The 204,210-nt window shown below is 43.7% G+C and overlaps 13 protein-coding genes and 1 long non-coding RNA gene across 25 annotated transcripts; 8 read left to right on the top strand and 6 right to left on the bottom strand.

Moving 5' to 3' along the window:
- Nucleotides 1-1,224: 1,224 nt before the first annotated feature.
- Nucleotides 1,225-5,795, bottom strand: LOC125762619 (transcription factor btd). The gene is made up of 3 exons (XM_049424953.1): nucleotides 3,875-5,795; nucleotides 3,411-3,769; nucleotides 1,225-3,253 (listed from the first exon to the last, which is right to left on the bottom strand). The coding sequence occupies exons 1-3, from the start codon at nucleotides 3,944-3,946 to the stop codon at nucleotides 1,225-1,227; spliced, it is 2,460 nt and encodes an 819-aa protein (XP_049280910.1). The 5' UTR covers nucleotides 3,947-5,795.
- A 10,519-nt stretch (nucleotides 5,796-16,314) lies between these two features.
- LOC125763062 (protein FAM107B) lies at nucleotides 16,315-37,170 on the bottom strand. 3 transcript variants are annotated; one of them, XM_049425851.1, is made up of 5 exons: nucleotides 37,031-37,170; nucleotides 23,897-23,992; nucleotides 20,444-20,553; nucleotides 20,008-20,281; nucleotides 16,315-19,944 (listed from the first exon to the last, which is right to left on the bottom strand). In XM_049425851.1, exons 3-5 carry the CDS (start codon nucleotides 20,505-20,507, stop codon nucleotides 19,674-19,676), a joined length of 609 nt encoding a protein of 202 aa, XP_049281808.1. In that variant the 5' UTR covers nucleotides 20,508-20,553; nucleotides 23,897-23,992; nucleotides 37,031-37,170; the 3' UTR covers nucleotides 16,315-19,673. The 3 variants fall into 3 exon arrangements, with proteins under 3 accessions (XP_049281808.1, XP_049281819.1, XP_049281800.1); XM_049425862.1 differs by lacking the exon at nucleotides 20,444-20,553 and having other exon boundaries at nucleotides 37,031-37,043; XM_049425843.1 differs by lacking the exons at nucleotides 20,444-20,553; nucleotides 37,031-37,170 and adding an exon at nucleotides 36,742-37,023.
- Nucleotides 37,171-38,327: 1,157 nt separating this feature from the next.
- LOC125762517 (uncharacterized) lies at nucleotides 38,328-44,003 on the top strand. The gene is made up of 3 exons (XM_049424688.1): nucleotides 38,328-39,062; nucleotides 39,144-41,429; nucleotides 41,580-44,003. Exons 1-3 carry the CDS (start codon nucleotides 38,934-38,936, stop codon nucleotides 43,179-43,181), a joined length of 4,017 nt encoding a protein of 1,338 aa, XP_049280645.1. The 5' UTR covers nucleotides 38,328-38,933; the 3' UTR covers nucleotides 43,182-44,003.
- A 249-nt stretch (nucleotides 44,004-44,252) lies between these two features.
- On the bottom strand, nucleotides 44,253-197,708 carry LOC125762959 (protein gurken-like). Of its 7 annotated transcripts, XM_049425634.1 has the most exons (5): nucleotides 66,756-66,908; nucleotides 65,638-66,695; nucleotides 54,341-58,693; nucleotides 52,075-52,287; nucleotides 44,253-49,934 (listed from the first exon to the last, which is right to left on the bottom strand). In XM_049425634.1, the coding sequence occupies exons 4-5, from the start codon at nucleotides 52,178-52,180 to the stop codon at nucleotides 49,294-49,296; spliced, it is 747 nt and encodes a 248-aa protein (XP_049281591.1). In that variant the 5' UTR covers nucleotides 52,181-52,287; nucleotides 54,341-58,693; nucleotides 65,638-66,695; nucleotides 66,756-66,908; the 3' UTR covers nucleotides 44,253-49,293. The 7 variants fall into 7 exon arrangements, with proteins under 7 accessions (XP_049281591.1, XP_049281617.1, XP_049281625.1 ...); XM_049425660.1 differs by lacking the exons at nucleotides 65,638-66,695; nucleotides 66,756-66,908 and adding an exon at nucleotides 197,699-197,708; XM_049425668.1 differs by having other exon boundaries at nucleotides 54,479-58,693; nucleotides 65,638-66,910.
- LOC125762903 (DDB1- and CUL4-associated factor 7) lies at nucleotides 67,144-73,325 on the top strand. Of its 2 annotated transcripts, none has more exons than XM_049425536.1 (4): nucleotides 67,144-67,196; nucleotides 68,013-68,236; nucleotides 68,546-68,953; nucleotides 69,020-73,325. In XM_049425536.1, the coding sequence occupies exons 3-4, from the start codon at nucleotides 68,763-68,765 to the stop codon at nucleotides 69,861-69,863; spliced, it is 1,035 nt and encodes a 344-aa protein (XP_049281493.1). In that variant the 5' UTR covers nucleotides 67,144-67,196; nucleotides 68,013-68,236; nucleotides 68,546-68,762; the 3' UTR covers nucleotides 69,864-73,325. The 2 variants fall into 2 exon arrangements, with proteins under 2 accessions (XP_049281493.1, XP_049281484.1); XM_049425527.1 differs by having other exon boundaries at nucleotides 67,159-67,863.
- On the top strand, nucleotides 75,272-77,316 carry LOC125762823 (aminoacylase-1A-like). Its single transcript, XM_049425349.1, has 4 exons — nucleotides 75,272-75,721; nucleotides 75,966-76,454; nucleotides 76,525-76,712; nucleotides 76,786-77,316. The coding sequence occupies exons 1-4, from the start codon at nucleotides 75,604-75,606 to the stop codon at nucleotides 77,218-77,220; spliced, it is 1,230 nt and encodes a 409-aa protein (XP_049281306.1). The 5' UTR covers nucleotides 75,272-75,603; the 3' UTR covers nucleotides 77,221-77,316.
- On the bottom strand, nucleotides 77,313-78,065 carry LOC125763119 (uncharacterized). Its single transcript, XM_049425959.1, has 2 exons — nucleotides 77,764-78,065; nucleotides 77,313-77,690 (listed from the first exon to the last, which is right to left on the bottom strand). The coding sequence occupies exons 1-2, from the start codon at nucleotides 77,938-77,940 to the stop codon at nucleotides 77,337-77,339; spliced, it is 531 nt and encodes a 176-aa protein (XP_049281916.1). The 5' UTR covers nucleotides 77,941-78,065; the 3' UTR covers nucleotides 77,313-77,336.
- On the top strand, nucleotides 78,137-79,501 carry LOC125762818 (tRNA:m(4)X modification enzyme TRM13 homolog). The gene has a single exon (XM_049425336.1). It carries the CDS (start codon nucleotides 78,168-78,170, stop codon nucleotides 79,455-79,457), a length of 1,290 nt encoding a protein of 429 aa, XP_049281293.1. The 5' UTR covers nucleotides 78,137-78,167; the 3' UTR covers nucleotides 79,458-79,501.
- On the bottom strand, nucleotides 79,616-81,393 carry LOC125762999 (max-like protein X). 2 transcript variants are annotated; one of them, XM_049425691.1, is made up of 4 exons: nucleotides 81,132-81,393; nucleotides 80,779-81,032; nucleotides 80,576-80,701; nucleotides 79,616-80,493 (listed from the first exon to the last, which is right to left on the bottom strand). In XM_049425691.1, exons 2-4 carry the CDS (start codon nucleotides 80,786-80,788, stop codon nucleotides 79,895-79,897), a joined length of 735 nt encoding a protein of 244 aa, XP_049281648.1. In that variant the 5' UTR covers nucleotides 80,789-81,032; nucleotides 81,132-81,393; the 3' UTR covers nucleotides 79,616-79,894. The 2 variants fall into 2 exon arrangements, with proteins under 2 accessions (XP_049281648.1, XP_049281638.1); XM_049425681.1 differs by having other exon boundaries at nucleotides 80,779-81,393.
- Nucleotides 81,852-94,107, top strand: LOC125762610 (RING finger protein unkempt). Its single transcript, XM_049424925.1, has 12 exons — nucleotides 81,852-82,821; nucleotides 83,417-83,626; nucleotides 86,992-87,411; nucleotides 87,476-87,678; nucleotides 87,752-88,068; nucleotides 88,123-88,410; nucleotides 88,486-88,603; nucleotides 88,677-88,808; nucleotides 88,891-89,143; nucleotides 89,225-89,540; nucleotides 89,616-89,774; nucleotides 90,301-94,107. Exons 1-12 carry the CDS (start codon nucleotides 82,757-82,759, stop codon nucleotides 90,493-90,495), a joined length of 2,676 nt encoding a protein of 891 aa, XP_049280882.1. The 5' UTR covers nucleotides 81,852-82,756; the 3' UTR covers nucleotides 90,496-94,107.
- LOC125762421 (sushi, von Willebrand factor type A, EGF and pentraxin domain-containing protein 1-like) lies at nucleotides 99,979-107,683 on the bottom strand. The gene is made up of 7 exons (XM_049424493.1): nucleotides 105,896-107,683; nucleotides 105,552-105,815; nucleotides 104,177-105,468; nucleotides 103,960-104,104; nucleotides 101,867-103,900; nucleotides 100,261-101,790; nucleotides 99,979-100,189 (listed from the first exon to the last, which is right to left on the bottom strand). Exons 1-7 carry the CDS (start codon nucleotides 107,340-107,342, stop codon nucleotides 100,029-100,031), a joined length of 6,873 nt encoding a protein of 2,290 aa, XP_049280450.1. The 5' UTR covers nucleotides 107,343-107,683; the 3' UTR covers nucleotides 99,979-100,028.
- Nucleotides 108,023-113,258, top strand: LOC125762501 (intraflagellar transport protein 140 homolog). Its single transcript, XM_049424664.1, has 5 exons — nucleotides 108,023-108,461; nucleotides 108,535-108,908; nucleotides 108,979-109,200; nucleotides 109,273-110,249; nucleotides 110,313-113,258. The coding sequence occupies exons 1-5, from the start codon at nucleotides 108,315-108,317 to the stop codon at nucleotides 113,063-113,065; spliced, it is 4,473 nt and encodes a 1,490-aa protein (XP_049280621.1). The 5' UTR covers nucleotides 108,023-108,314; the 3' UTR covers nucleotides 113,066-113,258.
- On the top strand, nucleotides 170,341-174,331 carry LOC125763238 (uncharacterized). Its single transcript, XR_007418331.1, has 2 exons — nucleotides 170,341-171,759; nucleotides 174,160-174,331. It is a non-coding gene; the product is annotated as an uncharacterized LOC125763238 (long non-coding RNA).
- On the top strand, nucleotides 174,334-187,566 carry LOC125762842 (phospholipase A1 3). 2 transcript variants are annotated; one of them, XM_049425394.1, is made up of 7 exons: nucleotides 174,334-174,610; nucleotides 175,021-175,156; nucleotides 180,026-180,089; nucleotides 186,188-186,314; nucleotides 186,389-186,996; nucleotides 187,094-187,250; nucleotides 187,323-187,566. In XM_049425394.1, exons 1-7 carry the CDS (start codon nucleotides 174,588-174,590, stop codon nucleotides 187,402-187,404), a joined length of 1,197 nt encoding a protein of 398 aa, XP_049281351.1. In that variant the 5' UTR covers nucleotides 174,334-174,587; the 3' UTR covers nucleotides 187,405-187,566. The 2 variants fall into 2 exon arrangements, with proteins under 2 accessions (XP_049281351.1, XP_049281342.1); XM_049425385.1 differs by having other exon boundaries at nucleotides 186,185-186,314.
- Nucleotides 197,709-204,210: the final 6,502 nt, after the last annotated feature.

The following is a 204,210-nucleotide window of genomic DNA, read 5'->3' as shown; positions in this document are numbered from 1 at the left end:
TATTAACGCCCGCTGTATTCGCATTTTCGACCACGGGGTACTTCTCTCTTCCCGTCGTCACAGTTTCTTTGGAAAACATCAGAATATCTGAACGTTTCTAACTATATCATCCATACACGGGCCACAAAGCTGTTTCACTATTTATTATCTTTATTATCAATAGTTTACCTTATTACGCTCCAAAACTATACACATTGCAGACTAACCAGGGTGTAATTTGAAAAAATTTGCACTGAGATGTTATCGCTTTATTTTAGACTTTTTATGTGTTGGGTTTCTTTCGTTGCTAAAACGTTTACCAAGTTCACTATCCTGCTAATCACTTGTATTTCTCTTACCCTAAACCCAACGCTGTACAGGTTTTATCTACATTTACACAATTATACACCGGATAAGCAGATTGTCTTCTTGTAACCGACAGAAGACACCGATTGTTCTAAAAGTAAAGCGTGTCTTTTTGTTACATACTTTCTCATACGTAGCATTATCGAGCATTGAAAGGGGGATGCACATGCGGAAACAATTTAATTGAAGCTCGGCCAGCGATTTTTGCACTATTGTTTGTGCATTTTCAAAACATGATGTGTATAAAAAGGGTTTCTTGTAATCAAAAATGGTTTGCGAATCTGGTATGTAACGTTAAGAAGCTGCAGCATGAAGCGTTGTACCATTTCGATTGAATTATTGTGAATTTGAACCTGGCGGTTGCACTGCATGAAGCATGAGTATGAATTATGTTAGCAAACAAAACCCAATTTGATGTCCCTGAGGAGTTCTAACGACAGTCTTACAATATACTATTCGAACATATATATGCTGCTGCATCGACAACTGTCACCGAAGATTATTTCTGAAGGACGCCACGAGTAAATAATAAGTATCCGAAAATTACTATTAAATTATTAGCGTTACTATAGCACATGTGAAGAACTATGGTAGCCATCCGGCCAATAATAGTGTACGCTAAAAATTAGCACAGGTCTCTTCTGTATCTTCTTGAAATATAATGCTTTCACGAAAAAAAAAATCTATATTTAAATATAAAAATCTCTGCAGTTGTTCGAGGCTCCCCAAAAGAGTCTATTATATTTCTAGATTGGTTCAAAAGTTAATAGAGCAACGAATTGCGCGCATCACAACACTATCAACCTGGGAATCACTGGCATGAGTTGTACAGAATACACTGAGGGAAACAACATCCGTCAGGTGGAGACTATATCGGACTTACTTGAACAGGGCGTTTGCGTTGGTCGCCGTCGCCCCGGTGTTCGATTGCTGCGATGTAAGATTGAGCTGAAGCTGATGTTGAAGTTGCTGTTGATGTTGGTGGTGATGTTGTTGATTGAGAAGTTGTTGCTGCTGATGTTGCTGCTGCTGGGACTGATGATGGTGATGATGGTGATGATGGTGATGGGGTTGCTGTTGCTGCTGTTGTTGGTGCTGGTGATGCTGATGATGCAGAGAATAGTTGCTCATCATCATGTTGTAGGTGGAGGCCAGATGGGATGACGCTGAGTTGGTTACACCCGCCGATGGATGTGCATGGTGCTGACCGGTCGCCGACTGTTCCTGCTCGTAAGGAGAGATGCTTCCATAGGAGGCGGATGGCATACCACCACCGGCTTTCACTGTCGCGTACGGATGGTACGGATGATGGGACGGCGGTTCGCTGGCCAACGAATGGTACAGCTGGGCACCGTGAGGTAGTACGTGGTTGTTGAGGGTGTTGCTGTTGCTGGAGCTGACACTACTGCCACTCCCCGGTGCTGCGGTGGTAGAAGGCCCCGTAGTAGAGCCACCTTCGACCCGGCTACCACCGAGTCCATGTTCGTTGGCGTACTCTTCCAGCTTCACCAAGCTGTTGCTGAGTTCGGCGATGGCACTGCTGCTACTGCTACTACTGCTGGTGTTTGTGGTACTACTGCTATTGTTTGTGGCGGTGTTACTGCTATTACTGCTACTGTTGCCCGCATTACTGCCCCCGGAACGATGGGTAGCGGCGGACGATTTCTCACAGCTCAGCGAGGTAGAAGACGACATACTTGATAGGGTGGCATTATTCACGCCCGCTAGCCGCAAGTTGTTCCCTCCATGGCCGGCGTGACTACCGACGAAGTTACCGCTGCCGACGTCACAATAGCTGGAGAAATGACTTTTCCCGGACGAGGTACCCGTACCAACGTCGGCAGCACTCGCCTGGAAGAAGGGACTCTGGAAGTACGACGCATGATGATGATGGGCCGCGACGTGATGATGGTGGTGGTGATAGTTCTGATAGGCGGCAGCAGCTGCTGCAGCAGCGGCTGCTGCAGCGGCGGCCGCTGCCGTCGCCGAGGTCGGCGAGTTGCCCGTTGGCGGTGGCGTTAGGACATTTAAAGAGCCTGCACCATACTCCGACTTGATCTCAGGTACGCGTATGTTGGCGTTTATGTCCTCCAGCATGGTGGACGACTGGCTGTGATGCTGATGTTGCTGCTGTTGCGTTTGCTGCTGCTCGAGGCTGCTATCTGCCGCCGTATCTTCATCCCGTCGTGTATCATCCCGACCCGTACCGGACAGTTTCGGTCGCTTCGACGACGGCAGCTTGCTCAGTGACGAACCGGCCGTTAGCTTTCGCGGCACTACCGGTGTTGATGGTTCGTGTCCCTTCATTTTCGTTTCCTCCCGGCGCATCTTCGCCTCTTCCAGCTTTTCGGACCGTTTCGCTATCTTCTTCGCCTTGTTTTCGTGCGTCTTGACGTGCTTCGCGAGATGGTCACTGCGCATAAACTTCTTGCTACATATCGTACAGGTGAACCGCTTTTCGCCCGTGTGCGTACGGAAATGGCGCTGCAGCTCATCCGAACGCGTGAACCGTTTGCCGCAGAATAGCCACTTGCACTGGAATGGCCGTTCGCCGGTGTGCCAACGTAGGTGAGCCTTGAGGTGACTCGTTTTGCCGTAGATCTTCTCGCAGCCCGGTATATGACAGATGTGCTGCCGTTTACCTTTCTCGTCCGGACCGACCACTGGCGGTAGGCCGGACAGCTCGTTGATGCAGTTTGGGCAGGTGCAGCGGGCACAACGGCGCTGTGCCTGCGTTTGATGGGAATACTCCTCCAGCTTGAGCCCGTACGCGTCCGCACCGTGCCAGCCGGCCGCCGTTCCGTACATGGTTTCCTGTGCAAACCACGGACTGGTTGCCATGCTGACGTTATTGTAGTAGCTAGCAGGACTGTACGACGCATACGAAGGATAATGCATGGCTTGAGGTCTACAGACACGCAAAGAGAGTAGAGTAGAAATAGCACAATCAACAACAATATTTGGAATTCGCGATACATTCGCGATATGAAGAAAAAGGGATGCTAAATATCAACTTAAGGTAAGCCCTTTTGTGGGAGAGAAGATTAATAACAAAGCCAACTTACCTTGCGGTCATCTCAAGCGCACTGGACTGCTGCACCATACCGAACCCGTATGAAGCGGCCGCACTGGAGGCGGCTGCTGCAGCCGCTGCGGCCACTGTTACGTCCGGACTGGCAGTGTTCGATCCGCCTCCACCACCAACCGGACCACATCCAGTGGTTCCGAGGGCGACGGCCGATCCGTGATTTCCGGGACCACCGACGGTACTGAAACTGCTGCTGTTGCTAGCGGCACCACTGGACGAAGCGATGGATTGCGTTGGTGACAGTCCTGCCGAGCCAACGGATGCCACCGATCCGAGACTACTCACCGACGGTGGCTGAGGAGGGTACTGATATGGCAGGATATTCAAAGCCGACAACTGCAAATGGAATTGAGACAATTACCGGGCCGATTAGTACCGAGGATCTACAGACAAATACTATTGGGGTTTCATCTCAGTGACTTCCAGAGATCTTCAACCTACCTGACTTTGCGTTGTACCGTTGTTCCACTGATGATTGTGATACTGTGTCATAAAACTAGGTGAAGCCATCATTTTGTGGCCGTGGGCACAAGATGTTAGCGGGTATATCGTAACCCCGCCCGACACTTATGCTACGTAGGAAGGACTGCTTCCGCTCAGGGAATACTGATTGCTCACAGGATCTTTACTTTTCGGATTCCAATATTGCCTCCTAGGCTCTATACTGTGCACAGAGTTGACACTGATCGATCCACCTCAACAAGACACATTTTTTGCCATCAGTTCTGTGGCAACACACAATGTTGGATTCTTTTGAGCGACAATCACGATCATGTGAGCCGCTGGTGAGATGCAGTGTTTGATTGTGGTTAGAGTGGTACTTAAATCCTTTCGGTTTACATGCGCTCGATGACACTTTTCGTTACTGTCAACACTTAAGCGCCTGGATTGGGAGGTCCTTGAGGACTGCTGTCACATGTCAATCCGATCGCATTGCACACGTACGGTTTCTTTCTTTTTTGCTTTCCTTCAAAGGATACGGAAATGCACACGTACGCATACACACACACACACACATACACCCCACAGGTACAATTGATCTACAGCGCGAGATACACTAACAGACACGCACACATACACACAAACTCCACAAGATCCGGAACCGGAACTGGAGCACCACGGACGGAAGAATCAATACAGGGGCCGTGCCCCCCCGCCCAAAACGGCAAATAACAACAACAACGACGAAAAACGGCAAAACCCGAAGCTTTTTTCCCGTCGTATGCCAAACGGTGGGCGAAATTTTGCACGAAACTTCCGACGACGACACACAACAGGGGCCACAAGGGTTTTTCGATGGCTGCGCTGCCGTTTGGAGCTGGTGCGATATTTTGTGACCTGCCTCGCGGAGCGGTTGAAGCCGAAATTAACCACTTCTAAACACTATTATTAAGGCCTCACTGAACGGCGTTCATTAGTTGCTGCTGCCGGTACCCTCTCTCGCTCGCTCGTTCTCGCTCTGTCACGCCAGCACATCCCGAGATCTTGCCCGCCTGCTCGAAGCTTCCCGTTTTGCCCCTCTCACTTCCTCACACGCACGCACACACACTCGCGCGCACGCACCAAGAGATCGGTGCCTTTTTGCCTATTCTTTCCCTCTACACCCGGGCTGCTCTCTTTCTCGCATACACAACGGATTGCGTTTCTGGCAACGGCAGTTCGGCAACGCTTCGGTATCGCTTCGTGCGTGCCAGTGTCCGTGTCTCTCGCACGTTTTCACCCTGCTAAATCCTACCCCCCGTCCTTCTTCTATCTCTTTCTAACAACCGCCCCCCACACACATACACACATAAAAAGACCGCGAGGCGCACTGGTTGGGGATGCGTGCCCGTATATCGTACACACCTTTTTCTGAGAGGTCTTTTAGTTTCACCCTGCTCGAACAATATCTGCACGTGCACGGAGAAGGAGAAGACGCAGATTTGCAGCGAGATTGGAGCGCGCTTTAAGACAGTGTTTTATTATAGTTTTTTTTTTGCTCTTCTTGTACTGCTGCCGTACAGCCCAAAACAAAAATCAACACCTCCTCTTTCTTAACGGGTACCAACGGCGGGCTGAGATGGATGGCTGAGCGGCGTTGAAAAGGCGTTGCACACGCACAACATGCTCCTTCTTCATTCGCACACGGGCACACACACATACACATACACTGTGGGGTCCTTTCGCACTATTTTGTGGGGAGAAGTAGCTTAGTTAGGGGTGTCAACAGTACCGATCGACAAGGTGACGAGTGTGTCGATCAACACGCACTGATCAGGATGTATACACGTGAGCACGCAATCGCACTAGGATAACGCCGACGTACGAAAAACGGTTCTTTTGATAGTTGATTTGATTGTAAGGTGATCGTTGTTAACGGCTAACACTTTGCTGTTGGCGAACTCTACATTGCGCTTGCATCAATTACAAAGAAAGAGGGTTCGAATAGTTGAACAATTCTCCGGAAAAATCCAAAATCCTTCGTGAAAGTTGGGTCTTTGTAAATCCCTTTTTTTACTTTTGATTACGTAAAAGACTTAGTTTTAGAAATTGTATCAGCATTTATCGACAGTGCACGTTTTGTATCCTTATTTTCAATAGGCTCCACATCGAGTTTTTTCTCCGTATTTTACCGCTCCCTTTGTCACTTTGTACCTTTTACTTCCACACTCCTGGCACATATATTCAGTAGCCGACTCAGTATCTTTCCTTGGCAGCGCTCTCGCTTACTCCACCTTTCGACACGTTCAATCGTTTGGCACGGTGTACTCTTTCCTGCTAGTGGACCCAAGGGTTTTTTTTTGTGGGGAGCACCCCGCTTAAAGGGAAGCCAACCAAAGGTGTAACAGTAAAGCTAAACGTAGAAGAACCACCACCGCCAAGCCCAAGGACGGAGCGTATTTTGTGTGTATGGAAAACTGGGCAAGCGAAACCAACGACGGGCACGTTTCGACTAATTATAGGTTTGCTAGCGTAAAACGCTTTTCTCATCCGGCTGACGAATTTCGACTGAGGAAGGTTCGGGATTTTGGATTTTTTTTTTTCGTTACCCAAAAACCGAACTGCTGAGCGGGGACAGATCGCTTATAGTCCGGTTGCACCCGGTTGGTGGAAGCGAGATAGCGTGACACCGCAGTGAGATATGCCCGGAGATGCAGGGATATGTTTTTATCCGTTTTTTTTGGCGCGAGCGAGAAAGCGGCATTGAGGGCTGAGATAAAGCGCATGAGAGAGGCTGGCGTGAGCAGTAACGTCGTATCATCTCTATTGCGCACACACACACACTCGGTGCGGTCCCCCTGGCAGAAAAGCAAATCGTGAGCCTGCAAGGGAAAAGGGACGGCAATTATCGGCTTGTCTCGGGGGACGCACGGATAAACTCTAGGCTAAGGTGGTGCGCTTCGCCGTAACGGCGCGTTACGGCAGCAAGAGTGAGCAGGCAAGCTCATCTAGCAGTCGCAAGGAAAGAGCTAATTTTCTAAGTCTAAACGGGAAGCACAAGATCGTGCCGAAATCTCTCTCTCTCTCTCTCGCTCTCCGTGTTTTTTGGCTCGCTTTCTCGTATACTATGGGTACGCTAGCTGCACTCTTTCTCACACTGGTCGTGAAATAGTGTACAATATTTTACCGAAGGGATTTGTATTCAAGGATTACCGTCAGCAACCTATTTTTTGTATCTACTAGTACACGTACAGCATCCCGATCCATCGACTAGATCCTTAAAATGTTACAATTGAAGTATTGGATGTGGGAAGAAGGGATAGAAGGGAGGGAGGAGGCATCCCCTGATTAACTCCCCTGCTCCATTACATGCTCTTGCAAGCGCGTGTACAACAACCACGACTCTCGCGGGGTGTGTGTGTGTGTGTGTGTTTGATCCAATGTGCGTGCGCTAATACACGGGCCCAATCGCGCAAATCTCTGTATTTAAGAAGGCGGAGCCGACACCAAAACATCATATTACTACGCACACACCCATTATAAGCCGGTGCCGGTTGTAACCGCCAAAGGGCTCTCACACGCACCCCTCATTCACTGGGAGCCAAGGATAATGTAACGCGCCATACACAGAGTTGCACGGCAGTTGCACCATCACCACCACCCAAAAAAAAACCCACCCAACCATCCATAGGCGAATCCCTTCCGAGGAAGGTGCGTGCGCGTTCGCGACTTTTGCCTTTTTTTTGTGTGTTGCTCACGGGCACCCTTACCATCCTTATTGGTCAACAAGCTTCCTGTGGGCAAGATAGGGCAGGGCAAAAAAAACAACACAGAATTACAACTATGTAGCGAATCACGCGAAACATGCGCTCATAAAAAAAAGTCACCCCAAATAGAAGAAGAATGCAACAAAAAAAAACAAAACAAAGGACCTTTTGTCCTGACAAATTAGATGTCGTTAGGGAACGGGAAACCCGGGTGGGAGCAAAATGGGGCCTCGGGAAGTTGAAGGGAAAACATTGGAATTAAAGCAGGACAGCAGGTATGATGCTTGAAACTGTGTGTGCTTGTGTGCATTGCTACAAATAAAACGATACAGCGATAATTACTTAACGAATCAAAGAACAAAGAACGAATTATAAGGACTAAAAGGACCTGTTTTTTTTAATTTTATCCTGAAAGCACAATCGTTCTGCGTCAGCATCTTTCATCAATCAATATGTAAATATAGAGCGAACGTGACCTGGTTTTGGGAATTCTGGAGATGCGCTACTCAATTCAGTATGTCTAAGAGTTAATCATTATTTTATGCATTAACTTGTCTTCTCTTCTTGTACTTCTTAATCAGGAAAATGACATTTTGGACAATCGAAGCAGAGAAGTTTGTGACAACTGTTGTGATGTATTATATGGAATTCCTTGGAAAATATTGGAAATATTTTGAGATACTTGTTGTAATTATATAAAACCAATTGTTGAATAAAACAAATGCTTCTTGAAGTTCGAATCGTACAATTATTCGATCAAACCAGATTGAAGTATTCGCTAAACGTAACCATTTATCGACCGACAGCTGAAGACCGTCTAAGAATCCAGCCAGCTTCCAAAAGAACTCATAGCAAAGGGTCATCCGTGCAGCAGCAGCAACAACAAATGCAAGAAAGCAAAAAAAAGGGTTAAATGGGGCGTACGGGGTTGGTACATCATCGCCTCCTTTTTTTCCTTTTTTTTTTGGTGTGTATTTTCTTTACCCTCCCCTTACTATACGCTCCGTGGCGCAAGCACATGCGACACGAACATGGTATTATGACAACTTCATCAGCGATCCGTTATGCCCACCGGGTGACACCTCCACAATAAAAGGACGCGCTTCGAGGTTTCAATTTTTGGACGTTCTAGGCCGTTCAAGGTCGCGATCTAACAGCAAGGCGAATGTGTACGACTACTTACATCGTCTGGATGTACTGTGCAGTGCAGTTTTAGTTGTTTTTTGCTACCTCTCGCGTGCAACGACACGGGCTTTTAATAATTTTCAGCAGCAAGTATTAGGGTAGGTTTTGGTGCAGGGCAACAAAAAAAAGGGTGGTACCTTGGTTCTACCCAGAATGACCTCCTGAAATTCTGTTACGCCTGTTATTGTGCTTCGAATACAGAAAAAAACTCGTTTACGTGCAAGATAGGAGCAAGCAGGAGGATGGAGCATAATTAGATCATAACGCCTCAATAATACTTTGTTTGCTATTTCAAGTAACATTTTCCAGGGATTTCGGTAAGGTACGAACGATATGGAAAAGTTTTCTTAATGAAAAAGAACCAACTTCCCTTTTTTTGGTGAAGAATCGTCGAGGCCACTTTGTGGGTATTGTGGGTAAAGCAGATAGCAAAAGGTACCAAAAAAGAAGGCGCAAGGGTAGGAAATAATAGTGTCGAATTGAGAATTTCTTCAAACATAAATAGATATTAATTTTGTGCTTGCTTACCCTCGATAGTAACTATTGTTGTAGTTCTCATGTGTTTAATATCGTTCGAGTTACTCCACCAGGTAAATAAGGGTTTTGTAAGGTAAACTTCCTAAAGCCCACTGCATCTCCACTGATCCTCCAATATCTGAGCATATACCCAAAATAAGGCGATACTAGACACTTCGTATTGTTCTAACCACCTAATCAGACAAACTTTAGGTGTAAAACTAGTCTCTCAACTTTGGATCTTGGAGTTCTTGGACTCTTGTAGGTAGAACTCCAACTATTGTCCATTAGACATTGAGCTTGTTACGAATTCTTGACCTCTGGAACCATATCATTAGAGTTGCAGTTTTACCTTCAATATACGGGAGTCAAGGGCTATTGCAAGGTAACAGCTCCTCAGTCCTCAGTTTTGTCACCACGTCCAATAAACTAATCAACTCTAGGTACGGCAGTAAATCCCGAAACAAACTGGCCATAAAGTGATGAGTAAGGCGTTCGACCACAGATTATTCTTGCTAAATTGGTGCTATTTTACTTGTTGGGTGTTGGGGAGTGTCGTTTAGCTTCAAGTCGCGTGTCGTATCATTCGGTACCTCAAGATATTCGATCGGAGTCCAGGAGTTCTTGTGCTATATTTGCTTTTGAGCATCTTTTTACAATATACTTTTGCAAAACTTCGTTCATCGTTTCATCCTTGCACACCCTCTCTCTCCCCCTGTCATTCCAGCTCAGATGTGTGGAGGTAATTGTCCTCACACCAGAACATTCCCGGGAACTTTGGAGGAAACTGATTCCCTTTCAGCGCTACACACACTATAGCCGGCCTGTCGTCAAGTGCATTCAGCAATCGTACACCCATTGCAAGGGCTCTCTAATGTCTTTCCTTTCTACACTACCCTTCGAACATGATCCTCCGGCTCGGATTCACGGAAAATTTGACCTCTTGGACCCGAGCAAATAGAACGCTAGACGCAGCCAGCCCTTTTTTCTCTGTTGTTGTTGCCGGTTCTGGACCTGTATGTCGGGACCTTTTGCGGGGAAAAACGTTTCGTGGAAGGTTTTGTGCAGTGTTGTACGATCGCTAACTACTCTTACGCAATTGATGGCTTGCGACCGCCCGCTGGGTGCCGACAAACAGGAAAGTTCGATACAAAGACGTTCGATACCCGCCGATATATGTCCCAGTGCGATTTACGGCATCTTCGGTTGTGCGGGGTTTGTCTTACATTGGGTTGTCTTTTGTTGTCTTTTTTGCGCTTCTAATGTACAGCTAGCCAAAGATGCCAAAACTGTATCACGTATCTTGTGCACGTGTAACTACGCACTTGCGCTTACGTTCGTCCACAACGTCTGATGCTGGTGCAGGACCCAAGGATCCCAAGGAAATAGAGTTGTGTTACGAGATAGAGGATAATCCACCAAAATAGATTCTACGCAAGTAGAGTTGGTGTAAAGAACAGTATTATTCAAATTCTTTTACTTCGCTTTCTAGTTACATCAAACGATATTTTTCCCAACAAGACAAGGCATTTTTACTGGAAGATGTAGGTGTCTGTGGATGTCAAATGGTAGATTGTTTTATATTTCCAAACCATTTCGGACCGTCCTGCAACCCATGTCGATGTAGAAATAACGCAGTAGCGGACCTCCACATAAATCGTACGATAAATAAAATTAACCACAAATCCAAGATACACGGTAAATTGTAGCATAGCATAGAAAAGGAAAACTCCCCGGCGCTAAAGGTATTCCAATTGCCGTACCCAAAAACTTCCCAACGCTGCAGCACACGTACACCTGTATTAACCCCTCGCACCGGTACCGGGGTATCATAAATCGCAGCCACAATAAATTAATACCCACCATAACCGCCTCCTAGCCGAACGTTCCTCGACAAAGGAAAAAGACGAACAACGGCAACGTTACGCAATCCCGAGCGATAACGTTTTCCACACTAACCCTCTAGGTGCATCCCTGTGTACGTGCGGAACGGAATCGGACGGTACGGTGTCCCTTTCGCCCGTTTAAAGGACACCGCTATCAGATTGTCGACGCTCCGGAATAACTACTTTGACTCCTTGCGTTCTGATTACAGTTGCGTGAGAACTTGCTCTCGACTTGCCTTTTTTTTGTTGGGCCCGGTGTTGGTGCGCGAAAACAACAGTTGTCACACACGGTACGACAAAGATCACAGGCTACAAAAGAGCCCGCCCGACACAAAGCGGACCAAACGCACCAGATCGGAACCACTGATTTCGCAGGTACACCGCCGGTGCCTGGGCTGTGGCAGTGCAGTTTGCACCTGTACCGAAGAAACCGGACGATACGGGTTTCCCTCGTTATCGATACAAATCTGTTTGGTCGGTTAGACCAACGGGTCCATAAAGTAGGAAACCATGCGCCGAAGGATACTCTCGACCCTTGGCCAAACGGTGCAGGAAGGCGTGACGAATAGAAGGTTAGTTTAACGATAGGTGTAACGGAATAGATGTTTCGCTTGTTGTCAATTGACAGAATGCGTGAGAGAGTTTCGTAAAAGTTGGTTTCAGTTTCAGATTACTGCAGACATTTAAACCCTTTTAATATGGTTGCTTTGGTGTAATGTCAGTATGACTGTATGAGCACGATGGTGTTGCAGGTCGCTCAAAGGAAGATGAGCTGAGGAGTTCTATTCTTCATTATGAAGAAAGTAACAACTGAAACCTGTTGTTTTCTCCAGGAAATTTATGAAGTCTTCACTATTCACACGCAGAAAGTTATTCTTTGCATATGGTGGGATCAAAAGCGCGTCATATATTAGGAGCTGCTTCCCAGCGCTTCCCAAACAAAACTCTTTGTTATAGTTCTTTTTTTGATTGCAGGTCACTCAAACGAAGATGAGCTGAGGAGTTCTATTCTTCATTATGAAGAAAGTAACAAGTGAAACCTTTTGTTTTCTCCAGGAAATTTATGAAGTCTTCATCATTGACTCACAGAGTGTTATTCTTTGCATTTGGTGGGATCAAAAGCACGTCATATATTAAGAGCTGCTTCCCAGCGCTTCCCAAAAAAACGCTTTGTTATAGTTTTTTTTTAATTTCTGCTGAAGATTCTTCCAGTACACAAGCAAACTGCAGGATTCGGCTCAAACTAACTAATAAAAGGGGGTAAAAAGGAACAAAACCTCGTCTTGCGGTGTGTCCTACTCTCTTTACGCTCCATGGGGAGTATCACCAGACCGCACGCTGATTTATTGACAAACAATCACATCGGCATCGATCTGCAGGATGCTCCAGCAGGCTGGAAACCCCTTCTGATAGACGTCAAAAATTACAGCCTTCAAAAAAAAAAACAGCAAACTAAACACACTTCCGCTTAGCAAATGCGGAATTACATATTCTCGTTCCATGGTACGCGTGGCTGTGCGTACGTTACGTATTCTTAACCGGTTGTTGAATTTCCTTACCAACGACCCCGATAAGCTGGTCGATTTTAACGGTCGTATTGTTACGTCAATCCTTTACGCTGCTGGTGGTATCTTCCGTTTTTTTGTTTTGTTTTTGCTTCTTCCACACTCACTATCATTACTGATTTTGGCAGCAGCGCATAGCAGTAGGTGTCCAACCGACCACAAACAGAAGGTTTCGATTGTTTTTTGCCGGAAACCGGTGAGATGATGATTTGTTGTTTTTAATTGCTGCTGTGCCAGTGAAGAAGCGCCACGTCGCACCGATACAAACGTCAATTTGAGGTACGTCCACACGGTGTGGTTTGGTTTAAATGGGTTCTGGACCTCACTGATTTTGTTTATTAATGAAGATAAGGTTGTTTTTTGTTGAATGTCTATAGAAACACTGAGCACAACAATTGCTTCAACTGTACTAACGGATGAAATACACACAATCCAACTTTCAAACAATCGGTTTGGCCAAAACGGGGAAAAGAACCTTTAGAATTATCAAGGGAAGCGGCACAGCGTGTCTGGTTTTTTTTGCTCTCTCTCGAAAAGAATCGCATTGAAATCGGTTTTATATTTGAATGTGCAAGAACTCACCAATATGGAGATGTATATCGGTCCTTTCGTTCTACTCACCAGCAAACGGTGGGCCTATATTCTGACATCAGATATATCACCTACTCTTCTGTTCCCAGCTTAACACCAGCTTCCGGTAGTGTGATCACCTTTACAAAGGACACCCCCTTCCGTTTGGAGTTTGATATCTTTATCTAGACAGCACCAATGCCATCTTTAGGAACCGTTCCCGCAACCCGGGGACAAGTGTGACGGCACAGGCGAGAGTGAGCGAGTTGCCTCCTGATAAACCTGGTGAGAAAAATTAGCGTAATCTGATACGGTTTCGGAAGCCGAACCGAACGCGACCGAAAGGTCCTGTTTTTGGGGTGCTCAGAAGCACAGAAAGGATCACCCCGGTCTGGTACAGTCCGCCGCCCGTTTTGTTCCCGAGGTTTCCATCCAGGTTCCCACAGGTTTGGTGTCTTGTTGAGGAACAAAAAAAAAGGAGAAGATACACGACGCTCGGCCAAGCATCGCCGGATGCCCCGGGAAATATTGGAGTTTCCGATTTCGCGCAGTACAAAAGCGGTGTGGAAGGTGGATTATTCGTAGGTGCTATTCCTACGAACCTGTCAAACTCGGCATTCTCGCTGGAAAAGAAAAGAAACTGGAGAGCCAGTGTTTGCTTTAGATATTGTGCTAGTGCATTACATGCTACGGACGCTACCCGTACGTAAAGCCGAATTGTGGATGTGCTGATAGAGCGCGGAGGGAGAGAGAGAGCAAAAAAAGCGAAATCACATCTCCTATTCCAAAGGTCAGATTTCGTCATCCAGGTTTATAAAAGGATACATTTTACGGTCCACGCAACGACCTCTTTGATGTGCGGAAAACCTTTTACAGGTGGGAATGAAGCGTACGCTTGCAAGAAGTAAATTGAGACGTACGCTATTATTTGAGGACTTGCAATACTTGTTGATGTGTTCTTCATATCTTCAGTAATACTAGTAACGGGTTCATCTTGAGGAAGTTTTAGCCGAATGTTATGAGGTACTAAAATATTTTCTGAAAAGTTATCATAGGATCTTCTCAATTCTTGGGATCTCTTTTGCTGAGATGTCTTTCTTTAACAATAAGATGTGCAAGAACATTTACAACAGAAATTCACACATTAATCGAGCATTGTTTTCTCTCTCGATCTCATCATTTCCCTTTTCCCTTTGTTTCCTTTTGTTGGTCAGCATCTTAAGGTGTGTAATATGCTGCGCTGAGCTATGTGAAGAACATAAGAAAAAAAAAAACATACTGTTGCTCGATAATGAACACATATTCCGGAGTGGTTAGCGTTGACTGACTTTTCTTCCGAAACGGGTTAGAATTGTAAATGCAGTGAAGAAGAAAAAAACTGGGTAGAAATTCCGCCTTTGGGTGAAGTCGATCCGTAAAGGATTCTCGGATAAGCAGCGAGTAAAATCTGCTAATCCAATTATCCTCTCCCGTAAAACCAACAAACCGTATCGAAAGGACCCCGGGAATATCCCAGGTAAGGATTGCCTGACGTTCGGATGTGTAGTCGTCGGGAAGGAATTTGTTTCACTACCCAGGATCTGCTGGCTATTGGTGGTTCTATTGCTCAATTGTTTTCATTTTCGCGTTTAATAAATGTTTTGGTGGTTTCCAACGTTGCTGTACTGATTCCAATCAGTATGAATTTCTCCTTGAAGTTAGTACTCTTCCAAAGTTAAAATACAGTTAGTATACTGGCTAGACAGAAGAAGATGTTGAGATGTGGATATCATTAAAACATACCATTTTAACATCACGCATACAGTCACACAGCATACACCATCAACCAGACAAGCTGCCCAGACGAAGGGTCACACACTGGATTAATGCTTTTGGCAGGTCCGTTAAAAGGCGCAACATAAGCTGTTGTAAATTATGGACTTTCGAACTTCTATCGGTGGCGAGAGTACCAGCACGGTACGGCAAATCAGCAGCTTAGATGTCCCACACACCCAACCCATGGGTTGAAGTAAAAACGGTTGGAAAATCCGCGCGGCCCTGAAAGACAAAACAATGGTGAAAAGTCACAATAAGCTAGTAATCCAATTGCCTTTAGACTTATATCCTTCCCTGTTTTGGAGGAGAAATTATCATCCAGTCGAATGGCACCATCTTTTGGGATGTTCCGCTTTTCCTTTGTGTAGCTGTCGTTGACATGTGAAAGTGTTAAAAAGGACTTAGGGTGATGGTTGAGATAATGTGTTTGCATACGACGGAGTTCAAGTGCGCTCGACCATTTATCGTCGAGTCTTTCCCTGATTTTGGACACGTTTATACACCAACATAAACGAGCCTGCCCCCGTATGTTAGCTGTGCATCATCAATCAACAACAATCTTTTTAAAAAACGAATTGTATTGGTTTTTTGAAAAGATGATGTGATGATGATTAAAAAATTATTTTCTTTTTCTCTCCCTCTTGTTGGCTTTAACGACCTCTAAGGTCACTTCTGGCTTATTAGACTTATTTTTACCACGTAGCCGGATAGTCAGTCCTTGCTACGGGGACACGGTCAGGATGGGATTCGATCCCCAGTCCTCCCGTGTGGGTTTCAGAGTAAACCTTTGCTATGCCTAATAAATACAGCTTTCCTGCTTCCATATAGACAAAAATATACTATATCCTGTGTGTTTTTATAAAACAACGCTATGAAATGTGTTTATACAAAATAAAACCGTTTTTCTTTTGCTGCCTGCAAGCGCCATCTAGCGGGTGCTAGGATAAACACACTACATTCGAGCTGTTTTCTCACATTTTCTACATTCGAGCAAACTTTCTTCTCACTCGAGCAGATCGTTCTCTCACTATACGAACATTTTGTAATATTACCAACTAGAAGAAAAACCAGCTAAAGTTTTCTACAAACTACCATCAGGAGAATGTTTTCTTTTTGATATTATATTTAAAACCTAATAAAAATGTTTACACGTAATAAACAGTTCTACTATTTCTGCTTCTATTTCTCACTTACATCTACGTGCAACAGTATGTAGCCGATCCAAATCACGTTTAGAGCAAAAATTTTACGATTTTAACACGCCGATGGTACACAACTGGGTGCGAGCAAGGGATCGTATGAAATTTCATGCAATCATCTAGTTGCAGGGTTAGAAGATACGCCCAGAAACAGCGAACCATCGGTGCAGTAAAGCCGTAACATTTAGCTTACAATGTTTGTTATATTTTTGTAATGTTTTGTGTTCCACTGCTTTCAGCACTCTTTTACATCCTGCCTTGTTCTATTAAACCCTCAACTGCCGTTACGTATGAGTCTGTACTATATTATCCTGTTTTATTTGTTTGTTTCTCATTGTATATGCGTTGAAAATACTATTGTTCAAAGACAACAAAACTTTAATTAGAAATGTTTCACGCCTGTACATGAGTTGAAAAGCTATTATATGGTATTATTTGTGTGTTTTTTTTCTTCTTTTCGTTTTGTTTTCTTTTTTACGATTTGTTTGCTATTTTTTCGGTAACACACATACACGCTTACTTTGTTGTATTAATGTTTTGTAAGTTCAATCTTTCCTTAAGACACTTATATGTTTCTGCACTACCGGGTATATGCGCATAGTGATTTTGTATATGAAGTTTTGCGTTTATATAGATTGCGCCATTGAAATGCATTATGGGTGTTTTGTAAGTCCATATGGTTTGTTTTGTTTGTTTTGCCGACTGAAAGGTTTTTGTTTTTTTGCGTACGTTAAGGAATTCGCTATGATATTGATTGCTATTCGTGTCATTACCACACGCAGAAACAATTTCCAATTCATTAATCACCGTTTGCCTTACACAGAAAAATTTTGTCTTACCAGAAACGAGTAAAATAGTGAAACAACTAAATTTATAAACAACATAGTGCAAAATTTAAATTTCAAATCACCCATAATCACATTGACACCTTTCGGTCGCTTTACACACCATTTAACCCGCTATTCTGCATAGTCTCGTGTTTTAAAATGCTTCACTACTAACTAAAGACCCTTCTCACTTCCGATTGCCTACCGGTGGTAAGTTGTGGTATTGCTGATTGTGTTCCTATTTATGGTATAGGGATTGTATGCTTTCCGCTGCTCTAAAGTCTCCAAGTTGTTACTGCTAAGGCCCAATTTGTTTTGTTTTTTTTTGTAAAAAGGTAGATGAAGAAGCCCGTTTACTGTCATTACGTCCTTATTATGATGCGTCTCGCTACACTGCTGTACCGTTGCGGGTGCTAAACATGGTCGCACAATAACAAAATGGAACGTTAGTGTTAGGCTTCTATTGCGTTTCATGTTAACTTCACTTTCCATTCTAAACAGAGCTCATCAATTTTCAATTTTGTATGTTTTTTGTTTTTTGTTTTGCTATCACAACTGGAATATCGTAATGTTTGCTGTTTATTCCTAATACCTGCCTTCATACTTTTGCATTTACAAAACTCAGCAGTTTTGTTGGAAAATTTTATCTTGAACAACTGCTTAAACTCTACCCCTGTGCCCAAACGCAACGATGGCGTTTGTTTTGGTGAGCAAATGGTTTGGTTTGCGGGAAGGGTACCGGGAGGTGATTAAGGAAAAATTTAGACTTCTATGTTCCTGTAGATGTTTTTCGGGCCAAAATAGCCTAACCAGTTCTATTGCGGGGGCGTTGATGATAAACACCTTCCCCCACCACACCATGCTTGAGCAATATGACTCCTAGTGCGATGAAACGCTCCGATGGCATATTTGTTATTGTTTGCGTTCATTTGGTACATTTGCACACGCACAACGAGTGATACACAATTTGAGAAGAAATGCTTTCATAACTGCTAGTAATATGATTGGTTCTATACTGTTAAAAAAATGCTTAAGTGGATATCATTAGGTGCACGCCACATTTCGAGACTATCTTTGAGCTCACTTGCTTGATCCGTATCAGCCTTCTTTAGTGTTACATATAAAGGTCTGGATGAATATCATTTTCGTTCTCTTTTTTTTGGTATGTATAGGTTGCTTCCTTATGTTTCTTTGCTTCTCCTTTCTCTAATATTTACCTTTCTTTTGTTTTCTTTTTATCTCCAATTTCGCACTCCCAAGCTACGATATAATTCTAATATTTCATGTGATTTGTTTTGGCGTGTTTGAGTAGTGTGTTCATGGGAGTACTTTGCGTAATCTATTCCATCTGATTTTAATTATCTACGTCTTCAAAAACCAATCCATCTACGGTCGATTGTATAAATAAAACTCTCAATCGTGCCTACACAGTCTCTACTCGAATATCGGGGGTGGGGTAGAAATATCTTATAAGTTTTTTGTTTTTTTTTTTTTGGAAGAACTATCGGTGTCTATTGTTTGTAATCGTTCATTTTTTTGTTTGTTTCACTTCGTTTTTCTCTCATTGCCCTGTTTTATCACTATCAGTACATATTAGAACACACCCACGCCCACACGCACATACACACAAGTATGCCTTCACCATCTAGTTTTGGAGAATGGATTGATCTAAATTTCAGTGTGTAAAATGATTTTTCCGTTTTCCAAACACGGCAAGCATCAGTTGTTTGTTTTTTTTTGTTTTCTTTCTTTTCAAGTGCTCTACTTCCATTCGCACAAACAAGAAAGTGATAGCGGCGAAGGCAAGGAAAATTGGGAAAAAGTACAGACAGTGAGGATGGACAGTTTGACGATTTTAAAAACACAATATTACTTGCAGCCAACAGCGCATTATTTACTAATCCTATTTAAAGCCTATGGTTGCTTGCATTCGCATCCTTTTGCACTCTCAGTTCACGCACACATGCTTCGCTTATCACTGGCGGGTAAAAAAAAAAATCTGACACTGACACAAACACACATTCGATCTACCCATTCACACACACTTCGTTTTCAGTAAAATGGCACGCTTTTACAGAAGGGCACGGGGGCTGTACGCCTGTTTTGCAGCCCTTTTGCACCCTTCCCAAAAGCAAAACGGTTCCATTTCTGCTGAAAGCGTATCGCAAACACAAACTACTCGCAAACACCAACTTCGAACCTAATTTCTATGGCTGCTAACTGCTGTTGCTGCTGTTGCTGCTATACTGCTATACGGTTTATGAAGAAGTGCGTAAGAGTAACGTTGAATAGTTAAAAATAAAATTCTTAAACATAAAGCTTAAAAACGAATCAATTACATCCGATTACGATTATCGGGCCCGATCGACGTCTTCGCGCGATGCAAACGAAAACGCTAAACGGGGTCCGATAATCACAATTCGGGCTTGTAATTTTGTAGGAAGAAACGAGGAAGTTACAGCATCATGGGAGGCGCCCAATGCGCCCCCTTCATTTCGTATCGACCGTCGCCCGCAGCTTGGCGCGTGCATTTAAATACTCCGGATTGATAGAACCACCGGTCGGATCGGTTGCACCCGTCCCGCTGCCACCCTTCTGCTGTTCCAACCGTTGGGCACGCTGCATAATAACGCGTCCAAGCTCGCTCGCAATCGTTTGTTCCGTCTGCTTCGCAAGGTTTTGGGCTGCCAGCACCTGGCGCTCCTTTTGCTTCTCGAGCGCTCGCTGCAGTTCCGACTTCTGGTTCAGTACGCTCTTGCCGCTAAAAAAAATACGAACGTGAAAATAGTGAACGAATTTCGAACGTACCGTCGTGTGTACTTACATTTTCTGATTGAACATCATCTCGCGGTGCAAATTTTGCCGATCGATCGACTCGAGTACCGGGTTGACCAGCTTCTTTGGTACGATCAGTCCCTGTGCGTCCGTCATGACGCTTTGGCTTGAGCTTATCGGGCGCATCATTCCCGCACCAGGTCCACTACTACTGTTGGCTGTGGTGAGCAGATCAATCGACGATGCGCGACGCTGCTGGTGGATGTGACTCGCGTGTATACTGTTTCCGGGTGGGACAATTCTATCGTCTAAGTTTGTTTCATCTGTCGAGGTAAGATCGTAATGAAAATGATTATATTGAAGAAGAAAATAGATATGATATAGATGATTATAGCAAACATTATAGCTACTGAGCACTTATAAAGTAAGAATAGCATTTTACGAGTACGAGCGAGATATTACAACCAGCAACACAATCGCCAAACCTTGCTCGAAGATTCGCATTTTCTCACGGATGGTTTTGGTTGGTATAAAATGTGGACGATACATTGCGGGCCGTATGTGATCCGGTAGTTAGTGCTTGGCGTTGCTATAACTTTCGTGAACAAAGTTAAGATAAGATTTTATCAGCTTACGTTGCAATATTAACGATAGTAAGGAGGTAACATAATGTCTTATTTTGGAGTCCAGTGATGGTCTTCTTGGAGAAAGGATTGATTGAAGATAACTAGCTGCTGAACAGAGGTAAAGGGTACCTTGAATACCTTCAGACACCTTAGGAGCAATAGCTAGAAACGTAACGTAGAACTTTGGGGTATCTTAGACTTTAAGAATTGAAGCGCGTGGCCCGCAATCCAAAAACGATAGATCACACGAGACAATTGCTAAAGCAAGGTGAAGATAAGAGGTAACTTTATCGACTCACAGAGTTGCTCACCTGATCAAACAAACATCTCTGCTTGAGGACATGAGACGAGTGTTGGGGAAGAACTGTGAGTGAGTCTTCCAGAAGGCACTCAAACAAGATTCTGTTACTGAATCTCAATCCGAGAACACTTTTTAAATAATAATCAGACATTTCTGTATTCTTAAGTTACTGTTGTGTAGTAAATAAAAATACAGATACTTCAACAGATACCTCGTTTCATTCCATCGTTAGAACTTCCACGCGATTCTCTTGGGGTGTTGTTGTTTATGTTCGATACGATTTCAATACGGGACTCCTCCATGTAACGTAAACTAAGTCAACCAGTGGGCGCATTTTGCTCTCGTACCAGTTCCACTTCCGAGGTAGCTCGTTAAACCATCCGGCTTTTGGATGTGAAGCTCGAGGCGGTGGTACAGTTACATAATCTGATCAATTTCCATCATTTTTGCCACACCATCTCCACCAGCCTGAATCATTCGCCACAAGCGCTTACCATACCTGTCACGCGTATTAACCACATATCCGACGTGCATATGCATGCATGTTTGTGCTTTTCTATTTGTGCTCTGTCGACTCCCCCCCGATGCTGTAATACTGGGAGGTGTATGTGCGGTGATTTCCAATCCGCACACCTCGCAGCATTCACAAACGCATCTGTCTGGTCACTAAACCATCTCCTGATGGTGGATGAGTCAGTGTTTGGGAGCTGGAAGGGGGCATGGTACAGGTTGCAACTCGTTCTAGATTTACACTCCTCTTCCCGGACCCGCATCGAATATCTCGCAGTAACACCGGGATGTTGTGCCTCAACGCATCTCTTATCAATCCGGTTTGCTTTTGGTCATATTTTGCAGCAGATTACTGCAAATGGCACGTACAGTGGTGTCGTGTACGTGGACAAGTGTTACAAACGCCTCGCACCATCAGAACGAGATTGCACAACCTTTTTTTTTGTTGCCTGTTTTGAGATAGTTTTTTCTTCTTCTTGCAGGCAGGAAAAAAAACCTGGAGAAGGTACTGATAAATAATTAGCATGCAGCACATTCACAACAGCAAACACGAAAACAAAAAAATATTACGGCCGTCCTGCATAGAATTGATAAGTTGCATAAGTTTGAAATTGTTAATCACGCCAACACCAACATCTTCTCCACACCTATTTAAATTATTTTGTACACTCCTCTCGTTCGGTACGGTGTGGCCAAACCCGCGATAGGAGGCAGGGCACACGATAGCGGGCTGCACTCGTTACAAAACGTTACTGATAAAAATCCCATGGGGAAAAAAGTGGTTTACATGCGCATGGCATAGCACAAAACCAAGCGCACAAATCTGGTCTCGCATTTGCATAAGCGTATGTCAGGTTTAATAGCAAGAAAAAAAAAACGAGTTTATATCTCTGTTATGTTTAAATAGTCTTTCACCTGCAAGAGTAGATCAGTGGGTCTACGGTACGAGTGTCAGGAATAAAAGCATCATGAGTTTTCATTATATTTGTAAAAGAAGAGAATTATTCTACACATTCTAAAGCCTACGTTTTCCTTTGACTTGAGATATATATTTTGTCTGGAGGGAAGATTTTCACTCAGAAACTTTAAATGGCAATTTTTGTGATTTTTGGGGAAATTTGGAACTTTTGAGAATAAAAAGATATCTCAAATATTGGACCGGATATGACTGTATATCATCCCTTGTTAGAAAATCTCATGATATACCCAGGAATTCTTGGAATTTGTAGCGAGACTAGAGAGCCTAGGATAGAAAGTACTTTACAGATTTGTCTGGTTCGACGAGTTCATTAACTCTAGTTCATGCTCTAGATAGCTCATCCAGCTGTATGATGTTGTGCATCTTCGTTTCAGTGCGTCCTTGAGATATTTCATGAAAGATTCCTATAACCTTCAATATCCCTCAATATATTACCAAACGTCCAACAGTTTTGTATTTATTTCCAGCAGTGTAGCAGTGTTGTTCGTAATAAGGTCGCAATACCTGTTTGATTAGTGGTTACACCTGCAACAGCTGAGCGTAATGCTCTTGCTACGATGAGGGAGATCTGCCGCGTAGTGCGTTCGTACAAAATTAACGACAAATGATACGCACCAGCAGTTCTATTAGGTCGCACCATTTAGAACCAGTGTCACGTCGTGCCGCTACTATTGTAAGCTAGACGTGACCTTGATGGTTTGAACTGTCAGTATAGCTGCCCACACATCTTGCTATAGTTCATTTTTAAACCCCTCCTTTCCCATGCCATCTAAACGCAGTGCAGCATTACTAAACATAGCGCTTAAGAAGCGCTGTCTACACTTTCACCTTTCTCCACACAAAAGCAGACACACATCCACACACACACACGACCCATGCAGTTGGAAAATGGTTCGTACGCGTCTATCATAATAGACACGGTACTCCGACATTGGGAAGCCATACCCCGGGCACAATGCGTGGGCGACAACACACCTGTGCACGTGATGCAAAGCTGCTTAAGTGACGCAGTTAAGCCGTTAGAGTATTATTGTAGCACTACAACAACAAAAAGAAGTGTGCCAAAAACAGCACTTCCGCAGGGAGAGTAGATTTGTTCCCGCCGGGAGGCAATTGTTCAACTCACCCCAGGTTACCCGAGCGCGGGTAACCTCGAAACCTTCCCCTTCCACCCCTTAATGTGGACACCCGGAAACGGATGGCCCACTTGCATAAATTTTGTGTACAGATAAGTGACAGCAAAAAAACACAAAAACGACCTCCCCCTCCTCGTCGCGAAGGGAACCTTAATATGATTTTTCGGTCTGCTTTGTCGTATGTGGAGCTGTGGTGCAGGTTGTTTGTGGTTTCAATTGGCTCATTAAGCGCCCTAATCGGTTGGTGGGAAAGTGACAGATTTGGATTAGCCGTTCTTTTTTTTGTTGTTTTTAATGAAGTGTCACATTGTCACAGGAGGACACAGATTGGGTAGACATCAATCAACATCAAAAAAGGTCAAACTGAACCAGTTATCGCAACTTACCTTCCCGTTCCCGTAGATGCGCAGAACGTGAATCCGTAGCGGTTTGAGCGTTTGGTAGCGTGATTCCAGCTTTCACTTCTAGGCGAGGCGCCCTCTCTGCGAATGGGAATGATGAATCAAAAATTTTTTATTGGAGATTATTGAAGTTTTGGAAGCACTGAGAACACTGCAAACTAGCTGCTGCAGAGTAGTTTAAAACCCGTTAAATTCAAGCTTTGTTACGGTGGCTAGAAATTGCCTGAAGAATGACATCATGCATCAGTAGTCTACAACGTGTAAGAACATGTGTTTCTAGTTTACGACTCCGAACGCTATTCAATGAACAGTACTGGTCGTTTAATTTTCTTCGCGGTGCATCCTAATTTCCGCCGTCCCCTTCAACCACCACAGTCGACCAACGTAAGTACTGTGTTAGAGTACTTTTTTTTGTCTCCTTTGTAAGACGCATGCAACCAAAATGCAGTAAAGCAGATTCGAATACATTCGGCCAAAGGAACCTGATCGGGGAAAGTTTTCTTCAATCGCCAACAGCTTACAGACAGGCTACATCCATTCTCAAAGCGCGAACCCAGATGTGTAGCGGTTCAGGTCGTTGAGACCCCGCTGTGGTACCGGAGCTGGAAATCAGGCAAAGGGCCGTTCTGTTTAGCCGTTAGTTCATCGCAAGCGTCTCTTCCAGCGGCTTACGGCGTACCCACAGCTGCATCTCCAGATCCCACACGATGCATTTGTAAAAAGAAACAGGTTATTATTATCGTCTCGGAGAAAGGAAATGAGCTAGACGACGCTTCTAAGCTGGTGCTGACGCAAAGAAAGACGCAAGAAACCATTAGATCCGGGATGGGATATGTGATTGCACTGTGGTGAGAGGTTTGTTATTGCATACGTACGTGGGCTGGAAACGTACCACAATTTCAATGTTAAATAGAATCCGAATGACTCGTAGACTAAAGATAGATGGACTGCATACAGACAGCAAATGCAAGAAACAACGGATTGATTGTTCTAGCGCTTGTGAGTGCGAGTGCAGCTAAGACGCGACGTAGGCAATTATTACATCACAAGATTTACAAGTGTTCGAGAGAGTTTGGTATTTCATACAATGGAAGACCACAATGTAAAAGTTTTTGGTGATAAGCTGGTAACTCAGGTCGGTAGAACGCTATCCAGATACCGAAAATAACTACTCAACCTCAACCAGGGATTCATGAGCTCATTCTTCATGATAACTCTAGCTCGGGAATGTTTTAACCTACACCAGTAGACGCATTTAGTCATCAAACAGCGCACTAAAGATACAATATCCACGTCACGTTAATTATCCGTATCTGTAAACCAAAAGACATGTACGGAAAAACTCCGTAGTTTTCAGAAATCTAAAATCTAAAAGATCTAAGAGATGGTTCAATATGATATTGACTCTCTCCAGTGTATGCAATGTCTGATATAACGAACTCGGTTCAAGAAATAATTCGCAGAGCTAAAGAGGTGTCTCTACATCGAAAAGGAGCATATCAACAACTTCGTAATGTATTTAGTTGATTTAGACGAGAATTTCAAGAACTCACGATCAAGGATTGAATGCTAGGCTAGAACTATTGAGAGAAATACCGGACTTTATTCTAAGTTTATCGTTCTTGATCTGCTAGTTCATCACAAATATTCGTCCACAAACATTGCCAAATAAAGCATAGAATCTTATTCTTGGAGTAATGACCTGTTACGACTACCCTGTCATAACTGACTTTCTAGACATCTTTTTACCGTGTCCAAGCTACGGGGGGGGGGGGGGGGGGGGACGCCAATCTGCATGGGATTTAGTATCGGTCCTGTTGTGTGGGAGTACTGCTACCACCTAATAATACCCAATATTATCTGTACCGCAAATCGCTACAGTCACCACCGTCCAATCGTCGGCTAACACCCATAATGCATATGTAACACAACGGGCGCAGTTGAGCGTGGATTACTCAACCATATGATAGAAATATTCCGCATCGAACCAATTAGATACGATATCGATAGGTGCTTCTCTTTCGCTGTTACCTTCGGGGCCAGCATCACACTGGCTGGTTTTGCATACACGGATTCCGATCTTTCGGCGCACCCTTGCACGAAACGGTGCGTTGAATTTGTTTGCCACCGATCTGGCCTGGTGGGACGATCAGCATTTCAAACCCCGGTGCGTTTTCTATTCGCACCTGGATTGTGGAAATCAAGGAAGTGAGTGCACACCTCACCGCAACGTACTGCTTCTCCGCCGTGGCGGTTTCCACTGTTGAAGATTTTTGGAGTAACAGACAACCAGGCAGCCTTCACGCTTTGCTCACCCAAAACAATCGCCCACTTCGCTTCGGCGCTTATGTCCGGCAGCTGGGCAAAAAACGTTCGTCTCACTAACGGGGTGCCCCCAGAGGTGCCAGAGGAAAGTAGTGGAAAGATGTTCCGAAACAACAAAAAAAAGTTTTTGATAAAATCAGGAAAATCTACCACAAAACTCTCCCGCGTACTGGTGGACGAGGGGGAGAAAAAAACAACATACTAAACGTACCGAGCTCGAAGATGAGATGGCACACACATCGCGAAACTATGTTGGAAAAAAAGGTAGATTACATACAGCACCAGGTATCGCCCAAACACTGAAACGGAGCTCACACACCAGTCATCGTAACGATTTTCGTAGTGTTTCTTTCTTGTCTTGTTTTGAAGCATAAGCAAACATCTCCAGAGCATCTCAGGCACAACTGCCCGTACCGGAGCAACTGCTCCGAGGAAAGAGGAAATATTTTAATACAAAACAAATTCAACGGTCAAAAAAACCACGCATATGGAAATTAACAGCAGCGGTCAGCTGGTGGCCGCTAGGTGGCGTACAGAATCAAGAGGCACCCTACAAGAATAGGCACTCGGCGAACTCTGGGTGATGGAAAAAACACACACACAATAGAAAGCTACGGACAATAGACGAGTATGGTTGTGTTATCATTACTTTCGAGTGCTGAATAAAGCTACCAGCAAAGTGCCAAAAACCTGTCAGATGGTTTGCGTCATTCGTTTTTTTTTTTTGGTGGATATTGTTTCTCAGAACTAAAGTTCACCGTTTTTTTTCCGTGGTAGAAATCTTCAAGCACATCTCCACAACTTTGGCGCAAAACATTCCAATCTGTTCGGGGAGTTCCAGGAGAATTGGCAACAGCAAAACAAAAAAAGCCTCCCCGAGCTGGAATGTGCCAACTCCACATCTAGGACGCGACACAGGTCGCGAAAGTCTGAGATGACCTAGACACACCACAGCTGCGTCTTGGTGATGTAGATAGAATGGGATGTTGCCAATCCGTTGCGCACGCGGTGAGAAAGTGCGGCCAAAGACACAATGTACACCCGGGGGGGTGAAGGAATGTTGAATAGGGCCGAACAGTTCTCACGAACGAGGCCATTCGCTGCGGCGAACGTGTTTGCAGCTTGACAGCTGGATCACACTGCTCCACGAAACAACAACAAACCAGTATGATAAGGCAGAGTTACAGATCAGATTAAGCCGGGGTGCCGTAACTAAGACTGCAAAATAAAAACCACCTCTGACCCGCCAAAGGATGACAGCTAAGAGGATGAGGTCGTATTCAAAGGCGAGATAAAGGTGCGAAACTTTCGAGGTTAATAATTTCATGTCTTCACGCTTTTACCGCGCTACCTTGAGGAGCGCCGTGGAACGCTCGGAACGGAAAGAAACCCACCGCTGCCGATGATGTTGCCACCCCTGCTGGAAAACCGATTTGGAAACTCGCGTGCAGGATGTGTGTGTGTCTGTGGTCGCAGGGCAAGGAAGTAGTGGCCAACAAAAAAAAACATTCCAACACCCTCCAAAAATAGCCAATCAATGAAAGACGGTGGTTTTGTTGCTGCCACCACTTGAATGAAATGCTCTGTCGCTCTATCCAATGATCGGAAAAGCGAATCGGCCTCCAAATAATTATGCGCGTGTGTGTGTGTTTGTGTCTTTTTTGTTGCCTTCTTGTGGCGAATTGTTTTATAAGCTTCACTGCTCCTTCTTCCTCCCTTCGACTACCTTCTTCCCCTTTTTTGTGATTTAGTTTCTATTACTTTCGCTATGTGAGTTCTATTTCAATTGGTTTCGTTGGTGGTGCGTCTCTATTATTTTTCTTTCGACACCTCTGCAAACCGCGCGAAGGGTTCCAGCCGTGCTAGGTGCGCGGTTGGGCAAGTCCGCATTGATGCGCGGTGGCCTTCGCGGTGCTGTGGCCAGTTTACCAAAAAGGGAGTAGTTTGTTGGGAGGAGGAGGAGGCATCAGGTTGACCACTCTTACTTGCGGTGGGTAAAGGAATGAAGCGAAGTGCGTGAGTGCAACAACCACAGCGCACAAAAGACATTGGCCAAAACCTGGTGGTACGAAATTGGTCAGTGGTGTTGCGGGAGTTTGGAAAAATGGGACAGAGCACACACACACACACAGGTGGAAACCAAAAACGAAAAGAAAAAGGAAGAAGAAGAAGAAGAAGAAGAAGAAGAAGAAAACAAAAGCACCAAACACCAACAAAAAAAAAGAAGGAAAAACTCATGAAAATAGCAGTAATGAAAGACATAAGAAAACACACACGGGTGAAACAAAACGGATTCGGTTTAATTTGAACCGGGGGGTGCGAGAAGCGGACGGGGGGTTTTAGTCATTTTCAAGGCCCCCTTTTGATTTCGGAATCGGTGTGTATTGGGTGCCTGGCCTGCCAATGTGCCAAAAAGGGAAGGGCGGCAGAGAGCGTGCAGAGATACTTTCTCTTCCGATCGGGCAAAAAAAAAACCCACTCCCGATCAATCCGATCGGAGGAAGTGTGAAAAGTTGGTGCGGCTTTTCTTGTTGCAGTTTGCTGCTACCGTGTGTAACCATGTATTAACCATGAGAACCTGCTAGAGACAGGTCAGCGGGTACGAGACACCATGCGAGAGTACTGTCCCGTCGGCTCCACTGCACAAGCTTTTCGTTTTTTTGTCTGATTTTTTGTTTCGATCCAAACAGTTTGGACATGAAGACGAGCGAAAGAACCACGCTCGAACGAAGGTCTAATCGTAGCAATTGATGCAATTAGCAGCAAAGTAGTCGAAATAGTCTTGCCCCCCCCCCCCCACCCCCCCCCCTTCACCCGGCCAAGAGGAAGGTGACCTCCGGCGCTGCTTCGTGCGCGAGAACCGTGCGTGAAGTGCAGCAAGTGCAGAACGGCGAAGGTTTTTTGCCTTTATTGTATTAAGCGGAGACCATTGTGTAAGCCCGGAACCATAAACAAGATTGGTGGTGGTATATAGGCGAAACCTGAAGAAAAAAAGCATCGAAATCGAATTCTAGCATCTTCCCAAAAGCCGCACACAGTTCACACGAATGAAACTGGACGATGCGAATGAATGTCTGATGCGCTGGAAGCGGTATACTTATCTCTCTCATTAACTTTACACGATTACTACCACTACAGCGCGCAAATGTGACAGTTCTCAAAACGTCAACACGGTCATTTCGATCGGACATGAGTAACATATTGTTAGACGCTCAGCGCCATTTTGGTTTGGCTTAATCATTCCCTTAACTGCTGCTATGGTACAAAACCGTATTTGTCGCAAAACGAGCTTGGAACGCTATGCTTAACACTAAAAGAGATTATCGGGGCTCGCTTTGGACAGCGTTCGCCAACTGGCGATTACACAGCACAACACCGTGCTACACAGTCACGTCCCCCGGGGGGGATGGCCATATTGGATAACGCTGTTTACGCTTAGACGGCAGCACAAAACCAATCGTTATCGCTCATTGCACGGCATTAAGAACCGTGGCGGTAGTAGACGTGAAAGAATTATCCATATACATATATCAGGATATCAATCAGACGATTCTTCAGGGCCTGGACAGTTCATATCTGTATTTAGTATTGAGGTCGAGTAATAGCCAATGTAGACATGGACATCTTGGGTTTAATTTTAACAGTTAGACAACCTTACCGAATATACAGGAGAGCTCTTTTCCCAAGAAAACTATTCTGAGGATAGCAATCTTCACATACGTATTGATGGAGGACTCTGTGCTTACTCGTCAGATATCAAAATTTTGTTACTGATATTCTAAGAGCAGCGAAGTCCTATATAGATCTCGGTATATTCAATAGACATCCATTATCCACATACGAATTTGAGGATATCATTCAAGGATGGTTCTTTGGCGAAGAAGCCTGTAAAGAGATACCCAAAAATCCCCAATATCTCATGTAACGCGATGTTGTAAATACGAATACGGGAAGGAATAACAAAAAACCCATCCCACTCTCAGCATCGATTATAGTGCGGTGTACCGAAAATAAATTAATAAAGCTGTTCGTACCGACAAAGTATGTCAACCGGCACTGGGAAAGGGAACCAATCTCTTCGGTGGCGGAATCTGCTAGCGAGATTAGAAATTGCATTACGGACCAATCTCGCACCAAAACCGCATTACCCGGCGGCGGGCAAAAACGCGAACGAAATCGAGAGTATGCATAAGCCGGCGGGGGGGACAAGGGCGGTGAGGACGGGGTAGTACGAATGGCTGGAAAGGGGAAACGATGTAAGGGATCCGAAATTGGTTACACGTAACGGCTGTGGCCAGGCGCCGCCGTTCGCCGCAAAAATTGCGGTTTCTATGCACGAGGCTACTTCCCTTTTACTGCCCTCTTGGCAGTGGCAACTTACATCGCGCACACACACACACACACACATACCCATGTAAGCGCGGGTTATGCTAGAGGCGGACAGGTCTCGCTGACTTCCATCCGGTTACGGTAACGCTGGAGAAAAACTGGAATTCATCTGACTCTGCTTCTCCAGGCCACATCCACAATTGCTTTTTTTTCTGTGACAAAACATCACAAAGTACACAAATATATATGTGTAACTACTATCTGTCTACTTTTATTACTAGCCATGTGCTATCTCGCTTTTCTTTTTCACTCTCTCTCTCTCTCTCTCTCTCTCTCTCTCTCTCTCTATATTTCTCTGAGATAAACGTTAAACTAAGTGAACCTCGGAAGAGATAAGGAAAGGTAGATCCAGTTTAGAGATCAAAACATCAACTTTAAGGCTTTTAAATGCATTTGGCTAGACACAGGCTGCGAGAGAGAAAGAGAGAGGCTCGACATGATGCTGCCGAGATTTCGACACGAGTCAGGTGCAGTGCAAAGCAGAACATTTACCAGCTGTGCTATGGGTCCCATCTCCAACACGGGAGTTAATTCTCGATAAAATGTTCAACTGTATTGACTGATTGACTGTTAACTGATGTCAAACTTTATTTGACAGAACATTATTAAAAACTGATGATTGAAAAATGTAAATACTAATGTAAAGAACACATTAGTGTGTTATTTGTTTTTTTATTATTATTTTATTTAGAGCCTAACATGCAGTTTTGTCAGTTCTTTAAAAATAATCTATAATTTTTGTTGAATTATGGCAATCGATGTTTACTAGATAATTATGTCATTCTTGATGGTTTCAACATAACTCTTCAATCTAATCATATCAAACACAAGGAAAACGCTCTGAAATTTCTTCATCTTACCTATCTCTTTGTAACGGTCTCTACTTCGTTAGTAACAACTACTCAACAAAAAAAACATGCCATCGTCCACTACCTTTACAGATAAATTATAGCCATCTAGTTTGATAATGCGTACTTAACAATAGCCAACAGCACAAAACGGGCGGGGAATGCAACCAAAGGGGGAAATTTGAAGGGAAAACATGCCGGACAGCCGAACTCTATCCACACAGCTGCCCAGCGTGAACGCAAGAGGGCCGTCAAACGCATCTTTCTGAACCGTTTTGGGTAGCGCGCCGTGTCGTTGAAAACAATTGGGAAGACTGTGATTCCGTAAGCGAATGTAAAGCAGAACCAGCGGCGGTTAAAAGGCGGCTTCGGTAGAAAAAAAACGCGTGCACAGACGGCGAACGAAGCCAAAACCATGCTGGAAAAGCCATAAGGCCATCCCCGAGTACGGCGAGCATACCAAGTCGCTTATGTCATCCGACAGTGCTCCGCTTATGTTACTTTCGCGACGAGTGAAACGCATAGAAAATCGGTCCGGGTAACAAGGGGGGCAAAAACACATCAAGGGAGGATGTGCAACGATTTCTAGCGTCCGAAAAAAAAATAAAAAAATGTGCGTACACATGTTGCCGCATGCATATGGAGACACATAGTGTCCCCACCGCGGGTTGTGTGTTCCAGTTTTTAGCACATTAAAATGTCAATCAAAAAAAAAAAGACGAGATTGTGTACTTCAAATACATAATTTCTCTTTTGTTTGGTTGATAGATTATGGGGGGGGGTTTTTTTTGTTACATTTATTTTCTTCTACTTGCTAGCTGTAACATTTTAATTCGTCTTTCTTCTTACAACAAAATTATATATATTTAGAAGAATAATAGAGAAAATGCTTGTTGCATTTGTAAAGATGACAAATGATTCCCTCACTATTAAACGTAGATGTTTCACAGAGGAAAACAATATCCAAATTATGCATCCCAGGGCAGGTTCATAGTGCTACGGTTTACAGATGCAAGCAATAAAGGGAAAAAATACAGTGAGTTCGGTACAAACAGACAGAAATCATCTTCACCGTCCTCTCCCCCCATTCCACCGGGTGGGGATGTTACCGTGTTACATTGTGTTAACACAGAAATCTGTTGGGTGTCTGTTGTTGTTGTTTTTCTCTCCTTTCCTTCATATTTTGCAGTGATTCGCTTGCACAATCGGCTTACAATTGAAATAATTGTAGCATGCCATAATCGTCACAACCGGGCAGCATTATTTTTTGGGGCCGGCCTGTTTCTAGTGAGTGAATAATTTTGCGTTCCGTGCGTTACTTGAGCGCAACACCGTGGGTTATACGCCAGTACCGCAACAAGGGACTACCTTTTTTGTTGTTGTTGGGTAAATCAGATCAAAACAGTGTAACGAGATCTCGTAGAGGTGATAATACAAAATATTGGGCGTTGGGTGAATCTGTTTCACAAGAAGACATCAATTAAAGGAATTAAGAATAAATATGTATTGTGATCATTCCAGAATGTCTAAATTTTCCAGGAATCCCCAATATATTGAGAATATATTGGGTGTTGGGTGAATCTGTTTCACAAGAATACATCAAGATGAATCATTACATCGATTGAAGGAATTAAGAATAAATGTGTATTGTGATCACTGAAGAATGTCTAAATTTTCCAGGAATCCCCAATATATTGAGAATATATTGGGCGTTGGGTGAATCTGTTTCACAAGAAGACATCAAGATGAATCATTACATTGATTGAAGGAATTAAGAATAAATGTGTATTGTGATCATTCAAGAATGTCTAAATTTTCCAGGAATCCCCAATACATTGAGAATATATTGGGCGTTGGGTGAATCTGTTTCACAAGAATACATGAAGACGAATCATTATATCGATTGAAAGAATTAAGAATAAATGTGTATTGTGATCACTGAAGAATGTCTAAATTTTCCAGGAATCCCCAAGATATTGAGAATATATTGGGCGTTGGGTGAATCTGTTTCACAAGAAGACATCAAGATGAATCATTACATCGTTTGAAGGAATTAAGAATAAATGTGCATTGTGATCACTCAAGAATGTCTAAATTTTCCAGGAATCCCCAATATATTGAGGATATAAAGGTAAATATTTTTTTGTTGGATTTTTTTCATGCATCTAATGCTTTAATAAGGTATTTTAATATCGAAATCTAGCAAACTGTCAGTGTCCACGTTGCACATATTATTGCTATATAGTTCCCATTTCATCCACACCATCATCCAGTATCTTGCCTTGTTGGTGGAAAAGGCTCTGCTTCCCATGCAATCTATTTCGTTCCATAGTAAACCCGTGTCGAATGAAATCAATTGTACAGTTTTCCCTTTGGGAAGATCCCCTCCGTACGGACCGCGTTGATGTTTGATTTTGAAACGGAAGAACCGGATTGTACCAAACCATTCCAAATCTGTAAACTATCCTATGCATAATGAACAAGCGCATAGGGACAATCGCTTTTACTAGCGATACTGGAGCATCAAGCGCCCTTTGAAAACATTTCAATTACGTTAATTCGTTTCTTCTTATTATTATTACTATCGTCATCATCATCATCATCATCAAGATCATCTTTTTCCATCCGACGCAAGTACTATGTCTTGTGCTTCGATCGCGAAATCGAGAAAGAGATGGAGAGATACAACAGTGAAGTCAGGTTTCGTTTGGCGAAGCGCGCATCCGCGTCGGCGAGCGCATCCCGAGGTGAAAATGCAATTTTCAATTATAACCAGAACGGAAATTAGTTTGCTCACCGGCGCCGTCTGCTGCGCGGGTGTACAATGCGAGATGAGGTGAAGATCCAGTCTTCGCACCTCGATCCGAGTATTAAAGCAACAGAAAAAAAAACTTTACCCAATTTTACCGACCGTCTTCTACGTGCCCGTATATACACACTTTTATCTTGCCCATCCACAACTCCCTCTCCCCAAGGTGGAAAGTGCACTCGATTTTGTATACCGCTTCAAAATCGGTTCCACGGATGCCTTTTTTGCTTGCCTTTATTTTTACTTTATTTTTGGTTTTTGTTACTATTTGGCTCCAGTTTGTTTATCGTATCAAGTAGAGCGGTTTGTAAGCCCAAATTCAATCAGCAGGAAGATAATAATTCAGTTTATTATCTCAAAAACGTCTCAAGCAATCGAATACTTGTCGAATTCTTCGTGATCTCTTACAGAAGAATATTGGGAAAGGGGTTTTTTTTGTTATCCCGTCGAATGACCTTGCTGGGCAGCGAAGGTATTGCGTTACGATTCCATGAATAATAGTGGTTCGACATGGAATTGTATCCATCATACGTCATGCCGCTTTAATAATGAAGGTTAATTACTTTATACCTTAATGATGGGAACAGGTACAGTGTGGTGTAATATTTATGCGCCTAAAATTTATTTTTGGCAATAATTTTAATTAAACGAAATTATTAACTTATTCATTCAATCCCTTCTGACAGTAAGAAAAGTGAAAATCTTGCTGCATAATATTGTCCAGCTGTTATGTGATTAGCTTCCATCGGAAAAGGATAATATTGATTTTGCTAAAACGAGTTCCATAGCGAAATGGATCGTACAGGAAGGCACCAACATCACCCACCAGAATAATCGATTATGACCTTTATAGGACCGAAATAAGGCGAAGATTTGAACCCCACATGTGACCTTAAACCTTGAAGGACGAAGAACACTCCGGCGAAGCGAAGGCAATGTCCCCGCGGTCACGTCCACCGATGTCACACGGTCACCAAGGTTGGTATAGCGTTGTACGATACCCACCACTACACTAACCGGCCATTGCCATATTGCATCCGAATCGATTAAAATTGCCTCCACCCCCTCTCCTTCTTCCCCTCTCCCTCCTTCAAGCATCCTTCCTGGTTCAATTGAATTATGTGCCAAGATTTGTGCCTGGGCACGCCATCATCTCGAATGGAAAATGGGAAACTACATCATATCGCATAATTAAACAAAACAGAAAAAAGAAAACAATCAAATAAACAACCAAACAGCAGCCTCGTTAACGTTTTGACCAGCGCACACACACACACATACACACACATACCACAGAAGAAAAAAAAACAAATCACGCAAATCTTATCTGCCTGATGGTTGTGCAGGGATGTGTTGGTTGTGTGCGTGTGTGTGTGTTCAGTTTTTATTTTCTTTTTCTCCAAACACAAATCTCACGAGATGAGTGTACAATTTTAGTGCCATTGCGTGAGTACGTGTGTGTATGTGTGTGTGTATCTTTGTGTAAAAGATAATTTGATGCTACGTGATGCTGCGCTCGGACCGGTTCTATACCACTAGACGCGTATCGGATGTTTCGCCTTATAAAATTACACACACAGACATCCATGCTGTGGAGGCACGAATTTCTGTTGAAAGTACTTGAAAAAAAACGGTACCCCGTAAGGAAAGCCCACGGTAATAAGATATTCCTGAGGGCATGTTAAGACAAGGTTTATAAAGAATTAAGAGAAAAAGGATATTCGCTGCAAAAAAAGAATATCTTTTTCTGTAGCGTTTTGCTGCATCTTCTTAGGATGAAACGTTTCTCCAGCATCCGTGCAGCACGCACACGCACACACACACACGCAGCGGGAGAAAACGCATACATGCAAGCGTATCCGTACGCGTGCGTACACGCGGATCGCTTCCGGGGCCGACGAGCGTCCGAGAAACACAAACAAACATCTCGTCGGGAAGTCGCTGAACCTTGTCCAAAGTGGCCAGATTGGGGGTTTCGCAGCGTTGAAGCTCCACATAGGGGGTTTTTTGTTAATTCTTTTGGCATGCGCAAGGACAACACAGAAACACACACAAAAACCGGAACGTTGAAACGAAAACAAAGAACCAACGAAAGAGAGCAAATGGGCAAACAAGAACGCAAAAAAAATGATGCGTTCAATTTGAAATGTTCTTGAAAGTTTGGTTTTGAATCGGAGTATTGACAAGCGGTGTGGAAAAAAATCATTTAATATAATTAAAGTTTACAAAATAAAATAAAAAGTTTAAAAAAGAGATAAGCGGTAGCGAAGAAGGAAGAGAGAACACAATATCAAAACAAAAAAAAGCATCATTTAGAGAAATTTTTTGCTGCGGTTGTGGTTTGTGTTTTCAAATCCCTTCTGAAGTTGTTTACGTTAGCTTTTTTTTCTTCCTTGCTATTCCGGTTTCGTTGCTGTCCGGTCATTGAATCAGTATAAACTTCTAGCTAGTGTACATACGGCACATTCCAACGATGTTGCTGGCGCCATAGCAAAAAAAACGTGGTGCACGAACTTTGATTTGAGCTGGACGGTCGGTTGATAGTAAGAACGATGAACTTACACAAGGTGAAACTTTTAACCCAAAAAGAAGTTTAGAAAACAACAAATAAAAATAATTCGTCGATAAAAATTCCTGCCACCGAAGCGTCTTCACGCTTCCTGCGGCAAGGGTAAGGGACACTTAGAACAAGGTTAGAACACTAGACACAACATCAAAAACTACTAGAACACGGGCTAGAACACGAACCTGAAGAAAAACACACGTTTTAATTCTGCAACGCACGAATGAATGAAACGTAACTTTACGCCTGTTGTTCGCTGTTGTATCGAAACGTCCGACCGCTTTGAATGCCGCTTTCGAACAAGTGGCGTGTTTGACGTTAGCGCGATCACAACAGATGTGTTTTCCCACTCTGTCCCGGCGACAGACGTCGGCGAGGGAAAGGGGGAGGGGGAGGGAGAAAGAAAGAGAAGGAAGCGCGTTTGCTTTGCGGTTGGGGGGGTAAAAAACTCAACGAATGCACCTTTGGTTTTGCTAGCGTGTGTGTGTGTGTTGGTGCGAACGGGAAATTCAGCGAGAGTGAGAAAACAATAAAGCCCTTTTCTACGTGTTTATACGGCATAGTTCAAAGCTGTTCGTGCCTATTACCCAAATAACAAAACTCCCTAATTCCCTTTATGGAGCTACAAACTTCATCTACAAAAAATTGTTGTATATGAGCTCTAAAAAGTATATTTATTCACTAAACTAGAGAATGCCACAGGCTGTGAAATTATTTTCCGAAATGCTAGTAGAATCCACACAGCGCAAGAATCTCTCGTTGGCTTTAACGACCTCTCTAAGGTCACGTCGGCCATTTCTGGATTACTAGACTTATTATTTTTAACGCGTAGTCGGATAGTTGGTCCTTGCTACGGGGAGGACAATCCGGAAGGAATTTGATCCCCGATCCTGTCGTGGTTTATTACATACACGACCGGGCTTCCCCGGCCAGAGCAAGAATGCAATATAGAAAATAAATTTGGAACATATTCAAGCAGTATCTTTTGAAATTGTCTAACCATCTCCATCGTTCAGCTTTCAATTAGCGCTGTTTAGACTAAAGATTAAGCAAGAACATCCTTCTACGCACGTGCGAACAAGAATGCTTTCTCAGGCAACACAAACATGCCTACAGCCTATTAGCCTACATGTAATCTTCCAACCATAGTGTTTCTCTCATTTTTATAAAATCTATCCAGATGCAAGAGCTTTATCAAATGTTGAAACAAGCATACTGGAATTCAGCTAATCTCCAATATTGTGGAGACGCACAATTCTGTCACTAATGCGATTTTTCACACTGGTCTTTTCATCGTAATTCTTCCTTTTCTGTATGTACTGAGTATCAAGAAACCACGAGTCAGCTGAGCGGTGCAGATATCCTTCCGGTTGCCTTAGCCAGAGGTCTCCAAACTAAGGCCCTCAAGAGAGATCCCAAGATCGGCCCTCAGCTGTGGCTATTCCACTCAAAGCGGCCCGCCTTCTAAAAAGTTTGGAGACCCCTGGTCGAAGCTGGAAGGATACAATGGTTGGGACATGTGATGAGGATGTCGGACTCATACCAGGAAGATGCTCGTCAGAGACCCGTTCGACACGAGACGTTGTCCGAGAACAGCGAGCTCGTTGGTTGGATCAGGTGGAGTCGAACCTATCGGAGATCGGATGCAGCCATGGATGAAGGACTGCAGCCTTAGACCAAGTTTCCTGGAAACGGATTGGAGACCTGGCCTTGTCCTCGCGACATGCTCAACCCTCAACAGAATAAGAAGAAAAAGAAGAGTCAGAAGAAGAAAAAGAAGAAGAAGAGCATCGCGAAACGTGTAGAAACACCTTAATAAGCACAAAATTCTGAGTACTGAACTAGACCGTTAATACAGAGTTTATTGTGGACCGTATCCATCCACTCGTATAACCCGTGCCGTGCCCGGATGAGCCGGGTTCTTCGTCATAACCTGTTATCAACGAGCAAACATGCGGGAAAGAATATTTCAATTAATCTTCGGCATTAAATAAGATTTAGTATAAGTGCGTCCGGAACAATTGTATCGTCAATAGAGGGTAGGAGTAACAACACAAAATTTGCGCGAACGTGATTGCTGGGTTGAAGATGGATAACACCAACGCACAACAATTAACTGACGCCGAACAAGCTGTGCAGTATTATGAGCATTGCCATCGCTGGAAGCTGCAGCTAGATGAAGCGAATGATTTCTCCGACGTAGCAACCGTCTGTCAGGTAAGGACGCCTGTTCATCACTGATTTTGTGTGGGTGTTGGTGTGTTAAGGATTCGTCTAAACAAATGTTTACACCCGCAGGATATCTGCAACTATGCCGGTCGAAATGCTGCCGGGGAGTTGGAACGCAAACTAGCAGGCATGCAATTCATGCTTGATGCGGACACACAATCGCCGGAACCACTTAGCAGCGTGGGACCAAATTTACCGAGCAGTATATTAACCTGGACGTTGTTGGTTAATCTGAACGATGCGAACAAGACGCACAGTCAACGCAAAATCATTTCCAAATCCTATTACAATCTATGCCACAGAAATGTGCTAGACGGTGCGCCACTGGATACGGTGTACGGTGTGCAAGATTTAGCGAAATGCGATGAGAATAGTGTCGCCATATACGGGATGCTGAATTCACGCTTCCTCAACCTGATGCAAAATGTACCCGCTCTATCAACGCTTCCGGCACGTAATTTGGAACTATTTCTATCACCCAAAGCCGGTTACAGCCGATGGTTTAATACGGTGACGGAAAATGTAGTGACCATCGAACGGTTAGGTTTGTTTCGCGATGTTCACACCAGCGAGAGAAGCAAACAGATGTGGCACGTTGTACTGATGAACCTGGAATCGCCGTATCATGGGGCTCGTGAAAACATGCTTGCACTGCTGAAATATCTAATACGCGATGAAAGTTTGATGCGCAGCACCGTACTGCCGACGATGCGTCAATGGTCTTGGTTGAATCGTAATAAATATCATCTGCTCGTAATACTGTTGGGTCAGTACACGTTACCAGCGTTGCTAACACCGCTAGGACTCGATATGGCGCTGCTAGGCAATGCTCTAAGGCTGTCACTAAAATATAAACACCTGTATACCGGTGGGCAAGCACTAATCCGGCTGCTGCACAAGGAGCAGCGATTATCCAGCTTTGTTTACGAACTTGTTGGTACAGTCATAGTAGAGGAAGAAATCGATCTGGTACAGGTAATGGCAAAGTATTGGTTTAGTTGCCTAACACCGAAGGACTATCGTACCATTTACCGTGACCATCTTAGCTTGGATGCACTGATTACAAACTACTTCGCGCCTATTATGGTCGAGTATCCACTACCGGCGTACTGCGTGAGCAACAAGTACGAAAAACTGTTCCTTCTAGCCTATCTGTTTCGACGCGAGTTGCAAAAGCACACCTATTTACGACCGTTTTTGCTGTACCTTTGTGAACTAGCCGAAACACAGAAACCACTGCCACCGGCCACGCTTGGAATGCTGATAGAATCTCTCGGTTATTACATTATTGCTTGTGGTGCGACGGATAAGCTTAATACGCACCGGCTTACGACACACCTAACGCAGTACGTACTGGAAGTGATGGAAACACCCGGTCATCTTGCGGTGTGCAATACGATAGTGACGGTATGCCAGAAGTTGCTGAAACATATCGTACACACGCAGCAGCGTCCGCCCCCCGGGAAGGAGTTTGATCGGGACGCACAAGCGTTGGTGGCAAAGTTCATGTCGTACGACATGTACGACCGTTACCTCTTCCCAGCCGGTACGAAGCGTTACAACTATCAACCAACCGTTACCGCGTTACGGTTGTTTGCTGCATTTGTGGAGCAGGTGTTAGAATTTCCCCCCACGAGTCAGTATGTGCTGCAGATGCGTCCAACCAGCAGCATTGAATGGATCGTAAAACTATTGCCCGAATCGTTACCGCTGGATGAACTCGGTTCGTCCTTTCGCTCTATGGTGTACGGGCTGCAGCATCTACTGCGCAGCGACTACGACGACGTGCGATTGTTTGCGCTCAAGATGCTGTACAACCGTTCCGTCGCGTATCATTTCGATCCGAAGCTGCAGGATCAACTGGCGATCGTGTTTTCCCGCGACGAACCCGATACGTTACGGCAAACGGTTCACCAGCTGCTGGATGATACGCTCAAAAATATCATGGAGGCGCTGCAACACCACCAGCATGATTTCTACGCCGCCGTACTGATGGAGGAGGACCATCCGAACAGTCAGCTCCACCGATTGGTTGATCGCTGTACGGAACTTTGTTTCGGGTTTTCGCCGGGTGAAGCAGTACTGAGCAGTACGGAGCTGTTTCGCGTAAACGAGCACGTGCTGGAGGTGTGGAACTTTACGAAGATTGCACTAACCTGTGCGAAGAATATCGGGAAGAAAGAATATCGGGAACTAGGCGATGGTACAAGTTTCAAGGTGATGGATCACTGTTTGCAGCTGTTGCTCGAACAATCCGATGAGTGGCGCATTAACAATGCCTCCAGCAGTACAGATGCCGTAAAGATTGCCCTTGCGAAGCGAAGGATGCAGGGCGCACTGTGGAAAACAATTCGCGTAAGTAGTTTCCCTTCACTGTCCTGAATGTTGGTGGCGATTTTGTTGGATGTACCGAAAAAAAGAGGAAGAAACAAACAAAAGACATCTAATTAATTACAGCGTTACAGCGTTACAGTTTATGCGTTACATTTTTTACCTTCATTGTAGGCGATGTCCATCTTTATGGAAAACGCTGCCTTGTGGATACTGCAGCACAACAGAGAGGTGGAAAATCTCCCAGCGTTTACTATGTTTCGGAACCTTCTGCATACGTTGAACACATTCATGACGGTCTGCTGCCATCGGGGTGCGATTGAAGCGGCCGGAAACTGCCTTAGCCGTATCGTGCGCCAAGTTATGCAATTGAAGCAAAACATACTAACGTGCGTTACTAACCACCCCGGACAGGATGGGGAACGGTTCCGGGCGCTGGAACGGTACATGACGGTGGTAAAGGAGGTGTGCCAGATGTGGCTTCCACGGCCCCGCATGCATCTGGAAGATTTTCGCCGCCATCGGGGCTACATTTGGATGGTGCACAGTTATATGCGTCACGACACGGCCGATATTGTAGGTGATTCGATGCTGCGCATGTATCTGGAGGACTATACGCAGCTTGCCAAGTGTACGCTGGATCATGAGCGTGAAGGGATGGCTTCAGTGACGGTACCCTTCGGGACGGTTTTGTGGCTGCATCAGCTAAATCTGCTCGCCCGTGAAACGTCACTGAACGAGTCTATGCTGCCACATATAGATGAGCTGATGATCGTTGCACTAGCACACATCCGTTCCCCACAATGGCCGACGCGTAACGCTGCGTTACAGCTGTATGCGTCCTGTACGACGAAGCTAACCGGTCAACGGCAGCAGTACAGAGATTGTGACTCCGATTGGGCACCGGTCTATACCTCGTTCGAGGAGGTTGCATACAAGGCGAACCGTACGATGCGGTTTATGTTGTGGAAGCTAAAAGCGTTACTACCGCCAGCAGAAAGCCCACATATGGAGGAAGACCAGCGTAATCCTGTCACACCGTTCTTGCTATTGGTGCTGGAATTTCTCTCCAAGCTAGAGTACCGTGCGTACGATCGGCATCGGACCGATCTAGCCACACCGGACGAACCACCCTGCACTATGGTGCAAGAGTATCGCGCAATCCTGTGGACACTGTTGCGACACAAGCACGATCAGGTGCGCAAACTAGCCGCCCGTTGTTTCGCCCAGCTGCACGATTTCCACACGGAAATACCGAACCTGCTCGAGCATCTGATATACGTGCTGTTTACCTCGAAGGATACAAACTTCCGGCATGGTTTGTGTCAGACGATAACGGCCTGCGTACAGAAGTACGTTACGCTCGGGCGTTACGTGGAAGTAACCAATGGCTGTGATACTGGCGCGGAACAATCAAAGGATGCCATTTTGCGACGCGTTCGGGGCATGGTGACAAAGCACTATATGCTCGACCGGACGGACAATTTAGTCGCCCCGTTTCGCTATCGGTGCGAACTCCACAAGCTGCTGCAATATATTGGCTTCCAGCGTGACAGTCCGGTTGTGCTGGAGCTGATAATCAATCGGCTCGCACCGAACACGCACGGACTGGATGTGTTTGCGATGCAGCTGAATCAGGTGTACAACAGTGGGTTGTGCACGGTACCGGAAACGGGCGTGCCCTTGCATGGGGCAGCATCTCTCCACCAACAACATTCCGCACCGTACGAACTATATTTGGAATTGGATCAAGAACTAGACCAGGAGGAAATGTAAATTGTTAAGCTCGACAACGTGGAGGGATGTGCGAGAGATTTCCATCCGTTTTTTTTTGTCTGAGAATGGTTGACGGAATTGTTTGTCAAAAACCCCATTAGCCCCCTTTTCAAATCCTTGATTAAAAATTAAGCGAAGTTGAGAAGATAAAAAAATAGGGGTTCCAGCGTATGGAAAAGGGGTGGTAGCTTAAAGAAAACAATGTGAGAGTTTTTTTCCCAGTTTGAGTATTGTTTTAAAACGACCGCTTTTGAAGCGATTTTGATATTTGAAATTATATGAATTTTAATGCAATATTTTCGGAATGTAAATCATCTAACTATCTAAATGGGGCATAATGGTGACTAAGGGGGTTTAAAAAAACACGCACACAACAGTATGAATTGACAAGTTTTGTTTTTTTTTTGTTTTGTTTTTGCATAACTAAATATTAAGAGTGACTTTAAATTCTGGCATTTGCTTTAAGTTTAGTGACCGTTTATCAGGAGGAAGAAAAGAAAACAGAAAATATACCCGTAATACACGTGTACTTTTGTTTTCCTTTCGCTTCAAGCGCAAACACGTGCTTCGCTAATTCGAAACGCGTGTGCAAATTACAAACACAAAACGGTTGTAAATTCAATTTGGGCTTTGGAACATTCAAACCGGAACGGATTTGTTTATGAAAAAAAAAATGGCGCTTAGAAACGTCGTTTGTTTCTGTTTTGTTATCCGTATAAAGTATTCGAATTATTTTCAAAAAAAAAAAAAAAATGGTGATATTAAACGGGGCTGGACGACAATGTTAGAGACGATGGCGCGGAGGCGTAATTACCACTTACACACAGACACATACTCGCCCAACGCAAAAAAACACATAAATAGATCATATAGTTTAAAGGTGCAAATATGATGTAGAACTGTACACAACTGACAACGGAATAATGCAATTGTACATAGAAATAGCCAATAAAGTTTTGGAATTTCATTTGCAGAAAAAAAATTGGTTAGTGTTTAGATCTACTTTTAAAAAAAGAATCATAAAAGAAACAACACAAGAACAAAAAAGGAACTAAATTCAATACATTAGAGTTCGATTTTTTCTTTATCTTATTAATTTATTTATCTATTTTTTTTACGATTCAATACTTTCCCTAATATCTTGATTGTAAGTTGGGATTTTTTTGTTTTTGTTTTTGATTCCTGTTTGTAAAAACGAACCGATCGCGCTCCTTAGGTGGTAAAATAAATTGTACACCTTTTTTTTAATAAAAAAAAAACAAAACAACCGTGTACATCTTTATATATATCAGTCTTCCACTCCAGGCACCGATGGTTTGCACATTTCTTGCAGGTTCATGCTACTGTATATTGCTGTTTGTTAGCACACCGATCGATGTATAACATTATTTTCACCCTATACCCTCCTACTTCACAACGATAAAGGCAAAATGGGAAACCGTTCAGCTGAGATCGGAACGTGCGGTTGTTTGTTTACTAATATTTTCCCTATCTAAATAGCGAAACAATATAACTGTTTTTTTCTGTTTGTTTGTTCCCGTTGCCCGTGAAAAGTGTGTTGCAATTGCGAGTGATGTTTGGATGTAGTTTTCCCTTTACTGGTGCAAATGTGCAAACACCATAACAAACAAAGGGGGGTTGAAAAATAGAAACCAAAACAAAACAAGCTAAACGTGGGTTTTCAATTTTTTCGGTTTTCCATTCCTTATCGAAATACAAGTCGGGGTGGGGGGTGTTTTTTATAGTACAAAACAAAACCGCATTAAACCTGCTGCACGTGTTGTGTCATCGGTGTCGGAAACGGGGTTTTTTTTTCAGCGTGCAAAGAGATGAACGGCGCGTGTGTTTTAGCAGTGTGTGTGTGTGTGTACGAATGTGTATATGTGTATGAATGTGGAAAGAGTGTATACATATATTAGCAGTATTTAAGATTAGCTTAAATTTGATAGGAACCAAATGTTGACAATGTGTATGTGTATGTGTGTGTGTGTGTGTGTGTGTGTAAATCTGTCACCTGTAAACGCGTTTTTGTGTGTATGTGTGTAACTGACGATGCTTGGCTTGATAAATTATATAGTTAAATATATATTTCATAAAATTTTGATCATCTTTTGCGTTGGGAAAGTTGATCAAACAAAGGCACGCGCGTACGAACCGGTTGGCTTTAGTTGGGTCGTAGTAATAAATAGTATTCCCTTGCATCACGTGTGTTAAGCATTCCGCTTTTCGCGCGTATGTGTGTTTTTTCTTCTTCTCACCCATGAACCCGGGTTCGTCGCTTATCCCAACGTGCGTGTCATTTGTTTTTCCTTTGATACGACGCTCCTGTTCCTTTCTTGTGTTTTTTCTTTGTTTTCCATCCTACTTTTAAATGCTCTTGCGCATTTGTAATCCTATAAATATGTGTCTTTCATTATTCCCTAGCCCCCCCTCTCCCTCCCCTTTCCCTTTTCCCTCTCTTTCCCGTCCCATTTCAGTGCATTTTGCTCTACATGTAAACGTGTTTTAACATTACTATCATTGTGACATGTTGCAGCAGTTATATTTATTCGCTTTTCAAGACCATCGCGCAGCAGTTTTTTTTATTCAAGAGAGGAGATTTATATCGTCTGAATAGATCGTTTTCTTTTCGTTTGTTTTTCCTGCTTTATTTGCTTTGTTAGAAAATTCTGTTCGTTATCGGAAGCATTCCCTTCTCTGTTTCTCTCTATCTCTCTCTCTTTCTCCGGCTTCACAAATTGTATACGGTTGAGAGTAAAAGAAGATAAAAAAAAGGCAACACATTTTTCATCACACGGTAAAAAACGTAATTTGTAAGAGAGAATTTACGTTTCAATTTCATCTAGTGTAGTAAACGTTTAGTAAACATTTCCACCTCCTTCCCTTAGTGCGCAAACATGCGTCATGGTTAAAGTAATTCGTTACAGGACAGATTAATAATGCCAGTATATAATATATAACTATCCCTTCTCGGTTTTTCTCGTCACATACTTTCGCTTTATTTCTAAACGTTTTTCTCTCTCTCTTTCTCTCTCTTGTAAGTGCGCAGTGGAGGTATAAAAGTATACAAAACAACAACAAATAAAGAATTATCCAAAAAGAATATGGAATTATCGCATTATGGCATTTGATATACCTAAAAAGGCCGCTTCGCTCTATTATGTGCTGCATTCGGTAGCCGGAAAATGCGTCTTATATTGAATTTTCTTTTTAGCTATTTTTTTTTGCTCTCTCTAATGTTTCATTTCATCGTTCTCTCTTTTTTCTCTCTGCCAAAAGAATGATTGTTTTTTTTTAAATGAATTAGATACAAAAAAAAATCCACTCCAGTCTTTATGCCATTGAAGTCGTTTGGTGCGGTTGTCTTATAAAATATGTTTTTTTTTGCTTATTAGTGTTATCCTTTTTATCGATTTATGCTGAGTGCGTGTTATAATTCAATTGTATACGTTTTAGAATCATTTCGTTTTGTATATTGTGTTGTGAATAATACTGATGCTTGGAACATACACACCCTTCCTCCCCCCCCTCTTCTCGTGATGCAACTTCTGGTCGATTTCTACACTGCATACCACTTTCTACACACTCTCTAGAAACTTCATGGGAATCTGTTGTTATGAGTTTTGGATGAAACAATTAAAATGAAAAAAAAAAAAAAATAAATTTGGTGCTACTTTGCTTTTTTAAAGGCAACTTGTTCCCACATTTTTCCTTAATACTGGACCCATTAAGTTAAGTTTAAGGTCGTCTGCGTTTGAGTGTCTCCAGCGTTAACAAAAAAAATAGTTTATGTCCACCATCAAATCATGCATGTTTGGAATGGTTTTAGGAATCGAAAGGAAAACTGGACTGTAACAAAAAAAGAAAAAAAAAGATTCAAAATTTTAAAGTTCTTATGTTATGAAATGGATTTTTATAAAAAAAAAGTTCATTCGAAATCCTTTACGAAACGCGTCTATTTTATGTATGTTTTCAACGAAAACACAACACCGGTGGATGGGAATAGCCGGATGACGACCAAACGGCAGTTACCCTAGAGAGCACACTAGGCAAGTACTAAAACGTACTCTAAACATGGAAACAGAATACTCCGACTCCGGTTATAATCCCGGGTTGATGTGTTAAGTGCACTTTCACCCAAAAACTTTAAGCTCTCACTCACCCATTTTTGCCTCCTATACTTCCCCCTCGACACAGAAACCACAATATAACAGATGTAATAAGTATAGTCACTAAAAACTAAATCGTAATAATAGCAACCGTTTGCTAAGGACAAAAAAAGAAGAAGAGCTGGAACTATCCATCGCACACGAAGACATGAAATAGCACCTGGTTCCCTGTGTGTTTGTATGTTATAATAAATTTTAATAATATTATTTCCTCAAATTACAAGTCATTTCACGCTCTCGCTCGTTTTTGTCACTATGAAGGGTGTTGTTGGAAAAAAGAAAATATTGATTGATTAGACATAATTGTGTATGGTTTGCTCTCGCCTACGTTTGTATTGCTTTAATAGAGGCACTGTTATTAATCGTTCCGCAGGCACTCATTATGGTAGCTTTGCAGGTGTGTGTGTTGATGTTTTAGTGTTAGTAATTCACGATATCAAAGTTTTTATACTGGTTTTAGACATACTATAGAGCTAGAAAATTATTTTGGAGTGTCTAGAATGTCTAGAATGACAGTTATGTCATTGCATTTACAAAAATTATTCTTATTTTTATAACAAACATTTTTATAAAGTGCCCCTTTTTTGTTTTGTATGAAAATAAAATCCAAATTCTTATGCACATTAGTAGGAAATTCGAAAAAAAAAAATACAATCTGTTCAATCTGTCAGTATGAAGTTATTAATTTGAAAGTTGATTATGTGTACATCTAAAGCGAATGTACTAAACAAAGGTGAATCTGTCAAAACGTACGCACTAAACAAAAAATCACACACCAACACACAACCTGCATTTTTTGTTTGTTTCGTTTTCCGTATGCAAAAGGTTTAGTCGTCAGTCAATTTGTTTAGAATCAGGTTGTATTTTCGAGTCGAAACGAGTACAATTTTGCACACGTTTTTTTCCATCGTACAACGAAGCATATATTTTTGCTTCGTTACAATATTTCTTCCCTTCGTCGCTCTTTATCTCTCTCTCTTGTTCACGCTGTGTGCAAATGTGTGTATGTGTGGTTCAGATTCGTCAACGATCTTTCAACATTCTTGATGAGAAATAGGGGCTGTCATTTGTCCTCTACACACATACACACATACAGACAGACAGAATCATCATCTACTATTACATCACTTTCGTATTTTACAATTCGCATTTCCTCGCCCCCTCCCAAAAAATGCATATGGGGACATGCGTGTTATTTACACTAAACTTAACATAAAAGTATTTATCTATATTAACGTTACACCTAAATCAGATCCTCTTTTTTTATGCGCTTCTGGTTATCGCTTCTGGTTCGTTCGTTTTGCTCTGCCTGCTAAGACTGGATCCACTTTGATCTTAACTTATTAACGTAATTTTGCTTCACGGTTTGTTTTTCTCCTCCCCCCACCTTTTTGTTTCACAGCTAACGCGTTTATGTATACGCTGTTGTTTTTTTTTCGGGGGGAGATAGAAAAGATCTACTTGTAAACTACCGGTGAGTGTATGACGAAGTTAAGTGACAACCCTTGCGTTTTTTGTGAACGCTTTGGACAACGTGCGTTTTTCACGTTCGCGCTCTCTTTGCTCTTCACATATATATATAGTTTTGTTTAAAATAGCAACTTAAATATTCGAATAATACAATCCGAAATGTTATGCTGTGTTTCGAACGTGCAGGGGAACACACCACCCAGCAAATAAACAAAAAAGCACGGAATAACGACCCGTTTTTGGGGGGGTTTTAACGGTGCGTGCACCCTGCACGATCTAGCTTAATCAGACACAGCACCGGAAGTACCGGGTCGAACGTCTGACATCTCATCCGATGTGAATGGTTCTATGTTTTTTTTTCTTGGGTAGGATGGGACATACCAATTACGAGGTTAGGCTTACACTATTGCCGCTTGTCGGAATGATCACGCTGCGACGTCACGCCCGACGCCAACGGGATCCTTGTTCGTCCGCTAGCGGCAATGGTTCAGCCAGTGCAGATAGTAGAACACAGCCAGCACTACCATCATGGCAAGAAATGCCCCGTAATACATGCTCGCCGTTTCGATGTGTATCTTCGGCTTGCGCATGCTTAGGTAGGTCCCATCCAGGTACTTTGACTCACATCGTTCACCCATGAAGCCGTCCGCACACTCGCACGTCGGCATGGTCGAGTTCGCGATCGTGAAGTTGTAACATTTGCCACCGTTCAGGCAGTAGTTTTCCTCGAACAGTTGCGAACATTTGCCCATGCGCATCAGCAGCTGATCCTTCTCGTTGCCGCGCCCGCTCGACGATTCGTCCCTGGTGCGACCGTCCGTTGGTACGTTCGATGCACCGTTCCGTTGCGTCGGCTGCTGTTCGTTTGCTTTGCTCCCTGCGCTACCGGTGCTGGTGCTGATACCACGGCCGAGCCCGCCAGTGCCCGGCCCACCACTGCCGGTCAGACGCGTGTCCATCCCCGTCGATACCGTATCGGGTGGATCCCGGTTCGACGTGGAGGTTGCATCCGGCCGGATCACCGTAAAGGTGGTGGTGGCGGACGTCATCACACCGCGAAAGTGTGACACTGGCCGAGGTCTTGATTTTGGCATCGATCTGCTAGAACAGCAGTCTACAAAAGGAAAGAAAGTGGAAATAGAAAATTAGTAATTGAAAAAAAGGATTTTACACACATACTTATGTCGATTCGATTCAAAACGTTATTAATATCATCCACCCCATTAATCAAGCTCACCTGCAATAGTTAGGAGTAGTGTTGTGCTTAATGAATCTTCTGAATAGAATCATTCATATGTATCTTCAGTGAAGAATCATTCAATTCATGAGTCGACTCCCAACAGATTCATGAATCCTCAAAGATTTATGAATCATCAAAGATTCATGATTCCTCAAAGATTCACGTATCTTCAAAGATTCAGGAATCCTTGAGGATTCATAAATCTTCGAGGACTCATGGATCTTCAAGGATTCCTGAATCTTCGAGGATTCATTAATATTTGAGGATTCATGAATCTTTGAGGATTCATAAATCTTCGAGGACTCATGGATCTTCAAGGACTCCTGAATCTTCGAGGATTCATTAATATTTGAGGATTCATTAATATTTGAGGATTCATGAATCTTTGAGGATTCATGAATCTTTGAAGATTCATGAATCTTTGAGGATTCATAAATCTTCGAGGACTCATGGATCTTCAAGGATTCCTGAATCTTTGAGGATTCATAAATCTTTGAGGATTCATAAATCTTCGAGGACTCATGGATCTTCAAGGATTCCTGAATCTTCGAGGATTCCTGAATCTTCGAAGATTCATTCAGATTTATGTATCTGAATCAGATTTACCCAACACTAGTTAGGAGCGAGCAAGAAACAAACGTCTGCAAATGCATAAGACGCACAACAGAAACCGCCCATACCAATACCCAGACAATAATCCCACCGTTTGCCGTTTCTCACGATTTCTTTCGCACCGTTTAGGCCAGCTTGTCGTTGAAAGTAACAAAAAAAAGATTGAAAACTCCCACCACAAAGAAGTCTTCCCCTTCTGTAGGTCCCCCCCCTTCCCCTTCTTTCGGGTTCCACTTTGTGTGTGTGACTAACAACTAACAGTGAAGGTGCAACAACAACGCAGCACCCCAAAAATGGTTGGTGACTAATTATGTTAATTGCAGTCTGCCAATTGGTTGGTCAACTACGAAATCTTCATGACTCGTGTTATTTTTTTCTTCATCTTGTTTGGATCGTTTCTTCTTCTTCTTCTTTTTTGGCGACTTCAGGCTGACAATTTCTTCCTTAACGCCGAAAATTATTCAACCGGAGCGCGACCAATCTTTCAGAAGAAATCTTAAAACAATTGCCCCACAGATGATGGTTTTGGGTATAATTAGTCTTTTACCCCCTTTTTTTGCTGGACACCCACCAAAGAAGAAGAAAAAAAACCCGAAACTACCAACGCTCACCCGCGACCGTTGACAAACAATTTGCTTGTGAACAAATCCATTGTTCAAAGATGAAAAGAGCAACGAGAAGAAAAAAAACACATATAAAAACCGAACCGGAATCCAGAAAAGCAACAGGCGCCAGAAAACCGCGTACCAATTTCTACCAATTAAAATCTTTGCCCTTCATCGCGCGGTGTAGCGAGCCAAACTATAAATGTTCGTATATAGATATTTATGTATATAATATTGGGTGGTTCGTACACGGGTTATACCCCCTTCACACCAATGACATTATGCTGCATTTCGTTTCGTGTTAAAAAAAAATAAATAAACCACCATTACACAGCCGACATTCGAACAAGCCATTTCCCCCATTTCTTTCGGCAACATAAATGCAGCTTCCTTATTTCTTCCCGCACTTTCTATCGTTAATTAATCTGCAAGATCAATGGCAACACGGAAATGGACGGGAATTTAAACAAAAATAAAAGAAAACGAAAAGAAAAAAGGCCAACTTGTGCTCCCGGGGGCGGGTGGTTGCGTGCAGCCGACCGTTACAAACGCCGCTCTCATTGAATGGCTGTTACCGAAATAAATAGTTTCACCTCCCGCCCAGGGGGGGAGTGGAAAAAAACTTCATCATTTTAACCGATCTTCTGATGTACTAGAGGCTTTACTTTTAATAAGCAAACATTCCTTAATTAGCAAACGCCAAAGCACATCCTTTGTCCCGCTTATTGCCTGTGTTCGCATGATTGTTTTGAAGGTGGTGATCCACTGATTGATTGGGCCGCCTCTATTCCCCTTACCTGTGTGAACCACAACTGATGACAGCATTATTAGTAGTATAGCACAAAATTTTACTGCACTTGATTTCATTGCTTCCAAGTGTGTTTGGTGCCGCGGATGTATCATGCACGGGGACCGTCCCTTTTCTCGTATGCTTTTGTTCTTTTTTTGTTTTCCTCTATCCGTCCAATTTCGGGTTGAGGAGCGGCTAGCTGGAGATTCAAACGCGATACCTAGAAGCAAGAATAAATGGGTTAGCAAAAATGTTGGAAGAATTAAAATCTGAAATCACTCCCAGACGGTTCCCGGATTAATATGTGATTTTCGTATGCAAATTTAAACCTAAGGTGATCACCCCCAACTTTTACTGTATTCTCTCAAGAACGAGTTTAAGGCGAGTTTAAGCTGTACAAAAAAGCAAAATTCAAAAATAACGACATCAATGTTTTTATTTCACGGATCAATGTGAAATAAAACTGCAACAATAATTTTTCAAATTTCACATACAAAAGAATTCTTTACGAAAAGCGAAGGGGTTTATGCCGTTAACTTCCCAAGAAAAATTACTCATTACGGAGTTCACAAAACAATAAAATGAAACCATAAAGTGTGACTTCAAACGTTGTTGCATCCAAAATGGCAAGCGAGCAAGGTTTAAGCGTTACATTTTTCGACGGCGAACATTAAATGGCGGCTTCCAAATCAAATTAATATCTCGCAGGGAAAGAGTTCTTAGATGTACGGCTCGAAAGTTAGGCACAGCCAGAACGCCTGCATCTTAACGGCGATGCCAAAAGACCAGCTCGGCCGGAGGTTTTTTTTTCTTCTTTTAACTTCGCTCGTAAATCAGTTGCAGGTAATATTCCACGTATGGTAAAACCAAAACTTGTTTCGCTTTTGCTTGGTTAATCCCATCCTTCCATCACTACACTAACGATTCGTTCTTTTTTTTTTGTAATTATGCAGTTTTATGGACGCTGAAAGGTTTAATGATTTCCAATCAGAGATATACGATTAGCGCGGAACCACGTCGCAATAAAATCATACCCGAGGTAATAAATAAAAGCAGCGCGTAGCGGCAAACTAAACTCTCACTAGAGGCGAGATGGATTTATTTTTACTTTGAATTTATATAATCATTATTAAGTTACATATTTTGTTATTGTATGATAACAATATTTGGGACATAAATAATAATGTTTTCTTTGCAATAAGCATCGACATGAATAAAATGGTTATATTACAGGGTTTTCAGGTTGGACAAACTATACATGTTAAAGTAAGGAAATTCTCATCATTTCTAGATATGATCTTGATTTGGTATCTTTCATCAATTGAGTGTATCTGTATCTCCATGAATCTTCGAAACGAATGAATAACTCCAAATCTCTATTCTGAAGTAGTGATGGGTAATCTGGAGTGGAATCGGAGACGTGGAAAAATTGATTCCGACTCCGACTAAAAACCAAAAATGACTCCGGCGTGTACGGTCGACTCCGGTCGAGTTCGAGCTCACTTCTGTCGGAGTCCTTCCGACTCCGGCTAAATTCATAATTTACCCATCACTATTTTGAAGATGCATTCATCCTCAAAAGCTCTAGAATCCTCAAGGATTTGCCACTGAGCATTCATATGAATAACTCTTTTTGAACGAGTCTTTAAGCAAAACACCTACTTTTATCTATTCTCAAGTTGAGCTACATCATGGTCTAAGTAGAGCTAGGGATTCTGTTTTCCAGTGATGTCGATTGATGCAACTTGTCACAATGAGTATGACGTTTGTTGAGCTAATGATAAAAATTGAGTATTTGACCAAAAAGAGTTCCAGAGCTTCAAACTTGAAGACGTGTAGAATCTAAAACTGGTTGAGAGTTGATGATTAGACTCTCCTTGTAAAGAAATCCAGAAATTGCTTGAAGTTTACCACTTGCATTCGAAACTCCTGTAGTTTATCTTGCATCTTAAAACCGCTGACTTAAAGCCCTGTATTTCTTGCGAATTACATTAATCTTGAAGCGCCTGTATGTTCGAGTGCGAATTACTTGGCTGGGCGATCGGGATATCTTGTTCGTATGGAAATCATTTACCAGAGGAGTAGCCTTAGACCAAGGGCCTCCAAACTTTTTAGATTGCGAACTGTTTTGAGTGGAATAGCCACAGCTGAATGGCCAATCTCAGGATCTCTCGGGAAGGTCTCGGGATCTCTCATCACGTAGTTTCGAGACCCCTGCCTTAGGACGAAGGATGGGGATTTATGATTCGAACACTGCAAAAAACCCATCTTACCTCCAAGAAAATGACGATTTGCTGATGGGATCTTCTGGTTTGGGGATGCTTTTATTAGCTTCTCCGGTGAATTATCTTAATAGGACCCTCAGCACGGCGATAGTGATGGTGGCGTTGGTGTTGCCGGCAAACACTCACCTCATAGGGGGCGTGTGTCTGTGTGTGTGTGAGTGTGCACACAACCAGGCACACACCTGTTGATCGATGAAGCGCTGACCGATTGATATATTGGTATTGGTTGATCGAGCAGACACGGGGTGAGGTCAAGAACAAGCGCCACGCGCACGGAACAATGCTCCGGGTGTTAAACAATGCGTTTTTGTGTTCTTTTTCTTGTGCGAGATGGGGAGATGCCACGTGTATCCTTTGCAGATGGTAAAGCAGAAGGTAAGAGGCACGGTAAATTCGCTGCTTCTGCTGCTGGTGCGCTGTATTTGATTGGGTGAGGTTGAATTGATGCAACACACCTGGTGCTGGAAGCGTACACGCTCCCCTCCTCTGTTACAAGCCGCCACAGGGGAAAATTTTGGTCGTGTGTCGTCTGTTTCAACGTCACACCACCTGGCGCACAAACACACCGCCAAAAACCCGGGGGCTTCCTTCCCTTTTCACCGTTTAAGTTGCCGTCTGTACCACCACCGGGGGCCACACGGTAGGATTAGCCCCTGGTTGTTGCTCAACACAAACACACACGCGCGCGCGCGCGACGATCCTCACTTACGGACGCACACACGCACACAACAAGAGCGTTCACTTGCGTTACGACAGAACAAAAAAAAAACAGTAATTACAGATACAAAGATTCCTTTACAGAATTAATGATTTACAGTGGGTGGAAAACACAGTCCTTTTTCCACTTTTTCCAGCGGCAAAAAATACACAAATACACACACACAAAGAGAAAACACACGTAAACAAAAGTCACTTTTATCCTTCGGCTTTTTGCTTTTTGGCACACAACAAGGATACACATTCGCGGGGTTACAAAAACACAACCGGACAGAACGCACACACGCACAAGAGACAATTTTTCTTTTTTTTTACAGCACATAAACGCACATACGTACGGGTTTCTTTTCTTTTTTCTTTTTTAGGATGTTCCCGGCACTTCCCGGGCAAGAACCCGGGGGGGTTTTCGTACAAACACTGCTGCTACTGCTGCTTGGTGAAATATTTCCTTTCGCACTTATTAAAGACGGCGTTTGTTTGCTTCTTTCTCTCTCTCACTCACACACACACTAAAAGTGTGACGTTTCGCAACCGGCAGCTGGTGCTGTTGCTGCACGTTGATCCCTTTGCAGCTGGGTAAAACGGTGGAAGATGTGTTGCCGGGTTGTTGCAACCCGATGCAACCAACAGCGTACCGGTGCACCGGTGCGCAGCGTACAGGCGTTGTCCTGCGTCCAGCGGCGACGTTGACGCTGCTGCTGCTGCTGCTGTTGCTGCACGCGCTGCTGATCGTGGTGTTGGTGGCGATGCTGCTCTGTACCGTGGAAGTTATGATCGTACAATACGCTGCTCGTAAACCGTGCCCGATGGTGGTGTATTTTCATCTTGTTCTCGCAGGCTTGTTCCTTTGCTCCGGCTTCCGTTTTTTCCTTTTTGCCCCGGGGGGAGGATTACTTTATTTTTCGTACTGCTGGTGTTGGACAGCAGAGAAAGGGATTATCGTTAACACGGAATAAAAAAAAAAGAAAAAAAACCCACACCACTAACACGCCACTGCTGCGTGGGTGGGGGTGTGTTACGTGTTTTAAGCTCCTTGCTGCACTAACTGCATACACCGTAATGCCGTTTTTTTTGTTGCTCTTCTAATCACACTTTTTCTTATAATAAAGGCACAACCGTGTCACAAACAATAGCACAAACTGTACGCAATGTGTCCTACACAGTGTAATGTAAACGTCATTAAGGTGGTCCTATTCTGGTTACCAGCTCTGCAAGACATCCTTTTGAAAACAGAACGTCGAGATGTCTAATTTTTTTTTGTTTTTTTTTTTTTGAAAGCTTGCCTTGCTGTCACTAGAGCCCCCGTGTACTGGGTAAATGATACTGCTTTTTCACTGGCCGGTCAGATGAATAAACGCTAACGCGCTTCGGCTTCTGGTGCATATTCAGACCGTGAGAACGATGATTGGGTGCTACCGCACAGCAAGAAGCAAAAACAAGCAGTGAAACAAAACGACTCAGCACAGCCACTGTTCAAGCACACAGGCCGAGAGAGGGAAGGCATATAAAATAAAACAATACCGAACGTTGGTATGTGTGCCGTCCGCCCTCAGTGTGGCTGTTGTGCTGGGAAGGCGATCAAACACGACGACGATGACGACGGGGACTTAATGCACGGGAGATGGTAAGTTTTGAAGCAAAACTCACATATTGTGTGTGCAACGGCTTGCTACTTTCAGTTCCGTTTATGACCGAACGAAGGAAATGAAAGAAAAAAAACCCCTGCACACACACACACACTTATACACACAATATTTCAACCCTTGTCTTTTTCCTCTTTCTTCACTTTTCGCGCTCGGTATGTGTGCGTGTGTGTGTGTGTTCGATCACACAAAACAGCAAAAACCCAGACGGAATGAAAAAAGACGCACAAGACCCAGTCACAGGCCGCGTTTTGGCCGCGTACACTTGTATATAATCGCGCCGCAAAAGGTTCGTCGCTTGCGGTGTCGGACAGCTCTACTGTTTTTACAAGCGCTCAAGTGTCACTCTACGGTGGATGGTGCAGGCACGGTCTCTACCGCACTACTGCTGCGCTGCGCCGTTCTGCACAAATGTCAGCCGAACTGTTGTTTTCAAACCCCCTCTCCTGCCTCGTTCCGCCCCCGTCCACGCCTGGCACTGCTTTGTGGTTGGGTTTGCTGCTTCTGCTGAAGTCTTTCGTTTCCTTTTTCGGGTGTTTTACCCTTGTTTACCATCGCCGCTGACCGAGAAAAGAGGGAACAAAAACGAGCTCTGGTGCTCTTTCTGTTTTTTTTTTGCTTCTGCTTCTTCTTCGTTCGATTCCCGGCCCGCCACTGACGCGCGCGCGGTTTCGCTTCCTTCCGCCCTATTCTCGCTTCGATCTTTCCGCTACACCCTTCCTTTCTTTTCAATTTCTTTTGGGGGGTGAGCAGGGATGTGTGGGGGTGGGTGGTTATGTGCAGCCGTGTAACTACGGCGGATGATGACGATGCTATGCGCGAACTCCGCCGGTTGACGATCTTAATCTTGTTCGGGGTCCCCCGCTCTCCGACGAGGGGGCACACACTCGCGTGCGCTCTTCTCCCTTTCTCCACGGATCCGCGGATCCGCGGATGGGAATGGGTCCTTCTTCTCTCTCGCTCGCTCGCTCCCCCAAAACGATCACCGCTTCATCGGGCCCTTTGTTTTGTCTCTTTTTGTTCCTTTCCTTCTTACGGATTTTATTGTCCTCGGCTTCTCTGTGCGCCTCTCTCTCCTGCTCGCTCTCTCTCTGTCGTTCACACACACGTGTGGTCGTGCCGGTGGCTTCTTCTATTCCACCTTTAGCGAATCCGGGACCCTGGTCGCTTGCTTTCACTCCAAAACCTGCCCATCTCGCTCGGTTCCCATATACGCTTGCCTAACTTTATGACTCTTTTGGGGGACCCCCGGTCCAGTCCCGGACTCCGTGTGTACGCTTTTGGTACGTAAGGTTGTATCTGTCTGCTCGCTGCCTTAGTGTGTTTTGGTAGTCAACCTACCCGTCTTCCCTATCTATTTCTCTCTTTCTCTCGTTTGTGCCGCTCACACAAATATACACAGACCCAAGCACTTCGCCCCCTGAGTGGCCAGTGGCTTCGGTTTGCCCTTCTTGTCCACGTCAGTACAACTTCTCCACACACTCATCCACCGGTATTTGCAACCCACACACACACGCTCAGTTCGGGGTTCGTCGCTTGCTCTACTGGAAATCGTTCTCCTTCAGTTCGTCTCGTTCTCAAACAGAAACAGGAAAAAAAAACTGCACCACACAACGCGGCTCCGCATTCCCCTTCAGCAGCACATGCCTTTAAATCAACTTCCACACACAGGAACACCACAAAAATCGACTTTTTGCTAGGCGTGCGGGCTCGAGAAGCTGCTTGCTGCTGCCTTTAAGTCGGTATGAACCTGCTGCTGTTGCTGCTGCTGCTGCTGCTGCTAATATTCTCATGCATCCCACCGTATACCGGCATGGTCCACTTCCTCCTTCGGTTTCTCTACTTCCTCGTTTCTTCCTGAGTTCCTTCCTGAGGGATCGAGCGATACTTTACTTTTTTTTTTGCTTCCTCCAGTGCTCCGCTTTGCGCTTCCTCTTTCTCGCTTGTCGTCGTTTCGTAGTTTGTATTATATTCGCCTCCTCTGGTGGTCCCGTCGTTGGTAGGAACATAGTTGTACGTGCATGGTGTGCGGTTGTGTGTGCCCAAATGTTGCAAGGAAAGCGAAAAAGAAACAGAAAAAAAATACAGAAGAATGAGCATAAAGAAAGAAAGGAAGCGGAGAAGGAACAACAAAAGAAAAAAAGAGCACGTTAAGGTGTAACCTAACCAACAATAACAATAACAAAAACAACAACCAACGAAAAAAAAAAGCCAGAAGGAGCATAATAATATAAAAAGATCAAAGCGCGCACGAACGTGAGAGACGCCCGAAATGTGGCCCAACAGCGGGGGGGAAGGGCGGCGGTAGGGCCCGGGTGGAAAGTAGCTGGTGTTTGAAATGAAGGAAAAATAAAAATAAAAACAACAACGGCAACCAAAAAAACGCATAAAACAAAACTAAAGAACTCCGAAAGCAAAAAAACCCACCGACGCCGCCCGACTGGGCATCCCAGTGATGCACTATGGGTCTGGAGGTGGTCATGGAAGTGAAAATTTAATTGTCTTGGATTTGAAAAGCAAAAATCTTTCTTAAAAGTAGAATAGTTAATTAACCAAATTCCAAAATTTGGTTCCACTTGTAACAGTTAATATTGCTTTGTTATTGAAAATTGCTTCCAAGGCAGCAAGGACTTAATTTCCTATGTGTATGTTTACCATTATTGTCTAATGAATAATATAATGACGAATGAAAATCATATCAAATGGTTCAAGATAAAACATAAAAAAAATATATTTAAAAAAAAATATTGGAAAGTGTATGGAATGTCCACCGAATATCCTGAATAGGACCACTGTGTGATGGAGGCAGCTTGTTGGAGAGAAAGAGTCACGCAGTAAGATGTACACCTCCGAACAAAGGTGTCTTAGACGATTGGGAACAGCGCAAGATTGGGGCAAGGAGTTTTGTTTCAAGATTCGGGAAGAAACCCGAAAAAAAATACAGTACACCCTCTACCACTGCCGATGACATGCCTGCCAACAGTGGATGACGGGGTATGCGCTTGTGTCTCTGTGTGCGCGCATGAAGAAACCCCCCTTCGAGCATGATGTTGCGAGGGAGTTATGCGCTAAGCTTAAAACGAGGGGGGAGGGGGAGGGGGGGAAGGGGTGGAAAAACACGAGTGAAATAAAACGAACGTGTAAAGGTGTGGAGAACGAAGTCACTCTTCTGTGTGGCGAAACGTTCGAAAACTTTTACTGTAGTCAAAAGGCTCAAAGCTTACCGTCAAAGCAAATCAACACAAACCCCCCGCCCCCTTCCTTCCTTCCTTCTCCACCACCCCCCTTTCGCCCACACATCCTTTGCTACAGAGCCCGGCGAACATCTTGGCGCACCGAAAGGTGAAGAAAACGGAAAAAAGGTGAACCCGAAACTTTGCTCTCTTTCCCCCCCCCCCCCCCCGCTTCTCCCCCTCCACCCTTCCCTCCTCTTTTTCCCATTTCCACCCACCTCTTCCATCCACTTTACTATCCCTTTTCAGCCTCAAGTAGTAGAGGATGATCTCTTGTGAACAAAAAAAAAATCCCCCAACACACACACACAATAAAGCCAAGTGAATAAACTCTTTGGTATGGAAGGGTGGCGTGTTAAGGGGGGGTTGAATGCAGCAATCGCTATGTAGTGTTGTGTGTTGTGGCGCGAGATATTATCTGGCAATTTTTGGCTACTCTAGCAACAAAACATTATGTGAAAACTGTTGCGATTGCAAGCAAAAACCCTTGTGGAAGTGGTGGATTTGTGCCCTGGTGTGGAAATGAATAGGGACGGAGAAAGAGAGAGAGAGCGAGAAAGGGGAAAAGCTCCTAACCATCGCATACCGGAGCTGGAACAAGGGAATGCCACCACCAAATCGATCACAATCAACCTAATTACGCTAACTAGCGGGGCCGATAAGTTTAAACAAACTTGCCGCAAATAGCGCATCACGGCTACGGGAAGTGAATGGATGATGAAGGAGAAGCGCGCGAGAGAGAGAACAATAGAGGGAAGTACGGAAGATAGGTATGGATAGGTGTGGTTGTTGTTTTGGAGTAAAACTTCCTGCAGTAATATGGCTTAATCCGAGAAGGGCGAGAGAGAGAGAGATAAAGGGAACCGAAAGATCCGTCGTTTGGGAACGATGCAATTAACAATGTTTTTTTTTTGCTATGATTCAGACATATTTAGACCACACGGATCACTAGTACACTATTATGGTTTTGCGAATATAGGAGGTAGGTGAGAAGAACACTGAGAAGCCATTTTGCACGATCTATCTAGGTGATGACAATTCCTTGCCACCAAAGCTGTCAAATGCAGTTGTCATTATGTATACTTTGACAGCTTGATCTGGTAGTAAATATAGTGTATCGTAGTTTATCTAGGTGTTCGTGTGGGCTCGGAAATTATTATTTCAAAAATGTTTAAAGTGTAGTAATAAATAATAGAAAGCTTCAGCGGTGAATGATAAAATATGCTCGAATTTCTTTCGGAATCGAGTGATCCGATTTTTGGAAAAAAAATTTCTGTCAAATTTGACAGATGGATGTCAAAATTGGATGACACGTATATCTGTCAGAATTAAGTTTAATGTATCTATTTTAACTTTGACTGTTACTTAATAGATCTTGATAGACAGACATTTGGAAACTTAAAATCAAAACCCCTTTTTATCTCTAGAAAAATGTAACAGGAGTACAGGATCTTTAAGAAAATCGTGATTGGGGATTAGTGTACTCTTTAGTGTCAAGCGATAAAACGAATGTACACTGTTATCCGTGTCTTCCGATTAATCGGTCAAGGTCGAGTCCCGATGAGCACGGATAAACGACGTTCCAATTGTGGAGGTAAACGTGAAGTTGAAGTATTTTGACAACTATGCAATAGATCTTTTTTAGTAGTACATTACTAAATAAAGCATTTTTTTTAAATAGTAATTGTGTCGAAACGCATGCTTGATTATAAATAATGTAATCTTAATCATCCAAACATCCTGATGAAAATGGAAAGAAATGTCGAAAAAAGCAAAACCAAAAGCGATTTGCCACCCACAACACGCATTATTCAATCATGATAGAAACATTTGAACGAAATTAAAAGATAGAACAGTAAAATAAAGAGGATGATGACGGAGCGGACAAGAAGCACGCAGCGTTGTGCGTGGTGAGGAGAAAGTAAAATGTAAAACCCAATATGTATGTGCGTTAGTTAAAGCATGCGTTACTTCCAATATCTAAACATATATTGTGAGAAAAGTGAAGCAAAATCTTCCCAAAAATAAGATAGAGTGATTAAATGACGGGGGGAGGGGGAGGAAAATACATGAAGAATGGAAAAACTAGTTTCCTTTTGGAGTGTGTGTGTGTGTGTACATTTTACTTTGCTCTCCTCTCTGGCTGCCTCAAATCTCAAAAAGGCCTATAACCACCCGCGAACATCGTACCGCTGTTAACACGAATTAACCAGCAACAACAACCCCCTATCCCGTGGGCCCAGAGAGACCGCCGACCAGATCTTCTTCCGTCCCGTGGCGTCGACCGGGCCTTTTTGGTTCGATATTATACCATTTCCGATTCCTCCGGGAAATCACACTACTGTTTGGCTGCTGCGCTTGCCCAAGGTGGAAGAGAGTGGAGGGTAGGAGGGGTGAGGAAGATGGTTTCCCTTTCATCCACCCGCATATGAGTGCGGAGGACCGCTTGGGAGAAGGGTATGCCGCAAATTACACACCATCATCATTGCCTCGCCTGTGGATGTGTTTTTTCTATTCTTTTTTGCTGTACGGGCGCGCGCGCGGCCTCTGCAGCAGAGGCCGCCGCTTTTCCAGCTTCTCACGGCGCATCAACAGGTCATCCCGTATATGTATATATACACAGACACACCGAAAGCAAAGAAAGGGGGGAGGGGGGAGGTTGTGGGAAGGGAGAGAGCGCACACAGAATGCTTAGTCTTGGATCGGACACGTCGGACGTTCGTTAGCCGCCGTTCGGTTTTTAAGCGGGGGGGAGGGAGGAGGGAGGGGGGGGCTTTACAACATTAAGAAAAAAAAGCATCTTTAACCATTGCGGCTTCCCTTTACGACCCGCCCCGCCATACCAGGCACAACGCCGTTCCCATACCCATATACCGAGGTCAGACCGACCGGAGGTTTTTCGTTTCCCACGGTTGCGCCAAGCGAGTTTGCTCAAAGTTGCGCGCGCGGCCGCACAGACACACACACATAGACGAGCGCCCCCTTGTGCTGTATATTACACCGCAGCCTCCAATGGTGCGGTGGGTTTTTGGGTGCAGAAGTAAGTTTTCTTGCTATTTCATGGCAGTGCCGGGTATAGCCGTGGATTGCCTTTCCCTAGTGTCGAAGCATCGATTGGTGCGATTGGAAATGTAGAACCCTTTTTGGGGGCGGCTTGGTTTATGAGTCGTGCAGGTTAAGATGATCTGGTCAAGTGAACCGAATCGGCGCAAACGAAACATTAAGGATATTTTATTAATCATAAAATGTATAGCTTTGACATAAGTTTTTCATCAGTTTGATATTTGCATTCTTTACAATCATCAGTCATAAGGTAGCTCGGTGGTGTATGTGATAAACGGCGCAGGTTCCACACGACAGGGCCGGGCATCAAATCCCATCTGGATCGTAACTCCTGTAGTAAGGACTAACTATCCAGCTACGTCGTAAAAATACGTCTAATAGGTAGAAATGGCCGACATGACCTTAGAAGTCGTTAAGCTAAGTAGATAAGGAGACAATCAACTTTATAATCATGTAAAGAAAATCGATTGCTAATTCGTTGTAACGATGTTGTGGGTTTTTTAAATGCCTTAAACCAATTGTTTTTTTATTCATATAGAACAGCCTGGCCGTATTGATGCCTTAAACCAGTTTTTATGTATGGAATTAGACATTTGGAGACTAAAACCACTCCTCCTGCTTTTCATAGAAACGTAACGTGGAGAAAGATACAAGGTTATGGATTTGACAGCTGTCAACTTTCAGCTTTGACAGCTGTCAAAGATTTGCTTCATTTTTCTTTATGAAGTATTTAATGAAACTGTTTGCACGATTGTTTTTAAGACATCCTTTTAATAAATTAATGTTTTCTAGCTTAAGCTATCATAGAAGCCATCGCTTGCTACAAACACTTAATAATATTAAAAACCATTTTGTGGAATACCGTTTCATCTCTGTGTTTTATTGAATAAACGGTAGGTAATATCAGTTTGTTTTTACAAAGTTAGCACCAAATGCTAACGAACTTGCGCATATACCCAATGGGAACACCCGCACATGCAAAATGTCCAACCATCCTAAGTTGACATTTGCATTCTGCGGGAGTTTATTTTCCTCCTTTTACTGCATTCTCTCTCGGCGCATAACGGGCTAGAGTTGGTAATCAATCTCAATCGACGAATGTGTGTATTTCTAGCTACAAAATTAAAACGATTTCAATATGCCATGCAGATTCACAGATGCTAAGGGGGGGAGGGAAAAAACGAGCTTAAACCTTAGGTACAGAGAGGCACGCAAGACGCATCCAAACCCTCCTGTGTGTTTCGTGGTGCATTGTATTAATTTTTCCTTCCCTTTCTCACAACACACACCTCCCCAGTGATTGCCAATCGCTAATCACTGCACTCACAGGTCTTTCACTTTCTATCTCTTTCACACGCTTCGGTACTAATTATCGATGATGATGGTTTTCCCTCTGGTCTTTAGAAGCGCGCAATGAGGTGAATGTTGCACAGCAGCAATGAAATGCAATGCTTTAATCGAAAATGCAAAGGCGGAGAAGGTGACTTTAGTCCAATTTGGCGACAAACTAGGTCTCGCAATTAACCTGAACTGCAAATTATGCACCTGATTTTAAGGGGGAAGAAAAAGATGCTTCTTTGTAGATGTTTCCCTCGGGTTATTTGTTCAATATAAAATGATTTCCCCTTGTTCAATTTGTGCTGCTTTTTATTCTATTAATTAATATTGAAAATAAAAACGTCAAAAGACCAACTCCAAGTCAAACATTTATGTATTTACTCATTAGGATGAACTTTCAAATAAGTGAAAATGGAACTAAAGAAAATAGCCGGAACAATACAATTCTACTTCCGATCGTCCTACGAAAGACAGAAAAAGTGTATTCCCGTTTGTAAAGCCTCATTTAGTGAAGGATAATTATATGTCATGATGACAGCTATCCGATAATTGTGTTCCTAACATTGATGCACACAAAATTTGTACATGCTACCAACACAGACACATCCATATCGAATTGTTACATTCCTTTTCTTTTTCGACTCCTCATAAATCATGCTGGTTTCGTTGCTGTTTCTTGCCTAGACGAAACCTTGCTTTGTGATCATTTTGGGTTTTCGGGCGACTATATAATAGAATATTCTCAGACCCTAAACATGAGCTTAACAATGCATCGGAGATGGTGCATTTGCTTCACGCACGTGCGTTAATTTCGGTTCTACGCGCACACGCAGCGACAACGTTCGATCGAGTGCAAGTACCAGATCTGCTATCCTGCAAACTTATCTCTCTCTTTCTCTGTTGCTTTCTGCGTGTTTTTGTGCTTTGTTCGATTTGGAATGTTGCATAAAAGATTGCGAACGGATGATGCATCTTTCACTCGCGATCATGTTGTGCATGGGAGCACGTAAACAACTCGATTACACATCTCGCTCGTGTTTGTAGTCGGATCCGTGTGCATTTTTTGGGCACTTTCTCGGATGCACGTACGAAAGTCATCTCCACGATCGTGGCCGTGTTGCGATTCGCTGTTACAACATTTCTATCTCTCTCTCTCTCCCCCCGATATGGTTCCGGGCCAGAAATTTGATATCCCGTTTGACGATCATGCATCTCCCTAAGGGTGAATAATGCAGAAAGACACGCGCATCCACAGATTAAGAAGCTTTTCCGAAGGGGGAAACATACTTACCACGCAGGGTGGCTGTCAGTTTCCGGTACTGAGGCTGCAGTACCCAGTGTGGCCACCAGCAACGTCGCCAATCAAGGCTGGCTGTGCCATCCACATGACGTCACGGCAGACAGCCGAAACAACCGGAAATTGGGCAACACACAACACACACACACACAGACTTTGTGCGTGTGCGTGTGTGTGTTTGTGCGTTGTTACACGCACACAGAGGTACCACGGTTTTGCAGAACTTTCTTACGTGTCGTTGGAGTTGTGGCAGCGAGGAAGCAAATTTGTTAGTTGATCGTCAAAGGCAGTGCGCTTGGCACTGGGAAAGTTGAGGGTAGGCCCTTTGCGAAAATTTGCAAATTTGAAAGGCGATTTCGATGAAAGTGGTGGCGCGCCACTGCACCCACGGCGAAATCGCACGATTTACATTGGCTTTCTTGAAACAATCGAACTTATTGATGCCCCGTTTGCGATATCGGGGAACGTCGGTGATCACCGCGCAGCCCTTGGTTGGTAACGATGTCTACGATGAAAACAATAGCGAACGCACACACTTACACAAACACACTAACACACGGATACATACAGAGGGAAAATATATACCCACATACACACACGCAAGCAATCGTCGAATCGTCGAGGACGCGGCGAAGTAATGTAGATCGAATGTTGAACCACACTGTTTCACGGAAAGGAAACAAAAGCACTGGGTCCTTCAGGCCACCCCCAACCCCCCGGGGGTCGATGTAGAATAACGGTTAACGCTTATTGTATACTTTAATACGGCACTACGGGAAATTATGCGTTCGCTTCAAATGTATGCTTGCTGTTTTAAAGTTGTTTTCCTTTCTACTTGCGAACCACACCAAGTAGCGCTGCACGCTGCGTTTGAGCTGCTTCTTCACAATTTTGCAAGCACTAGATTGAAGGGTCCGTCCGTCCTATGCACCGACATGCTCGATATGCTTCTCTCTCTCTCATGCATAGTTTTTTCCCTCTTTCTTTCTCACGTACTCATGGAGCTAGTTTTTGGTCAGGTCAGTACATTACACTTGCATTGTAATGTCCAACTAAAATGTAATGCTTATATGAGAATTCTAAATATGCCACTATTTAAATTATTTTTTTACCATTCTTTATTATTTATTTCATCTTATGTACCGTTTTTGATATAGAAATATTAATAAAACTAAACGACAGCAATGAAAGAAAATAAACATCGCCAAGCAAAGCAACTGTCATAATGTTGACATTCAATATGGCGATCTGTCAAATACTTCAAGCGTTTCATTTAGATTGTTTTCCCGTAGAAGTTTTGATTTAGATACTTAAAAAAATATATATCTTCTTATTGCTTTCTCTTCCCTTTATTTATTAAAAAAATTATAAAAGAGTGTTTATTTTGTTTGTTTTTCTGCGTATGAAACGCTTCACTTCGGATAACGCTTCAGCCGTTTCATGTGCAGCGCACTCTGGTGACTGGTTTCCCAACTACACCGCCCGAGCATCAAGCGTTTTGCGAAATCTAGCCAAAAACGTCAATCGTCGGCTGGGTGAAGTCATTTAGCGAGGTAATAAAAAGTGTTAAAACGTGTATAACTTATACTATTTTGTTCGAAACTATCAGTTAAAAACACATCCTGTGGGGGGAAAGTGTTGGGCGGTGAAGTGTAGAGTGTAAAAATGTACCGAAAAGGGCGATGAATAACTGATGTCCGTCTGTACCGACCGCAATCGATTGCTTCGATGCGTTTTCCACCCAGGGCATCTATCAACAACCAGCCGTGAACTTGTCGTCTGCCACTTCCATCAGCCAGCCACAGCCGGGCACAAAGACGCACTTTTCCACTGTTTGTGTGTTCCACGTATATGTGTGTGTGTGTGGCACCAAAAGCTAACGTGGGATCGTTGTTAAATGAGACAATAGTCAATCATTCGCGATCAAAACAAACTGACTCACTGGCGAAACCAATCAAACGGACGGTGTTCCATTCCAGAAGAAAGAAAGCAATGCTATTCCGCTAAGGCTGGGTTTAAACGTACAGGCCGCACGTATCCATTCAGCACAGCTGTCCGGCTAGTCTGATGGTAGGGTTTTGGCTTTCACAAAGATTGGTAGCTGGACACACCGGCCGTAGATGGTTCTGAAGAAAACAATACAACGAGAGTCGTCTATAGATTTGTTGTTATCGCTTGTAAGCATTTTTAGCTACAGTGGAAAGAGGAGTTTCTCAACAGGTGGGTTTTTAATGCCCAATAGATTGTACAATAAGGGGAAGAAAAATGCGTTACAAAACACATCTAACGAACAGGAAAATAAATTCATTTTTGTTTGATAAACGTTTGGTAAACTTATTTAATGGCAAAACCATTTTTCCACTTTGCAGACACACCAACCGTTTGTTGCCGGTTGCCGATTCTACGTTCGCTGTCTGACGCTGATACAAAGCGTTGGCATCATCGCATGCGTCAGCAGAGCAGCTCGCCATCAGCGTGTACCACACCCCGCCCCCCGGAACCCGTCCTGTGTGTGTGTTGAATTGAGATATTTATGGTGCTTCGAACCCAAGTTCGAACCGATTGTAAAACCGATATAAATAGTACGCTGCCGGTGAGTAACAAACACGGCACAAAGATCTTCCGCTGCGCCGTGTTTGCGCCCCCGATACCTGAGGGTGCAGAATGCACCCGCGATAAATGTGAGATGAAGCAGGAACAGACTTATCACATTCACACACATGCACTCCGATCGAATGCAAGTTTTTGCTGCACGATACGCAACGATACCGCGGGTGCATTGCACTCTCGGTTTGTGCAGTGGTAACGCGCGTACATCCTAATATTGTGGCTCGGCCCCCGCCCCCGCGTTAATTGTTACAGTGCACATGGATAACTTACGACGTATCATTCATCTTTCCAGGGACGAAGCGGTAGTGGAAGGTGCGGAACGGGCACCGGACAGTATCGGAAGCCCCGTGGGAAGTGGGACGAACCTTACCGGCGCCGGTGTAGCTGCAACGGTTGCGTCCGGGTTTGGGTTTGTGGCGCCAAAGGTGACGCGTGTTGCTTTGGGCGAAGCGAACGATCACCGTCGGCAGCAAACGGAGCAACGGCTCAGGCCGGTCCCGCTCGGAAGCATGTCCGGTACGACAGGCAAGCGCAAGGAGATCTACAAATATCTCGCCCCATGGCCACTCTACTCGATGAACTGGTCGGTGCGGCCGGACAAACGGTTCCGCCTAGCGCTCGGCAGCTTTGTCGAGGAGTACAACAACAAGGTGCAGATCATCAGTCTCGACGAGGACACCAGCGAATTCAGTGCAAAAAGGTACCATTCCTGCTACTTTGTTGCGAAAAATCGATTAAAACATTTTTGTTTGAAATCTATCTGCAGCACATTCGACCATCCCTATCCAACGACTAAGATAATGTGGATACCCGACTCGAAAGGTGTGTATCCGGATCTGCTCGCGACCAGCGGTGATTATTTGCGATTGTGGCGTGCCGGCGAACCGGACACACGGCTCGAGTGTGTGCTGAACAACAACAAAAACAGTGACTTCTGCGCCCCGCTCACATCGTTCGACTGGAACGAGGTCGATTTGAACCTCGTCGGTACGTCATCGATCGATACGACCTGCACGATCTGGGGCCTGGAAACGAGTCAACCGCTCGGGCGTGTCAATCTCGTGTCGGGCCATGTAAAAACGCAACTAATCGCACACGACAAAGAGGTGTATGATATTGCATTTTCGCGTGCCGGTGGTGGCCGTGATATGTTTGCATCGGTCGGTGCGGATGGTAGTGTGCGTATGTTCGATCTGCGCCATCTGGAGCATTCGACGATTATCTATGAGGATCCGGCCCATACACCGTTGCTACGGTTGGCGTGGAACAAGCAGGATCCGAACTACCTTGCCACGGTTGCGATGGATAGCTGCGAGGTAATTATACTGGACGTACGCGTACCGTGTACACCGGTCGCCCGGCTTAGCAATCATCGGGCGTGTGTGAACGGGATTGCCTGGGCACCGCACAGCTCCTGTCACATCTGTACGGCGGGCGACGATCATCAGGCGTTGATCTGGGACATACAGCAGATGCCGCGGCCTATTGAAGATCCAATACTCGCGTACACGGCAGCGGAGGGCGAAGTCAACCAGATACAGTGGGGTGCAACACAACCGGACTGGATTGCCATCTGCTACAAGACGGCATGCGAAATTCTGCGCGTCTAAATACGCGTTAAGTTTTGTTCTCGGAGGTACGCGTCGAACTTTCGCTGTTTAATTTTGTAGTAATTTTGCTTTGTATGGTGGTACAATTTAGTTAGCAACCATTTAGCATTTAGCACGAGAAGCTTTTGCTATTTAAATTGCTGCATTTTTTTACTTTACTGTAGCTAGTTTGGTTTTTGAGTTTGTGTATTGTTTTTTTCTTTCTTTACAATTGTGTATTTCTTTAACACAACATTCACATACTCAACGCTCCCAAAAACTTCTACCATTTGAAAAGACATTTTGCAGAGTTTTCTCGCGACTCGAGAGTTTTTTTTCTGTTGCGCCTGCAAAAACGAAAAACAGTATATTGTATCATTGAAGGTTCGTTTGTAAACTACCTTATGCTTAAGGGTAGTTTTTAGTTACTATCAGTGCAATTCATTCAGTTCATGCAATCTTTTTTCCGAGTTACGTGATACGTGGAGTTGAAATGCATTTTAAAATTTGACAGTTTTGGTTTTGCTTCTTAAGAGTGGCCATGTCGTATCGAGACTTATTTTAGACAGTGATTCGAATCTAATTCTAATCCCTCTTAATTCTTCTAACATGTTGGATGTGATCTCCACCTCATTGTATTGACCAGACTCTCCAAGGACATGTTTGAAGGTCTGGGAATATCTTTGTCCGTTGACAACTTCAAGGCTATTCTGGCGCTAGCTAAGTCACAAAGTGGAGATGCATGATGTCTTACACCCTGAACCCTTATTAGCGCCATATAATGAGAGCCTTAATAGAGTCCAAGGATGTCGAAGCGAAGAGCTGATTTCAGGAATTCAGGAATTCCTGAAGATTGAGGAATTCAGGAATTCTTGAAGATTCAGGAATTCAGGAATTCTTGAAGATTCAGGAATTCATGAATTCTTGAAGATTCAGGAATTCAGGAATTCTTGAAGATTCAGGAATTCCTGGGGATTCAGGAATGGCTACATCTATCTCCAAATTGGTCCCCACATCTAGAACCGCCCAAGAACACCTAGTAGAAATAAGTCTTGATAAGTCCTGATCGTTCTTAAGAAGCAAAAAATCAGTGGAATATTATTTTTTTAAACTATTTTCAAAAACACTTGCAATTTAATTATCATAAATAATAGTTTAGTTCAAATTGGAGGTAAATTGTAAAAAAAAAAACTAGAAATATTAACAGGCAAATCTTAATATGAAGTATACACGACGCGTTATTCAACTTACAAGGATTTCACCGGAATGCATTACACGTGTAACTCGGGAATTGATTGTACTTAGAATTTACAACCGTTAGAAAAAAGCTAAAAAATAGCTTCTTCTGTTTTTGGCATTTGTTTATTTAACAACATGAATGTAATGGCGTCCCAGTCGCCAGTAGGGCCAGAATTAGCGATAAGCAGGGTGCGCAGCAACAAAAAAGAGCAAATTCCTTTCTGTTTGTCTGTCCGTATGAAAATGGAAAATGAAAATTCAACCTCAGTGCAATTTCGTTTATCACGACCTTCTCGAGATTCCTTTTTCACTATCCGTAGCCTTTAAGGGTACGGGTGTCCTTGTCAGTTCACGGTTCGATTTCTATCCTTCCAGCTTAGCCCCACGCGAATGAAAGCTTAGAATGAAAACGGCCTGCGCAAATGTACGATTTGTAATAACACTTTCCTTTTGCTTGAATGAACGGCCTACAAAGCAAGGTATTGGATGCTTTTTTTCGCAAAACAGCACCACTGTAAAGGAATGTTCCCTTCCCTTCATCTTTCCGTTCGGCCCCGCTACAGTATCAGTTTTAGACTGGTATGGAACAACCATACAAGTGTGATTATACACAAAATGAAAACAAAAAATGGGATTATGCGTTGTAGCAAATTTTCGGTTGTAAAGAATAGCGTTTTATGTTGATCCGTGTTGTACCAACGTTGTATACCAATCCGTTCTGCCTCTTTATCGTTTTTATCTAAGCGACTAACAGTCTGGTCTGGTATCGCCTAATGTACACCGCGAACGGAGTGTAGTGTACGGAAAAAAAGCAAGAACAGCAGCGTGCTAGCTGATAATATATATATTTGTATTATTATTTAAAATTATTTAGCATATCAATAGCATTACGGTAGGTCGATAGCGATCTGATAGGTGCGCAAACATAAAAAAGCCACATTAAAGAGGGAAGACGGAAGAAGTCATCGATTTTGCACGAAAAAAAACACACACACAGAAAACACGAAAAAAAAAACATTATTCAAAGTTTGTAAACCGCGGGGGAGCCACGATTATGGGACAACAAATTTGTAAAGAAAAGTATAGACAAACGTTAAGGGGCACCGGGGCGCTCTAAGCCTTAATGTATAGCAATGATGTTTTTTTTTGTTTTTTGAGTGTAGCCACATTTTGACCAAACCGATCCAATGTAAAGATTGAATGCGCTCCATGGGAAATTTATCACATTTTCACACATTTGGGCAGGAGGCTCATCTATCAAAATATCTATCACAAAAATGGGCTAACACTAGGGTTTTTTTCATACTACTGGCATCAACTATCGCAACGCCATCAAGACTGTACCGTTTTGGTTAGAGATTTATGTGTGTTTTTAGCTAACGGACGCTTGGAAAGTGTATCATTTTCAAATATTATTTTATTACGGTTTTCGAACACCACATCTTCCTCCCTCCCCCAAAAAAAACTGATAGGATGTACATTTAGGCCTGAAATACCTCACCATGATTTAACAATTCACAATGATATCCCAAACAAGCTGGGATCCGGGTAGCGTAGGTTTATATATTAATATAGCATATTGCGCTACCTCCTTCAACTACATAAACAACGATCGATGCATCCTATGTAATTGTTGCTTTCCTTTACGCGTATGTATAAGTTGTAAATGGTTCAGTTAAAATGCGATACAACTCAATTCTCGAAATGTGCGTTAACGGGAACAACTGTCAAACATTGACGTTTAGCTTAGTGCGGTTAGTGACAGCAATACTAAAGCGTACGTGCAAAAACCGAACACAAAAGGTAGTGTGATGGCGGAGTACTGCTTACTAAAAAAACCTAACGCTCATCATGCTGTGTAGGAGTGTTTTCAAGCTGTATTGATTTAGACCTTTCGCGAAGTGGTTTACTATTTTTTTTACTTTTAGACGTAAATCCTTATCTAGTCTAGTATACTACTGCATAATTTGTCCTTTTTGTTTAAGGTAGGTGTACCTATTTGTTTCATGATCTTCATGCAAAACACCCATTTGATCACAATAGCTTAAAAACAGGGAATTCGTTTTAGATCGCCTAACATATACAGTAGATTCAGACCACACAAAGCAGCAGTTGTTTACGAGAACAGACTTACAACTAGCTCAGTAGTATGGATAGCAATAAGGTTGAATGTATGGAACCATGTGTGAAACCAGGCAAGCCAATAATATTTAATAATAAAATAAAAAACGAAACATCATAAAAGTACAGTAAAATTCATAACAAAGCAAACAGAAAAAAAGAATAGAAAAGAAAAGAAAAACACAATATACAAACAGTACTAACATCAAACAAAACAAATGCAATAAACAAAAAAAAACATAACAAACATAACTAGAAAATACAACAAGAGTGGTAAGAATAATGGATGCATTCTTAAAAAAATAAAGAATAATAAAAAAAGAAACAAAACGAATGTGTATGAAATAATTTACGATTAAAATAAAAAAAATTCATCAATACATAAAATGTTTTGCTACGGATAAAATAACTTCCAACCATCATCTCGTTTGTGCGTTTTTTTTTTGTTTTTTGGAAGAGAAAAGAAACGGCAAAGTATATTTTTAGCGTACGTCTTTGAGGGTTTTGTGGGTGGTGAAAGCAGTGGCAAAGGTACGGAAAAAGGGAGTCTGTTCCTTTCGCGATAAACGTACGAGAGTTTGTGGTTTTTGTTTTCTCAACTTATGTGTTGTGGTTTGGTGTGATTTCCGTCCTTTCCTTTTTTGCTGCTTTTTACATCACCGCCACGTTTGCGTTTAATCATGTTTGTTCATCTTTCTTTCTTTAAAAAAAATCCGTTGGTTATGATAAGCTGCACATACGAGTAGCGATTCGTTTTGCTAATGCACTGCTTCAACTGTTTCACACGGCTGTTCAATTCTCACGCCTTGATTCGAATTGCTGCAGTGTTGAAGATTGAGTCAGATATAGGAATTAAGCGTACAGCTCTACACGTCGAGCTCTGCGCCGAGAGTTGCGTACTTGTTATCTGAAATGGTTCTGTTGACGATGACGCTGGGATGTATGTGTTTCGTCGGTATGGATTATCATTTGTTTAACAAGCCAACGAGTCAAGAGTGGATAATCACTCATCTACTCTCGGTTTTGCAGAAGATGTCAACGGGGGCAATTTAGGATGTGCTGGAGGATGAGTATGAGATATGGATACAGTGCGTTTGATAAGCCAATGTTGGAAGAATTCCAAATTTACCAAGAAATGTACATTTCAAGATAAAGATCCTTATCACACTGTACGTCCGTAAACAGACAAAGCACATTTGGGGGTTGGGGATATTTAAAGGAAGTGCGCCTTGAGATGATTGCCTAATAGACACCTTACTAACATTTTACACATTCAATGTGATTTCTTTGTAGAAATATTTGAAGATCATGAAGATCCATTAAACGCACAGATCATCCAGATCAGGGTCCTCCAAACTTTTCAGATGGCGGGCCGCTTTGAGTGGAATGCCCACAGCTGAGGGCCAATCTCGGGATCTCCCTAGTTTGGAGAACCCTGATCCAGATCAAGACAGATCTACATTCCAAAAGTTATTAAACTTTATTTCTATGTCCTTAAAGTTTGGAATTGATTGTATCAGTACATCCTAATTTATATTTACCACCTACATTAATTCAATAGATCTCTTCAGTACGGTAAAAGATCATAATGTAAGAGATCAGATATTGCTGATCAGAGGTTACTGAATTACCCGACAATATTGAGAAGAAATATCTGAGCAGATTTCCTGAGATTTGCCATCAGAATCGTTGCACACGTTACTACTACATGACATGTAACCTAGACCGTGCCACTGGTGTGTGCAACCGTTGGAGAATCTGAAAGATTCCATGCTTATTAAAACATCATCTACCTTTCCGTAGACATGCTGGACAGTTGTGCTAATGATCATGGTTTCTCCAACGCAACAGATAACTTTCACGATAACGAAAGGCGCCTCGGGACCTCCATTGCAAACACAAAAAAAAACGCCCAAGCTGTAACGTGTGCGAGAGAGTGAAAGAGGAGCGAAACAAAACGAGAGATAACCGAATCTTGTATGCTGTTGGTAAGGGAACGCGCTTAACATTCCCCCTTCCCGCCGTACTAACGAGATAACGACCGATCCATTCCCCCGGGGACATGGGATGCGTTAAATAAAACGGTTCGCTACGTAAAGATCGGTTTGCAGTATCCCCATACTTCTGATGGCAGTCTGGTGGTGAACATCAGTCTCGTTTCATCAACAAAACCGTTTTCTGGCATTTCTGTGCAGTGGTTCAGTGTTGTGTGTCTATTAATAATTACACGCCGATTGTGAATACCACCAAAAAACGCTTTACGAAGATTACCATCAAACACATTCGATCAACCACAAGCAACTTAACAAACAAAAAAATAAGAGATCGCTGCAGCTGAGCAAAGATTCCTCCCCAGAAAGTGTAGTGTATCCAGCTTGCATCTTCCGTATCTTCCGCCACAATGTGTGAGGCGGGCTCAGACTGTAACAAGAAGTATCAGGAGTGGGAAGCGAACGAGGAGATTCAAATATTCCGCGAATATTTGCGCATCCCAACGGTGCACCCGAATGTGAACTACGGTAAGGCTTGGAGATTCAACCTCCGCCAGCAACAAATTGGCACAAATCACCGGCTAAATTGAATGTAATTCGTTTAATTAAACGGATGTTGAACGAGTCAGTGCATCGAGAAGTACCAGATTGAATGAATGCAACGCAGTTAATTTGGAATGTAAACTCATAACTTGACTTTGAAAAAAAAAAAACAATATTTTTTTATCAATTTGAGCTTTATATTAAACATTTAACATTTATTTGCTTTCAGATGATTGTGTTGAGTTTCTGAAGCGCCAGGCTGCGTCGTTGGATTTGCCTGTGCGCGTGGTCGAATTTAATGTAAGGAAACCGATCGTCATCATTACGTGGGAGGGTACGGAACCGCAGGAAAAATCCATCATCCTGAACTCGCACATGGATGTGGTGCCGGTGTATGAGGAGCGCTGGACCCATCCACCGTTCGCGGCGGAAATGGACCATCAGGGACGGATCTATGCCCGGGGCGCCCAGGACATGAAGTGTGTGGGCATGCAGTTTCTCGGTGCAATTCGTGCGTTGCGTCGCGACGGCATTCGGTTGAAGCGTACCATCCATGCGACGTTCGTGCCGGATGAGGAGATCGGTGGCAAGCTCGGTATGATGGAGTGGGTGCACAAGGAATCGTTCCGGGAGCTGAATGCGGGATTTTCCATCGATGAGGGTATTGCCGGTGAAGGGGAGATCTATCCATTGTTCTACGGGGAGCGTAGTGTTTGGCGTAAGTATTTATCTTCCCAAAATTTTCTCCTTATTAACGACTGATTTCCCTTGTGCGTTCTATTTTATAGATGTTTATTTCAACATGTCGGGAACACCGGGACACGGTTCGTTACTGTTGAAGGGTACGGCCGGTCAGAAGGCACACTACATCATCGACAAGCTGATGCGATTCCGTGAGAACGAGGTGAAGCGATTGGAAAACAATCCCGAGTTTACGATCGGTGACGTGACGACGGTTAACATTACGCTCATGAAGGTAAATTGCAGGCTAAAATGAGTTAAAGTTTTCCAACTTTTTACTAACATCATTCTGGACGTGTTGATTGTAGGGTGGTGTACAGGAAAATGTAGTACCGCCGGAGCTGTCGGTCTGCTTCGACATCCGGCTAGCGGTTGATGTAAACCATCTGGAGTTCGAAAACCAGCTGCTCGACTGGTGCCGTGAAGCGGGCGGTGGTATTGAGCTAGAGTACGATCAGAAGTGTCCCTACGTCAAACCGACCCAGTTGGACAGCTCCAACATGTACTGGGTCGCGTTCAAGGACGCACTGGACGAGCTGGGCCTGAAGGTGAAGCCACAGATATTCCCCGGCGGTACGGATAGTCGTTACATTCGCGGCATTGGTATTCCCGCGATTGGTTTCTCACCGATGAACCATACACCAGTGTTGCTACACGATCACGACGAATTTCTTAAAGCGGACACGTTCCTGGATGGCATCCGAATCTATCGCAAGATAATCGCTAACGTAGCGAACGCTTAGAAAGCGACCCATTTGTAACGATCGGCGTTTGTTTCTGTACTAACTATACACTATACATGCAATGTATAAGAATAAACCAACCATGAATCAACTTCACTGTGGACGGTAGCTTACATTTATTTGAGCAACTCATCAATATAAGCTCCCGTCATTAGATCTTCATCCGAAATTTCGAACAAACGCTTCATTTCGTCCACCACCGCTTGTCCTTCTTCGATGGTTTGTTCGGGTCTGAGCACGACTTCGAACTCCAGAAAGTGGCCCAGGGATGCGACGACATCCAGATGGATTCGGGTTTGGCGGTGAAGAAACAACAAACGCTTCTTGTCCAGTTTGCCTCGTACGCCAACTGTTTCGGATAGTATTTGTTCGAGACATTCCGGCTCATCGATGTCCATTTTGGAGTAGAGCGATAGTTTCGGTCCCGCTACATCCGGACGATCGTAACTTATTAGTTCCGATTTTTTGTCCTGCGAGGGAGACAGAAGAGAAGTTTCTTTGTTAAATCGTTACATTATACGATGCCCTTTTTGTATATTTTACCTTCAAGTAGCGAAGCTTTAGACGTCCTGTAGTTGCGTTGAAAAATACATCGTTTTGTGTAATTACTGTACCATCGGTGCCGGTAAGCTTCTTAGCAATGGCTACACGATGAGCAAACGCATCCTCGCCGTGTATTTTTGCTTTCAGCTCAACATTTCGAAGTTTGTCTGGTTCCATTGCGGGCCGTGGGGCAGGTTATGATAAATGGAATGTAAAATATGATTCACTACACACGGATTTATGCCAGACCAAAAACTAACAACCGGCTTCTTTTGCGATTGCGAATACAGCACGCACAAAATTGCGCGTGAGGGCTTGACAGTGGCTAACCAATGCTGCGAAACGTCATAACATAACCTAAACCGTAAAAATTATCTTGTTGCAAGCGATAAATATTATTAATAATGGAAAATACAGAAGTAGACAATGAGCCTGATAGTAAAAAAGCGAAAATTCAATCTGCTGAACAACCGATCAGGTGTAAGTATTTTGTGCAGCGTAAAAAACGTTACTGTAAAATGACGGTCGGTTTTGGGAAGGAGTATTGTGGTGAGCATGAACCTACCGATCGTACGATTGATCCGGAATCGGGGACCAGTGATCGGATACCTTGCCCGCTTGATTCGAAGCATACAGTATCGGCGGTTAAATTGGAGAAACATCTGAAAATTTGTAACGCACGACCTCCGGCAGAACAGAAGCCATACATAGTGCCTGGCATTAATTGTACTTCGGATGGGGAAGAATCGGAACCATTGCCACAGACGGAAGGTGTTTCAGGTGTGAAATTATCGGACATGCCGCTGGAAGAGCTAACAACACTTATAGCGAAGATTGATCGGCTTTATGATACGGTGGAACCGCTTATAAAGGAACAATCGCCACGTCACAGCATTTTAGCGCAAGAACTAAGGACCGAACATTATGGACCGCAAACTTTAAAGCACCTGACACAGTCGTCCGCATTGCTTGGTTTGCTTGAGCAGTACGAATTTCTACAGAACGATACCGCGTTTGTGGAGTTTGGTGCCGGTAAAGGCCAGGTGGCGTACTGGCTAGCAAGAATAGTCGAAACACAGCTGCAAAACTGTAAAGTTCTGCTGGTAGACCGTGCCTCGCATCGTCACAAAAAGGACAACAAAATAGAGACGCGTGAAATCGTGCAGCGAGTACGGGCGGACATTGCCGATTTGGAGCTACACAAGGTGGATCTGCTCGAGTCAACCAAACGGCTCGTTGGCATCGGTAAACATCTTTGCGGTAGCGCAACCGACCTGGCCCTACGTTGTTTGGTGCGAAGCAGGGCCAAATCCGTCGTCCTCATGAAGGGATGTTTGTTTGCACTCTGTTGCCATCACCGGTGTGAATGGCGAACGTTCGCCGGCAAACAGTTTCTGCTGGCAAACGACATTACGCGTGCAGATTTTGAGTGTATCGTGCGGATGGTAAGCTGGGCTGTATGCGGAACGGGGAGAAGTCGTGACCGAGAGGAAGACGAATCGAACGACAATAAACAGGACCGGTGTGGATTAACGCGTCTGCAGCGAGAAGCGATTGGTCGAAAGTGCAAACGCATTCTCGACGTAGCAAGGTTAAACTACATGGTACAGAATGGATACGAGGCCAAACTTAAGTACTACGTGACGAGTGAAGTAACGCTGGAAAATGTTTGTCTTATATGTGTGGACAAATAAACATAATACAAGCAAGTATTTAGCATGCTTTAGTAATAACAAAATTCGAGTTGGATGTATGCATGTATATCGATGACTTTTGCGCAATGAACGCACGAAAAGCTTGTGTTCTCTCGAGCTCAAGTAAATACGATTCAATGAGAAGATTAATGCGAATATTACGTAAAATATTATCTATTTGTTTTGTGCTATATATTTGTATATATATGTAAACCAATCAATGGAACCATTATTTCCCTCCCCACAACAGTATAAAAATTAGGCGGTCCGAAGACACGTGTTGGTAAACGTGATAGTGAATAGAAACATTGCACATGTAATAGTGAACCACACTACTGCAGTTGACTATAAAGCTATAAGGCTAAAAAAACGATTTACAAATCTAAACAATAACGCAAGTGAGTAGTTAAAACTAACGACGCGATTCGCCGCCACACTTAGTTCATGTCCCGATTGCTGGCCATATCCTGGGCCGCCTCGACCGTAATGCTTGCCGTGATGTGGGCGAGCATCCGGTTTACCACGTCGCGCAACAGGTGCGGTTTGCAGTGCTCCTCCAGCCACGGTATAACGCCGGACGTTAGCTCGGCAAAGTCGTTCATCGGCAGCTGCTCGAACGTGACGAACATTTCGTCCATGATCGCTTTAAACACCTGAAACTTTATATCATCACTGAGCCGTGCCTCCGTCCTGCCCGGTGACGTTTGCTGATGCTGCAGCATGTTTTCGTAGTTTTTCTTTATAATCCGCAGTGCCATCACTTCCTTCTGCAGGGAGGCCCGTTCCTCTTCGAGCTTTTTTTTGTTCTGAAGCAGGTAACCGATGTAATCGATCGATTTCTGCAGGACGGACGCTTTGCTTAGCTTGTAGCCGGATGCATCCGTTTGCTGGCAGGTCGGTACTAGCTCCTGCAACGAATCGTAACCCTTCTTTATCGCATCCCGTCGCTTTTGTTCCGCTTGTGTGTGTGCCTCCCTTCGGCGCTCCTTGTAGCTCATCGTGCTACTTTTATTATCGCCCGAATCTTCTTCATCCTCTGAAATTGGGCATCGAAATTGGGTGTTATGTAGAGTGTGCGTGTTAAATGACATATTGTGCCATTAGTACCGCCCGCTTGCCTGAATTGTGTGCGGATGACGTTGGGGTATGTATGCTGCCAGCGCTCGAACACCGCGAGTACATGCTGCGGTCCTTTTCCGGTGGGCTCGACGGTTCCATCTTCATGTCCATCTCAAACTTGATGCCTGTGAAGGAAAAGGAACAATCGATGTAAGATAAGCGATGTACACTTTTCCACTCGTTGCCGCAAGTTCAAGCTTACTGTCGTTCATTTGGATCGTGTTTTTACGTCGCCTTGGCGTAGATTCGTTCCCTAAACAATTTTAACGCCTGTTCCGTTGGACTTTTATATCCTTTGGTGTACGTACGATCAAACTCTTCCTTTCTTCAGTGGTTCACTGGTGCGTGTTTTAGTAATGCCTGATGATCCCACTGATTTGATTATTGGCGCTGACAACGACGACGATGGCTAATATGACGTAGCCCACGAACAGTGTGTGCTGAAGGCGCCTTAAGCTGATAAGACAAACCAACCACGGTTGTTTTGCAAAAGGTGCTTAGTTGTAGCACAATTAAGGGACTGATAAAAAAACACCCTCACTACCCTCCACTTACATCCGATTGTAAGCGGAACAGCTGGAGCACGAAACTTCCTCGTAGCACAGTCAGCAAACGTTCATCGAAATAAGGCTTTACATAAACGATTTTTATTTAGAAACGAAAAAGCAACCGGGGGGGAAAAAACGAAACGCGAACCTAATCAAGTTTCATTCAAATATCGTCGCACCAAACAGCAATCGTACTCGTCATACTGTATGCAAATTTAGAATCAGTGAGTGCAATAAAAGTGAAAAATAAACAAATCGAAAAAAAGTGCCTTTGTTTTGCTTCCCATGTGACAGCTGATCCAGTTGCACAACGTGCAGCGCATTTTTTGTTTACAGAACAATAGTCGGTTTATTTATTAGCTATGTTGTAGAAAAAATTACTATTTTTTTATTAATTACAATACTAAAATAAGAAAAAGGTTTTTGGTAATTTACAAACTCGAAAAAGAAAATATTTTACGCACAAGGTTTATAGCAGCAAATAATCCAAAAGGCCTTTTCGAGTTTTTGAAGAATATTCATTTGTGATGAAGATGATTTGATTTGAAATTAAATGACGAGTTAGATAATGTTTTAATCGTAATAATTCAATTACTGATAATGATAATATATTTAAAAGCACACCAAAAGGAGGCTTGCAGCGAACCACTGCGTGTTTATATTATTTACTTCTCTATATAACGCTTGAACGAAAAGGCTCAATGGCCGCCGTTCATCAGGCAACACCGCAATAAAAGCTTCGGCAAAGGAAAGCCTCTTTTTTTTGGCACACACACGAAAATAAGAAGCGAATGAAGCCGTGAGGCTTTACAATAGTTTCTACGAAAAATCATACCAGCAGGCATCATCATACACACGAAAGTCTTGTCATACGCAGCGGTAGTTTTGTTAGCGAACGATGTTGTAAAGTGAATATATATTCTGTATAGTTTTTTTCGAAAGTGTAACACGTTTTTGCGGGATAAGGTTTTTTGTTTTTTGGTCAATGTTTGTGTACCGTTTTGTAAATGCGCGTGTATTGAAATATTGTGCAAAAGGAAAGTTGTGTCTATTGTTTGCTGCAATCGTGGCTGACCCGACGGAGCCCAAAAAGGAACAAACGCTGTGTAGCAGTTTTTAGGTTCTTTTTCCCCCTGGTTTGGAGTTTTTCCCTCCCCCTTCAGAACCGTGAATCTGTCCCCCTGCACGCGAGGGCGTACCAATTGACCGTGTGTGTGCTACGGCTGCATTACACACGGGAACACGGGGAAAAGCCAGCCTTATGCACGGGGAAATGATGGTGTGCGGTTCCAACGCTCAGATGTGACAAAGAAGCGCCCTGGTGTGTTAGAAGAAGCGTTTTTTTTGGTGCGAGAAGCGAGAAGGAAAGTAAGCACAGAAGCTAAGCAAAAAAAAAGGCACAACGCAAGCGTTAAGCCCTCCCCCCACCCCCCGTGCGGGTTTACAAAAAGGCGTACAAAAAAAAGGAGCAGCAGAAACGCAATTTTTGGAGTGTTATTCGCATGTTACCATGCTCTAGTAGAGACAGCGCCAGCAGCCCCCTCTTCCTCGTGCAGAGCATTTGCAAAATCCAGCTTCCCGTTTGCCCACCCCCCGGCCCGCAAAAATTCAGGATAAACAAACCATAAAAAAATGGCGTCAACTGATCCAACGAAATCATTGTTTACTACGCAAACGGAAAAACCAAACCATTATACGTAAGTACGAGCGTCTATCACGATGCGTGCCACGCACAACGCGGGTGGATAGAGCAAAGAAAGAATCATGGAAGGGGAGTGGGGGAGAGTGTTTGGTCACCTGAAAGGGGAGGGGTGTGAGGGTTGGGAGATATTGGTAATGGCGACCACACGCGTACACACACCTCGCATGCAACATAAAAATACAACAATCTCACACACACACACACACATGCATATAAATATTGTTTTATTGTGGCACAAAAGCGCCAAAAATGTTGTACGACAAAGCAGGAACAGTTGTGTACAAATGTTCAAACACAAATGTACAAAATGCATTCCCAAAACAGATCCCAAACCATTGTCCCCGTGTGGCCAACACCAAAATTCACCCTCTCTTCACCCCTATTTGCTCTCCACCATTGTATGTGTGTGTTTGTGTGCGGAAACGTCACAGCAAACCGGAATGTGTGTTTCGCACTGTTTCTGCGTATGTTATTCTTTTATGCCAAATCGACTAATAACGTTCTTTTCTTTTTATTTCTTCTTCTCCACAACCCCTCCCCTTCAACCCCTACCCCCCGGTGTGCATATTGTGCGGTACCGGTGTATCCAGCTACCTAAAGGAATTTCGCGTCGAACAGTGCCCATCGTTTCTGCAGCACAAATGCAACCAGCATCGGCCGTTCGTCTGCTTCAACTGGCACTTTATGAACCAGCGGCGGCGGCGTCCGGTTCGCCGACGGGACGGTTCCTTCAACTACAGTGCGGACAATTACTGTCCGAAGTATGACGAAACGACCGGTATCTGTCCGGATGGGGACGAGTAAGTAATCTCCGTTTCCGTGTGCGGAAACGGTTTTTTTTCGATGCGGGGACACACAAACAACAAAAAAAAACACCCTCACAACCTCCCCCCCTGGTGAAAGAGGAGGGTAGAAGGGCCCCGGGGGGGGTTTGTTCCGCGTGCGTCGCTGCATTTCAACAATATCAACACGCACACACCTTCATACAGAAATACACGTTTAGACGCAAAACGCAAAACAAAGGACTTACTGTGGCGGATGCCATAACATTAGCCCGTCGTGCGTCGTATTTATTATGATTTTAGAAGACATTTATCAGAAGAAAAAAACGCATTCCCATGGTCTGCAATGAACACTTGTTTGGGAATGCATTTGCCGTAAAACGATCAAAAAGTAATAAATCGACACAATAATATGTACACGACGAAGAAAGTGTAAGAAAAATGAAATCATATGCGACTTTGTTTTTCGTGAGCTTCATTTTTGGCAAAGGAAGGAACCATGTTTGGCGTGTTTTGCATATTTCCCCGCTAAGATGAAAGGTAAACCTGGCAATGTGCTTAGACAAAACATTGCTATTGTTTTCATTGCATTATAATTGCAACCATATGGTAACCAAGGGCGAATGTGTAAACTAAACCAACGCTGGAAAATTATCGTTCGTTTCGCGAAATGTTTTTTTTTACTCGAAATACGAACGATACTGAAACAATACAGCGTATTGCGTGGTATGTTTTGTTTCTTTTTTTTAAACTATGTTTCTTTGTATTTTGAATTGTATAAACTACGAAGGAAATAAAATCGATTGTTTTTTATTCTCTTCTCTCTAACAAGGGGAAAAAAACATTTTCCTTTCGCAGTAAATAGCTTTGTTCGTAAAATTTTTGTTCACTTTTCCGTTTAGTGGAAAAAAAAACTGAACTATGTTGTACGCGAAGGGCATAAATTGGGGGTGAGTTTGTGTTTGTGTGTGTGTGCGATACATGAGAGAGTGAGAGGAGCGTATGCTTCGCAACATACAGTAATAACCAAGAATTTCAGGTTTTCCTTCGATTATTGCGACGCTAGCAAACGAACATCACCCCCCCGCACCCCCCGCCAACCCTCTTTTCTCCAGCCGCGCGCATTTCCCAGTGTCAAAATGCGTGGTGCGCCATCTTTGTTATTTTGTAAATTCATAATCTTTGTTTTTGGGTTGAAGACGCAAATGTTCGTTTTATCGTTTGTTCGGGGTTGTTTTTCTTTCTTTTCTATTGCTACCGAGATACACACACGCACATTCATACATAACCACCCAAGCTACACGTGAACATAAGCGCACAATTTGCTATATTACACGCAGCTGGTAAGAATGTGTGTGTGTGTCTCTGCGCGTTTGTTTGTTCCCAAAAGCGAAGAAGAAGGAAGGGATGGAGGCAAAAAAAAACGTGTAATGTGTGCGTAAATGGCGTATCATAGGCAATCTAAGTGTGTGTTTGTGTGCGTGTGTGCGGAAACCAATGGTACAGTGCAATTGTTTGTTGGCATGTGAAAACATATGTGTTGAAGTATGTGTGTGCGGGCCCTTTCGATGGAAAAACATTACAAGAGCAAAAGTACTTTTTTATGTTTACATGTATGAAGGGCGAAAAAAAAACAAACAAATAAATAAGTAAGCAAAGTTTAGTAAATTGTTTTTTTTAAATGAAACAATAATGCTCCTACCATACAAAGATGCAACAGATTACAATTTTTTTGGGGGGCAAGAAAAACCAAAAAAGAACAATAATAGTGCTATAATGAGTGTAATAAATCTAGCAATTACAACAATCAAACTGTGAGCGGTTCCAATGTGGGAGGGCCCCCTTCGTTCGTAATCATTTGTTTTTCACTGTTCCGGTGGAAAGCGTTGTTGTTGGAAAACATTTTGTACGGCAACACTTGTTGCCTGATACAGTTTGTGGCTTCCGTGTGCAGTATTAATTTCGTGTTAGCATTTACGAACAAGGCGTTCTCCCTTCTCCAAAAAAAAAACGCACAACGTTATCACGGCCAATCAACCGGAATGTAATTTCATCAACAATCAACCAATGTTTGCTTGGATGCTAGAAAATGCAACACAATTCTGCAGCAGCAGCAGCAACACAATCAGCAAAACGGCATGGAGAACACACAAACGGTGTGTGACACCGTACGGACATGATAAGGCGAACCGTTTTCGTGCCCTTTGCCAAATGTGAACATTCCTGCTAAGTTCCGTGACCGTGGACGAATCGAAGAGGTAGAAGTAAATCCTCTATCCTTTGCCGCCTTCAAAGTCATCAATCAATCAATTCGCTGAAAATACGTCTGCGCCGTTCTCCGTACTCTCAATGTGGCCCTTCTTAATTGTCGCATGCGTTTCTCCACGTTACACGGTTGTCAAAACAAATCTAAATTGTAGCAAACACATAATTGCTGGTAATTATTCCTTATTCGGCTAAAGCGCGGGCGAATCTATGGAAACGTGTGCCCAAGGGAAATGTTTTTTATCTGGACTACATGATAAACATCGTCGTTATGCTAAATGGAAAGGAAAAGATCCGCATGGATCGAAACTCATCTGATTCTGAACCATTCATCAATTCCAGTAACAACGACTGACAGCAACACATGAAAACATGGCATGCTATGGTCATTAAGTCAAAGAAAAACAATTCCATTGTTTGGTATCGGATGACTATCCTGACTAGTGCGAAACGTGAAGGAATCCTCGAAAGTTCATTAAACGGGATAGTTTTTTCTTCTAAAACCATATAACAAAGATGAAGAAGATCCATGAAACGACCTTCGGATGAGGATGCACAGCACACAACATAAATGTTAAGGGTCAGCTAAAACGACTAAAAGTTTCAAGGCCAGATTTCGCCACATCGAACCGTGCATGCGAACAGAAACATTGTTACTGTAATCCTATCTGCAACTTTGATAATGAATTCACACAATCAAATCGAGAATTTATTTATAGAGTTTTTTTTTCTTCTTTGAGTAAACGTTTTGTCTAAAAAAAGAGCCTTTTTTGCATTCCAAAACATTCCACATTTTAAATCACTTGGAACGTGGTCCAATTAGGCTGAGTTTGCATTTCTGGTGACATTTTGAATTTAATGTCAAATGGAATGTCAATCAAATGTTTGTTTTGATTTATTGGTTTAAATTTTTTTTTGACAGATTTTAATCAAATAAATGAATAATCGTTACTTTTTTGTTACAATCTAATTTCTCGCCAATCGTTTTTAGTTTTTTAATTCTCTAAATCGTTTCGCAGGGGAATAAATATTATTATAAACGATTTTGTTGTTGATAGCCCTCATTGAACGTAGCTAAATTTGTGGTTTTTCTTTTTGTTTTGTCTTTCACATTGTAGCTGCCCATTTCTACACCGTACGGCGGGTGATACCGAACGACGGTACCATCTGCGCTACTACAAAACGTGCATGTGCGTCCACGACACGGATGCGCGCGGTTACTGCGTAAAGAATGGGCATCATTGTGCGTTTGCGCACGGCATACACGATCAGCGACCACCGGTATATGACATTAAGGAGCTGGAAGCGCTCCAGAACGTGGAGGACCCGGGCGAGGGTTTGAACGGACCGAACGTGCTCGACAAGGAGCGCAACCTGATGAACGAGGACCCGAAATGGCAGGACACGAACTATGTGCTGGCGCACTACAAGACGGAACCGTGCAAACGTCCGCCGCGTCTTTGCCGTCAGGGTTACGCCTGTCCGCAGTTTCACAACAGCAAGGATAAAAGGCGCAGTCCGAGAAAGTTTAAGTACCGGTAAGTTTGGTTTGAATGGTGTTTTGTTTTGTGTGAAGTGTGTTGATAACATTGTTCCGCACAGATCTACACCGTGCCCGAACGTGAAGCACGGTGAGGAATGGGGTGAACCAGCGAACTGTGAGGCAGGGGACAACTGTCAGTACTGTCACACGCGAACCGAGCAACAGTTTCATCCGGAAATTTATAAATCGACCAAGTGTAACGATGTGCAGCAGGCGGGCTATTGTCCACGTTCGGTATTTTGTGCGTTCGCGCACGTTGAGCGTAAGTTGGTTTTGCTTCCCGTTTGGCGTGTCGGAGGATTCATTTGATGTCCTGACTTTGTTCTTCATTGCAGCGTACATCGTAATGGAGGAGGATTCGCAAGCTATTGCCCTATCGGACATGCGCTCGTCTGTATTATCGTCGGGCGATGGTGGCGGCGGTGGAGGTGGTGGACCAACCGGTACTGGTGGTAATGGTGCCGGTGGTGGAACCGGTAGCGTACCCGTCGGTGGTGTCATTGCACCCGGCGTACTCGGCGGCAACGGTGGCGGTGGAGGAGGAGCCGGCGGAGGAGGTGGAGGAGGAGGAGGTGTGGGCAACGTTGGCGGTGGTTCACTCGTGTCGGCTGTAGTCGGATCGGGCAGTAAAAAGGATGCCCACGATTTAACGGTAAGCTAGCCGTGTTTCGCTAGAGAACGCACGATATCACACTAATTCGTGTAGAATTTTTCCTACTTCCAGCTACTGCCGAACGGCAGTGCCGAGAGCAGCGAATCCGCTAGCACTAGCAGCCTCGGCTCGAACAACAGTTCGCACAACAAAGCACCCGGGTCACATCTGCAGCAACAGAAGCACAACGCTGCACTGGTCGGTAACGGGCACAACGCTGGAAATCCGCTCGGCGGGTTAAGTTTACTGAGCAACGGTGGGCCAACGGGTGCGAACAGCGGTAGTGCCAACACTGGTTCAATACTATCGAATATTGATTTTACCCAGGATCTACCGAAACAGGTACATGGTTTATTGGCGGGGTTTAAGGGGATTTAGAAATGTTAAGTTAATATGTTTCCCTTTCCCCCTTTCCAGATGGTTGCTATTGACCATGAGCTGACGCTGAATCCGGTCGAACGCGAACATCAAAAGCGTATGGCGTGTTTGACGTTCAATATGTTTAATGTTGGTTCACCGCTCGATGGTGGAATGTGTAAGTAATATAGAAGATGGGTTTCTTAACTTCACGGTACAATACAATTTGTTTCGCTTTGGGCTTTGTTTAGATGATCTAGCCAGGCGTGACAATATGCACGGTCTCGAGAATTCAATGTCCGGTCTCATGTCATCGGGACTGTTACCGAGCAGCTCCGCACCGGTTAACATTCCAGGCTCATCGATGGGAAATTCAATTTCCGGTAAGCGTGACGCGCAAAACATTCTCTGCCCCTACGCGTGTACTGATGCGCTATTGTTTTCTCATCCTTCCCTTCCCGGTAGGCATCCTGCAAGGCACATCCGCACCGGTGAATATTCCTGGCAGCTCACTCGGCCACAACTTTAGTCCGTCGTCCCATTCGAACCTGTTCGGTTTGCACGATCCGTTCGGGACGCATCACATAGGGAGCGGTTCCGCACCGAAGCTTAGCAACAACTCGTACGGACAAAACCATACGGACAACTTTTTCTTCCATTCGAATAACATTATCTCGCCCGTGCTCGGTGACGGTCTGTCCGCTAGCCCTGAAATAAGGTTGGTGCTCCGGTTTTTTTTCCTAGCCCCGTTCGCGCGTTTGCTAACTCCATTTTGCGTTTTTTGCTACCATTTCCGCAGAAGAATGTCGGATCTGAATCCGCTCAGTAGTGAGCTAAGCAGTAATACAACGAATTTGCTGTTTGCCGATAATCAGCATCATCAGGGACCGCAAGCGCAACAACCGCAGCAGCATCATTTACATCACCAAGCACAACAGTCGCAGCAGCAGCAGCAGCAGCAACAGCAACCACCATCACAGCAGCAACAGCAAGCGCAAAAGCAGCAAGCTTCACAGCAACAGCAGCAACAGGTGATTAACTGGGAGGAGCGCGTACTGCAAGCAACAACCGCATGCGAAGCATGGAAAGCACAAATGGAGGAAAGTAATCGCAAGGTACGCACACTTGTCCATCAGCACATCGTACGATGTATTTATCTTCTCCCTGTCTTTCTCTCTCTTTCTACTTAGACGGCCATTGCGGAGCAGCAACGTGATGAGGCGCTCTCGCACGTGAAAGCACTGACGGAAAAGTTGGAACAAATGAAAATGTCCGGGAACGGGTGCCCATCTAACTATCGTTCGTGCGATCTGCGCGGCATGCCACTGGCAAAATTGAAAAGCATTCAGGTAGGAAACATTTTTAAACCCCGTGGGTTTGTTGTGTGCTTTGGTGAATCTGAATCTGAATCTGAATCTGAATCTGAATCTGAATCTGAATCTGAATCTGAATCTGAATCTGAATCTGAATCTGAATCTGAATCTGAATCTGAATCTGAATCTGAATCTGAATCTGAATCTGAATCTGAATCTGAATCTGAATCTGAATCTGAATCTGAATCTGAATCTGAATCTGAATCTGAATCTGAATCTGAATCTGAATCTGAATCTGAATCTGAATCTGAATCTGAATCTGAATCTGAATCTGAATCTGAATCTGAATCTGAATCTGAATCTGAATCTGAATCTGAATCTGAATCTGAATCTGAATCTGAATCTGAATCTGAATCTGAATCTGAATCTGAATCTGAATCTGAATCTGAATCTGAATCTGAATCTGAATCTGACGATTTGAAAACATTTATTAAACTTCACATTATTTCTCTTTTACCATCCTGCATTACAAATAACTCTCCCTTGCTTCTCTTCTTCGTAGGCCAAACTGCGGGAGGAAATCGAGGAGGTGGAAATAGTATTATACCAAGAGACGGCCAACAAGTGTATGAAGTGTGAGGAGAAGAATCGCTCGGTAACGCTCGTGCCGTGCAATCACTACGTCGTCTGTGATACGTGCGCAACAACTCAGCGCGAGTGTCCTTACTGTCAGACGCCTGTCACGCCGAAGGCGTAAGGGGAACCCGGATACAGAAGCCTCGGGCCGTGAAGGGGAGGATCGTCATTATCATATGGTAGTCGTCTGTCTGCCATATATACACGGTGGCTAACAAAGACTTACGTTTGTGCCCACGTTTGCACGGTCTGCTTGCTACAAAGGGAAGGTGCGGAAGGGCGAAAGGGGGAAGAAGGGATCGGTAATGGTCCTTGAAACGGTTGGAAACACCTTATACTATATATATATACATTGCATATGCACTAACACTAATCAACTATTAATTTTGTGGGTCGTCGTGTCGGAAGGAGTAGGAATTGTGCGAATTGTGGTTTATTGCGATATATACATATATATTTTTTAAAAAATACTAGCTCTCCCCGTTTCGTACAACCTTTTATACGAGAGAACGATCTTGCATTTATCATAAGTTTCACTTTTACAACCCTTGTTTTTTGCTAGGAGCAGCTTCTATATTGGTAACACTGGTAAATACCAGCGTTTTTAGTGCATTAAATTCCTGATATAATTCCCCGGGGTAAACGATAATTCCCAACTCGCTTTGCGATAGTATTGTACAAACAAAACAAAAGAAGGGTGTATATGGGCATACAAAATGCTCAACTTGTCTCCACATTAAACAGATCCATCATGACACTCTCCTCCCCAACCCCATTTTCCATCCCCTTCCACGCAAACCCGCCCTTGCCCCGTAACAATAACATAATTATGATGAAGAAAAAAAAAACAATTAAGTTATTACTTTGCACGATTCTGCAAACAGAGCAAGTACACCGATAACTAATCAGAAGATCATATACAAATCCGACACTTGGATATATGACGTAGATGTTTTAAAAACAAATATTCCAGTATAATACTTTAAGGGGGGACAGCTTAAGATATATACTATATATTTACCTACGGTTTATGAAGAGAAATATCCCGAAACTATGACAAGAAATTGTGTACAAGAGATAGCGCGAAAAGGAGTGAAAGAGAAATGAGCAGGATCGAGTGATGCAGGTGTAATAATTTCGATCTGGGAGGATTTTTTTCGTTTTTGTTTTGGTTTTTTGCGCATAAGCGTTGGTCTAAATGTTTTCGATTTAAAAAATAAACCGAAACCCCCCGGTGTGTACAGTAGCGCAGGGATTGTGTGGAGATATAAACAAACAAACAAAAAAAAAACCACAAAAATTCAGGAACGACAGCATATAGGGTAGCTAGCCTAGGGAACAGCCGTATCACAGTTGGCGACGCTGTTTGAAATTGACAATTCAACGCTTTTTTAGCTTATAAAACTACAACGTTAGGAATGAACTCGAATAATAAGATCCATCATGCATCAATCGGCAACCAAACGGCCCAATTGTGTACGTGTTTCCGAATGCAAATTTCAAATTCCTCTTTTTGCAAGTTCGCTGGTTTGCAAATAGGTTTTGCTAAGTGCGTGTTTACGACGGTCTGTAAGCGTAAGGCAATGCCTTGATAGGAAAGATATTAGCACGTAACGTGGACGGGAAGGCGAAGTTCGGGTGTGTGTGTAAAGAGAACTCTAAAAAGGGTGCAAAGTTGAGTGAACACATGTGTATTAGATATTTATACGGTATGCGACGATGAACAATCACACGAATAATTCTTAATTTATGGCAGTCTCGCAACAGCGGGAAACAATTGAATGCAAAAAAAAAATAACAGGGGACGATCGATTTTTTTTCTTTCCTCTTCTTAGGTAGCGCTTGTTGATATATCAATGATGTATCGCTGAGTTTTTAAATTTATTTAAATTCTACGTAGCTTAAATCGCTATTATTACAACCTGCCTTAGTGCTATTTTGGTTTTCTTTTCTTTTGTTTTTTTTGAAATTCAAATATTTATCATGATCTCTAGATAAGTGAGAAACAGATTACAAAAAACACAGTGCATTGGATTCGGATCTCATTTGTAGGGAACATCACATTGTAGGGATTTCTTTAGTTTTTTTTTATTATGAACAAAACACCCAGTTGATGCGATGCAAACAGATAGAATTGAAGTTCAAAAACATTTTTGTTGTTGAAATGATTTTATGTACTTTTTCTTTTTCTTCTTATCGGCTTAACATTCTACTAGATCAGGTAAATCATTTATGGCTCATTAGACTTATTTTAAAAAAATGGTTAATGTCGTATCTAAAAACACCGCCATTCGGCACATTGATGGCAAAATTATCCGGATAATCTTAACTATTTTTATTCAAGTGTATTATTCCCTTTGGGTGCCGGATTAAGTGCATTTCCATCCCCACAATAGAACCTGCTAAGCTAATCTGTTTTGCTCAGTGTACTACGCAGTTTTTAGTACACTTTTTAGTACACTTCTACGCAGTAGGAGTTTTACCGTGAAAATGGCAATTGTATAGCGAGAGAGGTTAAATAGATTGGATCTAAAGTCAACCGAATTCCCGTAGCGCATCGATATAGCAATAGTGGATAAAGTAATATCATTGGTTTACATTTAGCTTTATTATTAGCTCTTATTCTAATCATTATTTTTTCTTTTGTATTGGAAGAGAACGGCATTTAAATCGGTGGTTTAAAGTGTAGTGATTATATCTTTCTTTTTCTTTACAATATGCGAGAGAAGCCAAGCACATTATATACACACTTCTACATTTCTCACGTCCCAGAGAGAATAAAAAAAAAGGAAAGCAAGAAAGAGTGAGCGAAAGGGGAAGAAGAGAGATAAACACATAAAAAAACGAACCGTTCAATAATGAATGTTGATCAAACCATTGAAGCACTTTCATTTTAATAGGTATATAAATTTAATTACACCATGTTCATATCACCACGTAAAAATAATACGACAAAGACGTGTAACTAGTTCACAACGATTTTTAATTGTTAATTTGCAAACAAACTTTCATCCTATCTTACTATGTGTAAGGATTTATTCAAATCGGGAAAATGTTAATATTATATCTGTATAATTCAATGTTGAAATGTGTATAATTATAAGTTCTTTGCTCTTAATAGTCCATGATTTAATAGTTAAACACATATCAACATTAAATAATAAAGATACAATGTTTATGTTTCCCTTTTTTTCCATTTTGTCCTTGCACTTGGTAAGATTGCATAGAAGTTATTACCTTAAAGTAAATAGCTTCATCTTATTTTAACCCTTTTGCACTACCAGCAAAGATGAAATAATCGTACAAAAAACACAAGAACAGATAAATAATCCGCAAGAGAGCGAGAGGGGGAATTCGAGAGGCGATTCACTTTCACTAACAAACAAATATCAACAACAAAAAAAACGTCTATCGCTCCATATAGCAGTGCGAGGGGTTAATTGTAGCAAACATACTCGGCCATGATTGTCTTAATCTATGATTGTGCATAAGTCAAGTAAAATAGAACGCAAGTTAAAAGGCAAACATGACCGTAGCCCTTTCTTTTCAGTGTAAACAATTCAGTATCGGTGTGTAATATGTAGCATGTTTATATGGGGTTTTTTAGTTTCTAAATCAAATTTCCTCAAAGCATCAAACAAAGCATTAGTGGAGCGATTCAGAACATAGTAAACATATAAAAAAAACCAAACCGAAATACGATAGAAAGGAACGGACGAGAAAATGCAAAGGCATGCTACTAAAAAAGAAGAAAAAAAAACACACGAAAGGATAACAATAAACCAACAGGAAAGAAGCAACTAAATTACAAAAACTTATACCAATACTCAAACTACGCAGAATTGCACTCTGATTTATTCATAAGAGAAAAAAACAACTGAATGTTAAAAGACGTATATTTTCGATAACCTTTTTACCGAGCAAACTTTATCTACAGTGTAATAGTGAACATAGCAAAGAGGAGAGAACAGGAAGTGCGAACAAATTTACATGGAACAGGTGAACAGGTGGATGGTGAAAAGAAAATGGTGTGAAGGTTAGGACAAACAAAACAAAGCAAAACAAAAAAAACAGTAAACGTGTAAAGAAACCACATATAGGTACGAAAAGGGTGCAAATTGCAAGCAAAACTAATAGATAACACAACTGCAGTGCGCGCAAAGAAAAGAGAAAACAGATAAAACAAAAACTAAATCACAAACAAAAAAAAAACTGGTTCCATACAGTGCGTGACAAAGTCTTTGGCACAAAGCAAAACAATAGCAACAACAACAGAAACGCATGTACTCGCATTGCTAGAAGAGATGAGTTAAACAAAAAAACAAAAGTTTTACCGCATTGCCCCCCCGTAAAAATTATTACATTATGTTAGAAACGTCGTCGAAATTATTCTGTGGATTAAATGAATAATTTATTTCAACATTACAAATTTGGTTTGTTTTTTGTAAAATTATATTTATTATTTTTCCTTTTGTATTGTTTGCTTGTCCATTTGTTATATTTTTAAAATTTTGTTTTACTCCATCATTACTTATACTTTCTTGTTTTGTTTATTTCAGTGCTTCTATGTGAAACCTTTAATGGACGAAACAGCTTCAAATATGGCTACTCTAGAAGCGTAACAAAGCGTTGTTTTGTGTATGAAGATGAACCTTAATTTCTACTGCAAAAAAAGGAATCTAGAAATGATGTCAAATGTAAATGTGGGTAGTACTTTTTACTAACTACACGGTAGCCATTGCGTTAGGTTATGGGAAGTATATTTAATAATGATTATTATTCCTGCAACTTTTTTGCTTTACCTCTCTCGGTTAGGGGCGTAACGCTTAACCCAACCAGTACAGTTTCGCGAAACCAATCACACCTATGAACTGGCATCAGAAACGAATTAGAATCAGCCAAGTGTATATGGGAAGCAGATGAAAAACCGATGAAGAAAATGTTGCCTGTTATATGTAAAAGAAAATGTAAAGCGAGTAAAGAGAGGAAGAAGGTTAAGCCAACCCAGACGGAAGCACAAGGAATCAGTGTGTAAGACAAAACAAAAGGTATTCCTTCCCCTCCAACCCAACACTCTACATATATTACTCCCCTGCACGTGTCACAAAATTTCAGCAGAATTCAAACTTTCCTAAATCAAACTAAAAAAACCCACCGTTTGTCGAAATGTTACAAGCAGAAAACTAAAAAACAAAAAGAGATTAAAAAAAAGAAAGCAAAACAGGAAAGATATACGGACGTATAAGGGGGAGGAAAAAATTATAATAAAAGCAACAACAAATCAGGTATTATGTAAGTAAGAAGAATATATAGGAAGGTGTTTAACGGAGAATAGTTTTGCTTTTATTCTTTCTGTTTTATTGTACAGCCTGTTCATGAAGAAAAAAAAAAACGCTTTTTCCAAAAATTTTTTTCCAAAAAATTAAAATGATTAATTTTTACTTTCACTTGCTATGCCTAAAGGTGTGTAATAAAACAACAAAAAGGAGAGGAAAAAAACCCGTAACGATGCGTCTATCATGGAGCGTGCGCTTGGTGCCTGTAGACTAACCATAAATAACGCAACACATACACACAAACAGAGAAACTCACAGAGAAGACGCATTAAGAATATGTTTTATTTTGCTGTAAGATTGTTTTCTTGTAGAAATCGTAACGCATTTTTTGTTTAAAGGAGGAGGAACCAGAGTCCTCACACGCAAGATATGTTAGTGAGAGTGTGTTGTGTAGGTAAGCGTTACGTTATGGCGTCACGTTTGGTCAATTACTGATGCTGAGAAATGAGAACAACAGGAAAAAAAATCTTTTTTTTTCTAAAAGTAACGTTTAATGCCATGTGTGTATGTGACATTAGACAAAAGCAGCAGCTGCGGTGACATTTTATTTAGTTAATTAAAAACAAACAAACGAATCTCTGTTGGTTAAGTAGCACCAACCGCCCGAAGTTGTTGGTCTCATGGAAACGATTTAACGAAAAAAAAAGAGATGTAAAATGTGGAGAGAAATTGAAAACAAAACAAAACAAACAAAACAAAAAAAAAGTTGGCAAACAGTGACTGATTCTCTTATCCACCCCTTTCTCCATCACCCTCCCTAAGAGTGCTAATTGAACATTTACTGCATCGGCGCATCTATTTGAAAGGCATTTATTATATAACATTAGAAAGCAAAACAAATTGATCTCTACAGTTAATAAGTGGAGCGTATAAGTATATCTAGCTTTATCTGTATATGGATCATTTATGCAAACATTCTCATATTTGTAAAAAAAAAAAACAATAACAAGAACAAATGTTTGTGGTTCACACACACTATTAAATTGTATCTTTAGGGTATATATATATAAAGAAGGAAAAGAAAAAATTACATCATAATAGTTATGAACAAAACAAAACAAGTAAACATGCAATACAAAGCTAGGAGAACAAATTCTGAGTGATCAGCATACTGTTGGTATTATACATATTATATTATATATAACTAGAAATCGAGAAAACTATAACAAAATCAGCGGAGAGTGTTAGGCGAATGCATTGATGTGTCCTTTGTTCAACTAAGGTTTTGATCTGTAGCTATCGTTACAGTGTGTCAATAGAAAAGAAAACACTGTAAGCAAAGTGAAACAATATTTTCATAATTTTGCACACTCATCTGTAAATCGTCTAGAAGCTGCATTCAGGTTCGTTGTGTTAAAGATGTCGTAAGCATTCTTGTACTTATCACTTCGTTTATAATGATAGTGGAAATTAAAATTTCGATTTAATATTTGTTTCTTTAACAAAAAAAAAAATGCAACAACTTTCTCGCTTTTCTTTAATTTATCATTTCGTGTTTTGCGTTTTCTGTCATGTCTAAACAAACACTCAAACCTAGTAGATGATAAAAATGAAACGAGATAAAAATCACAAACAAAGCAGAAGAAACTTATATTCATAGAAAAGAAATTAAAAACAAAACAAAATCATATAAATGTAATTAACGCACGGACAGTGGAGGAAATAATGAGAGATAAAAACCAATTAGAATATGAAATTATATGATTGAGCATTTCCAATAAATCTATTATATTATATTTGAGTCACATGTGAAAGTGCAGGGCAGCAAGCAAGCAAAAAAAAAAGCTGCACGAACTGCAGTACATGAAATGAAAACAATCAACAAAATTAAATACAAAACAAAACAAGCAAAAAAAAAATGTGGTAAAAACTTATAATAATTAGAGTAACGGCCATTCGAATTATAATTGTCAAATGCAAAATGATATGAAAGTGCAACGAGTATGAATGTAACATGCGGGTGTAGAATGGTGCGGGGGGAAGTGTAGATTTGCCTAAATCATAAGTAGGAAAAACAAAAAAAAAAAAGGAAAAACAAACAAAACAAGATCGTGACGATAATGAAGAAAGAAGAAAACAATCGAAAAATGACAACACATTTAGCATTGCCGTGATGGACGTTTTAGATGAAGCTACGATATAAAGAGGTAGAGAGAAATAATAAAAAAGGTAATAGAAGCAGAAAGAAAGAAAAAGCAAGAGAGAAAAGAGAGAGAGAGAAAGAGTTATAATACTACAGAAACAGAAGATATTTAAGACAAATAAAAGATATATTAAATAGCTTTCAAATTTGGATGTGGACGTCAACATCTGCAATAATAATAATAATAAAAAAGAAACAAACAAAACATTTCGTATTTGTCGGTGATTTTGCAAACACTTTTAGTCTCATTCAATCAAGTTAATAATTATATTAAACTTTTTTTTGGTAATATTGGAATTAATTCTACCAATTGATTTTAATTTAGCGTAATATGTACTGCTTTATGTTTCATAAAGAAAAAGTAATATTATTTAATGAAGTAAACATTATTTTACAAAAAAGGCGATTAAAAAATGATATAATTTTGATGGATTTTTTTTATGTTAGTGTTTCATTTTATATGCAGCATATTTTCCTTAGCAATTTAATCACAATTATAACACATATACGGTATTAAGAGCTACTATATGGTTACGTTGGCAGTCACGTATTTTAAAGAAAATTCAACGTAATTTAACGTAACGTTTTTGCGGATCCGTATCAAGGCGAGAGAGATTACCACACTATGCAATAGATATGAAAAAAAAGATTCTTATAATGAAACACTTTAGCAGAAATATGGAACAAAATTATACACACAAGAGAAAGGTAAGCACATACAAAACACAAAAAGGAAAAAACGTTAACAGATAAGCAAAAATAAAAACCAAGCAGAGACAAGAGTAATTAAAATATTTTATGTAGATATTGTAACAAATTCAACAGAGTAGAAAGCAACACAAGTTAAACGCAAAACTATAATGGCAAACCACTGGCTATTTTTGGTACGGGAAGGGCGCGTGGTAAGGTTGATACTAGAGTGAGAAGCTTAAGCAGGTACAACAGGTGTGTTTATTTTATTATCCTCACGCAAGATACGTAATTTGAGCATGCGAACGGTTTTTCAGCCCATAATTGATTTAATGTTTTTTTCTTTTCATCTTTCACAAGCAAAAACCTACATCAGCAATCAATGAGAAAATCTGTCTAAATGTGAGTGATCCATATGAAAATAAGAATTGTTGATTGTTCTGTTACGCGGTAACAAATACAACACGTGAAACGCACTGTTTATGTTATCATATCAAGTGCAAAATGTGAAATAAAAAGAAAATGAAAAAAATGAAAGAGATAAAAAACGAGAAAATAAAAGCGGAAAAAAGGAAAATGAAAGAGAAAGTAAAAGAGAAAGAGAAACAGAGAGAATAGATAGGAAGCAAAGTGTTGGTAAAAACACTCTACAAACTAAATCACAAACCTTTCCTGTTTGCATAAAAAAAGAGGATCTAAAAAGAAACGTAAATAGTACGGTGGCGAGATGCATAAAACAGATAGAAAGAAATATTAATATTCATTGCACCATTTGAAAGACATTTTTATCCATTTCTGTACATAACCATTAAAGAAACCCTTCAGATGCAAGATAACAGAAGAAGAAAAAGCGTAAATCAATAAACAAGCCGGTACTTCCTGAAGAAGCGAGTGAACGCATGTGTTGTAGTTTGCAAAACACAAAAAGCACAAACTCTAACAAACAAGCATTTGGGGGCAGTATTTAGGGGTTTAAAAAAATGTTTCCCCCAAGGAAACGAAGCCACACTTACTACTACAAAAGTCCTCCCCTTTCTGTGGTTAAGTTTCCTCCATCATCCATGAATGATCGGTTACTGTCGATTGATGCCAATTGCGTTGCATTGTTCCGTGTATTGAGCGGATGAAGAATGGAAAAACGGGATTACAACAAAACTACTTGAATTAGTCATCAGCAAATCAGCAAAGAATTAAAGAAGAAGAAGCAAAAAAACCCAAACATATTACAAACTGCGCATTATGCATAGAGAAGCGTGTGTGTGTGCTTTGAACATGAGAATGGATTAAGATGGAAGGGTGATAATACTATAACTGTAGAATAAAATAAAACAAAAACAAAAAAATAACAAACGGAATTAAACGAACAGGTTATTCACTTGAAGAATGTCATCAGGCTTTGTCATTTTAGTGTTGATTTTTTTTTAATTAAAATTCCATTACTATTTCTATTGGATATGGTACTAAATGCACTACTTTTCGGATATACTAGAAACATTCATTGAACGGTGTCCACTGGCCGTTTGACTGACAGATGATAGCAAGAGTATGATCTTTGCAGCGCAATGTAAGTGAGTCACCGTACAGGAACGTATTGCCCGCTATTACATGCCCCATGGCAAGATTTTTCGGTCGTCCACATGAGATGCCTGCGAAGAAAGAGTAGAGTGTAGGGTTAAGTACTCTCAGGAGAATCTTCAAACCACCAGTGAATACATACGCGTGCATCTTGCCAGCATTAGAGTCCAGCGTCCGTTCGGTTGACACTTCACGATAGGATGGCCTTTGAGTGTGTAGCCCGCCTCACACCGATACTCGATCTCATCGTCCACGTAGTACTGCTTATCGAGAGACTCAGGTGCAATCAGCATGTTCGGACGATTTGGTGGATTCTCACATACCGCTCCTTCGCAGAACCCCTCCACAACGTTCCAACGCCCACTGGTATCGCATTCCGTCACACCAGAACCACGCATGCTAAATCCAGCATCACACCCGTACTCGATCCGATCGCCCGGTTCCGCATTCTGTCCACTGTACAGCAACTTCTCGTAACGCCACTCATCCGGATGCCGGTGGATAAGTGTACGAAAGGCAACCATTACCACGTGGCTGTCGATCGGTGGAGTGGGTAGATGACTCAACGGACAACTTTTCGGTGTAGTTGCTGTGGTGGTGGTTGTGGTGGTGGAGGTTGTAATGCTGGAACTCGTCCCAACCGGTACAGCCTCCGCCAGCTCGATGATCTTTTTCAGTGCGGCCGACTCACGGGCATTCCGTTCCTCCAGCAGATGTTGGTACTGCTGGTACACGACCTGTGCCACGTTCTTCAGCAAATGCTTTATCTTCGTGTTGGTGTTTTCCTCCTGCCTAATGTCCACCACCAGCTCATCGTCGTAGTTTAGCTCCCGATCCATCAGTATAATGTCGATAAACTGACAGATAACGAAACGATAGGCATTCTCAAGATGTGCTGGATAGCGCATTGCCGGTGGTATCGGTTCGACCGTACCGTAGAGTATGTAGTGCAGCAAGTTTTCCGGCACAAGTTTGTCGACGGGTTTCGGTTGAACGGTACGCATCAGAAAGCCGAGCAGCTTTACGTCTATGTTGGAAACCCGGGGAGCATCCTTCTGGAGTGTAAACCCGCTCAGATCCGTCCAATTGTTACCGGCAATCGTGCCGGAAGCGGAATAGCAAAACAGTGAAAGTTGTCGTCCAGGAATCGTGGATGGTGTGCAGCCGTGGAACAGGTAGTCTCTTAGATGCTTCCAAAACTGTACATCCGGCCGTCGGTTAACGCGTATGATAAGGTTCGAATGGCTATCGCCCGCAGGTGTTGTTGTCGGTGGTATAGGAACACACTCCGGCAATGGTATATCCCACTGTCCAGTCTCCAGACACGTCAGCAGATTGTCGTCTGTTAGGGCGAACTGTGGTAAACAGCGCACTTCCGCTAGTACGCCCACATCGTAGCTCGGAAGTGAGCGCGTTATTGCACCACGTTCGGTTGCGTATATGATAGGTGCTCTACCGTCATTCTCCTCCAGCACCAATGGTGGACACTTGACGATACTGATACACTCGGGAACGGTACCGGACCAGGTACCTCGTGCAGTACAGTAAAGAATATCTGACCCAGCAATTAGGAACCCTTCGTCACAACCAAAGCGAGCCTCACCACCGTAACTAGTCTTCGATAATATGACGTGACCATTGAGGGGAGCATTCAGTGTACCACAGCGAATTACTTTAGACGAGGGAAAAAAAGAAAGATTCAGATTACCTAACCATCAGCTCTGGAAGGTCTTAGGCAATATACTTACGCTTGCAAAACTGAACACCAGCAGTCCATTGGGAAGTACGTAAACATTCCGCAATGGAGGATCCTATGAGCTCATATCCTTCGTTACACCGAAACCGTGCTCTCATCCCTTCGTACCTCACAGAACCATTCGGTAAGGAATGGTTCCGGGGACAATCGCGACAGAAGCCAGAACTAACAATGCGCACCTGCCCGACCGTTTGCAGTCTTAGATCAAGCCATCTTATCATATTACCACCGTACGGTTCACAGGTGCGATAGAAATGTTTAACCTCACCCGCCTCCAGTGGACGACTCCAGAGATCTACGTACGCCATACGCCCACGGTATGATTCCGTCTCACTAAAGCCACCTCCGAGCACATCTTGCTCCTGGCCGAAAACGTACAGTCCACCAGGTTGAATCGGTACCCCATCGCTCAGATTCCATCCCTCTGCACTTAGCTCCCCATCGAGGTAAAGTGCGTAACGTCCACCAGCACTTGTCCAGCTCACGCACACAAAGTGCCAATCGCCGTCGTTTAGTGACACGTTAGTAACGACGTGTGCTCCGTTCACGTACAGTACCAGTCCACTGTAGTCCGTCAGTGTGAATGCATTGTCCGAATTGGCCGTTGCGTATGAGAGCAGTGTACCGTAGTTGAAATCATCATCCGTACGATACCATCCACACATACCGATCGCTTTCAGCGCATCTTCGCCTTCTATCCTGCGTGCAGGCAACTTAGCGTAAGCATGTACACCACTCCGTGGGAAATCAAACTCAAATGCCGCTGATAGCAACAGATCACACCTACTGCCATGATATCCAGGTGGGCAATGGCAGCGTACGGAGCGATAGCTTTCATCATCATAGTCCTCAGCAGTACTCTCCGTGAGGATACGCAGTTTGACAGGTTCGCAGGTTCCTCCATTACGGCAGTAATGGCGCTGTACTTTGTCGCACGGATTGTCTATCTGTGTGCAATTGTTACCTCGCAATCCTATCGGACAGACGCACATATAACTCATTGAGTAGTCCAAGGATTCGCCCAGTGTCGTACGCTGCGGTTGTTTTTGCTGTGTTTGCAGTACTACCACGAACTTGTCATGGCTGTTGTCGGTATCGTTTGGTCCGTTTAAACAGAGAGCTCCTGCCGGACATGGCAAATAGTCACACGGTTCCAGATGGCATCGACGTCCCGTTTTACCTCGAGGACATGCACAGCTATAACCTTCGTCAACGTTCACGCACACACCCCGGTACTCGCAGGGGTTAGGCGTACAGAAATCCTTGCGCCATTCGCATCGTTCTCCCTCGTAGCCCAGTGGACATTCGCAGAATGGACGACCGTCCGCCTCTACGCAGCTACCACCATTCAGGCAATAGTCCGACCGGCACGGATCGACGTAAAACTCGCACAACGGACCACCGCTATACGGTGGTTCACAGTAGCATACAAAGCCAGCACTACTGTTCGCCGTAACACACCGTCCACCATTGAAACACGGTGCAGAACCGCACGGATTCAGTGCTATTTCACAGTGTTCACCAACATAGTTGTCCTCGCAAACACAACGGTACCCGAGCGGTGAGAAAGGTTCGGTAACGCATCGTCCAAAAGTGCCACACACATTCGAGACGCTCTCGTTACAAAGCTGTCCACCGATCGGGAAACAATCGGACGGTGACTTGGAACCACGCGGCGAACTGTGATTAGACGGGCACGGATGACACTGGGCCCGGTTATACTGCTCCTGATATTGGCCCGGTTCACACAGCCGACAGAACGGCATGAGCGTTTTGTGATACTTGACCGTACCGGCGGCACCACCGTTCGGTTTCGTCTTCTTCAACAGCTTCAACCTGGCAACCGTACCCGGTGGACATTGAGGTTTACATTCGTGAGCATGTTTGGCGTTCAGTTTCCTTGTGGAATGATGCTCCGGGCATTGCTGGCATGCGGTCTGGCCTGTCTGATCATTGTACGAACTAATCGGACAGCTGACGCAGGTATTGATCGTGTAGTTGTGGTACGTACCTCTTGGGCAGTGCACTGCAAACGGGAGCGTTAGAATGGAGCAAGAAATTTGGAGATGTAACATTTTCACTTACCACAAACTAATTTCTTCGAGATACTTCCATTCGCACAGCGGATTTTCTCGTCTAGCTTCAGAACGCTGAGATCTAAGTTGAGCGCACCCAGACGACGCCTCAGCTTCTTCTTTCCGTTGATCTTTTCCAGTTCTTCTTTTATGCGCTACACAAAAAGGGGGGCGAAAAAGACATTAACTTATCCCTGATCCACCAACCAAAGGGATGTTGATCTTACTTTAATATTTTCCGATTGTTTCCCATCAGATCGCCATAGACCAAGTTCCTGCGATACGCGCTTGTAGACGAATATCTTCACCATTGCCCGATCGTTCGCAGGTACTGGATCCGGTGTAGAGTAGCCTTGCGATTCTACACTCCGCTTTACGATACTGTACCGTAAGGATTCATCCGCGTCCGTTTGTGAAGTAGTTTTGCTGTGTACACAGGTCGGTAAGGTTGTCATCAGCGTACAGTCCTCTTGATTGCCACACAGCTCCTCACGCAGTCCGTCATTGAATGCTTCCGACACCTCGTTGATCGCGTCCGTATCGTTACAGAGTGTAGGATCCATTTCGTTATCTAGCCGGATTGTGATGATCTTTTCCACTCCGGTTGAGCTGATTACCTTGCTGCATTCTGGTACATCCATCTGTTCGCCCCACGTTGGTTTGGCACGGTCGCAAACCATACGGATGGTTTCTTCCGGCTGAAGACTAAACATGTAATCTTCTTTGCATCCAATCTCACACCACACGTGTGAGTTGTTGTACGCACAGATCGAGTAACCGTCCCGTGGTTCCGGTATGTCATCGCAGTTGTACTGTCTAACCTGCACAGTCAGCACGCATTCGGCTTTGTTACCGGAAGGATCTACGGCATGATATTGTACCCAATGTTTCCCAGCTGGTAAATATCCAAACGTGACGTTCTGCGTTATGGTAATGTTGCGACCAGCATTATCGTACACAAGTGGTTCCTCCCAGCGGACAAACGTTTCCTGTGGGTTGTTGATATCGCTTACATAGTGAACAGGTCCGTCGAGACAATGTTCGAACACGGGAGGTGTTAAATCGATCACGGTAACGGTAAAGCTACACCGAGCCTTATTCTTGAACGCATCCATCGCGATGTAGCTAAACTCGTGATCACCTAAAGCGAGTCGGATACCTTCCTCCTTGATACCAGGCTTCGACCAGTACGTGTAGTTGTCTCCACTATTATCGAACACGTAAGGTTGTTGCAGCCGGCGCACTATCGCGTACGGATAGTCGTCATCCATCAGCACGGTATAGTTCCCCGGACATTCGATGTACGGTGGAGCTATGTCTATGCACCGTGGGGTCTTCATTTTGCTCCACGTACCCGTCCGTTTGCCACCGCACTGCTTTGTTGAAGGACCACCCTTCATCTCGAACCCAAAGTCACATATAAGCGTACAGTTGGTACCGAAGGCAGACTTGGATTCAGCACAATCTGTTGGATCGTACGTTCCGAATGCTACCTTGGGTAATGCTGGACATAGGATCTCTATTGGAGACAGAGACAGTAACAACAAGTTATAACGGTTAAGGTAAAGAGCTAAAGGATAACTACTGCAGACAGCTACTCACGCTTGCAAGTCGTTTGTAAACCATCCCACTTAGACAGCGGTAAACAGTTTCGGTTGTGTGAACCTTTGAGATAAAATCCTGGCCCACAGGTAAATGAGCACTCGGTGTCGATTGGCATTGCTTCGGTAAAGCGTTCCGATGACATGCTATAGTTTTGGAGAAACGATTTGTTGCGCGGCGTGTAATCATACAGCAGATCGAGATCAGGGTTGCTGCAGACGGTCATACCGTAGTAAGGAATATTCAACGGTGGACATATCTTCACTAATGGTTGAAGAATGAAAACGGAGGAGGTACTGTTAGTTTTTGATTTTGAATTGGAGACAAAGTATTTCTATACTTACTCGTGCACTTTGCCTCTATTCCAGACCATTCGCCGTTTTCCTGGCAGAGACGTATACTGCTCCCCGTCAACTCATACCCCGGACGGCACCGTGTGCCGCAGGCAGCGTTCAGCACCTGACTGCAGGGTTTCGGTTCCATCACAAAGTATCCATTTTCCGGTGCCTGTAACTCGGAACACGTAATCGCCACGCATCGTCCATCTTCGTTCTCCTGATAACCGTGAGGGCAAACGCACTCCTTTTCGGACGTTGCGCCGAGCGTTAGTGTGATGTGACGCGCGTGCGGACACGACTCACATATACCGCCAGCAATCCAGTACGTACCGTTCGGGCACGGATGACAGTCACCGCGCAAACCCGATCCACTAAAACCACGCTGACAGGTACACCGGTAGTGACCGGAGGACGTCAGGCAGGTGCAGGAGGCATGCTCATCACAGCAACCGTATAGTGCTGTACCGTTCGGGTCTCTAAGCTTCATCTTGTCGCATAAGCGATCACAGAGAGATCCATTAGCAACCGGTACGGATGGTCCATGGCGGTAGTCGAGATGTAGCGCTTGTCGGACTAGTGTTTCAAACTGCTCGAAGCTAGACAATAGGTAGCGATGTTCGGTTGACGTTACGATACTTGCCAACTCCTCATCGTTACCGGTTTCGATACCAATCGTGAAGATCTTCACTCCACTGCGCTTCAATCTTTGGGCGATCGGTATCGGACTCTGTCCGTTCGAGTAACCGTCCGTAATGAGAAAGATGATACGTTCCAGACCGTCTGGATGCGTTTCGCTCCGTCTACTGTCGGCAAAAATGTCTTCCGCTTCTTTTAGCGCACCGTAGGTGTACGTGCCACCACCACTATACTCGATACCCGGCAGCTGATAGTTCAGCAACAGACATTTGTTATTGTCGGGCACCGGTCGGGATACTTGGTCGACGTGACGGATCACCTTTTTGCGTGAACTGAATGTAACTACCGCAATGCGGGTACGGTTCATGCTAACGTCAAAGCCCGCGAGAAGTTTCTTCACGAAGCGTAGCTCGCTTTGAAAGTTGCTTGGTCCGACACTCGAGCTCGCATCTATCAGAAATACAATGTCTAGACGTGCGCTACTATTCTTCATGCTGTTTATGTTGTCTTGAAAGCGTGAGTTCGCCAACTCTAACCGTCGAACGGTTGCACTAGTTGTCTGCTGTGGGTGCCGGGATTGATCGGGATCTTGTGTTATTGCACTTGATTCTTGATTGATGTCTTGAGTTGTGCCACCAAGGTCTAGGTCTTGGTACTCCTTTTCCGGTATCGTACTGGCATCTTCATCGTACCAACCAGTAGATGTCTCCGTAAGCTGTTCGGTTGTATCGGACGTTTCTTGACCATTTACTAACAGCAATAGCACTATTATTGCAACACTCAACACCAGACGATACATCACTAATAGCCGTTGCATTTTGAAGGAACGGCACCTAATGCTACTTCCAAGACATTACCTGTACTGGTAAAGAACTGCGTGCTACAACTATACCACGCTTACGAATCGGGGTACAACTTTGCTTTGATCCAGTGCCTTACTTCCTGCTTCCTAATCACCCACGCTCTCATTTTCTTAGCACACGCGTTTAAAAAAGAGTTCTTAACACATCCATGAATGGTTGCTTATCACTGTTCCGAGTGGTACCACACAGTGTTATGCTCTTTTTTCAGACTTCCCGATTCAATGATCATCTGTACAACAAACAAACGATGGAGGAGTGTGTTTCGATGTCGCTTAACAATTCCATTTCATGTGACGCCTATAAACAAAAGAATTAGAAATAGTTGAAAGTGCTATTTGTCTGGAGTATGTGTAAAGAAAAGAAAGAAACTCAGCGTACAGGAAATTTAGAATGATAATGTAATAAGCTTACAAACACCACTTGTTTGTAAGAAACCTTAAAGTACTATTCAAAGTAGACTGATCATTGTTCAAAGTGACATGATCAGTAGGTGATCATTCTAAAAAGTCTGATTTCATTACATTTACATCTGATCTCTATTGTTTTATAGCAAAATTAAAATTTACAAGATATTTTTATAGCGGTTGCAAGGAAATGCGATCTACAGTCTTATAGCACACGAACACGTGTATGTGTATGGGTGAAGGGAGAGAAATGTGTGCAGAAAAGGGTTTTCCTTAACACCAACACACTGACAGTCCGTTTGACAGGTGCAGAACAACGCTACGCAAGCCCTGACCTTGAACGTAGCGTCACCATGGTGATGGTTGTTATGCCCGAAACGTAAACAAATCGCTTACTTCGTGACGACCTGCCAACGAGAAAGGCGCTTTATTGAGATTAGGAGGTTTAGAAGCGGTTTTCCTGTATGAAAACAGTAGAAATTACAGTTTGAAACACTCGAAAGTGAACGCAAAACACTGAGAATGACGCTATATTTCGATACGAAGGTGCAGTTTCTTGACAGTGAGGCGATAAGCACCGTCAGCTCATGGCATCCGGTGGAACCGATATTCGCCGTTGCTTCGTACAGCAATGAACGGGGTGGCTCCGTAACGATATTCGACGATACGGTTAGTAAAGCAGGCTGACAGAGTGTTTTGAAGCTAAATAATGGTTGCATATATCTTAACCACATCTTTGCAGGGTATTCCGCTACGGGATGTCTCATTCCCGGTACATGCCACTTCCCAGGCGACCGTGTTGACGTGGCATCCGGAGCGAAAGATTCTGCTAACCGGGTGGGAAAACGGAGAAATACATGCGTGGTTCGAGGGGAAGCGTGACTTTGCCACGATCAATGGTCCGCACAAGTCACCGATCATGTTGCTGGAGTTTAGTGAGAAGGGTGGCCGCGTCATTACGGCTGATGCGATGGGTGTACTGACGGGGTGGCGCTTTGATGGTCAGTCACAGTTTCTTACTATGTTTAATCACGATCTGCGGGATCCGTTGCTGCATATAACGTTTCGCAAATCGATCCAAAGCGCTAGCAGCAGGGAGTTGACGAATCTGGCGCGGTAAGTAAGAGTTGAGAGCGAGAGGTGACGGAATGCAAAGCAATGAAACGATGCGTATTCATATCCGTAGGGCAGCAGTTGCTGGTGATGAGGCGGCACTCGATCAGTTGACTAGTTGGCGACCGAGAACGGCGGTCCGGAATCTTGCCCATGCCAGTGTACATGACAACTACTGCTTTTACGCGTGCACTCAGGCGGGTATACTGTACTACATCAATCAGACGGGCACGTGCACGGAAATAGTGCGTGGAGACAGTATCCCGATCATGCAGATATTATGGCATCCGAAGCAGTAAGATGCGCTTTTTTTTGTTTGGATATATTTATTTTGTAATTACCGCTTCTGTTCTCCAAAAAACCACAGAGACTCGATCGTGATACTGATGGAGGATATTACGATCGGGCATTACGAGGTGGACACCAACGGACAGATCAGTGAGCTCGATCGGGTGAAGCTGTCGGGCAAGGTGTCCGGTTCGAAGAGTGCGATCACGTGGGTTGCCGGGTGTGCGCTCGCTATCCTCACAGGTGATCTGTCCGTGCGCATCTGGGACATTGAGACGAACGATAACTACGTGCTGTCGATGGAGCTGACGGCTGGGTCGGAGCGGGTGTCAACCGCCGACCGGTTACCGGTGAGTGCCGCCGCACTGGAAGTGTTCACCTGCGTCGCCTACTGTCCGGACACGCAAACGCTCAGTGCCGGTACGAGCCAGGGCAATCTTTATACCTGGCGCCGTGCGGCGGGCCTGTACGGACGTTCGTACACCAGCACAGAAAATCAATGGCAGCTAACGAATGTGACACCGGTGCGGGGAACCATCAAGAGCCTTGTGTGGGGCACTACGGAAGCAAACCGTCCCTGCATGATGGTAAACTGTCTGTCCAGCGTTTTCATCCTCAAGGAGCAATCGTTACTGTCCGCTCACGCACGTGCCGTCTGGGCGACGCAGCGCAAATCGAACGAACTGCTCGTCCGGCATGCAAACGGACGGGAAGTCGTGCTGCACACGGACATATCGATCATCCATCTCGCACTGAACGAGCTGCACGTGGTGGTAACGAATGGACGAACGATTGCCGTGTACCGGATCGAGCAAACCGGTACGATGCGCAGTACAACTGGACGTCTGGGAGCAACCGGCGGAACGTCCAATGAAACCGTCAGTGGAGAGCTGGACACGAATGCGTTGGTTGTTTCATTTGTGGATAGTTTTGCCGTCGAATGTGTTGCTGTTTATCTGTACGAGCAGAGCATTGTGGCACTCGGTGCGGAGCAGGTGAAAATTTACTCGCTGAGCGGTATCGTTCTGCAGGAGATTGTGTTCAACGGGAATGAAGGTAAGTACCATTGTTAGGGCTTATTTCTATACGCGATCTATATCCACGTCGTTTTTATTTTAGGTAAACCGATCGGTGTAGATCTGGTCGGTCCGTATCTGACCGTCTTTACGCTGCACGGTTACATACGGTTGTACGATGTGTCACGGCACGATATCCGGCTATTGCAACCGCCGAAGAATGCGTACGATCTGTTCGAGAAGTTTGGTGAAATCATTATGGCACGTACGAACGCGAATGGTACGTATGTGGCGCTTACGATTGCGAACGAACAGCTCCTTCCGGACGGTAAGCTGTACCTTTGGAATCTGGAAAGCAATGTACTTAGTTGGCGAGAATTTCATGCTCAGGAGCAGAACGGGCGTGTGCGGTGGTTGAAGCAAGGTACGGATGGTACATCATCCAGCACGCACACCTGCTTGCCGGTTGGATTTTTCTGGGACGCTGAAGACGCACGGCTGCTGGCGTGTGAAACGAAACCCTTGCCAAAGCAGCAACAGCCGTCGGTACGGGCGTTTCAACCTGACTCGCAAATACACGTGCTGTTTGTGGATGGGCAGAAATCGGAACTGGCCGAGCTGGAGGTGTTGGAACCGGGTGTCGGCGGAGCGAGTGGGGCGGGTGAACAGCTGGAACTGATTGGGTTGTGCGTGCCGCACCTGATCGTGCTGCGCCGGAACGATATTGCGCGGCTAGCGTTGCGTGACTTTAAAGGGTTGGATGCGTGCGATCTAGCGACGCGCGAAATGGTGCTTAACTTTAGTCTGAATGTTGCGCAGGAAAATATGGACCAAGCGTTCAGCTGCATTCGCTCGCTGCGGTCCGATACGGTGTGGGCAAATTTGGCCCGGCTGTGCGTACAAACGGGCCGGTTGGATGTGGCGAAAGTTTGCCTCGGGCATTTAAGACGTGCCCGGTCGGTGCGGGCATTGCGCCGTGCGACGGAGGACGTAACGCTGGAACCGGAAGCGCGCATCGCCGTGTTGGCCATCGAGCTCGGGATGATGGATGAGGCGGAAGCATTGTACAAACGGTGCGGTCGGTATGATCTGCTGAACAAGCTGTATCAGGCGGCGGGCCGGTTCGAGGAGGCACTGGAGGTGGCGGAACATTTCGATCGGGTTCACCTGCGCAACACGTACCATCGGTACGCGGAGTGGCTGAAGGAGTGTGGCAAGACGCAGAAAGCGATACAGTACTACGAGCGGACGAGCAGCCTGATGCACAACATCAGCCAGCTGCTGATGGATGATCCGGCGGCACTGAAGCAGTACATGCAGGGTACGTCCGATCCGGAGCTGTTGCGGTGGTGGGCCCAGTACGTCGAAAGCAGCGGCGATATGGAGGGTGCGTTCAAGATCTACCAGCGGTCGGGTGATTGGTTCTCGCAGGTACGCATCCTGTGCTTTATCGGGCAGGTTAGCCGTGCGGATGAGATAGCGCGCGGTAGCGGTGATCGGGCCGCCTGCTACCATTTGGGCCGGTACTACGAGAACAGTGGCAAGCTGCAGGAAGCGATCCAGTTTTACACCCGCGCCCAAACTTACGGTAATGCGGTGCGCATCTGCAAGGAGAACGATCTGCCGGACGATCTCTGGACGGTCGCATGTACGGCGCGGGCACGCGATAAAGCATCCGCGGCAGCTTACTTCGAGGAGTCCGGCGACTATCGGCGTGCGGTCGAACTGTACCACCGGGCCGGCATGCTGCACAAAGCGGTCGAGATGGCATTCCGTTCACAGCAGCCGGAATCGCTGCAGGTGATCGCATCCGAGCTGGATGCATCATCCGATCCGGATCTGGTGGCGCGTTGTGCCGATTTTTTCGTTGGCATCGAGCAACCGTACAAGGCGGTACAGTTGCTTGCGAACGCCCGGCAACTGGCACGGGCGCTGGCGGTATGTGCCGAACATCGGGTACCGGTGACGGAAACGCTCGCCGAACTGCTAACCCCAGGGAAGGAGGATCTGCCGGAGGGTGAGCGGGTAGCGTTGCTCTTGCGGTTGGGTGATATCCTCCAGGAGCAGGGTGATTATCATGCGGCAACGAAGAAATTCACCCAGGCGGGTGATCGTGTACGGGCGATGAAAAGTTTGCTCAAGTCCGGCGACACGGATAAGATTATCTTTTTTGCCGGCATGTCCCGCCAGAAGGATGTGTACGTGATGGCGGCGAACTATCTGCAGGCGCTCAACTGGCAGAACGATGCGAAGATCCTGAAGAATATCGTGACGTTCTACACGAAGGGGCAGGCGTACAGTCAGCTGGCGAACTTTTACGCCAACTGTGCACAGGCGGAGATAGACGAGTTCCGGGACTACGATAAGGCACTGAACGCACTGGAGGAGGCTGTGAAGAGTTTGTCGCGTGCCTCACCGTCAGCGAATTCATCACAACCGGCTGCACTGGACGCACTGCAGCTAGCGATGGCTGAGGTGAGACGTGTTATCGAGCTGCAGGATGCGACGGAACGGCGCGAGTACAGCAATGTGATCAAGCTCATAAAGGTACGGCTAGAAGAGCGTCAAGAACCACCGCCTCCGGTACGTGTATGGGATCTACTAGCGCTGCTAGTCGAATGTTTGGTAGCAACCGGGCAACACTCGGAAGCACTATACTACGTCCGCGAGCTGGCAACACGGAAACCCGACTGGTACCATCAAGAACTTCTGGAGAAGGCCGTACTGGATCGTTTGGTGGCGGAAACGGGCGTCAATCTCGAACCGTACGTCAACGTTGCGAAGGTGAAGCGTCCGACAACGGCCACCATCTCCACGATGAGTGACGACGAAGAAATTCAGGAGGTGTTTGAGTAGAACGTTTCTTTATCTATCCTCATTACATACACTCAGCAGTGTACCACTTTTCCGTCCAAGGAGATTAAATTGTTAAGATATTTATATATTTATTTAGAATAGATGCACTTGCTGAACTTGTGAACTGCTTAGACATACAGGCATTAAACATTCTTGCCAGACGAGATAAGAGTGCCCTTTCATGCATACGTTACCAGAATTGGATTTCATTTCTTGTACGTCTTTAATCCGATATTTTAATTACAATTCCTAGAAGAGTGTAGATTTACAGGCCCTTCATCTTCTAAGCGTCTAGTGCTGGTGACAATACAAAGGATTTTCTGTCCACATCATCCATAGGCTTACCGTCTAACTGCTGTACGGTATCTGGCATTAAATGTGTCCTTTCGCCCAGTGGAAATGTGTCCAAATAAAGGTCAAAACCTGTTGCTTGTAGTCCAGTACAGCCAAGTGTCTGGTGTCGCTACATTCGCAAAAGGAGTACAATCGATCCAAACTGACTATGATTCTTAAGATCAGTATCACCTAGCACGTTGTATCATTGTGTGTTTGAAACTATCAACAAATAGCTCGAACCCTCTGGCAACGTTCCGCTCCTGCCCAGCAATTTCGGTCTGAATCCGACAGCTGGTGCGTACTGACGCCTATCGCCGAAAAACACGGAGGAAGAAAGTTACCCGGGCACAACCATCACAAAAACACTTCCAACAAACACGTACATCTTGCCGGGCGCTTTCGTTTGATGTGTGATAATTAAATTTAAACAGTTGTTACTTGTCGAGAATTAACATTCCAGCTGTTTGGAAGGATGGGAAGAGGCTGGGGTTTCCCACGTCTATAGTCTAACAGCTTGGTTGTGCGATGGGGGAATCAGAATGACTGTACAAAAGTTTGGGATTGAGATTTTGGATTTGTGAGCTGTCCAAGGAGAGATAGGGATGGAGGGAGATCACTGAGAAGAAAGTAAGATTACACCCAGAGGCGAAGCACTCGACGAAGCAATTGAATGTACGGACAAGTCCCCAGTACGGGAGTGTTGAGCAAAATAAAAAAAGAACCTAAACTTAATAACTTTCGTTTCCAAATTTACGCCAGAAGTATGCACTAAGGTAGTATGATGCTCATAATTAAATTTCTCCAAACATGATCTTGGTCTATTCATTTTTAACAGCTCGTTTGCTCCTCTAACGAGCCTGCTATCCTGGGAATGGCACCAAATGGCAAGGTGATACTGCTGAGAGTTGCGGTATTTTTGGAGCCCGGCAAAAAGGATGTACACCCTTCACGTTCAGCGTTCACCTTTCAGGTTTGATGTTGTTTGTTTAATCTTCTGCACGGTGCCATATAGATAGATACAGGCCGAGTACGGCATGTGTCTTAAGCATAGCCGGTGTCTCTTTCACCCATATTGCCCACCACACCTCCAGGCGTTGAGGTTTCGGGATACCCGGGTAACCTACCCAAAAGAATCTAGCCCTACGGATGTGACGTCTCTAATCTTGACGCTATATGTGACCGTTTCTTCATGCTACTACGGAGCACTCAACAACCGCACCTGTCTGTGGTTGGCACACGTTTACGGTCCTTTTGTCCTTTCGGACGCACCCGTGCACGTTCCTGAGCAGGCTGGAATGGGATGAGCATCGTACCAACAAACAAACAAAAAAAAAAGACATATAGTAAACTGCTTTTTGATAGAGTAGCATGAAGGTGGACCAAGGCGACAAGGATCTTTCCAGCACCGAAAACCCTCTGACCTCTGGTGACAAATCGGATACGAGCGAGTGAATGTGGAAAATCTGTTTTTATTTGACTAACAGCTTCAAGTTTGCCGTGGATGTGGGACTATGTGTGTAGGTGGATGTGTGTGTGTGTTTTTTTATTATTGTTCTTAGGGTGAGCTTCACCAAAACGTAAGCACAGCGTCACGGTAAAAACTATCTACGGTTCTTTGCTTTGGTGGTTATCCTACTGACAACTTCTGGACATTCGGGCTGTTCGGAGTCCGTCAGTTGCTAACGTTCCCAGCGTTTAGTTCGGGCGTTGCGTTGATGAGCATCCCATATCCCCCCGGAAACCCGGACACAAAAAGCAAAAGCGGAGAAGTGCTTTGGAAAACGTTGCGGTGTTGTTTGTGGTTGTTGCAGGCAACTTTTTAAGTACACCGGGATGGAGGCAGTCGCTAGGTATTAGTAGCCGTAAACTGCCATTATTTGCGTGTTTAGGCCGACATTTCTTAGGTTTGAGTTATATGTGTTTTTACACACCTCCTGCACCAGGTGATGGTTCGCACTAGAGTTGAGTAGGAGTTGGTTAACTATTCTACTCAAACCAAACAAACAAACAAACACACATACATATTATTGCAAATTAGTGAGGCAACACAGGCATGGGAAGAAGTTCCCACCGAGGATTGTAATTTCCAGCGGCCAGAATTTTACCAGCGTGTGCACTCGTTCTCGCTTTCCACGATCGATCCACCGGAGATGCAAAGGCAAAATCATGAAGTTTATGCCGTTAGGTTAGCCGCTTGACGAACCAAGGACTCATAATCGTCGGTCATCTTGCTAGGTAAATAATCCTGCGTGGGCCGTAACGACCGGTCAGGTCTCGTCTTCAGGCCCCACAGAAAGACAGAAGAAATTGAAGTGCAATGAAGTACGTCCTGGTATTATCGTTGCACAATGGTACCAAGAAGTACATCCAAGTGGGCATAATAATGGTTTCATGTTTAATTCTTACTTTAGAGCTCTTTATGGTATCGACTATTTTGCTATAATGAAAGTAAGCGAATTTCTTAAGTAAATAATGTCCGCTAACTAGCACACTGTGCGATAACGCTTCAGTGGTGAATCTGACAAGCAACGAAAGCAAATGGAAGCTTAGTAGTAGTAGCCCCCTGTGGTAGCATCACTTCCGTGTATTGCGGATAACATATGCACCAAGGCATTGTACGTAGCCTACATTCAGGCGGTAATGCGGTACCGACATCTCTAACGTGGATGAACGGGTGTTGTTTTATACATTCCCGGAAAAAGTAATTCCTATTACGACTTAATGAATTCGCCGCTGCACGTGTACGTCTCCCCCCCCCCCCCCCCCCATGCCAAAACCGAACCTTTTGTGGCCGGTGGTGTTTGTAAAGCAAACCATGTTGGGTAAGATTTTTGATTTAATCTGCATCAGCCCGACAAATACATCAGTCGTTAGCCGCAGCGCGTGTATATCGGTTCGGTAGAGTTATTTAGTAGCACGTGTCTATAGACGAAACGATGGTAAGGTGCATGTTGCCATGTCTTCACGTGCATGTACTTCGATCGGGGCTTTCGTCTTAAGCGGCTTATCGAGTGAAGCGTTTTGCGTACTGGAGATGACGTTTTGTCCATCTCTTTTAATCGTTGCGTTTTGTTTTTTTGTTGGATTTTTTTCCTCAAAAAACTCTCTTTATAGGACGGTTAATTGGGAGGTGCAGTTTCCCAAAATAGAAATAAAATACAAAATGAAAAAAGGCACTGTGCACAACTAAGACAAATCGGTTTTGCTCCAAAAATTTTGCTCCGGAGGTAATTCGATGGGCATTGGGCACTTGAGCTAAGTTTCGTCTAATGGTGGCACACACACACACCCAGTTCCCAGGAATCGAAATTGGCTGACCTGGTATGCTAACAAAAAAAAAATGAAGGTTGAAGCACAAAAGCTTGCCGAGCTAAAGTTCGCTTCCTCTTGCAAACCGGGAAACCAAAACTTCGAACGCAATTCCGATACCGAAAAGCATCCTTGAGAGTGCACCCGTTCGCATCAATAGTCAATCGAGTGGGCCTTTCACCCGTTTTTGGGCCAGAGAAAGTTGGACAGTGGATGGTTTTTGCGAGGCAAAACTGGGCAGAAAGATTGGGTTCATTCAAATTCGTTGTGATTGGGTTTTACGGGTGGGTTTTTCATCTAAACTGGGATCGGGGGATGAGGTAGCTGTGGGGGGTGCAAAATGCAGCTTGGTGGAAAACTTTTTCCTCCCCCCTTTGGCTGTGGTCTATGCGTTCGTATCGTTTCAGTGACTGAAAGGATCGATGGATTTTGCTTCCACCAACCGCAACTCCTTTCCCACCGCAGCTAGTAATCAAGGTTCGACCATCGAATGGCTCGATAATGGAATGGCGGGGAACAGCTTTACAGTGGGGGGGGTGTTTGGGTGGAGAAAACGCGGAAAATCGGTAAGCACAAATTAGAAGAAAAAGTAACCCATAAACTAGCGGTGCTGTTGTTTTACCAAATCCGAATAGAATTAAGCACACGGCAAGTCGAACTTTTTCGTTTTGCATGGCGGATTGTTTTTCGTTCTTTCCACGTTTCTTTCGCTTGTTCTGTTCAGCAAAAACGGATAACTGGGAGTACTGGTGGTGGTGAAAGATTTTACCAAACTTTACCTTTTGCAGCTCGAGTGCCACTGTTCCACAGCTGCTATTAAAGGAGCGGTGGGCGAGATAGAGGGAGGAAAGGGCCAGGGCAAAATTTATGCTTGCTTAAAGATGCAGAAAGCTCGACCGATTTGTACCTTAAGTTCGATCCCCACTATTTGTACCATTGCTTCCGTGTAGGTGTGTATGATAATTTCCTGCTTGTCGGAAACAACACTTTCAACATGTTAGAGAGCGTGTCGAGGGGGGGGGAAATGTAACGAAACAGTCATTGCTACCACTATTGACGGAGGCAATTCCCGTACTTGAGCCAGATGGTTCCCGCAAGTATGTTAGGCGAATGGTGTGTGTGTTTATACTTTTTTTTCTTGGTTCCCTTCCTAGTGGTAAACGCAAGAGCGTTTGGAGTTTTGCGAGTATATAACATAGATACTGTCCCTTCATTAGTTCTGCGGTTCTTAACTATACTGTTGCAAACAGGAGGGATTTTTTTAAATTAACAATTTGACAAACAAATGGTCCTTATTCCATTCCGAAAAAATACGGAGGGAGCAACTCGAAATTTTCTATTATGAGCTACTGAGCTCCTATTGACGTTTAAAAGTAGAATATTATGGAAAACCTTCGTCTTTAGGATAATAAGCAGGCATAGAAGTTGAGTAAAGGTTTTTATTTTAAAGGGAAATTGGATGTTAGAATAGGATGTTAGCTACTACCGCTTGCTGCAGGACCCTGTTTGAGAAAATGTAAAATTTTCCTCATTTTTGAGCAATGTAGCAAAAATTTTAAATGTGATATATTTTGATGGGAATTTGTTGCAATAGGTTTCTTTTCACTTAAATAGTGCTTTAAATTAAAAAAAAGTATAAAAAATCAGAAAAAAAATTGAAAAAAAAATTCAACTTGAAAATTTCATAAGGCTTACCCCTTACGATTTTTTTGGGAAATTTTGCAAAAAAAATTAAATTGTTTTATTTTAATGCCAATGTGTTGCAATGAGTTTCTATTCACTCAAATAATGCATGAAATAAAAAAAATAGTGAAAAATAATAAAAAATTCTAAAACTTGAAAAAAAAGGAAATTTTCCTCATTTTTGCACCAAGTTTTGCCTATAACTCGATCGGTATCCAACGGATCGCCAATCTTTAACCTATGATCGATAGATGGCACCAATGGCTACTTTTTCTTCTTGGACGGCCATGCTTTCAGATGTCTGTGCCCGAAGTTATTCGAGGAACCAAGTTCCTTACCCTGTTTGAGAAAATGTAAAATTTTCATCATTTTTGCACCAAGTTTTGCCTATAACTCGGTCGGTATCCAACGGATCGCCAATCTTTAACCTGTGGTCGATAGATGGTACCAATGGCTACATTTTCTTCTTGGACGGTCATGCCCTCAGGTGTCTGTGCCTAAAGCATTCCAGGAAAAACAATAAAATATAGATTTACACAAAAATGCTCAAATAAGCAATCAAATGACTTGGGAAACACTGGAAAAGATTTCACCAGTGCTCAAGCTAGATAGATAGAGAGAAAGAAAGAGAGAAAGAGAGGGAGAAAAAAAAGGAAAATTCTTGTGGTAGTTAGCGTTAAAAGAAAAACTACCAAAACTAACCAAACGAGATATTCACTGAATAGCCATCTGTGCTTTCTTCAATGGGAAGTAAGAGCGGCTTCCTATACTCCCCTCTCCCCCCCCCCCCCTCCCGTATCTCCTTCTCTCGCTTTATCTCACACCAGTATCACCAGTGGCCAAGTGCAAAATTGACTCCTTTCCAGGTGTTTTTGTTTTCCCACTTGCCAAGGAAAAGTTAAGGCTAAGTGAATTGAGATGTGTCATCAGCAAAGGGGGCACATACTATCGCGTCCGTCTCTATCCGTCGAGTCGATGGGTAAAAACTGATCGGCGAACATCCATGGAGGACGGTGTGTATTCTCCCCCCCCCCCCATCATTCCCCCCCTGGGGAAGGGACAGAAGAAGATGGCGCTGGTGTACCAAAACGGCACTGTTACCGCGCTGTTCACCTGACCGAACAAATGGGACTAATGTTTTCACTTTACCTTTAGCGTACCGAAATCTAAACAAAAGATATTTTAAGTCCATTATGTAAATTACGCTTTTCACGCTTGCAGTGTGTACCTTTCGGCACCGGTTCTGCCGTTCCATGCCATTAAGCGGTGTTTTTTGGGGACGGTCCGCTTAAAGGATGTGATGGTGCGCCTGCCAAGCCACGTGTATGTGGCGTATGTGGATTGGTGATGGGCATGTAATTGAATGGTTTTTCGGGAATGTATTTAGGGGCTGATCCTCGCCCAAAAAAAAAAAATTCGGGCATCCTCGTTTGACCTTGTTCTTGTGGCCAGTGTGTGGCAGCATTTTAACGCAATGACATTCCTCTCGATTGGTCGATACGTAGATGTGTGGCAGGCAGTACCAAGTACCCTATCAAACTCACCATGAACCGTTGCGTGGTAGATGTACCAGGGGGGAGTCTGATTGAATTCCATTTTGTGGTTGGAAGACATGCAAGACTCTATATGAACCGTGGTGGTTGTGGGAAGGCGTACGTACATTACCTCTGCATCTGTTCTTGCTGGTAGCCTTTTGCTGGAGAATGTTGGGGAATATTCTTTTTTGCGTTAGATAACTGAGTTAATCCAAATCTATTTGCCATGTTTCAGCATCACCGGGGAAGAGAGTCGGCGATATAAACCCCCACCCGTATGACCTGCGGCAACAGAAACAAGATGTATTGTTAGTAAATTGCGCTACCAGTCTCCAGTACCCGAACGACGAGTACATCGATGATGGCCGTGTGCCCGAGTGTACGATTGAATGGACTCCCTTGTGCAAGTGCCCCATTTTAGAACCCTCCTTACCACCTGGGACCAGCTAATAGTAAATGGGGCAATGTATTATTTGCAATTATTTTGCTGATGTTATTTTGCTAGAAAACATTCGCTCATTGTTAGCGTGCGTGGATGCGCCGACAATGTAAATGGTGCAGTTCAGCATCGAAGGGAGATGTTTTTTTCTTTTTCCCACAGTACTGTGTTCAATATTGCGTGGATTGTAAAATAACGAGCCACCACCCGCTAACTAACAAATGACGTTCTTCGCTGTTGCTTGGGGAAATATTTTTACATATCATTTTAATGAAATATTAAGCGTAATACATTTCCCAGATGAAAATAATGTTAAAAATCTTAATTTGTTATCGGTATTGCATACATCGCGGGGTAGAAAGTATTTTTGACAAAGCTTTGCATAATTTCAGGCACATACATCGCTCGGAAGCATTTGTGACAAAGCTTTGCATAATTTCAGGCGCATACGCAATGTGGAATCGATTTGTTTTAGTATTTGAGTGTTTTTGAACCATAATATGAAATCACTTCAATCGTATTTTAAAGCTTTTAAAACTAGCGAAAGAAATACCTGGGAAGAGAATATTTTACATGACGGCTTTCACTGCTTTCTAGCACCAAATCATGCGACGGCAGTGATGGAACATATTTAATTTTCCTTACCGAGTGCAGCGATCCGCTAAAGTCCGGACCGTTTAACGAATGTGAATGTGAATGCAGAACCGTTTAATAATACAGCCCTTACCAGTGCCCGTCACCACTCTTGCCTGTGCGCCTAAATGTATGCAAAAGCGCTCTCTCTCTCGCTCCCCGCACAATGGTCGATTTCCGTAGGCGGAGTATAATGCTAATGACTTGCCTGGCTGCTTTGTGCAATGCACGTTGTTTTTTTCTTGGTTCTTGGTGAGGGAAATTCCTTTTTGTTTTTTTTTTCTTTGAACGCATTGCAAAAGTCCGTTTTCCATCACTTGCCTCGCTGCCCCGCTTGCATTCCTTTCCCGCACTCATTTCGTCTTATCTTGCCAGTTTCATCCTACCGTGAAATGTATCTTATTTAGAGTGTCCGAAAAACTTCCTTTAGAAACGATTTACAAACACACGCGCGTACACAGACGCTCAGCTACATACAGATACACATTTGCAGGGAAATATACTTGCTGGTTTGGTGTTGAAGGAGTGTGAATAGTGCGGGCTAAATCCGAGGAACGCGGCACGCGGTCCTTCCATTTCTTCTCCGCAGCATAATGCCATGATTGCTTTCATCTTGCCCTCAGGATGGCAGGGGCCACGTGACCGTTTTGTGACGCGCTAATCTTACGGCCAAAAAGCGAGCAATTAGCTAATTACTCAACCGTATGCAGCTCTTGGTTGGCGTTCCGTTTGCAGAGCTGACGATAATTTCGCACAGATGGAACGCTGCCGACGGGCCAGCGTGGATGAAAACGTACGGTTTGGTGTTCAGCGAACGGGGCAAAAAGGGAAAGTCGGTTTTCTTTTTGTCGCTGCAGTTGTTGTGCATTTGCAAAAACCGGTGACCCCATCAGCATAAGTGTGCACAGGGAAGTGGGCGGGCAATACCGGTGTGTATGAAGAGGAGGGGGTGGGGGAGGGGGGGGGGGGAGGAATAAAGAACAACAGGAAAAACGGGGGAAAACAAAATTCTAAGTAGTGCGAGTAGTTTTACTGAACCCCCCCCTTTGGGGAAGGTTGGTTGGGGTTTTTGGGAAAATCGCCTTCGACTAACTTTGATCATCTCCCGAACGTCTCCCGGAAGGTGCTTGGGTACGCTCCACACCGATAATCCTTCGCTTTCCATTTTCCCAAATCAACCGAGTCCTCCCCCAAACATCGTCGCACTGTTTAAGGATTTTCATTTCTATAAATAAAACTTTTTAGAAGCTACCAAACTCTTCGTTCACTTTTTACACCCATTGCAAAGTGGATTCGAATGCTGGTTCCTTTCGCATTTACGCTTTTGCCATGCTTATATTCTTTACGCTATATATACAGGGCGTTCGGGATAATTCTGACAGTTACATTTTTGTTTATAACTCGTGATTGCGTGGGCCTAGGAAAACAAGCAATACCTCATTCGACAGCTAAAAGTGTACGGAACAAGCAGCGAAAACATCCCGTGACAAAAAAATGCCAAAAAAGAGTAAATTGTGGAAGTGGATCACCTGCATCATGATGATCCGCGCCGGACGCGACAACCGCGACATCATGCAGTGCGTGCAGTGTTCGCTGAACACAGTGAAGGCGATCCGGAGTGAGCTGGGAGAAAACAGCGACGACGACGAAGCGGTGGCAGCACAAAAACCACATTCTCAGCGGCGGGATCCGACGCTTTCCTGGCTGACCTCCAGGCGCGCGTGATGGAAAATCCGGGGATCGGAATTCAGCCGTTAGCACGTGAGATGGGGGTGAGGGGGGGGGGGTGGGGTACATTTCCATGCTGGACACCGTCGTGAAGCCTTGGATCACGAGAGTGGCCAACGGCAGACCGTACGTGTTCCAGCAGGATTACGCTCCGTGCCATACAGCCTCCAAAACGATAAAGTGGTTGGCGGCAAATTTCAACGACTTCACCGCGCCGAATGTGTGGCCTCCCAGCTCCCCGGATCTTAATCCAATGGATTATTTCGTGTGGGGCGCGGTGGAACGGGACACCAATAGAACCTCCAGCAACACCAAGGCGGAGCTGATGGCGAAAATCAGGTCCGTTTTCGCGGCCTTGCCCCGCGAAACTGTCGCCAGGGCTTGTTCCCGGTTCCGGAGACGGGTGGAGGCCGTGATAGAAGCCGAGGGCGGATATTTTGAATAAAATCAATAAAATACATGGTAAGCTACTATTTCTAAAACAAAAAAAATTTCCCCGATGATTAATTTTGCCATAAAAAATGTTTTTCTTTCTCCGTAGGTGACTGTCAGAATTATCCCGAACACCCTGTATATATTTTCTCCGACTTTCCTTCGCGGCTAGTGGAACCCGGGGGGGTTTTGCCGGTTTTTTGGGAAAACTGTTTTGGTCCGGATGCCTGAGCATTGCGGTCTTCTTTCCGGTCTTCATCCCTCCTCTTTGGGGGGTGCTTGGGGGAAAGAGGCAGGAAGGTAAGAGTGTTTTCGGGGTGGAGGGGGGGTGTAACATTTCGTCTCTCGTAAACTTGTCGCTAGCCAACGCGCACCACATCTAACACCCTCTCCTCCGTTCCTTCCCACCTTCCGTTACTCCATTCTCCAACTCTGTCCACCCCTGTAAGGTCCCTTCGTGTTCGTCCTTTTTAAAAAAAAAATACCCTGGACGGTGTGATACTAGCTACTAGGCCATTCGCACGAGTGGTGACTATTTCGGTTTACTGGTTCACTTTAAACGTGAAATCTCATTTCCTTGCCGGAACGCTGTATGTGTAACTATGTACGTGTGTGTGTGTGTGTTCATAATATTTTTTGCGCGACACTTTGCTTCCTCGCTTCATATTAATCTCATTTCGTTCTTGATAAGAGCGTAGAAACAGTGAACGAAGATGGGTCTCTTTTATACGTTTTAATAACAAAAAGCAGTCTTTTTCATTTTTTTAATCCAAAAATACTTTTCAGTTAAACTATTTTTCGGTAAAAACAATTCATGTATGAAATATTTATATGTTTTTATAAATATTGTACACCAAGCCACAACGGTTTATGACATTTGAAGTGATTGCGCCTAAATTTATGCAATATGGTGTATTTGTTTAATTCTTGAAGTGCGTATACAATTCTGAATAATAAAACAAGGTTACTGATACAATGTTAAGCACAATATGCAATCCTATAAATAATTATTGTAATAAAATTAAATCTTATTTTAAAATATATTCTTACTATCGCTCATTGTATCACACACTCCCATTGTGCGCTGGCAGCGTTTGCATATAGTCTCAAAAAAGAAGTAAAAGAGTGGTCTGGGGCAGGGAGTTACTTGCTCGTCGGGGACGATTTCGAACGTTGTGGATATGGTTTTGCAGCTTGTCAACTAATCCTACCATCGTACAGAAATTGCACCGATATCACCACGGATTGAAAACGGGACTTTTATTTTGCCGTAAATGGACTGGCACGATGAGCTTGTAAACTGTTGCAGTTGCTTGATGAAAGAAACGCAAATGAAGACATCCAGTCGTGCGGGCAGGAGAGAGAGAGAGAGAGAGAGAGAGAGAAAGACGAAAAATGGAAGCGGGAAATGTAAATTTGTAAAATCAAAACAAAAAAGTAACGAAATGTACAGAAAAAGCATACATTCAGGCGCGTTGTAAAAAAGTTGTAAAATTTGTTACCTCGTTGAAAAAAAAGAAGATGCAACTACAAAAAAAAAACACAAAAAACAGAAGGCAAAATAAAACGCAAAACATTCCAATTTTCAATCGCTTCGAGCCTGCTAGATTATTAAGGGCAGTTCGTTGCAGTTTTTTCCCTCCCACCTCTCTGTTTCGCTGTGTTTTCTCCATGCATCCCTCAACCCCGGGGTTCCAATTGCTAGTGCCAGTGGTTTATTTGATACGGGATGGAGAATAATTTTCCTAATGAGGCTTTGGTTGAAGTTTTGCTGTGCGCACACAGGGGTCCGCCGGGCTAGCGTTTGACTATTTGTGCCTTTCTGCACAAGGGGGGAGGCAGACTGGAAGGTTTCGCTTGATCAACAGAAACTTAACAACCCCAAAGCCGCCCGACTGGTGTGCACCATCTTAGGTAGCGGATGCTTAGCGGGTTTTTCCTTCGCTTTCGCTTCACGACTAGTGAAAACAGTTTTTCCTCTACTTTCCCGTCTTTTAAAGCGTAACACTTGAGGGGTTGAGGAACCATTTTTTTTTGGGTTTAAGGGGGGTTTGGCCAAGAGGAAGAAACCAAAGGTGGATGCAAGATGGTTAAAATGAAAGTTTTGGGATGAACGTAAGAAGCGAAAGCAAAAAATTCTCTCGGGAGGCAAACACGAAATGGAGCTCGTGGTGGCAGGGATTTTTTTTTGTTTTTCTCTTCTGTATGAAGCTATTTTTGGTTTGACTCGTTTTCTTTTGATTTTTTTTCCTGTGCTGGTGCCGTTTTTTTTGTTGGTGTCCCCGCTCTCGAGGGAACGCTTAAACAAATTAGTTTAAGACACTGTTGGGGGGAAGGGGGGGGGGGGGGAAGTGTTTGCCTGGCGACAAAGTTAGGTACGAACCGTCTCAACTGCGTAGTTTCGTCCTTCCATCAACACCCCGCACATGTACACTGTTGCCTACCTTTAGGCGTGCGCGCTGTTAGGAAATATAGTAGTTTGCTGTTTGTTAATTAATTTATGATTTTGCAATTTGCCCCACCAGCCAGGAAGTGGTAGCTCACGCACGCGCACACCAATCAATCGGATGGTTTGTAATGCAAAAAAAAAAGAAAAGAAAATGGTGGATTGCAGCAATAGGGGTACAAAATGTGCATCGATGAAGTGCACCGGGAAAAGGAGGTAGAAAAAATAACTTTGATAGAGTTTGTGTAAGTCAAGCAAACTTTCTCCTGCTCGGTGCACTTGAAACGGTTATTCAAACACACATACATACGCCGGACGCCTCTGCGGAGGGTGATGGCATGCAAGCGAACCTACCGAGCAAAAGAGTGCAGCAAAGGCAAGTCTTGTGAGTAATTTAGGATTGCGACATTACAGTTTGGTCGTTTCTAGCTCCTGCAAGCAAAGGAAGGAAAAGGAAGGAAAAGGAAAGAATGGAGATGTTTTATATCTACACAAACACGTACACACACACATAGAGAGAAACTCATACAGGCAAGCACTACACTTTTTGTGTCATTTTGAGTTTACTCCCAATCCATGGGCGGAGGCACTTTTTTCGACACTTTCCTTAGTGAAAAAGGGCAAGTTTTTCCTAAAGGGAAAACACACACACAACTACACACACACAGAGATAGTTTTGGGGGCGCTTCTGTTTCATGGACTGAATACATCTATTTTTCCATTAGATGCTTTAGATGCTCGCACCGGCCACCAGCACACTTGCCGATGTACGTCCGGATGCTGTCGGTTTTGTAGAAGCGTTTGCCTACCTTCAGGCGCTTCATTACTGATTGTTGCCGATGCAGTAAAACATGGAGTGAAGAAAACAAACTAAAATCGAAAGAAAAGAAAGAAAGAAAAAAAACGAAACCATTCCAACTGTGGTACCGCTTTCCGTACGAATGTGTTCCTATTCGTTTTAATTAAATGCATTTGACGCACTCGTTTCTTCCCATCGAACGTTGGGGTGGTTGGTTGTAGAATAGAGGAGGGAGGTGGGACAGAGCGGTTTTTAAAGCGAAACCATCCGAGACGCCCTTACCGGTACCGCATCTCGACAAAGCAATAAATTCAAGAGGGTTCGATTTATCTACGGCGACTTATTGCTGCTGCAAAACTTGGGGAAACTGAGCCCTCCACTTGAGTCTCTGCCATACTGCCACACTGCACTTTCCTTTCCCTCCTCTTTCCCTTGATTTCTTTCCCAACGTTACCGTTCGATTGGCATGCGCTGGGGTTGGGTAAATATTGGCGCTCTTTTGAAGTCGATTTTCACGAGAGTTTGTTAGTCAGGATGCGGGGACCTTGTGGTGGTGGTGGTGGTGTGGATTTTTCTCACAAGATTTTCTCGAGTGTTTTGCTAGTTTGTGGCCCGTTTTTCTCTTATCAGCTTGGTGGTGAGCGAAGTAAAGGTGGAGTGTGGTGTAATAATATATTTAAGAGTGTGTCTATCCTTCCCTACCTCGGTCTGCATTTGCAATGCGTCTGCTGGGCTCTAATTGTGATAGGATCAGATTATGCGAACTCATCCTAACATTGCTAGATGCGGTGAAAGGTGAAGTTGTGGGTAGTTCGGTGAAGATCAGAAGTTTAAAGATGAAACAGTACAGTGGTTTCAGTTTAAATCAATCGGCTCAGCAAGGGAAAGAGAGAGAGAGAGAGAGAGAGAGAGAGAGAGAGAGAGAGAGAGAAATAAGCAAAGCGAAATAGCATCCCAGATGATTGATTATCTTAAATGAACTATCAAGCAGTATATTAGAAGTAGCCTAAAGTTATGCAAACGGTATGACATAGTAGGTATAATAGATTTAAATGCGAAGATTGGTATAAAAACTTAACTAATTTTGAATCGACCTAAGGCACTCTTCAAGATAGCATATAAAGGTATATAAATGTATATAGTTTTGTTTCGTCTAACATCATCAATAGTACACAAGACGCCCGGATTAAATAACTCAACACTAGTTGGGTAGCTGGGATGAAAAAGTACCTCCGTACAAGGAATGGCTCCGTAAGATGATGTATACACACGACACACGAGGTGACAATCTCCGTCTTACAACGGATCTGCAATCGCAAAATCTCACCCACTAGTTAGCTCGAAAGTCGGCAGCGAAATCCGAGCGTAATTTGTCATCAAATATATCCAATTTGTTATGAAGGTGAAAAGGCGAAGACATATTGTGATTGTGCCCGTACCGGGTCGGTATCGTGTCTCCTAACCGTATCTCCATCTTTACGGTATGTTACTGCTTCAAACGGATATATTCCACATCCGTTCACCTGTTTCGTACGGTGTGAGTAAAGAAGATTTTTTTTTCGCTCTTCTTTGTTTTGCTTTCCCAAACGCACATCTTTTATTCATCATAAAGCCCAATTGTCATCGGGGGAAGGATTCTGTTGACGAATGGTGGACGAAAGCATCTAAATATGGCACCACGCGAGAGGGTGGGATTTAGGGGGCACATTTCACTCACCGAAATGTGTGCTGCTCTTTTCCCTAACCGTGTGCCATTTTTACACTTCAAAACAAGCTGATAAAACCCCTTCATCTCTGCAACCGTCAAAGCGTTACCGACCTTGCTGTATAGTAAAAAATAAACCCAGGTACACAAGCTTTGTGGGGGAAAAAAATGAAACGCAAAAAAACGCAGGAAATCACGTGTTGTGTTATCACTGTTTGGGGGATTTCAGATTCTTTTTTTTGTCGTAAGTCGCCCAACCATCATTGAGCCGCGCTGACAGAGGTGATTGTGATGTAATGACGTTTCCCACTTCCTGACATAACCTCAATAATGCGATTGCACATATTTATGCTTTTTTTTCCTTTCTATCGTGACAAACCTGTACGTTACACACACACACACACGCAGCAGGCAAATACAAACGCACGCCGCACTTAGGTGGAAAAAAAGATACGCGCCTGAAAGGCGGCAACCGGAAACACATCGGATGTCCGTTACGCGTGTTTGGCAGTCTATTTATCATATACCTCATTGCGAAGATTATACAAACAGCATTACAGCGATGCGAAACCACTTAACGCGCGTGCCAGCACGGGTGAGTTGTGTGTGGGAGTATTTTTTTTGTGTTTGAGTCGGGTTTTTGGGGGCACGCGCCGATGTGTGGAAGATAGAAATATCATCATGAATAAAATATTACCTGCCTCAGCTGCACGAGTACGCCCGCCGGTGGGAACTTGACTTGATTGATACGTCTCCGAGGGAAGGGAGCGAACCCCTTGAATGAGGAGTGAATTACCCCAATGTGTGCATTGTCTTCCATTTGTGTGTGTGTGTTTTCGTGTAGGAGCATAAGGTTAAGAGCCACTGGCAAATGGCTATCGTAAAACGATTCGATCTAAACTGGACGCGTTTTACGTCAACACGTTACGTCGTTGCATCTTCTTTCTGTGGAAGAAAAGGAAAGAAAAAACACACACTTTAACAGGCAGAATGAAGCATGAAGCATCACTGAGTGTGTTTTTTTCCCCTTACTTCTGCAGCCCTAAACTAACATAACCGGATGATGGGAAGCTGAAGTTAAAGTAGTTCTTTTACGGTCTAGCGAGAGCTTTACCGCTGATCCATAAAATTCCTTCTCACCAGCTTTACGAGGCACCACGGCTTAGTTGCGCTTGTTCGTTCGTTTCGTTTTTTTTCGTCCTCAACGCCCGGGAAATGTTCTCTTCCGTTCTTCCCTTGCCCCGTTTCGCTAAGTCGGAAAACCCCAATTTGATTTTCGTCAACGTCGAATAAAGTCATCAAAGATCATGTCACGGTACCGCGCCGTACTGGCGTCGGTGAGTCACACTGGCGGCGCTCCCAGCGCTGGATACGCGAGCGCGTATGAAATAGTGTCGGCAAAAGGGCGAATGATTGGGTTCGATTGTAATGGCAGCGGCAGGCAGTGTCTAGGTTTCTTTCTTCCATTTTTTCTTATGTCACTGTCGCTGCGACCGGATATCTGTAAATGGTTGGAAGGGCGAAACAGCAAAAAAAAAAACACATCCTTCCATTCGTACGCGCGCTTTATCTGTGTGACTTCCGGTGGTAAAGGTTTTCGGTGCCCAACCTCTGCCTGTCGTTCCGCCTCGGTACGGTTCGGCGCGCTTCGACACGCTTTTTTTTCCCCTTCATTTCACCATTCGCTTAGTACCTGCGCCGAGTCCTCCCCCCCCCCCCCCCCCCCGGGGGTCCGGTGCCAATCCCCATTGCTTTTAACCCCACACCCACCCCGAAGGGGCAAACCGACGCCGGTGTAATCAAATTAAGAAGATTAAAGGAATTGATAAGGATATGGAGGGAAAAGTGTTTTTCACCGTTTCTTACCCGATTGTGATCGCAGAAGATGGAATAAGAACCGGGTGAAGGGAGAATGGGGTGGGAGAGGGGGGGTTGAAAAGGTGTGGTGAGTTGGGAGGGGGGAGGGGAGGCGTTGAAGCGAAAGAAAATTGAACGGAGAAAGTGACGAGGAAAGCCGGGGAAAAACAGGCTGTACGAGCGTGAACGAGATGGAAATGCGAAGGGGTAAGACAGCCTCTGATGGAAAAGGATGAAGGTGTCGTGTAGAAGAAGAAAAAAAAAAGGTGAAAAAGTGCCATAAAAAATAAACGTAAATACATATGCAGACAAACCTCTACCTACATGTGTTTGTTGTATTGTTGTTTTTTTTTCTTGGAGTGTACAAAATCTTCCTTTTTTACCAAGAGGTGACAAACTTCAATTTTAGCATCTACATCTTCATCTATTCTTATACCATGTATCTGTCGTTTTTTTGTTACTCCTTCTTCATCTTCACGCCGAGCAGGCAGAAGCAGTTTGACACACTACGACGATCCCCCCACCCCCGAGTGGCTTTTTCCTGTGCCGGCATTTCATTTCACTTCATCTGCTTTTCATTTTCCCTAACTTCCGAACGTCGGCACAAGCGTACCGTTGTGTACCTTCCTTCCCATCGGTACGATAAATTCTACCACGGTTGAGACGAGCGGGGTGCAAAAGATTGCAAAAAGGGAGAGGAAAAAAAGAAAAAAAAAAACACATCCCCTCACGTAACGTGCACGCAGGCCATCCAAAAAAAAAGGGGGCGAGGAAAAACATGGCCCAGGTCACATTATCTGATTTCAGCCAACAAAAATTCACCCCAGTGGCCGGTTTCTGTACGGTGCCGTGATGCGTGGAACAAAAATAAATTAAAAATAGATTTCTTAAATGAATTAGAATCAATCGTAATGGGTGAATAACAAACCGAAGGCTGCAGTTTTGCTGCGTAAGATGGTAAGAAAAACATTTTGTTAAAAAAATTGCATACATGCAGGCGGTTATTATTTGCAAAGATGAGATAACGCTACGTAACACAAGGAAATAATGTTTGTTATACAGATTGCATACCTTTCTGGAGGATAAGTGTATCCGTATGGTGCTATAGTATAACCGAATGTCCACCGTACAGCCCATCGTGCGCGATTTCTTACCGGGATTGTGGGAATGAGTGTTGAACCGGAATATTGCCATCAGGTGGAAATGGCATTGAATGGTGTGGAGAACCGGAACGACCCTACTCTACCACTCCCTCACAGACATACACATAATAAAAAAAGGGAATCCAAATTCTAGAGCAAGAGTTTTGTCGGTTACCACACGTTAAAGCTACCGTTTGACGTCTACGGTGGAGTATTTTTTTGTTTCTTTCTTTATTTCCTTTTGCTGTGTGTCTTTCATTTTTCCAGCAAAAGCAGCACGTGCCGGGCGCGTCACTTGCGAGTCGTGCGTTTGTCGTCTCCCAAGATATTGATTGATAAAAATCGCACTGGAAAAACCCCGTAAGCCGCTCCAGACCAGATTGGGAAGCTTCCTCGATCTTGGCGCAGGAGGGGGGCAGGGGGGGGAGGAAAGGTTCCCTTTTTTCGGGGCCTGGTTGTGGCAAAATGTTTCTTCACTTTCAACCTAGATTCGATTTGCTTCGTTTAGTTTTTAGGGGTGGTGAATGTGTGGGGAGAAGGCGGATGGTGGTGGGTGTGCTGTTTTACCTTATTTCCTTTTTTTCTCTTTCCCCGACGTTTGCCCGCGCAACGATGATACCGAAGTGAATTAGGTTGATTGAGTCAAGGAATGTTGTTTTCCTTTGGTTTATGTTTTATTCTGTTCCGCCACACCACACTCTTCGCCCCCCCCCAAACCACTCTACACTCCATCTTCCATCTTCTGTTGGATTCCTTTCCACCAAAACGGAAGAAAGATCCGTGAAGGACCATCATCGTCCTTATCGCTTGATGGGTAGTTTCATGTCCTTGTTTTTTTTCTTTTTCTTTTTTGGTACTCTTCTCTATCATTCTAAATATATCGCTCTCTATCGTATCGCTTCTTATCCAATTTTTTCGTGTGTCGTTGTTGTTGGGCATACCGTTCTGTCCTGTTGTCGAGCAGAAGTAGCGTAAAATTGGACAAAAACCTTACCTTTCTCGGTGCAATCGGGGCATATATATATGTGTGTGTGTTAGTGTGTGGTTCATCCTATCATCCACCATCTTGGAAGGAGGACATTATCGTATTGTAGGCACAATGTGGCCACTCTTCTTAGGGTTAACGCGCGATGCTCTTAGCAGGATTGTGTTGACTCTTCAACCCCCCTCCCAATTTTCCCCTCCCCCCCCCCCTGCCCTTTTCACTCCGGCTCGTCGTTTCACTCATTGTTGGCCTTTCCCCTAAACGAAATTGGCCCGTTGCGGCGTACGCCGTAATGGCGAAACCAGTAATGGCCGCTTGGCACGCTGACGTTCGACGGGTGTTGATTAAGCTTGTTACGCTTTCCTCGGGGGCTAGTCGCCTAAGGAAGCAAACCCCAGAACACACAGACACTCGCGCAAGGTCACAGCGGTGGTTTTAAAGTTCTCGAAGGGGGAGGGAAGGGGGGAGGGGAGGAGCAGAGGGGTTGAGTTACGAGTTCGATTCGTACAAAAACTTCAGCGTACGGGGGGGGAGGCACGTGCCATCGCAAGCATTCACGGGTAAATGCCTAGCGAACGTGCCGCAATGTGCGTTAATAGACACGAGTATAAAATGCAAGGAAAGGGTCAGGGGGAGTTAACAGGGGAAGGTGCGGGTTTGGGGGTGAAATAGTAATAGTAGGGATAGAACATTCACTCTGGCTTTTGGGCCGCGCGCAAGGCACCAGGGGAGCGAAGAGTTAGGATTATTTACTACCAACTCGTTTGCAGGTAATTCGAGTGGAAAGTTTACCTTACCAACACTGATGCACCTTGCAGCTGCAACTACCGGCAAAATGGGTGATTTCGGAAAGATTAAAGTACACCCTTGTTTGGTGGTACCAGCACAAGAACGGTGTGGATGGGCGGTGGTGGTGAAAAATCTTGAACTTTCCAACGGCTCTTCTGGGTGGACGGGGGGTATGCCCCGGGGTAAGGGGAAAATGGTTTGGAACGGAGGAAGTCACTAGGAACCTGTTGGCAGAAGCGAACCTTCGTAAGACCTTGGCCATGCAGTTTTGGTCTGTAAAGCGGTTGAGCGGCGGTGGGTTTGGCTTTTTTCGACCGGGGTGTTTTGGGGTGGGATTGATGGGGGGTAGGAAGAGGACCGAGGTGGAACCGAAGGGCAATGGTAATGGCATACCAGCCAATAAAATGGTACAGCCATGGGCATACATTTATACCGTGGTACGGCGCATGTTTGGGGTGGGAATATAAATTTGCATCGTGAATGGTACACATTTTAACCCTAAAACATTAATTAACGCGTTTCTACCGATGTATGGTGGGTGGTTTTGGGGCGCCGAGCGAAATACCACGAGATTCCACGGTGGGCCCACCGGGAGGTGTGAGGGGGAGGAGAGGGGGAAGGGGGAGGAAGGAAGACAACTCTGACATTCAACTCCGATTGCTGTGCGATTTGCGAAAAACGTAGTTAGTGCTACCGTGTGCAAGGTTCATCCACAGTACGAACTATTGTGAGCGGTAAAAGCTGGGATGTAAACGGGCGGGAAAGCGTTAGCCGAAAAACTCCCGATCCGTGCGCACGGTACAAAAACCACGTAATGTCTAATGTTTTGTTAGATGATGTAAACTCACCCCTTACCCCCTTCCCCAACTCCCTCTTACTGGTATATTGTGGGAGGTTTTTGTTTCGTATGTGACCTCCGCTACTAGCACCGTGCATGGTTCACTGTGAGGTTCACGTTTGAGGCCGAAAAATTATGGTAAAGTGATATTCGAAGGTACGTGTAACTAACGCAACTGGAACTGCTATTGCCGCTCGCTTTGCCGGAAACGATGTAAATGCCAGGAACGTGCCCAACCATCGATACACACGAACGTTAGGAAAGCGAAACCCCCTTAAACACGGACGGTAATGGTGCTTCTCTGCACCAACATTGCATACATGCGGGCGCTAAAAGCGAAGCGAATGTTGCGAAGCGAAGCGCACTTACGATGCAACGGAACGTACGATGCTATACCGTGCTGCCGTGCCAAATGGCGTTGGCAATGAGGATGATGATGATGTCGCCCGTAGTTCATGTGTGAGTCATACTCCACCGCCCAAGGTCACCTTAGGTAGGCATGTAAAGTCGCAGTTTGCAGCCTAATTGCACGCCAAGGCTAGATGATCGAAAAACGATGATTAATGGGAGCGATTACCATCGTGGACAGATTTAAGCGTTATTAAATGTTGCTCTAATCTATCGGCATCAGCAGATCTTTGCTTGTCTCTTGAAATATTGTCTCTTATAAAAGATATAAAGAGAGGGAGAGAGTGGGAAAACCGAAGGAAGTAGGAAAACAGGAAGAGCAATTGAGTTTTCCCGATAAAAACGCATTGAGGAAAGTGTGTTCTTCAGCTCAGACGAATATCGAGATGGAAGAGACAAAATACAGGCCGGGGGGAAAAAAATAATAAAACCGCACAAGTGCATTAACACAATGCTTTTGTTTAGTTGGTGGTAACAATACCTTATCTACATTCAGGCGCAATAGTAGCGCCTGCAGGGTATTCCGTTCTTTCATCTTTCGTGGTCTTTTTTTTCACTCTCCATCGCGACACACATTTCCGGGTGCTTAATCACGATCGTAAACGTGGTTTATCGATGGTAGCGATTTGTTTAATGGTTTCTTTCTTTATCGAACCCACTCATGTCCGAACCTAGCAGATGATGAGATGAAGATGTTAGGGATCTTGCATTAAACTGGCGATAAGATTGAAAGGGAAACTGTAACTGCTTTCCGTATCAGCAAAACTATAGTATAGTGGTAGATGGAGAGGATAAATAGCTTAGTTTACTCTTGTAAATGTAGTAATATTGAATTTTATAACAAAAAAAATATCTTAGGATCGATTTGAATAAATCATCCTTAAATTATGCAATCCACTTGACAAAAGGGTTTCTTAGATTTAAGTTGATGAATTTTAGGTTTTTTTTATGTAAAAAAGGATGAAATACAACATTAAAATAGATGCCAAATACTTAAAAAATGTATCTATTGCATCCAGTTTCAAAATGGATTTGCAAACGTGTTTATGGAATCACTGCAGCAAGTTGGTGAGAATGAGATCTAGATAAAAAAATGAGTTCTCTGTAAATACTCCATGAGAAGTGGGAGGAATAAAAAGAAGAAAAAACCCAAACGCGAACCCAAACACCATCCAGTCTGCAGCAGAAATTAGTTTCCTTTTTGGGCCAACCACACCGGCAACCTAAACCAAAAACCCGACAGTTGAACTGTTGAACTCTGGTGCGCTGGTAAGCTGGAAGCTAAAATTCATCAACTGCCACTGCACACCGACTTACCGAATCCTGTCCTGTCCGTCATGAAGTGATGACGAATATCAAAACTAATCCTTTCGCTTCCATCATTTGGGCGTTTTTCGGGTGTGTCCGTTGTGCGCTAGCCAGCCCATCCGGTTTGAGCCAAGTGCGAGCTTATAAATCAGTTGGGGGCGGGTGTGTGTTTTTTCCCGCTATATTTTTGAAACCGAATGTTTGTGTCCGACGCGGAAAAGGGCGGGGAGTTGAGTGTTGTTGGCTAAGGGTGAGGAAGAGTTGAATGAGTATTTTGTTAGATTTTCGGTCCAGCGCACGGTGTGAGCATCTTCCTGTAGAGGCAAGATGCTTGACACCGACGAGACGTAAAAAAAAAACACACACACCCGGAGAGCGTAATATGCAATTGAAATATTCAAATCATTTTTTGCACATTGACACACGGTGGATGGGTTTTTCGGGGTTGGTTTTTGGTGGAAAGTTTTCATTTCTAAAATTGGATAAAAGTGGTGAAGAATGAGTACCATGAAAATGGTAAATGAAGGTGGCCATAGTTTTGAGCTTTTTGTTATGAATTAAATATTTATGATGGGGGTTTTTTTTAAATAAACAGTCCATTTGTGATATTTACTATCACGAAGCAAAATGATGTATTGTGTTTGCATACATTTAGGATGAATTGTTGAGTACAATAGTGAAGGAATGAATTCCGATTAGTAAAACGCCTAAAGTTATGCTAATTGTAAAACAAAGTAAAGTTAAATGCAATCAGCGAGACAAACTATATCAGATTAACATTTGCTTCGCTACAAGAAAATGTAATATTTGTAAATAGAAAAAATATCTCAAACTTCATATCGACACTTCAAGATATAGTGGAAAAACTGCCACCAGCGTTAGAGCGCAAGGAAACTGATACTTTCTGAAAAGCAAAAAGAAAAAAATAAATTGAAAGACATCTCGTTGACGCCACTGGACATTGGCTTTAAGTAGAGATTTGCTTCGTGTTTCCTCTCTTTTTGTTGTTGTTGTTGTTGCTCTCCTCTACAGTTCCACCCAGTCCGGTCCAATTTCCCGTACATTTCCGGTAGCCAACCGCAGGGCCCTCCCTTCGGGACGGAAGCATAAAACTTTATGAAGATTACATGGTAACAAGTGTACCCTGTCCACTGCCACTGAGGGGTTTTTTTTTCTTTCTTTCTTGCCCCTTGATTGCCGTTTTCTTTTCTGCATATTATCCCGGGTGTCCGGCCGGTTGTAGGATAGTTTGATTTTCGTTTATTCCTTTACGTACTGCTGGCTGCGTGTTGCTGGTCTTGTGAGCAGATTATGTCATAATGTAGATATACATTATGTATATAGTGTGTGAAAGTATTATAAAGCTTGAATAGGACTTTATTTTTCCCTGCTTATTAAGGTATTTACATGTGATTTATTTATTAGAATTGGAAACATTCCAAAATTTGTGTAATTTGAATCTCGAAAGTTTCTCTTTCGGGAACTGTAATTAGATGTGAAACTAAATTAAGCTCGAAACAGCTAATGTATGTATTTGACATTGTTAACCACCTCCTCAAAACCACATGAATCAAAATATGTTCGAATCTGATCCATAAATTCTCTACCATTGCAAGCTTTATGCGACTCATCAGCTTTCACTTATTCTAGGAAAATACAATTATGATTCAAACCCGTGTAGTTACCCGGGTAAAAAGAGGTATGATTCCCCTTTTTTCGCCCTCACCGGCACGGTAAATGCTAGCGTCAAATATGTGGTTAAAGAAATAAACAAAAATAAATAGGAAAAAAAAATCACGCACCCAGTATATCGGGTGGAGCAATTAGCAAAGTGTGAAAAATAGATACAAATTGCCATTCCAGGTTCAGAAAGTGTGACGGTCATTAATTAATTTCTGGATGACGCAAAGCAAATCGGACCCGGTTAGGTTATATCCCCAGCATCCCGGTCACCCTTATCCCGGTTTTGCAAATGCTTGGTTGGAAAGTGAAGAGAACAAAGGTGTAAAATAAAATAAAACAATAAAAAAAAGGTGGAACACGGTATGAACATATAATTTATTTCATTTTGACAAATAAATTTTGATCAATTCGGAACATTGGTTGTTGAGTGTGAAAATGATGCGGTAGAAAGGGGAATAAATAATGACAAACACAGACACACACACACATACGCAATTCGTTACAGCAAATACCGATCCCTGAACGGTTGTAATTCGTTGAATTCGGTTCGCAAAGGAATCGGTTTTCGTGTTCGAAATGTATTGCCGATGTTTTATTCGCTTTTTGGTCCAACCGGTTGTCGTTGACGATAGGTTTTTGGCTATTGAACGGTTGGGATGATTAATCTCTTTGCCATAATTTTTGCACTGGTAAAAGGGAAGGCATCAGCATCGGTCAGCGGGTTAGGTTTTGCTTGTTTTAAAAATGTGCTCGAATCTGAAAATTTAAATCCAACATTTGGGCCTCATTTGATGCTTGGTCGTTTGGTAATTTAAGTTTTTTAGATATGAATATTAATATAAAAAATAATTTCTTATTGAAACTTTTTTTGGAGAAGATATATCCATTATGTCTAGACGCGTTAGTTACTAAAAATTATTCCAAAAATTTAAAATAATACTTTATCTTTTATGTTTGAAGGTCTAAATGTATTGTTTGTTTGTTATAAATTTGAAAAAAATATTCTTAATTGTTGGAGATGTGAGCCTGAGCTTATACTACAGTGGAGTGTTCTAACGACGACCTCCAAAAGTCCCTCTGCAATTGAGTTTCTTGAACCGTAGAAAGAAAGGAAGAACGAAGAAGTGTAAGATCTTGTACATCTTAGCTTCGGTGGATAATTATCTTCTTCTGGGTTTGAAGTAATTTTCTCAAATTTCCAATTTACCGGAGATGAAAATACTGAGAAATGCTACTGATTGAGATAGTTGCTATTAATTTTAATTTTAATTTTAATAGTAATAGCACGATCGCCCATTCGTTTGATTGATACAGTTTACATAAAATGAAGGCTCCAGATAGCGACCAAGGAAATAAACAACACAGGAACAACATTTACACACTCCCTGCCACACATCAAGCGCTGTCTAAATCCTGCTTAAACTTAATTAAATTGTTACTAACTTTTTTTCTTCTTCTCCCTTCGACCGGTTTTCCTTTCGGAACGGCCGTACCATCGAAACGTCACGCGAACCACCCGAATGTGGTGGATGGAGTTTGAGCTGTTTTTTTTTGTTGGTTAGGATTTAACCATCCCTTCTGGCTGCTCATTTTGCAGTCGAGAAAGATTTAATTAAAAACGGTTCACACACTATTGCGCTTCGGTCGAGAATGTGTGACAATGTTGTTTTGTGTTGTGTCCGTGATGGAAGAACGCCCGGGAATGGGACAATGACGGTACAGGGATGACGTGCGAGTCGTGTGCATACTGCCATGCCCTGTATCGTTTCGGGCGGTGAAGGTTTCCGTCTTTTGGGGCCGAGATTATCGTAGATCACATGAAAATGAGCTGGCAATGACGACCGCACGTTGGGAAATGTGGAAACAATGGGAAAAGGATAAAACAATCCCGCTTCATCGCAGCATCGTTCTTTATTTCTGTCGGTTTGCTTCCGGCGCCGTTCGAGCACTGAATGTGGGGAAGAGTTGACACAGGATGCAGGAATGCCGGAAGCCGCAAAAAGAAGCGGGTGAAAAAAAATGCACTTTTATTGTATGCGTGAATGCGGAAATGTTTGCTGCTGCTGAACGTCGGCATCGGATGCGTACAAGCGTGGGTTTTCATGTGCAGAAAAGCATGTCTTTGGAAGGAAGAAACCTTTCTAAGAAGCTGCACATGTAATGGAACGTGTGTAGTGCCAAAGACAGTTGCAAAAGTTTCACTGCGCTGCGAGCGAATTATGTACAATGGTTCTTTGGTTCTTTGGTTGTATTTTAATGGAACGAGGATACAAATAGGTGCACTGTAAAAGCAACCAGATGGTATGAAAGAACATTTTTACAGCGGACTGATAAGATAAGGATTTTTAAATGGAGAAAAAAGCGTAACATATTCGAAAGCGAGCGCTAAATGGTAGTGTTTGACGTATTGCATACATTTAGGAGGATTTTTAACTTAGCGCCCACAGGGGCTGCAATTCGCATGACATTTTAACTTAACTGCACGCTGTATCAAATAATTAGTGTATCTACGTGTCCACATCCAAACAAACAAAGAGCAGAAGAGGGAAACTTACACTAAAAAGCAAATAAAACACTACACAGATGATTAATCTTTTATTTTCCGGCAAAACGAATCAATATGTTTGCCGTCTAGCGAATCACATTACAATACAAATTTGCACAAAAAAAAACACGGTGTTGGTACGTTTTGTTTTTGGGGATTCGCACCCGGTTTGAAGGACAAGCAGGCGTGCTACTTAAAGCATACGGAGGGAAAACCCCATCCCCAAAACGGTGGTGATATGAAGCTAAAACCATATAAAGGAAACGCACCGGCGAATGGTTGATGATTTTATTTTCCCTCCAATTTGCCACTTATCCATTTTACTCTGCGTGGGACTTCGTTTCCTTCTTATTTCATTTTTACTACGCGAATATCATGAATCTGCGCGCGTGTGTGTGTGTTTGGTTTTTCTTTAGTTTGTTCTTGTGCGTTTTTCCTATTTCCTCACCAATTTTCCTTTAATGGACAAACACACATTGTGTGTTTTCTTGTGTGCGTCTGTTTGTGTGTCCTGAAGACGGAAAGAATGATTCCCACATTCCGTTGTCCATGTGTTGAAAGCTTTCTTGAGGGACAAGGAGGGGTAGTGGAAAAGGGGGTTGAGTTTGAGCAAAGTGGGAAAAGGTTAGCACAAACTTCTCATTTTGGGATTCGTTCCCTACGTTGTCGAGCGACCGAGAGATCCCTTTTCCCACTTGTTCGGTGGGAATCCTTTTTTTCTGAGGGGTTGTTGAGGGAGAGTGGGGGGAGGGGAAGAGTTAGAGGTTAGGTTAGAAGAATGCGTTACCCTTTCCGAAACGCAACCACTTTGCAAAAAGGGATGTTATATGTTTGTGTGGGTAAGCGTGAATATATTATCATTAGTATTCTTCTCGCAATGGCTTTTTCTCTATTGCTCTTTGTGGGAGCAGTTGGGGGCAGGGTATTGAAGGGTAACACACGGACACACACACACACACGGACACACGAAGATTGTACGTCCTTGTTGGGCAGTTTGGAAATTGTTATTCTAGATATCCACATTCGCAACGGTCAACTTCATCTGCTGCACCTTACTCTGACCCTGGTATTCCCTGGCAGGTTCCCTCAGCTTGATCGTTGGTGGCATACTTTCACCCTCCCCCCCCAACCCCCAACCCCTCGGATTCGGCATCAAGAATTATGAGGTGGTGTTTTCTGCTTTGTGAAAATCGTTTGTGAAGTTTTCCCCCCAACCACCCACCCCCTACGGGTTCGGAAGTCGAGCGGTTATATAGGCTTAAGGAGGCTTCTATCCTCGCACAAGTTCTTGTTGGAGTTTTTCCTTCCCGCAAGTTGGAGTTCCCCCCTCTCCAATTGCTTGAAGAATTGTTCCTTCTTTTCTTCACATTCCCCATAAGGCAGACATTCAGTGATTGACTGTCCTTTCCAGCCAGTGATGGCCAACACCGTAACCGGATGTTTGAATTTCGATCTGCAAAGGATGCGGCATGCAGTCAACGAACATCGAAGCGCCTAAATGTTTGCACACCCCTGGTATGCCGTACCGGCATTGGTTTTTCGGAGGAGGGGGTGCTTTTTCCCACTTCAGGTTTTCGAGAGTTTGTTTTAGGCTCACTCCAACTCCTACAGCCGTGCATTGTTTCGGACCGGACCGGAGAAAGTGGAACAAATGAGCCAGCCACAACGAAACAAGAAGAAAGAAAAAAGAAAACACAACCTCCCCCCGGACCGGACCAAAGAGTTCGGTATTGTTTTGTTCTGGTTGAGCGCCGTACGTTTTGCAGCATCCCGAACTAATGAGTGCTGCGGAGGATGGAGCTGCTCAAACAAAACCTAACCTCAAAAACTACACGTGAGTCAATTTATCATTTCGATTGCTTCTGTGATGTTGCGCGGCAAGCGAATGGGATGGTGTTTTTTTTCTTCTTGGTAGAATGTGGAGGGGAAAGAAGACTAGAAGGATGTGATTAGAGCTGGGCAAATTTTCTGTCGTGCCTATCTTTAGGCGCTCGCTTAAAGTGGATCTGTTTGGCTGAGCTGGGCGCGTTGTAGCGCTGGTAGTGTTTTGCTTTTTGCAGCATTTCAGGAGTAATTGATGTGCAAAAGCAGAACTAACAAGCAGGAATAGACTGTGTGATGCTGATGCTCTAGCTCTATATTGTAATATGTATTTATGGTTGTGTGTATGTGTTTTGGGGGAGATTTTTTTTTATCTAAATCGGTATAACTTTCCAGAGAGTATTTGGTAACCTAAGTATCAAACAAAAAAAAAAAAGCAAAACAAAACATTCTTCGATTATCCACCATCCGCACTTGACGTTTTATTTCCGGGCAAAATGTTTTTTGGTCTATTTTTTTTTTTGGGTGAAAGGCTGCTAGAAACTCTCCCTTCCGATATGCATGTTGGATGGTGTGTGTGTGGGGACGAAACAACAACGAAAAAAAAAAACACAGGAAAACGACCCAGAAAGTAGACGTTTGACTTTTCAATTTATTGTCCCAAGTCAAGCAACAAACCACTGAAACCGACGGCGGTGTACAACAAAATCGAACGACACACTCGAACGCGTACTTGGGCGAAGCGCGGAATAATAGATGTTCCGTTCGTTTCGCTTTGACTGGCAGTTCCGTGTGCTGGCAGCCTCAGAGACACTAGCGCCCGTTTCAGTTATCTGCGTCTGCCAATTCCCCCCTTCCCTCCTCCGTTTTCCCCCCGAAGCCACCCTGTTCGGTAGATCGACCGGTCGTGAGCAGTCGAGAATGAAATCAATCCAACGCTGTGCAGACGCTCGAAAGGAACGAAAATGACTATTATTTTATTCCATTGAGAAAACACTCGTTTTCTCCCCATCCTGCTGCAGCCGCTCTCGGTGAAGTTAGAAGCAGTGAAGAGGCAAGCAAAAAAAAGAAAAGGAAAAAGAATAAAAATGTATATATAGAAACGACATTGAGATCCTTATGGCCAGCGGAGCATAATAGAGGAATCGCAACGCCGAACGGACTACCGGGTACACAGAAATGCGCATCGAGTATTTTAATCAACTGTGCAGCTGAGTGGTTGCATCGGATAACCAGCGTTGTTTGTTGTTGTTTGTCTCAATTGTTTCCAATCTTTAAAGCGAATATTGATGATAAAATTGTGCACGAGCGCAACCCATCAACTAGCCAATGCGGGCGCATTGCATACTTTCAGGCGCTTAGAAATGTTTTTAGTTATTTGTACGCTAAAAAAGTAGATTTTGCTATAATTTTAGACTACATTCAGGCGCAATTGTTTTTTTTTTCGTTTAAACAAAAGTATATTCTACTTAGCATTAGCAACCCATCGAAAGTTGGCTTAAAAAGGTGGAAAGGTTTATTCTACGTGTCGTGTAAGATGTGTACGGTGCGCGTCTGTTATGGGGAAAGTTTTTCTATTTCAGCATGGCCGGTTATGGCTCGCTGCAGTTAAGCTCGTGTCTTGTAACGTTGTAACTGCAACACGGACCCCCCCCGGACGCTGGACACGGAACTTTCGAAATCGTCCTCGGCCAATTGCATGCCCTTTCGCCCATCTTCACACCGGGCGGCAACCATCCGGACAAACTCTTACATCAAATTAGGATTTGCGACCGGGCAACCGCCCGATAGGGGGAAGAGGGGAGCGTTACGAAACCATTGAAGGTGAAGGAGAAGAAAAAACTTTTTCCCTTTGCCTGCTTTGATTTATACTATGCAGCTTAGCGGTGTGAGTGTGTGGGCCCGGGGGGAGGGGGGGGGGGAGGGGGTGTGATAATGGCAAAGGCAGAGGGAAATTAACCGCTTCTAGTACGGCAAGTTCAAGTTTTGCTCCTGAGCAAACAGCTTCGTTGCCACGTTTTGGTACGTGGAAGATTGGCGTTTTTGGCCAATAGGGAAGGAAGAAGGTGGCTTTTTGTTGTCCCATTCAACTTGCCTCTTTCTCTTATCTTTATCTCGGTTAACTTCTAGGACGGAATTCAATATTTGTTTTGGGCCGAGTACACGGGACTCATCGGGATCGATCGATTCGGGTATTTCCGACGCGGGAAGAGCTTGCATTGAAAATCGAAAGAAATAACCACCGAAATGTTTGCTCTAAATGGGGTTGTGTGCATGTGTGTGTGGTTATCCAAAAAGTTTTGGATCCTTCCAATAGTCCCAGCGTGCCATGTAATGTTCGACCTCGATCGAAGTTGAGCGCGCGAGATAGTGTGCGTTTTTTTGTGGGGGGAGCAGAGGTGACGAGCTGACCAGACGAGGCTAATGGAACCGAAACCAATAATAGTTGATGAGCACGAATGTTTGGTGTCCTGTGGGTTTTCCACAGATGCTGCACAGCTAAAAAGGATTCCCCACTGCCAAGTGTGTGGGAACCGTTTCTTGAAGAGTTCAAAAGGATACATACATATATGAAAGTAACAAGAATTGTTTAGTAAGTCATCGTTTGCTCTTCGTCCCGCACTGGAGTGTTTGTGAGTGAAATGAAGAAAAAAAATAAAATAAAAACAAATAGCAGAAATCCGACCGGTTCACTTGAGCAGCAGTCGAGATTCAATCCAATTTTATGGCGAACCTAAGTTTGCTGTTTTTTTATGATGTGACGATCTTTCCCGAACACTGAACATTCCTACCGGGAAGGATACGTTCATTGTGCGTGTCGTTGTAGATTGAATGGCATCACTTTTGTGTTTGTTTTTTTTGTTATTTAGTGAAGCTAAAGGTCAACAAAGGAAGATAAATAGTCTGACATAATGATAGTCCTTACAAAAAAGCCCTTACACAAGCGAAAAACGTTTTAATAAGCTAGTTGTTATGCGGGTTGCATACTTTAAGGCGAGTTGTTTAAATATATTTCTAAAAGGTACGTTACAAAAAAAGCAAATAATTTATTTTATTGACTTTCATTATATTTTGAAGAATTTGAATGAAGAATTCGGCGAAACCCTTAAATTGCTCTGTCTACTGCCCAAAAGGGACGGTATACTAAAACATAAAGCGGTATTTAATCTTTCAACTTTTTACACGATGAGCGGATGCCTATGGCAAATATTGATGCATTTGCTCGCTGTTACACTTAGTTGAGTTGATTATTTACCCAACTGCTGGTCGACGGGGAAAGATTCGTTACCGGCGAAAGTCGATTGATCTGACGAGAGTGTGAGCCGTTTGGGAACCATTATGCAGGAATACGGTGTGCGGGTGAGGGGATAAAGAGGAAGAGAATGGGAAAAACTGTACGGGAATGGTAGCTTTCCTGTCTGTTAAGATTCTTTCCAGCGCTTGAAGCCGAACTCGGTGAAGCCACTGATTCGTGTTGACACGACATCATGATTATCAAACATAATTTCAAAAATACACATTTACTTTTGCTTTCGCTCTGTTACTTTTAAGCTACGGTTAAGAAGTTATGCAGGCAAAACGGGAGACGGTACTCCGCTGCTTCCTGCTAGAGATCAGATTCTCGTGCTAGCTAGCGAAGCTCGCTTGATGCGTACCTTTGGTTTATCCTACCCTGTTCCATTTTTATTTTTATTGCACTTAGAGTAAGGAACACATTTTGACAGCACCGTTATGCCGCAGGTGTAGCATTAAATGAAGCACACAGTAAGGTGAAATCTTACCTTAAAAAAAGAGAAGTTTAATATAAGCGCTTTTGCTTTGCCTGTTACGCAACTGGATAGCGTTTTGTGTGGGTGCGCCTGGAAGTATGCAATGTATTTTTTAAAAAATCGTCAATTGTGATGAGGTTCCCCTGCGATTGCATACTTTTAGGCGTTCTGATAGACAAAGTTACAGTGCTTTTTGTTTTAGATTGTCAAAGTTTTAAGCTGTGACGAAAACTGAAGGTCACTTAAACCTTTTGTTGTTTCCATTCCCTGCTGCTACAACTTTCCAAAAAAAAAAAAACACATGGTGAGAAAGTCCACCGCAGACGGCAAAATGTTGTCATTTTGCAATCACTGCATAACGTCGATATTAGCCGCACCGGTTTCCTGACAAGCGGTTGTTTTTTTTTTGCTTCCCAAAAATACGTAAAAAGGCCTTCTCTCAGCCGTGGCAACCGGCAAGCACAGGGTAAGGAAGGAATTTCAAACATCCAAATATCCCGCTTTAGATGCGGCAGGTGCGAATGTGACATTATGCGGCAGCAGAATGCTAACACACAAATCTTTCGCCGAAAAATCGCTCGTCTGCGTCCCATCCGAAGTTCGGACCGAATGTGGAAAACTCACCAGCACCAGATGGTCGAACTGGAAATTTTTGGGTTTTCTCACTTGTTTTCACTTTGATCGGTTGGTGGGTTGGAGAATGGGAGGGGGCACCGAACGCTCCAAGCAAGACAAATATAGACCGGGACCCGGGTTGGGACGGACAGACATATGTGTCAAACTTACCCAACAAGTACCTCACCAAAAAGTGGAACATCAACCCCTCAAAAAAGAAAAAGCAAGAGATGTACCAAAGTTTAGCCGGGACCAATTTTGTAGTAGGCAAAACCAACTTGTTAGACATTAACATGATTACTTCCGGTAGGGGTGGGCATTTTGTTTGCTTGCTCCTGATCGTCGCTTCACCCGCCGTTTTTGCAAACCACAAAGCACCATTTACTGCACTGTCAGTTGCAATGTAGAGCATCAGCCGTAGCCGGAGTAAATGAGCGTCTGAGGGTTGTGTGTTTTCCAGAAAAAGGTATGGTGACACACGCTGACCGATATGCCACGTAATAATAACCCCGTAACCGAAACAATCCCGCCCCGTGTAGCTTCTATAGTCGCTTCACCACCACATATAGTCGAAATCGACCACAAGTCACTAGTTTTGCGGTTAACCGTGGATGAATAAATTGAAATATTCCGCTCCTTGCTACCGAATCATGCGCTTCATTGGAGAGGCGTCCACCAGACCATTTGAAGACTTGGTGATTAGATCCATCCCGGACTCCCGGTCCGATGCTTCTTGATATCCGGTTGGAAAGGGCCGACATTCTGGCAAAGGTAGCACGAGAGCATCGAAATACGTAATAGATTTTTGCGGTTTCGACTGATACGATACCCTGGGTTTTTGGGCAACGGGTATTTTGCGGTAAACTGCTCACCAACTGAGCTACGTGGTTGATTGTGTGTACCCGGCCAGTTGCCTGTTGCCAGTCGAAACACAACCTCATCGCCCTAACCCAGGTGACGCACAAAGTTTTTGTGACCAAAAGATCATCCCAGAACAGAAGAAGAAGAGAAGAAAAAAACGATGCTTTTCTGTCTATCCAAACGGTAGGCATCGCGTCTTCTTCGATAAGCATTTGTTTGTCTCCCGAGGTTGTATTGTGTCGATTACTTTTTTTTTCGCTCTCTCTCTCTCGCTTCTTTCCTATGCGAGCCCAGAAAGGTGGATAAAAAAGTAGTCATTAGTGGCGAAGGGCAATTAATCAACACAAACTCCGCTTTCCGCCTGTCGAACAATGGGGGAAAAGGAGTGTGAAAAAAAAACGAAACTCACAGCATACACACACACACTAAATGAAAAGGTGAGCTTAAGTAACAAAAAAAAAAAAACATTTGCTTGTGAAACCATTCCAACTAGCCCTTTAATCCGGAATCGGTTTCCTTTTTTTTATTCTGTTGAGCATACTCTCCAACACGTCGGTAAAAGGATCGGACCGAGGTGATGTTGGTAATTTTCGTTTGTTTCTACCATCAGTGCGCGAAGAAGGGCTTTTGCTTGGTGGCAAATAAATACGGAAGAAAGCATTAAATAAAAAAAAAACAATAAAAACACAAAAACTGCATGGAAGAAAATAGCTCTACACGATTTTGCAACGGGACCGCACCGGGTGAAGGTGCACACGGTTTAATGGAGTGTTCGGCAGTTTTGCCTCGCCCCCGGTGGCCCGGTTTTTACCGAGCAGCATGCTACGGTGTAGCGTTTACAGGAGTAGAAGAAGTAAAAACAGAGCTACTACACGAACGTAGTAGTGATGGGTACTCGGAATCGCACCCACGGCTACGAACCGCTTCCGAGCGTAGCAACTCCGGCTCCGATTCCGGCTAGGGTAAAAGCACGATTCCGCCTGGAGCCGCCCGGAGCCGTCCGTAGCCGTCAAAGAAGTCCGGAACCGTCCGGAGCCGTCCGGAGTCGTCGGAGCCGTCCGGAGCCGTCCGGAGCCGTCCGGAGCCGTCCGGAGCCGTCCGGAGCCGTCCGGAGCCGTTCGGAGCCGTCCGGAACCGTTCGGAGCTGTCCGGAGCCGTTCAGAGCCGTCCGGAACCGTTCGAAGCCGTCCGGAACCGTTCGGAGCCGTCGGAGTTGTCGGAGTCGTCGGAGCTGCTAGTCGGCAGCCGGAGTCGTCGGAGCTGTCCGGAGCCGTCCAGAGCCGTCCGGAACCGTTCGGAGCCGTCGGAGTTGTCGGAGTCGTCGGAGCTGCTAGTCGGCAGCCGGAGCCGTAGAAGCCGTCCGGAACTGTCCGGATTCGCTAGTTGGCAGCCGGAGTCGTCGGAGTTGTCTGGAACCGTTCGGAGCCGTCGGAGTTGTCGGAGTCGTCGGAGCCGCTAGTCGGCAGCCGGAGCGGTAGGAGCCGTCGGAGTCGTCGGATCCGCTAGTTGAAATAAGCAAATGTTTCATTACAACTCGGTATTTTTACCAGATTATATAAAATTTGCTGATAGTGCAATAATCTAGGTTATAGGACGGCTCCAACGGCTCCGTACGGCTCCGACGGCTCCGGACGGTTCCGACGGTTCCGGACGGCTCCGACTGCTCCGGACGGCTCCGAATTCGGAGTATTGCACCTACCTTCCGTAGCCGCTTCCAAAATTTATGGAGTCATTCGAAAGCGATTCCTTTTTTTTGCCGAATTTACCCATCACTAGAACGTAGTGAGGCTGGTCAATGGTCAAAGGAAGACCAAAAAAAACAACAACAAAACATTAAGTCCTCACGTAACCGACCGGAGCAGTTCCCCAACCTCTTGGGGAGGGTGTCTAGAACGAAAAAACCGGGGGGAGCGCACAGAATAAAACACCCGCCCTTCCGGGAGCTGGTAACCGGATTTCCGTCCCGAATGAAACGGGGACGGCTGAAGCCGGACGATTGTACGCCACCATTCCCCCCTTCCTCCCCCCCCCCCCCCCCCCCCCCCCCGGGCGTACCTGATGCGGTGTGGGAAATGGCGGAAAAGCGATCATTAATTTGCAGCTTCCGGTTTGGAGCACCCGGTGTATGGACGGGTGTGTGGAATGCCAATTTCCCTCTTGTACTCCCACCCAGGTACGGGACACACCTGACCCGGTTAATGCACGTGAGTATGCCCCAGCGGTGGGATATGATTTTGTGTAAACGTCACCGTGTGGTGCCCGGCGAAGCGAAACTGGTAACCGGAGTAACCGGAGAAACGGTCACGAGGGAGTTTGGGATATAGATAAATCTTACTCTATGCCCTCGGAAAGTTGTCTCACGCCGGTGCTTACGCTCATTTTGGAAAGGAACGGTACTGAGATCCCGGTAGACGAGTTCCCGAAACAAATGTCATCGAGTGGTGCAAAGGCTTCTTTTTTGTTTGTCTTTCCTTCTTTCACTCCGTTTTGGGTTGATGTAGGTGTACCAGAAAAATAAAGAAAAAAACATCATCCGGACATCTTTGCCGTAACATCGTTTCGGTATCCGAAAAATACCTCCTAACCGGTACTCCATTAACAGGGCATCACCTCAGCTTTTCATCTTGATGACACTTCCAGCTTCAAGGTGTAGTAGTCCTCCATCCGCCGATGGAAGAAACCAACAGTAAGGAAGAAACCCTCTCTCTAAATCCAACCAAACCAAACCAAAAAACCCGAGCTTGATTAACGACAACTGAACCGAAACTTCAAACTTCATGGAAACTATTCCCGCTACCCGGTGTTTGACGCGGTACGCATATTTATACGCTTATTGAGTGAAGTTAGCGCACTTGGTGCGCCGGTTTATCCACCGGTCTGGTGCTGTTTTGGTAGAAACTATAAATTTTAATATCTCGTTAGTTCTCGCGAACTCGTAAAAACATGAAAGAGGCCGGTACGAAATTTATGCCTCCGATGAGACGAAGTTGAAAACTTCCCCGGGTGAACGGGTGGGCTGATATCCATGCTGTTCTTGCAAGTCTCTCTCGCTCGCTCGCGGGGAAGAATTTGTTTTGGGGAGGTTTATATTTACAATATTAGCAACCTTTCACGTCTGCAGCTGAAAGTTCATCCACCAAGGGAGTAACCTCCCCAGATGTGTTGCGCTTGTGTTGGGTGTCAAACAGAAGGAACCTCCAGAAGTGTTGAGGTTTGCTGGGAGTCAAGCTCAAGGAAGCCTGCAAGGTGACAATAGTACGGAATTCATGGCGAATAAAAAGAAAACTAACTAAAATCCTCACTGCGAAACGATTCTTGTCCTCTACAGGAGTTGATTATAAACCTTTCAACTATCAATGTTTCCCTCGGAGGAGGGGTAAAGACATCGCCACAGAATCTTTCCGCATGGGTTCCGCAACGGGTTTTCATCACCCATAGTTGGACACCATTCGTACACACCGCAGTTGTGTACCGGCAACTAGTTCTGGTTGCGTTGGTAACAGCAACTCTCGATTATCGTCCATCTAGCATCTTAACTTATCCTTTGATGATTCCCTCCCCTGTTGTGGCAGTTGCCATCGGCAACGACTCTCCGGCAAAGGTGCGGCTTGCCACCGTAATTGGGTCGTCAAGGTCTTCGGTGTTACGTAAAACCCATCGGATGCCAGATGCTTTCCGGGGTGTAAGTTCCAGAAAAAAAAGCTTCCAACCACCCCCCAAAAATGCTATCCAGCGAGACGTCTTTCTTAGTGTCATATTAAGATCTTCTGTTTTGAATACTTGTCACGCCAAAAAAAAAAGAAAGGAAAACAGTACCCCTCAGTACAGATTTGGTGTGATTTTAAACGTGCTACTATTACGCGCACGTTTGCAAGTCAATAAGAAGAAATTATTTCCTTCCCTTCGTGAAGGTTGAAGCCGTGATTTCCGTGTCGCGAAATAGAATCCCCGCCAAAAAACAGTACAGTTGCTCGCGGTGTAGCTTTTATCCGGTGTACAGCAAAATAATGGAACAGCCGTAAGGAAACAGGCTGGAAAATCGGTATTTTCTTTCGCCGGATAGAGAGAACGGAACTGGAAGAAAAGGAAGGTTACGGTAATAAAATTGTCTCTATGCAAATTTCGATTAATAAACTCCACGTTAAACGGAGGAACACACACACACACGTACACGCACCTATTCACCTTTGATACGCTCCGATGGGGATGTGCTCCGTCGGTACACATCCTGACCGGAGAAATTGAGGAAGCGATAGTGAAGAACCATGGCCAAGAATCAAGACACCGAGTTCTTGCGAGTGGAATTCTAATAGGACCGTTTTGCTTCGCTTCCTTCCTACCGTTTTTTTGCGTGGTGTGAGCGTTTCGATATCCTCGTACCGTTGGTTTTGTTTTCACCGTACCGACTAAGGCGTACGGCGGTCGCGTCAATCCATTATGATTACTTAAAACAAAACAAAACAGCAAAATGTTTTGCTGGCAGAAGAAAATGGTACCCCAAACGCCACTTGCTCTCGGTAGCGAAGTTGACAGAAAGCGAACGGTGCTACTATCACTACCACTTGCACGATGTGTAAAAGGTGTTTGTTTGTTTTTTGTTTGCATACTTTAAGGCTGCGCTCTCGCGTACCTGATCCATGATCCTGTACGCCAGTACTGGATGCTGTACTACGATCAGAGGTAAAAATCCCCTTTTTTTTGGTTTTGCTACTAACGTTCCGAACCGAACGTGAAAAACCAGTGCTCACCAACTGGGTGTAATTGTGTCATATATATTTACATAATCAGATTGTATTATGCGCTAATTTTAATCTATTTTACTTTCGTTTCCTTATCTGCTGCTTCCCCACACGCGCTCCAGGAGTGAGTTGAGGTTCTTGTAGTTGGTAGTTTGTTTTCCGTTTTATGCTGTCACTGCATCATGGTAACCGATGATAGTACGAGTGCATTTTTATCACCTTTTGTGGGTACTGATGGAAAGTTTCCTATATGTTTCCAGTTGGCATTAATCTCTGTGGATACTTCGTCAGTTGGCTTGGTTTATTCGCTTAGTCGAGTAATGTGAGGAGAAACGCTGATGATTTGATTATTTTTAATTAAATAAAGCTATATTTGTGTGAATAATATAGTTGATAAATTTCAAAAAGCTAATTCCATAAAACCCTGCTTTAAAAGTGAAAATATTAGCAAAATTCCGCTTAGTGTTTTAAATTTGCAGACTTTTAGGCGTTGTTTTTAGTAATTTTAGTTGATAAATATTATAGTTAATATATTATTATATTATAGTAGATAAATTTAAAAAGCTTTTTCCATAAAACCCTGCTTTAAAAGTGAAAATGATAGCAAAATTCCGCTAGTGATTAAAATTTGCATACTTTTAGGCGTTTTTTAAAAATTTAAGTAAATGAATAGGTTTTTTAAGGGATTCTTGAAACGTACTAGATAAAATAAATTTGAAAACGTGTGTTTTCGATTCTATAAACAAAATATGGAGGAAAATACATCCTCTTTAGAATTTATTTCCCAAAGTTTAACATTAGTAGCAGCTTGAGTTGAATATTCTCGTATCAGTAATCGTATTTCTCGAGCCCAGTAAAGGAGTAAATACGTCACCACGTCTAGTGAAAAATGCCACAAACGAAGAAACAAGAAATGAACGTGCAATAAAGATCGATTAATGATCTCGGCAGTTTGACTCAAAGCGTAAAGCGACCCTACTAAACATCGGAAGAAGGATAGCGTACGCTCGCAGCAAATTCGTCAACGGGAATGGAAGCCGCTAACCCGAAGGGTGATATACATTTACTCCATCCACGTCATCAGGAGCTACATGGAAATGTTCATCGTTCACCGCTTCTCGTCACACTGTGACATACATTCCCCTTTCGTCCGTGCCGGTATCCCCGTACGCCAGCCACCGTTCGCATCAAAAGCTTGTGACTGTGGGCCATTTTAAGACGAAACGCCACCATCTTGTGACAGGAAATGAAAGCTGATTCATCTTCTCCCACTTTGGTTGTTTGTAGTTTGTTTTTTTTTTCGTTGGTTTGGTACCAATTTTTTCGGCTTTCTATAGCTAAAGGTGGGTTTTAGTGTTATCCAGCTATCCAGCTTCAAATTAAACTGAAGAAAAACAGCGCACACGAGCAGAAAGCGCGGGGAGAAGGGTAGCTGAAATGTGTCGACAAGTTGTAAAATGGACAAGTTTTCTTTGGCTGATTTTTCTTGCTCGCATCATTTTTCACCACATCCGCTGTCATGTTGCCTGAACCTTGTTTGCCTGTTTGAGGGTTTTTTTTTGTGTGGAACGGGAAGAACCGGGTGGGAACGAAGGAAAAAGGATGTGCGGATAGTAGTCAATCTCTCCATTTTGGGGGCCCAGGAAAAAAGGGCCCACGGCGGCAAGCTGACATCGTTCATGGTGCCGGAGATAGTTTTTCCGGTGACAAACCGACCGCTCACTCGTTCCACTGCCAACCGAACATTCTCGTGTAAGGCCTCGAGCTTGTATGGACAACATTCCTTTCCCTTTCTCGCTTTTTTCTTGTTTGTGTTGGATTGAAAACTCCAAGCACGAAAGGGGAGAGAAAGCGAGAGGGAGACGATGCAAGCGGTATTCGATTTTCCGCGTTTGCTTTTTTCCTTTCATTCGGTCAACTCTTCGGGGACAGTTTTTTTTCCTGCAGTGCCCGTTCCTTTGACGTGTGCATGTTTATCTCGAGTTCGTTTTTGTTGTTGTTGCTATAAGTGCCGTATTTTTCATCCCATTCCCGAAACCCTGAATTAGTATCGATACAAGGTGATCTTTCGATGATGTTTACTTTGCTGTTAAATTTGTATCATGCTGTAAAGTGTCGTTTTTTTATGTTTCATTATGTAAGCATAACCATTTAGACGTGTAGGTGTTGTTAGCGCTTTTAATCTTCCAATAATGTAAATGAAGCTAGCTTGTAATTCTAATTGCATACTTGCAGGAGTATTAATACAAGAAAACACTATAGGTACGCCTACAAGTATGCAAATCATGTCATAAAATTTCTGCGGATTTAACAAAATATTAGATATTAAACTGATCTCCTGCAAACTACTAGAATCAAGGGGGGAAAAAAACTTTTTCCGATTTATAACAGAGATTAAATCTATCTCATACCTTCATTACGGCACACATTGTTGCAAAACAGATACGCTTGCGATACCCCCCCCCGCCCCAAACCCACATAATCCAAATCTTATCCCTTTTTCCCCACAAACTAATTAATAAAGTAATGGAAGCTGATTGTATGAAACAAACAGTTTTGTTCCTTCGTATCCCATCAGCTATTTATTTATCCGTGCAGTTTTTTTTTCCGGTGCGCGCACCGGTACAAGACGTACCCGTTTGGTTTCGTCCCGGCAGCTAGCCATGAATAACACATTAATGAGCACAAAACACTAAAAGGTTCGCACAATTTTTAATTAGATAATTATGAGATTCAATTCACTACTGGAAGGATGGCAGTCAGCGGGAAGCGATCGTGGGATCGTGTGCCGCTTGGATAGAATGAGGAAGGACGGGTAAAAAAAACTTGCTTAAACTTAACCCATCACCGCTATCGGAAAAAGAGTGTTTCCAGGCCGTGGGAGGAAAAATTGTTCCGTGTGCGGGATTTGTTGTTTCTCTTGTGTTTTTTGTTTGTTTGTTTTTTTTGTTTTGTTCGTGTTGCTTTCCTTTGGATTTTTTCTTTTCTTTTTTCTTTCCTTCACTTCTGAATGATAGTTTAGTTTAGTACCGGTAAGGTTCGCGAAACAGGCAATAAAAAAAAAAAAAACGCTATCGCTTGTAGAGAAAAAGGCGTAGTAAAAGAGAGAAAAGGCGTAGCAGCCGCAACGGTAGTAAATGTTTTCCTTGCGCCGAAGTAGCGAAACCCAGGAGTGGAAAATTTATTTCATCATTCAAACTTTTGATGAGCTTTGCTTACCGTGCTCAGTGCATAATGGGTACCGCTCGGTTTAAATGTCAGGTAATAGTGGGGTTTTATTTTTGCTGCTTTCCATCGGTTGGGAAAGTGTTTTTTTCCGAACTGACAGAAGAAATTAATTATTGTAGATTTTTACAGTATAACAGTTGAAATAGTAAACAAAATAGTACGATGACACTAGAAGTCATCTGTGGGAGCTGTCAAACCAACTGACAGAAGGCATTAATTATTGTAGATTTTTAGAGTATAACAGTGTACAGTATAACAGTTGGAATAGTATACAGAATAGTACGATGACACTAAACGTCATCTGTGGCAGCTGTCAAACTAACTGACAGAAGGCTTTAATAATGGTAGATTTTTACAGTATAACAGTATACAGTATAACAGTTGAAATAGTATACAAAATAGTACGATGACACTAAACGTCATCTCTGGGAGCTGTCAAACCAAATCAACAAAACTGAGTTCTTCTCCACAAAACCGGTTTTCACCCCTTTTTTCAGTTTTGCAAATTTTCCACACAATAAATATATCGACAAATAACAACGGAAAGCCCTTAATTATCTAATACCCCAGTTGCGCTTTTGGGGGTAGGGGAGATTCGGGCAGCTGTTCGGGTCGACAACATCTGATCCCGCGACACTTAGGCGGGTACAGCTAGACCCCAAAAAGGCAACCATTCAGCAAAAGCGAAGGGAGTTAATGTGATATATTGATTTTAATTAAAATTGACACATCTGTTAGTTTGACGAGTGGGGTCTGGTACGGTTTGGTTGGCTAATGCACCTTCTCAATCATCTCTACACGCATGATACACGGCTTCAACGCTTCGCAACGGAATGGGCACCGTTTTATGGGTGCCATCATTTCCATTAGTCCTTGCAAGGATGAGATGTATTTAGTGTGCTTTTTTTCATTTTCTTCGCTCCCCATTTCTGAAAATGTACCGCTCGTTATAGAAGCATTCGGTAAAGGTTGATCCTTTTTCTTGTGGATCGTGGCTGGAAATTTAAAATGACATCTCCTCTTACCTCTGGTGTCTGTCCCGTCCATCCTTCCACCCCGTGATTGTGAAGTAAGCACGGGATGATTCTTCTCCCGTTCGGACGATGAAGTCAATAAATTTATCGATTTATGAGCCTTACGCTGGCATTAATTATGCAACCGGGCCCGTGGTACATGCGAGACATGCCTTGGCATTTATTCGCTTCCGCTACAACCACCGGACTGAACACCTCTCCCTCCCCGGCCCCTCCTTTAAAAACCGTCCGACACGCCAAACGTACCATATTCTGCTACCGCCATAACGCGCTAATGGACCGATGATTGACAGATGGTAGGATTTGAGCAAACGGACGCATGGATGGTGGGAGGCTTTATAGTTCTTCCCCCCAACCCCCTTCTCGCGGTTATTTCCCCCCACATGAGGCAGGGGATGACCCGGTCGGATGATGCTTTTGAAACAATTTTAGTTTATTAACTTTAGCGCAGAGCACGTACGGTAGGATTAGGGGGATGATTGTTTTATTGTAAGCGTTGTTAAGCGGTGTATTGGTTTGTTGTTTTTTGTTTTTTGTTTTATGTCCAGGGGTTGTTTTTTTTATTGTGCAAAAAAGTTTTTTTCAACCCTGGATCGTTTTCATCGTACAACGGTGCGCGTAAAGCGAGCGAACAAATCACACCCACGAGAAGGTGTTGGAGCGGAATTTATTGATGGTGATGCAAAAACAAAGTTCTTTGCATTTCAAGCGTGGATTTGTTTGTCAGTGGTGGCAAAATCGAAATAAATAACATTTTTGTTTTGAATGTAAACTTTTATCTCATTTGTTTTCATAAGCTTTCTAAAAAGAAAGCGTTTGTGTTGTTGATTGCATACTTTTAGGCGAAAAAGTGTTAAGTGTTGTTTCGTGCCATAAAACAAGATGAAGATATATCGTAAAAAAAGCGCAAGTTTGCCAATCCTGCACCGTAGCTAAACTGGTGGACGGGTCAACTGATGGATATTGTACTAAATCACTGACGCTATAGTTCGCGGAAGATCAACTGTTGTTTCTTCACCTCACTGCAATGACAGTTCCTGTTGCTAGTTTATGTATCACCTGGCTGGACAGCTGTTTTGGTGTGCGTCCTCCGGTGCACACTGGTCCAGTGTGGCGATTATTAAAAATGTACTGTAAAAATGACTGTCTACCCTGAAGGTGCTGGTACTGGTCGGAAAGAACAATGGCCGTTCGAATGACACTTCCCGTGCCCGCCTTGACCGTGCCTAAAACATGGCGCTGAGTATATGCACTGGTACACTGTACAAAACGGCTTTATCCCGAGAGCTTGTCAAGCGCAGCGCACTTCATTTATCAACCGATTCTTTCGTGTAGTATTGTAAACACAACCACGGTCATATGGAAGGAACGGTTCGTACGGTACGGTGGTGGGCAGACAAAAAAAAAAAAACAAAAAATCGACATCGCTCGCATTCACATTCAACGCTGGGTGACGCTGTAAAGACAGATTGCGAAGCACAAAAATCGTAATAAAACAATGCTGGGGAAGATGGTAGGGGATATTGTATTGGCGGTGCACTCGTATCTGACGTCCAGCGTCCCGGTCCTTAAGCGCTCATCTTCCCCAACCAAACGCTGACAAGTGACGGTGTAATCTCTCTCTCTCTCTCTCTCGCTCCCTTTTCCCTACCATCTTCCTTTGGTTTTTATTTTGGTCGCTTGAGCTCTACAGCCTCTTGTCGGGCGACCTTACGGTCGACCAGTGTCCCGTGGAAAATGTTAGTGCGCTCGGCTGCACCCCTTAGAAATCAGCAGCTCCATTCACGGGTGCATTACCAAGCACTTAGAGCATCTTAATCCTTCATTCAGTCCTGGCCGATGTGTAGTGGTGTGTGGAACTAGACGGAGCAGCTTACTTCTTTTGTGAAGCGGGGTTTTACATCCCCCCCCCCCGAGCCTTACCATATTGATTGTTGCGAGCCTTGGCACCATTTACTGTAGAAGGGAACGATTTTTAAGGTTTAGTGGCGATTCATTGCTGTGTTGTAACTTTTGTACAGGATGCTGGCATAGAGCAAAACAAGAGGAAAACACATTTTTTCCTTGTTTGTATCCTAACATGAAGGTGTTAACATTGAAAAGACGCAAACTAACGTTGTTCGCCTAAAGTTATGCAATGTGTGTGACAATAGATTCGTTAATACTTTCTTAGGAACATCACGATACAAGCTCTTAATTGCCATAACGTCTTACTTTACCAAGTCGCTCAATGTCTCAACGAAATCAATGGGAAAGAGTTAACGTCTTTGTGCAAGTTTTGTTGACTTGGGTAACTTTTCAATCGTACACGCTGCATGACAGCATGTCTAAGGATTGCGGTTACGTCGTCTATACCGATTGGCATTCTACTTCAATGGAAACGCAATGATGGGAAACAAGCTGATTGACGCTAGTCGATTGGAAAGCTTTCGGGAGCGGTTAGATGCCAAAAAACACCCCGAATCGTTCGTACGAAATTTTGTGGTACAAATCTCATCACCTCACCATTTTACCGACTGATGGTTCAACACACAGCAAAACCCCCCCAAAAAAGTACCGAACGAAACAGACAAAAGTTGGGCGAGTGAATCGAACGGGGGAAGGGACAAAAAAAAGCAAACCCGAATAAGATGATGGCGCGGTCTCGGTAAGAGATTGTCACAATATTGCTGGAATTTATTGCCCTAAAATGAAAACATCATGTAAACGGACCGACGTCGACGTGACCTTACAGTGGGAAGAGAACAAAAAAAAAAAGGATTGGAAAAACACATCCACCATCAACAAATCGGATCTCAAGCCAATCTAGTGAATCTTTCGAAACCTGAAACAGTAAGGTGTTTGAGGGAGCCGAAAGAGAGAGAGAGAGAAAGAGAAGGAAGGAATCGCACAAGGAGACAAACAGAGAATCAAAATCGGTTACTCTAGCTCTTCCCGTATTTTCCACTTTGATCACCCCAATCCGATGAACGGGGATCCGTAACGTGGAGGGAGGGGGGGGGGGGGGGGGGAGTGGTATTTTTCGGGTTCGGAGAATGGTTTTTCGGATCCTGTCAAATGATAATGATGTCGAGTGGTTGGCACTATATTTCTGCTCATCTCCCGTCCCGTCCATGGTTTTCCCTCGTTTGCTTTCTTCTGTTTTTCTTTTGTGTAAGAGTTTGCTTTCCCACGCTGCCCTCCCCCCCCCCCCTCTGCGCCCGTTATCCTGGAATCCCTTTGGGTTGACTTTTTGACATGACTGAGGACAGTGAATCCGATTTCTTTTAACCTTCCTTAACGCCATCATCGGTGAGAAAAGTGGTGCGATTCCTGGGTGGGTTCGTTCAGGGAAGAATCTGGTACGCTCATCGGTTTTGTTGTTTTGCTGCTCCTGGGTTCTTTTAAGCATAACCTCGCTGTCGTCGTTCCGTGGTACGTGCCGATGCACGATTGTGGCAGATGAAAGGATTGCGCAATGGGAAAAAAGGAAACAATGACGGTAAAAACGGGACGATGGACAAGAGCCGGTTTACGTTGTTTGTGATGCTAAAACCAATAAACATCTATTTTCCCTTCCGATTGACAGGTTTGGTGGCGTATCGCTTTGGAGTGCTACCCAAATGGCGTTACCACGGATCGGATTTGTTTTTGAAAACGTAAGCATTCTGGTGAATGTTTTCACTGTTCTAATATTTACCTTCGTGGAAGTATTTTTGAATGACGTGACAAAGTGCTTTCTACGTGTGATACAGTAGCAAGGAATTCATCTTTGAACGGACCGGTCAAGAGCGAAATGGTGACCAAAGTTTTACCTGTACCAAATATGACAATTGAATTTCTTCAAAATTGTTAAATTATTGCTTATAGGAATGATTCGTTTTGCTATAAATGCTATAAATATATGATTAAAAAGATGAAAAAGCGTTTGAAAGCATACATTTAGGCGTTTGATATTACAGGCTTTTAAAATAGGAGGACCTTAGTCCTGGCACCGTATGCAATCTGCATTCATTGTTATTATTATTATTATTATTTAATAATAATGATAATATTTAATAATAATAATAATAAATATTACTAAAACAGGTAAAAAAGCTTTTGAAAGCATACATTTAGGCGTTTAATATTACAGGAAAGTAGGAGGACCTTAGACAGCCTGGCAACGTATGCAATCTGCATTCATAGTTACTGTCACTGTTGATATTATCAAATATATCTCACATGACGTATTTTGACGGCACTTTTAACATGTTTTGAAAGTCTTCATATACTTACATTACAATGCGGAAAGGTTTGGAAAGCCTTCCTGTGCTGTTCTGGATTGGAAAACAACCGAAAAACCACTCGTGGGAGATAGCTACGGGCCCTCGGTCACAGATAATAGGCTCCTTTTTATGTTAACAAAACCAGAAAGAAAACATATGTTCCAAGTGTACGGTTAGTTGCTGAGTAGGGATTCGCTTGCCCAAGCGTAACAAGGTGAGCCATCCTTTTTTAGCCTATCTCCTTTCGTCTCACGGTGGCGGATCGAAGGAACGAGCTAGAAGTTCTTAGCTGACCGGTTAGGATGGAGCAATAGGGGTGGGGAATGGGCAGGGAAGAAAAAGTCCCTCCGGAGAGTGTGTGCCAGCAAGACCACCGATCGTAACCGTAACCGGATCGTTCTCCATCTCATCCTTTCTGCTGTTCTTCTAGTCTCCCAAAAAACCTTCCAGCAGGGTAAGAAAGCGCAAGTGGAATAAGTGACGACAAGGGATTTCGTGTAAAATGCTACCTCTGAATCCGAACAAAACTGGAAATTGGAATATTTGCATACTTTTATTTACTTTAGAATTGTTTTTCCCCCAAAAAAACCCACACCCAAACGTTTGTCGATTTCGCCTTGTGCGAGGCGTAAGGGTGAGGGGTGCGTGTGAGTGGAAAGGAGGGTGGAATGGGTGTTGAGGCTCGGGAAAAGTTTTGCCTTTTCGATTGGATTTGTGTGCACATGTGAATTCAATGATGGGCTGAAGACAAACGGAAGAGTGGTGTATACCTTCTGCATCAAGGGGCCTATTCAAGTGGATATTAATTTCCACTGAGTGCTGAGTGCACTGGCACTCGTTGAACGTTCATCATCGTCATCGCACCCCGGCACCATATTCCCAAACTTGCTGTAAATATAGGCCATCTCTCGGGAGGTTTGTGCCTGGCACACGGATAAACCAGTGTGGAAAGGTTAATAAAGGTGAAGCAGTAGATCTTGCCCGGGACGGGGGGAACAAAGGGAGGAATGTTTGGGAATCAATTTCACTACGGTCAGGTTCGGATCCCTTGCGCTGGTTGAACGGTACCGTTGCGTGAACTATTCCACTTAACGTTTGGCTTTCGAAGGTAAAAAGGTTCAAACTTTTTACTTTCCCCCATCTTTTGGGTGATTGGCGGATTGGAAAGGATATGCAAGATGATCGGACAATCACTGCCACGCAATATCAATTAGCAGGCTGATTATACCCAGGGCAGCTTAAGCTTGAGCGTTGCCGTTTGTTTACTGCAACGAGCGGTACACGATCGAATGCATGTTGGTTTACTCTCATAAGAAGAGTGCAAATATAAGTTGGGAAAGGGAGTAAGAAAACGTATTGGCATGTTACTTCCATTTGCATTTCCATTTCCGTTTGATTATTTTCCTTCTAACTGCAAATAAAAAAAAAATCAATTTCTCGACTAATGTCAATAGAAATAATGTTTTAAAATTAGTTTTTGTTATAAAAAGTCTCGTTCAAACTTTCCAAAATCGCGTTTAATTATATCATCCACCTATTTGTGCTACTGATTGCATACATATAGGCGCCCGAACTGCGTTAGTGTCAAATGACAGCTTTTACGCCTAGGTGTATGCAATCAATAACACGGATGCGTTATGCGCGTTTTCTACAGTTAATTACCAAGTAATTTTTACTAAACGAGTTAGTTTTGAATTGAGGTAGTCTGTATTTTATATTCGAAACATTTACAAAAACACAAAATGTCACCAAAATTGCTACAACCTCTTCACCCATCTAAAAACCAATCGAATAGAACGAATTGAAACAAACGTCTGCAAGATGTCTGCAAGGAGCTTCACATGACAAAAAAAAGTAAAAAATGAAACAAATTCTTTCCACCGTTCCATACTTCCTTCGGTTTTGTATTTTAGGAATACCATTTTCCTTTGCAATTGCGCTCATCTGGGGCTATCATTAAAAAGTCATTAAAATTTTATTTCATCCAATTATCCTTTTCCCCTACACATCCTTCCCTTCTTCCCCTTGCACTAGCACAATATTCGTTTTGTTTCCATTCGTTTTGCACACGATTGATTCGTGGCCGGAGTTTTTGGGGATGGCCGTCCCGTCGTTTGGCAAAGTAGTGATTTGTTTCCCATGGTAACGGGTGACAGACGGTGGGTTTAAAGGTAATGCCCCTTTTTTGAAATTGTGTACCGTTTTGCGCGTTACTGATGCACTGATTTCTTGTTAAAGTCATCGCATCCTTTTTTGGGGCGAATGGGTGTTATGACACCGGGAAGTTCCCGACCGGTGCGGTGGAGTCTTTGCATCAAACAGAAATCTAATTTGTGGTCCTCCGAAACCCATTACCGAAATGGTGGACAGCTCGTGGTACGGATGCAGCTGTACACTTACGGATACGCCTGGGGGTAGCTCCATTAAGGCGTCGGAATGTCGAAGTCACACAAGACAATGGGGATAAAACCAAGACCATACACTCACAGACCAAACACATGGATATATATTGCACCATGTATGAGACCGGCGCGACACCATCGAGATGAGAATAGAGTCCAAGCACTTTGTACTTTGTTTGGATCCGGTTTGGGGAACGGTAGTAGACGAAAATGAACGATTCACCCTCGGTTTTGTGCGGGAATCCGGAAGTAGCACGATGTGCAATTCGGGGAGGGGAACCTAGAGCGTAGTAGCACTAGGAAACAGTGAAACCTGAAGAAGCTACAATAATCCAAGTCTTGCTAAATCGAGTTTCATTCCGAACAGGGACCATCAGTGTGCACACAGGCACATCCATTGCTAAGGAACGTGTCAGCTGGCCAGCTGGTTCCTATTCCTTAAGCTGTTTGCCAGCCTTTGCCCAGACCTGGAGAGGCAATCAGCCTGTCGGTGTAGACGTTGCATCACCTTGAGCAAACACGCCAACAGTGGCAAACCGTTCCACGAGATCGTGGATCGATCCTTCTCCACCACGGTCGCGCGAGGGGAAGGGGGAGGGGGTGGGAGAAAGGGAGTTAAGGAAAGGGAAGCGAAAGCCATCAAAAGAAATGAAATTAAATTGCACATATGGATTCGACATTAAAACTTGTCTATCGCTTCTGCTTTCTTTGGCGTGGTGTTAGTTCAAAGTACGGCAGACTCTGGCGAAGGGTGACCTTATTTCTGCACACAAAAAAAAACGGAAAAAGAAAAGAGAACCATCACCCAACCAACTAGTGCCCTTTCTCAGCTTGGTATGTATCACGTTTATATGTGAAGAGAATTGCAAGGAAACCCAGGTAACATCCGTGTAATGAAGAATCCGTTTGCATTGGTCACAACAGTGACCTGCAGCCAATATTGTTTTGCGGATTGCATAACTTTAGGGGCTGAATGATTTTTTTTTAATATACAGCTTTTATACTACAAAAAAGCCTACTTACACGTGATGTAAGTAATGTACTAAACTTATTTCAAAATTAGTAAAAAAAAATCAAACTAATCTTAACCACAACTGCCACCTGGGAAAATAGAATCGTGCGCATTTTCGATCATTACGGGTGACGTTTGAAATTGTCTCACGCTGCGTTTCGATTTCATTCCGCTGGGTTGTGTGCAAGTGCGCCCGGCTGTTTGTCAATCGTAAAGTGCAGGCTGAATATTTCTTTTTGATCGAAAACCCTACCATCCTGCCACGCGCCATTCTCCATTTCGTGTCGATGCTGCTTCGTGTGGAAAACCTGGAAGGAACGTCTCATTTTTACCCGTTGCGGCGAAAGGAGAACGGGCGTTTGTGGACAAACGAACCGGGAATGAAAACTGTCAGCTGAATATGATATTTATTTCCGATTCATAATTCATCCGAGAACGGTTGTGGATGCTGTGAGCAACACAATCGTAAGCAAAAGGTGGACGGGCAGATAGGGGATGAGGTTTCCAGCAAATCATTTATCCGGCTGGTAACGGGCGTGAACATGTGTAAAAAGATCCACCGTAGAAGCGTACAAAGTGCAACGAATACAAAACAAAAAGATGTGTTATAGCTTTGCTGCTGGAATTGAGTTGACGTTACTGTATGCTACTCGCCAATACCGTTATGGATTGCCATGGATGGAAATGTGATTAACGTGGCGCGTTTGACGTGCTTACCGTTCGTCACTGGTGTTGTCAATACGTACGTACCCGTGCCGAGACGGGCTCGATTGTACTCGGAAGTTACGGTTCGTTTACTGACCGTACCACCGGCACTTGATCTCGACGACGGTGCTGGCTTGACGATAATTCGCATTATAATTTCATGCCAATTTTATACGCTGCTCCCTTAGGCAATGCAGCGTTGGTGGCACTTGCCAATGGTGTAATTATTGGATGAATGCGGCCCGGAGAAGATAGGCGAACGGGGGGCGATAGTTCAATTGGATGGGTGAGATATTATTATTGGCAATTTAGTTTGGAAATTTTGGAGTCGGTTAAATAGGTGACGAGATAATTTTCCCTGAAACGCATTAGCAACCAATTAGCAAGTCATCAATATAAATATTTTACTAGTTCAAAAGTCAATCTTTGTTAAAAATGTAATACATTTTATGCTTCTTACAAATCACATATTAGCTCATCGTTGAGGACTATTCGATTGACGATCAAGTGTTACCTTTCTACCAAGGTTTCTACATCAAAAGATTCGGATTGACAGTTAAGGAATTTAAACAAATATTTAGACTAGCTAATTGCTTATATTCAGCCTGAAAGGTATGCAATACATTATTACCAAAGAGCTTAATAGTCCTAGGAGACAGAAAGGGATAGTAAGAAAGAACTTTCTACCAAGGACTCTACATCAAAGGTGTCCGGTTGACAGTTAAGGAATTTAAACAAATATTTAGACTAGCTAATTGCTTAGAATCAGCCTAAAAGGTATGCAATACATGATCACCAAAGAGCTTAACAGCCCTAGGAGACAGAAAGGGATAATAAGAAAGAACTTTTTACCAAGGTTTCTACAACAAAAAAGCCCGATAGACAGTTAAGGATTTTTAATAAATATTTAGACTAGCTAATTGCTTAAAATCAGCCTAAAAGGTATGCAATACATTATCACGAAAGAGCTTAACAGCCCTAGGAGACAGAAAGGGATAGTAAGAAAGAACTTTAATGTGAATTACCTTCCGTGCGAATTACTAATTATTTATTAAAACCCATTCATGACTTAAACTGGAGGTGCATTTAAGTTTTAAAGGTGATAAACAGCGTAGAAAAATCCGCAACAAAATCGATTCACAGGTGGTAAACCGCACCATTAACACTCAGTTTTTCTTTCCTCCTTTCTAAATTTCCTTCACGGTTTAAGATAATCATTCATACGTACATACATATATGCCTTTACAACAAAAAAACACACATACACACTCACGCGGATATGAGATATTACAAAACGCTAACACGTTAGGCATATGCTGTCTTGGTGTTCGTTTGCGTCGGCAACCAGTGGGAAAGTTGAAGATGGTTCTAAGCGAAAACTTTTCCGATGAAAAGTTAGTCAGCGAATGCGTACATATGTGTGTGTGTGTTACTTCCTTTTCTAAACGCGGCGATTGATGAGTTTATCCAGTCAACCCTGCCTGCTTCTTGGAGGGCTTTCGCTAAGACGTACTACGGTCGTTTGTGTGGATGAAATAAAAAGAAAGGAAGACAAAAAAAGCACGTCAAATAGAATGCTGTCTTTACGGAATTCCCTCGGTACGGTCACCGCGTGAAGCGTCTTGACTGCTTTCTACGGTGTGAGTGTTTTGTTCGACAAACAGATTACAAGCAAGTTTTCGAAAGTGCACATCGTTGTGCCGCTCCTTTCAAAACCGGGGAGAGGAGGACGGATAGTACCGCATACACGCACACGCTTTATCCCTTACCATGTAGAGTCGCTTCAGACTAAAGCGTCTTATCTTATTGCCTACCTTAGGGTGAATCCTTTAGCTCCGTGGACGAAAAGACTGAAGCGCACCGAAGGCAACCGTCTCCCAACCCAGCTTATGGTTGCAGTGCAGTGAAGGTTGAAGATGATGGAGGTAGTAGTCTTCGCCCGCAACCACCCCCTTCCCCGGTACGCCCCGGTTGATGTTATTGATATTAATTAGCATTTATTACTGTTTGCATAATAATTTCTAATTAAAAATCGCACACAACTTCCCGAGGCGGCAACAGAACCCGTGCCCAAAAACCCGTCTCCGGGTGCTATCGCTTTCTTAATAAACCTACCCGCTACACGTGTGGGTGAGTGTGTCGGTATGTTTGATTAGGTGTATATCCTCGCACCATGCCACGGTTGGCAGAACGGTTCTTGCGAGCGTGTGCGCAGTTAAATATGGAATACTTTTGGGCCGACAAAAAGCGACCCTGCTCATGTGGAAAATTGTGAAAGTACGGCCGGAAAACCGGCGATGAATGCGGGAAGCTTGTTGCAAAAGAAAGCAAAAGAAAAACTGTTCGCACACACACGCATACAAGCGTTTGAGAACTTTTAGGTCGCTAGCGTTTATATTATCTGCAGCATTTTCTTCTGTTTGATTTTTGTTTTGCTTCACTATAAACAAAAAAAAACACAAAATCTTGAGAAACCGAAACAAAAATTACTTAAAACGAACGAAGGAAAGGTGTAACAGATCATTTTGTTACATACGTTGCATACATTCAGGCGCTTTAGTAACGCAGCGAAATTTAAACCTCCCCTGAAAGGTATGCAATTTGTTTGTCACGAAACGCTAACAGCATTTCCAACCAAAACAAGGGTGTTACTTGCGTTAAAGACACCACACACACAGAATGGTGATGGTATTAATGAGAAGGAAGAAAACAGGGTTTTAGGGTGAGGAATAACTCTCAAGAAAAGGTCACACATTTTCCTTCTCTTAAGCGATCGGCGCGCGCGCGTGTGTTTGTTTAACATACGTCAGTTATTTATTTACCTTTGCCAAAAGACTTTGTGTGTGAACATGCGCTTGTGTGTATGCAAGTGTTTGTTATTATTTGTATGGCTGTGTGTGGGGGTGGGCATTCGGGAAAAGGAAAGGATGAAAAATCTCGGAAAACAGTCTCGAAAACAAAAGCGGCAGAGTAAAGCGGGTAGCACGCACATTAGCATTATGATGTGAGCCGCTATAAATATGTTTGAATTTTGCCTTTTCTTATCTTGCAGCACAAACACAGTCGCACACAATGCCAAAACAGACAGGACATATTGTTTACATATGTGGGTAGGTGGGAACTTCGGTTTGGTTCGGTCCGCGGATAGATTGGGAATGGTGGTGGAACCATTTATCGAGGATCGTCCGTATCTTTTGCAAGGTTTTGTTGGATCTTGGATTTGTTGGTTGAGTAACGGCTGCCTGGTGTGTGATGTTTGATCGTGGAAAGTGTTTTTCACTGCGTCAAAGTAAGATTTTGGCTGTCTTATATCACGCTTTTGTTTGCTATAAATTTAACGACCAGTTTTGTTGGGTTGGTGAGAATCTGTTTGACTGTGGAAACTTCCTTTCTTTGGGATATCTGCATGTTTGCATCTCTAAAGCGGCCCCAAAGATGCAGAATCTGGTATGTGTATTTGTGTCTAATCACGCAAGATTACACTGTATTCAGCAACGGTCGCTTTGGCGTAACAGATATCTACCACCCGGCGTTTGTACGTTCTAGGCGACGACCCATGGGAAACTCCTTCCCAATTTTTGGATAAAAAAAACCGAAGTGACCGTACCACCGGGTTGTGTGGTAAACCATTATTGCCCCAAAAGCGAATAATCATTGGTTTTTGGCTTTGGAAATCTCCGGAATGCTACGGTTACGGTAACACCGAGCCAGGGAATTGGGAATTTTCCCGTGCGAAGGGACGAAGGGACAGTGCAAACTTTGTCGTACGGAACAACGCTGGTAAACGCTGACGAATAAGAATACATGTACACAGGTCGTTCTTCTGGACGTTCTGGACATTGTTCCCTTGTACTGTCCCCCACACACAGAGGTTTGACGCTCTCGACGCTGGACAAAACTTTTACTCCGACCATTTCTAAGGCTAATGTTAAAGGGAAAGTTTTACATTTTCCGTGTTCGTTTTTCTTCGTGCGGTTTGCCACGCGGCTTGACCATATTGTAAAACTGTATGTATCGATTACCGGGTTGGCTGTCCTGACCGGGTGTGGCAGCACTACGAGACGGAGAAAAGGAGGAAACAAGTTGGTCCTTAAAGAGGGTTATTTATTACGAAGAGCAATTTTGCGTCGACCAATGTCGAAAGAAGTCACACCGAGTTTTTCCTTCTGCATGTATGTATGTTATAAAATATTCATACGAATGTACGGACGTGAGATTGAGAGTTATGAAAACGTATCTCGTCGGTAGATAATTAGCGAATTTCCGTTGGCAAATTGGCTCACCCTTTCGGATACGCTTCATGTGAAGTTTCGGTTTCGTTCGGTAGTGTGAAGGGAAATATTTTATAGTATGAATGATTTTCCATTTTTGCCTCTGTGAAACGATGATTTCTTCATACAGAGTGGGCTACAGCAAAAGTCTAAAAAAAGCTTTTAGTGTAGAAGATTTCTTATTAAATTATCAGAAATATGTTTATTTTATTTATTTCATATTTTATTTGCTATAAAATAATTTTTGAATCTTCATCTGAACTGTCCAACATGAAGAATTGAAACGAATTTCTTGGTAGTTTTGAAGAAGGAAGTGTAAGAGTGTCTAAGAGCTTCATTCTACGATATCATTCCAAGATAACTCATTTGCGTGCGCGAATTTTACACCTTCCCTTCCTTTTGCTATAAAAAAAATCCTCTTCCTTCCAAATCCAATTTCTTATTAAATTATAAGAAATTTTTTTATTTTATTTATTTCATATTTTATTTGCTATAAAATAATATTTAAATCTTCATCCCAAGAACTGTCCAACATGATGAATTGAAACGAATTTCTTGGAACTTTTCAATGGGGAGTGCCCAAGAGCTTCATTCTACGATAACATTCCAAGATAACTCATTTGCGTGCGCAAATTTTACACCTTCCCTTCCTTTTGCTATAAAAAAAATCCTCTTCCATCCAAAAGCGCAAAGAAACTAACTCCCCCCGGCAGTGAAATTGTTTCGCCTTAAATAATACCTCAGGCTTAGTACTATTATGTGTTATAAATCTATTTGTCTTTTCAAGCTGTCAGAAACGGCCAGCTGGATTGGAGGGGGAGATGGAGAAACCCGTGTCGCACCAGTTCACGGTCGATCTTTCGCAACAAGAAAAGCGACGGGATGTTATCATTGTTTGGGCATCTTAAATATTCCCCCGGTCTAATTTGTACGCATGCTGCACGGGGTACGCAGCAGTACAAACAATACGGTGGGATAGAAAGATTTGCAACGTGGTGTTTGAAATGTAATTTTCGTACAATCTAAACAGCTGGCGTTAGTTCCAGCTGAGGCGAGATTTTTGGGGTGTGATGGAGAGATATTCTAGTTTTGAGTACGTTCGATACGAGTGTTTTCCAAGTTAATAAGCTATTGTTTGTCTACAACCGAAGTGGCTCTCTGTATGGGGGAATGATACTTAGGAGAGAAAAAAAAATTAATACAAAATAAGTTGCATTTGCAATCGAAACGGGTTAGCAAACATTTTAACTAGACAACATGTACATCTCGCCTCGATAAGGGAAGATCTCCAACCAACCCATTCTCCTCCACCAGGAACTTCTGGCTGATGGCATATAACCGGTTTTTGTCTGCTAATTGAATGGGACGCTAGGTGTTTTTTTCCGTGTGATTTCGCCACTGGACGCCCGTACGCACTTGTTGTAGGGCTGAAACAAGCTACTTCTGCCTGTGCTATAAAAAGGAGTTGGATGAAAGGGAACAGGAGGGGGAGAAAAGGAAGGAGAAGGCTAGGAAAAAAAGGGTTAAAAAAATGCACGAAGCACCTCTTAAGCGTTTCGTTCGATTGGTAATATTTCCCCCCCCCCCCCTTCCCCCCCCCTGGCATTAACACCCCCTTTCTGTGCCCGTATCCAGGTGAGGGGGGCAAAATTGCGTGTCAGAAAGGTTGAGCGCATTAATTGCAATCGTGTATTGATGAGCTGTGTACACTTGTACAAACATCGGGCACTACGCGATTGTTAATTAATTACGCGCACACACTGGACCTTTTACAGCTGGAACGGGATTTAAGCAACAAAAAAAAAGCAACAGTACAAACATGCTTCTTTACAGCTTTAATAAAAAATTGTAATGATGTAGCGTTATTTTGCGACAATTTGCACAAATCGGAAGTAGAAATAAAAAAAAAAACATTAAAAGAAGAAAAAAAAACGCTACACCATGGCTTCAATATATCTTCCGTCTTTTTTTTTTGGGACGGCGTGGAAGTGTTACAGATAATTCATATGATGTCATTTGTATTACAACCATTTAAGAACTAAATAGCGCACATTAAGAAGCGTAAACGATCTCCCTCCCCACCTTCCCCCTTAGAGTTATGCAATTAGTCGTACGCGCGTGTGCGCCAACTAAGCCCGGCCTGGGATACGCGATGGATGGAGGTTAAATGATATGGAGAAGGATGAAAAAAAAAAATTGCAAAAACGGTGACCTTGTCAATGCTGTACGTGCCTTCGGAAGAATCTTTCGCATGTGTTTTCTTGTGTAGCAAGAAAAAAAAATGACCCGGTTGGGTCAGGACCGTAAATCAAGATATTTTGCAATTTCAATAAATTCCTTCACTTCCTCATAGCCAACGCAAACTATGATTGATTTTAGTAGCTTTACTAGCTCCGCACGAATTGGTGCTTGCGTTGTCAACAGTTCAGATTTATCAACGGCATAAAATATATTAAAAAAAAAACAACCTAGGAAATAACAACCTCACCTTACAGTAAAACGCCCCTGATTATTACGCCCTGGGTGAACACTCTAGAATCGATATTAAATGCAAACGAAGTCCGCATCGGCCATTCCCACGGGGTGAGTTTATTTAGGTAAGAGAAAGAGGAAAAGGCAAAAAAAAGTAGCAACACCAGAACTCAACCCGGCCCCGGGGGAAACCGAGGTGCAAAGTTCAATGTCAGTGGAGCATCTTTAGCGACGAGAGGTTGTCCGGTTTTGGGGTGGACAGTTTTTACCTTCCAAATAAGGGTTTTTTGCTTTCATCGGCGCTGCTTCAGTTTCCTGTACCAGAACAGTTGGCCCTGGAATGTCTAATCTAGATAATGGGGGGGAAAAAAAGGGAAGGATTTTTTTTTCTATCCAACCTCCCGGAATGTCCAGTGATAGATAAGGAGGTAAATGCGTTTTTTTACTCTTCTTCAGGTTATTCTCGCTTCACGCGTTTTGCGTTTGCCTTTGCTGTCCAAGATGTCCAAGATGTCTAAGATGAAGTACTCCATTACAATCTGGGTGCGATTCTTGCAGGCACCTGTCCGAGTGTCGTTGACCGGTTGAAGCTTAGGCATCCCGGGTCGGGGGGGGCGGTGGAGTGATGAAGCAGGTCCGGCAAGTTTTATGCGCGGTTTATCACTTCCTTTTCTACGCGCGCACATCTCCTGGAGATACAAGCCTGTACAAAAATGGGGAGAAGGTTGGTAGAGGTGATCATGCGCGAAAAGCAGAATGCCTGGGCCCAGGCTCGGTGGACAGCTAGATATATACAGGTGGACGTACCGGCCGATCGAGAGTTCAGAAAGCGCTCGGCGCTCTAGACGTGCAGATCACGCTACACCAGGGCCGGAGGAAGTCATTGGAAGTTCCTTCTTGGGGAACGCGACACTTGGGTAAGTAGCGATGTGTAAAGCCAGCTTTTTCGTTAGTGGAGTTTGTCGAGTTTGTGTGATGGTCGTTCCCCGCACGGCCAGAAGCATCAGATTCATAATCTTTCTAGTGTTCACGCACGCGAAAACTGCCGTATGCGAAGTGCGTGTGACAAAACCGTTCAATGAAAGTAACTTCGCCGGAGACACTATGGAAGAGAAATTAAGCAAGCATCGGCAGATCGAAAGTGTCACTTTGCTTACTGTCACAACAAAATCTCTTTCGTTCCCTTCCGACCTCCCCCTCCTCCGCCTTATCACCTTTCTTCCCCATCCCCCCCCCCCCCCCCCCCCCCCCTCGGGAAGGTGAAAGATCCGCGCAGACTCCGAAGCACCGAGATGAAAACCTGTTAGCATATTTTCGGACGACAGTTTCGGTTGATTGGGTACCGGTAAAGAACTGACCATTCGCCGTGTGCGCCGAGCAGACGAAAAGAAAGGGAATAGATAGAGAAAGTGATAAAGACGGAGGAAAACAACAAAACACACAACAAAAAAAAAACACGCGTCTACGCAGGCAGGTCGACAATGAAATTGAGATTGAGGGCGGGAATCCGGGGAAAATGGGCCTGACCGGACAGAAGCGTACCGATTGTGCGTCCAGTTGACTGTTGCTAGTCAGTGCGCGCAGCGTTCGCGGTTCTAGCGCATAATCATTAAAACGATTGTTTTGTTTTTGTTTTTCTTGTGCCCAGTTCTACGTGTGTAGACGCGGTAATGTAAGGGCACGTCAACCACAAGACAGACGAAAAAAAAAAAAAATAAGGTGCGTACGAGATAAGTGTTGCGGAAATGGGGGTTGCGGGAGTTGTTGTAGCGCCTGCTGCTGAAGCTTTGTTGTATGCGCGTGCGCGCGCGCACATGCTGAAGATCAAGTTCACGGGGTGCGCGCTCTGCACAAGCACAAGGTGAAGGTGTGAATCGAAAGATAATGAAACAGAAGAAAAAAAACACACAAAAGTATGTCACTGTGTCTCCGGTCGGGCATCCGATGAGGTGTGCTTCGTGCGTGTGTGTGTGTTTGTGTTTGTGTGCGTCTTTCGTAGTTTATCATCTCAGCAAACAAAGGAGAGTAAAAGAAAATCAAAACCACCGAACGACGTGGAGACGAGCAACATTAAAAAAAAAAACTGCTCAGCTTACACGCGATAAAGGTGTGTCATTTAATGTCGCTCAGAATTTGGGCTGCGGCGCGCTCTGCCGATCTGTGAGTGAAAGTGGCCCGTTTGGTGCGTGCTGTTCAAGATTCACTTCCGATCAGGGAACGCACACAACGAAACGAAACGAAGATAAAAACAAACCAACTACTATCAAAAAAAAAAAAAATAAAATAAAAAACCCCCTAAATGGATGATCCATTCCTTGGCCAGGTTTTGGTGTGATGTTTTGCGAAAAAATGCTAAACAAAAATGTTCAAAAAAGGGGGTTTTCGGGTCAGCGCAGTGCTTTGTATCTAGAAGGGAGAGATCTTTTTCCCGATTTATTATTATTTCTTTGCACAAAAGTGTGACGACGATTTTGTTTTTTTTTGGATGGTTCGATACCTATGGAAATAGGAGAAAGTTGTTGTGTTTTCCTGTTGTTTTGCGGGCGATGGAGATATTTTTGTACCATTCGGTGAAAGAGTTCATTGGCCACCCGGTTGTGTAAACCAAATTTAGAAGGTTAGCTAAAAATTCTTTTCTGTACTAGAACGTCTGAGAATGCGCGATGTTGTTCGCTTAGCCACGGCCATCCTAACCTACGTACGGATGCTGTACAAACAGGTAACCCAGCGCACAATATGCTAGCCTTGTTCTAGATCTCTGCCTTTTTTTTTGGGGGGTGGGAAGGCGTTTTGTTTGTGCTTTTGGCAAACGAAAGCTCTAGAAGTGAGGCGCCCGAAAAAACAACAAAAAAAAGCTGTTGATACAGCCGTTGTACGGTCACGTGCACGGTCATGATCGATAAGGTTCATTCATCCGTAGTTGCGTAGTCGCCGGTGACAAACAGTGCGCCAAATCGTTCGATACAATGCGATTGATTAACCGCGTGGAGTAGCACGAGCCAATGTCACTTTTGTTGTTGTTGTTGTTGTTGTTGTTGCAAAATGGCTTCCTTTAAAAACGGCGTCCATTCCCGTTTGAAGAGGCACTCACTGTTCGGGTTCTGTATCGGGCTGGGGTTTGAGTGATTACGCAAAAAAAGCAATCTTTGTTTGCAAGTTTGGTGTAAGTAAGAAATGGTAGAAATAGAACTTTTAAAATTAATACGAAAAAAAAATCCGAGTTACCCTTTTCCGGGATATTCCCTTTGAAGAAACCCTTATTGGAAGAAGGTAGTTAGCTAATTTTGCTTTTCGTTTTTTTCTCTCTTATTTTACAGATATACTGATCGATTCGATTCGTTACTCGATTCATTTGGTTTTGTCGGTGATTAGCATCACAAGTCGAACCAGTTGATGGGAGTTGAAACGCCAGTACAAAACACGTACAAAAAAAACACATAAAAGCAAGGTGAAGCATTTGCAGAACAGTGGCTTGAAACAGTGTTGAAAAATTCCCGAAGGAAAAAAAAACAAGTGTCACAGTGCTTTTGGCAAATCGAACGGGCTAGGTAATACGATAGGTAGTAACGTCTAGCAGCGACACATTTGCGATTGAAAAGCAATAAGCCAACCTGGTTTAAACGGTAGCAGGTGAAGGTGAGTGGAAAACTCCACCAAAAACACACAATCAAGCGCAAAAGAACCGGCATTAGGAGTCGTAACGTAACGTAACGGAGCATCGTTACCCACCAAGCACAAAATAAGGATGAAATCTTTCACGAATTGGAGGTAAGTAGCGAAGAAACGTGTCCGGTTTGTGTCGTTAAACTTTCCAAACATTCTGATGATGGTTGGTGAGCGTACTAGGAAGGAAGGATGTAAAGAAAAAGGGATGTCCGTGGCCACCTTACACGGACTGTGTGTCTTTACGAGTGGATGGTACTCAAAATAAAAAAAAACAAAACAAGAAAAAACGCCTTTCCTCACATCCTTCCTAACACACACTCACACACACACACTGCAAAATGGTCCACAAACCATGGTGGATTTGATTTGGCGCCGGTTAGCAAGCATTTTTGCATAAATCAACGGCGCTTACGCTATTCGCCTACAGTCATACCACACCGCCATACACCCGACTAACACGATTCTTTTGTTTTTTTCTTCTTCTCTTTATTCTGTTGTTGGTCACCACCTAGGGAGGAATTTTTCATTTTTCCCGTCACACATGTCGCCCGTTGGATGCCGTTCTGGCTGGCAGTGTTGCTGGTTGCCGTCGCTACACCGCTGGCAGTACCCGTCGGTGCCGCACCGTTCGATTTTGGATTCGGCCCGGTAAGTACGTGGAAGGATGGAAGAAGGTGGCGAGGGGGGGGGGGGGGGGGAAATAGAAAAAAAATCAGAACACAATAGGTTTCGGGTACACGGGCGAAGCTCACAATGCGTGGCTCAGAACCGGTGGTCAAAAGCACACTATTTGACAGCTAGTTATACTTGGCTGAATGGCTGTAGAATATTTAAATATCAGTTTCCAAAAACATATATGACATCAACGTGCTCTGGGTACAGTGCTCTAGAAGTTTCGTATTTGTTTTTTTTTTTAATTTATTATCAGATTATCATGGAAGTTATACTGTCAGCATCGCAAGAAGTTCAACTCATTCTTTGCATTTGCATTAAGTAATTCTTTGCATTATTTGCTTTATATTTTAAAGTCTTGAAATATTGTACAGAAATGCTGTATTTTATAGATTATTAATAGAAAGAGAATATTTGAACTGTAAAAAAAGCCTTTTTTCGTGCACAATTCGCACCATTTAGGCGTTTCGTACAATTAATTGCATATCTTCCCGGCGTCATTCACACATTAGCCTAAAAGTATGCAAATTTTATAGCAAATCATTATTATTGTCATTTCTTTCATTATATTTGTAGTAATTAGACAAGTAGATAGTTTTTGAGTGTTTAAATGCTACTTTATAAATGTTAACAAATGATTTTTGGGGGGGAGACACGGATGGTGTACGCTAATCAGATTTGATTAGAAATTTAAACAACACACCGAGAATCGCAAAAAAGACAAGAGTTGCTTATGTTGTGGTTAGCAGGTTAGTGTTCGAACCGAACATGATCGCATTACCCAAAAATACAGTGCAAACATTTTATCGTGCTAATAATGAAGGTGCACGAATTAACCCCTGCCAGTTATGCAACGCGCAAAACATTATCCAATTCTAGACCGGAAGGGGGGGGGGGGGGAGACACGGTTTTACCCGAAACCGTTGCAAAATTGTTTGTTGGGTTATGGTACCCTCCTGCCTCCCCCCCCCCCCCCTACCCCCCACTTGACCGGTTGCATATGCGGATGCAACCCCACCCTGGGGGTGTTCACCCGTAGTTCACCATTTTTGCAACAATATATTAAATTTTTATTCTCGAACGCTTCACAATGACTCGATGGTGCATGTTGCCATCGTTTCGGTGGGGTTTTTTTTGGGGTATTTTGAAAAATGTAAAAAAAAACAAAATAAAATGATACAAAGGTATGGTACCGGATGTTGCAGTGCTGAAGAAGCACCGGACCAATGTTGCCTGATGTCATCCGGCAATTCAAGGCGGAAGGAAGGAAAAACTAGCTGAAGAACTCTCGCATCCAGAAGTGTTTTTTTTTCTTGCGAATCGTTTCATGTTAGTGGGTGCGCTTCGGTACGGGTTTTTTGCGTAACGACTTCCTTCTTTCTTCGGTGCCCGAAACAAGAAATGCTTTACTGTATTAAGAAGTTGGAAGATTTTTTGGGTTTTATTTACATTTTTCTCGTTTTTTTATGCTGCTGCTGCAGTTCGTTTGTTCTGCTACACATATCTGTTCTGGCCGTTTTGTATGGCCGGGGCCAAAACTGGATACACTACATTCGTATTTCAATTTATGTGTTTTCACCTCACATGGGAAAGTATTATGGGTTGAGGGGGGAGAGGGGGATTTTTTAAGTCTTCTTCCCTCCAAAAACCCACCACCTCCCCCCACCCCCTCCCCGGGGGAAAGAAGTATTGTATTGTGGTTTTTCGTTGTTGTTGTACCGTGTTTAGTTTTTTTTTGGCCTGAATTCTTTCGAGCATTTTGCATTCAATGTGGCACACACCGGTACACCAGCCTTAAGCATGTGCAACACTACAACTCGCCGCCTCGCAAAGCAACAGCATACCGGCGGGTGATAGTGAGAAATGAACAATAGCAGAGGAAAGACAGAACGCGGCAAAAGAAACAACGCACATCAAAAGCTCCACTTGCGAGAAGGGATGAGATGGGTTTTGCGCGAAACATAATCTGGAACGGGTTTGGTGGCTAGTGAGCAGAGAGGGAGAAGGAGAGAGAGAGGGAGAAAAAAAGGAAAACAATATGAAATTTTCTTAAACAGGATTGCGCACGGACGCGCACAAGGAAGACAGATTTGAACCGGGCGATGGAGAAAAAGTGGCCGGGGGTTCCCGGTGTACGAAGGGTATGGGTGAATTTCTCAAGAACTGCACCTGCTGTCGTGCTTTTGCAGGAAAAGAAAAAAAAACCCTAGCATCGTACCACGGTACCAGGTGGAATGTAATAAAGTTAGGTAACTTATTGAATATGTTTGCATGATTGATTCTCGAGTGGCTTTATTGGACAGGTTACTCTATGAAGTGTCTCAGAACCTGACTCGGAACGGGGAGGGGAGGGGGGGGGGGGGGGCGGTTTGTGGGGTGTAGTGGTGATGAACGAATGGGGATGAAACGGTAGATGAGCAAACGATGAGATGAATGGCCAGCGAAGGTTGTTGTTTCGCCCGTATGTGCAGTGCAAGATTAGCTGGGAAAGCATCCTAAGTGGATTGATGGAAACCATACAAATGGCGGATCGGATGATTTGGATTTTTTTTTTATTATTTTCCATATCTCTTTTTTTTCTGTAGCATAAACAAAGCGAACGTTGCAGCAAAATCGTTGGCAGGGAAATAAATTGGTGAAAAAGGTTTTATTTAAATTTTCCGGTTTGTTACATGGATTGCGCCAGAAGGTATGCTATCCGCAGCACAAAAAAGGGTGTGTTAAGTAGCGTTACTACTTTTTAGTTGTTGATAGCACTGTTTTGACAGTGGGAGGAAGAAATAGTTTAGATTTAGTGTGCTAAAGAGATATGCTTGAGTTAAGGATTATTTTGCATACATTTAGGCGTTACGCTGACATATTTATCTTATTTGTTTGTTTCGCTTTTGACGTATTTTCAGAAAGGAAGTAAATTTAGCAGCTTTTTTCTGCATTATATTTAGTGCTTAGGTGTTAGACAAATATACAACTGTTCCGATTGATACTTGCTTTCGAACGCAACCGCTTCCGATGTAAAGAAACAACGGAAATTGGACGATTTATTCGCTCCTCCTTATCCGTGTTTCTCAACACACCTGCTTTCGATTGTGTTAGTATGTCCATTTCTTTAATAGCTATTGCTGCATTTTGTTTCCGTTGAGTTGTCCGGTTTGTGAGGTGAAGTTAGAATAAAGAAAACACACCAAAACTATGCTTCTTCATTGTACAAACTATTGTAAATGGAAGCTTCGCACCTGTTTCGCAACGTACCAGCCAATCCATAATTTCGATGAAATTCCAACAGTGCCAGGATTGTCGTTTCGGTTCCGTATTCTACGGTGTGCGGATACTCAATGTATCAGCTCAACAGGTTACCGAGATTGAATTTGTGCTGTTGGAGGTGGGGGAGTGATGGGAGTTGACAAAAGAAGACGAAGAAACCCGAGTAAAATGCTCAGGAACTCAAAGGGCGGTGCGGTTGAGAAATGGCTTCGTGTCGAATCTTGAATCATTGCCATCTCTCATCATTTTCACCGCTACTGGTAACGATTCTTCGAGCTGTGGTCCTTTTATTCGGTACCGGAGCGTGGGAATTGAAGAACGAAAATGTCATTTCCTCCCGGCAATACTCACCGCAAATGGGTGCCGTTTGGGAAGGGCGCAGACAGGCTGGGTAGGTAGCAGAGGACATATCCCCTTATTCTTGGCCGTCAGCACAGCTGGGCGATTATTTTCTATTTCCTTTAGCCTCCCTCCCTTTCCATACTGCTTCCTCAATGCTTGTCTTGCCTTTATGTCACACTTCCCAGCCATACGCTACCGTCAGCGCGGTCCTTTACACTCGGAAGGGACCAGAATTCCCGTGAAGATGTTCTTTCTATTAGCCGCCCGCAGCGGCAAGTCGTTGCTCACGCTTCATCTTGCAGCATTTTTCATGCGGCCAGTGCTACGGTACCGTACGCTTCGTGCTTCGGCCTTCGGTAGCCAAAGGTGCAGCAAGAATCTAAGATAATATTGTCCATTGTCATCCTAATATATCATTTAGCGTGAACGATGGCAAACAGCGTAGGGGTGGAAGCAAGTAACAACGCAAAAAAAAGTGTCCCGGATTGTGAGGAAGTAGCAGCAGCAGCAGAAGGACTAAATCCTCAAAGCTATACGCTGGGTGCTGTCTCGCTGTCTCATAAATTCGTGAAGTTTTCTCCGGCTAAATCCCTTCCCGTCCGTCCGGCTGTCCGAACCGTACGAAACCGTTCGATGGTTTTTTTTTTTTTGCAACAGAAAGGGACTCTGAAGGATAATCTTTTACCTTCGTGTGGGGGGTGTTTTTTTTTTTGTTTGCTTACTTTTCGCTCCAACTCACGGCGTTGGTGACGGCGCTTGTGTAAAGCGGTTCATATAATAATCCGTTTATTATTAAAAAGACGATGGACAAAAGAGTTGTCCGATCATTTTTACCACAACGCGGGAATTTAGTGTGAACGTTGTGTGGCACGGGGGTTTGTTTTTATATTTCTCTCAATAGTTTTTTCTCCGCTTCTTACGCTGTAACGTTTTGCGTTTCGGTGAACTTGTAGCTGTAAGTTATTAGTGGCAGTTATACCCGGTGTTTAAATTAGTGTTTGCCGAAGTAATTGGCATTGAGCGCTGTGTAGTGTTTGGTCTCTTTTACGCGATTATTACAATTAAATTTGCTGTAACGATACTGTGGAAAAAGAGAAAAAAACACTGAAAGAGAAGATAAGCTGATTTTGTTACATGGATAGCATACTTTTAGGCGCTTTGTTTGTGTAGAAATTATTTAGTTTGTAATATGATTTTAATTTCGTACATAATGATTACCATTTCTTCTTTTATTCCTTTCAGAACCTCTCTTCAGACTCAATGTCTGGGTTTAGCTCGCGGCAGGATGATTTACTACCATTTTTGAGTAAGTAACCTACCCAAGTGTTGAGTAGTTGTATCGTGGAAATCATTTGCAGTAGGAAAAGAAGTTTGTCTTGTGTGACGTGCAAACCTTTTTTGTACGCCATGATAACCTTGTGGGTAGTAAAATGAGATGGAAAACGAATTAACATACCGACATGGAATCATATCTTACTCGTTACTTGATGATTTGCTTGCCCCGTGGTATTCATCACTAGATATGAAAGTCAGTCGTCAGGGTCGTCGTCGTATATCCAAAGCATATCCTTACCGTCCCGTGCACGGATTTGCAGAAATATAGCACAAGATAGGGTTTTTTTTATCAGTTTTTTTATCATTTTTATTTCCATCCTTCTGGCCATCGTTGCCGATGCAAAGTGTTTTCTCGCAATATATCTCACACACATACACACACATGCATCGAGATCGTCCCATCTTTCGGGTAGTGAAACACGCACACGTATATATGGGACGGCGGGAAAAAAAATTGGGATGAAATAAAATTTCCCTGCAATAGCAGGGAAACCGCTTCGGCACCAGAAAAATTGGAACGCAGACGAAATGATCGTTTGATGCCATGTCGCGCCCGAGTTTCGCTTCGGCACAGTTTTATTTAACTCGTGTTACATTAAGGATTAAAACGGGTCCCCGTCGTAAAAAAAAAAATGGTAACAGTTACGAAAGGTGGACGCCTTGATGGTGGGCCGGGAATATTACTTTATTTATTTCTCGCTCGCTGCCCCGTTCTCTGTGACGAAGCTTTCGCAGCCGAATGATTGCTTGTTAAATTCTTTCGCTTGACCGAATTGACCTGTTACCGACTGTTACCGACAGTGCGGTTCGCTCGTTAATTTTTGGACGGGTGTGTGGATGATGATGGATGTGGAACGATGGGCTGCGCATCTCAACCGGTCGGTAACATTTGCCCGACGATTCCTCGTTTGACTGCGGGCGGTCACGTGGCGGGGCGGGAAGCTGTTAGATGTGACAGTTGTATTTAACGAAGCGGCTAGCGAAGCGCACAGTCAGATCACATCGCAGCTTACGGTTCATTATAGTGGTGAACATTTACTGCATAATTAAGTGCATAAAAATGCGCTCGTAAGAACTGACCTGATGGGGGTAGGCGTGGAAACACACAGGAAATTTGAAGTAATTTTTTTGAAAACGTATGTTAGTAGTGTTTTTAATCCGGATGTCAAATTTACACGTAACAGCGAAGAGAGATAATGCAGGAGAGAGCAAAGAAAGCGAGAAAATATGAAACTGAATGGCATTTAATTTTAAGGTGAAAAATGTTACCCAAATTGCCTACATTTAGGGGTATTGTTAAAGCCATGATAGTTTCTTCATTTTTGGGGGAAAATGAAGCAACAAAAAACCAAATCCGGAAAGTAAAACAGATAAAAGAGAATACAATTTAGTTAGATGAGAGCAAAAAAAAAAAGAACGGCCGTATATATTTATACATATGAGCCGTATCGTACCGCACGGGGAACTACACTACAAAGATCGAAGACGCCGACACGAGATTAGATCAGATGCCGGGTATATGTGTGCACGTGAGAGGAATACCTTTAAGTGGTGTAAGAGGATGTTAGCGTTTGCTCCATACCCGTGGGTGCGGGAGATGGGGGTGTGTGTATGGGGATGGTGTTTTTTTTGTTCTTTTTATTGCGCCACTCATCGCTATTTCATCGTTCTGTTTCTGAAGCACATGTAGATAGGGTACGTCGAGACGAGATGCTTTTCGTCCGGCGAAACACTTAACAGGGAAAAAGCACGGTACTGTCTCTTATACTCCCTTCTCACCTTCCCCCCCGTCCTCTTCGTGACCACTCTTCCGGTTTCCGTTCAAGCCTAAAGTGTAGCTACCGGAAGATGCAAGTGAAAATTGCTTCAGCACTTCCGCAGGCAGCGCTGAACAATGATGGACTGGCTGAGGGCGTCTTTTGCCGTTTGGTTTGCGGAAGCTCACCTGGCCCTCACACCGTTGCCCGAGTTCCCCCCGGATCCCCCTCTCCTCAGGGCCCGACATACGACGAGACGGCTCGCCATTTTCCCGGTGCCATTAGTGTGGCATTCGGTGGGTTTCCCCGGGTGCAGACAATATCCCCGGGTACGGTGGGCGTGGCAGATTAATCATACCGCCGAGGGTAATATTTTTGATTTATTAAATTCAAATGAAGCCAGCCGTAAATTGTAGCGCAAACAAATAGATTACCTTGTTGTTGGACCGTGGAAAATGGGGGGAGAAAGAGGAAAGGGGGGGAGGGGGATGGAGTGGGATGGAAAGAGGACGGGAAAAGAGTTTCCCTCAAACTAGCACGACCCGGTTGGGAATGGGTTGAAGCAAACGTATCACCCTTTGGCCCAGCATTGGCCGTGCCCGTTGGTACGTAGAATGGTGATATGCTTTCGATCATATAAGAAAGTGCTTTTTTTCCTTATTTTTATCACTATCACGTCCCACCCCGTTTTGGTTTCGATCGCAGCGAAAGGGGTACAAATCTCGTTCCCTTTTATCGGCCTTAGTGGTGGGGGGAACTTTGGTAAAATTATGACGTAGAAACAATCATGTGCAGGAAGCATCGATCAAAACCCTAGCACACCACACCCGGGCAGTGGTTTGAAGTGGAAAAATAGATTCCATCGTGCGTAATGTTAGATTTTTTTTCCTGCCCCATTTGACCCTCAGCAATCGGAAGTGAAGCGTTACGTTTTTGGCGCTTCCTGCGAAATGGTCTGAAAACGTACCTAGGGCGTGTGCGTTGCAGCAATTCCGGCGCATCTTTATTCTTCCCCACCTTCTGTTTTGATTTGTTTTGTTTTTTTTTCTTTACCAAAAACCATTTGCCGATTCTACATGAAGATTGTTAATTTCTCTTTGCTCTCTGTTCTCTTCTCCCAGCCACCGACGGTTACGTTTCTATTGCTGACCGTTGAATGGACGTGTACGTAATGTTGCTTGTTTATCTTCTACCTTCAATCAAATCTACCACACGGTGTGAACGTGTGTGTGTGCAGAATTTCGTGTTTTGCAGTTTCTGTGTGATACGGTGGGGTTTTAGTTTCTTTTTTTTTGATAACTTCTTCTATCAAAGAATTCACGTTTGATCTTCGAGCGACACGGTACAGACAGAGGTATGTGGTGGGTACTAGCCAGGACTTTACGTCAATCAACCATTGTTCATCAACACCTAGCAAGGCAAGATGCAACTGATACTGCATGTTAACTGCAGGATGAAGTTAGTCTGATCATTGTTGACGGCTTTCGAACAAAGTTAAACGGATGTGTTTTTAGATTTTTTTTTAAATTAGATTAAAATGAACCATCAAACTTGCCATTCCAATCTGATTGGAGGTTTGTAGTGACATGGTAACGTTATCGAATTAATTAATTACATAAAAGATTTGTTTTTACATTTTTCTTTTAAACTATGGAGAAACAAAGATTTATATTTATCTTTTTCAAAAAATAAATATATTTCTCAGTGCATTTATCATAATACAACGAACGTTTGAAATGTTTTTAGATTGCATAACTTTAGGCGCCTATAATGTGATTTTTATTCTATTAGGGTACAGTTTGATTTTTTTTTGGTTCGATCTTCGAACCGATATTTTATTGCAAATGAAAATGGAATATAGCTTCTTCTTATTAAAATTGTAAAAAAAAGTAAAAAAAAATACCTCAAAAAAAAAATCTTTCAAAACGTTATCTTCGGAAAGGATTTGTACTCCTTACCGTAATGTGTACCGCCTATCCTATTGCTCATATCTGGATGGGAGGGATACTGGGTCTCATTGCGATGTAATATTTCATCAGTATCGTATCATTCCACTATTCTTCTGTATCTCTGGGTGGGCAAACTACACCATAGTGAGTGAAAAGAAGTACAGCGAGAACAAAAAAGCGGGTGTAACGTGCCGTTAAATACATGCCATTGCCATGATGCCAGCACCAGAAAATAAACCCTTGACCACGTGTCCAATGTGTATAAAAAGAGGACAAAATAAAAGGAAGAAAAAAAAATCACACACACTTAAGAAGAAAAAAAACATAACCCAAGTAAACAAATCTCACAGCCTAACATGGGTTGGGATTTTTAAATTCTTTCTCTCTCCCTCTCTCTCTGTCTTTCACTGTTTACATGAATCCCTGTAAGTTGATGGAAACACAGGGAAAACAGGGAAGTTTGATGACCGTTGGGAGTAGAAAACAAATTTCCCACGTTTGCAACTGGCAACCAGGCCGGCGTTCAGGCCACAATTTCATGCAAAAGAGACGAAAAAAAAGAAAAGAAAAACAGAAAATGAAACAAAAAGGGCCGCCCCGCCTAGTACATAGGCATACACTTTTTTGCCGTACCGCTCGATCCCGATGCTGGTGAGTTGTAGAGTAAATGATGGTGCACTTGCACTACCGGTGTATATATCCAGCGGAAGCAAGAAAACAGCCAAAACTGGATATTGAACTGTCGATTGTAAAGCTGTTGGGTGCGCCCCAGCATCGACTTCCCTCCTGGGGGTGGTGTGTGTGTGTTTGTGTGTGTATGAATTTTTTTTTAGAAATTTTCCCTCCACTGCTACAGCAGCACGCGAACGGCATTGCTGGCATTGTTTGGCCATACTTGGGCACAGCTTCACAAAAAAAAAACTCACCCACCCCCAAAAGAAAGGCACATAAATTTTATCATCATTCCTATAGAACCCTCAGGAGTGGCAAGTTTTGTCGAAGAGTAGTGAAGCGTTTGTCTTTTGTTTTTTTTTGTGTGTGTTTCTGTGTTTTTTTTTCTTCACTGTTTTATGCTGCTTCCGATTATTGCAGTCCATTGCGGGGTGGGCGGTGGGATGGTTGTGAAAGTGGAGTGAGGTGTAACTCATTACTCTCACAGGACGTTACACCATACCGGATTGGTGTAGTTATTTTTATCGGTACACGCTTTTCGTGGAGCCGTAGGCATAGTGATGTGTTTGTGTCCATCGCAACATCATCCGTCACGCAAGTAAAAAAAAAGAAGAAAAAAAAACACATACGCACAACGCGGTCAGCTGTCAGCGGTGTGACATGTGTGGTAGTGTTTTGTTTTTGTTTTGTGTATCCTATTTTCCTTCATCTGTCAAACAGCAAACTGTCAGTTGGATGACAAAAGATGACGGGCAGTAAGTGTAAGAGTGTAAGTAACAAGTGCCCGGTGTTGGGATCAGTGTATCAGCAAAATGTAAATATATGGCAAATATTGTTGGTACCTGTGTTTATGAAGTATATTTTAACATGCTGCCCGCTGCTGTCAATATTCAGCGATGGTGGTAGTGCATGTCGGTCGACTACCGAGCACTGTAAGCGGGCCCATCAGCCAGCCAATAACGCTGTCAAGTGACTCGAACAGTAAGAGGCACCGGCCCGAATGAGAATGAGACCATTTGTTTTCCACCCGCATTGTTCTTTTGTGCTGTATTTACCCGCATTACAGTGAACTACCGTGTCGGTAGAATGGCGTAACAACAACAAATGTAGTAATAAAAAAAAAAACCCCGCCCTCTGACTACTACTCGAGCTACCTGGACGTACAAGGCGTAAATAGCTCTCACAGTGGTCACTCTTCATCTGCATCGGTTTGCTGTTTTCACTTCCGCTGAATATGAATGTGTCTGTGTGCGTGGTGGGGGGATTTTTTTGTTGTTGCATTTTCATACCACTCGTCAGTTTAATTTGAAGCCCTATTTGCATTTCCCGCTTCGCTATATTGGTACCCGATCGGCCCAAGAATGGGGATCCGTGCACTATTGGTGCGGTGGTGTGGCGCGTTGAGCATACTTTAAGGCGCACCGGATGATCAAATCCCCTCGGTACGGTATTCAATATTCAAATCCATCATACCGAACTGACCGGTGCCGCCCAATCGAAAGCAATCTAATGACCGGCCGGGTAGCATCGAGTGTTGTATCGCTTTCATTTGCAGCAGCACCGGGATTGGGGGGCTTTTTTTATTACTTCTGTTTGGTTTTTAATACTTTTGTGTTCCTTTTTTTCTGTTTGTTCTTCTCTTTCTTTTTCTCTCTTTTTTTTGAACGACTCTTACACACCCTGTACAGCAGCGGACCAGGATGATCTGTTAGCTAATCGAGTCGGTACCGTTCTTGGTGCGTTTGGAAACACGCTCTCGCAGCTACTGTTTGGCACGAATGACGTCAGTACGGATGTAACGTTTTGGTGTGCAACGACGTAAGTAAACCACCATCGAAGGTCGTAAAATTTGCTGTGCTACAGTGTGCGCGTTGTGTTCCTTTCCCGCCCAGCAATCAGCCCGATTACGTGCAGGCGTACGTGGACGATCCGCGCATCACGCAGAAGCTGGATCCATCGAAACCGATCGTCTTTCTGACGCACGGCTGGACGGACAATGTGAACCGCACCTGGGTGAAGCAAACCGTTGCCGACTACATCCGGCTGATCGGTGGCAACATCTGTGCGGTCGACTGGAGCCCGCTAGCGCTGGTCGAGTACAATTTAGCCGCCCGTAACACACCGAAGGTGGGCCGCTACTTGGGCAAGTTCGTTCAGTTTCTGCTGACGAAGGGCATCACCATCAACCAGGTAACGCTGGTGGGGCATAGTATGGGTGCCCACATTTCCGGCATTGCGGGTGCGTATCTCGGTGGGCAGGTACCGAACATTATTGGGCTCGATCCGGCCGGCCCAGGGTTCACGAAACCGATCCCGGTGTCGACGGATCGGCGGTTGGATCGTACCGATGGCCGGTTCGTGCAAGCCATTCACACGGACAAAAACATTATCGGCACAACGATGAATCTGGGCCACGAAGATTACTACGCGAACAGTGGGGCAAGTCCGCAGCCGGGATGTGAGTTTCCACTGGTGAACAACGATACGACGAAATCGTACCGTAAGTAACAGGCGGCAGCAAGAAGGTCTGCCAACTAATAGGAAGATGTATTTAATTCTAATTTTTCTCTTTTTCCCTGTCCACATACACACAACAGTACAATTTATCTGCAGCCACTTTAAAGCAGTCGAATATTTCCGCGCCTCACTGGATCGGCAGAACATTTTCGAGGGTACGGCTTGCTCCTCTTACTACAACTACAAGCGGAACGACTGTTCCGCCGGTACCAAAGATGACTTCGGTCTTTTCAACAAGTAAGTATGCGCCCGTGTGTATGCAATCGGCAAGACAATCATACGCGACTTTCGTTCGATATCACTTTACAGCAAAACGGCGGCCGGTTCCTTATTTATTGCAATCGACAAAACTGTCTATCCGTACGCGAGAACAGTAGCAAGGAATGTATGAAAATAAAGCATCTATTTATTAAATATGTAGTTTGAAGTTTGTTTACAAAAAAAAAGGATATATCACAATGGCTGTATTACTTGTTTTTCATAGAGAGCCTAAAAGTATGCAATGCGTAATGCAAATGTTTCCTGATGTTGTTGATAACAGAAAAATAATAGTAACTCACAGTAAACGAAAAGAAAAACCTTCTTTAAAATAATGTTTTCTTAAGGTTCTCAAAACACTTTTCACTTGTGGTCAAAATTGCACTTTTGCAGCAGCGTAAGCATCACTTCTTTTATGTCGGTGTTCCGTGTATGAATTTTCCCCCAGCATGTCTTAATCACCCGAAACTCGCTTCAAACCAGTCAATCTGTGTGGTAATTAATTCAATAATTAATTAGCCGGAAAATTAGTGGTCTGATCGTCTGTTGATTTGCTTCTGTCTCGCCATTCTTCGCCATCCTGCTGACGCCCCCCTTTTGCCGCCAAAAACCTCAATCGCCAAACAGCGCCTAATTTATCCTATCGGTGCACCGGAAAGCTTGGACCCCCGGGGGGGTTGGGAGAAACCAAACCGGTGAGGACGAGTTTTTCAATGGTTTGCCTTCCCGGTCGGATTTGACATCCGGTGCAAAACGGGCAAGTCAAAGTTTATGCCCGCGAAGATAATGGCTGGTAAGGCCACCGTTTGCCGGCAGCTAACGCGGCGTAACGCTTCTGCCCAAAAAGGTGTGCGTCATTTTCCGGCCTGTAGACGAATGAACTGGAAAATTTGACCATCATCATCATCATCATCATCGTCATCGGTAGTAATCGGCAGCAAGTACCGACTAATGGGGTGAAGAGTTTTGCCAGCAAACCAGCACCATAATCCCCCCCGTTAGTAACGCCTCCGTTGGGAGGGGGGAATTTTGAAGGGAGATAGGGAAGCGTTAAGTTTACGCGTGCTAATTTCTGCTGCTCAGCGTGGTACCAACAAACCCCGGAACTGCTTTTGTGGTATTTCCGCAAGACGTGTTTTTGGCTGGTTACCGATTTTAACAAACAATTTTAGAGACCGCACGGTACGGGACGGTTTCGGGGTTGAATGGTTGGGAAGCGAAAGAAAACTTACCCATTGGTATGGGCGCACCATCGCGGTGCATAAATACTGAAACAGACACGAGCATCAGCAGTGGCATGGGTATCCAGGGAAATGGGTACGCCTTAGCCGTGTAATATGGTTTTCTTGCCAGCCGGCCTTACCCTGGGCCTGGTCCGCCGCTCGTGTGGTTTGGTGAAGATTCAATTAAAGGAATGATTAATAATTAACAGCGTCTAATAAGCTGGGGCACATTCTCCAGCGGGCGCTAATGGATCGGACCATATCGATTTATGGCGAGAATTTTGCACCATCACGGTAATGATGGTAATGCTGATGATGAGGTAGTAATGTGATTGCTAATTCGTAACAGTTTCCAATGCTGGCAAGGGATTGTGTCGTAACTGCGTGGCATCATTAGTAGCGTGATAATATTTATGGCCTTCTATTTTTTTGTTGTTAAATTTCTACTCTAGAAAAACTGTAACCACTCTACTCGGGTAAACACAGAATTCTGCAGGACGTTGCGCGAGTTGGTTTAATTTGAGTGAATGCGTTACACAAAATTAATGTCAAATTCATCCCTTTTTTTTGGTGAATGTATATTTTAAGTATTCCCATTAAGGTTTCGTAGAATGATTTGCCGTAACATGTAACCTCCGCTTACGGCAAGCAAACCTCCTCAGAAAACCCGGGTTTTTACTCACCCGTGGCTTACCCGTTGTGCTCTTTGTTCTCTTTTGCGAGCACGGTAGGAACCGTTACCGATGCGTGCAAGCAAGCGTAACCAACATTATGCTAATGCGTTACGAGGATCATCCTCTTGCATACATTTAGGCGCCGGCCAGGTATTGTGATTGTGGGTGGAGACGACGTTTGGGACGTTTGCGGCTATAATCTAAGCCCAGCAAAGCAGATGTTACTCTCTCCCTTTGCTGCCCTTTCCACCTCTTTCCCTGCTGTTTCTTCATCTTCTAAAAAGACTAATAAAAAAAGGTAAAAAAAAACAAAACAGAAAGTGTGTGCCAAATTCAGTGCACCCCGTTACTTCTTGCATTAGAGATCTTTGCCATAGGCTGTTGTCACCATTCTCCTTCCATACGAATACACCAGAATACAGGAGGTAAGGAGAAGCAACACACATTCACATGTAGCACAAATTGCACAGGTTTTTTTTTACCCCTACCTGGCCCCATGCCTCTTTCGTGGATGATGAAGGGCATGACGGGTTCGTGGGAAAAATTGTGTGTTGCGAGTGTCCGCGTACGCTTTAGCAGGTTGCCGTAACGTGGCTCGTGTCTAGTCTGGTGTCTACATTTTCAAACAATATTTGCTGCAGGGTTGTTTCACCAGGGGCCGGTGTGTGGAAGGTGGAAGGTAGTCAAAGGTCGTAGCGTTACGGTTGGAGGTTTAGCAGCTGCGTTTTTCCCGCCAATTGTATCACGTGGTAGCGCACTGCCACGGCTAACCCGCCTGCTGGGTGCGTACCGAAATTATCGTTGAAGGGTATTCGACATCCCAATAAAATAATAATCCCTTATTTTAAGGACGCATGATGGAGAGACCGCTAGCGCGTATATAGACGAAGCGGAAAAGCCACTGCTACCGTGCATATCAGCATCCGTGGGCGATATGGAAGCGCCCACTGCTTCTAGGGACGCGGTTCCGTGCATGATTATTAAAACATTCTTATTATGACAAAACAGCCGGAACTTTTCCCGGGGGTAACTTTTGTTCGTTGCGGGAAACGTGTGTTTGTGTGCGTGTTTTTTTTCTGTCGGTGTGTGCGGGTAAGGTGTCAATGCTTGTTGACGACCCGATGCGTACGCTTACGTGCGATTGTGTTTTTTCCCCGCTTTCCCCGTGTGACTGCGCTGTGACAAGGAGGACGGTTTTATGGCAGGTCGGCCAAAAGTGAATGGCCGACCGTCACAGACAGATCGCCGTGAGGTGTGTGTGTGTTGAACATTGTTCGAAGGAGTAGGAGTGGTAGGAGTGGTAACAACAAAACGATAACAAATTAAATAATTGAGTCACTAATGAACGATAACGAGCAGTTGAGTGCAGGGTACGGTTTAAGTAGCAGCGTACGTGTTTTAAATCGTAGCAAATGTAAGAAGGAATTGGGGGAAAGCTCACCAAAGCGCATACGGAATAATTGTTAGTAAATTGTTACCCTTCACGACATGGAAATACATCGGTATTTCTAGCTAGTTGTAAGAAAATAATGATAATGCGTTAATGTCGCCTAAAAGTATGCAATTTACAGTACAAAATAGGTTAAACGTTACTATTTGAAGTGAAAAATACCATGTTATCACGTTTGTTTAAAGCTAGTGTTTAGTGTAGGAAAATCGTTTTTCTACACCCTTTCATTACAACTCACCCCTCCCCCCCCCCTCTCCTTTCCGTCTCATCACCCAAGAGGTTAAAGCGTAACCTTTTTCAGTAACCCTTTACGAAGAAGTTGGGCAGTAAAATTAGATGAAATCGTTTTTATGCTTCTACTGTTGCAGTTGTTGCGTGTGTTTTGTTTGCATAACGAGTATGGGTTTCCTCCCCCCCCCTCCCTTCCCCTCTCTCCCCCCTCCTCGAAAAAAACCTCAACACGGGTGGAACTAATTGATATAGATGCTGATATAATAATTGTAGAAGTTTTTCCGTCGAATTAATTCACGCAACCCGGTCTGGTGCCTGCTACCTTCAGTCGGTGGCACATTGTTATGAGCAAGGATTTACCTGTACCGGTGAGCACGGTGCGGCACGCGACGGGATTGGAAAATGAACAAATAAGTTAAACAGTCAACCGTTACCCGGGTTCCCCAACACATCACCCGGGCGAGCTGAAAAGCGCCGTGACACATTCGACGGATAATTTATGATTGTTCCATAAATTGCAAATTAATCTTCTCGAACATCAATAAGCCGCGCTCGCATCCGTATTTGTTCGTGCGACCGCGCTCTAAATGCATTCGCCACTGGGTTGTGTGTGTGTGGGTGTGTGTATGCATTTTTGTTTTGTTTTGTTTGTATTTACGCTTGATTTTAGCGGGGGATTTTTGGGGGGAAGTAGATGATTGTGTACGGGACGCCTGTTTGCAGTGCATTCCCGAGGTTATTGCCAGTCGCCTTCCCCCCCACATCGATTCGTTTGGTTGGGGATGGGGGTCATTTTTCCGGGTTGCTAATTCAACCGCGTATGATGCCTTGTCGGTGGTGTATGGAGTCCCGAGGAACAACGAAGTGTGGTTGTTTATTCATTGCTTTTTTTATAGTTTCCCACCACTCTCCCCCCACCCCCCTGATGATTATGCTTCATCGCACTTGCCTGTTCGAAACGTTCGCTTTGAATGGGTATGCAATGTATGTCTGTGTGCATGGATGTCACTGACAGCTTTGACGCTTGCAGAACGATAAAGAGATCATTTTGTAAGCGTGTGTGTTTCTGGAAGTAGTGGTAGTTTGGTCAAGTAGGAAGTGGTTTAACGCAAATGAAGAAGTTATCACAAGTGGTTTAACTGTTTGGAAAGAAATCGTGTACCGAAAGGCTTTTATTCCTTAACATTATTTTAGCGCCTAAATGTATACTTCCGTCAATCAAATTGGTCTAATATCTCAACACGATATCCTTCAAATAAAATTCCTTGCAGGTTATGTGAAACGACTCCATCCGAATAATTACATCAATATTAAAAAAAAGAAAAAAAATCACAAAATAAATGAGAGCCTGGTAAACAGGTATTAAACCCTTTCATTATTTACTTTTATTAATTTATTATTTACTTTTCAAGTGCTGCTAATCCATTCACCTGGTTCATCCTATGAAAGGCTAGTTTATGTTAATATTAAATAAAAAATATTTTTTATAAAACTACCCCTTCCCTCTAATGACAAAGAAAACTTGACTACAGCATAGCGGGAATGACAGGAAAGCACAAGTTTTCACCAATGCGCAACAGTATCCGTCGAGTTTGCTGGTGGCATCCGTGTACGGAAGAGGATAAAGCGAAATGCTTCCTTCCACGCGCGAGGATGGCGAAGGAAAGAAAACGGACGTGCGGGGAGAGGTGTTGTGTATTATTTTAAACAAATTTGATACACATTATTGCACATCGCTCAACTTCGAAGCGATAAATTTGTTTTGCCAGCAAATATAAATACAAGCGGGTTACGGGTTTCGCTTCCAGCTGTCGAACGGTGGTGTTGTTGGGTTTTTCGTTGCCTCTCTTTTTTTTGCTGTTGTTGTGTGTATATGATTTTTCGTAGACCACTTGCACTCGTACGCTTATTGTACGGTGGGAACCGTGGGTGAGGGTGAGGTTGTTGTTTCTGTTCTTTTTTTTGAGGGGCCATTCGGTACTTCTGCTCCCAAACTGACCCCGGCAGTTGTGGCTGCGGGTCAATCCGGATGTCGATATCCGGATGTGACAAGCGAATAACGAGCGCCGGCGTAAAGATTGATAGCCTTTCCTCTCCCACGGGACCGACAAACATTCGGTCGGAAAGGGTGAATACAAAAAAAAAAAACCCGCTGTGTATGGCAAGCATAGGCTTGTATACATGATGTTTTTTTTGTCGTGTGTGTGTGTGTGCTTTGCTTGGAATTTTTGTATTTCTGGTTGTTGTTGTCGTTACTTTACGCTATTCAAAAAGGGAGTGGATGCTCGATGCTTGCTCCTCCTGCAGCACGGTGGAGTTTGAACAATATAAAAGAAATACCCCCTTTTCACCAAGGATTCTTTCGTTCGACATGCAGTGCTTGCGTTATTCTGTTATGATAGTGATGAACCCATGCTTAACTGAATTTATTTATATCATAGAGGCTATGGTTAGTTTTAGATTAGTTGAAAATGAACCCTAAAAAATTTATTTTGCAAAAATCGATGTAAAGTACTTTGAATTGCATACTGTCAGGCGTTTAGCTGTAATTGGGATTATAAAGCCAAATTTGGGGACAAATTTAACATAAATTTAGGATTTATTATAATTTATTATTTTTATTTTATTTTATATAGATATTATTGATGTAAATTACTCTGAATTGCATACTGTTAGGCGTTTAGCTGAATTTGGGCAAATGAAGCCAAATTTAGCGGCATATTTAACAAGAATTCAGGATGTTATTATAATTTATTATTTTTATTCTATATTATATAAATATTATCGATGTAAAGTACTGTGAATTGCATACTGTTAGGCGTTTAGCAGAATTTGGCATAATAAAATCAAATTTAGCGGCTAATTTTACAAAAATTCAAGATTTTAATATACTTTATTATTTTTATTTTATTTTATTAAGATATTATGACTTTAGTAATGCAAAGTTATCAAAAACCTTATCAAAAACAAACGCTACTGAACATCTCACAAGCGGTGTTAGTAGTCCAAATATGTTCTCACATGTCAACTCGTTGCCGCTCTGAACCGTAACCAGTAAATGTCTGTTGTATCTGCGTTATCTTTAAATAGATTTGATTTTTTTCTGTGTGTTTTGTTGCACTCAATGAATTGTGCCCTGCCCTGACTGATTGAGCTTCTGCTCATATGCTGCTGTGTTCGGGGGGGTGTTTCCCTTTACCCAACTTCCATTCCGTATCCAGTAGATTGATCGATGGATGACTAAATCTGTACACTTTTAGTGATCCGCCCGGCTCATCCCGAGCCGGCATAGCGCGTACACACGGTGTGATGCGATCCCACATTTCGATACTACGCAGCCCCGTTCAATGTCAGCAGAAATACAGCATATTTTAAAAATGAACCTCTGCCTACGTTTACGGAGAAAAAAAATAGAAAAAAAGAAAACCCTCGGATACAAATAAAAAAACAAAAAAGGAAACAATACACCCAATAGTCACTTGACTGGGTTGTGGGATGGTGGAAACTACATGTTTATTGGATCACAACATCGTCCATCATGGTCAACATGGTGGAAGTTCCGATCTGTGTGTGTTCTTTTTTTGTAGGTTGGTTTTGTTTCGAGATCCTGTTTTTTGTTGTCTCCTTTTGCGATCCCACTCGAATTGGAATCGATTGGGCGATACTCCATTTTCTGACTGATGGTCCGGAGAACGACTTGTTTCGTGGGGGGCTTTTTTTTCTTGTTTCGTTTATTTGTTTTTTTGGTTTTGTACGTTAGTTCAATGAGTGGTCTTTTAGTAGGAGGAAAATAGGCAGCCATGGTTTGCTGTGTTTTACTGAAAGGTAAGCGTCCGTTCCGTATAATCAACAGACGGAAGAAGAGACCCGAGTGCACCGTGTAGATGACGTCTTTATTGAAATCCTGCTAGGGAAGCGTTCAGTGTGTGTGTGTGTGGAGTGACGTACTTCTGTTTGAAATGAACATTTCAGAAAAGGGAATCATCCTAGTAGAGCCTAGCAGCATGATATCCATCTTGACGGTGACGAATCGTTTGAAGAGCCGACGCCAAATTGTAACCTCCAAAAATCGACCATTTTTGCGGGTAACCGTTTTTGGCACCAAGTGTGAACCAGCAAACGGGTACCTCTGGTTCAGCCTGATGGCTAAAAGCGTTTTACTTCATACTCATTTACAGCAGTTCAAAAACCAATTGATGCCAGTGTTTACGGAAAAATAAGGGCTACTTTCGTTGCACCTGTGTGCACTGGGCGCTTCATAGCACCCTATTCAAACGGGAACGTACCTTGTAGTCCGGTGTTCATGTACGCACCAGTGAAGACGCATCCCGTCGTACCGCTTTATCGAGCGGACCACGATGATGGCGATGTCACACTGTCGTCAATCAAACATACACACTCCCCTGCCGACAGGCAGCGGCGCTCGCTGTTGTGCACACATGTATTGCTTCGGTCAGAGAAATAGTTGCAACTGCAACCGTTTGCCCGAAGGCCTACGGGTATTCGTGGTGGTGGTGTGCACCGTCCATCTCGGAGCAGCAAACTGCACCGAACGCATCCGTGTTGTCATATAGGTGCTTTTATCATTTGCATCCGGGTGTAATTTCTCCCACTGCAGCTCCCTTTTCCCATCAAACGCAATGCTGGAAAATGTGGAACGATCTCGTAAAACAGAGTTGCCTCCCTCCAAAAAAAAAAAAAACATAGGAGTAAAAAGAAGAAAAAACGAGAAAAAACATACACCCCGAACACTCTTGGCAAGTAGCGTTACCCCGGAGGGGGCCGAGTGCGTTCGGTGCGGTTGCATGGAATGGGCTAAATGGTGCACCATCATCGTAAATATAACGCACTGGCTGTGATCCCCCACAAATGGGGTTCGGTAAGCGGGTAACCGTCGCTTTGAGAGCGATTCGACATTTCGGTTTCACTCGAAATGTCTTCATTCCATGGACAGCTATCGGTGTTTAACGATGGTTGCGTCTGTGGAGGATGCTACCCCACACCAAAATCAACCCGAACATGGCCTATAAAAAAAAAACAAAAAAAAAACTATCCGGAAGCTGTGAGTGTGTGGGGAGCAGGGTCCACAAAATAAAATATTGCATTAAAAAAATAAGCTACATGAGCTAACAAACAAAAACAAAAAAACGCTTACACACAAGATACGGTGGCAAAACTGTCAAATTGACAGACTTTTAACGTTTCACACACACACATACACACACACACGCTATATTTGCGATAGTGAAATCCCAGTTGACAAAGCTGTTTAAATAGTGCAAATAACTACGTAACATTGATATTGTGATGGGCAGTTTGCATACTTTTAGGCGTATTATTTTTCCTTTTAAGAGATTTGATTACAAATTGAGAGGTATATTAAAAGGAATGCAATTTAATAGAAAAAATGTATTTTTTAAGGGTTGTATGTCTCATAATACTATTTTGATGGGAAGATTGCATACTTTTAGGCGTATTATTTTTCCTTTGGAGTGATTTGAATGCAAATTAAGAGGTATATTAAAAGGAATGCAATGTAACAGAAAAAAATGTAATTTTTAAGGGTTGTATATCTCACATTGCTATTGTGATGGGAAGATTGCATACTTTTGGGCGTATTATTTTTCCTTTTAAGAGATTTTGTTGCAAATTAAGAGCTATATTAAACCTTTTAATAGAATAGAGCAATTTCATAGTAAAAATGTATTTTTAAGGGTTGTATATTTATCAGTACACTACGCAATGCTTCGTGATGAGTGATGTTAGCTGGGTTTTTGGGAGAATCAGACGATCAGTACGGTGACGATACGATGCGTTCTGCATCGCGACTCAACACATCTCCTAGGTTTCGTTGCAGCAAAGAGTATGCAGCAGCTTTCTAGTCGCTATTCGAATGAGCATTGAAGAGAGAGAGAGAGAAAAAAAGCAACAAAAAGAGCTCTAGTGGGTGCTCCAGTCAGAGCAGGACCGCCAAGAAGCGTGGGGAGATGCACTGACGTTGCACTGGTACGTGTGCATGCCTAAGTATGTGGATAGGGATCATAATATTGTACGTGCTTGTACCTGGGCAAAATTTTGGAATATGTGTAGTCACCACCCTGTACCCGCCGCGTTTCTGCTTCTGGATGTGTTTCATTTGTAGCATTTCTTGCACGTATCGTTCCGGCCGGGCGGCCGGCCGGGATGAGAGCGGGGGGGTTGCCTTGCACTCCACTTTCCACCACCCCCGGTTTCAAAAACAAACTCGGGCGCCCCAATCGCTTGCGCAAAGTGCAAATTGAAAGCGTAAAAACATGCATCCCGCCGCGATACGATCCCGATGTCCGGTGTGCGCTTTGCCTAGCCGCACGCTAGGCATAGAGGTGCGCATTATTTGCATTCCAGACATAGCTCATGCAATATATAATCCCCCCAAACACCAGCGAACCACCAAGTTTTCGCCAGCATCGCCTGTACGCAGCGAAGGGTTTGGCGATTCGATTCGAAAGGTCAGGTTTTTCACGAAGGATAAAGCAGTTAAAACTAGCATAAAGCGAAACCTTACAGTTCAACGATCGAACTAAATTCATCGCATACGCACTTAATGCCGTATTTCAGCCGACCGTCTGCCATTCTTGCCCCAAAAAAAAATACCCCCTTGCTTAGCATCACAGCATCCGCAAAAGTCATATCACCCCCAACGACACAAACTCATCTCCATTGCAACAAACCCAGTTCGTTCAACCTCCCGCTAGCAAGCATCGCATTAGAACATTGCTCCAATCGATTCTTGCCGATCGAATTCGAAGTACGCACAAGAAAATGATTGTTTGCGTTGAGTTCGTGCTAGCCATCATCGATGGAGGGGACCACGCAGGGGGAGTAAGAGCGGGTATGTGTAGTTCAAATCGTTGAATGGATCGGATAGAAGCGAGTATTCGGTGGAGGAGTGTGTTTGTTGGTATGGAGAAGGGAGGGGGATGAGTGAAAAGAGGGAACGGTTTCGGTGAGTGGTGGAAAAAGTCAGCCTGGTGTTGGTGTGCCTGGGTAAAACAGCATCCGTTTCATTGACCATTTGTCAATTTCGCTCCTGATAAACTCTAATTTGCTACATTAAATGAAAATTGACGCGTCATTTTGATTAGTCCCTCGGGCGTTAATAATTTATTTACCGTTTCGACCGGTAGCTAGATGCTTCGGTTTGGGGCCGGTTTTTTGAGTGGTTTTTGGGGGCTTCGGGAACAAAACGGGGTAACAGGGAACAAAATAGGGGGAAATATACACACGGACACATAAGGGTGAGAAAATGTGGCATGTGGGTGGGTGTCCGATTGTTCGTTTCGCCATGTTTTTTGGAATTTAATCTGTACTGACCACCGGCAGTGCACGTAAACGAGCCCTTTGATAGTTGAGTAAAGTCGTGTTAGGGTGACGGAACAGGCTTAGGAATAAAATTATTAAGAAGCGTTTGTTTTGTTATGCAAATTGCATAATTTTAGGTGCTTTTAACATTTGCAACGATTTGCTTGTTTTGTAGATAAGTTTGACATTTTTTCTACTCATTCATTTTAAAGTCATTTTATAAAGTTTTTTAATTTTTGCTAAATGTAATTTGATGTGTGCAAATAAACTTAAGAGAATGCTTCACCCTGTAAAACGGTTCGGTACGATTTTGACACTTGTCGTTTTGTACTACGCAAAACGGAACGAGTAGTTTGTCGCATTGCCTACATTTAGGGGCCTACAGGGTGATGGAAATGCGTGCGAGAATAGCATCCTGTTTACCTGTTTTGTTTTCCGTCCGTGTTTAGGTCAGAATGAAGAAGAAAATAAAATAATAGAGCTAGGAAGAAGACGAGAAAAAAACATATGAGTAAAGTACTTAACATTTAAGGGTAGGAATGGGTTAGGGAAAATTAGGCTACAAATTAGCAACAAATTACGCATCGATCGTATTGCAAAATGGGAGGGGGGGGGGGGGGGGGGGCGAAAGTAAGGTGGAAAAGGTTATCCGGTTTTGCAAAGACAAGCATTCGCCCAATACGCCACCAAAAACATACATGTATATTCAAAAACAATCAATTGCAAGGGGAAAAGCGGTTGTTGTGGGGCAGTGGGGGGAATGTTATTCGAAATTAGGGTTAAAATACAGCCAGCGGGTTTGATAGAATTGAGCGGCAAACACGCTACAACTAGTATCTGGTGCGTTCAATCGAACACTGGCAGCCAGAAACTACAAGCTACAAGCATGATCTCAAAATCGACGTGCCACCCACAGAACGGTGCTACTAAAACGCAACGCACAGACATTTGTACGATAAGGCCTGGTTTTTGATGTCTGACGTGTGCTACGCACATTTTCCGATCATGTGTCGTGGGGTGTGTGGGGTGGGGGGGGGGGGGGGGGGGGAGGTTTGTTTTGTACCGCTTTGCTGCTCTGGCTGGGAGAGTGGAAAAGAAAACAACTACTATCCATCTTATCCTTAGCAGTCTTCTGCTAGTAGTAGCGTTCTGTTTGACATATCTCCATACCCTTCCACACAGACACACACACCCACATAGATACATGAGGAGGAAGTCAAGTTTGTCCTTGCCCTTAAGCGATAAGCTGAACCTCTTCGGTTCACCCACAAAAAGCTTCACGCGTCCTGGAGATCGGTTTACCCACACTCAATCAAGGCTAATTTGGGAAAGTGTTGGGCCACCCCTGCACCACGTTACGGGTGGCGCGTGCTGCTAGTCGTTCGGAAATATCGCCGGCACGAAACTGGGGGAAACTGGGATGGGGTGAGAGGGATTGTAGAGTTTATAATTACATTATAAGCAATGTACAGCAAATGGTAAGCGATTAAATGCCATCATGTCGACAGAACGAGATTGGAGAACCGCCCGGCAACCCCGTAACACGGGTTTTGTACAAACATTTCCGTAGAGGAGTCGAGGTGAAGGATGTCACAAGAAAACGACCAGACGGAAAACTGGAAAACCCGGAAAGGACGCCAATTATTATCAGCATCCTGTGCTAGTGACAAAAGTCACTGATAGTATCAAATTAGAATTATGTACACTCTACAGCGGTAGACGGGAGAAATAGAGAGAAATAGGGGGAGATTTGGGGTATGTGGCCTTATATCGGCTGGCATAGTGTCGGTAGGCCATGAAACAAGCTGTCTCCAGTTCACCACACGTGCCACAGTATCTTCGATGACTGCCAGTAGGTGTGCGGATGCGAATGCGAACGCAAAACAACACAACATGAGCTGGTAATGTTCGGTGGTTTGTCACGTTAGAGCCTAAAACCAGCTTTTACAGGTAAAACGTTCAGCCGTCTGACACTCGAGGGGGGGCCTCGTGTCTATTGAGGCTGAAGCGTAAGATAAGTGAGGCGTAGCCGGAAGGGCCCCAAAAACCTTAGCAGCGAAATGTGTACACAATGTTTGGCTTAAAAGGGCAAACTGGCAAGCGAACCATTAGAAACAGGTGACGATATTTGCGAAAACAAAAACCGGCAAGTTGTAGCTGTAGTACGTTCTAAAGTGACTACGCAATTTACGTACGATGACGGAGGCACGGAGATGGGATGCGAATGCCTGCTAACGCGAAGAAAAGATAGACTGAAGACTGAAGCGAACCTTAATGAAGGTTAGCGTGGAATTACAGACTAATTAGCGACCCGGCTGCGTTACCACATAATCTGACGTTGGTGTTTGCCGAGGTGGAAGAGACGGCTAACCGGTCACCGGTTTTGCACGCTAGTAGCAAAAAAACCCAGGCGAAAGGATTTTGGCCTCGCAAAGGTTTGTAACAAGCTGTTAATAAGGTTTTGTTTTGTAAATTGCATAACGTTAGGCGCATATTAAGGAAAATAAAATATTTTGCATACTTTTAGGGGTTTATCTGTTTTTTTGTGTGAAGACTGTGTTAACGAGCATAAATAGCATAAAAATAAAAATATATTTTAAATTCCCACCTTCGTTCGTCACTGTAACTGGGTGGTGCGATTGAGCAAACAAGGGTTGCATCCAACAAGTACAACCATTCGATGCGACCGGCCTCCTTAGACGTTCACCACCGATTAACGTGAATGTTACACGAAGGTTCAATTGTGCCACACCTTGAACAGGCCGGGCCCGGCAACGGTCAACTTAAAGCGCTGCTTCTTTAAGCTGCCCGAAATGGATTGCACCAAACAGTGTGTAAGCACGTTGAAGAATGAATTCCTGTTCGCACGGCTTTTGCACTTGAAGGTCACCCAGATACTTCGCCAAACGGGGTGCAGCACTCCGGATCGAACTCGCTGCAAAAAAAAAATAGGATTGGCCCAGGATTTGGATCGCAAACCGTGCCTGAAGTGGCCATTTTCTGGCCAGCTGAGTCCAGCACATGGAGCACCATCCGACCATCCGAGTGGAGTTGCATTTTCTCAATTTTCCAGTTTCTCGTTTGTTTTGCCGTTTTTGAAAATCAGTCAGGCACTTCGTGGCGAGCGAACCGATCCGAACCGATCCGCTGCAGCCGCTATCGACAGCACGGAATCAGGCCCGGTTTGAGGAATGCGCTACTTGTCGGTATTTGTTTTTCAACAGGATACACGCTTCACGAAATTCGTTGCATTCGCCCGGTTCGTTACACGTCGGGAGTCGGGTGAGTGCTGGCAAACTGGAAGCTTAGAATTGTGGTGTGGGAAGTGCTAGTGTACGCTCACATTAAAAGCCGGTTCAGGAAATTCTTCCGTACATTCTAGGCGAACAAAGTTCGTGGAGGTAGGGGATGGTTTTCCTGAAACTGTGGATCTTATCACGTTTGTAACTAGTCTTTTTTTATTATTCTGTTATTTGGAGACGGTTCGTTAGGTGGTGCAAGAAACTATTTTTAAAGGCCCTCTTCCCCCTGTCATCATTGTATGGTAGGATTTGGCAGATAAATTTCACTGCGCCGAAAGGTATGCAATGTATGATTAAATTGTCTAGTATTGTAAAGCATCGAGACGTATTGAAAGTTTTGTATGTTTAAGACAATTCTCTTAACAGGAATGTAATTTAATAAAAAAAAGTGCAAATCTGAGTAATGTTGAGGTAAAATAAGTCGAAAAAATCGAAAAAGAAGAATAATTTTATGTATCGTTTTTTTCATTTTCTCTATCATCAAACTGCTCAAGGCAAAATGTTTAGTAGTTTTGTAGAGCTTCTCAAAAATAAAAACCGACTATCGTCTACTATTTTCCCACGCCATTTAAATTGTGAAAAGTACAGCCACTTTACTCGGCACAACCGTATTTGGCAGGTGTAACGGTAAGAGTCGTGTTTCCATTTTGCCTAACATGCAGGGTGAATGAATTGTTAAGCGAATACGGGGGGGTGGGAAAAAAAGCCTTGAGCCTCTTCGCTTTAAATTCTTCCATTTTCGTAGCATACGACGTTTTACTCAATGGTTGTGCGCGATGAAACAACGCATTCAGCAGTGTAACGAAGCGATTTATTTTCTCGAAAAAAGAAAGAACACAAAAAAGCAAGTAAATGTCTCCCAGTGGAATAGAAACGCGATCAGAGACAAAACACAGGGTACAGGGGTGAGGGGGGGAGGGGGGAGGGGTTTCTTCTACTACTATCTGCGTTTGTGTGCCAGTCAGCTTTCGCGGTGTTTTTTAAAATGAACGAGCAGCCGAGGTAAGAAGATTTGTTTCGCGAAACGGAGATTCCAATTTTCCCGTTTCGTTTTGCTGTTGCGCCTAGACAGGTATGCAATATGGGGTTTTTGCATACATGCGCCTTTTTCGGTGAGGAAAGAGTGTTTTCGTGTTTGCCGATGAAGGCTTACGGCGAAACGTTTTGCCACTTAATGTATGGTAGCTTAGGGGGAGGGTAAGGGTGTAAAGAAGGAAGGGGGGGAGGTGGTACTCTACACGTGTGCGAAGTAGTATTTTAATGCTTAGCATATCTACACGCGGACAGCTTGCTGAAGAAGCTCGCGCTGTTTTTGACGCGAGCTGATGTGCTTAATTATTGATGAACGCTTTCCACCGCTGCACCGGTCCAGCCGGAATGACGTAGGTGTTAACTAAGTGAAAAGCAGCATAATCTTATTTTGACTTCTAATTACAACCATTCACTGTGGCGCGTTAAAGATGCGATACACGATCGTAACCGAGCGCTGGTATCGTTGGTACGTGTATAAATGCAAACAGTACGATGGATGGGTGCTTGGGGTGGAAACGGTGCATGAAGCATATCATGGTGAGAGGATGTAATATTTCACGCAGCCCGTACGCATCAGTCTCGCACCGTCGTCTCGTGGGAGTGGCAGTGTGGCAGACGAATGGATGAAACCGGTCACAGCGCGGCAAGGGAACTTCCAAAAACCAAATAAGCACTGAGCATCGAGGAAAACAAATTTCCAACCATAAAGATCACCCGGATTTTATTCAATTCCGGGACGGCCGGGCCTGTGAATGTACCGGGAGCTCTTAATCTTCGTCTCCGTCTTGCACCAACACGGGATTGAAACCCCCGACAGGGGAAACGTGATGCCACACACCAGGGGTAAAGGGGTGGGGTGGGTATATGGGGGAGAGGGGAGTAGTGGGGGAGTAAGTTTACCCACCCTCCGCTCTCAGAAGTTTCCTTCGTTTCTTTCCGGTTCGGTGGTGTAGCTCGTACGTACATATTAGAAATGTCTTGCAGAGGGAAAAGCAGCAGCACCAGGCAGACTACTTGGAAGATCTTCCTTCCAGATGGCGAAATCGGTGTACGAGGTGTGACAAAATGGGTGGTCGAAAATGGGAGGGGGAGGGGAGGAGAGGGAAGAGGAGGTAGGATCGCTTTGTTGCGGTTAAGCCGCAAAAGGAATCAAACTATCATCCGGTATATGGGGTGAAACCGGAACCAAAGAGAACCGGCCGGATACAGGGGCGACGGAAAAGCAAAACAAATCATCGGGACCACCCACACACATAAAGACCAACCACACACACACAGCCAAGTGTGTTGTTTCGTGTTTGAAGATGAGTAAATAAATAAATAAAAATAACCCACGCAGGATAAGATGGCACGTGTTTGGTAATGGGGTGGGGACGGTGTTTGCGAAACGTGTGTGTGTGCGCTGAGAACCGTTCTAAGCATGCTCAACTTTAATATCGCCGTCCTCCTGTGCCCTCAAGCGAAGAAATCACAATCATGATCTTGTACTTCAAATAGGATCGTACTAGTGTGAGATTTTTTAAAACAAAACTAACATTCTAATCAATTAAGTGTCGTTTATATTAAATTTACACGCCTTTTTCTGCCAGTAAAGAGGCGTTTCTGACTCTTTCTTTTTGTAGAACTACTAGTTAACTATTTTTTAAAAGAATTTTTATGATATTTGAATGTCTAGTACTTAAGATT

The sequence above is a fragment of the Anopheles funestus genome, chromosome X, assembly GCF_943734845.2.
Source record: "Anopheles funestus chromosome X, idAnoFuneDA-416_04, whole genome shotgun sequence".
NCBI classification, from domain to species: domain Eukaryota; kingdom Metazoa; phylum Arthropoda; class Insecta; order Diptera; family Culicidae; genus Anopheles; species Anopheles funestus.
Note: the sequence above shows the minus strand (reverse complement) of the source record. Positions and strands in the feature narration are given on the sequence as shown.

Excerpts from the sequence above, each read along its gene's own strand:
- LOC125762619 (XM_049424953.1), bottom strand. The coding sequence starts at position 3,946 with ATGATGGCTTCACCTAGTTTTATGACACAGTATCACAATCATCAGTGG. Across the intron at positions 3,770-3,874 it reads ACGGTACAACGCAAAGTCAG|TTGTCGGCTTTGAATATCCT; the intron begins GTAGGTTGAAGA and ends TTCCATTTGCAG. Across the intron at positions 3,254-3,410 it reads GCGCTTGAGATGACCGCAAG|ACCTCAAGCCATGCATTATC; the intron begins GTAAGTTGGCTT and ends GCGTGTCTGTAG.
- LOC125763062 (XM_049425843.1), bottom strand. Across the intron at positions 20,282-23,896 it reads GCATCTACGGGAACGGGAAG|ATGAAACAAACTTAGACGAT; the intron begins GTAAGTTGCGAT and ends TTACCTCGACAG. Across the intron at positions 19,945-20,007 it reads ATGATGTTCAATCAGAAAAT|CGGCAAGAGCGTACTGAACC; the intron begins GTAAGTACACAC and ends TATTTTTTTTAG.
- LOC125762517 (XM_049424688.1), top strand. The coding sequence starts at position 38,934 with ATGGATAACACCAACGCACAACAATTAACTGACGCCGAACAAGCTGTG. Across the intron at positions 39,063-39,143 it reads ACGTAGCAACCGTCTGTCAG|GATATCTGCAACTATGCCGG; the intron begins GTAAGGACGCCT and ends TTACACCCGCAG. Across the intron at positions 41,430-41,579 it reads CACTGTGGAAAACAATTCGC|GCGATGTCCATCTTTATGGA; the intron begins GTAAGTAGTTTC and ends CCTTCATTGTAG.
- LOC125762959 (XM_049425660.1), bottom strand. The coding sequence starts at position 52,180 with ATGATACATCCGCGGCACCAAACACACTTGGAAGCAATGAAATCAAGT. Across the intron at positions 49,935-52,074 it reads ATCAGTTGTGGTTCACACAG|ACTGCTGTTCTAGCAGATCG; the intron begins GTAAGGGGAATA and ends TTCCTTTTGTAG.
- LOC125762903 (XM_049425536.1), top strand. The coding sequence starts at position 68,763 with ATGTCCGGTACGACAGGCAAGCGCAAGGAGATCTACAAATATCTCGCC. Across the intron at positions 68,954-69,019 it reads AGCGAATTCAGTGCAAAAAG|CACATTCGACCATCCCTATC; the intron begins GTACCATTCCTG and ends ATCTATCTGCAG.
- LOC125762823 (XM_049425349.1), top strand. The coding sequence starts at position 75,604 with ATGTGTGAGGCGGGCTCAGACTGTAACAAGAAGTATCAGGAGTGGGAA. Across the intron at positions 75,722-75,965 it reads GCACCCGAATGTGAACTACG|ATGATTGTGTTGAGTTTCTG; the intron begins GTAAGGCTTGGA and ends ATTTGCTTTCAG. Across the intron at positions 76,455-76,524 it reads CGGGGAGCGTAGTGTTTGGC|ATGTTTATTTCAACATGTCG; the intron begins GTAAGTATTTAT and ends TCTATTTTATAG.
- LOC125763119 (XM_049425959.1), bottom strand. The coding sequence starts at position 77,940 with ATGGAACCAGACAAACTTCGAAATGTTGAGCTGAAAGCAAAAATACAC. Across the intron at positions 77,691-77,763 it reads TAAAGCTTCGCTACTTGAAG|GACAAAAAATCGGAACTAAT; the intron begins GTAAAATATACA and ends TCTCCCTCGCAG.
- LOC125762818 (XM_049425336.1), top strand. The coding sequence starts at position 78,168 with ATGGAAAATACAGAAGTAGACAATGAGCCTGATAGTAAAAAAGCGAAA.
- LOC125762999 (XM_049425681.1), bottom strand. Across the intron at positions 80,494-80,575 it reads GTCATCCGCACACAATTCAG|AGGATGAAGAAGATTCGGGC; the intron begins GCAAGCGGGCGG and ends GCCCAATTTCAG.
- LOC125762610 (XM_049424925.1), top strand. The coding sequence starts at position 82,757 with ATGGCGTCAACTGATCCAACGAAATCATTGTTTACTACGCAAACGGAA. Across the intron at positions 83,627-86,991 it reads ATCTGTCCGGATGGGGACGA|CTGCCCATTTCTACACCGTA; the intron begins GTAAGTAATCTC and ends TTCACATTGTAG. Across the intron at positions 89,144-89,224 it reads TCCGCTAGCCCTGAAATAAG|AAGAATGTCGGATCTGAATC; the intron begins GTTGGTGCTCCG and ends CCATTTCCGCAG.
- LOC125762421 (XM_049424493.1), bottom strand. The coding sequence starts at position 107,342 with ATGCAACGGCTATTAGTGATGTATCGTCTGGTGTTGAGTGTTGCAATA. Across the intron at positions 104,105-104,176 it reads AACAATCGGAAAATATTAAA|CGCATAAAAGAAGAACTGGA; the intron begins GTAAGATCAACA and ends CTTTTTGTGTAG. Across the intron at positions 103,901-103,959 it reads CTCGAAGAAATTAGTTTGTG|TGCACTGCCCAAGAGGTACG; the intron begins GTAAGTGAAAAT and ends TCCCGTTTGCAG.
- LOC125762501 (XM_049424664.1), top strand. The coding sequence starts at position 108,315 with ATGACGCTATATTTCGATACGAAGGTGCAGTTTCTTGACAGTGAGGCG. Across the intron at positions 108,909-108,978 it reads GAGTTGACGAATCTGGCGCG|GGCAGCAGTTGCTGGTGATG; the intron begins GTAAGTAAGAGT and ends TCATATCCGTAG. Across the intron at positions 109,201-109,272 it reads ATATTATGGCATCCGAAGCA|AGACTCGATCGTGATACTGA; the intron begins GTAAGATGCGCT and ends AAAAAACCACAG.
- LOC125762842 (XM_049425385.1), top strand. The coding sequence starts at position 174,588 with ATGAAATCTTTCACGAATTGGAG. Across the intron at positions 174,611-175,020 it reads AAATCTTTCACGAATTGGAG|GGAGGAATTTTTCATTTTTC; the intron begins GTAAGTAGCGAA and ends GTCACCACCTAG. Across the intron at positions 186,997-187,093 it reads CGATACGACGAAATCGTACC|TACAATTTATCTGCAGCCAC; the intron begins GTAAGTAACAGG and ends TACACACAACAG.